Genomic DNA, 257,815 nt, shown 5'->3' with positions numbered 1-257,815 from the left:
CTCAAAATCATGAGCGGGCTGGACAGAGTATATGGGGAGAAACTGTTTCTACTTGTAAAAGGATCAAGAAACAAAGATTCAGAAGGCACAGATTTTAAGTGGTTTACTAAAGAAGCAAATGTGATGTGAGGAAAATAAAATTCACTAGTGGTTCGGGTCTGGAATGCACTGCCTGGAAATGTGATGGAGGCAGGTTCAATTGAGACATGAAATATTCAGGAGTGCGGGGAAATGGCACGGGAATAGCACTGTCATGTTGCCTTTTTGGAGAGCCTGTGCAAACACCATGGACTAAATGGCTGCCTTCTGTGCCATAACAATTTTGATTCTGTAATATCCAGCCTTTACCTTTTTCTTAGTCACAGTGCCTATATGGCTGGTTCAGTCAAGTTTTGGTCAATTGCCTCCATGGATGTCAATGTTGGGGAAATCAATGATCATGACAACATTGTATTTCAAGATGAGGTGGTTAGACCTTATTTTGTTGGAGATGGTCATTGCCTGTCCAAGCTTGAATATTGTCCAGATTTTGCTGAATGTAGGCATGGACTGCTTTATTATTTTGAGGAGTAGTGAATGGAACAAAATGTGAAATCATCAGGGAGCATGCCCACTTCTGACCTTACAGGATGGAATGAAGGTCATTGATGAAACAGCTGAAGTGTTTGGGTGTATAGGACCTGAGGAGTAATCACGTATATCCCCTTCGCTTTTTTGCAATTTCTATATCACATTTCTTTTCTCAGATGTATGTGAGACACTCTTCGGGCAGTACGGTGGTGCAGTGGGTCCCAGGTTCGATCCCGGCTCTGGGTCACTGTCCAAGTGGAGTTTGCACATTCTCCCCGTGTTTGCATGTGTTTCGCCCCCACAACCCAAAAGATGTGCAGGCTAGGTGGATTGGCCACGCTAAATTGCCCCTTAATTGGAAAAAATGAATTGGGTACTCTAAATTTATAAAAATAAAATGTGAGACACTCTGTTCTGTTTTTAGATGCTTATGTAGGAGTATTATAAATACTCAACACTGCAACAGTTCAAAAATCAAAAATGTTAATGGAAGGTTTCCCTATACTTCAAAATTTGGAATACTAAAGTGAGGAGGTGATGCCTCTGTTCCATACAGCCTGTCTGACCTCACCTGGAATATGGAAATTCCAGATTGAGCATCACATCTCCAGCGAAATCTTTTTGCATTGAAAGAGGAAACTGCTGAAGATTCACCAGAATGCGACACCGTTTTAGTGTTAAATTAACCGGTTGCATGAACTTGATTTGGAAGAGAGCACATATGTATTCTGAGGGGAATCCTGAACAAAAAGGCACCAGCTTTAACATTAACCTTTTAGAAATCATTAAGCACTATAAGGGAAGTGGAAAATTGGAACACATTCCCTCAAAGCCAGGTCAAGAAGTTTTCAAGACTGTGGCACAGGATAGCACTGCTGCCTTACAGTGCCAGGGGCCTGGGTTTAATTCCAAACTTGGGTGACTGTGTAGAGTTTGCCCTTTCTCCCCATGCCTGCATGTGTTTACTCTGGATGCTCTGGTTTCCTCCCACAGTCCAAAGATGTGCAGATTAGGTGGATTAGCCATGCAAAATTTCCCCTTGGTGTCCAAAAACTTTTTTATTTTTTTAAAATTTGAAATTCAGAGTACCCAATTCATTTTTTCCAATTAAGGGGCAATTTAGCATGGCCAATCCACCTAGCCTGCACATCTTTGGGTTGTGGGGGTGTAACCCACGCAAACACGGGGAGAATGTGCAAACTCCACACGGACAGTGACCCAGAGCCGGGATCGAACCTGGGACCTCGCCGCCGTGAGGCAGCAGGGTGAACCCAGTGCGCCATCGTGCTGCCCTTTGGTGTCCAAAGATGTGGGGTAACGGGGTTAGGGTGAGACATTGGGCTAAGGTAGGGAGATAAAAATTTGTTAGCCAATGGTATTATGGAGTATGGAATTAACCTAGATAAACTAAATTAAGGTGCAGATTAGCTGTGATCTAATTGAATGGCGGAACAGACTTGAGGGGCTAAATAGCCAACTTGTGTTCCCCTATTTCTAAATACTGAAAGTCTCTTGGGTGCTCACATATTGTGCTGTTCTGTTTTTAATCAATGCTGCATATTTTAAGAGCTCAGATATATTGTCTTTTCTGGATTTAAATCCTACTCTGGATTCTTGAGCACAACAGAGAGGCTGGCTGACAACCACATGCATTATTGAGGAAGATCTGCATTGTTCGAGGTACCGTTTTACAGAAGGGATGTTAAACTGAGGCCCTTCTGCGCTTAGGCAGCATTTCAAAGAGAGGAGCAGGGAAGTTATCTTCCATTGTCCAGTGTGAAATTTATCTATTCGTTATGACAATGCTGTGTCTGGGAGCTTGCTGTGCATAAATTAACTGTTGTGTTGCCTACATTACAATGGTAACTACATTTCAAACGAATGAATTGAGCATTTTAAGACCTCTGGTACTCTATGAAGGGTGCCGTATAATTGCAATTCCCTCAGTTATATATATATTCCCTCAGTAATATTCTATAGTTTCAACGTAAATTGCTCCCTCAAGCCTGTACCAGTGAGACTTGAACTCAGTTTTCTGACAGGAAAACTGAGTTCAAGAGATTGAGAGTTCAAGAACAGTTCAAGCGATTGACCGATTGGGTGGCGTGGTGGCACAATGGTTAGCACTGCTGCTTCATGGCGCCGAAGACCCAGGTTTGATCCCAGTCCCAGGTCACTGTTCATGTGGAGTTTGTACATTCTCCCCGTATTTGCATGGGTCTCATCCCCACAACCCAAAGATGTGCAGGCTAGGTGGATTGGCCACGCTAAATTGCCCCTTAATTGGAATAAAAATGAATTGGGTACTCTAAATTTTTTAAAAAAAAGAGATAATTACTTTCAAAAAAGAGATTGACAGATCAGCATTTTAGCTCAGTAAAGGAATTGGCCTGAATCTTCCTTCAGCAATGGAATCTTATTTCTGGCCCTGAAAATTACATACATACCTTCCTGTGATAGGAGTGGCATGGTGGCACAGTGGTTAGCACTACTGCGTCACAGCACCAGAGACCCCAGTTCAATTCTGGCCCTGGGTGACTCTGTGGAGTTTGTACCCTTGTCTGCGTGGGTTTTCTTTGGGTGCTCCTGTTTCCTCCCACAGACCAAAGGTGTATAGGTCAGGTGGTTTGGCCATGATAAATTGCCCCTTAGTGTCCAAAAAGGTTAGGTGCGGTTACCAGGATAGGGTAGTGGTGTGGGCCTGAGTGGTGTGTAGTCTCGATGGCTGAATGAGCTCCTTCTGCACTGATGTAATGTTATGATTCTATGGGCTGGGTTCTTCCACCCTGCCCGCCGCAGGAACGCCATGGGCGAGAGGCGGATGATGGAAAACTCCATTGACCTCGGGCCAAAACGGTCGCCGAATGAACGCAGCCGGAGAATCCGGCCCTATGATTTCTGGGCAGTCCTTTTTGATGGAGTGTCATTCCAAACTGCCTCGGAGGGAGCAATGCAGAGAATCCACGCCGCTCAGAAACCATGGGCGTGATTCTCCGAAATGGAGTCAGCGTGTTCGCGCCGTCGTGAACACCGTCGAGGTTCACGATGGCGTGAAACGGCCCCTATCCTGACCGATTCAGGGCCCGATAATGAGAGAAGGTAAGTGAGGGTGGCTCAGGGGATGGGGTGGTTGGGCTGTCGCGGGCTGGTTGGGTTGGAGTAGGCATGTCGGGCAATCGGGCGGTTACGGGATTTGGGGACCGGGAGGGATGCGGTGGGGAAGAAAAGGAGGAGGCAAGAGAGTGAGTGGCATAGTTACCTATCTTTTAAACTGGTTTTAATCTAACATTTCCTGGGTAACTATTCTGGTAAAGCCCTTCGAATTCTGACTCTGAGTTGGAGATTCTTTTTCGTGGGCCCCAGGGAGTGGCCTTCCATCAGAAGTTTACAATTCCCACAGTCACTGCATTGAGATTTGAGGGCATTCTGCAGCATATCTTGGAGGGCCTCTTCTGTCTCCTGACTATCCAGAGACTGGAAGATCTGGGTTATTATGTCACTCCTCTATAGAGGGCAGCAAATCAATGAGTTCTAGACTGCATTGTAGATTCAGTTCTTTCTGGCAATGTTACACCAGAAGGGCCAGAATCCGATGATCACAAGGTAGTTATGGTGGGGGATAAGTATTCAATTTGCCTAAATTCATTCTTTAGAAAAATCTTAAAAGGCTCTCAATACGTGTTCAAATATTTCTGTTTCCAGCGTTTTCACCTTGTTTGTCACTTATGCGGAGATGAATCTCCTGCTATCTATCTTAAAAAAATTATTTTTTGTCTCTCTACTTCTGGTATATAATATATAGTCATATTTTGGATTTACTTTTTAAATTCCCTAACTTAATCGATAAAAGATCAACTTGCGGATATTTCCTTTCTGGAATGAAGAGTGCAAGTTTTTCTTAAGTCAGACATTTTGGCAGGGATGTTCCTTGCGGCTCTTCTCTGCACTGTTTCAATGTCTCTGTTACACTTGGTGTCCAGAACTACAAACACTACCCGTGTCATCTGACCAGCGTACTTTATGTTTTAGTCACAACTTCCTCGACTTTTATTCTATAGCTTTGGCTATGCTGTTCAACATTCTATAATATAGTATTTTTTATTATTGTCACAAGTAGGCTTAATTTAACACTGCAATGAAGTTACTGTGAAAATCCCCTAGTCGTCACACTCTGGCACCTGTTTGGGTACACAGAGGGAGAAATCAGAATGTCCAATTCACCTAACGAGCACGTCTTTCGGGACTTGTGGGAGGAAACCGGAGCACCCAGAAGAAACCCACGCAGACGCTGGGAGAATGTGCAGACCCTGCACAGACGGTGACCCAAGCCAGAAATCGAAACTGAGTCCCTGGCGCTGTGAACCAACTGAGCTAACCACTGCCACCCACACTTTCACTTGGTATTGATTCTATTAAGACTTCTAGGTCCATTAACTTCTTATCTTTGCTATTTTAAGATAATTCATAGTGTAGCCATCTGGGATGGCCACTTACAAAGGATCCCGGGAAATATGGCCACCTGCAAAGGACCATGGGAAATATGGTCAACACAGGACTCAGATGCTCAGAGCTTATGTATATTGACAACTCAGATAACTAGACGCTTTTGAAACCCCCAGCTACTTTGTGTTCTAATGGCACATTTCTCCAGAACAAAAGACCTGTACTCAGGTAACAGATACAGAAACAGTCTCATCAGCCCCACTCCCTTTGCTCAGGGAGCCCAAAACGCCAAGGTCAATGACCGCTCAGGACACACCCCGCCACCAAGGCACCCGCCCCTATATTGGCCAAAATCGAAGGCAGTAATCGAAGCCTGCCAAATTATTGGGTCCAAAGCTAAGGACCGCCCAAAAGAGCGCAAAACCCCAGAAGGATAAAGAGAGCCACTGCCATGTGTTCAGTCACTCTTGGCCCCGGAACCCGGTCTCTCTTGGCCCCGACCTACGCCTAAAACCAAGTGCAGCATCACGACCAGAAGACAAGTTCAAGACCAACGATCGCTACCAGACTGATGAGCCCAGCAGAAACGAAGTCACTTCTCCAGACCCAGCCACGCAAGATCCAAACAAAGGCCTTGTTCTTCTGCATAAAGCCGGGTGCCTGAAGTTAAGTACAGGTTGTTGCAGTGTTAGGTGTAATTTAGCTTGTAGTGTTTTATGTTGCATGTCAAAGTAATTCTTGTATGTAAATAAACTATCATTGAACTTGAACTAACTAACTGGTTGGTTGGTCTTTGATCGATATCCGGTAAAACCTTGTGGTGGTATCATTTGATACCTGGCGACTCTGAAAAGCAATATCATCATTAATAACTGTCATATCAGTATCCAGTTAAAAGAGCAACATTATTGGCGTCTCCGGTGCCAATTGGCAACAGTAGTCTGTTTGCTAATGTTGCCTTCCTATAGGCAATTGTTTGCACTTGTCTACCATAAACTTCACCTGGTATTATTTGCCCAGATATGTGTATTGACTGATTCAATCTGTAATTTTGGCACTACTAGTTCCAATGTCTCTTCTAATTTTGCACCAATTGAACATTTGACCATTTGGCATTGTGTTTCTTAATACGAGATATTTACCCAAATTAGAACAGTTGTGGTCATAAACGCTGAGCACTAGGACTGCCCAGTGCTCTTTTCTCCCCCCACACCCCCACCCCCCACTCCACCATGCGCTAAACAAAATCATTCCTCCTAAAGTATAGTTACCATTTCTTATCCATTCCCCTTTTATCACCGAATCCCTTCAGTTTTATATTTAATGAAGTATTTTGGATGCAACCTTTGAAGTCTGGGTGTGCCATGTCATTGGGCTCTCTACTTGTGATGTCACTTCCTCAAAGTGGATGAAGTTTGTCGCAGGATTTTCTGGCCTCCTGTTTATTAGATTATTGAGCAGATAATCTTCAGATCTACTCTTTTTAAAAAATACCCAATTAATTTTTCCAATTAAGGGGCAATTTAGCGTGGCCAATCCACCTAGCCTGCACATCTTTGGGTTGTGGGGGCAAAACCCACGCAAACACGGGGAGAATGTGCAAACTCCACACAGACAGTGACTCAGAGCCGGGATCGAATCTGGGACCTCAGCGCCTTGAGGCTGCAGGGCTAACCCACTGCGCCACCGTGCTGCCCCTCTCAGATCTACTCTTGACCATCTGTTCCATTGTTATAGATGTAATTGTCCCTGTCTGTTTTGCAATCATTTTTAAATATGTGCATTGTTGGCCTACTTCTAATCTACCAGTACTTTCCTAGTGTCCAATGAAGGATGATTGACTCTCCCATTGTCAGTGCCTCAGAAACCTACTCTTTCTGAGCACTCTCCATGACTATTTATTTGTTTTGCTGCTTTTGGGATGTCTACAGATTCTGCCTCATTTATATTGAAGTTATTGATTTTTGCATAGACCTCAAACTCATCCCTGGGTCCATTACGGTCTCAGGACTTCTGACTGTTTTAAGTAATAAAAAATGTTTTACTACTTACATTTAATCCTTTTGGTATATATTCCTCTGGTATAGCAACTGTGACCATTGTATCCTCCATAACATCCCCAGATTTCTGTTAATTGGGAGCAAATCAAAAGGATAGGTAAAGGGATTCATGGAAGCTTAGCTTGGATCAGTGTTAAACAAATTGGCGCAAATAGAATTATAGGGTAATCGATCAAGTTTGCACTCTGAAAGATCCCAGTGGAACCATCAACGTGGGCTCCCCAAAGCCCTGTGGAAATGGGTATAATTCCAGTCATTTGTCCATACTTGACACTGGGATTTTCTGTTTTTTATTCTGGGCCAATTACATATCTTTTACCGATTACTGAAGGCACTCTTCAAGCACAGGGGGGTTGACCTACACTGCTAGAGTGGCAAAGACTCGAGTTAAGATGGACTCAAAAACATCATAAAGGGAAAGGTTATTTTCATAACACTGATCTCCTTACTGATTATGTTTTTTCCCTTTCTGGCTCTCTTTCAACTTCCTCCTGATAGATGAATCGTGCCTTTCTTCCAGGTAATCTCTGGGCCCATTTAGAGCCTGGTACAGTTAATGATAACATTTTATGGCACAAGCAAGTGAAAGAGAAGCCATCTACAGTCACATCTGCATGCCACTTTATAAAATCTGGAACTATGTCTTCTACACCAGGACATGTTGATATTGGTATTACTAGACGCTCTTGAGACTGAGGTACCCAAGCTATTTAAGAAATACACAATAGTTGCAAATATTTCTGTTGTAACCCCCACAGAGGTCACAGAATAAGGATGATCCAATTCCACGTGGCCTCCGCAGAATGTGAACTCCCCGGTAACAGGGGTGGGGCTTCCACTTAACAAGGGGAGCCCTCACTGGTATAAAAACCCTGACCTGGGTGCAGGTCAGGGAGTGGAGCGTTTAATTGTTCACTAATAAACCTTGTTCATTGTTTTCTACCTGCTGTTTCATGCGAGCTGCTTTGACTGATTCAACAATTTCTGAGGAATATTTTGAATAAAATGGGGACTGTAAAATTGGGGGTAGCCTATACAGTTGTCCAGTTTCTTCAGGCAATAATATAGCAAGAACTATCCATCTTTCAATTGCGATGTTAAACTGAGGCTTTCTTGGGGGGTTGTAAAATATCCCAAGGCAATATTTCAAAGAGCAACAGAGTTACCGCCTGTGTCCTGTCCAATATTTATCCTTAAAATCACAGAAACAGATTATTTAGTCATTATTTCACTGCTGTTCATGGGGGCTTACTGTACACGAAAGGGCTGCTGTGTATCCTACATTTTAAAAAAAAAGTGACTACACTTCAAAAGTACTTCATTGTTGTAAAGCAGTTGGGACCTCCCGTGATCACGGAATGGTTGTATAAATGCAAAGCTTTTTTAAAAAAGAAATAAGGGAAGGGGGAGGAGAATGGTGAAGCCACCATGATAATTGCTAAAAGGACACCTTCTATTCCATGGCGATTGCTTCCGAACTATTTCTATAGCCAGAAATGAGTGCTGGTACAACAGAAGTTAATGTATTTATTGAAACGTAGAATCTTATTGTATTGGGAACCGTTGTAACACAAGGTGGCCATTTGGCCCATTGTACCCATGTTGGAGACTCTTATCAAATGTTCGCCATTTTTTACAAGGCATTAATCCAAGTTTATCTCTTCTATTAAAATAGTGCAGTGTGCAAATTTGATGAATAACAACTTGTAGCACTTACTGAAATGTCCCAAAGCATTTGAAGGTTATAAAACATGTAATGCCGAGCCACAAAAGGAGATAGTGGGTCAGATGACCAAAAGCTTGGTCAAGGAAGTAGGTTTTAAGGAGTATCTTGATGAAGGAAAGCAAGGTAGAGGGGTAAGCCAGAACTTGGGTCCTAGGTAACTGAAGGAGCTGCTACCAGTGAGGAAGCAATGAATATGCACATGGGGTGGCATTTCTCCCAAACAGACTTCAATGCAGAGGGACCAGTAGAAGGTCGGGGACCTGTTTGTAATTCAATTTGCCTCTACTGTGGCTCGAACTCCACCATCATAATTAGCATTCCACTTCCAGGTTTCCCCATCAACCAGCGGTTGGGGGGATTGACCCATCGAATTGGTCAAAGGAACTATTTCTAATTGAAGGGAGTCAGAGTGGCTGGACTGTACATTAATTCATGAGAGTTCAGTAACCATGGGAATGGAAAGGGAACATGGGAGAGTTGCCACCCCATGGTCTCTGACTCTCGCCTGGAGGGACCAGAGGGACTGTAGTTGTGTGATGTTTCCCCGAGACCAGGAGGAAAAGGACAGCTCTCAAACCAAGCAGGCATGGATCAAAGTGGTGGAGGAAGTCAGGAGCAGGATTGTGGTCCTTCAAGCCGGGAGATGGCTGTCCCAAGAGATTCAACTTCAAGAGGGCAGGAAAGGGGAGTGGTGTACCCTTTCCAGGTGCCAAGCCCCACACTTGCTTTTTGCAGCATTTCCCTGCATTACGTTCCATAGACTATTACACAGTGCAACTCCACTCATCTTTTAGAACTGAGCGGGCAGCACGGTGGCCTAGTGGTTAGCACAGCTGCCTCACGGCGCTGAGGTCCCAGGTTCGATCCCGGCTCTGGGTCACTGTCCGTGTGGAGTTTGCACATTCTCCCCGTGTCTGCGTGAGTTTCGCCCCCTCAACCCAAAAATGTGCAGAGTAGGTGGATTGGCCACGCTAAATTGCCCCTTAATTGCAAAAAATAATTGGGTAATCTAAATTTAAAAAAAAAAAATCTTTTAGAACTGAGATGATGAGGAACTACTTGCAGAGGGTGGTGAATTTGTGGAACTCACTACCCCATAGTGTGGTGGAATCAGAGTCATTAAATGCTTTCAATAGGGTGGGGCTTGGGCCTAGGGTAGGGTAGTCTTTCGGAGGATCTGTGCAGGGTCCATGCAGATTTGATCTGCACTGTAGCAATGCTATGATTCTAGGCTGCAGCTCAAAGTTTGACTGTTTGAAGGATTCCCAGCCTGTCAGTTTTGAAGGAGAAATGGCTCCCTGCTGTGTTCTCACCAGGCTGAAGCTGATGTGTTCTGTACAGTTTGGACAAACCCATGTTCTGACTGGTTAAAGCCAGGATTCTGAATTAAATGCAGAATCAATTGCCTCATTAAATATTTTAATAATTTGCCCAGCAGATCCACGGGGTTCACAGCTTGCCACCAAAACCCAGGCCAGTGAGAACTTGGGAGCCACTTATCTGGGTTTTAATATCCCCTCCACCCCCCCACCTTTTCAGTTTAATTCTGCCCCAGCTGTCAAAACAATAACATTGAGTAAATTCCTGGATTTTGTTTAGAAAAACTGGTCTCCTGGAATACATTCACTAGGGGTTTGTGGATTAAGTCTCAACATTGTTACCATTGTGGGTGGCACTGTTGTTTCACAGCATCAGGGGTCCCAGGTTCAATTCCCGCTTGGGTCATTGTCTGTGGGGAGTTTGCACATTCTCCCCGTGTTTGTGTGGGTTTTCTCTGGGTGCTCCAGTTTCCTCCCACAACTCCAGAAAGATGTGTTTGTTAGATGAATTGGACATTCTGAATTCTCCCTCAGTGTACTCGAACAGGCGCCGCAGTGTGGTGACGAGGAGATTTTCACAGTAACTTCATTGCAGTGTTAATGTAAGCCTACTTGTGACAATAATAAAGATTATTGTTATTATTTTGCTATTTTGAATTCCCTTCCCTGCCTTTTACGGATTTATTATGCCACACATCATCCTTGGTCAACTACTGTCACAAAGTGTGAATTGGTTGTTTTACTTAAAGATCAACTTGTGTCCTTGAGCTGTTAATATTAATTGATTTTAATTAAAAGGAACCTCCTGTGACCAAAATAACTGGCATTCCTTTATGAATACCTTATTCACACTTTTCTTTAATTAGAATCATAGAATCTCAACATTGCAGAAGGAGGCCATTTGTCCCATCGAATTGCTCCGTCAACAACACCTTTCCATAAATAGCCGAAATCTAACCCTCCCCCAACTCGGGCAAGGACAGGATCCTGTCCAAAAGCGAGGGCAACGGTACCATGGGAAATGAAGGAAGGTCCTTGCACAGAAAGTCACGCAACTGATATTACCTGAATACGTTTCCTCTCGGGAGCTGGACTTTCTCAAACTCTTACATGTCCTAAACCTCTCCAACCCATCCCTCCAATGCCCTGAACGATGAATCCAAGCCAGCCGGCACAAACCTATGGTTCCTGTAGATCGGAGCCAACAATGGCATGGAGCCCAGTTTAAAATGCTCCAAATCCTCAATGTAGCAAACACCACCAGACAAGTGAATCTTGCAGGGGAAAACTGGGAGTGGGGCAGTAACCAGGACCCTCAGACTCGACCCTATGGGTGAACCCTCCTCCATCCACCCCATATAGAATCCAGATCCCTGAGCCACCCGGCACTTTGTCAATATTTGCTGTCCAATAGTAACATAACAGATTAGGTAGTGCCACCCCCCCTCCCCTTCCAGACTGCCTATTGCTTTGCAGAAACATCCTACAAACCCGAGGGGTCTTACCAGTCCAAATGAAAGTATATATCAATTTTATTGACTCTTCGAAAGAAAGACTGAGAGACAGTGAAACAATAACAGAAGCCTCGGGAGAATATTTATCTTCATCGTCTGCCTCCTTCCGTTAATGTCAGTGTAAGGGCGTCCCTTTTCAAGTCGGCCTTGATTTCATCGAGAGAGGCCCAATCATGGGCCACCCGGATTCCCAGATAACGGAAGCTAGTGTGGGCCGGGTGAAGCAGCAACCTCCCTAGATCAGCTCCCTACCCGGGGGATTCACCAGAAAACATTCGCTTTTGCCCATATTTAGCTTATATCCCAAGAAGGAGCCAAAAGTCCTGAGTAGCTTCATCTCCACCACACTAGGAGAGAGGGTTTGTGATTATATAGTAACAAATCATCCGCATAAAGGATACTCTTGGTGCTCCATCCCCTCCGTCTAGTGAACAACCACAACGCAATGGCCAGGTGTTCGCTTGCTAAGGCAAACACAAGCGGGGACAATGGGCACCCCTGCCTTGTACCCCTTATTTCGTTGAAAATAAACCGAGCCCGGGGCATTCGTATGTGCACTCGCGGTGGGGGCAAAGTACAAAATCTTAATCAGTGATATAAATTTTGTCTCAAAGTCAAACCTTTCAAGGATTTCAAAGAGGTACCCCTACTTAACCCTATCAAACGCACTTTCTCAGTGCCCATTGAAATAATCCCCTCTGGCTCGGACCCTAAGGAGCGTGACAACATAACCTTTGGTTTGTTCCCTCGCCATCTGCTGCAGTCCCACGTCTAGCATCTATATTCTTTAGGACCTGGCCAGCTCGGTCTGAGATGGTACTACCGAGCCACTCTCAGTGATGGACAGTGAAGTGCCCCCACCCAGAGCATATTCTGCACCCTTGCCACCGTTGGTGCTTCCTCCAAGTGGTGTCCAATATGGAGTTCTGATTCATCAGCTGATGGTAGACGGTATGTGGTAATCAGCAGGAAGTTTCCTTGCCATGTTTAACCTGAAGTCACGAGATGTCATGGGGTCCAGAGTCAATGTTGAGGACTCCCAGGGCAACTCCCTCCCGACTGTATACCACTGTGCCGCCACATCTGCTAGGTCTGTTCTGCCGGTGAGACAGGACAGACCCAGGAATGATGATAGTGGTTGATGTTTGGGACATTATCTGATTCTGTGAGTATGACTATGTCAGGCTGTTGCTTGACTAGTCTGTGAGACAGCTCTCCCAACTTTGGCACAAGACCCCAGATGTTAGTGAGGAGGACTTTGCAGGGTCGACTGGGCTGGGTTTACCATTGTCGTTTCCGGTGTCTGGGACGATGTTGGGGGGGTCAGTCTGGTTTAATTCCTTTTGTGTTTTTGAAGCGGGTTGATTATGACTTGAGTGGCTTGCTGGGCTACCTCAGAGGGCATTTAAGAGCCAACCACATTATGTCTATTATTAGAACCACTTGCTTCTATTATTAGTTTAATGTGGCGACATTTCATTTTAACATTGATCAGCCTGTCTGTTCTACTCCGTATTTCTGTCATTTTTTTAAATTGTAGATTTCAGTTTTCCACCTTTTATGAATTGCAATAATAGCAAGCTATTGTGCTCAACACACCTTTTTCATATCCTATTGGATGCGAAGTCTGTGTTTGACTACAAGATTGTAAACTGCACCTATGCCAATTTGGGTAGGGCACAAAGTTTGGCATTTCTCATCATTGGGACCAATGCCAAAGGAAAGCTTAGAAATGTTTTCCAATCAAAAGTTGATTGTCATATCATATGTACAATGTTTTTTGAAGTAATTATATATCTAAACAATACTATTTCTATTCTGCCTACTGAATAAACCTTTCTGGAGAGCACGTCAAGTAGATTCCTTGATGAATGGGCAGTGCGCTCATCTGATACTTCAGGTATGTACTGCTCTGCCTAATCCATCAGCTTCTGTTTGAACATTCTGGGGTGGAGATGGAGTGCATTGATACTATTCAATTCCTTTTGAAGTGACGGTAACTTTACAAGTTCCAACAATGATGGGGCTTTTTAAAAAAGATTAGATTTGAAACTTCCATTTTGTCTCAAAACGATTGGTCTGTGTGATCCTGTAAATATCCATTTAGGGTCAGGAGAAAAATTTGCCTTTTCTTTCCCGTTTTATTTAGTTTTAGTGTTGGGCATTTCACTTTCAGTTCAGCAAAGATGAATAAAAATAACCAGCCTCAAACTATATCTGATTTCCGTGATTGGAAAACATTGAGAGATCTTTAAAAGCTGTGTCATATTCCTTGACAGGTGATTAATGATGGGTTAGAAGCACCATGAACTGATACGGGCAACTACTGTGAAATACATAATTGGTTTTGCATGAAACTGGCTGCTTTGATAAGGATTTTGGGAAATCATAGATGGCCAGTTTGTAAAGCCTTGAACCAAATATGAAGAGCAGAAAGATGTTTGGTCCATTCAATATTTGGGATTCAATTTAAAAAAGAACAGGGTTGTACGTAATGAATGAAGTGTCCATGGGCAAACTCCATATAATTACTCACCATTCACTGAGCCTTCAGCTGGCTGAGTCTCTCTGCAATTCCTGCCCGAAACCTTCTCTCCTCTTTAAAAACTTCAGCAAAGAAAAATCACCTCCAATGCTGATCTGTGAAGCCACCTATGATGTTTTGTTAAAGGTAATATTTAAATACAACTCCTTGCTGCAATTGCCAACGAAACTAACATGTACTTGGTGCATCTTTTAAAAAAATAAATTTAGAGTACTCAATTCATTTTTTCCAATTAAGGGGCAATTTAATGTGACCAATCCACCTACCCTGCACATCTTTGGGTTGTGGGGGCAAAACACACGCAAACACAGAGAGAATGTGCAAATTCCACACGGACTGTGACCCAGAGCCGGGATCGAACATGGGACCTCGGCGCCATGGGGCAGCAGTGCTAACCACTGCGCCACCATGCTGCCCTAGCTTGGATGCATCTTGAAGAATTATGAAGGGAGCAGGTTATTCACAGATGATTCCATCTCCAATCCTGGTAGAAAGCATCTCCTGAGGCCAGAATTTAACAAATGTTCTACTGGTCACCTTGCCTTAAAAATAATTCTGAGTACGAGATTTTCTGGCCGTTCCTACCGGTGGGTGCTTCCAGTCCTGCCGACTGTGAGCCTCCTGCCATGGGTTCCCCAGCTGTGGGTACGAAGAACAGGAAACCCTGTAGGCAGTAGCAGGAACCCGAGGAAACACAGCGGAGGTGGCCAATGGTGTGCCGCTGCAAACTTGGAGTTTGGGGGTTGGGGGCAGGAAATCCTGCCCTGGGTATTGTTGTCCTAGAGAATAACTTTCTCCCCTACCCTGGTTCTGTCACAGGAGCCTGATGCTTGGCAGAACCAACAAATCCACAACTGCTACCATCTGGAAGGAGAAGGGCAGCAGACACACGGGGACACTGCCACCTGGAAGTTCCTCGCCAAGTCACTCACCATCCAGACTTGGAAATATATAACCGTCCCTTCACTGTTGCTGGATCAAAATCCTGGAACTCCCTTCTAACAGCCCTGGTGCTGTACCGGACTGCAGTGGTTCAAGACAGCTCATCACCACCTTCTAATGGGCAATAATGCTGGCCAATGCCCACATTCCATGAATGAATAATAATACCTTGCATCTTCTATTATAGTGCTGAGTAATACTTCCTTCCTTACTGCTGTCAGCAAGTGATTCCATCTCTAATTAATCCACATCTCCACTGTTTTTGTACAACTCTCATTATGTCACTGTTAAATCCAATGGCTGTCGGCCTAAGCATATGTGATATGAGATTGATCTGGTTGTTTATCATAAGACCATAAGACATAGGAGCAGAATTAGGCCACTCGGCCCATCGAGTCTGCTCCGCCATTCAATTATGGCTGATATTTTCTCATCCCCATTCTCCTGCCTCCTCCGTATAACCCCTGATCCCCTTATTAATCAAGAGTTAATCAGAGTTGGCTTGGTCCTTTCTACACCCTCCACTCCAAACAGTTTCCTTTGATCCTCTCTCTGCTCCACCCATCTTCACCCTATTAGGTGGTGTGAAGAGCTCATGATTTCTTTGGGCGAGATTCTCCGACCCCCCGCCAGGTCGGAGAATCGTCGGGGGCTGGCGTGAATCCCGCCCCCGGCGGTTGCCGAAGTCTCCGGCACCGGAGATTCGGCGGGGGCGGGAATCGCGCCGCGCCGGTTGGTGGGCCCCCCCGCGCGATTCTCCGGCCCGGATGGGCCGAAGCCCCGCCACTAAAATGCCTGTCCCGCCGGCATAAATTAAACCACCTACCTTACCGGCGGGACAAGGCGGCGCGGGTGGGCTCCGGGGTCCTGGGGGGGCGCGGGGCGATCTGTCCCCGGGGGGTGCCCCCACGGTGGCCTGGCCCGCGATCGGGGCCCACCGATCCGCGGGCGGGCCTGTGCCGTGGGGGCACTCTTTCCCTTCCGCCTCCGCCACGGTCTCCACCATGGCGGAGGCAGAAGAGACTCCCTCCACTGCGCATGCGCGGGAATGCTGACAGCAGCCGCTGACAGCTTCCCACGCATGCGCCGCCCGGAGATGCAATTTCCGCGCCAGCTGGCGGGACACCAAAGGCCTTTTCCGCCAGCTGGCGGGGCGGAAATTCATCCGGCGCCGACCTAGTCCCTCAAGGTTGGGGCGCCGCCCCCAAAGATGCGGAGCATTCTGCACCTTTGGGGCGGCGCGATGCCCGTCTGATTTGCGCCGTTTTGGGCGCCAGTCGGCGGACGTCGCGCCGTTTCCGGAGAATTTCGCCCTTTTTTGGTCTCCAAAATTGAGGCCAGGCTATCTAGTCAGGTGCTTTTTTTTCTTTCTGGTCTCTAACCCCCAAAGACCTTTCCCCATCCCCTATGCCTTTATAATAGACCTCAATCCTGCTCTATCAACTCTATCCTGACACGAGTTCAGACTCAGTAATTGCTTTTCACTGAAATTGTAAACTGATCCCCTTCTGCAGATAGGGTACAAGTGAATCCCACTTTGATGATTTTGGGCTGAGATAATTTCCATAAAATGAAAATAATTTTCCTTTAAAACCAGTATTGTTTCTGTGCGGGATCGCTTCAGCCTAATCGATGGGAAAAACTAAACCAAAATAACACACACCCCAAACCTCCTGCCCATAAAACCAGCATTTCCCAACAACAAAGGGGAAATGTCCCTATTGGAAGGTTCCCGTCAGGAAATCAAGTGTTCTTGGGAAGGTGTCAGCAATATGACCCTACATAGAGGCTGTGTTGGAGGACTGACCAGCTCAGAGCTGTCATTATTAAACCTGCAGTTTCTCAAAGTAGATTGGTACAAGTAGGGCCTTGCTGACTGGCACAAGTGCTGACTGAGTTTGAAGATAATCAATAACCGATATAAATTGACCCACCATGGAAAGGAGACAAACGACCATGATCCCATTATAAAATGAATCTAAATTACTGTACCCTGCTGCCTTTACAAGTCCACGAACTGGTCTTTAAAGCCGGCATTTTAATTAAGTTGGTATCGGGTAAATTTGGGATTTACGTGTAACCCCCGACAACCCGATTCAAAACCAGTGCTATGACACTCCTCATTATTTCCATATTTAATGCTGCACGTCGCTCATCTAGAAACTTATGTTTAAAAACTTGTACCAGCAGGTTCTGTGCAGTTCAGTGAGGCATAAATAAACTTGGCGATTTACCGGTCCACCTGCCTGGTGTCTGCCAGGTGAATGCGATTTAAAATTGATTTATGATTCAAAATGTGGCCTTGTTTGTAAATCACTCGATGGACCTTACCCTATTTATATAATCCACTCGATTTTACTTGCAGCTTGTACTCTTTCAACACAGACCTAATGTGCATCACCCCTCGTTTCACTCGACAATGGATGGCCAAGCCTTCAACCAAACCAGACTTGAACTCATCCTAAGTCATAGGAACCACCTGACAACCAATTAGATTTTGTTTCTTTGACCAGTTACTCATATTTTAACTTGCTATGTTTGCAAAACACAACCAAAACCTTAATTAACATTAGATATTTGGAGAATGTTTAATGGTTTGGGACTTGCAGTAATGGGGTTTTACGGAATTATGCTGATCTAGGCTTCAGGTAACCAGAAAATCCTTTGGCAGGAAGGGCTTCTGACCTAGTGGAACTCCAGTGGTTTTATTGGGACTTTGTTAATCATTTTTGTTTGGACTCTTGGGCGCTAATTCTGGAACCACCAGGTGCCCTGCTTCAGATGGGGAGTGTCACTCGACAGTACTATTGTGTCAAGGAATGCAATACTATTCTTGTGCAGCCATGCTAAAGCATTACTGATGGACAGTACAGCAGATTATATAATCCACTCATAATTTTATTTGAATCTCTCCACTTAAAGAATTGAACTAAGTCAAAGTCTTTACTGAAGATCTCTTTCCAGTGCCTTTCCTAAATGGAGAACTTGCGCAAGAGTCACTAGTCAATGTGATATTACTTTTTCTCATCGCTGTCAGAAATGCCTCCCTAACATGGGCTCTTTGTATATTGACATGATGCTGTCTGCTGAATTATCAATATGGAATGTCACTGTGCCACCCATTGCTTGAATTTTCTATCATAGACTTTCATACCAAGAAGACAATGCTGTGCAGTAGGGTCAGGTTTGCTGCCTTTGGGTACCATGTGCACATATTGAAAGCAATTGGTGTACTACAAGAAGAAAGGTTAACTAAATGTTGTTGTGGAGTTTCCAGTGTGTAGTGCATGGTGCACTATAGTGAATGCCATAATATGCTTATGACACTTCAGAATTTCTGGGTAAAAATGTAAACTATGAAACAACTTAAATTTAAATGGTGAAGGGGCGACATGGTGGTGCAGTGGTTAGCATTGCTGCCTACGGCACTGAGGACAGTGGTTCGATCCAGGCCCAGGGTCACTGACTGTGTGGAGTTTGCACATTTTCCCCGTTTCTGCATAGGTTTCACCCCCACAACCCAAAAAATGTGCAGGTTATGTGGATTGGCCACACTAAATTGTATCTTAATTGGGGGGGAAAAAGAATTGGGTACTCTAAATTTAATTTAAACGGTGAAGCTGAGGGAGAAAAATATTCCGGCCAACAGAGAACCATTTAAAAAAATGTTTCAAACCTGTTTTTAACTCATTCAAAAACGAATTCATTTAAATAAAGTTAAAATCCATCCCATTCCTTTGTTTCTAAATGTTGTATGGCGGATGGGGAAAATGGATGGCATTGTCCAGAATCTGTGGCAATTGCTGGAAGCCACGAGCACCACCTCAACGGCAGGTAAAATGGATGTACTGCATGAGAAAGATTCGCTGAGGCACCTTCCGAGTAAGACTACAGTGCACCTTGACTGGCAGCAAGTATTGGGTAGGTATGTACAATATTTATTGGATCCAGGAATAGATTGTATAACGTAAGGAACCTAGCAAGGCAACACTACACAACAGAAACATTTAGCAGGCAAGACTACATGTTACAAAACATGTGAATTTGTTTGCAAGCCTTTGAACCACAGGTCAACACTTACCACTAAGGCACATATCTCATAGATGGACAACTGTTTCACTGTGTCTCATGCATGTCCATAGAGCAGTGTTTTTCAAACTTTTTTCCAGGGACCCATTTTTATCAACTGGCCATCCTTGGCAACCCATGCTGCCCGAATTTCACAACCCACCATTTTCACTGACCTTTAATGCGGCAGATGAGCCTGCTCGGTCTTCACGATCTCACTTGCTTCGTCGTTCAATGTTGCATTTCTGATTATGACTTCAGGTGATGATTTAAGATGTCACGGAATCCGTTGAAAAGAAAATCAAGTGGTTTGTTCTCAAACTCGCCATGCTTAGTCATCAAATGTCTTTGAGCCTTTGAAGGTTTTTAATTTTCATTTGCCAGTACTGCTCAACAAATAACACAAATGAACTTTAAATCCTGATTTGTAGTGGCACAATTAATAAATCCACACCTTGAGGATTATCATTTTTCCTGTTTTCAGCTTCTTCTTGGGTTGTTCACCAGAGGCCCTGCAGTTCACACCAGCACTGCTGGCAGCTGCAAAATGGAGGAATGTGCTGTCAGCATACAGGGCGCGTGACCTGCTCTCTGCCGCCGCTCCAGGCAGGAAGACTCCAGCGGGAAAAAAGAAATCTGCTCCTGGGCCAGCGCGCTGACGTCAGGAGGCGTTCTGACCTGCATAGGGTCCGGGCCTGTACACTTCTGAGGGGGCATGCAGAATAACGGCTGGCATTCTGAAAGCTGTTGGGCACCACTTCCCGCAATCGGGAATGCCGTGACACATGGCCCCACGATCGGGAAAGGCGCGGCGCATGGCCCAGCGACCCTCCCAACACTCGCCCGTGACCCTGGATTTGAAAATGACTGCCATAGAGTACAGTGGAAAACCTTGCCCTATGTTCCGATAACTGGATGGGAAGATTCCAGAATGGAACCCTGGTTCAAAAGACCGTAACGTTTACTTTTTAATAAAACCTGAAGGAACAGAGTCACAAGACCATTAATTAGTTTAACAAGAAGATAAAACACTTTATTAAACATGAGAAAAAATTGGATCATGATACAATACTCTTCTACCCTGGGGGGTGGCATGGTGCCATAATAGTTAGCACTGTGCCGAGGACCTGGGTTCGATCTCTGCCCCGGGTGACTGTCCATGGGGAGTTTGTGCATTCTTCCTGTATCAACATGGGTCTCACCCCCACAACCCAAAGATGTACAGGGTAGGTGAATTTGCCATGGTAAATTGCCCTTATATTGGAAAGGTTAAAACTAAACACTCCTCTACTTCCCTCTCTTAGTTTAACAATTACACAGAGGATGCATCTTAATCGACAATTGTCTCATTAACGCAAAATCCCTCTTAAGCACGCAAGGTGACTGTGATCAAATACACGCACTCTGCTCTGAATCAAGTCTGTGTCTGTGGATTTCTCCTCTGAATACCCCCAGATGATGATCCCAATAGTTTCCAAACTCCATTCCCAAAAACACACTTTAAAATCTTCTCTCACAATAATTCATTCCCTTAATGGTTTGCATTCTGAAATTCATTCCAGGTTTTGCAAATGACTCTTGTAACCCAAGCTCCCACTCCGCTTTTAACAGCAAATCCAGTCGTGGATTTTACATGAACCCATTTAGAATTTCTTTGTCTTGACTGCTGTAAAAACTGCTCACAATTGCTTTAACTCTTGATTCCCAAACAATTAAAATGGCATCAGATGTTTGATTTACCTGTGAAGGCTGCTGTCCCACTTTAAATCTGGTTATTGCAGTTTGTTTCTTTAACTCGGAACACTTTGTTTACCCTTCCTTGAATTCATCTGAACAATGCCTTGTTCTCTGTTCACTTAACTCCAGACTTCTTGGACACTTCATTTCTCTAGTTTTCCTAACTAGCTGGACTTTGCTGGAAAGCCTTACTCCATAGTATGGCTTTTCTTCTAGCAAGGCCGAGAGATGTTCCCTCTTTAACTTTCTGCTTTTCTTCTAGGAAGGCTGAGAGAGATGTTCCCTCTTTTAACTTTCTAAAACCAACTGCTTCTAGCAGAGCTGTGAGAGCTGCGCGCTCTCTCTTGGAATGTTCTCTCGTACTCTCTCATATTACCGCCTCCAACTGCTCTGGCTTCCAGTTGGAAAGCCCTTCCTTCTGGAAAGTGAGCACCTGTTGCCAAGCAACATCTTATCCTTCCCCCAGGCTCTTATTTACTCTTCATGCTGCGACCCTCTCTAAGCTCAAGAGAAACACAGTTGGTACTTAATTAACACCCCACTCATACAAACACCTTTGGTTAGCATGAATCTAACTATAGTTATTACCCTTCTAGGCACAAACATTAAATTAAATCTACTGCTAATGTTTACCGATACGAACTTAAATCCTTTAAAACTACCTTTGTTTTCCAAACACTGCATAAGTGTTTCACTCATCAAAGTATTGCAACACGAACATGGTCACTTCCTGATTCCCAGTATATAAGAGTTCAGGCAGTGCAGATGGTTGCCGTAATGATCTCTGCTACTTTTGGGGAAATACAGCTGTGCAGTGACGTGGAGCAACTGTGTTAATTTCAAGAGGTGAAGTACAGGCCATGCTAACTCTTGCATCAGACACCAATTTGACTTGTGATCAGCTGACATCGCAGTGCCAGTCAACAAAAAAGCACACGCAAAACAGCTGAGTGTAGCACTTCCTTATGTCACAATTTGCCAGTAAATATGTTTGCTGTGGAAAAGTAAGAATATTCACCTACCCACCTTGGGAAGGGGAAGAGCATGTTTTGAGTTATTGGCTAGTATGGTCATTTTCAAACCTCGGGCTGCGACCCGTGGTTGGGTCACAGGAGGTTTGCAGGGCCATATGTCATGGCGTTCGCGATCATGGGGCCATGTCTCACGGTGTTCCTGATCATGGGGCCATGCGTCACGGTGTTCCCAATTGAAGGAATAGTGCCCAACAGTGCAGGAAGTAGTGCCCACGGTGCGACCGGCTTTTAAAAATGTCTGCCATGACCGGCTTTCAGAATGCCGGCCGTTCTGCATATGTGTGCCCCCTCAGCAGTACGCAGGCCCGGAGCCCAGCGGGGCAGAATACCTTCACCTGATGTCAGTGTGCTGACCCAGGAGCAGATTAAAAATTGCTGGAGTCTTCCTGCCTGCTTAAGTGGGGCGGTGCAGACTCGATGGGCCGAATGGCCCCCTTCTGCACTGTATGTTCTATGTTCTATGGAGCGGAGGCAGAGAGCAGGTCACGCCGGCGTCATGTGCTCTGGGCAAGAGAGAGATTCCTCCATTTTGCAACTGCCAGCAGTGCTGGTGTGAACTCCAGGGCCTCTGCAAATCAGGATTCAAAGTTCACGTGTGTTACATGCAGGAAAGTACTGGCAAAATGAAAGTTTAAAAACCCTCAAAACTTCAAAGACATTTGAAGACTACGCATGGCGAGTTTGAGGACAAATCTTTTGATTTTTTTCCAACGGATGCATTGACATTAAATCATCAGCTGAAGTAATTATCAGAAATGTAACATTGAATAACAAAGCAAATGAGATTGTGAGGATCGAGCAGGCTCACCTGTCACATTAAAGATAAGTGAGAACGGTGGGTCCTGGGCAAAAACGTTTGAAAAACACTGGGGCTAACAGTTGTATCAAGGTCTGCGTTTCTGATCTGGATTTTGCTGATCTAGTTAGTATCCCCACCTTTGCCAAACTACAAATATTGCATTTGAGGCACAAATATTGCATTTAAGGCTGTTTAGAAACAAAACATTTTATCTTCAGAGCTGGAAAGAAATAGCCCAGCAAAATCTTCTACAATGTTTATTGAAAATGGAAACTCAAAATATGGGTATGATCTCATAGCAACAACATTGTACTGAAACTAAGAGCTGACCATAACAAAAGCCAAATTACAGCGTTTCCTTCTGCACAAACTTCCCTTGCTGCCATTTTAAATGGTTATCGAAGAGAGAAACAAAGGCAGTACAAATACTGTATTATAATGCAATGTTATTTTTGTTCTATATAGTTTACAAGAAATCTGGGCTTTAATGAAGCTTGCTTATGATTGGCACTTGGTTCCCTCCCCAACTCCTCCATTTCCTTCCTATTTGTAATTTGTTTGTAACACTCCCTTGCTGGTTTAGTCAGGTTCTCCTGACTGGTCATTCACGACTTACTGACACTTTTCCAGCTGCTTTCGATTTGTCATGCTTCAGTTCCGACCTGCTGCTATTTTATTCTGATACAATTGACAAAGTATTATACATATTCTAGCATGCAGATTTCTTTTAAATAATGAAGATCGCAATGGAAGCATTTATAACTTAATGCAATGTCATCCTTAGGATACTTTATTCAAACCCATGTGATTATCTGTTTTTATACCACATAAGACTAGTGCTAATGCAATTACAACAGGGGGGAAGAATTTGTAAAACTGAATGGTTCCATTATTAGGGTGTTAGTTTTAAAAATAGGCCAAGAGTCTTGGAGGTCTTGGTAGGCAGTAATTTTCCTAAGTAGAGCTTTAAGGTTCTGTGTTGAATATTTCATTGCATTATCCCCTGGCAGGGGCCTCGGTCTTCTCTGTGGACACTTGAGGTGACAGCAGTGTGGCATTTGAAAGGAGTTAGTGGAGCTGAACAGAATCCAAGCTGCTGCAGGTGTCTCATTAAATTGAAAGGATACTGGGTTCTTTCAATGCTGCAACTGTAACAGAAATGCAAGAGGTAATGGACACCTGCCCTTGTTTGAGATGTAATTCAGTAGCCATGTGTGGCAATCTTCGGGGTATCGGAGCAGCCAGAGCTACACATGGGGAAGAGACCGACACCCTAGCTTTTGCTTCCCTAACCGCACGCTGGAGAATCCTGCTTGGCTGGCGATCGGCAGCACCACCCACAGCTGCAGACTGGCTGGCAGACCTGGCGGAATTTCTCCACTTGGAGAAGATCAAATACACCATCTGAGGGTCGGAAGAAGGCTTCCTTAAAGCATGGGGACAATTTGTCGGCCTGTTCCAAGACCTGTTCAAAGCCAACATCGATTATGGGGGAAAAAATGAGAGACGGGAGAAGACGGACAGGAACACACAACCCTGGGGGGAGGGGGAACTCAGGGGAACTACAGGGAGAAGCGTGGGGGGGGGAGGGGGCAGAAGCCCCCTGTGGTGATACCCCCCCTCAAACCCACAAGGCAGGCAACAGAAAATACAAAGGAAAGGGGAGAACAGGAGTTGGGGGATAAACCACCCTGAACGAATGAGGGGAATACCAAGGAGAGGCTGTGGGGGGTGGAGTGGGGGGTGGAGCGGGGGTGGGGGGTGGGGTGGGCGGGGTGGAGAGAGGACACACCAAGACTGACGATATGTATATAAGAACCTAAGAACCATACGTGCTGTAAATATTAAACGTAAAGTGTTACTGTGTATAAATTTAAAATACCAATAAAAAATATATTTTTTAAAAATGACAGAAGCCAGCAGGCTCCTGTCTGCTTCCTGACCCACCTGCGGTTTCTGGCGTTGTAAACTACCACCTGCTCAGAAACCCACTCACCTTCTCAGGGCTAAACTCTCTGCCATTCTGGATCCAGCTGGTAGGGAACGCATGAGAATGTTTCTTGGCAGCCTTCCTTCAACTTTTTTGAGCCCCCATAGAGAAGCTTCTGCCTCAATAGTAAAGCCAAAGTGAGAAATCACCATGCAGGCAGTGCAGGCCCTCATTTCCAAACTATTTTTCCTTGGCGCACCTACCACACCCTGGACAGCAGGACCACTGCACTTTCAGGAGGGGCCTCTCTCGGTACTTCAGATGGTCAAGCTGAGATGTGGAGCTCAGCCTACACAGAGTTGCGTGGGTGGGGTGGGGGTTAGGAGATTGTGTGAGAAAAAGGGAAAGAAGGACAAGAATAACTTCTGTTTTCAGGCACAGGACATGTGTGTGCCATCACCCCATGTCACTGGCTGTACCTGTATACCTGTCATCCCTGTGCATTAAAAAAAACCCATTGAAACCAGGCTTCATAGCCCAAAGCAGCAATACTGCGGTACTGTGAATAAGGTTAAACGACAAACCTGTCAACATACAAAGTCAAACACTGAAGTAAGCTTTTCAACATAAAAGGCTAGTGTTTTTCAGTTGGAAAATTATCCCTTTAACAACAGAGAAACAGAAGTACTGGTTCGATCTCTCTGGTTTCACAGTAAGGTGGATAGGATTACAAAACTCGCCTTTGCAGTGGCACTGTTAGTGATTCCAGGCCCTAGTTTGATCAGCCTACTGTTGTCGAAAGAAAGTATCTTTTCAATTTTAAATTGTCTGGATTGGAGCTAAAATTATTTAGCCCTTTGATTCTGGTTAACTTTCCCCCTCATTCCCAAACATCCAATATTACATTTTAGACCTTTTCTTGGATGCAAACTGAACTTCTTTACAAACAATTGTTCTTTCTACTCCCATAACGTTTATGTAAATAAATATATAAGTTCTTTAGTAACCTTATACTTCCAGAAAATACTATCCCTGGTGTTTATAGTGTGGCATGCCAAAGAGAATAGAGGCCCATTATTTATGTTCACTATTTCCCAGAAATGGAAAAAAAAATCCCTTTTACATGCAGAATTGCAAATAGGGGGCGCGATTCTCCGCTCCCACGCCGGTTTGGAGAATCGCCTGGCGCGCCATTTTTCCCAGCGACGCCGGTCCGTCAGCCTCCCGCGATGCACCCAAGTGGCGAGAACGGCTCTGTCGAGTTCTGTGCGGCGCAGGCCAGAGAATCGCCCGGGACACCCAAAATGCCGATTCGCCACTACACCTGCTATTCTCCGGCCCGGATGGGCAGAGCGGCCTGCCCAAAGCGACGGCTTCCCACCGGCGCCATCCACATCTGGTCGCTGCCGGCGGGAACAGCGTGGGAACGCAAGGGGTGCGGCCTGTGGGGGGTTGAGGGGGGTTCTTTCACCGGGGTTGCACTCAAAAGGGGTCTGGCCCGCGATCGGTGCCCACCGATCGGCGGGCCGGCCTCTCTGAAGGAGGACCTCCTTTCCTCCGCGCCCCGCTAGATCCATCCGACATCTTCTTGCGGGGAGGACGGCAACCAAGCATGCGCGGGTGACGCCAGTTAGGCGGCGGATGACGTGGCGCCGCTTTTATGCGGCGCCAATGCCCAGCGCGCGCTGACGACGCTGCTTTAGCGACACGCCCCCCGAGTTTCTCGCGGCCCCGGTCCTAGCCCATTTCCGGGCCCTGAATCGGTCGAGATCGGGGCCGTTTCGCGCCGTCGTGAACCTCGACGGCGTTCATGACGGCGTGGGCACTTAGTCGCGAGAGCGGAGAATCGCGCCCAAGGTGCTTAGAAATAGATTTACACTTTTGTTAAAGATATATTCTTTCTTTGGACACTAAGAAATGGAAGCAGTAGTAGGCCATGTGGCTCCTCTCGAGCTTTGCTTCATCATTTAATAATAATCTTTATTGTCACAAGTAGGCTTACATTAACACTGCCATAAGATCGTGGCTGATGCTCAACTTCAACTCCAGTTCCCCGCCCAATTCCCATGTCTCTTGGTTGCCTCAGAGTCCCAAATTCTCTGCCTTGAATATACTCAAAGAATGAGCATTTAGAACCCTCTGGAATAGAGAGTTTCAAAGATTCCCAACATTCTGGAGATTTCTCCCTACCTCGATCCAAAATGGCTGCCTCCTTAATTTGAGAGAAAATGTCTCCTATCCCAAAAATAACTTCCTGACCTTCACCTTGTAATTACAGTATAAATAATAGATGTCTATAAAGAATGGTCTTGTATATCATAGACTTGAGCACAATCCATTCTGGACAGACACTCCATTGCATTACTTTTTTGAAAATAAATTTAAAGTACCCAATTATCTTTTTCCAATTAAGGGACAATTTAGCGTGGCCTATCCACCTAACCAGCACATCTTTTGGGTTGTGGGGGCAAACCCCATACAGACACGGGGAGAATGTGCAAACTCCACACGGACAGTGACCCAGGGCCGGGATTCGAACCTAGGTCCTCAACGCCGTAGTCCCAGTGCTAACCACTGTGCCACCGTGCTGTCCTCTATTGCATTACTGAAGGTGTATTGTTGGAGCTGAAAGGTGGGGTTTTCCGGTCGGCGACGCCGAAATCACGTTCAGTGATCGGCCGGAGAATTCCCATTTATGACCAAATTGGGGGCGGCGCTGCTTTCGCGATGTTCCGCCCCCTCCAAAGCGACGTACTCTCTTGCATACGCTGCATGCCATATCGATGGCCTCAGGATGTTGCCTGAGGACCAGCCCCCCCCCTCGATACTCCGCCCCTGACTAGCCGAGTTCCTGACTGCGTCGGTCGTGTGTGGTCTCATCCAGCGGGAACTTGGCGTGGTGGCTGTGGACTCAGTCCAGCGCTGCCACAGTCGGGGGAGGGCAAGGGGGATTTTGTCAGGGGCTGGAGGAACTGTTGGGGGTGGGCTGGGGCATGCGAGCCGGCCAAAGGGGGGGCACTATTTTGCAGGCTGATTCCGCGAGCGACGGGCGCCATGTTGCACAGCGCGGCCGCTGCAGGACGCCACCGCGCGCATGCGCAGCCATGGACTCGGCAATTCTCCGGGCCCTTTTGGCAGCTAGAGCCGGGTGCTCTACGTTGCCTTGTTGCTAGCACCCAGCCAAACGGAGAATTGGTGGCCATTTTACGCCGTTTCTTTCTGTCGTAAAACGCCACCGTTCCCACGCCAGTGTGGGGACATAGCCTCAAAATCGAAGAATCCAGCCCGAGATATTTTTGATGAGTTGTTACACTAAAGTTCTTTCCACTCTCGAGGTGGAAATAAAAGATCCAATCCATCATTTGAAGATGAGCAGACGAGTTACCCAGGTGGTCTGGTCAATATTAATCCCTCAACCAACACCACTAAGACCACCAGATTACCTGGCCATAACTATATTGTTTGTTGGGGCACTCTGCAGATTTAGCTGCTGCTTTTCCAAGAAGAAGAATTCATCAAAAAAACACCTCAAACAGATTGTAAAGTGCTTGGGGATAGCCTGAGGTTATGAAATTTCCTTTGCAAATGCAGATCTTTCCTCCTTTAAAGTAACCGTCACACAAAGTAATCCTCTTAAAGGAATAATAACGCATATACAAAAAACACTTGAAATAAATATTGAGTCTTATTTTGCATTATTTGTCCCATGTTATGATTTTCATGGTATTACATTTATCCTGGTTCAGAATGGTTTGGAATATCACTGTGCACTCACCCATGTTATTGTGTTGTACATGGCACAAATCATTTTTAAGGTGCTGTTTTCGCCTTGTGTGGGTTTCAATAAACTGGTATTACTTGTCTGTTACTTATCATTCCATTTAGTTTTATTTAGTGTTGACTAGACATGTGGAATAAATGTCCACCTCCCCAAGGCTGGGATTCTCTGGTGTCGAGATTGTCTAGCACACCCCCACCCACAAGATTTCCAGCAGCGTGGGCTGGCTTCAATGGGAAATCCCCTTGACAAGCGACAGGAGTAGAGAATCCCGCCGCCAGTGAACGGTGCGCCTCCGAGAAACACGTATCTGAGGGCTGGAGAATCCCTCCGTAGGCGCTCCAAAGCGGCTTAAGGAAAAGTCCAGAAAACTGTGCCAAAGGTCCGCAGGTCAGAGAATTATACCAAGTGAATCATTTTGACACTTGTAACGGCTGTTAAAATTTGTAAATCATTCTTTTTGTTAAAAATAAATTTAGAGTACCCAATTCCTTTTTCAAATTGAGGGCCATTTTCGTGAGGCCAGTTCACCTACCCTGCACATCTTTTCGGATTATGGGGATGAGGCCCACGCAGACACTGGGAGAATGTGCAAACTCCACACGGACAGTGGGCCGGGATTGAACCCGGGTCCTCGGGCGCCGTGAGGTGAAATATTCTCAGCTTGCCGGAGAGGCCAGTTCCCGAGAAGCTGCTTTACCTTTTGGAGGGGAGTCTTGAACTCAGGCCCGTGGTCCCAGCATAAGGGGTTGCCCAATTAGGACTGAGGATCAAGAAGGATTCCTTCACTCAAAAGGTTGTGAATCTGTGGAATTCCCTGTCCCAGAGGGCTGTGGATGCTGAGTGGAATTAAGGGATATGGGGGTAACAGGGTACCTGTGGGGTTAAAGTGGAAGGTCAGTCATGATGCTATTGGATAACAGAGTATGGTCTACTCCTGATCTTATGTTCAAAGGGCTGCCTTATTGTTGGTGATTGTGTTCACCATAAAGCAGTGGATTTGGAATGTATTCAAGTAGTCTGGAGAGGAAATATTTGTTCATCAAGTTCTTTATAACCTCATATTAAAAAAAATCCGACACACAGGCGTCACGGAAAGACTTATCAAGTTACCTTTGCACTGGACACCTGTAATGGTGAGAGAACAGCTATCCGCAGTAAACTGAGCAAAGCTGTTTTATTTGTTTATGCCTGTGTGGGAGGAAGCTGGCTGCCTCTCCGCAAGAGATATTCTGCCCTTGTTTATGTGAGTTTGGGTGTGAGAGTCTGAAACGTGTATTGTTTTGCCTTGTAAAGGTGTTGGGAAGGGCCGGACTCGGCTGTTTTAACAGACAGACTGATTTGAAGGTGGTGTTTTCATTATCCTGCTCGAGTGAATTATTAACCGGACTGGCTGTCGAATGAACCTGCGATCCCTTCCGCTGCCGAATTGTAGGGAATTCCTGAGTCGCTTGGTCGCCGTAAGTAAAGCAAAAAGTCTCGTTAACTGGTGCAAGTGGTAAAATAACAACTCGCCCACTCCTGTCCTGGAGAGGATCCGGGTTCTGCGCACTGACTCCGCGTTTACTCTTGGCTCCCTCTTTCTGTTCACACTTTTCAGTGTTAATTGTGGTTGGATTCGCTCTATTGCAGAGGAATGCGGAACCGGGAGCCGTTGCTATTTTTCTGCTTTGTTTTGCACATTTAAGCTGAAATAAAATTGGCCATTGTGTGTTGATGCCGTATTCCGCCAACATTTACTAATGTGGTTAACAATGTGATGCAATGAGAGAATGACCAATATAATCTGTTCTTGTGATGTTGAGTGAGGGTTAGATATTGGCCAGGGCTCGAGGGATGAGTCCCCACGCTGGGCTTCGAATGGGGGATCTTGGACACAGCCACTTGAGCAGGCGGATGGGATCCCCTTTCTTATCCGGAACTGACAGTGCTGCTTCTGTGCTGTGCCCAGAATGTCAGCCTTCTGTTACACGCAGTCGAGTTGGGCAGTGGGACCTCAAACCCAGAACCGTGTGCTTGAAGAGCAAGAATGCTACCAACTGAGCCACAACTGATTCTGTACGTGACTGGATCTGTGAGGATGTGACCCCATGGCGGTGGTAGATCTATATCTGTGACTTTGACTACGTGACTGTGATCGTGCACTCTGTAACTCTTGTAAGTGACAGTGTCTGTGTGTCTGTGTCTGTGCTTGTGTCACTGTATGTATGACTTTGCAGATTTGTATAACTGTGATTCTGTGACTCTCCGAATCTGTCATCTGTTTGAGTTTGCTTTGCTGTGAGGCTCTAATCTATTCTGGCTCTCCAGGAAAGAAAGTGTTTTTATATCAGTCTGATGCAAATCAGGATTATTGAACTCTGACTGCCTGCCTTCCACCAGTGGTGTTTCCATAGCCACATAATGACTGTTAGCAACTTGCTCGGTGTCACATTCTGGTCTCTTAATGTGCCTCAATCTGACCCTATTACCATTTCTCTCCAGATTTGACAAAGTCATCCACATTCAAAACATTAGCTCCCTTTTCTCTCCACAGATGCTGTCCGAGCTGCTGAGATTGTCCAGTATTTCAGATTCCAGCATCCACAGTCATTTGCTTTTAGCTTTTTGCTTGGCCATCTAAGAACTTGCATTTATATAGCCCCAGGATTGGATGGCACAGTGGTTAGCGCTGCTTCCTCACAGCGCCAGGGACCCGGGTTCAATTCCAGCCTCGGGTGACTATGCGGAGTTTGAACTTCCTCCCCGTTTCTGCGGGGCTCCGGTTTCCTCCCACAGTCCAAAGACATGCAGGTTAGGTGGATTTGCCATGCTAAATTGCCCCTTATAGGTAGGGTTACAGGGATAGGGCGGGGCCTAGATAGGGTGCTCTTTCAGAAGGTCGGTGTAGAAACAATGGGCCGAATGGCCGCCTTCTGCACTGTAGGGATTCTATGTCCTTTGAAAGCCAATGAAAGTAATCTAGAAATTCTGATGAAAGGTCATCGACCTGAAACATTAACTCTCACTCTACAGGTGTTGCCTTACCTGCGGAGTATTCAGCATTTCCTGTTTTTTATTCAAATCATCTAGACTTGGATTAATGATCCAATTAAAGGAGCTCAAATTCCACCATGGTGTCAGGGGAATTTTAATTCAGCCAATTAAATAATAGCTGGAATACAAACCAGTATTTTTCAAAAAGGTGTTGTCAGCATGAAAACAGGCCCTTCGGCCCAACTTGTCCATGCTGCCCAGTTTTTACCACTAAACTCGTCCCAATTGCCCAAATTTGGCCCATATCCCTCTATACCCAGCTTTCTTATATAGCTGTCTAAATGCTTTTTAAAAAACAAAATAGTACCCGCCTCTACTACTGCTTCTGGCAGCTCGTTCGACACTCACCACCCTCTGTGAAAATATTGCCCCTCTGGACTCTTTTCTTTTTTTGTATCTCTCCCCTCTTATCTTCAACCTATGCTCTCTAGTTTTAGACTCCCCTACCTTTGAGAAAAGATGTTGACTATCTACCTTATCAATGCCCCTCATTACTTGATTGACCTCTATAGGATCACCCCAAAGCCTCCAGGGAAAAAAGTCCCAGCCTATCCAGCCTCTCATACAATCATAGAATTAACAATGCAGAAGGAGGCCATTGCAGTGTTAATGTAAGCCTACTTGTGACAAAGATTATAATAACCTTCTTCACTGTCCACTATGCCACCAATCTTGATGTCATTTGCAAACTTACTAACTATGCCTCCTAAATTCTCATCCAAATCATTAATATAAATAACAAAGACAGTGGACCCAGCACTGATCCCTGAGGCACACCACTGGTCACAGGCCTCCAGTTTGAAAAACAACCCTCTTCAACCCTTTGTCTTCTGTCGTCAAGACAACTTTGTATCCAATTGGCTACCTCACCCTGGATCCCGTGAGTTTTAACCTTATGCAACAACCCACTTTGTCAAAGGCTTTGCTAAAGTCCATGTCAACGTTGACTGCACTGCCCTTCTTGGTTACCCCTTCAAAAAAACTCAATCAAATTTGTGAGACATGGTTTTCCCCTCACAAAGCCATGCTGACTGTCCCTAATCAGTCTATGCCTCTCTAAATTCCTGTAGACCCTGTCTCCCAGAATACCTTCCACCAACTTGGTCATCGGTCTGTAGTTTCCAGGCTTTTCCCTCTGACCCTTCTTAAACAAAGGCATAACATTTGCTCACCTCCAATCTTCACGCACCTCACCTCTTGACGATTCAAATATCTCTGCTAGGGGACCCGCAATTTCCTCCTTAGCCCCCCACAACGTCCTGGGGTACATTTCATCAGATCCCGAGCACTATGATTTATCTACCTAGATGCGCTTTAAGATTTCTGTAACTGTACACTCCTCAAGACATCGTTATTTATTTCCCCAAGTTTCCTAACATCCATGCCTTTCTCTATTTTTTTTAGAAAATATTTTTTGAAGCATTTGTAATTTTCACAGTTTAACAAATTTAACAAATTAACATTCTATTTTTTTTTAAAAAGTATGTTTATTCAAAGTTTTTCCAACAAAAATTTTCAACCAATTAAACCCCCCCGTAACAGAAAAGAAAAAGAGAAGGAACAGAACAGAACATAAATATATCGATCCAACATAATACAGAACTTGTACAATGGGTTCCTCCCGCACAAATTGACTCTCCCATATGTTTATGTTTTTCCTTTTTCAAGTGCCGCTCGGAAAACCCTCTTCCCCGCCCACCCATATACCCCCCCCCCCACACCTCACCCCTGTGTCGTCTCCACTGCCCCCAGATCTTTAGCGTTGCCGCCACCATCGGACTCGTGGTGTACCTTGTCGGCGAGAGCGGCAACGGTGCCGTCACCAGCGCCCTCAGGCTCGTTCCTTTGCAGGGCGCCATCTCCAGCCTCTTCCATGCCGCCCACTCTCCCTCCATCACTCACTTACGGATCATCGCCACGTTGGCTGCCCAATAGTAGCCACCCAGATTTGGCAACGCCAGCCCTCCTCTGTCCCTACTACGCTCCAGAAACACCTTCCTTACCCTCGGGGTCTTGTTTGCCCACACAAAGCCCTTGATGCTCCTACCTACCCGCTTAAAAAAGGCCTTGGTAATCATAATAGGAAGGCACTGGAACACAAAAAGAAACCTCGGGAGGACCATCATTTTAATCGACTGTACCCTGCCCGCTAGCGAGAGTGGCAACACATCCCATCATTTGAAGTCCTCCTCCATCTGCTCCACCAGCCACGTCAAATTAAGTTTGTGCAGGGCCCCCCAACTCCTAGCTACCTGGATCCCCAAGTACCGAAAGCTCCTTTCCGCACTCCTCAACGGTAGGTCGTCTATCCCTCTTCCCCGGTCCCCTGGATGCACCACGAAGAGCTCACTTTTCCCGATATTGAGCTTATAGCCCGAGAAGTCCCCAAACGCCCTTAGGATCTGCACGACCTCCACCATCCCCTCCACTGGATCTGCCACATACAGCAACAGGTCGTCTGCATACAGCGACACCCGATGCTCCTCTCCCCCTCGGACCACCCCTCTCCATTTCCTGGACTCCCTTAATGCCATGGCCAAAGGCTCAATTACTAATGCAAACAACAGGGGGGACAGGGGGCACCCCTGCCTCGTCCCTCGATACAGCCGGAAATACTCCGACCTCCGCCGATTCGTAACCACACTCGCCACCGGGGCTCTATATAGCAGCTTAACCCAACTGATAAACCCCTCCCCAAACCCAAACCTCCGCAACACTTCCCAGAGATACTCCCACTCCACTCGGTCAAAGGCCTTCTCTGCGTCCATAGCTGCCACTATCTCCGCCTCTCCCTCCACCGATGGCATCATAATCACGTTTAGGAGCCTCCGCACATTGGTGTTTAGCTGCCTGCCCTTTACAAATCCCATCTGGTCCTCGTGAATCACCCCCGGGACACAGTCCTCAATCCTCGTAGCCAGCACTTTTGCCAGCAACTTAGCGTCCACATTAAGGAGCGAAATCGGCCTATATGAATCGCATTGCAGTGGGTCCTTGTCCCGCTTCAGGATCAGAGAAATCATCGCCCTGGACATTGTCGGGGGCAGGGTCCCCCCCCCTCCCTTGCCTCATTGAAAGTCCTCACCAGCAACGGGGCTAACAGGTCCGTATACTTCCTGTAAAACTCAACCGTGAACCCATCTGGCCCCGGGGCCTTCCCCGCCTGCATGCTCCCCAGTCCTTTAATCACCTCCTCCAACCCAATTGGCGCCCCCAAACCAGCCACCTCCTGCTCCTCCACCCTCGGGAACCTCAGTTGACCCAGAAATCGTCGCATTCCCTCTTCCCCCACTGGGGGCTGAGATCTGTACAGCTCCTCATAAAAGGCCTTAAATGCCTCATTTACTTTCACTGCACTCCGCACCGTAGTTCCCCTGCCATCCTTAACTCCACCTGTCTCCCTCGCTGCCATCCTCTTACGGAGCTGATGTGCCAGCATCCGGCTCGCCTTCTCCCCATACTCATACGTCGCCCCCTGTGCTTTCCTCCACTGTGCCTCTGCCTTCCCTGTGGTTAACACGTCAAATTCGTTCTGGAGACTTCGCCGCTCCCTAAGTAGCCCCTCTTCAGGGGCCTCTGCATATCTCCTGTCCACCCTTAGGATCTCCCCCACTAACCTCTCCCTTTCCCTGCCCTCTCTCTTCTCCCTGTGAGCCCTGATGGAGATTAACTCTCCCCTGACCACCGCCTTCAGCGCCTCCCATACTACCCCCACCTGCACCTCCCCGTTGTCATTGGTCTCCAAATACCTTTCAATGCACCCCCGTACCCTTCCGCACAGCTCCTCATCTGCGAGTAATCCCACATCCAGACGCCACAGCGGGCGTTGGTCCCTCTCCTCCCCCAACTCCAGCTCCACCCAGTGCGGGGCGTGGTCTGAGATAGCGATGGCAGAGTACTCCGTTCCCTCCACTTTCGGGATCAGCGCCCTGCTCAAAACAAAAAAAATCTATCCGGGAGTAGGCTTTGTGTACGTGGGAAAAAAAAAGAAAATTCCCTGGCCAGGGGCCTAGCAAATCTCCACGGATCTACTCCCCCCATCTGGTCCATAACCCCCCTAAGCACCTTGGCCGCAGCCGGCCTCTTCCCAGCCCTAGATCTGGAACGATCTAATGCTGGGTTGAAATCCCCCCCATTATCAAGCTTCCTACCTCCAGGTCCGGAATACGCCCCAACATACGCTTCATAAATCCAGCATCGTCCCAGTTCGGGGCGTATACTTTTACCAATACCACCCACTTCCCCTGCAACCTACCGCTCACCATCACGTATCGACCTCCATTGTCCACTACTATATTCTTGGCCTCAAACGACACCCGCTTCCCCACCAGTATTGCCACCCCTCTATTCGTCGCATCCAGCCCCGAATGGACTACCTGTCCTACCCATCCCTTTCTTAACCTGACCTGGTCTGCCACCTTCAAATGTGTCTCCTGAAGCATGACCACGTCTGCCTTCAGTCCCTTTAAGTGCGCGAACACTCGGGCCCTCTTAACCGGCCCATTCAGGCCCCTCACATTCCACGTTATCAGCCGGATTGGGGGGCTTCCCCCCCCCCCCGCCCTCTTTCCCCCCTGCCGACTAGCCATCTCCTTTTCTAGGCCAGTCCCGTGCCCGCGCCTCCCGCACCCTCGAGTCCCCCAGATGTGGGACCCCCGCCCTGACCACCTCTTCTGTTTTCAGTTCCCCCTCGGCCAATGCAGCAGCAACCCTATTTCCCCCCCCCCTTCCCCCTCCCCCCGCTAGATCCATATCTAGCTCTTTTGCTCCCCCCATAACACTCCCGTAAGTCAGCTGACACCTGCTGACCCCGGTCTCCCCTGCCGTCCCATTGACTCCCCCCCGTGTGGAAATCCCCCCTCCTCCTCCCCAGCAATCAATGTGCGCTCCTCCATCCCCCGACTCCGTCCTTCCCTAGCGTGGAAAAAGCCCGCGCTTTCCTGAACCAGCCCCGCCCCCTCTGGCGCAGCTCCTGTTGCGGCCTTATCCCAATTCCCCCATCCCCGGGCCTCCCCTCCCTCCAGCACCGGCGCCCACATTCCCTCACAGTCTCCCCATCAGATCTCTTCCCCCATCCCCATCCATCGCCCAACCCGTGGAACATTCCCTACGCATAGTTAAAACCCTGTATACAACCGACATCCCCCCCCACAACCACAGACCCTCAGTTTGAGTCCAACTTTTCAGTTTGTATAAAGATCCAAGCCTCTTCAGGCGTTTCAAAGTAGTGGTGACGATCCTGAAATGTGACCCACAATCGCGCTGGCTGCAGCATTCCGAATCTCACCCCCTTCCTATGCAGCACCGCCTTGGCCCGATTAAAACCAGCTCTCTTCTTTGCCACCTCCGTACTCCAGTCCTGATAGATTCGGATCACCATATTCTCCCACCTGTTGCTCCGCTCTTTCTTGGCCCATCTCAAGACACACTCTCTGTCCACGAAACGATGAAACCTCACCACTACCGCCCTTGGCGGCTCGTTGGCCTTGGGTCTCCTCGCCAGGACCCGATGAGCCCCATCTAGCTCCAGGGGACTCGGAGAGGCCTCTGCACCCTTCAGCGAATTGAGCATCGTGCTCACATATGCTCCTGCATCGGCCCCCTCCACCCCTTCAGGGAGACCCAGAATCCGAAGGTGCTTCCTCCTCGACCTGTTCTCCAGGTCCTTGAATCTTTCCGCCCACCTCTTGTGCAGCGCCTCGTGCGCCTCCATCTTCAGGTGGAGAAGGTAGTCAAGAAGGCATACGGCATGCTTGCCTTCATTGGCCGGGGCATTGAGTATAAGAATTGGCAAGTCATGTTGCAGCTGTATGGAACCTTAGTTAGGCCACACTTGGAGTATAGTGTTCAATTCTGGTCGCCACACTACCAGAAGGATGTGGAGGCTTTAGAGAGGGTGCAGAAGAGATTTACCAGAATGTTGCCTGGTATGGAGGGCATAAGCTATGAGGAGCGATTGAATAAACTCGGTTTGTTCTCACTGGAACGAAGGAGGTTGAGGGGCGACCTGATAGAGGTATACAAAATTATGAGGGGCATAGACAGAGTGGATAGTCAGAGGCTTTTCCCCAGGGTAGAGGGGTCAATTACTAGGGGGCATAGGTTTAAGGTGAGAGGGGCAAGGTTTAGAGTAGATGTACGAGGCAAGTTTTTTACGCAGAGGGTAGTGGGTGCCTGGAACTCGCTACCGGAGGAGGTAGTGGAAGCAGGGACGATAGGGACATTTAAGGGGCATCTTGACAAATATATGAATAGGATGGGAATAGAAGGATACGGACCCAGGAAGTGTAGAAGATTGTAGTTTAGTCGGGCAGTATGGTCGGCACGGGCTTGGAGGGCCGAAGGGCCTGTTCCTGTGCTGTACATTTCTTTGTTCTTTGTTCTTTGTTGTTCACCGCCAGGCCCAAGATCTCGTCCTTGTTCTCTGCGGCTTTTTCCCGCACCTCCCGGATCTCTACCCAGTGGGCCTTCCGGGTCTCCTTTAGCCCCTCGATCGCCGTCAGCAGTGGCGCCAGCACCTCTTTCTTAAGCTCCTCCACACAGCGCCTGAGAAACTCCTGCTGCTCCGGCCCCCATGCCGCTCAATCTCCGCCCTCCGCCATCTTGTTTTTTCTCCCTCGCTTCTTTCGCTGCTCCAAAACCGCTTTTTTGACCACTCCACTTCTGGTCCACTCCATATACTATGGAAGGGGGACCTTGCTCTCACCTTCCCACACGGGAAGTCGTCGAAAAATTTCCGTTGGGGCTCCTCTGGAGAGCCCACAAGTCCGTTCCAGCGGGAGCCGCCGAAATGTGCGGCTTAGCTCCGCATAGCCGCAACCGGAAGTCACAAATTAACATTCTAAACAACCTAGCAGCCCAACACACGCAACCACAACACAATAACATACCCAACTACCCTCCCGCCCTAGCTCCTAACTACCCGTATATTAGATTCCCTGTCCTTATTTTACACTGCCATGCCTACCATTTTCTCTCCCCCCCCCCCACTTTCTGCTGACATTCAGTTTTCCTTAAAGAAGTCGATAAACGGCTGCCACCTCCGAGCAAACCCCTGAGGTGAACTTAATTTTTTCCAGCCTGAGAAACCTGGCCATGTCGCTAACCCACACTCCTGACTTTGGAGGCTCCGAGTCCCTCCACCCCAGCAAAATCCATCTCCGGGCCACCAGGGAGGAGAAGGCCAGAACATCGGCCTCCCTCACCCCAGCCCTGGACCCCGGATCTTCCGATACCCCAAATATTGCCATTTCTGGCCTCAGAGTCACCCTCCCTTCCAGGACCTCTGACATGACATCCGCAAATCCCTGCCAGAATCCCCTCAACTTCGGACGCGCCCAGAACATATGTACATGATTCGCCGGGCTTCCCCCACAGCATCCACACCTGTCCTCCACTTCCTCGAAAAACTTACTCATCTGGGCTACCGTCATGTGGGCCCTATGAACCACCTTGAACTGGATCAGGCTAAGCCTGGCACACGACGAGGATGAATTGACTCTCTTCAAGGCCTTTCCCCAAAGTCTGACTTACAGCTCCCCTCCCAACTCTTCGTCCCATTTCTTCTTCACCTCCCCGACTGGGACCCCTTCCCACTCCATCAATTCCTTGTATCGCTCCGAGACCCTCCCCTCCCCAAACCCCTTTTTAGACATTACTTTATTCTGTAGTCCCCTCAGGGGGAGGCGAGGAAAGCTTGGAACCTACCTCCGGACAAAGTCCCGTACCTGTCGGTACCGAAACCCGTTCCCACCCGGCAACTCAAACTCCTCCTCCAATGCCTCCGGGCTCGGGAAACCCTCCTCAATGAGGAGATCCCCAAATCTCTCAATCCCTGCCCACTGCCACCTCCGAAAGCCTCCGTCCAGCCCCCGGAACAAACCGGTGATTATCACAGATCGGTGCCCACACTGACGCCCCCTCCAATCTCATGTACTGTCTCCATTGTCCCCACACCCTCAAGGCTGCCACTACCACTGGGCTTGTGGAGTACCGAGCCGGGCGCCATTAGCAAAGCCTCCAAACTCGTACACCGACCCCTCCCCCACTGCCCACTTCCTAACATCGATATGTTGGCCGCCCAGTAATAGTTCATAAAACTCGGAAGGGCTAAGCTCCCTCCTTGCGTCCCTATCCCAAAAGTACCTTCTTCACCCTCGGGGTCTCACCAGCCCATACAAAACCCAAGATCGCCACGTTCATCTCCCTGAAAAAAGCCTTGGGGATAAAAATTGGAAGACATTGAAAAACGAACAGCAACCTCGGGAGGACTGTCACCTTCACAGTCTACACCCACCCCGTCAATGTCAGCGGGAGCATGTCCCACCTGTGGAAGTCTCTTTTCATATGCTCAACCGCACTGCCCAGATTTAACTTATGGAGCTGACCCCAGTCCCTTGCCACCTGAATCCTCAGTGATAGAAATCAGATTTTCTGGTTAGCTATAGATGAGGTAGGTAGGGGGTTTAAATAAGAAATCTTTGGGACTAATTGACTGAATCATATGAGAGTAAGAGAAGCTGACTAATTGGGAATTAATCAGATAAGACTTAAAATGTTCATATTTTGCAAGTTATGTAAACTGCTAGAGACTGCAAGGTCAAATAGAAGAAAGACCCTTTGTGTTAAAGAACTGGGCTGAGGACCCAGTTCCGTTTCCATGATAACGACCAGTCAGCCCATGGTGATAACTCCTGGTGGGAAATGTGTTTCACTCAGACAATGTTATGGAAAATTACCCCAAATCATTTATCTCTTAAATTGACAGACAGACAGTTTGGCCAAATTGAGCGAATTGTAAATTAGTTAAAGCCAATCACAGCTGTAAAGAGGGCGAAACTTTACGATAGTAATCTCCTTAAAAGATCAGTTGTCAGGATGAGAAAACACGTCTTTTCCGGAATCACTCTAACCTTTTTTCTGAAACCTATTCTGCTTGCTTTGCAAAATCGCCATTTTATAAGAACATAGAACATAGAACATACAGTACAGAAAGAGGCCATTTGGCCCATCGAGTCTGCAGCGACCCACTTAAGCCCTGATTCCCACCCTATCCCCGTAACCCAATAACCCCTCCTAACCTTTTTGGTCACGAAGGGCAAGTTATCATGGCCAATCAACCTAAACCTGCACATCTTTGGACTGTGGGAGGAAACCGGAGCACTCGCAGACATGGGGAGAACGTGCAGACTCCGTACAGACAGTGACCCAGCATTGAATCGAACCTGGGACCCTAGCGCTGTGAAGCCACAGTGCTAATCACTTGTGCTACTGTGCTGCCCATAATTTCTTTTGTTTTAAATCACTCAGTCGTTTTTGTACTGTGCATCTTGATTTGAAGAAATTACCAAGAAATATAATTGTATTTTAAATTCAACTACTATATTTGCAGAAGACAATCGATCTGACTAGTTTGCTGCAAGGCTAGTTGGAACTTTCTAAAATTTTGTACTGAAATTGAGTTTACCAGTAGACACTAAAAAGGTGACAAAAAAGTTGCAAATAACTTTGCCAAAAAGCACAGCCTGGAATCTGTTATTTGGGAACTAAGAAGGGATAACGCATTACCACGGTTCCGAATAGACACACAGATCCATCACCCAGGTACCTAAAACTCCTCCCCACCACTTTGAATGGTAATCCCCTCAGTCTCTTCTCCTGCCCCCATGCCTGGATCCCCCCCCTAAGCAGGTCTATTATGTACCGGAGCAAATCATCTGCGTAGAGCGAGACCCTATGTTTTACCCCCCTCTCACTATCCCCTGCCAAACATTCGATGACCTATGGGCCATTGCCAAGGGCTCTATGGCCAGGGCAAACAGTAGTGGGGAGAGTGGGCACCCCTGTCTTCTCTCCCTGCACAAACTAAAGTATTCTGGCTGGACCCGGTTGGTCCTTGCATCCGCCACCAGTGCCTGGTATAGCAACCGGACCCAGTCTACAAATCCCTGCCCGAATCCAAACCTTCCTAAGCTATCCCACAAGTACTTCCACTCCACCACCTCAACCTCGTGCCCCTCCGCTGGCATCATTATAACATTTAGGAGTCGTCTAATGTTGGATGTCAAGTGCTGTCCCTTCACAAATCCCGTCTGATCCTCCCCAATTACCTCCGGGACACAGTCCTCTATACGTGTGGCCAGGATCTTTGCCAGCAACTTCGCAACACATTCAAAAGAGAGATCGGCCTATACGATCCACAGCTCTCTGGATCCTTACCTCGCTTCAAAATAAGGGAAATCGATGCCTGTGATAATGTTGGGGGGAGCACTCCCAGCTTCTTGGACTCATTAAAGGGCTTTACCAAGAGTGGCCCCAGTAACCCAGAAACCTTTTTCTAAAACTCCACCGGATATTTGTCAGGTCCCGGAGCTATACCCGATTGCATCACCCCCAGTCCGTCTATCACCTACCTGAGCCCAATTGGGCCTCCCAAGCCTTCCACCAACTCCTCGTCTACCCTGGGGAACTCCAGCCCCCCCAAGAATCGCTTCATGCCCTCCTACCCAGCCGGGGGTTCCGATTTATAAAGTCAGCTATAAAATTCCCGAAACACATCGTTCACCCCCTCCGGGTCGGCAACCACCTTCCCCCTTTTTTCCTTTACTTTCCCAATTTCTCTTGCCGCCTCCTGTTTCCTGATGCACCAACATCCTGCTGACTTTTTCCCCATATTCATACACCTCCCCCTTTACCCTCCTCAGCTGCCCCTCTGCCTTACCTGTAGACAGGAGCCCAAATTCCATTTGAAGTCTCTGCCGCCCCTTCAGGAGCCCCTCATCCCGGAGACTCCGCATACCTCCTGTCCACCTGTAAAATTTCACCTACCAGCCTGTCCAACTCCGCCCGTTCAGTCTTCTCCCTGTGGGCCCGATTCAAGATGAATTCCCACCTGATAACCACCTTCAGTGCCTCCCACCCCACCCCTGCTGAGATCTCACCCGTATCATTACTCTTTATGTACCCCTGAATGACCTCCCTCACCTGCTCACACACCTCATCCTCCGCGAGTAGTCCCACATCTAACCTCCATTGTGGCCGCTGGGCCTTTCTTTTACTCACTCGCAGGTCTACCTCACAGGGCGTGGTCTGTCACCACAATTGCTGAATATTCAGTATCCACCACGTCCGCCAGCAGCGTTTTGACCAGCACGAAAAAGTCTATCCTTGAGTACACCTTATGCACATGGAGTAGAATGAAAACTCCTTACTCCTTGGCCTCCCGAATCTCCATGGATCCACCCCTCCCATGTGCTCCGTAAGCTCCTGCAGCTCTTTCGCCATTGCTGACACCTTTCCAGACCTGGGACTCGACCGGTCCAGTCTCGGATCCAGGACCGTGTTGAAATCCCCCCCCCCATAATCAGTCCGTGCAAGTCCAGGTCCGGAATCTTCCCTCGCACCCTCCTAACGAACGCGACATCATCTCAGTTTGGGGCGTGTATATTCAACAGCACCACAGCCATTCCCTCCAGCTTCCCACGAACCATAATAAATCTATCCCCCGGGCTTGCCTCTATCTTCCCCACCTCGAATGCCACCTTTTGACTAGAATTGCCACCCCCCTTGTTTTAAAGTCCAATCCTGAGTGAAACACCTGCCCGATCCATCCCTTCCTCAATCTAACCTGGTCTCCCAGCTTTTTGTGTGTGTCCTGAAGCATGGCCACATCCGCCTTCAGTTGCCTCAAGTGTGCGGACACAAGGGCACTTTTGACTGGCCCATTCAGTCCACGAACATTCCACATGATCAACCTGGTCAGGGGGCACCCTACCCCCCTCCCCTGTCAATCAGCCATAGCCTCTCCGAGGCCAGCCCTTGGCCCATGCCCCACACCTCACCTGGCCCGACCTCCAGCAGCTACCATCATCAGCTCTTCTCCCCTCTCCGTCAACAGTCTATCCCCCCCCCCCTCCTATGTTGGTCCCCAGCTCAACCCCCACTCTGCTTCCATGAAGTAGCCCTCCCAGCTAACCTGGCAGCCCGGTGCCCCTGGCGCCTAGCGTCCTATCCCCACTGATTCCCCTCCCCCCCGCTCTTAATGCAAACTCCCAAAACAATGGCAAGAAGCAAAAACAAACAAGCAATCCCTCCCAAGGTCCGAGCACAAAGGCCCACCCCTCCTCCCTTAACAAAGTATTATCTAGTCAACTAACCTCAACAGAACCGGATGAAAAACGGAAAAAGAGGGAGAATATATAAACAAAGCCTCAAACGTTGTTCCAGACATCGCAAATTAAACATTAAAAGTTTAAAGTTTTCACAAAACATAGCTCATAGCTCAGTTCTTCACAGTCCGAGTTCAAGGCCTTCATTTTCCCGCCAGTTTATGGTCTTCCATAAAGCCCACCACGTCCTCCGGTGAGCCAAAGTACAGCTCCCGACCCTCATAGTTCACCCATAGACGGGCCGGGTAAATAAGACCAAACTTTATTCCTTTTGCATATAGGGCCGACTTGACCTTATTGAAACTCGCCCTCCTCTTTGCGAGTTCTGCTCCCAAGTCCTGATACACCCGGATCTCGGCATCTTCCCACACACACCGCTTCGTCTGCCTGGCCCACCTCATAATACGTTCCTTGCCTAGGAACTGATGTAGGGGTACCAGCATCACCCTCGGGGGCTCACGCCCCTGGGGTTTACGTATAAGTGCCCTGTGAGCCTGGTCCACCTCCAATGGCTTGGCGAACGAACCTTCCCCCATCAGCTTCTCCAGCACCTTCCCCACATACGCACCAGCATCTGAACCTTCTTTCCCCTCCGGCAGACGGACTATCCGGATGTTCTGCCTCCGTGAATGGTTCTCCAGGTCCTCCAATTTCTCCAACAGCCACTTCTGCTGGTCCTGCAGCATCCTGATCTCCGCTGCCATTGAGGTGGACTTCTACCAGCCTTGCCCTTCACTCTAAAAGGAATGTGCTTACCCTGAACCCTGGTTAACACACTTTTGAAAGTCTCCCATTTACCAGCCGTCCCTTTGCCTGCCAACAGACTCCCCCAATCAACTTTTGAAAGTTCCTATCTGTTCTGCCCCTCCAGCCCATTCTGCCATTCATTTCAATCACGGCTTGTCTGTAACTTGATGTAACCTTTCCAGCTCGGTTTTGTGCCCCTTGATAGCATTACTTAATAAATGTCTATGAATTTCAGTTCAAAACGTTAATTGGAACTGGCCCGAGAAAATTCCAGATTTGCACTACCCATTATGCTGGGCAGTACTTTGTGAGGTCAAACCTGAACCTAATTTCAAGGTTATGCCTTTTTGTTCTGGACACACCAGGCCAGAAGAAATAGTTTCTCTCTATCAATGTTCTCAGATTTTTCAATTACGTTAAACACCTCAGTTAGCTCATCTTAGTTTTCTGTATTCACAGTAATGCAAGTCTATTTAGCCTTATAATTTAACACTAGCCCTGTATCATTCTGGTCTTCCACCGTCCCAGCATCTAACCATTTAAAAAAAAACTCTGATCCAGCTTTCTTAGGTCTAAAATGAATGGCCTCACATTTCTCCACGTTGACTTCTGCCTACTGCAATTCTGCCTGCTCACTTTATCTACCAGTGTGGCTTTGCACATTTCGACTGCCATCTACCCTATTTTCTGTGCCAATTAATTTCTTTTTCTATAAATTAGTACCCAATTTTTTTTTCAATTAAGGGACAGTTTGGCATGGCCAATCCACCTACCCTGCACATCTTTGGGTTGTGGGGGTGAAACCCACGCAGACACGGGGAGAATGTGCAAATTCCACATGGACAGTGACCCAGGGCCGGGATTGAACCCGGGTCCTGTAGGCAGCAGTGCTAATCACTGCCCCACCGTGCCACTTGTTAACATCAGCAAACTTGGATACATGGTCCCACGTTCCTTCATCCAAGTGGAGTATTTCCTGAATACTGTGCTAAGTTGCCAGCCAAGATTATGTGCTCAAATCTCTAGAGTGGGATTTCTATCCACAACCTTTAAAACTCAGCGGGAGAGCACTTAGCCGAGTCTGACACCTTTACCAACAATATCCTTTTAATCTTCACCTCCATTATTAATCAAACAATGTTGCAAGTTCATTTAAAGCAATTCATCCACCTAGTATTGGCTGTTTTACTGGTAGTCTATTCTACTAAGCAGTGAGAGAAAACATTATTTGTTCTGTTATCCATTAATTCTTGGGACAATTCTACAGCAAAGTAGGCCAATAAAGCCTGTGCTCGCTCTCTGGAATAACCATCTACTCGTTTCAGCTAAATGCCCTTTTCCCATGCCCTCATACATTTTTTTTGTTTGAATATTTATCCACCCCCTATTTGAAATCTGTTATGCGCTTTGTTTCCGCTATTGTTTCTGTTAGAAAGCAAGAAGTGGAAAGTGCTTGTGTTTATATACTGTCTTTCAGTTCCTCGGGAAATCCCAAAGTGTTTCTCATCCAATTATATTGACATGTAGACATCTGTTTTTTAGGAGGGAGGGGGCAAGGGGGGGACGAAGTGGTGGGGGGGGGGTCAAATGTGGCTGCCAATTTGTTCACAACAAGGTCCCATTAACAACAATGAGATAAATTGCGTTATAATTTGTTTTGACAGAGTTGGTTGAGGGCTAAATGTTGGCCAGAATTCTTCTTTAATACCACAAGAATTTTTGTTTCCACCTCACAGGCAGACAGGGCTCCAGGCTAATATCATAATAAAAAAGGTAATGGCCATACTGATAAAATATCACCCGCTCAGTAGCTCAGTATTTCACTGAGGTATCGGATTCACATTCATGTAAGCATCAAATTTTGATATCCAGTTCACTATCCTGAATTCGAGCACTGGAGATGTACCTCCAGCGGTGCCTTCACAAGATCTTCACATCCAATGCAGGAAGGGGGTGCGGGTCTAACAAACCGCACCCTCGACCAAGTTAACCCGTCCAGAATCCAGGCACAGATCACTGAAAACCAGCTCCACTGGGCAGGACACATCTGTCACCAGAACTCCGAACTCGACCATGGCAGGAGACTCCCAGGAGCACAGCAAAAATAATTTTGGGATGTCCTCAAAGCATTCCTGAACCCCCGCAGCCTCATAGGAGTTTCTGGCTTGTGACCGACCAAAATGGAGAAGGCTCATTCGGGAAGGCATTAATGTCAGGAATGTGCAGAAGCAAAAGTAAAGGAATCGGAGGGAGTGCATAAACCTCCAAACAACCCAAACCTTCAAACACCACCTGCCCCTCATGCGGACTTATCACTGTCTCCGAACCCAGCAAACCAGAGTGAAAGCAAGTCATCCTCGATTCCGAGGGACTGCCCTCAGAAGAGAAGATATAGTATATGTTATACATTCTGCTTCTCTCCACAGATGCTGCCGGGTATTTCTAGTATTTCCTATCTTTATTTGAGATTTCCAGCATCTGCAGTATTTTGCTTTTAAACAAATTGTTGACTTCGACCCCTATGAATACAGCTGTTCATTTTCCTCCACAAACCAAAAACGCCATTTATTAGCATCCTCTCCTTTCAGGGTTTGTCTGACTTTTGGCCAAGTTTGCGGAGTCCCTTCAAAATCCTATGCCTTTGTTTTATCATCAACTACTACACTACACAACATATTATCAAATAGCTATTGAAAATCCATGTACAGAATATCTATTACAATTCCTTTATCAGTAGTGCACTCCATTCTTTCTTCAAATAATTTTATTAAATACCTGGCATGCATCTCAGCTTTTAGACTTTGTTACCCTTAATTAACCCATGTCTTTCTAACTGAGTAATTTAATCTGATATTATGTTTTTAGAAATTTGTGCACTACTGATGTTTGATTGACTGTCTGATGTTGCCTTGTTTATCCCTTTAAGCTTTTCGTAGTTGCTTTGTTCACTATCCTCCGATTCTCCGGCATAAACTTCATAGACAATAGAAACTTCAGAGGGTCAGTGAAGGAAATGAGAGGTAGAGAGTATGGGAGGAGACTGGCAACTAACATGAAGGGGGAGCCAGAAGTTTCCTATGGGCATATAAATAGTAAACAGGTAGTCAGAGGAGAGGTGGTGCCAATTAGGGATCACAAAAGATGGAGGCAGAGGCCATGGCTGAGGTACTAAATTACCTCTGCGCTTGTCTTTATGAAGGAACATGCCGCTGCCGAATCCACAGTGAAGCACAAAATATTTGAGATACAGGATGGGCTAAAAGAGGAGGTATGAGAGAGGCTGCCTGTACCCAAAGTAGAGAAGCCACCAGGATTGGATGGGATGCATTGGCGAATGCTGAGGGAAGTAGGAGTGGCAGCAGATTTGTCAGTTTAACCTCGGGGCAGCACGCTGGCGCGGGTTTGATCCCGGCCCCGGGTCACTGTCCGTGGGGAGTTTGCATATTCTCCCCGTGTCTGCGTGGGTCTCAATTCATTGTTAAACCCCTGGAGGCAGGACTTCTGCCCCACCGGAAGTCCTGCCACGGAGATCTGACAGCCAGTCGCTCTTCAGTACTGGCAGCACCAGGGGAGCAGTGGCAACTGCTGGTTTAATACTGGGGCCTTCACCAGGGATAGTTACTGGATCCATGAAGAAAGGTAATTGTGGGTGGGGTGGGAGTAGGAGAAAGGTGAGTGCCAGTGCACTCCATTCTTTCTTTGGGTATTTGGGAGTGGTGCAGGGACACACCAGGGGGAGGGGAACATGGGAGGAATTACATCCTGGGGGGAGGGGGGGTTGTGCCCCTCCAATGGGCCCAGGGTGTCTGTTAATAAGGAGGGACCCCGCTTCCGGGTGCGGCGATGACCAACTAGGTCGCACGTTTCGGCAGCTCCCGGTGGAACGGACTTTTGGGCTCTTGATAGGAGCCCCAACGGCAATTTTAACGGCAAAAAACACTGTGCTGTAATCCAGAAGGGAGTCCCCCCTGGACACGGATGGAAAAAAGAGAGGAAAGTGGCCGGATTGCGGTGGATCCTCTAGAGCAGCGGCCAGGAAGGCAGGCACAAAGCAAGATGGCGTCGGAAGGAGGCAGTTTAATATGGGGCCCTGACCAACAAGAGTTCTTGCGGCGTTGCGTGGAAGAACTCAAAAAGGAGATGAAGAAGGAGCTGTTGGCCCCGATATTACAAGCGATTGAGGGGCTAAAGGAGGAGCAAAAGACCCAGGAACAGGAGCTTCGGGTCGTGAAGGCAAAGGCTGCTGAGAATGAGGGCGACATACAGGGCCTGGTGGTGAAAACGGAGATGCACGAGGCACAACACAAAAGGTTTGTGGAAAGGCTGGAGGTGCTGGAGAATAATGCGAGGAGGAAGAATTTAAGGATTCTTGGTCTTCCCGAAGGTGTAGAAGGGGCGGACGTCGGGGCATATGTGAGCACGATGCTGCACTCGTTAATGGGATCGGAGGCCCCGACGGGTCCGCTGGAGGTGGAGGGAGCCTATCGAGTTATGGCGCGAAGAACAAGGGCTGGAGAAATTCCTCGAGCCATAGTGGTAAGATTTCTCCGATATAAGGACAGAGAGATGGTCCTCAGATGGGCAAAGAAAACTCGGAGCAGTAGGTGGGAGAACGCGGTGATCCGCGTATATCAAGATTGGAGTGCGGAGGTGGCGAGAAGGTGGGCAAGCTTTAATCGGGCCAAGGCGGTGCTGCACAAACGGAAGATTAAATTTGGAATGCTGCAACCGGCAAGACTGTGGGTCACACATCAAGGGAAACACCACTACTTCGAAACGGCAGATGAGGCGTGGTCATTTATTGTCGAGGAGAAACTGGAGTGAGCGGGCCATAAAAAGAACGTTTGGGACAAAGTGGGGGGGGTGAATATGTGGGATGAAGGGGGGAAAAGAGGGAAGAGATGACTTCCCAAGTTGTTAATCCTGCGACCCTGTAGCTTTTCTCTCTTCCCCATGTCGTGGGGGAGGGGGGGGAGGGAGGATGAGGAGCTGAGGGCGGCGGCCATTGGGGGCGGGGCCAAAAGGGAAGCGCGGGCTTTGTTCCCGCGCTATGGTAATCACGGCGGGAACAGGGAAGCAGGAAGGAGGGGGCCTCGCACAGTGTGAGCCGAGGTCACGGGGGAAGCCGAGGTCGGCCAGAGTTTGCTGACTTCTGGGAGCAACATGGGGGGTGCAATTACGCTAGTTTGGGATCTAGCGGGGGTTAACTGGGTGGCTGCTGCTGGGGAGAAGGGGGAGCTGGTATGGGGGGGGGGGTGGTCGGGGCGCCGCTTGGGGGAGATACGGCTACGTGGGAACCGGGTGAGGTGCTGGATTGAAAAAGGAGATGGCTAGTCGTCAAGGGGGGGTAAAGAGCCCCCCAACCCGGTTGATCACGTGGAATGTGAGAGGGCTGACCGGGCCGATTAAGAGGGCACGGGTACTCGCACACCTAAAGAAACTTAAGGCAGATGTGGTTATGCTTCAGGAGACGCATCTGAAGCTGATAGACTTGGTCAGACTACGCAAAGGAGGGGTGGGGCAGGTGTTTCATTCGGGGCTAGACGCAAAAAACAGGGGGGTGGCCATACTAGTGAGGAAGGGGGTAATGTTTGAGGCAAAGTCTATAGTGGTGGATAGTGGGGGCAGATACGTGATGGTGAGTGGCAAATTGCAAGGGGAGGCGGTGGTATTAGTGAACGTGTATGCCCCGAACTGGGATGATGCCAACTTTATGAGGCGTATGTTAGGACGAATCCCGGACCTAGAAGTGGGGAAGTTGGTAATGGGTGGAGATTTTAATACGGTGCTGGACCCAGGGCTGGACAGATCGAGGTCCAGGACCGGAAGGAGGCCGGCTGCAGCTAGGGTGCTTAAGGACTTTATGGAGCAGATGGGAGGAGTAGACCCCTGGAGATTTAGTAGACCTAGGAGTAAGGAGTTTTCGTTTTTCTCCTATGTCCACAAAGTTTATTCACGAATAGATCTTTTTGTTTTGGGAAGGGCACTGATCCCAAAGGTGACGGGGACGGAGTACACGGCTATAGCCATTTCGGATCATGCTCCACATTGGGTGGACCTGGAGATAGGGGAAGAAAAACAACAGCGTCCACCCTGGAGAATGGACATGGGATTATTGGCAGATGAGGGTGTGTGTTTAAGGGTGAGGGGGTGTATTGAAAGGTACTTGGAACTCAATGATAATGGGGAGGTACAGGTGGGAGTGGTCTGGGAGGTGCTGAAGGCAGTGGTTAGAGGGGAGCTGATATCTATTAGGGCACATAAAGGAAAGCAGGAGGGTAGGGAAAGGGAGCGGTTGTTGAAAGAACTTCTGAGGGTGGACAGGCAATATGCGGAGGCACCGGAGGAGGGACTGTACAGGGAAAGGCAAAGGCTACATGTAGAATTTGACTTGTTGACTACAGGTAATGCAGAGGCACAATGGAGGAAGGCACAGGGTGTACAGTACGAATTTGGGGAGAAGGCGAGCAGGTTGCTGGCCCACCAACTGAGGAAAAGGGGAGCAGCGAGGGAGATAGGGGGGGTGAGAGATGAGGAGGGAGAGATGGAGCGGGGAGCGGAGAGAGTGAATGGAGTGTTCAAGGCATTTTACGAAAGATTATATGAAGCTCAGCCCCCGGATGGGAAGGAGAGAATGATGTGCTTTCTGGATCAGCTGGAATTTCCTAAGGTGGAGGAGCAGGAGAGGGTGGGACTGGGAGCACAGATTGAGACGGAGGAAGTGGTGAAAGGGATTGGGAGCATGCAGGCGGGGAAGGCCCCGGGACCAGACGGATTCCCAGTTGAATTCTATAGGAAATATATGGACTTGCTGGCCCCGCTACTGATGAGAACCTTTAATGAGGTGAGGGAAAGGGGGCAGCTGCCCCCGACTATGTCAGAGGCAACGATATCGCTCCTCCTAAAGAAGGAAAAAGACCCGCTGCAATGCGGGTCCTACAGGCCCATTTCCCTTCTGAATGTGGACGCTAAGATTCTGGCCAAGGTAATGGCAATGAGGATAGAGGATTGTGTCCCGGGGTGGTTCATGAGGACCAAACTGGGTTTGTGAAGGGGAGACAGCTGAATACAAATATACGGAGGCTGCTAGGGGAAATGATGATGCCCCCACCAGAGGGGTAAGCGGAGATAGTGGTGGCGATGGATGCCGAGAAAGCATTTGATAGAGTGGAGTGGGATTATTTGTGGGAGGTGCTGAGGAGATTTGGTTTTGGGGATGGGTATATCAGGTGGGTACAGCTGCTGTATAGGGCCCCGATGGCGAGCGTGGTCACGAATGGACGGGGGTCTGACTATTTTCGGCTCCATAGAGGGACGGGCAGGGATGTCCTCTGTCCCCGTTATTGTTTGCACTGGCGATTGAACCCCTGGCCATAGCATTGAGGGGTTCCAGGAAGTGGAGGGGAGTACTCAGGGGGGGAGAAGAACACCGGGTATCTCTGTATGCGGATGATTTGTTGCTATATGTGGCGGACCGAGCGGAGGGGATGCCAGAGATAATGCGGATACTTGGGGAGTTTGGGGATTTTTCAGGGTATAAACTGAACATGGGGAAAAGTGAGTTGTTTGTGGTGCATCCAGGGGAGCAGAGCAGAGAGATAGAGGATTTACCGTTGAGGAAGGTAACAAGGGACTTCCGGTACTTGGGGATCCAGATAGCCAAGAATTGGGGTACATTACACAGGCTTAATTTAACGCGGTTGGTGGAACAGATGGAGGAGGACTTTAAGAGATGGAACATGGTGTCCCTGTCATTGGCAGGTAGGGTGCAGGCGGTTAAAATGGTGGTCCTCCCGAGATTCCTTTTTGTGTTTCAGTGCCTCCCGGTGGTGATCACGAAGGCTTTTTTCAAAAGAATCGAGAAGAGTATTATGAGTTTTGTGTGGGCTGGGAAGACCTCGAGAGTGAGGAGGGGATTCTTGCAGCGTAGTAGGGACAGGGTGGGGCTGGCACTACCGAGCCTAAGTGAGTACTACTGGGCCGCCAATGTTTCAATGGTGTGTAAGTGGATGGGAGAAGGGGAGGGAGCGGCGTGGAAGAGATTGGAGAGGGCGTCCTGCAGGGGGACTAGCCTACAAGCAATGGTGACGGCACCGTTGCCGTTCTCACCAAAGAAATACACCACAAGCCCGGTGGTGGTGGCTACATTGAAAATTTGGGGGCAGTGGAGACGGCATAGGGGAAGGACGGGAGCTTTGGTGCGCTCCCCGATAAGAAACAATCATAGGTTCGTTCCGGGGAGAATGGATGGGGGATTTGGAGCATGGCAAAGAGCTGGGGTAGTACAACTGAGAGATCTGTTTGTAGATGGGACGTTTGCGAGTCTGGGAGCGCTGACGGAAAAATATGGGTTGCCCCAAGGGAATGCATTTCGGTACATGCAATTGAGAGCTTTTGCGAGGCAACAGGTGAGGGAATTCCCGCAGCTCCCGACGCAGGAGGTGCAGGATAGAGTGATCTCAGCGACATGGGTGGGGGATGGTAAGGTGTCGGACATATACAGGGAAATGAGGGACGAGGGGGAGATCATGGTAGATGAGCTGAAAGGGAAATGGGAAGAAGAACTGGGGGAGGAGATTGAGGAGGGGCTGTGGGCTGATGCCATACGTAGGGTAAACTCATCGTCCTCGTGTGCCAGGCTAAGCCTGATACAATTTAAGGTGTTACACAGGGCACATATGACTGGAGGACGGCTTAGTAAATTTTGAGGGGTAGAGGATAGGTGTGCGAGATGCTCGAGAGGCCCAGCGAATCACACCCACATGTTCTGGTCATGCCCGGCACTGCAGGGGTTCTGGGTGGGGGTGGCAAAGGTGCTTTCGAAGGTGGTGGGTGTCCGGGTCGAACCAAGCTGGGGGTTGGCTATATTTTGGGTTGCAGAAGAGCCGGGAGTGCAGGAGGCGAGAGAGGCTGACGTGTTGGCCTTTGCGTCCCTAGTAGCCCGGCGCAGGATATTGTTAATGTGGAAGGAAGCCAAACCCCCGGGTGTGGAGACCTGGATAAACGACATGGCAGGGTTTATAAAGTTAGAACGGATTAAGTTCGTGTTAAGGGGTTCGGCTCAGGGGTTCACCAGGTGGTGGCAACCGTTCGTCGATTACCTCACAGAAAGATAGAGGGAATGGAAAAGAAGTAGACAACAGCATCAACCCAGGGGGGGAAGGGGGTGGTGGGGGGGGGGAGGAATCGAACGGACTCTCAGAGATGTTATTGTATATGTATAATATGTATAGGTATTTGTTATAGGTAATTGTATATTGGATTGTTGGATTGTATTTTTGGAGAGTATTTATTTTGGACAAGGCAGTTGCCATTCAGTTTTGTTTTTGTTTTTGTTTATATATTATTTATTTATTTGTTTAAAACTGGCCACTGTTATTTATATTGCTTTATTGTTGTGTAAAAGAAACACTACGTACTGTTATGTTTGGCCAAAAATCTTGAATAAAATATATATATTTTTTTAAATAAGGAGGGACCCCTCACTGCCCGCTACCTGTCCATGTGGAGAAATCTGCAGGCTGGCTGCTTGGTGTGGACCTCCCCCAATGCCAGTTAAATCCCTCCAGCGCCAGTATAAGTGTGGTGGGGTAGCTGTGGTAAGTGTTGCCTACTGGATTTAACCTGCCCCACCACCTTCAAACCCAGTGATGGGGGAGCATTAAATCCAGCCCAATAATCTGGGACAAAATTAATATTCACCTGGACATAGTGGCCATGCTCTCAGCCTGCCAAGGCCCTAAACTTTGAAATTCCCTCCCTGAGTATCTCCACCTTTCTGCCTCCCTCTTCTTTAATGTGCTCCTTAAAACCTGCTTCATTGACAAAATGTTAGGCTGATCCATCCTGATATTTCCTTCTATAGCTCGGTATCAGAAGTTTTTGTCAAGTCCCTTTGAACATTATGTAAGCAAGTAAAGCCTGTAAGTGCAGTTGTTGTTAAAAATGTAATTGTATTTTAAATGTTTTCCAAGTAAATGGCAAGTTTAGAAAATGAGTGCAGAATAATCATAATCATGTAGAAATTCATCTCGAATCATTTTGGAGATATGCAAATCCTATGCCTTGCCTCTTCCTCGATAGATGGTAAGATTAATTAGCAAAGCAAAAGTGTCACGGTGGGAGGAAGAGGGTCTTGTGTAGTGACGGGGAGGAATGGGACACTCTGTCCATGCATTCTATTGTGATCATGAAATTCTTAATCTTAATATAAACGTGTTACAATCCCAGTCGATACTACTGGAAGGGAAGATCCCAGGACTGAATTGTGGCTCAAAAGACTGTAACTTTAATTTTGTTTAGTAAATGTGGAAGAACAGAGCCCCTCAACTGCCCATTAGCTTTTAATAACAAGAAAAAAAATACTAACATGACTATGATAAAATATTCTTTCACTCCCCGCCCCCCCCTTATCTTCATAAATGTACACAGATTTCCAGGATAACACAGGTTATATGATATATCTTACTCTGTTATTTTCTCAATAAACTCACAGTTCTGGTAACCCAACATAACTGTGGTGAGACAACACCCCACTCAATTAATCTTTTATGGATTTCCCTTCAAACTCCCCCCCGATGGTTGTCACATGAGCATTTCCAAACTCTACTCTCAAAAAGACAGATTTAGAATCTTCTTACAATGTGTCAGCTATTTTTATCAAGGATCCACCTCCAAGTTTTCCAATTCTCCTTTCAGAATTCCTTTGCCTTGAATTGTCAAATACATCCCAATCTCTGCACAAAATCTCAGGTGCTCAGTCCCCAAAAGAATCCTATTGTTTCAATGACATGAAATAAGGACAGAAAACCTATAATTGCTTCAGATCTACCCCTGGCTTCTTGCTAGCCAACCTCACCAATTGCTTCACCTTTCAGCTCTGTCTTTAACTTCAATGACCAACAGTACCATGTTCCAATGGTAATTTCCCTTTTCCTTTTTCCTTCAATTGACCTGCAAACTTCTCTTTGTTCTTTAGTTTCCAGAACTAACTATCCTTTCGCTTCTCTGGAGCTTGCTTTTATGCCCATTACTCCATTGTATGCCTTTCCTGCTTCTAGCGTTGTTCACTCTCTAGCTTCCAAGCTCCAGCTGCCTATAGGTTTGGTTTAAAACACACTCTTTTCCTCTAAAGGTGCCCCTGGTTGCTAAGCAACATCTCATTCTTTCTCCAAGCTCCTGTTTACTTTCATGCCGTAAACTCTCTCGACACAATAGCAACACGGTTCGAACTGAAACCAAAAGAAGCCCATACATGCATACACTTTGTCTAACATGAATTTAACTAGAGTTGTACCCTTTCTTACACAAAAACACTAAATTAAACCCACTTGAATATATTTCTAATATTTAACATTATAAATATAAATCACTTCAAACTACCTCTGTTTCCTGACAAACGTTGTTGGTTTATCTGTACTTGCAAGATTGAAATGGTATTGTGTTGTTTCTCGAAGTGAATCTATATCAGGAACATTGGCCTGAATCATCTGAGGGTGGCACTTACCATCGGATTACCACCCTGCTCCTACCTTTCTATGCAATGCTGGGGCTCTTCATTTCTGGCAGGTGGGTAGGGTGGTAAGTGGATAGGGTGGCAGTCGGATGTCAGATGTTTAGGGTAGCAGGGTGAACTGGTAATGTGGTGGGTGGGTGAGTGAAGTGGTAATGTGGTGGGTGAGAAGGGTGGCAGATGGGTAGAGTGACAGATGGATAGACTGACAGGTGGGTAGGGTGGCAAGTTAATGGGGAGGTGAGTACGGTGGTGGGTGAGCAGGGTAGCTGGAGGGTGAATGGGTAGGTTAGGGGTAGTTCATCACTTCGGGAAGGGTTGCCTGGCCAGGGTGCGCCAGGTCAATTCAGGGGATCAGGGCGGAGTCGGGTGCTGGGGTTAGCTCAAGCTGGGTCTGAAGGGAGTTGGGCTCACGTCAAGTCAGGAGCTAGTTAGGTCAGGTGGGGAAGTGACCAGTGCATCACAGGAGGGGCTGAGGGGAAAATCGGTGAGGGGAGGGGGTCAGTGTGAGCTATTGAAGGACCAGTTGTATAGTTACCCAGGTGTTAGACTAGGTTTTAATCTGTCTAACATATCCTAGTTAACAATCCAGGGATGTACATCAGAACTGTCCAAAGTGTCTGACTCTCAGAGGTTCTGAGGGAGTAGGCGACTTGCCCACCAGATGGTCAAACCTCCTGGGCAAATCCTTCAGGGTCAGTGGGTGAGGACGTCTGAAGGTTCCCGTAGTGCATGTTCCAGGATACATTCGGTCTCCAGTAATTCAGGCACCAGAGGATCTGGGCCATTGTTTCCTCTGACAGTTGCCTGTTATTTCTGTAGATCAGGTCACATGTCGGGTCAAGTGTAAGGTTGTTTCACAGGTGTGATGTAAATCAATCACTCTTGTTTTTTAAAAATTTTTCCAATTGAGGGGCAATTTAGCATGGCCAATTCACTTACCCTGCACATCTTTGGGTTGTGGGGTGAGACCACGCAGACACAGGGAGAATATGCAAACTCCACATAGAATCATAGAATCATAGAATTTACAGTGCAGAAGGAGGCCATTCGGCCCATCGAGTCTGCACCGGCTCTTGGAAAGAGCACCCTCCCCAAGGTACACACCTCCACCCTATCCCCATAACCCAGTAATCCCACCCAACACTAAGGGCAATTTTGGACACTAAAGGCAATTTATCATGGCCAATCCACCTAACCTGCACATCTTTGGACTGTGGGAGGAAACCGGAGCACCCGGAGGAAACCCACGCACACACGGGGAGGATGTGCAGACTCTGCACAGACAGTGACCCAAGCTGGAATCGAACCTGGGACCCTGGAGCTGTGAAGCAATTGTGCTATCCACAAGGCTACCGTGCTGCCCCGACAGTGACCCGAGGCTGGGATCAAACCCAAGTCCTCGGCGCCATGAGGCAGATGTGCTAACCACTGCACCATCGTGCCGCCCTAACCACTCTTGTTACAAGCAATTATGAAATTTATGAATTGACATCTGCACAAAGAATGAATGCATTATCAGTAAAGAATTGGATGATGGAGGCGCCAGCAGATCTTCCTCTTCATTTCTGGGTCTCTGCTGTTAATTTAGTCCTGACGATGAGAATGAAAAATCTCCATCCACTGACTGTAAGTTCCTAACCAAAATGAGGCTGTAATATCTCAGCCCCGTGCCGGGTGGACAATTGTCTGTAACACATAATTGATAATTTAGCACAGTTTCAATAAATTTAGAAGATTATTTTCAACGCAGATGTTACAAAGGTGGTACTTGGCATTTTTTGCTGCCTCTTGACCATCAAGGCACTTTCACTAACATTGGCTTCCATGGATCTTCCTCAACATCAGGGGAGTCTTGACTGACATGGCAAAGTTGGAGTAAGGCAGCGCATGAGGAATTTGCTCATTGCTAATTACGTTAAGGACACAGGCACAACTGCATGGGCACGGGTCTCATACACAGACAGTTTCCCATTGCTGCCAATATCACAAAATAATTTACAGTATAAACAGTTCCATTATAAAAATGTTCTATTATAAATAGCATAAATTGGACTTCAGAAATAGCATAAATTGGACTTCAGAAATGACAACGGTGACCTGTGGGGGTGGAGAGGGAATTATGCAGAGTGTTCTGTTTTAAGCAGCTTAAGGTTAAAACAGTTTGCTGAGGTACAGAAAAGGTGTCTCTGATTCTAGCTGTGTTACATTTGACCAGAATGAGGGTGTGATGCTGAAGCCAGGTGCAAGGAGGGAAAAATGTTCCACTCAACAGAATGGACATCATTTATTTGGTAGAAGTTTTGAACTCTCTCCCACAAACAGCAGTTTAAGCTAGAATAGTTGTTAATTTTAAATCTGAGATAGATAGAGTTTTGTTAAGCAATGATATTAAAGAATATGGGCTAAAGGCAGGTATATGGAGTTCGGCCACAGATCGGCCATGATCTAATTGAATGATGGGACAGGCTCAAGGGGCTGAATGGCCTACTCCTATATTTCTATGTTCCTAAGACTGTGAAAGAATGGCAATATATTTCCAAGTCGGGGTGCTGAATGGCTCGGAGGGGAACTTTCAGGTGATGGTGTTCACATATTTGCTGCTCTTGTCATTCCAGATAGTAGTGGTTGTGGGTTTGGAAGGTGCTGCCTAAGGAACATTGGTGAGTTCTTGCAGTGCATCTTGTAGCTGGTACACAAGGCTGCCACTGTCCGTCGGTGGTGGAGGGTTTGAATATTTGAGGAAGGGGAAGCAATCAAGCGGCCTGCTCTGTCCTGGATGGTGTCAAGCTTCTAGAGTGTTGTTGGAGCTGCACTCATCCAAGCAAGTGGAAAGTAATCCATTACACTCCTGACTTGTGCCTTGTAGATGGTGGACAGGCTTTGGGTAGTCAGGAGGTAAGTTACTCGCTGCAGGATTCCTAGCTTTTGACCTGCTCTGGTGACCATAGTATTTATGTGGCTAGTGCAGTTCAGTTTCTGGTCAATGGTAACCCCCTGCTCAGCTTTGACAAAGAGTCATCGGATTCAAAACATTAGCTCTTTTCTCTCCCTACAGATGCTGCCAGATTTGCTGAGATTTTCCAGCATTTTCTCTAGATTCTGAATTAATTCCCCTGAATTATTTTGCCCATTGATATTTATATGGACTTCCAGAAGGCATTTGATGAAGTCCCACATAGGAGATTGTTAGTTAAGGTCCACGGAGGCCCACAGAGTTGAGGGCAAATTATTGACATGGTTAGAAAATTGGTTGAGTGGCAGGGGACACAATTGAAAGGATGCTGAAGATGATGGTGAGATTCAGGTGTTAAAACGTCAAAACTCCACAGCTTGCTTGAATAGATTTGTTTTTGCCTAATCCCTAACTCTACTGTGTGAGGACTGTGGCTAAATTGTCAGCAGTTGTATATTGCAATGCACAACAGCAGCATTGCAGTGCAAGACTCCAAAGAGTTCACAGTGCCCTTTTTAAGATAATCAAGCTATGATCGTAGCATTATTTTTTTTTCTGGGGGTGAGGATTTTAAACTAAACATATGCTTTAAAACCAGGAAGCTAATCAGTAAGGTCAATACAGAGAAGTCACTCCTGCAGAAGTAGGAGACATGATTAAAAGCAATGAAAATATTGAGCGAAGAAAATATTGAGCTATATCTAACTTGTAAAGTAATTGACAATAAAGGGCCATAGAAACTTTAAGCCATAGAAACTTGGGAAGAGGGGAATTGGATTCTGGCCCTTGAAGATCCCTCCCCCCCCCCCCCCCCCCAGCATTCAGTTAGATGTTGGCTGATTTGTAACTTAACTCCATTTGCCTGACCCTTTGACGGTCTTGACTACCAACATTATATTGGTATCAGTCAGTCACAAAAATTTCAATTGATTCAGGATTCAGATTTTTTAGGGGGTGAGTTCCAGATTTCCAGTACATTTTGTACGAAAAACTGCTTCCCGTTTCCACTCTTAAAATGTCCGTCTCCAATTTTAAATCCGTGACCTCTTCTGGATTGCCGCCCCCCCCCCCCCCCCCCCCCCCCCCGCCCAAGAGGAAGTTTTTCCAGATTTATCTTTAACCATCTTAAATGCCTCGATTAAATCACCTTTCAGCTTGCTAAACTTGAGGGGATACAAGCCGAGTTTATGCAACCTGTCCACATGATTTAATCCTTTAAGGCCTATTGTCATTCTGGTGAATCAGTACCCATCGAATGTCAGGATAACTTTCCTGCAGTTCCATGCTCTCCAGTAACTGAATGCAATACTCCAGCAGGAGTCCTAAACAGGGAAGTATCGCTCTCTCACTTATAAATTGTAATTCTATTGAGTTAATGTCAAGATAAGGGGATGGTAGCATAGCGGTAAATGTTATTCGACTAGGATTCCAAAGGGCTGGAGTAATACTACAGGGGCATGAATTCCAATCTCGCCAATCACAGCAGCTGAAGTAATATAAATTAACTGAGTTGGAATTCTGGAATAAAATGCTCTAATCGTTAGATCTAATCTTGTGTGACCCTTGACCCCGCAGCAATGTGGTTGGTTCTTAACTGTCCCCTGAAATGGCCTAGCAAGCCACTCCATTACAGGTGGCTCACCGACATGTACTCCAGGGCAATGAAAAATGGAAAATAAATGCTGACCTTTCCTGAGACCCTCACATCCCAAGAATAAATAAACAATATTACATTAGCCTTTTTGATTACCTTTTGTATTTCAACATTAGATTTGAGTGATTTATGTACATGGAGCCCTAAGTCCTTTTGCTTCTCCACAGTTCCTTGTCTGATCTTTGGGAAAATATTCTGATGCATATTTCTCAGACTTAAAGTGGATGGCTTCACATTTTCCCACATTGAACGCTACCGTGGTTTGCTCATTCCAATTAGCCTATCTTCTATTCTCACAATTTCCTTTGCCTCCAAACTTGGTGTCATTACAAATGTGGACATATGCTATTCATGCGAAAAATAAGAGATAGATCCTTGAGGGACACCAGAGGTAACAGTGAGGGAGCACGAAGAGAAGCCATTGCAAGTAGTTGTCTGACTATGATTAGATAGATATGAATGGAACCAGGTTTAACATCTGTGTGAAACAGACCAAATAGTACTAACACCAACTTTGTAATGTATCTCCTTTAGAGCAGTAGACTAATACCAAACAGAGTGAATGTAGACTAAATTGAAGTATGTAAAATCAAAACAAATGGACAAATTCTTATGGAATGGAGGGATAAAGGCTGGCACCAAAGCATGAGAGACGTGAAGCTGACCTGATTCGATCCTGATTATTGATCGAGACAGGACAAACTCAGTGGGCTGGATAATCTTTCCTTGAGTTACATGTTGCTGGTCTTGTTGGTTTTAGGTGGAGAGGAACTTCCACTACTTTAATAATAATATAATAATAATACTTTAAACCATCCACAAGTGTATTGGAGTTAATGACTTGATCTGCCAACATTTGGATTGTTCAAATTGAATTTCGGAGTCCAAGCTATGTGGCAATTTTATGATCCTTGTCCTTGGGAGAAAATTTAAGGCCTGAACCCCATTGAGGAAAGATGCATGTTTCCCCAAATGTTGGCCTGACAGAGTAGGACATGCCTCATAAAATGCAACAATTACTTTGGTAAAACCCAGTAAATATTTATAATTCACTAAATAGGAGTAAATGGATCAAAGCCGTGTAAAGATGATGGGCAGAATTCTCCGTTTTCCGTTGCTAAGATCGTGAATCCCAATCGGGCGGAGAATCTTGCATCAGCCCAACAACTGGATTGGCGCCGGGCGGCAGACCTGTTCCCAGTCTTTGGTCACATCTTGCCAGCCATAATATGCTTCCCACCCTGCGTCAGTGGGAACAGGTGGGATCATGCAAACAGCTCAATTGCACTTATCTGAATGCAATTAACGGGCCGGATGCCTGAATCTCCACTCCACCCCCATTATGCCCCAACCTGCCCCCCCCCCCCCCCCCCCCCCCAAGCGGGATCTCCACTGGGCGGGCTTTGGTGCAAGTATTTTCAAGAGCTGTCCTGACGTGATGTGCCCCGAGGTGGGTCAAGGCGGTACATCCATTGCCCATATGACCCTCTGCCACTGCCAGGATGAAGAGACAGGGTTCCTCCAAGTGTCCTCGAGGTTGGGTGGACTCATACTGGGATAAGGGGTTGACCTCGGGACCCTATCCCTGGATGGGGGTCCCATGTCTGGACTTCCCCTTCTAGCCCCAGGCAACATAAAGATCATGTTTCTGTTGTTAGAGAGGAGGAAGTGAAAGCACTTAGCATTATTGAAGTGACCAGCAGCTGTCAATAAACACTGTGGTTAGGATCAATAGACTGTACTTCAGATGCATATAAGCCTGAAGATAAATAAACAAACCTCCTGCCTGCTGTATTTAAACCATTAATTTGTCAATCAAAGGTTTGTTAAATGCACTGCTATATGAAATTGAATGAAGGCAAAGCATTTCAAAGAGCTCAGGGGAGTTCAAAGCTTTTCAAGAGTTGTGGGCTTTCCAAGAAGGATCAGACACTTCAAAAAGCAATTGTGTAAAAAGCATAGGGGCTGAGGGAGCAGATGTGAGGAAAGGGAAATTCCTTGCTGCTTCCTGGTTTGAATCTTCAATTAACCATCTGACCTGCTCATCCGCTGTCAGGCAGATCAGTTCTCTGGCTGTTTAGGGGCTGTTTAGCACAGGGCTAAATCGCTGGCTTTGAAAGCAGCCCATGGCAGGCCAACAGCACAGGTCAATTCCCGTACCAGCCTCCCCGAACAGGCGCCGGAATGTGGCGACTCGGGGCTTTTCGCAGTAACTTCATTTGAACCTACCTGTGACAATAAGCATTTTTCATTTCATTTCAGTTCAAAGTGAAAAGGCCACTTCAAAGTTTAAACACTTGACAGGCAACGATGATGATTTTGAACAGAGGGTTGCCTGAGATCACCATGCCAAGGGTGACGGTGCCATTTCCAAGGGTGACGGTGCCATTGCCAGGGTATTAGTACCATGGTGCCAGTGCATTGTTGGCAATGCCAGGGGCGGGGCCTGAAGGGGAGGTCAGGGAGGCCTGAAGGAGGGATGGCTGTGTGGAGGGGAGGGAGGGGGGGGGGGGGCAGTAGCTGGGGGGATTGGGTATGGGGGGGTTGGGTCACCCTTTTATGTGTGCGTGATGTAGGGGAGCGGATGTCCCTCCTTGATGAGGGGTTAGAGGTTCTCCCCTTGTCAGCAGGGGTAGAGGGGGGGGGGGGTCAACATTTTTGTTATGCGGGGGAATAGAGGCCTGCCTCTGGATGCTGGGATCGGGTTGTTTGGTCAAAATCATGGCCTGAAATTGGTAGTTCAAGGAGACCAGCGTGTTCACGCTCTGCCTAATTTAGCAAAGGTATGAGAATCCCACCTCTGCGGGACGCTCCAAGTGTCAACGGGACACTATCCTGATTCTCCACTGGCGGGAGCATTTAGTTTCAACACTGGAGATTTGCGCCCAGTAAGTCCCTCTCATTTTTGCTTACTGCTTTCATAAGGATCTCTTTCCCAAATCCTTGCCATGCTTTAATTTATTTCCCTATTGCAACAAAAAGGATTGCAATGACAACGTGGCCAGCACCATTGGAATGTTCAAACTGTCCCAGAATCCATGTGTTATAGGGTTGCCAAATCATTTATTATCTACCAGAAACAACATTCCATTTAACTACTTAGCCGATAGCAGCTTTAGTAAAACAATGGCATCATTTTACTGAGATTGGGTTCGAACAGAATGGAAATATAGCCCTTGCCCTTGGCACAAATGTTACTGAGTTCATCCAGTGTTAAAAACATTTTAAAGTATTAAAATACCAAACAAATTGGGATACCTAAGGGCAGGTTCTCAATTAACTCTTTGTAAGCTTAAATCTGTGCAGGTGACTGTTGCTCATAAGTACAAGTATTCTGTTAGTTTTTGTTCATGGTTGAACAACCATGGTTGGCATCTGAACATGAAATGCTCCTTTGGTCTTGCCTGCCATGCTTCCACCTTATCGGTGAGAGTTAAAGAGTCGCTGATTTTATTATCTTTCCACACATCCTGAAAGGATGCTCATGTTTAGTTTTTCTCCATCTCTGACAAGCTTCCCATTGATGAAACTCACAGTTGCCTTCTAATAAAACATCGTACTAGTTAGTGCTGATGTGCAGCCTTGAGTCATGGGCATCTTAGACTTTGGCCTTTATTGCAAGAGGATTGGAGTGCAAGAACAAGGAATTCTTACTACAATTGTATAGGGCTTTGGTGAAACCACACATAGAGTACCGTGAGTAGTTTTGGTGTCCATATTCAAGGGGGGCTATACTTGCATTGGACGCAGCACAGGAAAATTTCATGAGCTTGACTCCCAGGATAAGAGGGTTGTCTTGTGGTGAGACTCTGAATAAATTGGGCCTATACTTTCTGGAGTTTAGAAGACTCCGGGCTGACCTAATTGAATCTTGAAATATTCTGAAGGGGCCTGACAGAGTAGACACTGAGATGTTATTTCCCCTAAAGGGGGAGTGTACAGCATAGGGGCAGTCTGAAAATAAAGAGTTGATTATTTAGGGCTGAGATGAAGAGAAAGTTCTTCACTTAGAAGGCTGTGAATCTTTGGAACTCTACAACCCAGGGATTTAATATTGAGTATATTCAAAACTGGCATCCATGGAATTTTAAAAAATATATATTTTATTCAACTTTTTCGGCCATACAAAACAGTACAAAGGTTTTTCCCCTTTTTACAACAGCAAAACAATATAAATAACCGTGACCGTATTTTAACAAATAAATAAATAATATATAAACTAAATGGCAATTGCCATAACAAAAATAATAACTCTCCCAAATAATAAAATCAGCAATTCAATATACATAACCAAGTACCAATATCTTTACAAAAACACCCCTGAGGACCCACCTGAGCCCTCCCCCCCCCCCTCCCTCCTGGGTTGCTGCTGTTACCTTCCCATTTCCTTTATCGTTCTGCGAGGTAGTTAATGAACGGTTGCCACCGCCTGGTGAACCCCTGAGCCGAACCCCTTAGTGCAAACTTTATCCGTTCCAGTTTTATAAACCCTGCCAGGCCTCCACGCCCGGAGGCTTGGCTTCCTTCCACATAAACAGTATCCTTCGCCGGGCTACTAGGGACGCAAAGGCCAAAACATCAGCCTCTCTCGCCTCCTGCACTCCCGGCTCTTCTGCAACCCCGAATATAGCCAGCCCCCAGCCTGGCTCGACCCGGACCCCCACCACCTTTGAAAGCACCTTCGCCACCCCCACCCAGAACCCCTGCAGTGCCGGGCATGACCAAAACATGTGGGTGTGGTTTGCTGGGCTTCTCGAGCATCTCCCACACCTATCCTCTACCCCAAAAAATTTACTGAGCCTTGCTCCAGTCATATGTGGCCTGTGTAAAACCTTAAATTGTATCAGGCTAAGCCTGGCGCACGAGGACGAAGAGTTTACCCTACGTAGGGCATCTGCCCACAGCCCCTCCTCAATCTCCTCCCCAGTTCTTCTTCCCATTTCCCTTTCAGCTCATCTACCATGATCTCCCCCTCGTCCCTCATTTCCCTGTATATGTCCGACACCTTACCATCCCCCACCCATGTCTCTGAGATCACTCTATCCTGCACCTCCTGCGTCGGGAGCTGCGGGAATTCCCTCACCTGTTGCCTCGCAAAAGCCCTCAGTTGCATGTATCGAAATTCATTCCCTTGGGGCAACCCATATTTTTCCGTCAGCGCTCCCAGACTCGCAAACGTCCCGTCCAAGAACAGATCCCTCAGTTGCACAATCCCAGCTCTCTGCCATGCTCCAAATCCCCCATCTATTCTCCCCGGGACAAACCTATGGTTATTTCTTATCGGGGACCGCACCGAGGCTCCCATCCTTCCCCTATGCCGTCTACACTGCCCCCAAATTTTCAGTGTTGCCACCACCACTGGACTTGTGGTGTATTTCTTCGGGCAGAACGGCAGCGGTGCCGTCACCAGTGCTTGTAGGCTGGTTCCTTTGCAGGACGCCATCTCCAATCTCTTCCACGCCGCTCCCTCCCCTTCTCCCATCCACTTACACACCATTGAAATATTGGCGGCCCAATAGTACTCACTTAAGCTCGGTAGTGCCAGTCCCCCCTCTCCCTGCTACGCTGCAAGAACCCCCTCCTCACTCTCGGAGTCTTCCCAGCCCACACCAAACTCATAACGCTTTTCTCGATCTTCTTGAAAAAAACCTTTGTGACCATCACCGGGAGGCACTGAAACACAAAAAGGAATCTCGGGAGGACTACCATTTTGACCGCCTTCACCCTCCCCACCAGTGACAGGGGCACCATGTCCCATCTCTTAAAATCCTCCTCCATCTGTTCCACCAATCGTGTTAAATTAAGCCTATGTAAGGTTCCCCAACTCCTGGCTATCTGGATCCCCAAGTACCGGAAATCCCTTGTTACCCTCCTCAGCGGTAAATCCTCTATTCCCCTGCTCTGCTCCCCATTCACTCTTCCCCATGTTCAATTTGTACCCCGAGAATTCCCCAAACTCCCCGAGCGTTTGCATTATCTCAGGCATCCCCTCCACCGGGTCCGCAACACACAGCAGTAAATCATCTGCATACAATGATACCCGGTGTTCTTCTCCTCCCCTGAGTACTCCCCTCCACTTCTTGGAGCCCCTCAGTGCTATGGCCAGGGGCTCAATTACCAATGCAAACAGTAACGGAGACAGGGGACACCCCTGCCTCGTCCCTCTATAAAGACGGAAGTAGTCAGACCTCTGCCTGTTCGTGATCACACTTGCCACCAGGGCCCTATATAGCAGCTGTACCCATCCAATGAACCCTTCACCGAAACCAAATCTCCTCAACACTTCCCACAGGTAGTCCCACTCGACCCTGTCAAATGCTTTCTCGGCATCCATCGCCACCACATTCTCCGCCTCCCCCTCTGGTGGGGGCACCATCATCACCCCGAGCAGCCTCCGTATGTTCGTGTTCAGCTGTCTCCCCTTAACGAACCCAGTTTGATCCTCATGGACCACCCCCAGGACAAAATCCTCTATCCTCGTCGCCATTACCTTGGCCAGGAGCTTAGCATCTACATTCAAAAGGGAAATGGGCCTGTAGGACCCACACTGCAGCGGGTCTTTATCCTTCTTCAAAAGTAACGATATTGTCGCCTCTGACATAGTCGGGGGCAACTTCCCCCTTTCCCTGGCCTCATTAAAGGTTCTCGTCAAAAGCGGGGCCAGTAGGTCCATATATTTCCTATAAAATTCCACCGGGAACCCATCCGGTCCCGGGGCCTTCCCCGCCTGCATGCTCCCAATCCCCTTTACCACCTCCTCCACATCAATCTGTGCTCCCAGTCCCGCCCTCTCCTGCTCCTCCACCTTTGGGAATTCCAGCTGATCCAGGAAATGCATCATTCCCTCCTTCCCTTCCGGGGGCTGAGCCTTATACAACCTCTCATAGAATGTCTTAAACACCCCATTCACTCTCTCCGCTCCCCGTTCCATCTCTCCCTCCTCATCCCTCACCCCACCTATCTCCCTCGCCGCTCCCCTCTTCTCTCAATTGTTGGGCCAGTAACCTACTCGCCTTCTCTCCATAATCATACTGCACTCCCTGTGCCCTCCTCCACTGTGCCTCTGCCTTACCCGTGGTCAGCAGGTCAAATTCCACATGTAACCTTTGTCTTTCCCTGTACAGTCCCTCCTCCGGTGCCTCTGCATATTGCCTGTCCACCCTCAGAGGTTCTCTCAGCAATCGCTCCCTTTCTTTCCTCTCTTGCTTCCCTTTATGTGCCCTTATGGATATCAGTTCCCCTCTGACCACCGCCTTCAACGCCTCCCAGACCACTCCCACCTGAACCTCTCCATTGTCATTAAGCTCCAAGTACCTTTCGATACACCCCCTCACCCTTAAACATACCCCCTCATCCGCCAACAGGCCCATATTCATTCTCCAGAGTGGGTGCTGTTCCTTTTCCTCTCCTACCTCCAGATCTACCCAGTGTGGAGCGTGGTCCGAGATGGCTATGGCCGTGTACTCCATCCCTGTCACCTTCGGAATCAGTGCCCTTCCCAGGACAAAAAAGTCTATCCGTGAATATACCTTGTGAACATGGGAGAAGAATGAGAACTCCTTACTCCTAGGTCTGATAAATCTCCAAGGGTCTACTCCTCCCATCTGCTCCATGAAGTCCTTAAGCACCTTGGCCGCTGCCGGCCTCCTCCCGGTCCTGGACCTCGACCGGTCCAGCCCTGGATCAAGCACTGTATTGAAATCTCCCCCCATTACCAACTTTCCCGCCTCCAGGTCTGGGATACGCCTCATGAAGTTTGCATCATCCCAGTTCGGGGCGTACACGTTCACCAGAACCATCGCCTCCCCTTGCAGTCTGCCACTCACCATCACGTATCTACCCCCACTGTCCGCCACTATGGTCTTTGCCTCAAACAGTACCCGTTTCCCCACTAAAATAGCCACCCCCCTAGTCTTCGCATCCAAACCCGAATGAAACACCTGTCCCACCCATCCTTTGCGTAGTCTGACCTGATCTGTCAATTTCAGGTGCGTCTCCTGCAACATAACCACATCTGCCTTTAATTTCTTTAGGTGTGCGAGTACCCGCGCCCTTTTAATCGGCCCATTCAGCCCTCTCACGTTCCACGTGATCAACCAGGTTAGGGGGCTCTTTACCCCGCCCCCTTGTCGACTAGCCATCCCCTTTTTTACCCCAGCTCCTCACCCGGTTCCCACGTACCCGTATATCCCACCGACGGTGCCCTCCCGCCTCGACCACCCCGCCCCATAACAGCTCCCCCTTCCCCTTAGCAGCAGCAACCCAGTTAGCTCCCTCCCCCCCCCCTCCGCTAGATCCCCCTCTAGTGTAATTACACCCCCCATGTTGCTCCCAGAAGTCAGCGAACTCTGGCTGACCTCGGCTTCCCCGTTTGCCCTCGGCCTCTCACTGTGCGAGGCCCCCACCTTCCTGCGTCCCTGTTCCCGCCATAATTACCATAGTGCGGGAATGAGGCCCGCGTTTCCCACTCAGCCCCGCTTTCCTACCCACCGGCGCCCACAGTTCCTCATACTCCCCCCCCCCCCCCCCCAAACGAGGGGAAGAGAGAAAATTTACAGGATTAAAGAGTTAACAATTGAAAAATCATCCCCCCCCCCTTCCTCGTCCCACATAGTCACCCCACCACTTTGTCCCAGAAGCTCTTTCTCTCGCCAGAATATTCCAGCTTCTCGTCCACTATGAATGTCCACGCCTCTTCTGCCGTCTCAAAGTAGTGGTGCTTCCCTTGGTGTGTGACCCACAGTCTCGCCGGTTGCAGCATTCCAAATTTCACCTTTTTGTGAAGCACCACCTTAGCCCGATTGAAACTTGCCCTCCTTCTCGCCACCTCCGCACTCCAATCCTGGTATACGCGGATCACCGCGTTCTCCCACCTACAGCTCCGAGTTTTCTTCGCCCATCTTAGGACCATCTCTCTGTCATTATAGCGGTGAAACCTCACCACTATGGCTCGAGGTATTTCTCCTGCCCTTGGTCTTCGCGCCATAACTCGATAAGCTCCCTCCACCTCCAAAGGGTCCGTCGGGGCCTCCGATCCCATTAGCGAGTGAAGCATCGTGCTCACATATGCCCCGACGTCCGCCCCCTCTGCGCCCTCGGGAAGACCCAAGACTCTTAGATTCTTCCTCCTCAAATTATTCTCCAGGGCTTCCAACCTCTCCACACACCTCTTGTGCTGCGCCTCGTGCGTCTCTGTCTTCACCACCAGGCCCTGAATTTCATCTTCATTTTCAGCATTCTTTGCCTTCACGACCCGAAGCTCCAGCGCCTCCTTTAGCCCTTCAATCGCCTGTAGCATCGGGGCCAACACCTCCTTCTTCAGCTCTTCCACACAGCGCCGCAGGAACTCTTGTTGCTCCGGGCCCCATATCGAACGGCCACCTTCCGACGCCATCTTGCTTCGAGCTTCCCTTCCTTGCCGCTGCTCCGAAGGATCCACTGCAATCCTGCCGCTATCCTCTCCTTTTTCCATCAATATCCGGGGGGCTTCCCTTCTATTTCACCGCACAGTGATTTTGGCCGTTTAAAATTGCCGTTGGGGCTCTTATCAAGAGCCCAAAAGTCCGTTCCAACGGGAGCTGCCGAAACACAGAACACAGAAAATACAGCACAGAACAGGCCCTTCGGCCCACGATGTTGTGCCGAACCTTTGTCCTAGATTAATCATAGATTATCATTGAATTTACAGTGCAGAAGGAGGCCATTCGGCCCTTTGAGTCTGCACTGGCTCCTGGAAAGAGCACCCTACCCAAACTCAACACCTCCACCCAACACCAAGGGCAATTTTGGACATTAAGGGCAATTTATCATTGGCCAATTCACCTAACCTGCACATCTTTGGACTGTGGGAGGAAACCGGAGCACCCGGAGGAAACCCACGCAGACACGGGGAGGACGTGCAGACTCCGCACAGACAGTGACCCAAGCCGGAATCGAACCTGGGACCCTGGAGCTGTGAAGCATTGTGCTATCCACAATGCCACCGTGCTGTCCTTAAGAACAAATAAATCTACACTATATCATTTTACCGTAATTCATGTACCTATCCAATAGCTGCTTGAAGGTCCCTAATGTTTCCGACTCAACTACTTCCACAGGCAGTGCATTCCATGCCCCCACTACTCTCTGGGTAAAGAACCTACCTCTGATATCCCTCCTATATCTTCCACCTTTCACCTTAAATTTATGTCCCCTTGTAATGGTTTGTTCCACCCGGGGAAAAAGTCTCTGACTGTCTACTCTATCTATTCCCCTGATCATCTTATAAACCTCTATCAGGTCGCCCCTCATCCTTCTCCGTTCTAATGAGAAAAGGCCTAGCACCCTCAACCTTTCCTCGTAAGACCTACTCTCCATTCCAGGCAACATCCTGGTAAATCTTCTTTGCACCTTTTCCAAAGCTTCCACATCCTTCCTAAAATGAGGCGACCAGAACTGTACACAGTACTCCAAATGTGGCCTTACCAAAGTTTTGTACAGCTGCATCATCATCTCACGGCTCTTAAATTCAATCCCTCTGTTAATGAACGCGAGCACACCATAGGCCTTCTTCACAGCTCTATCCACTTGAGTGGCAACTTTCAAAGATGTATGAACATAGACCCCGAGGTCTTTCTGCTCCTCCACATTGCCAAGAACTCTACCGTTAACCCTGTATTCCGCATTCATATTTGTCCTTCCAAAATGGACAACCTCACACTTTTCAGGGTTAAACTCCATCTGCCACTTCTCAGCCCAGCTCTGCATCCTATCTATGTCTCTTTGCAGCCGACAACAGCCCTCCTCACTATCCACAACTCCACCAATCTTCGTATCGTCTGCAAATTTACTGACCCACCCTTCAACTCCCTCATCCAAGTCGTTAATGAAAATCACAAACAGCAGAGGACCCAGAACTGATCCCTGCGGTACGCCACTGGTAACTGGGATCCAGGCTGAATATTTACCATCCACCACCACTCTCTGACTTCTATCGGTTAGCCAGTTCGTTATCCAACTGGCCAAATTTCCCACTATCCCATGCCTCCTTACTTTCTGCATAAGCCTAACATGGGGAACCTTATCAAATGCCTTACTAAAATCCATGTACACTACATCCACTGCTTTACCTTCATCCACATGCTTGGTCACCTCCTCAAAGAATTCAATAAGACTTGTAAGGCAAGACCTACCCCTCACAAATCCGTGCTGACTATCCCTAATCAAGCAGTGTCTTTCCAGATGCTCAGAAATCCTATCCTTCAGTACCCTTTCCATTACTTTGCCTACCACCGAAGTAAGACTAACTGGCCTGTAATTCCCAGGGTTATCCCTAGTCCCTTTTTTGAACAGGGGCACGACATTCGCCACTCTCCAATCCCCTGGTACCACCCCTGTTGACAGTGAGGACGAAAAGATCATTGCCAACGGCTCTGCAATTTCATCTCTTGCTTCCCATAGAATCCTTGGATATATCCCGTCAGGCCCGGGGGACTTGTCTATCCTCAAGTTTTTCAAAATGCCCAACACATCTTCCTTCCTAACAAGTATTTCCTCGAGCTTACCAATCTGTTTCACACTGTCCTCTCCAACAATATCGCCCCTCTCATTTGTAAATACAGAAGAAACGTACTCGTTCAAGACCTCTCCTATCTCTTCAGACTCAATACACAATCTCCCGCTACTGTCCTTGATCGGACCTACCCTCGCTCTAGTCATTCTCGTGCGACTTAGCTGGTCATCACCGCACCCGGAAGTCGCATCCATGGAATTTTGATCTCTCACTGAATCTAGGGATATGGGGAATGGGTGGCAATGGTTTGCAGAAGATCAGCTATGGTATTGAATGATGGCGCAGGCTCAAAGGGCCATCTATTAGCTCCTGCTCCTATTTCACCTTATGATTGTCCTTTTGCATAAACTCAAAGTCATTTTATGCTAAATTTTTTTTGTTTAGCTGTACTCTCTCAAGTTGTGCTTCCTCTTCTCCTGAAGGCATTCTTTCTCCTTGGTGTATGTGATGACTTTCGCCCTAACCCAGAACCGTAAAGAGAATATTTAATTTCTTTAAAAAGTCTGTGGAATCCGTAATTGTTTTTAAGCGAGTTTGTATCAATTATAAAGGGATCAATTGTCACATTTTTGTTTAATCAAAAATACTGATCCACTTGATCTGGCATCACTTGACCTGAACAGGAAGTAAGTTGAGACAGAAGCCGTGTGGCCAGATACAAAGGAGGGCTTCACATGCTGTTCGACTGTTCTGTGTTTCATTAAGTGACTCTGTTTTCTATTGATGCTCATTGTGCTTCATTGATTTATCCTAGGTATGGACTCAGAAAAATAAACTAAGCCAAAGAAAGTGATGGAAGCCAGTGTTAGAAGCTTGAAGTAGATGGGTGCGATTTAAAGTTCAATTTTGGGCACGTTTAGCGGGTGTTTCCTGGTGCTTGTAGCGCCAAGAACGACCCTGTAATTAAACAGGAGTCTGCTTCATTTCTGGCCCTCATCAAGGATCGCCTGCGAGGCTGCACCTAGGCTAATTTCCTGCACTAATGAGCTCAGCCCGTGGCCTCTGGACCCCCTCAATGCGCTATCTTACCAATTAGGGGGTCCTTGAGCTCCTCGCACCCCACCTCATAAGTGGCATGGCACCCCCAAGCCCGATCCCTGGCACAGGCAATATGCCACCTGTGCTCTTGGCAGTGCCAACTGGACACCTTGGCACTGCCAGGGTGCCTGGGTGGCACTTGCACTGCCACAATGCCTGGGTGGCATAGAGGTGTCAGGGTACCACTCTGCCCCAGAGTCTGACCACTGGGGGCCCCAAATCCCCTGGGAGACCCATGCCCCAAGTGCCATTACGCCTGATCCACGTTTTTGGAAACCAGCCTAACTGCTCACTTGAATGTGCAAATCTGGATCACGCCCATTGAGGGCGAGATCCAGATGGTGACACCTTGCGAGATCGCGTCAGGCAAAACAAGCATCATAAATTTCGCGAGATGCCTCTCGAGATTTAATGACCTTGTCACAACCCGAGTCAGGCGCGACAAAGCCGGTGGATCGCGCCCGACATTTTAAAGCGCAATGAATAAAACCTGTTACACACATAGAAACTAATGTCATCTCTGTATTGTTCAGAGCTATTTAAAATATACCCTGCAGGCAAAGGAGAAGCTGCAGCAGAGGGGAGAACAGAGAGGGTACATTTACAAGAACCTGTGTGTGTGTGTGTGTGTGCGTGTGCGTTGGCAAATTTTACTACTACTGCTTCGGTTTTGCCAATCGAATAAATTGAGTTGGAAAGTGGAAGATCCTACATTCCAGAGGCCAAGTTAGAGAACTTTGGTACTGCAAGATGTGTCACACGTCTGTGGGGCAGTAATGTAGGTGCTTTTGCTCATATACAAGACATATCTTTATTGCATTGACTATTCAAAGTGAAAGGGGCTGTTTAGCACAGGGCTAAATCGCTGGCTTTGAAAGCAGACCAAGGCAGGCCAGCAGCACGGTTCAATTCCCGTAACAGCCTCCCCGAACAGGCGCTGGAATGTGGCGACTAGGGGCTTTTCACAGTAACTTCATTTGAAGCCTACTTGTGACAATGAGTGATTTTCATTTTCATTTCATTTCAAATTTACCTCTTTATTTGATATCTTATTTGCCTGTTAATTTATGTTTAATTTGTGATAGATCTGATTTATGTCAAAATAAAAGTCACAAAAAGTTGAACTCTTGTTACTAATTTCTTCATTTGGTAAATTTGGTCATTTTGATTTACGGTTCCCCTATGGAGATCATAACACGTACATTCCACATTTTGGTCAACCGTCAGTACTTTCCCAAGTGGCTGTTTCCGTCTTGTAACAATACTATAGTCAGTATTGTTAGAAAAACAAAGGTAGTTTTAATTAAAAAAATTTTTTTTAGAGGACCCAATTCGTTTTTTCCAATTAAGGGGCAATTTAGCATGGCCAAATTGACCTACCCTGCACATCTTTGGGTTGTGGGGGCGAAACCTACGCAAACACGGGGAGAATGTGCAAACCCCACACGGACAGTGACCCAGAGCCGGGATCGAACCTGGAACCTCGGTGCCGTGAGGCAGCAATGCTAACCACTGTGCCACCGTGCTGCTCACAAAGGTAGTTTTTAAGGGCTTTGTTTGTATTGATAAGCTTTAAAAATAAGGTATGATTTTTTGGTGATAGGTAACCTAGGAACTGCGAAATACAAGACATGAAAACTCAATAAAAACCTTTAAAAAAAGGTATAGTTTGGGTTTAATTTAATGTTTCTGTGCCGAGAAGGGTAAAATCTACAATTAGATTCATGCTGGGCCAAGGTGTTTGTACATGTGGGGGATGCTTAAGTTCCAACTGTGTCTCTATTTCTGAGAGAGGGTTATGGATTAAGAAATAATAAAAATAAGTAATTGCTTAGTAGCAGGGCCACTTTCCAGAGGGAAGGGATTTCCTTTGTTTATGGTTTTTAGTTGAATTTGTTGGCAGTTGGAGACAGGGCACTGGGGAGGGGAATGAACATCTCTCAACTCTGCCAGGAGAAGCTGGACAGGAGAAGGGAGGTGCATAGAGACATGCTCCCAAGTAATTAGTAACAGTCCAGATAACCAGGGAATTGGGACACAATCTCTAGGGCTGAAGTTAAGAGAACAGAGAGCAAGTATTATTCAGAAGAACTCAAGGAAGAGTAAACAAAGTGTTCTGAGTTAAAGAGACCGTTGCAGTAACTAGATTTAAAGGTGGCCAGCAGACTTCAGAGGTAAATGAAACATGTGATGCCATTTTACTAGGATTGGGGGAGAATTGAAAGTTAAAGCAATTGTGACCAGTTTGCACAGCAGTCAAGACAAATGCATCTTATATGAAGAGTTGGACACTTGGACTGGATTTGCAGTTAAATGGAGTAGAAGCTTTGTTTAAAAGTGACATTTGGAAAACCTGGACTGGATTTTGGAGTGCAAACCACTAAGGGAAAGCATCATATTGAGAGAATGTTTTAAAGCGAGTTTTTGGGAGTGGTGTTTGGGAACTCTCATGTGACAATCATTTGAGGGGGATTCTGAAGAGAAATCCACAGACACTAACTTAGATTCAGAGTGGAGTGTGTATTTGACCACAGTCGACTTGTGTGCTTAAATGGGACCTTGTGTGTTAATGAGACCATTGCAGCTTAAGTTATACTTTGTCACTGTCTGTGTGGAGTTTGCACATTCTCCCCGTGTTTGCGGGTTTCACCCCCACAACCCAAAGATGTGCAGGTTAGGTGGATTGGTCACGCTAAATTGCCCCTTAATTGGAAAAAAAAATAATTGGATACTCTAAATTTTTTTTAAAAGTTGTACTTTGCAATCCATGTAAATCCTAAAACATGTGTGTAATTAAGCTAAAGGGGAAGAAAAGGAATATTGTGTAATAATCCAACTTTTCACATTTTTCCAGTTTGGGTATAGATTTCTATATTTTATCACAATTTAATGTTTTCAACTCATCTCAAATGACGGACTGCCTGCAAGGGTTGTCGAAGCAAAAATCATCAACTCATTCAAAAGTGTCTGGATGTGCCCCTGAAGTGCCACAACTTGCAGGGCTGCAGAATGAATGCTGGAAAGTGGGTTTAGGCTGGGGGGCTCATTTTCTGGTCGGCAGGGGCATGATGCTCCAAGTTGCCCTTTTTAGTGCTGTAAACGTTTGATTATTCTGAATCAAGAACAGGAACCTAAGCTGATTTTCCCATTCTTAAGGTAAGGGACATTGAGGTCAATTCCAGTAGTCTGACAATCACCCCTGAATGCAAGGTGGACAAGGACATATCGTCATGGAGCTTTGGAAGATAAACACTGCAGGGGAGGAACAACCCGGGGGAATGAAGCAGCACTGCCTGGGAAAAAAGAGGATAAATCAGCCAATAGTTTCAAACAAAGGGAATCGAGCTATTTAGAGAAGCATTAAATATTACTTTGAGCACCAGCCCCCGAGACTTGCAAACGTGAGCCATCAATGAGCTTAAATCTGCATTTGTCCCAATTAGCAGGTGATACAATTAAACTCAAATATATCTGAGATTTGTTGGCACATCGGTTTAGGATCAAAGCATGTCTTTAGTCAGCCTTTGGAACATTTAATTCATTCAAGCAATTGGGAAAGGAACTTTTCTTAATTCGCTTTGCAGAGGTGATCTCATTCTTCACACCATGCTTCCTACTGGAGGCCTAAACTGCCAAGATTATTTTAGAATTCTTTATAACAGTGTGTGTGTAGTGGATCACTGCTGATGGAATGCTGTTTATAATCTGACGTGCTGCTGCTGTTTGGCTGCTCTCCATCTTCACCCCCAGTTGCAGTCGAACAGTACCAGGACTGTCCTCCTTTGAAGTCGGGCAAGAATGTGGGTCGTTTTTGTTTTGTTTGTTAAATAAGGGATGTCAGCAAAGAAATATGTCATTCTGGCTCTCTCTCTATGGATGCTGAAAGGCTCACGTCATTCAGGTTTCCTGTGAGCCGCTATTGCACCTACTGTTAACCAGTGTCAGTTCATTAGCTCTAGACTTCTGGTGAGTTTTGCGCCTTTTCTTTACCTCACGGCGTTAACCGAAATAACTGTGATTAGAATTTTCTACGGTAGTAATGTATAGTAGTTTGCAGGCTGGAATGTAGTTCCACTTATTTGCTGTGTGCTCGACTCAGACACACAAAAGTTCTGTAATTCTCCAGCCTCTTGCACCAAAAGATCTCCTCGCGGTTCTGAAGTGCATTTGTCAGCTTGCACATCAGTGTGCAACTTTTTAAACAAGGGGTAAATGATTCTCTCGGCAAAGACCTGCTTGCATTTCTGCACCGTGGAGAACATTGCATTTGTCCAGATAGGAGTTGTTTGAAGAGAGGCTCTCTGCGGAAATCATTGCTCCGCCTGTGAAGACGAGCTGATTCTGAAGTAACTAACAAGGAGCCACTCGCTGCAGTTAATTTATTTTTAAAGGTCAGTGTTGTCATGGTAATAGCTCCCAAGGAATTTTACCATGTTTATATTTCCAAGTCGAGCACAACAACACGACCAGTGATGAGACTGTGTCACTCTGCTGATTCCATCGCGCTATAAATGCGTTTCAATTTCAAACTTTAACATGTGTACGCTTTTTTTTTTAAAAAGCGAAATGTTCAAGCTTGCTTCGTCCCCTCTGTGGTGGTACTCCTGTTGTGCTACTTCACTAAATATGTAAGCCTGATCGTGCAATGGTTGTATATTTAGCACTGTTCTGCCATTTGTGCTAGTTCTTTTGATACAGCACATTTCTATCTTGCCAAGTAAGGATAGAATAAACACAAGGATTTTGTTAACATAGCACCTTTCAACTCCTCAGGACATCACAAAATACTTCCCAGACAGTTAGGTGTTTGTTTGAAATGGTCACTGGTGCTTTCGCCTACTTGACAATCAGTTGAACAGAGCAAAGGTGCTGTGAAAAGCCTATGGAATAAATAATCAGTTAATCTGTTTTGAGGGAGCTAGCTGAGGGGTATGTATTGATCAGGACACTTTGAGAACTTGGGGCTGTTTTTTAGAGAGTGCCATGCGACCTTTTATGGCTAGTTGAGCAGACCCACACGGTCTGAACATCACATCTCATAGAATCTCGACAGCCCATCGTGCCTGCACTCATTCTCTGAAAGAGCATCCTACCCAGGCTCACCTCCCCATCCTATCCCTGTGACCCCACCTAACCAGCACAACTTTGGACACAAAGGGTTAATTTTAGCATGGCCAATCCACCTATCCTTCACATCTTTGGACTATAGACATAGACATAGAAGTTACAGTGCAGAAGGAGGCCATTCGGCCCATCGAGTCTGCACTGGCTCTTGGAAAGAGTACCCTACTAAAGCCCACACCTCCACCCTATCCCCATAACCCCATAACCGAGTAACCTCACCAAACACCAAGGGCAATTTTGGACACTAAGGGCAACTTAGCATGGCCAATCCACCTAACCTGCACATCTTTGGACTGTGGGAGGAAACCCACGCACACAAGGATGGGAGGAAACCGGAACAACCGGAGGAAACCCACGCAGACACGGGTAGAATGTACAAACTCCACACAGACAGTCACCCAAGGAATGAACCTGGGTCCATGGTGCTAGCCACTGTGCTGCCCCATTTGAAAAGCTCCAGCTTCCACCATGCAGTTTTCCGCCAGCACTGCGCTGAATGGTCAGCCTATATTGTGTACTCGAGTCTGGGAGAGGGACTTGAACCAACCTTCCCCCTAAGCTGCATGCGTGCGCGGTCATACAGAAATCTGAGAGGTGCCACACAGGCCCCTCATGAGTTGTTTCATTTAAGATGAAAGAAAGTGAGTGCCCAAGGACCATAGGTTGCTCTCCACCAGTCAGCATTCTCTCTCAAAAGTGGTGATTTAACCTGAGGATCATCGATCACTACATCTCAGGCAAGTGGCAAGGTTAAGAAGGTGGGTTTCATGGATAACCTCAGCCGGTACGGGAATTGAACCCACGCTGTTGTCATTGCTCCGCATCATGAACCAGCCATCCAGCCAATTTAGCTAACCAAGCCTCAGGTAATGTTACATATGTGTTGTCACGCAAACAAATGTAACGTATCGCACATTTCAAATAAACAGGCCACACACAGGGAAAATGCAAAGGGAACATTGTTTTGAACCTTTATTTTCTGATCCATAGGCTGCCACTCAGCTAAGATGCCATTAGGAAGCATTTTAACCAATGTTAAATGCTGATTGTGTCTAAGGAAATGAGGTATTTCCAGTTTTTATTCTTTTAAAAGGGTAATTATACAATATTAATAATGAAGGGCAAGATGAGACGGTAGATGGTTGGAATTCTGTTTCTTGGGCAGTATCTTTAAAGGCCGTGCACACTGATGCAATCTCATGAATGGTTTAAGGGTTTCTGTGTTCATGTAATCCTAAACTTATTTCACAGCCATTGGGAGAAAATAGTCACAGCACAAACTGCTTAAGGTTGGCATTATTGACATTAAACTATTTAAAAACTATTTAAACTACAGCTAGATCTGTAGCCCCAGAACTTCAGTTCAAATAGACACATGGGGTTCAAAGTCATTGATCATGTTTCATAACAGAATTAACATTATTCTTGTTATTAATACACCATACTTATAATACTGAAACCTGGCTCCAGCTGAAGGAAACACAATATAAAATCCTAAACATACAAATGATGTGATACTTCAGTTTGGTTACATTTTTTTGCAGCTTTTATTCCAGAGCTAAAGGTACCCAGAAAACACAAGTTTCCTTCATGGATGTCCTTTCTGAGTAAATGTATGCCTAAAACTTTAGGAATAGCAGGACCCAAAATCACGAGGTAGAATTTTTGGATTCTGACCCCGTCTTGCGTCGGCCCCTGAGAGCCGATGTGATTTTAAACAGGCAAGTCAATCCACCAGGGGGTGCACTCGCTGTCCAAATAGGGGCAACAGAGATGGGGAGTAAGTGGGCTGCAACGAGACATTGATGTTTTAAAAAGGAGCCACCTGCCATTATTGCGGTTGCCAGTTTAATGAGAGATGGCACAAGGAGAAGAACAGCGGGCCACCAGAACAACAGGCAACCCAAGCCAGTGTGGTCTTGAGGTTCACTTGGAGGCAGTGTCAGAACTCCATCACATTCTTTTCACAGCAATCATCAGGAAAAGGCCCGTCTTGGCTGGAGGTGACAGCAGAACTGAAAGGACTAGTGTAATAAGGAGCATCTGGGTTCAGTGATTTTCTTTCCTTATTATTTGATGGGATGTGGGCCTGGCTGACAAAGTCAGCCTTTGTTGGTCATAGATAATTGCCCTTGAAGTGAATGGCTTGCTAGGCCATTTCAGTGGGGCATTTAAGAGCCACAACCCAGCCTGACATGGCCAGCATGTGTTTAATTAGAGACATTGCTGTCGCATGGAACATCATTGCTGTCACATAAAACATCATTGCCGTCACATAGAACATCATTGCCGTCACAAGGAACATCATTGCTGTCACCTAGAACATCATTGCCGTCACAAGGAACATCATTGCTGTCACCTAGAACATCATTGCCGTCACAAGGAACGTCATTGCCGTCGTATGGAGCATCATTGCTATTGCATGGAACATCATTACTGTCGAATGGAACATTATTGCTATTGCATGGACCATCATTGCTGTCACAAGGAACATCATTGCTGTCACATGGGACATCATTGCTATTGCATGGAGTATCATTGCTGTCACATGGAACATCATTGCTGTCACATGGGACATCATTGCTATTGTGTGGAGCATCATTGCTGTCACATGGAACATCTTTGGGCAGACTGTGTTGCTCATACAATGGTTCTGCTAGCTGGACTCCTCTGGCGCCGCCCTAAGCTACTGATTGGAGTTTGTGGTCTACTGTATCCTGCATAATCTCACAATCATGAAAGCACAGCCCTGGGCATTAGTTTTGTAGTTCTTGAACCTTATCAGTGCCTTTGCTCGTGCCTGTCAATGCAGACTGCTGCTACCCTTGCATGGAACATCATTGCTATTGCATGGAACATCATTGCTATTGCATGGAGCATCATTGCCATCACAAGGAACATCATTGCTTACCTCAGTTACTGACCATGCAGCTATTTCTTGGCTAGGTACTCAGACAAATTGCACCACAAAGCAACCATTCCAAAAAAACTTTTAACAGACAGATCATCCAATATTCCAGAAAAAGTCTTCTCATCATGCTTGTGCATTCCCTAGGTCCCTGTCTTACAGAAGACGTTGCCTGGTGTAGGGCTCCTACACAGTGCTATCCCTGTGGCTGTGAGGGTAGCAGCAGTCTGCGCTGAGAGGCAAGCGCAAAGGCACTGGTAAGGTTCAAGAACTACAGAGCCACTGCCATTTTCCTGAGCAGTCCTTGAATAATCAGAGTAACGAAACACCCCAACACAAATAAACACCCCAAACCCCGAGATAAACACCCAAATCCAAAATAAACACCCCCCAAAAAAAAGAATAATCAGAGTAACCAGTTGGAGACTCGATTGCTGGAAGAGGACAAGTTGGTTTAGTTGGCTAGACGACTAGTGCTTGGTTCAAAATAATACCAACAGTGTTAGTTTGATCCCTGTTCTAGCTGGGATGGACTTGGAACCTGCCTCCTCACCCGACCTTGAAAATAGAAGTCCGTGGCAAGCCATCACTGGAAAAGAAGTAGCCAAGGAACGAGCTCAGGCTGACCCGGTCGCAGAAAACGAACCGACTGACTTTGGGCAGAGCACAAAAGAATGAATATTGGCAGCATGGTAGCACAGTGGTTAGCACTGTTGCTTCACAGCGCCAGAGTCCCAGCTTCGATTCCTGGCTTGAGTCACTGTCTGTGTACAGTCTGCACATCCTCCCCGTGTCTGCTTGGGTTTCCACCGGGTGCTCCAGTATCCTCCAACATGTCCGAAAAGATGTCCATATTATGTGAATTGGACATTCTGAATTCTCCCTCAGTGTACCCGAACAGGCGCCATAGTGTGGCCACTAGGTGATTTTCACAGTAACTTCATTGCAGTGTTAATGTAAGCCTACTTGTGACAATAATAAAGATGATTATTATTAGAAGGAGATTGATGCAAGGCTGTGGTATCCTGCAAGGAATTTTCCCTTCCAGATTTAGTTCCCATCCACAGCTTTGTTGTTTTTGTAGTGCATGGTTCCTTTACCTATATTTGTGCAACCACGTGCATTATCACGGAGCAACGTCTACACGGTACCTTAAAGGCTGCTGCACAGCTGTACACATGTGCACCTTTGCAGCAACATTGCTTGCAAGACGTCTTGAGCATTGGTACCTGCAGCCGTGACAGCAAAGTGAGGTGGCATGACCCTTGGTCTAAGCTTCCACCGTAACGCTCAGATATTTTGTGGCTCCTGCATGTGCTGCATTGAAAGCTGAGATGTCGGCCTTCAGGCGCTGCATCATGCTTAGGTCTGCAAGTGTTCTTCTGGACTTGGCCAATACCTCCTTGGCTTCAAGCTCTGCACAAAGCCCTGTGCCAGATTGAAGTCAGACTGGTCCAACCTACTTGTTAGTGACAGCAGAATTTATTGCAAGCCACGCAACAATTCAAGCATTCTGTGTGCATACCCTTTCTCTGTATGTCTTCCCACCAAAGTTCTTATTTCAATCTACCCTCTGCAGCAAAACTCACATGTGGCCCTAGCCCATTGCCTTGGTTGCAGGCCTGTCACGCCCAATGAGTCACCAAATACACACCCTGCCTCTGTGCTAACCTCTAAAGAACGCACATTACCATGTACCTGAACTGGGGGCTGGGTGTGTGATGTTTTGTCATCATCACTTTGCTGCTCCTCTTGGATATAACCTTCCCATGCCACTGCCTGCCCAGATTGCAGTTCCCAAGTATCTGAAAGGAGAAAGACAAAATATGTCCTTAACCCATTTCCTTGCTTGCTCCCAAAAACATTTCAAATTGAATCTAATTCATGGTCTCCACAAGCGAGACATGCAAGATCCAAACTGGCAAGAAAAGGCATTGCACCTCATTTTGGGCTTGATCTGACGCTTCATCTTATCCAACTGGCCAAGAAGTGTTTGCTCTGTCCCTAAGTGCCAAACTGGTTGGCTGGTTGACTCCAACTCTGCTTACAAGCTTCTCTCCACTGAACAGCTTATATTTTAAAGTAAGAGTATGGAGATTCAATGCAGATGAGATGTGTCAACCTGGCATCATGTTTTTCATGAACAAGTTCACAATTTTATCATGCACAGCACATGTTTTATCTTCCATTGCAAATCTATTTCTATTGTGCGCATCATTTATTACACTATTGCCAGGTGTGACCACTGCTCTGATCACATCTAACGTGAAGATAAAAGTAAGAAGCTCGCCAGTGTTGCGTTGTAAAGCTGCCATTCCATAGAATCCCGGCCATTCGGCCCATTGAGTCTGCGCTGACCCTCTGAAAGAGCACGCTACCTAGGACAACTCCCCGCCCTATCCCCATAACCCCACCTAAACTTCACATCTTTGAACACGAAGTGGCAATTTTAGCATGTCAATTCACCTAGCCTGCACATCTTTGGACTGCGGGAGGAAACCGGAAGAAACCCACGCAGACACAGGAAGAATGTTCAAATTACAGAAACATGGGAGCCAACCTCCTAGATAACTGATGTACAAATCCCAGTCAACACCCTTTGCTAGTGTTTTCCTGATCTAGAATTCTGCCAGGACAGCCATCTAGTTTTAGATTGTCCAAAATGTTTTCTTAATTTGGACGAAAGGGTAGGTGCATGTACATAATTGTTCCTCCAGCTCCCTGGCTACCCCATGTTAATCAGAATTGACATCAAACTCTGATTATGTGTCTATAGTTATTTTGGGGCATTATGTTTACGTATGCCATTATTTTGCCTGTGGGTAGTAGCATGCTTACCTCTTTAAACTCCTTTAGGATTTCTACAGTGTTGCGATTTGGCACAAACTTTCTCTTTTTGCCATTTCTTACTCGCTATGCTCTTTGACATCGAGGGAGTCTGGATTGGTGAATCCCTCACTATTTCTTTGTGATGTGGAGATGCCGGCGTTGGACTGGGGTGAGCACAGTACGCCGAGCAGAAACTTATAGCCAAGTTCTGCACACATGAGTGCGGCCTCAACCGGGACCTGGGATTCATGTCGCATTACATTCATCCCCCACCATCTGGCCTGCAAAATCCTACCAACTGTCCTGGCTTGATACAATTCACACCTCTTTAACCTGGGGTTACCCCATCTCTGGATCTGTAAAGATTTAATCACCTGCTAATGGTCGCATTCCTAGCAATGTTTGGCATCTTTGAATTTGTCTATATATGTGTTTCTGGAACATACCTCTTCATTCACCTGAGGAAGGAGCAGCGCTCTGAAAGCTAGTGACATCGAAACAAACCTGTTGGACTTTAACCTGGTGTTGTAAGACTTCGTACTATTTCTTTGTGAGAACATATTTGATCTGAACCTTTAGCTCATCTTTGAATGGCCCTTGCTGCTGCTATAGTGATTTGTTTTCAGTCCACTTTTTGCCAAATCATATGGACTGCAGCAGTTCAAGAAGGCAGCTCACCACCACCTTCTCGAGTGCAATTAGGGAAGGACAATGAATGTTGGCCGAGCCAGCAATACCCACATCCCATGAATGAATTTTTAAAAAGTCTCAGCTCAGCAAAATTGGCTCATTGCCCAAATTAAAACTTTTGCTCTTGTTTATATTCTCCTTTTTCACATTTTCTCCCAAATTTACACCCACCAGCAACAAACAATAATCAGTAACAAATATGTCAATCCCCATACCAATAACAAAGATCCCATCCTCCCACCAAACCCCAAACATTAGCCCACGTGTTCACATGAACAAATGACAAAAAGGAATCCGGAATCACCCATAGTCACCATCAACACACACCGCCCCCCTCCACCCAACCCTCCCACCCACCCCCCCCAACCAATGTTCGATGTTATCCAGTTCTTGAAAGTGCATGATGAATAACCCCCATGAATTGTATAACCCCTCCATCCTTCCCCTCAGTTCAAACTTAACCTTCTCAAGAGTCAAGAATTCCAACAAGTCCCCCCTGCCACGCCAGGGCACAGGGTGGAGAGGTTGCTCTGCTACCTATCAGGATCCGCCTTCAAGCGATCAACGAGGCAAAGGCTACAACATCTGCCTCAGCACCTGTTTCCAACCCTGGCTGGTCCGACACCCCGAATATGGCCACCCAGGGGCCCGGGTCCAGTTTCACATGCGCCTTCCAGCAATCCTCTAGCTTTGGACAGGACCAAATCATATGAACGTGATTAGCAGGGGCCTCCTCAATGTTCACACACATCTTCTACTCCTTCAAAGAATCGGCTCATCCTCGCCCTCGTGAGTTGTGCTCTGTCTACCCCCTTCAGCTGTATCAGCCCCAACCTCGTGCACGAGGTGGAGGCATTCACTCTCCGGAGCACCTCACACCAGAACTCCTCCTCCATATCCTCTCCCAACTCTTTCTCCCACTTTGCTTTGATCCCTTCCAGTGGTGCCTTCTCCTCTTCCAAAATAGCTCCATAAACCGCTAACACTACCCCCTTCTCCAGCCCCCCTGTCGTCAGCATCTCCTCCAGCAATGTGGAGGCTGGCTCCACTGGGAAGCTCTGTATCTCCTTTCTGGCAAAATCTCAAACCTGCATGTATCTAAACATTTACCCCTGCTCCAGACTCTACTTTGCTTCCAGCTCCTTCAGCCCTGCAAACCAACCCCTAAGAAACAAATCTTTTTGTGTCTTAATCCCCTTCTCCTCCCATTTCTGAAAATTTCCATTCCTCCTCCATGGCTCAAATCTGTGGTTCCCCCGAATCGGCATTTCCCTTGACCATGCCCCCAACCCGAAGTGTTGGCGAAACTGCCTCCAAATTCTCAATGAAGCTATTATTACGGGACTCCCTGAGTACTTCCCCAGGGCTATCGGGAACGGTGCTGTTGCCAGTGCTTTCAATCCCGACCCCCTGCACAAACTCTCCTCCATTCTGACCCACTGGGAATCAACCCCTCTGACCCAGCTCCGCGCCTTCTCCACATTCGCCGCCCAGTAGTAATACATCAGGTTCGGAAGACCCAAACCCCCTGCCTGCCTTCCCCTCTGTAGCAGCACCTTTCTAACTCTGGCCACCTTCCCTCCCCATATGAACGAAGTAATCCTTCCCTCAATCTCTCTGAAAAAAGCCTTTGGCAGGAAAATCGGCAGGCATTGAAAAATAAACAGAAATCGCGGCAGCACGTTCATTTTAACCGCCTGTGCCCGACCCGCCAGTGACAGAGGGAGACCATCCCACCTTGCCAGATCAGCTTTCATTCTCCCCACCAAACTAGAAATGTTGTACCTGCGGAGCCCCCCCCCCAAATCCCGGGCAACCTGCACCCCCAGGTACCTAAAGCGAGTCCCTGCCCTACGGAATGGCAGCCCCCCCACACCTGCCCCCACCCCCGGCCGACACACCACAAAATACTCACTCTTGTCTAGATTTAGTTTGTACACCGAGACAGGCCCAAACACTCGAAGCAGCTCCAATAATCCCCCTAGCGACAAACTCGGTTCCGACACGTATAACAGCAAATCATCGGCATATATGGACACCCTATGCTCTATTCTCCCCCCCCCCCCCCCCCCGCACTATTCCTTTCCATAGCCCCAAACTTCTTAATGCGATGGCGAACGGCTCAATCGCGAGTGCAAACAGCAGGGAGGACATAGGACATCCCTGCCTAGTCCCACGGTGGAGAGAAAAGTTACTCGAGCTGATGTTGTTTGTGCGGACACTCGCCCTCGGCTCCTTATATAGTAGCTTTACCCAGTTCACAAGTCTTGGTCCAATCCCAAACCGCTCCAGAACTGCCATCAAGTACCCCCATTCTACCCGATCAAACACCTTCTCAGCGTCCAATGCCACAACCACCTCGGTTTCCTTCCCCTCTGCCGGTGCCATAACGACGTTCAATACCCTTCTAACGTTTGAAAAGAGCTGCCTCCCTTTCACAAACCCCGTCTGATCTTCACCTATCACCTTCGGGAGGCACTCCTCCAAACTTACCCGCCAGTACCTTCGCCAATACTTTTGCGTCCACATTCAGAAACGATATGGGCCTATACGACCCGCACTCCGTCGGATCCTTATCTTTTTTTAGCAACAGGGCAGTCGATGCCTGCCCCAAGGTTTGTGGCAACACCCCCCTCCCTATTGCCTCTTCAAACATCCCCACGATCAGGGGTGCCAGCTTATCCTTGAATTTTTTATAATATTCCACCGGAAACCCATCCGGCCCCGCCACCTTCCCCGACTGCATCCTCCCAATCACATCCTTTATCTCCTGCTCAACTATTGCTCCTTCTAATGCAGCCCTGTCCCCCTCCCCTACCCTCGGGTACTCTAACCAATCTAGAAATTCCTGCATCTCACTGTCTCCCCCAGGTGGCTCTGACCTGTACAACCTCTCATAAAATTCCTCAAAACCGTGTTAATCAGATCCGGAGCCACCACCAATTTCCCTGCCCTATCCCTCACCTGAACAATCTCCCTTGTCCTGCTTCCCTCTGGAGCTGACCTGCTAACATACTTATCTCCATGTTCGTAAACTGCACCCTAAGGGGTTAAGGGGTCGGAATACCCCCCGGATCTGCCACCACGTTCTCCATCTGGAAGCGTATTCTTTTGCTGACCATTACCGCTACCCCTCGAGCCCTTCCGTCAAATCCAGAGTGAAACACCTGACTAACCCAGCCCTTTTTAAGTCTCACCTGGTCCTTCACCCTCAAGTGAGTCTCCTGCAGCATTGCTACATTGGCTTTCAAACTTTTAAGATGTGCAAGCACCCTTGACCGGACCTCCTAACCCCCTCACGTTCCACGTGACTATCCTAACTGGGGGTCTCTCACCCCCCCCCACCCTTCTTATCCACCCCCTATCTATTATTAACATTGAACCCCTTCTCCCCCCTCCGAACACCTCCTCCTACATTTCCTCTCAAAAAAACATCAACCAGCATCAATCATTCCCCCCCCCCCTTCCCCCCCGTCTCATAGGCCCATCGAAACCTGCTAACCAGGCTCCAATGTCCGCAGCCCTCCTCTCATCTCACCTCCATTCATTAGCCGACTTTAGTTAGCTAGCACGGGTGGCTCCCCCCGCCAAGATATACCTTCCGCACCCACCCAGTGTCTTTACGTTTTTGATCACTGATCTAAATCTAGTAGAACTGTGATCACTCCTGTAATACCCCGCACAGGACCTAAGGAGTGGGAATGATTATCTTCCTCATGGCTCTTGTGGAGTAGCAGCTCCCCCACTGAACATAGAACATAGAACATTACAGCGCAGTACAGGCCCTTCGGCCCTCGATGTTGCGCCGACCTGTGAAACCACTCTAAAGCCCATCTACACTATTCTCTTATCGTCCATATGTCTATCCAATGACCATTTGAATGTCCTTAGTGTTGGCGAGTCCACTGTTGTTGCAGGCAGGGCATTCCACGCCCTTACTACTCTCTGAGTAAAGAACCTACCTCTGACATCTGTCTTATATCTATCTCCCCTCAATTTAAAGGTATGTCCCCTCGTGCTAGACATCACCATCTGAGGAAAAAGGCTCTCACTGTCCACCCTATCCAATCCTCTGATCATCTTGTATGCCTCAATTAAGTCACCTCTTAACCTTCTTCTCTCTAACGAAAAGAGCCTCAAGTCCCTCAGCCTTTCCTCATAAGATCTTCCCTCCATACCAGGCAACATTCTGGTAACTCTCCTCTGCACCCTTTCCAATGCTTCCACATCCTTCCTATAATGCGGCGACCAAAATTGCATGTAATACTCCAAATGCGGCCGCACCAGAGTATTGTATAGCTGCAACATGACCTCATGGCTCCTAAACTCAATCCCTCTACCAATAAAAGCTAACACACCGTACGCCTTCTTAACAACCTTCTCAACCTGGGTGGCAACTTTCAGGGATCTATGTACATGGACACCGAGATCTCTCTGCTCATCCACACTGCCAAGTTCTTACCATTAGCCCAGTACTCAGTCTTCCTGTTATTCCTTCCAAAATGAATCACCTCACACTTTTCTGCATTAAACTCCATTTGCCACCTCTCAGCCCAGCTTATCTATGTCCCTCTGTAACTTGTAACATCCTTCCGCACTGTCCACAACTCCACCGACTTTAGTGTCATCTGCAAATTTACTCACCCATCCTTCTACACTCTCCTCCAGGTCATTTATAAAAATGACAAACAGCAGTGGCCCCAAAACAGATCCTTGTGGCACACCACTTGTAACTGGACTCCAGTCTGAACATTTCCCATCCACCACCACCCTTTGTCTTCTTCCAGCTAGCCAATTTCTGATCCAAACTGCTAAATCACCCTGAATCCCATGCCTCCGTATTTTCTGCAGTAGCCTACCGTGGGGAACCTTATCAAACGCTTTACTGAAATCCATATACACCGCATCAACTGCTTTACCCTCATCCACCTGTTTGGTCACCTTCTCAAAGAACTCTATAAGGTTTGTGAGGCACGACCTACCCTTCACAAAACCGTGTTGCCTATCTCTAATCAAATTATTCCTTTCCAGATGATTATACATCCTATCTCTTATAAACCTTTCCAAGATTTTTCCCACAACAGAAGTAAGGCTCACTGGTCTATAGTTACCGGGGTCATCTCTACTCCCCTTCTTGAACAAGGGGACAACATTTGCTATCCTCCAGTCTTCTGGCACTATTCCTGTAGACAAAGATGACTTAAAGATCAAGGCCAAAGGCTCAGCAATCTCCTCCCTAGCTTCCCAGAAAATCCTAGGATAAATCCCATCCGGCCCAGGTGACTTATCTATTTTCACACTTTCCAGAATTGCTAACACCTCCTCCTTATGAACCTCAAGCCCTTCTAGTCTAGTAGCCTGAATCTCAGTATTCTCCTCGACAACATTGTCTTTTTCCTGTGTGACTGCTGACGAAAAATATTCATTTAGCACCTCTCCTATCTCCTCGGACTCCAAGCACAACTTCCCACTACTGTCCTTGACTGGCCCTACTCTTACCCTAGTCATTCTTTTATTCCTGACATATCTATAGAAAGCTTTAAGGTTATCCTTGATCCTACTTGCCAAAGACCTCTCATGACCCCTCCTGGCTCTTCTTAGCTCTCTCTTTAGGTCCTTCCTAGCTAACTTGTAACTCTCGAGCGCCCTAACTGAACCTTCATGTCTCATCTTTACATAAGTCTCCTTCTTCCTCTTGACAAGTGTTTCGACTGCTTTAGTAAACCACGGTTCCCTCACTCGACCACTTCCTCCCTGCCTGACAGGTACATACTTATCAAGGACACGCAGTAGCTGTTCCTTGAACAAGCTCCACATTTCCATTGTGCCCATCCCCTGCAGTTTTCCTCTCCATCCGATGTATCCTAAGTCTTGCCTCATCGCATCATAATTGCCTTTCCCCCAGATATAACTCTTGCCCTGCGGTATATACCTATCCCTTTCCATCACTAAAGTAAACGTAATCGAATTGTGGTCACTATCACCAAAGTGCTCACCTACCTCCAAATCTAACACCTGTCCTGGTTCATTACCCAGTACCAAATCCAATATGGCCTCGCCTCTCATTTGACTATCTACATACTGTGTCAGGAAACCCTCCTGCACACATTGGACAAAAACGGACCCATCTAATGTACTCGAACTATAGCGTTTCCAGTCAATATTTGGAAAGTTAAAGTCCCCCATAACAACTACCCTGTTGCTTTCGCTCCTATCCAGAATCATCTTTGCAATCCTCTCCTCTACATCTCTGGAACTTTTCGGAGGCCTATAGAAAACCCCTAACAGGGTGACCTCTCCTTTCCTGTTTCTAACCTCAGCCCATACTACCTCAGTAGACGAGTCCTCATCAAACGTCCTTTCTGCCACCGTACTACTGTCCTTGACTAACAATGCCACCCCTCCCCCTCTTTTACCACCTTCCCTGAGCTTACTGAAATATCTAAATCCCGGCACCTGCAACAACCATTCCTGTCCCTGCTCTATCCATGTCTCCGAAATGGCCACAACATCGAAGTCCCAGGTAGCAACCCATGCCGCAAGTTCACCCACCTTATTCCGCATGCTCCTGACATTGAAGAAGACACACTTTAAACCACCTTCCTGCCTGCCGGTACACTCCTGCAACTTTGAAACTCTACTCATGGCCTCACTACTCTCAACCTCCTGTATACTGGAGCTACAATTCAGGTTCCCAAGCCCCTGCTGAACTAGTTTAAACCCTCCCGAAGAGCATTAGCAAATTTCCCCCCCAGAATATTGGTACCCCTCTGGTCCAGGTGCAGACCCATCCCGTTTGTAGAGGTCCCACCGACCCCGACTGAAGTGCGGGGGAACTCCGTTCAGCTGTGTGTAAAATGTCAGCCAGTAAGACATTGACCGAGAAGGCATGGCCCGAGAGTCGTATATAAGTTAATTGTAAATAAACCAAAGTTTGTTATTCTTACTCAGTGTGGACTACACATGTCCTTATGAAAACTACAGGTATCAGTAAAATACTGTCCAACTGGTACCCCTTTCACCTGCCCAGGTTCACTCCCTGATACCAAATTCAAAAATTTACCCCTCTCTCGTTGGACTTCTTATGTGCTGGCCAAAAACGGTTCTGAAAGTATTTTGAGAATTCTGCACTCTTTTACAGTGTTTATTTTACACTGTACTTACCCCAGTTAATATTAGGGCAGCTAAATCCCTTATTGCTGCTTGGGGACTTGGATTTCCACACTTTATATCCCTGCCTCTCACCTGCTTGGGTTGCCATTCTATATATTCCTGCCTCTCGCCTCTGCTCCCATCCTCACTGCTGCAGCTGCTGGAGATACCTTAGCCTGTCACAGTTAAAGTAAAAAGTTTCATACTTAGAAGATTCAAGTGATACATCATTGAGAGGTGTGTGAGTGTGTCATGCTTCCTGTTGTTGGTACCTTAAAGCATCAGCTAGCCCTGGTATCCAGCATTACTATTGGGATTGGCCATGCTAAATTGCCCTTTAATGTCCAGGGATGTGCAGGTTGGATGGGGTTACAGGGATACGGCGGGGGAGTAGGGTACTATTTTAGAGGGTCGGTGCAGACTCGATGGGCTGAATGGCCTCCTTCTGCTCTGTAGGAATTTTTACTCCATGTTGGTGGAATTTGGAATACGCTGCCTGGGAGAGTGGAGGAGGTAGATTCCATAGGTTTCAAAAGAGAGCTGGATATATATTTGAAAGTGATTAATCTAGAGGGCTGGGGAACGGGACTAGCTAGGTAGCTCTTTCTGGAGAAATGATGGGCCGATGGCCTCCTTCCCTGCTGTAAGATTCTATGATTGCCTTGTGCAATTAATCTCAAGAGTGTTGAAATTCTTCTTGTTGTTGCAATGGCATAATGCAGCGAATTAGATGATCAAACAAGAATTTCACATCATTTTCTTTTATAAGTTAAATTTTTCCTTCATTTGATTGAAATGAGTGATTGGTTTCTGAGTGATGCTAAGCCAGGCAGCTCAGCTTCACAGCGCCTGGGACCCAGGTTCGATTCCCAGCTTGTCTGCACATTTTCCTCTTGTCTGCATGGGTTTCCTCCGGGTGCTCCGGTCTCCTCCCACATTCCAAAGATGTGCAGGTTAGGTGGATTGGCCATGCTAAATTGCACCATAGCATCCAAAGGTTAGGTGCACTGTAAACTATGATTTTATGATTCACCTGCTCCTTCGGCTAAGGAATCATTGGTCTATGTGACTGACTGTGAGAAAAAAATAATAGTTTGAAGCATATTTCACCCCCCCCCACCCCCCCCCCCCCCAGATAAAGAAAACTTCTTTCTCCTTTATTCCTCCCTCTTTGTTGCGAAATACCTGGACTTTGCTGAGTACCTCTCCACAGAGCACCAGCTGATTTCTGCAACTTCATGTGCTTGGAACCTCAGCTAGCGACTGGCACTGTGTGCAGTATATAACATTTCTAATCTAGGCCATGCCCATAAATATATCACAGTTATTGACACTCAAAGTATTAGCTTGGGAGCATTGTTGCCTCTGATTACAAAGTTGCGGGTTCAAGTCCATTTGCTGACTTGAGTATACTGTCTATTGTCCCTCTGGTGCAATACTGAGATATTGCTGGATTGTGAGAAGTGGCTTCTTTCAAATTACATGTTAAAATGGAGCCTGCTATCCATTCAGGTTGACATGACCGATAAATGACCCTGTTCCAAATGCAGGACATTTTCCTGGTCAACGTTCCTCCCTCCCATGGTACCAACGAATTGCTCATTAGTTTAATTTTCTATCTGTGGGATGTTGCTGTATGCGAGATTGGCTGCTGCATTTATCTACATGATTAGAAGCACTTTGGGATGCCCTAAAACTATGTTAAGCTTATGCGCATTCTTGCTTTACATGGCAGTAAGTGCTTTAACTGTAATTAATCTCCTTTCAGAAATCGTTTCACCTGAAGAAAGTAAACGAACCTTTGCAGCCTCCTTTGGAAATGATGAATATCAGATTACAGAACAACAGCTGAAGCATGAACAGGTTTGACCACACAGCAGCCACCTCCAGTCACTTCTCTCCCGACAGGCTCACTGGCCACTTAGACCAGGCCAGACACCATGGTAGCAAAGGGGACTCTGGGTACAGTTCCTTCTCTACGTCTTTCATTGCTCCAGATGACCTGTCTCTAGCTCATTGTCGCAAGAGTCCTGGACAGTCAGGAAATGTGTTCCATAAGGCTCCTGCCTCACAGGTACTACAACAAACTGACACAAATCTGACCTCAATAACCTGTGATGCTGGTGTTATGGGAACTGAAGAGAGACCTGTGTTCCCATCAATGGAGAACGCCAATAATAATGGTCATGATGAGAAGTATAGTTGGCCAAACCCACCTCCTCCACCAACGCGCCGTGAAAGTTTCCTAGTTGCCCGGCAACATGATGGCCTTGGTAGCTATTACGACTATGATGGGCCATGCCCACAGGATGCGACAAGGAGATCATCAATTGAGACCAAGACAGAAGGGATGACTATTGAAAATAATCACCAGTCTAGGGAGACAATAAACCTGTCCCTTGATGGACTTCCTTCTGATCATGGACAAGTCTATTCCCAGGCGCCATGGTGTAGACCTCCTTTAAACGTTACGGGCTTTGTGGGAAAGTACAACCATTCACTTGAAGGTGCGGACAATTTTACTTCCAAACAGCCTGCGAAGGCACCTCAGAGCAACGCAACTGGTTCCCCTCCTTCCTTTATCCATCACAGCTCTGGTGTCACACTTGACTGTGCGGAATCACAGCAACAAATCTGCAATCTACCCTTGGCACACGGAACTAAGCCAGCTCCCATTAGCCAGCAGCACCTTGAGCTACCACCTGTGGTAACTCCTGGTAGTCCTAGTGAAAGCAATCAGAAAGCAGCACTATATTTTTACTTCGCTAACACATACACCCACACATCTACTCGGGAGCCCAGGCCAGCAGAAGGCTTTTCAGGCCCTATCCTGGCTAGGGATCCAGAGAAGACTATAGAACCCCAAAGATCTGAGGTAGATCCTAAGTTTCATGTCACGAGAGGTAGCAAAGAGAAACAAGAATCTTTAAATGAGGTGAATGCCAGACACTTAATACCTCAGTCACCTAGACTCGACTTACAACTGACGTGTGGAGAACCTGGGTTTAGAGGGCATGGCACCATCAGCAGCAGCCAGATCTTCTACTGTGGACCCGAAGAAAAGTCTCAGAACCCTAAACCACATCCTACAGTGCTTGGGTCAGCAATGCAGAGCAAGTACACAAGCCAAAGGCAAATGAGAAATAACACAGACAGTGCAGGATTTCAAATAAATCCACATTCGGCTGCAAGAAATAGCTGCAGTGGTCTAGAGAACGATTCGTTAAGGCCAACAAGAGAGTTATGTGCTAATGGTGCAATCACTGCTGAAAATACTCCAATGTTGCATCGACTAACTATCGAAAGCACAAATATGGCTACAAATGCAGCACTGAATACGGCACAGAAAAGGCAACTCACTGAGGGGTCAAAGGAGGAATACAGACAGAGGGAAGGAAACCGAGATTTGCGCAGGGGGTTCCGGAATAAAATAGCACAGCTTCGAAAGTGCAAGAGTTCTTCCCAGCTCTTGGATGAATCCACTGAACTCAACCAATTGAATGAAGAATCTGTGGATGTCTCTGGCTCACCGAATGATTCTTCTAAAATTGCTTATAGAAACCAAGTAAAGCATGCTCAGACTAAGGTCCTGACGGAGACCTCTTTTAAACGCAGAGATCTCCAGTTCAGTTGGCCAAACCGAGTTAAGCAGAAGGCTACCGAGAGGCCAAGCATTACACATTTTCGTACAGTCTCTTTGACAGACCCCAGTCATTTCCCTGATGATTCAACAACCATGACCCAGTTATCACAAGTATTCCAAGAGGATGTAGGATTTAAACCTCCATCGTCTCAGCACCATGCTGCCCGTGTAGGGAGCAGGAAAAGACTGACGTTGCAAGAAAAGAAAATGTATCATTCAGAACCTGAAAAAATAAACCAATTGGGTGTGCCCAACAGTTCAAGAAAATACACTCCTTCATGGGAGCAAGAAAAGACCTTCAACTTCCCAAACACACACGGAGAGAGGAGCTTTGTAGCTTCAAGGCGGCAACTGTTTGAGATGACGTCTGCAGCGGCAAATGCATCGTCGGGGGGGTTAAAGCAGATCCAGCACAAGGCATTGGTTGAGTACGTGGATCGCAAGAGAGGTCAGAGATCTTGTAGCACAGAACTCCTTTGTGACCAAAGACAAATGGTAAATTCAACCCAGCACAGGAGGCTTTCCGAGTGGAGTCACAATCCATGTTCCAGCGTCAATCCTGCAAAAGGGCAGAATATATCTCGACACAAGTCTGCAGAGATACTGTGGGAACCATGGGATAACCTGTCAGCAAGCCCTGCCGTCTGCAGGAACATATCTCCCACCTGCGAGAGCCAACACTTCCAAGAGCAGGAAGATGGCGTTACTATTTCCGGAACGTTTGCCTCCACAGAGAATTTGCTAGACCAACCAAAATCTGTTCAGTTTGTCAGGCGCCCGAGATCAAAGTCATCTCCATTGTCTTTACAGGTATGTATTCACATTACGTTAGCTGTGGTTGAGTCGTTCTCATTTTTGCGTTGCTATGGGCTGGCCCCTAAGTGGTGCAATTGGTAGAGCTCCTGCCTCTGAGCTGGGAAACTCTGGGTTCAAGACCCACTTCAGAACTTGTTGGCCACAGCAGAGCCCAATGGTGCTGGTGCCCTGTCTGAATAAATGAAGAGGGTAAGTGGCAGGAAGGTCATCTGGTTGTAAACCCACCTGCCAAATCCAAACATTTGTGGTTGATGTGAACAGTGACCAACCAGGCTGAAAGAGGAAGCATGGACTGGGCCCTCTGAGTGCTAAGTCCAGACCCAACGGATTCTAAGTGGATTATGGTCCGATGTGAGGTGATTACAGATGAGAAGCAGAGGATAGGAATCCTGAGAACAGTGAGAGCTCTTTGCAAAAATTGTAAAATAATTTGAATATAGAATTTGAGATTTTAGAAATGTTATGTAACTAAAACAATCAAGAATCTCTTAGTTCAAAAGTTTCTGTTACACATCAACAAATTAGACCCAGGGAAAGCTATGGCTAATGCTGTTCCTCTTGCAAAATTTCTCATTTAACCACAGTAAAATCTGAGTTTGAAAAGAATTAGTAGCACACATGTTAGTTAGATGATTTGTTAAGAATGGTAAGTGTTGTTACAATCCTTTTGAATGTAAACAAAGTGACACTTTTACTATGATCTATAGCATTATGTAGAATTACATAGAATATAGAGCAAGAAACAACCCAATTAGTCTGTATTGGTGTTTGCCCATTCACCTTATTGTCTATTCTCTCACTTAATTTCCTTTGGAAAGCATCTGAGCTACTTGCGTTAACCATTTTCTGTGGTAGCAAGTTCCCTTTCTAACACTTTCCAAGTTAAGAAATGTCTCCTTATTTCCCTATTAGATTTATGAGTATCTAAGTTATATTGATGGCCTGAGTTTAGGAGTTTTCCACAAGTGAAACATTTTCTCCATATTTACCATGCCCAATCCATTCAGGATTCAGAAGGCCTCAATTGGATCAACTCCACGTCTTCCCTTTTCTCAAAAAAACAGCCTGTTCAATTTTTCCTCTGAAGTGCAATATCTCTGTTCTGGCACTCTCCTAGCAAAACTTTTTTGCACTATTCCCAGTGTTTCTATATTCTTTTTATTGTATCAATACCAGACATTTGCACTGTATTGCCTGTTTAATGTTCCCTGATGAGGGTCCATCATGTGTCTTCAAAAATGTATTGAATTTAAATCAAACAAATGAAGGAGTATGACATGTTTTTATTAAGATTTTTTCTGGTGCAGAAGGATTCAGCTCCTGCTCTAAGCTCAGAAACACTGAGGCAAATGGACAGCAGCAACAACTCTTCCAGGTGAGTGACAAGACATCTGACTTTTGAAAAGAGCATGTCATGTGCTTTAAGCTGCAACATTGCACAGGCAGAATTGAGCTGAAGGAGCATCTTCTCGCTGACCTAATGATGCCCTCCTGACCCTGTTGTTCAGCCTGAGGATCGTTCCATGTGGGACACAGATCTGTGGCCTCAGTCAGAGAGTTGTGACCATCTTGGGATTGAGCCATTCTTGGGTTTGTCCAATGCCCGCAGACTCTGCCAAGACAGCAAGGAGAAGACAGCCAGAATATATCTTCTGATGCAAAAGCTATTTTAATGTTTTGATACCGAAAGTGTTTTTAGGGCGGCACAGTGGTTAGCATTGCTGCCTCACGGCACCGAGGCCCGGGTTCAATTACAGCCCCGGGTCACTGTCCGTGCGGAGTTTGCACATTCTCCACTTGTCTGCGTGGGCCTTGTTATGTTCTTGTGCGGAAACACTTACTGAGTTGGCGCACTAAAGAACATCTAGTTCCAGACTAGTTAATTTTATTCTAGTATAATAAACTGTAGGATGAAAACTAATGCTATGAAACTGGAACTAATACAAACCTGACTGACCACGATGGTTTCTCCTCAAGATTCCCCCCAGGCTTCAGTGTCACATGCTACTACTTGCCTGACACCTACTGGTCGGAGGCTATATATATTTACACAAACACATGTTAATTCACATCACTACAGGTCTCACCCGCACAACCCAAAAAGATGTGCAGGGTAGGTGAATTGGCCACGCTAAATTGCCCCTTAATTGGAAAAAAAGAATTGGGTACTCTAAATTTTTTTTAAAATTGAAAATGTTTCTCCTGGCGCCTGTGTGTGGCAGCACTCTGAAATTAATTACATAGGCCCCTCATGCAACCCTGTCCCATTTCTTTGTTTGGTGACTTATAAGAATGTGTTTCCTTGTCCATCATTGCAGAGGCCGTGTTTGCCTCATTTGCGTGTCTCATGGGCAGTCATAATTTCAATTGCTAGAACCAAGCCACAGAAGGTGTAAGGCAGGCAGTCAGACCATGGTAATCATTCCCAAGTTGCTTTCCCCTCTGCCTGTTCGAGGTCCAACAATAAAATCATTGGGGCACAGGTGGAAATCTTATCCCAGTGCTGGAGAGAGACAGGAGTCGATGGGCCAATAGATCAGCAACATAGTAAGTTACTTTGATATGACTTTACGTCAAAACTTAATGTGCTGATGGAAATGAGCTTGTCAAACACTTTCAAATTGAAGAATGTATCTCTTTACATTACTTATTAGTTTGGAAATAGCCAACAGTTCAAACACCATAAAACGTCGGCGTTTGCATAACATGGACTGTTTGGATGACGAGCTCTTTGTGTGATGGTTACAAGTTGGAAATAACAATACTAAATATTTCGAAAATATTTTAACCTATTAAAGCAGTGACTGTAGGCATAAGCCATGAGATGATATCTGTGCGATTCAACAGAGTATTCTACGTAGGGATATCGTTCCCCCCAAAAAAACCACAGCTATACCGTAGACAACTGCTGTAACATAAGGCAAGGGCCACATGGGGGAGGGGGGGGGGGGGTTTACACTAAATTTAGGAGGAAATTTGTCTTCATCATCATCTGAAAAAGATTTGGAAATTGGCAAGAAAATAATCCATAAATACAACTCTGAGGAGGCTATAATGAAAATGTACAATGCTTTGGTCAGGCTGCACTTTAAATTCTGTGACTCGTCCTGTTTGGTGAGAAGTGTTCAAACAAAGGATCAAAAAGGCTGGTCCTTAGCATCAAAGTTTTCTGCTTTCAGAGAAGATTGGTATATACAAGTATATAAGAAAAATTAAGGGAATGGAACAGGTCAGTTCTTAATATTCCTTAAAATTAAACTGTGAAGGGTAGGTTCAAAGGAGTGAAAGGTAAATTGAAAACACATTATCAGATGGTTATTTGTGCAGCAAGTGATTAACACATGGAATTGTCTCCTGGATAGAGTCACAGAGGAGGGCAGGCCTGGAATAATTTGGGAAATAATTGGCTGCTGCAGTGGAGAAAATGTACAGTCTTTCCAGTTGGAAAATCTAAGGTGTTTTCCTTATTAGCGGCACAGGAACACAATAGAAAAAAATTGTGCGGCTATGAGGAAAAGACAGGGGTGTGGGACTGGCTGAGTTGCTCTTGCAGAGAGCCAGCATGAAAACGGCAGGCCGAATGGTCCCCTTTGGCCTGAACTGTTCTACAATTCTTTGGTCAGTCGATATTTGCAGCAATCTAGAGAAATTCACTCATTCACCAGCAGAGGATGGTGTCAACTCTGTCATAACATAGCCCTATGAGATGTATGGGGTCATTTTAATTGGATCCTCATGTTCCTTGTGATATTGGATTCTATTTACCTGTGATTATTTTCAAATATCGCGGTTCTGCACTTAGAAAATTATTTTTCCAGCTCCTTTTGGAATCATTAAAGGACAAGCCTTTAGCTTTAGCTGGAGTTATTATTAAAGTTCTATTCCATGGGCGTGTTCCAATGCCCATGCTGCGCCTGAAAAGCAGCTCGTGCAGCATGGCCGGTGAAAGCCGAGAGACCCCTTTCCCGGGATCTACATTGCATGCAATGCCTCGCATATCCAACGTGTCCTCGCGAGACGATCACTTTTTGGCAAATCTGCATATTAGAGCGAGACAGTTCGGACGGGATTCTCCGGCCGCGACCGCCACAATCCTGCCCGAGGTCAGTAGACTTCTCCATTGCCCGCCTCTCGTCCGTGGCGTTCTTGCGGCGAGCGGGGCACAAGAATCCAGCCCTTAGTCTCATTCTAATGTTCAGATTCCTGAGGTACCTGAGGCTTTGGGATTCATCCCCTTCACCTTGGAGATATTGGGGCTGAGTGCTGTTTAGCACTGGTCCCCACAAATAGTCGCTTCTCGGCCTTTTGGCTAAGATCAAGTGTAGTTTCGTTTGATCGAGGGAAGCTGAGGATTTCGATGTCGATCGTGGATTGGAGAACTCGGAGGAATTGAAGTCGTCAAAGAGGAAACGTTTGGAGCTCGGCTGCTATTGGTGGATCTACATGCTGGCCTAAACCTCTGGTAGCTGATACAGTTCAGGCCCAACGCACGAGCTATGGATGCAGCTGCATCCCGACCACCAGGCTGGGGAGTGCAAAACACTGTCCGAGTCACAGTGAAGAAAGCGGAAGGAGAGTCACCTGTGGACCGGAAACTCTTCGTGAAGCGGGTGCTGCTCGAGTGTTGTGGGTTTAAAGCAACAGATATCTTCTGCTTGCAAAACTTCCCCAACAATGGGTATTTTGATGTCACCTTCAAGAGCGTCGCAGCGTGCATCAAATTCTTCAACGTCTTCAAGGAAAAAGGTAACCAGAGTCCCCTGTCATTCCTGACTGCAGAGCCTCTGTTTACGCTACCGTCGCAGCAAAACCGGGTTGGTACACTGCACACGTACAACCCCCACGTCCCCGTGTCTGATGTGCTCACGTTCCTCGCTAGGTACGCTGAGCTGAAAAGTGACAGCGTGCAAGTGAAAGACACCTTTGGCATCTGGACAAGTGAACACCAGATCAAGGTGACTCTGAGAACAGACGGCAATGGAACCATCTTGCATCCCCCCTCCAGTTTCGCCATTGGAGGAAATCGTGGCTACCTCTACTACGTGGGACAGCCACGAGTATGCCACACCTGTGACAAAACGGGGCATGTTGCCGCAAACTGCAGTGTGACCTTCTGCAAAAACTGCAGGCAGGAGGGACACATGACTAAGGACTGCAAAGAAGACAAGTGCTGCAACCTGTGTGGGGAAGCCGACCATCTTTACAGGGCCTGCCCGAAACGCGGGGCGACATATGCACAGATCATCAGCAGCGGAGTTAAAAAGGCGACCAGAGAGGAGGTTCATACACCCCCCCACCGAAAAAGACACCACGGCACAGAATGTGGAAAAGCAACAGAAGGGCCCCCTACAAAAAGAGGAGGCCCCAGCACGCCCTGACAACCCAGCCCCAGCCTCATCTGACGAGGAACACTCAATGGAAGAGGAAGAGGATGGGACAAAGAATAAAGAGCCCTGGGAAACAGTGAACAGGGACAAACGAAAGAGAAAACAAAAAAACAAACGGAAGAAGCCCCCGACGGGGAGTGGGAAAATGCGACACCTTTCAGCCAGCGGACTTAGCGCCGACACCTCCTCGGATGAGGGAAAACAAGACAAGAATAGGCCTCAAATAAAGAGACTAAGCACCAATGTGGAACGGGAGGCACAGCCCCCCCAGACCACAGACCGGGAAGAAAATAAAACACGCCGAGGCAATCAACCTCTGGCTCATGGGAACAGCAATATGGCCAAAGGCCACCAAACGCCGGACATCAAAAACAAGGTCTCAGACCAACCCCCGAAAGTAACAAGCAGCAACAACCCAGGCGAAGACCGGCCTGCAACCCCAACACCTACTGACTGCCACAACGAACGACAGGGCTACACCAGCCCCCAAAATGCACCTGCATCAAGTTCACGGGGCCAGTGCGGACCAGAACAGTTTTCTCAGCCCTGCAACTGTGCTAAAGTTTGCGAGCACCACCGGCATGCTGGGGAACATCCAACAGCTGGAACAGCCAACTGTATAGACTCTGGACTCTTGAGACTGGTAAATCTACCTTTTTACAATGGGTTTAAAAATTGCATCCATAAATGTGCGAAGCATCAAAGATACTTCGCGGTGTGTAGCCACACTCAACTATTTAGCAAATGTGAAAGCTGACCTACTGTTCCTGCAGGAGTGCGGAATTCCGCACCTCAGCAACTACAGGCGCTGGTCGAGCTGGTGGTCCCATGGGCCATCCATCTGGTCAGGAGGAAACGACTGCCGCTCCTCCGGACTGGGTATTCTGCTGCGGGGAGGCAACTTCACCATCTCCGACGTTAAGGAGGTGGTGGGCGGGCGCCTCCTCGTAGCAGACGTGAAATACAAAAACACCCCTCTCAGACTTATTAATGAGTACGCCCCGGCCGTAAAAAGCGAGCGGCTGGCAGTCCTTCAGCAACTCCCACTGCTGTTGGCCACCTCCAAGCCGGTCATCCTGGGTGGTGACTTCAACTGCATCATCGATGCGGCTGGACGATCCGGCAGAGCCGACAGCAAACTAGACGCTACGTCCAGATTCCTGATGGAAACGGTATAAGACGCCAAGCTGCTCGACGTCTGCAGCAACCCTGCAGATAGAGCGTAGCGTAGATACACATGGTCACGGCCAGACGGGTCCGTCCGCTCCAGGATAGACTTCTTCTTTGTGTCCCGAGCTTTCACGGTTAGGTCCACCGACGTAAGGCCGGTGTTCTTCTCTGACCACTGCCTCCTACTGGCCGACTGCCACCTGCGGAAGACCAGGGGATAGGCAGGGGGACATGGAAGCTAAATGTAAAACTGCTGACCCCTGAGAACCTCGAGGAACTCAGGAGGGACTACAAGGGTTGAAGAACCGTGAAACCCCTTGTGGTAGTATGCATTAGGGGTCACGTGGGACTGTGAAGCCGTGATGTCATTGGCTGACAGATCCAGGGTCCTGGTTGGCTGTTGACCTCTAGCTCCGCCCTGAAGGCGGAGTATAAGAACCAGGCGTTCTCCCCCGCTGGCCAGTCTGTCACTGGACTGCGGGGAACAAGTCACGCTTAATAAAGCCTCATCGACTTCATCTCTATTCGTCTCTCGTGAGTCTTTGTGCGCTACAATTTATTAAGCGTGCTTAAAGGACGATGGAGCTCAGGATCATCCTGGAATGCCTGAGGATCAGCCCCAACGCAGTGAACTCAGCAGCAGTTTTCAAACACTGGCAGACTTGTTTCGAGGCCTACCTCAGAACAGCCCCCGGCCGGGTCACAGAAGACCAGAAACTATAGGTCCTGCACTCGAGGGTGAGCCCGGAAATTTTCCCTCTCATCGAAGACGCAGAGGATTTCCAGACGGCGTTCGCAGCACTAAAGAGCACCTATATTCGCCCAGTGAACCAGATCTACGCACGCTACCAACTCGCAATGAGACGGCAAAGTCCCGGAGAATCGCTGGACGAATTCTACGCCGCGCTGCTAATTTTGGGACGGGCCTGCAGCTGCCCGCCGGTAAACGCGATTGAACACATGGACATGTTGATGCGCTATGCTTTTGTCGCAGGTATGAACTCTCCCCAAATCCGCCAAAGGCTTTTGGAAAAAGAGTCGCTGGGACTCTCAGAGGCACGGGCCCTTGCAGCTTCCCTGGATGTAGCCGCGCGAAACGCCCGCGCGTACGGCCCCGACCGCGCGGCAGCCCCTTGGGCTCCATGGACCCCCGTCGCGACAAACCCCCCCCCCCCCCACCCCACAGGCTTGCGCGGTTCAGACTCCAAGTCGTCCCGGGGGAGCCCGCTGCTATTTCTGCGGCCAGGCGAAACACCCCCGGCAGCGCTGCCCGGCCCGCGCAGCGATTTGCAAGAACTGCGGGAAAAAGGGCCATTTCGCGGCTGTGTGCCGGCCCCGGGAGGTCGCCACTGTCCCAGGAGAAGAAGCAGTCCTGCGCGTTTCTAACGCTCCCCAACCCCCCCAGTGCCCTATGTACGACCCGCAAGCGCAGCAATTTTGGGTCCCGGCCACCGCTGTCCCCGGAGAACAAGGAGTCCTGCGCGTTTCAAACGCTCCCCAACCCCCCCAGCGCCCCATGTGCGACCCGCAGGCGCCGCCATTTTGGGTCCCGGCCACCACGAGGGGAGGAGAGGTGCCGCCATCTTGGGACCCCCCAGCCCTGTGCGATGCATGGGGGTGGCCATTTTGTTCACCCTCGCCGCCATCTTGGACGGCAACAACGGACCCCAGTGTCGACGGCTCCACGGGGTTCGAGGAAGACGCTCAAGCACTACGATCACGTCTGGCCTCAATGACGCTGGCCCAAGCACGGCCCCGGACGCTCCAGACGACGACAACAACGGTGCTGATAAACGGCCACGAGACACCATGCCTACTCGACTCCGGGAGCACAGAAAGCTTCATCCACCCCGACACGGTAAGACGCTGTTTTTTGACCATCCGTCCCAGTGCGCAAAAGATTTCCCTAGCTGCAGGATCCCACTCCGTATAGATTAAAGGCTTCTGCATAGTAACCCTAACGTTGCAAGGGAGGGAGTTTAAAAACTACAGGCTCTACGTCCTTCCCCAACTCTGCGCGCCCACATTACTGGGATTAGACTTCCAGTGCAATCTGCAGAGCCTAACCTTCCAATTCGGCGGCCCAATACCCCCACTCACTATCTGCGGCCTCCCAACCCTCAAGGTTGAGCCCCCATCCTTGTTTGCAAACCTCACCCCGGATTGCAAACCCGTCGCCACTAGGAGCAGACGGTACAGCACCCAGGACCGGACATTCATTCGGTCCGAAGTCCAGCGGCTACTGAAGGAAGGCATAATCCAGGCCAGCAATAGTCCCTGGAGAGCACAGGTGGTAGTAGTAAAGACAGGGGAGAAGCAAAGAATGGTCATAGACTATAGCCAGACCATCAACAGGTACACACAACTAGATGCGTACCCTCTCCCCCACATATCCGACATGGTCAATCGGATTGCCCAATATAAGGTCTTCTCCACCGTGGACCTCAAGTCCGCCTACCATCAGCCCCCCATCCGCCCAAGTGACCGCAAGTACACAGCCTTCGAGGCAGACGGGCGTTTATACCACTTCCTAAGGGTCCCATTTGGCGTCACAAACGGGGTCTCGGTCTTCCAACGAGAGATGGACCGAATGGTTGATCAACACGGGTTGCAGGCCACGCTCCCGTATCTCGACAACGTAACCATCTGCGGCCACGATCAGCAGGACCACGACGCCAACCTCCAAAAATTCCTCCAGACCGCTAAAGCCTTGAACCTCACATACAACGAGGACAAGTGCGTTTTCAGCACAAACCGTCTAGCCATCTTGGGATATGTAGTGCGCAATGGGATAATAGGCCCCGACCCCAACGCATGCGCCCCCTCATGGAATTTCCCCTCCCTCACTGCTCAAAAGCCCTAAAACGCTGCCTGGGGTTCTTTTCATATTACGCCCAGTGGGTCCCCCAGTACGCAGACAAGGCCCGCCCCCTAATACAGACCACGACTTTCCCTCTGTTGACAGAGGCTTGCCAGGCCTTCAGCCGCATCAAAGCGGATATAGCAAAGGCCACGATGCGCGCCATCGACGAGTCCCTCCCCTTCCAGGTCGAGAGCGACGCCTCCGATGTAGCTCTAGCGGCCACCCTTAACCAAGCGGGCAGACCCGTGGCCTTTTTCTCCCGAACCCTCCACGCTTCAGAAATCCGCCACTCCTCAGTGGAAAAGGAAGCCCAAGCCATAGTGGAAGCTGTGCGACATTGGAGGCATTACCTGGCCGGCAGGAGATTCACTCTCCTCACGGACCAACGGTCGGTAGCCTTCATGTTCGATAATGCACAGCGGGGCATAATTAAAAATGACAAGATCTTAAGGTGGAGGATCGAGCTCTCCACCTTCAACTATGAGATCCTGTACCGTCCCGGAAAGCTGAACGAGCCGTCCGATGCCCTATCCCGCGGCACATGTGCCAACGCACAAATTAACCGCCTCCAAACACTCCACGAGGACCTCTGCCACCCAGGGGTCACTCGGTTCTACCACTTTATAAAGTCCCGCAACCTCCCTTACTCTGTGGAGGAGGTCCGTACAGTCACAAGGAACTGCCACATCTGCACAGAATGCAAACCGCACTTTTTCAGGCTGGATGGTGCGCACCTGATCAAGGCTTCCCGTCCCTTTGAACGCCTTAGTCTGGATTTCAAATTGCCCCTCCCCTCCACCGACCGCAACACATACTTCCTGAATGTGGTGGACGAGTACTCCCGTTTCCCCTTCGCCATCCCCTGCCCTGACATGACAGCGGCCACAGTCATTAAAGCCCTTAACACCATATTCACACTGTTCGGTTGCCCCACATACGTCCACAGCGACAGGGGGTCCTCCTTCATGAGTGACGAGCTGCGCCAGTTCCTGCTCAGCAACGGTATAGCCTCGAGCAGGACGACCAGCTACAACCCCCGGGGGAACGGGCAAGTAGAGAGGGAGAACGGCACGGTCTGGAAGACCGTCCTACTGACCCTACGGTCCAGGGACCTCCCAGTTTCACGGTGGCAGGAGGTCCTCCCAGACGCTCTCCACTCCATCCGGTCGCTACTGTGTACTAGCACTAACCAAACGCCTCATGAGCGCCTCCTTGTCTTCCCCAGGAAGTCCTCCTCTGGAACGTCGCTGCCGACCTGGCTGGCGGCCCCAGGACCCATCTTGCTCCGAAAACATGTGCGGGCGCACAAGTCGGACCCGTTGGTCGAGAGGGTTCACCTCCTCCACGCGAACCCGCAGTACGCTTACGTGGAGTACCCCGACGGCCGACAGGACACGGTCTCCCTGCGAGATCTGGCGCCCGCCGGCAACACGCACACCCCCCCGACACCAATCACCCCCTCCCTGCCACCGGCGCACCCCGCCACCGCCCCCTTCCCGGGAGGATCGGTCCTCCTCCCAGGTCTGACCAGAAGTGAAGCTGAAGCAGAAACCGTAAGGCTCCCGGAGACGACAACACGGGAACAAGCACCACCACCGGGGCCGAGGCGATCGACAAGAACGACCAGACCGCCCGACCGACTCGTGGCACGATGTAACACTACAATGTTGTGGACTTTAACAAGAACTTTTTTTTTCTTTTCCCCCTTACGACCACTGTAAATAGTGCAAAACAAAAAAAAAACCCTGTACATACTGTGATGACATGCAAATGTTTTCCTCCCAGGACCAGCCTTGTAAACCCTTACCACCATGCGAAGTACCACCCCGCCGGGTTCATTTTTAACAAGGGGTGAATGTGGTAGTATGCATTAGGGGTCATGTGGGACTGTGAAGCCGTGATGTCATTGGCTGACAGATCCCGGGTCCTGGTTGGCTGTTGACCTCTAGCTCCGCCCTGAAGGCGGAGTATAAGAACCAGGAGTTCTCCCCCGCTGGCCAGTCTGTTACTGGACTGTGGGGAACAAGTCACGCTTAATAAAGCCTCATCGACTTCATCTCTATTCGTCTCTCGTGAGTCTTTGTGCGCTACACCCCTCTTTGAGGCCCTACATCTCTGGTGGGAAGCAATCAAGGGGAATAACAAGAGGTTCTTCATCCTCAAGGGCGTTCAAAAAGTGAGAGAGAGACGAGGGGTCATGTCCAGGCTCCAGAAAAGTATGCAGAATTTGCTCCAGCTGCAGTCGATGGGGGTGGATGTCAAGGAGGATCTCCAAGAGGTGAAGAGCCAGCAAGCCTCGCTCTACACCTCGGAGGCCTCCAACGTTATCTTCCGTTCCAGAGTCCGCTCCGTGGAGCAGGACGAAAAGTGCTCACGCTTCTTCTTCCAAAAGGTGCACAGAGAGACCTCTGTGATCAGCAGCCTGAAGGAAGAAGATGGCTCTGTAAAGTCATCGCAGTCTGACATCCTGAGGATCAGCCAATCCTTTTATGCGGGACTGTATGCCCTGAAGCCAACAGATAGCACTGTTTCCCAGACCTTCCTGTCGACTATCACGGAGGTCAAAGGCGACAGCGAGCTGGGAAACCTGGACAAACCACTAACTCTGGATGAGGCCGTCAAGTCCTTTGAGACGAGTAAAACTCCCGGAAGCGACGGCTTACCGGTTGAGTTGTATTCGGCTCTGTGGGACTGGATGGGCCCAGACCTGCTGGAAGTGTACGAGAGTATGCTTCTGGAAGGCAGCATGTCAGAGTCCATGAGGAAAGGCATCATCACCCTCATCTACAAGCAGAAGGGGGAAAGGGAAGAAATTCGAAATTGACGACCCATTTCACTGTTGAATGTGGATTACAAAATTCTAGCCAAGGTCATCGCCAATCGGGTCAGGTCTGCTCTGGAGTCGGTGATCCACCCTGACCAGACCTGTGCTGTACCCGGCAGGAAGATCGCTGATAGCCTCGCGCTACTCAGGGATACGATCGCCTATGTGCAGGACAGGAGGGTGGACACCTGCCTCATCAGACTTGACCAGGAGAAGGCTTTTGACAGAATATCACACACCTACATGATGGATGTGCTGTCCAAAATGGGGTTTGGGGAGGGAATTCGCAATTGGATCAAACTGCTCTACACAAACATCTATAGCGCAGTCTCAATCAATGGGTGGGATTCAGAAAAGTTCCAGATCAAATCCGGAGTCAGGCAGGGCTGCCCTCTCTCCTCTGCCCTTTTTGTGTGCTGCATAGAACCTTTTGCCGAGTCCATCAGGAAGGATCCGGGTATAAGGGGAGTGACGATCCCAGGCAGTGGAGGCATGCAAGTCAAGGCCTCCCTGTACATGGACGACGTTGCCGTCTTCTGCTCGGACCCTGCGTCTGTACGCAGGCTCTTGACCACCTGCGATCAGTTTGAACTGGCCTCGGGAGCCAAGGTAAACAGTGGCAAGAGCGAGGCCATGTTCTTTGGGAACTGGGACGACCGGTCCTTTGTCCCCTTCACTGTCAGGTCAGATTACCTGAAGGTGCTGGGGATATGGTTCGGAGCTGCTGGGGCGTGCACCAAAACCTGGGAGGAGCGCTTAGCAAAGGCAAGGCAGAAACTGGGCTGATGGGAGAAACGCTCCCTCTCCATTGCGGGCAAAACCCTGGTCATCAGGTGTCAGGTACTCTCGGTGCTACTGCACGTGGCGAAGGTCTGGCCCATAACCCGACCCTACGCCGCAGCAGCCACCCGAGCCATCTTCAAATTCATCTCGAGATCCAAGATGGACCGTGTCCGAAGGGACACCATGTACAAACCTCTGGAGAAGGGAGGGCGGAACGTACCCAACTCCTCCCTCATCCTGTTGGCCACCTTTGTGTCCAGCTGAACCAAGCTGTGCGTGGACCCCCAGTATGCAAACACCAAGTGTCACTACATACTGAGGTTCTACCTGTCCCCGGTGTTACGAAGGATGGCCTGGCCTCATTGCCGCGGAATGCTCCAAGTAGTTGGACCGTACCGTACGACCTGTCCTTCGTGGAAAAGTGTTTGAAGAAAAACACCTTTGACCACAAGGCAATGAAGCAGTGGTCAGCATGTAATGTCCTCGAGGCCCTCAGGGAAAAGGAGACCATGGAGGACATTGGATGGTTCCCTGAGCAGACTGCCAGAGTCATCTGGCAGAACGCCTCATCACCAGAACTTTCAAACAAGCACCAAGACCTAGCTTGGCTGGTGGTGAGAAGGGCCCTCCCTGTCAGATTCTTCATGCACACCCGAAGGCTCTGCGCCAATGCATGCTGCCCTCGGAGTGGCTGTGGGGGAAATGAGACGGTCACACACCTCCTTGTGGAATGTGCCTTTGCAAAGAAGGTCTGGAGAGAGATGCAGTGGTATTTGTCAAGGTTTATCCTGAACAAATCTGTGACACAGGACTCTGTGCTCTACGGACTGTTTCCAGGGACACACACCGAGACAAATATCAACTGCTGCTGGAAGGTCATCAACTCGGTGAAAGACGCTCTTTGGTCTGCCCAAAACTTGCTGATCTTCCAGTGCAAAGAATTGTCCTCGACCGAGTGTTGCAGACTGGCACATTCCAACGTCCAGGACTACGTGCTGAGGGACGCACTCAAGCTTGGGGCAGATGCCGCCAAGGCGCAATGGGGAAAGACCACTGTGTAAGGTCTTTCCAGCAAATGTACACCAAGGGGCGGGTAACAGACCCCCTCGGTCTGGGCCACCAACACTCCAATGTATAAAACAAACATGACAATGTAAATATTTAAGAAGGAATTGTAATGTAAAGAGTGATATGTGTATAATATTATCAAAATTGAATCGAATGGAAGAAAGTCAAGGCAATGTGTAACTCTGATGGAAATATACAGTCAAGACAATTCGAAATGCTCTGTAATGCTTATGATAAATTTTATGAATAAAGTATATTTTTTGAATAAAAAAAAACTGGTCCCCACAAATGGGGGCCAAACAGAACAGCACTTGTGGAGGTCTCCCAGGGCATCGGAGGCACCAGCAGCATGCCCTTTGAGCAGGTAGTGCCCTGGCACTGACGATGCCACCTGGGCTTGGCAGTGCCACCTGGGTGCCAGCTTGGTACTGCCCAGATGGCATTGGCAGTCGGTATGGGCGCTGCTAGGCTGGCACAGTGGCACAGTGGTTATCACTGCTGCCTCACGGCTCCAGGGACCCAGGTTCAATTGCGGCCTTGGATGACTGTGTGGGGTTTGCAAGTTCTCCCCAGCGTGGGTTTCCTCCGGGTGCTGCTGTTTCCAACCACAGTCCAAAGATGTGCAGGTTAGGGGCATTGGCCATGCTAAATTGTCCATTAATGTCCAGAAGGTTAGGTGGTGCTGCTGGGTTACGGGGATGGGGTGGAGATGTGGGCTTAAGTTGGGGGGCTCTTTCTAAGGGCCAGTGCAGACTTGATGGGCCGAATGGCCTCCTTCTATGGCATTGCCTAGGTGCCAAGCTGGCATTTTTTGCGCGCGTGTGATTGGGGTGACCTGCGGGGGCAGGACTGGGGACCCTACCATAGTGCTTTTGGGCTGGAGGTAGGTGGTCAGGGATCACTTCAGAAATCGGGCGCCATTTAAAAATGGCATTCCGATCTCTCGCTCCACTAGGGAACTCCGCTCGCTGGAACTCCCCAGTGTACACAACGGGGCTAATTGTGGCCTCAGCCACTGGGAAACATGTGGTTAAACATGCTCACTATGGGACTTTGTTCCGATTTGGTTGAATCAAGCCCCATATATCTACTATGTGGGAGCAAGGATGTGAAAATATTATAATCTCAGTTTTGCATGAAACAAATTAATTTTGTGACATTTGTGCTCTAATTCTGCATTCACAATCCTAATCTTGTCAATTTTTAATGTACTTTCTCAGGCCCATTACTGCTGCAATCAGTTCTGCGAATGTAACGATTTCCTGTGCAAAATGTAATGAAGACAAGCACGAAGACTTGGCACCCAGCAAACTGAAAAGACAAAGAGGAAAGTCCTTGAATGAATTGGCGTTGTCACTAGCCAGAAGTCCCACGCTACTGAGCCAAAGTTCTGACCAGCTCCACTGCTTGGTGACTGATGGTGAACCTGGATCCGAAACGGGAAATGCGGGATCTCAAGGAAGAACGAGTGAAGTGCAGGCTAAATGGAATAATGTAGCGATGACATCGAAAAGAGGACCCCCACCCCCACCGAGACTGCCTTTTTCCAAACAAAACTGGACTAAGTTAAAGAGGGAAGAAATGAAGTCAGGAACCAAGCAGGTCTCAGCCGCCACTGTGTTGGAGAGAGGTTCCAACATGGTCAAGGTTCATGCAGGTTATTTGGGTGCAGAACCTCCCTCTCCTAGATCTCCATCTCCACATTCCAAGCTGCCATCACCACTCAGGAAACCAGGGGATCAGCCGAATTCTCTTTCACCCCTGTCTTGCTGGGAAGATGAAGTATTTCTCGAGGATTCCTGTATAATATCAGAAAACAATCCAACAGATCCTTGCATAGCTTCCGAAAACATTTCTGTTCAATTTAACCTCTCACAACAGCATCCGTCAAAAACATTCGAACCTTCACCCACGGAGACATCAACAAATAAAGCAACCAAAGTAATTACACAATTGATCAGGTAAGGCAGCAAAGATGGGTTAATTTTATTGTTTTATTGCAGTTTTTAAATACTCTGACATTTATCTTACCCACAGGACCAATAGTCAAAGGTTAAGTGTCTCCTTTAACTCGGCTTCAGATAAGCACAGTCAATGTATTTCAAAGCTTTAGCTGCAAATACAAAACTCAGTATTAGGGACAAGGTCACCCCCTCGAATGTATCCGGTTTCTCCTTCACTGTTCATATTTCATGCTTCACCTGTGGAAATGAAAGATAATAAAGACAGCACAAGGGTGAGCTTGACACCAAAATTGCTACGCCTCAAGGTTCCAGTTTGTTGAATGTCGAATCGTGGTGCTGCTGGAAATTTTAATTAGTCTTGGAGGGGGAGGAGGGTGCCGTGTGGGGATGGGACCCTCACTGCCGCTACCCATGGCCTCCGGAAATCTTAATATGGCTTTGCTGAGAAGTGGGCAGGCACCTTCCTTTATAAACCAAAGGATCAATCTCAACCGTGATCATAGTGGGAGCTACCTCTCATCTGAGTGACAATGGAGAGGAAAGTTTGTGCTATTTGATAAACTTTATTATTGTCACAAGTAGGCTGGGACAAACTTACTGTGAAGATCCCCTAGTCACCACACTCTGGCGTCTGTTCGGGTACACGGAGGGAGAATTCAGAATGTCCAATTCACCTAACAACCACGTCTTTCAGGACTTGTGGGAGGAAACCGGTGCACCCGGAGGAAACCCACGCAGCCACGGGGAGAACATACAGACTCTCCACAGACAGTGCACCAAGCCGGGAATTGAACCTGGGACCCTGGCGCTGTGAAGCAACAGTGCTAGCTACTGTGCCGCTCCCTCTGATGTAAGAAAATCATTTCCCCTTTTGCCCAAGCCCAAAAATATATTAAATGTTCTTATACTTTTTATTACTTTCTGTGACCCAATCCTGCTTGGAGTCCATTAACTAAAGCTCTTTTAGTTCAGGGCTCTGTTAATAATCCTCATCAATACCAACCTTTTATTGCCCCACCAAGGTAATGTCAGAATAATGTTGGAAAATACCTTTCCCAGCACATTTTTCCTTAATTTTCCTTCCGTGGTGGAAGCAAACTATGGTTATGGGTTAAAATGCAATGCAGACATTTATGGTGGATGTGGTTGGTAGAGAAGAGGGACCTCCTGACCCAAGAGGGAGCTGACTCATTCATTGTGAATCTGCGATGCTTTTTAAATGTCATCTTGACTATAGCTTTTAGACATCACCCCATGTTTCTCTCTTCTAGTGAAAACAATTCACTGACAACAAGGGAATCTGTTCAGATAAATCCAGGAGGAAATGGCAAGGAACACCATTACAGGTACATGCCATCAGAGTTGGGATCTTTGGCAAACTGTTCTAACACCAGTTTCAAAATGCCCTTACCAATATCTATGGCACAAGCTGAAAAATCTGTTGAGGACGAAAGTGAGAACAATAAGTTGTTTCCAGTAAAAAGCCATCAAGATAACAGGAAAGAACTAACTCAGCAACTTTCAACAGACCCAGGTACTGTCTCGGTCCAACGGAGGGTGAAGACAAAGTCCCCTGAAGACCAGAGAATGGAGGAGCTCATGAAGGAAATTATAGACGAGGATCATTCACTCGCAGATGTCCTTGATCCCAGTCCCAGAAGGAAAACTATAATGGATCTTGTGGAAGAGCTGTTTCAAAAGGATACCTTAGTGCTTGAGGCATGTCAGAGGAAGCAAACGTTCAGTCAGACAATGGAGAAAGAAACCAAGAATACGTAAGTAATTTAAGTACACATTCTTGCATGTACCCTGCCAATAAATCAGAGTGTGAAAGGATTACTGAAAATTGAGTGAGCAAAGTGATGCTTTTAAGGTCTTAAAATATGTTGATAATGATTTTGGAACACTTGTCATCATGCTTGATGTAGTCAGAATAGTGATTTTAGTTATTAATTCTATTCTTTAGCCTCCACCAATGTTGTTTTGAACTATGCAAGAATGAACTAGAATAGTTTCCCATCCAATTTCTTCACTTCCTTTGTGCGGGTCACTTGTCAGGTGCCACCGGTAGGTGAGTTCAAGATTTGGGCAGGGTTGGAGGGTAACTAGACCCCGAGTTTAGTGGTACATTGGGATATGAATTGATGCATTACTAAATGGGATCAGGGAAAGAGTGGCTGGGAAACACTAGTTGGGATGTCAATTAACATTTAATAGCAAAAGTCTATCTCTTTCTGTGATATGCAAATGGATAAACTCTGGGCAGAAGTATTCTGCTCTGACACTGGCAGCAGTCTCTTCTTTCTCCAGTGTTATAAATGTTATTGAAACTGTTCAAATATAAAGTGATTATTGGTTAGCGTTCAGGGTCATCCGCAACCCAAGCCATACCGAAAATCTCACTCGCTATCACTTTTCCCATGTACCTACCTGACAGCGACAATGAAATGTGTACTGAGAACAATTGGAAAAGATAGTGGGCGGGATTGTCCAGTCCCCCAGCCACGCATTCCTCGGCAGCACGCCATTCGCTGGTGACGGGGTTCTCCACTTGTCAATGGGATTTCCCATTGAAGTCACCCCATGCCAGCAGGAAACCCGCGCATGGAGGTGTACTGCCGGCGGGAAAAGAGAATCCGAACGGTCGGAGAATTCCAACCAGTATCTTTGTGCCCGAGCTCTGTGCCATCTGGTGCAACAGACTGACCCAGTGGTGAGGTTGAGAAGAGACCGGGGTCCACACTAGATATCATAGAATTTACAGTGCAGAAGGAGGTCATTCGGCCCATCGAGTCTGCACCGGCTCCTGGAAAGAGCACCCTACCCAAGGTCAACACCTCCACCCTATCCCCATGACCCAGTAACCCCACCCAACACTACATTTGTGGCTTGAACTAATATGGAAGTATTATTGAAAAAAAAAGAGACATGCTATCAAAGCTTTTCATCTTGCACTCATCAAGGCAGCTTGCAAGAAAATGGAGGTCAAGGTGCTGAGGCAACAACCCAGGCCTGTTCATATGGCACTTTTATTGTGGAAAGATATAACAAAACCTGCTCACAAAATGGAGCACAACAAGGAGCAATAACTAGGGTTTCAATTTATTTTGCATTTAGTACTTCATATAAAACTGTCAGATACCATAGATTTTTGGATCCATCAGCAAGTCCCTGCATTCCTTTAATTTGCTCCACTGTAAATGGAGAGGCAGATGTGACATTGATATGTTTAATTGTATCACACAGTCTCTCACACAGCCGAGGAAAGGACTGTAGCGAGTGGCAAGAACATGCTGCTGAACACCACTGGCTGACACATTTATCTTAAATTAATAATGGTTGGGTTTTTTCATGCTACTCTCAGGATGAATATAATTCTTCCACAAGATCCATTATAGTTTTCCTTCTGGGACTGGGATCAAGGCCACTTGATCCATCTAATATCATCCACTACGATTAGGCTTAATTTTACCTTTTCCTGGCTTGCTCTTGGGCTCTTTGTCCTATTATGCTGGAGCTGAAGTGGTGGTCTGGATCTACCTTTTTCATCCTAATTACTATTTAAATGCAGTAAAATCTTTATTATCAGACAATAGAAGGTACCGGTTAATCAAAAATACTGCTTAAGGAGGAGTTCCATTTATTAATGATGACAGCACTACATTTGTGGCATGAACTAATATGGGAGTATTATTGAAAAAAAAGAGACATGCTATCAAAGCTTTTCATCTTGCACTCATCAAGGCAGCTTGCAGGAAAATGGAGGTCAAGGTGCTGAGGCAACAGCAGGCCTGCTCATCCGATTTTTGCCCCATTTCCACCAGAATCCTTTACAATCTCAAATGGGATCATGGAGGTGCATCCAGCAGCTAGGGCTCTATTTTAACTTCCCCGCTGCCTGGTAATAACGAGGCATGTTAAAATCGGACTGAACCATTCCTTTCCCACTCCAATCTGTCCAACTACAATGTGAAATTAAGGGTGGCACGGACACTCGCCCCCTGTCCTCTTGATTACCCTTGCCATCTCTTCCACCAGTCTAGCGGAAGTCATGCTGTAACAGTGTCGACTTTCCTGACCTGTAAGAACAACATTTTTGTGACAGCAATTCTGGTGGTAGCCCACCTTACAAACATTTTACAAGAGAGAAATAGACCATTAGGGCCAGCATGTCCACTCCGTTGTTTATGATCCATTCCACTTCAGCTAATCCCTTTAACATATCCTTCTATTCCTTTCTCCCTCATTAAACTGCCTCAAAGTTCCTTGTATAGGAATTACCTATAGTGGTATAATGGAGTGAACAGAAGTCCTTCCCCAAGAAGAATGGAGTTGAGATTGAAGATCAGCCATGATCTTGTTGAATGGCAGTGCAGGCTCGAGAAGGCAATATGCGAAACTCCTGCTCCTATTGATCATGTTAAAATAAATTCCCACCTGGTCTATTGATATCATCCGTTGGAGTGAGGCAAAGAATTTCTCAATTGAGAATTCTCACCAACTGCTTTGTGCTCTGGACTCGTACACACCTATTATACGCTCGTTTGGGTCTCCCTCCAAACTTATTTAATCTAAGACTCTGGTGGCCACCAAGACAGATATATGTTTGAGCAGGATTTCAACCCACATCCAGAGAGTTGTAACAATATTACAATATTAGTTCACTACATCAACCAGTCTCTTATTTTCCAAATGATGTGTTTTACAATGATAGTTTGGTATTGGTAGAATTACAGTAAGAGTACCAAAGAGAAAATCTTTGGTTTCAAATTTCAGCATCCGCAGTAATTTGCTTTTATTACAGTAAGAGTAAGGGGAATCAGCTGGAGGGGTGTTGGAGGGAGGTGTTCAGTGGTCCTGTCCAAAACTGGAAGGCAGCACGGTAGCACAAGTGGATAGCACTGTGGCTTCACAGCGCCAGGGTCCCAGGTTCAATTCCCCACTGGGTTAATGTCTGTGCGGAGTCGGCACGTTCTCCCTGTGTCTGCGTGGGTTTCCTCCAGGTGCTCCGGTTTCCTCCCACAGTCCAAAGACGTGCAAGTTAGGTGGATTGGTCATGCTAAATTGCCCTTAGTGTCCAAAAAGGTTAGAAGGGTTATTGGGTTATGGGGATAGGGTGGAAATAAGGGCTTAAGTGGGTCAGAGCAGACTCGATGGGCCGAATGGCCTCCTTGAGCCGGGTCCTCTGGAGGCCATATTTGGGGTATCGGATTGGCCAGGGTTGGAAGCGGGTGCGGAAGCAGATGTTTTAGTCATCACCTCGCTGTTCGCCCGAAGGCAGATCCTGTTGGGGTGGAGGTTAGTTTCTCCACCCTGTGCCCTGGCGTGGCGGGGGGGGGGGATCTGTTGCAGTTTTTAATACATGAGAAGCAGAAGTTTGAGTTGAAGGGAAGGATGGAAGTGTTCTACAATTCATGGGCTTTGTTTATTATGCAGTTTCAAGAATTGGATGACATCGGACATTGGGCGGGGGGGGGGAGGTTGGGAGGGGGGGTTAGACTGTGTATTTTGTTGATGACTATGTATGGGGGATGGGGGATTCCTGATTCCTTTTCTTTGATGCTTGTATTTAAAATGTTGAGGGTTGTTTGGGGGTTGGTGGGCAGAAGGGATTGTTGGCCAGGGGGTTGACATTGTATTTGTTACAGTTGATGGTTTGTTGGTGGTGTAAATGTGGATGAAAATGTGAAAAAGGAGAATAAAAATATATTTAAAAAAAAGAGTAAGTGGAATCACAGAGGTCATGTTGATGCCTGATGTTCTGTAGTGTTAATGCAGTTCATTGGAAGCATAACCCCTGCTCTCTTATCCAATTCTTTTTATCAGAGACAAGCAAGATACTCAATTCTCATCTTCTCCAAAAGGAGATTCTCAATCTGAATTACCCATCAAAATTAATCAGGAAAAAGAGAAGGCCAAATGTAAAATGGAGTCCCCAAGTGGTGCCTCAGAAAAGAAGGTGAGTGTTTAATGATGAGACCCCAGTTCCAGCTCTGTTCCTCTGAAGCCAACATTTGTAAGGGCCACGAAGAATCCAGCACGAGTTTTAAGGATACAAAGTAATAACATTTATTTACTATAACATATATACATAACAGTAGCAGCAACTTCCCTTGCTACATACTCCTTCCTGCTGGTTCCTGAACTGGCCAGCTTTATTTATACTAGGAGTTTACTAGTGGTTTCTCCGCCCCCCCCCCCCCCCCCCCCCCCCCTCATTGGGGAAGCTCATACTCCCACAGGATTGTGGGATAGTCATTAGTCCCCAGCCAATGGTAAGTAGGCAGGTTATAACACCAACTTTGGGGATAACTGCATTCCAGTATCTTATACACTCGATACAATGTACTTTCACTATTGCCATCTGCAACGTGACATGCTATTTTGTGTTCACCACCTCTGTGCTTAAGACAAATTTTCACAGTGTCCTAATGCCCTTAGGCAGGTGATCATCTTCCATGGGCCTGTTCCTTGGTTCGTCACCTACTAATGGAAGATAACCTGGCACATTCTAATGTGTTACAAGTAATGAGAAAAGATTTCTTCTGTGCAACAAAATCGTAAATGTATTCTTTCTAAATAAACTTTTATTTTTGTTGCACAGAGGGCATCCTTACGTTGGAACTAAATTGCAGGGATTTGGTATTATCACATTTAGTGTTTTTTGATTTTTTTTTCTTGCAAAACGTTTTGGGATTAAGTTGTACTTCTAGTGTTGTATTTTCAAACGTAAATTATAAGGAATATCACAAGTTTGGGAATTGGGTATTAAAACCAGATGGCCCAATATGGGGACAGTCACAACTTAGAATTCATTTCAAATTCATACAACAAAGATTTATTTATTGCATTCTCCAGACCCATTAGCTGGGATGACCGGGGGATAATTAGTTGTCTCATCCTGAGGGCTAACTAGTATTGCCACCTTCGTCGGAGGCCAATTTTGTTCACTTGGCTCAGGCCTGAGGTGCCCGGGGAACATATCCTCCTGGGTGAGTGGGTAATCCACTTGGTTGATAGCTCTGTTGATGAATCCCTGCATGAGAAAATGTCAAAGACATGCTTCTTGGGGTCAGAATTAACAGACATTGGAAGGGAGTTGTTCGGTTTTGAACACAGGAGTCCTCAACACATCCAAGCCCCAGAGCTGCAAAACCAACAATTTAGGAAGTTTGGTTTGGAAGTTGATTTACCTAGAAAGAAAAACAAGTAAGTTCGCCCGTGAAAGAAATAGGACGTGTGGTTTATTATTTTCCCATTTTTCAAGGAGAGAGTGGGATTGATTGGGCCAAAATTTTCTTTGTGACTTTCATGTGATCACTGGCCACTTCCAAACTGAAACAGCTTAACAATCCCTGCCTGACCTTGTTCTACTAAGTGTTTCTCTGCCTGCCTTCAAACTATATGGAAAATCATACATGAAGACACCATTTCTAATTTAGACCACAAGGTGCCATTGGTATATACATGTGTTTTAGAGTTACCAGCTCTGATTTGGTTTATTCCTGGAGGCAAAACCATGTGACATTTGATCACATGACATGTCCTGCAGTTTCTTTTCTGATAAGATCCCTTTATTCCCCAGCTCCTCCTCTTTCCAGGTTGAGTCACTCTATTCCTGTAAGCTCTTTGTAATACCCGTACAATGGGATAGGGCTGAAAAAGTGCCATTCCTTACAATTGCAACTTTACTTGCCGAGTACATTTTCTGCACAATAGGTCAAGTTTATTTTGTTTCTAGATAGCACTGGATTTTCATTGCTCAGAGAGCTTTCAGAACACCAAAGAAAGAGTCCACCTGAGTATTTTTCCTGTTTAGAAAAGTTACCTCACTGCAGTTCATGTCTGCCATCGCTACAAGCAGGTCTAATATTCATGGTTAGCGACAACACCACATTGTACACTTTCCCAGCATTACCCAAACAACTGAAAGTTTGACCTCAGACTCAAAACGTTACCGATTTCTCATGCGTATCTATAAGAGGTAGAGATGACTTAAAAAATCATTCAGCCATGCTGGTATTATACCAAAGCACTAATTCATTTGACTTGCAATCCTTAATAAATGTCAAGACACTTGGGGCCGGAGTTTTGCCATAAAAGCTGAAAGCTTAAATCGGGACATTCCACCGGTGTGAAGGAACGGCGAATCCAAGCCCTTATCTGCCCTGCAGGAGGGCTTGCGTCTCCTCCATAAATTTGTGACTCCTACACTGTGGTTAATTTTTAAAAAATAACCTTTAATTGTCACAAGTAGGCTTACATTAACACTGCAATGAAGTTACTGTGAAAGGTCCCTTGTCGCCACACTCCGGCACCTGTTCGGGTACAGTGAGAGAGAATTCTGAATGTCCAATTCACGTCTTTCGGGACTTGTCGGAGGAAACCGGAGCACCTGGAGGAAACCCACATAGTCACAGGGAAAAGGTGCAGACTCCGCACAGACAGTGACCTAAGCCAGGAATCGAACCTGGGATCTGTGAAGCAACAGTGCTAACCACTGTGCTATCGTGCAGGTCCTTGGACAAACAGGCTCTGTTTGAACTCAACACTAATTTCAAATGATTTCAGGTACCCCATTTGTGTGATTCACACCCTGCACTCTTTCCCCCCTCCCAACTCCCACCTCCAAAACTGGCCAAAATGCGATCTGCCAGAAATGAAGGCATCCACATCTGGATACCTCCTGCCATTTTTAAAGTCCTCCTCCAGAGTTGACCTGACTCTGCAATAATCCAGCCCTTAATCTATGTTTGTTGACAGTGGGCATGTCTTCAAGTCCTGGTCATTCACAAGATAAATCAAGTAAATTACATGACAACAGAGCACCAACTCTCAGATCTCCAGCAATTGTTATCACAAGAAACAATCAAACACTGAACTTACTAACCTTCATTAAGCAATAAGTGGACTGTAAAAATTTGTAAATGCCCAAACATTGATGAACAACATTGTGGCACTTAAAAAAAAAAAAAAAAGAAAACTTGCACAATATGAACAAAGTACTCAAGATTGAATTGGACAGATTCTCTCCATTATTAGTTGCAGGCTGGTTATACAGGAGATGAGTTTCTCCATTGCTCTCTGGTTGTATCAAATGACTTCCAGTTTGGTGGAAGGCAAACTAGATAACCTTGGTCTTTTTACTGTTTAGCAGTTTCTACGTGCCCATATATTTCTATTTCTATAACTTAATATTGGGCAGTGTGAGCACACCCCTGAACATGTGCTGCACACTTTTTAACAGGAAGATTATGGGCTGAATTCTCCACCCTCGGGTTCTCCGTTTTGTCGGCAGCCCGGGGATTTCCCGACGGCGTAGGGCTGCCCCACAATAGGAAACCCCATTGACCAGCTGGCGAAACGGAACATCCCGACGGTGTGCCGCAGTGGGAGGAAGAATCCCACCCTATAAATTTCTAATCTTTTTTTAAAATATAAATTTAGAGCACCCAATTCATTTTTTCCAATTAAGGGGGAATTTAGCGTGGCCAATCCACCTACCCCGCACATCTTTGGGTTGTGGGGGCGAAAGCCACGCAAACACGGGGAGGATGTGCAAACTCCACATGGACAGTGACCCAGAGCCAGGATCGAACCTGGGACCTCGGAGCCCTGAGGCAGCAGTGCTAATCACTGCGCCACTGTGCTGCCCCAGAAATCTCTATTCTTTGAATCGGTTTGTGATTGTGTGGCACATAAAACACAGAAGATACCTTCACCTCATATCATTGCCTCATACTGAGATGTATATTAAAATCTGGCCTGCCAGCCGAGCGAGACAGACGGGTCCAGCATATACATGGTGGCCATGCGCTTCTTGCTGCGTTCCTGATGTGTTCTAACTTTCTGTCATTTTAACTACTGGGAGCCACAGTTCAATTTCCTATTGCAGGAACCAAACAGTTCCATCACTCACCTTGGCCCCCACTTGCCACTCTTCTGCCCCAGATATAAAATTGTGAGTGTGTTTCAAGAGAATGTGCATGCTAAAAATTATTTTGCTTTGATTTTCAGAAGGAACTAATTAACACAATTAAATGTAAACTTCAAAAGCTTCAGGAAGCTAAAGCTAGCTTAAATGAAGATGTCAAAATGAATAGCTCGCTAGGTGAAGACATTGAGGCCTGGGTCAATGATGTCTGCACACCGAATGAAATCCAGAAATACAAGACCTTCATCGAGGATTTGGGCAAGGTGGTGAACTTGCTGCTGTGCCTCTCAAGCCGTCTGGTGCGAGTAGAAAGCGCCCTGACTAAAGTCAACGAGGCCACTGACTTGGGAGAGAAGGTTTGTTGGAATAATCTAGTTGTATTTGGGTTGGCATTTTACTAAAGCTGACATTACTGAACAGAATCAGGAGTCAAAATATTCTATTTGTTACTACCAGAATATTTGAAATTTCCAACTGATTTTGGCCGTTGATTCATGTGAATTTTGAGTTCCCCATCTAATGCTAATCTAAGCACGTACCGAGATTACCTGCATTGCATTTTAAGGAAAGAGCATTCTCGTGATTCTGCAGTTGAAGAGAAACAACATTCAGGTGCAGAAGCATCCCTTCTTCCTAGTAATATGGTGTAAAACAGCACGTCAGAGAATGTTTCATTCCTGTCAAGTATTTCCCATGTACTGTCATTAGTTACATTTAATATTAGCGTTGCTGATATTAGGCTCATGGGTCTGATTCATAAGTTTGTGGATTTAGATTTACTACAGACTTGAACACGCAATTTAGGTTAATGCCGAGAACTGAATCTTCATCTGGGTTTGGGAAAAGCCGACCTGCACACTTTCGTGACAGGCAAACTGCCCACCCAATCCATGTTCTCAGTGCAGTTTCTGAGCTGTGAACCAGTGCAGTTTGTGAGCTGCGAACCAGTGCAGTTTGCGAGCTGTGAACCAGTGCAGTTTGTGAGCTGTGAACCAGTGCAGTTTGCAAGCTGCGAACCAGTGCAGTTTGCGAGCTCTGAACCAGTGCAGTTTGTGAGCTGTGAAGCAGTGCAGTTGGCGAGCTGTGAACCAGTGCAGTTTGCAAGCTGTGAATCAGTGCAGTTGGCGAGCTGTGAACCAGTGCAGTTTGCGAGCTGTGAACCAGTGCAGTTTGCGAGCTGTGAACCAGTGCAGTTGGTGAGCTGTGAACCAGTGCAGTTGGTGAGCTGTGAACCAGTGCAGTTTGGAGCTGTGAACCAGTGCAGTTTGTGAGCTGTGAACCAGTGCAGTTTGTGAGCTGTGAACCAGTGCAGCTTGTGAGATGTGAACCAGTGCAGTTTGTGAGCTGTGAACCAGTGCAGTTAGCAAACTGTGAACCAGTGCAGTTTGTGAGCTGTGAACCAGTGCAGTTTACGAGCTGTGCGCCGGTGCAGTTTGCGAGCTGTGAACCAGTGCAGTTAGCTTGCTGTGAACCAGTGCAGTTTGCGAGCTGTGAGCCAGTGCAGTTTGCGAGCTGTGAACCAGTGCAGTTAGCTTGCTGTGAACCAGTGCAGTTTGTGAGCTGTGAACCAGTGCAGTTTACGAGCTGTGAACCAGTGCAGTTTGGAGCTGTGAACCAGTGCAGTTTGTGAGCTGTGAAACAGTGCAGTTGGGGAGCTGTAACCCAGTGTAGTTGGTGAGCTGTGACCCAGTGCAGTTTGTGAGCTGTGACCCAGTGCTGTTTGTGAGCTGTGAACCAGTGCAGTTGGTGAGCTGTGAACCAGTGCACTTTGCAAGCTGTGAACCAGTGCAGTTTGCGAGCTGTTAACCAGTGCAGTTTGTGAGCTGTGAACCAGTGCAGTTTACGAGCTGTGAACCAGTGTAGTTTGTGAGCTGTGAAACACTGCAGTTTGTGAGCTGTGAGCCAGTGTAGTTGGTCAGCTGTGACCCAGTTCAGTTTGTGAACTGTGAACCAGTGCAGTTGGTGAGCTTTGAAACAGTGCAGTTTGCAGCTGTGAACCAGTGCAGTTTGTGAGCTGTGAACCGGTGCAGTTTGTGAACTGTGAACCAGTGCAGTTTGCGAGCTGTGAACCAGTGCAGTTGGTGAGCTGTGAACCAGTGCAATTTACGAGCTGTGCGACAGTGCAGTTTGGAGCTGTGAACCAGTGCAGTTTGGAGCTGTGAACCAGTGCAGTTTGGAGCTGTCAACGAGTGCAGTTAGTGAGCTGTGAACCAGTGCAGTTAGTGAGCTGTGAACCAGTGCAGTTTGGAGCTGTGAACCAGTGCAGTTTGGAGCTGTGAACCAGTGCAGTTTGGAGCTGTCAACGAGTGCAGTTAGTGAGCTGTGAACCAGTGCAGTTAGTGAGCTGTGAACCAGTGCAGTTTGGAGCTGTGAACCAGTGCAGTTTGGAGCTGTGAACCAGTGCAGTTTGCAAGCTGTGAACGAGTGCAGTTGGTGAGCAGTGAACCAGTGCAGTTGGTAAGCTGTGAACCATTGCAGTTTGTGAGCTGTGAACCAGTGCAGTTTGCAAGCTGTGAACGAGTGCAGTTGGTGAGCTGTGAACCAGTGCAGTTGGCAAGCTGTGAACCAGTGCAGTTGGTGAGCTGTGAACCAGTGTAGTTTGTGAGCTGTGAACCAGGGCAGTTGGTGAGCTGTGACCCAGTGCAGTTTGCGAGCTGTGCGCCAGTGCAGTTTGCGAGCTGTGAGCCAGTGCAGGTTGCGAGCTGTGAACCAGTGCAGTTGGTGAGCTGTGCGCCAGTGCAGTTTGCGAGCTGTGAGCCAGTGCACGTTGCGAGCTGTGAACCAGTGCAGTTGGTGAGCTGTGAGACAGTGCAGTTTGTGAGCTGTGAGTCAGTGCAGGTTGCGAGCTGTGAACCAGTGCAGTTGGTGAGCTGTGAACCAGTGCAGTTTGTGAGCTGTGAACCAGTGCAGTTTGTGCGCTGTGAACCAATGCAGTTTGTGAGCTGTGAACCAGTGCAGTTTGCGAGCTGTGCGCCAGTGCAGTTTGCGAGCTGTGCGCCAGTGCAGTTTGCGAGCTGTGAACCAGTGCAGTTTGTGAGCTGTGAACCAGTGCAGTTTTTGAGCTGTGAACCAGTGCAGTTGGTGAGCTGTGAACCAGTGCAGTTTGCGAGCTGTGAACCAGTGCAGTTGGTGAGCTGTGAACCAGTGCAGTTTGCGAGCTGTGATCCAGTGCAGTTTGTGCGCTGAGAACCAGTGCAGTTTGTGAGCTGTGAACCAGTGCAGTTTGCGAGCTGTGCGCCAGTGCAGTTTTTGAGCTGTGAACCATTGCAGTTTGTGAGCTGTGAACCAGGGCAGTTGGTGAGCTGTGACCCAGTGCAGTTTGCGAGCTGTGCGCCAGTGCAGTTTGCGAGCTGTGAGCCAGTGCAGGTTGCGAGCTGTGAACCAGTGCAGTTGGTGAGCTGTGCGCCAGTGCAGTTTGCGAGCTGTGAGCCAGTGCAGGTTGCGAGCTGTGCGACAGTGCAGTTTGGAGCTGTGAACCAGTGCAGTTTGGAGCTGTGAACCAGTGCAGTTTGGAGCTGTCAACGAGTGCAGTTAGTGAGCTGTGAACCAGTGCAGTTAGTGAGCTGTGAACCAGTGCAGTTTGGAGCTGTGAACCAGTGCAGTTTGGAGCTGTGAACCAGTGCAGTTTGGAGCTGTCAACGAGTGCAGTTAGTGAGCTGTGAACCAGTGCAGTTAGTGAGCTGTGAACCAGTGCAGTTTGGAGCTGTGAACCAGTGCAGTTTGGAGCTGTGAACCAGTGCAGTTTGCAAGCTGTGAACGAGTGCAGTTGGTGAGCAGTGAACCAGTGCAGTTGGTAAGCTGTGAACCATTGCAGTTTGTGAGCTGTGAACCAGTGCAGTTTGCAAGCTGTGAACGAGTGCAGTTGGTGAGCTGTGAACCAGTGCAGTTGGTAAGCTGTGAACCAGTGCAGTTGGTGAGCTGTGAACCAGTGTAGTTTGTGAGCTGTGAACCAGGGCAGTTGGTGAGCTGTGACCCAGTGCAGTTTGCGAGCTGTGCGCCAGTGCAGTTTGCGAGCTGTGAGCCAGTGCAGGTTGCGAGCTGTGAACCAGTGCAGTTGGTGAGCTGTGCGCCAGTGCAGTTTGCGAGCTGTGAGCCAGTGCACGTTGCGAGCTGTGAACCAGTGCAGTTGGTGAGCTGTGAGACAGTGCAGTTTGTGAGCTGTGAGCCAGTGCAGGTTGCGAGCTGTGAACCAGTGCAGTTGGTGAGCTGTGAACCAGTGCAGTTTGTGAGCTGTGAACCAGTGCAGTTTGTGCGCTGTGAACCAATGCAGTTTGTGAGCTGTGAACCAGTGCAGTTTGCGAGCTGTGCGCCAGTGCAGTTTGCGAGCTGTGCGCCAGTGCAGTTTGCGAGCTGTGAACCAGTGCAGTTTGTGAGCTGTGAACCAGTGCAGTTTTTGAGCTGTGAACCAGTGCAGTTGGTGAGCTGTGAACCAGTGCAGTTTGCGAGCTGTGAACCAGTGCAGTTGGTGAGCTGTGAACCAGTGCAGTTTGCGAGCTGTGATCCAGTGCAGTTTGTGCGCTGAGAACCAGTGCAGTTTGTGAGCTGTGAACCAGTGCAGTTTGTGAGCTGTGTACCAGTGCAGTTTGCAAGCTGTGAACGAGTGCAGTTGGTGAGCAGTGAACCAGTGCAGTTGGTAAGCTGTGAACCATTGCAGTTTGTGAGCTGTGAACCAGTGCAGTTTGCAAGCTGTGAACGAGTGCAGTTGGTGAGCTGTGAACCAGTGCAGTTGGTAAGCTGTGAACCAGTGCAGTTGGTGAGCTGTGAACCAGTGTAGTTTGTGAGCTGTGAACCAGGGCAGTTGGTGAGCTGTGACCCAGTGCAGTTTGCGAGCTGTGCGCCAGTGCAGTTTGCGAGCTGTGAGCCAGTGCAGGTTGCGAGCTGTGAACCAGTGCAGTTGGTGAGCTGTGCGCCAGTGCAGTTTGCGAGCTGTGAGCCAGTGCACGTTGCGAGCTGTGAACCAGTGCAGTTGGTGAGCTGTGAGACAGTGCAGTTTGTGAGCTGTGAGCCAGTGCAGGTTGCGAGCTGTGAACCAGTGCAGTTGGTGAGCTGTGAACCAGTGCAGTTTGTGAGCTGTGAACCAGTGCAGTTTGTGCGCTGTGAACCAATGCAGTTTGTGAGCTGTGAACCAGTGCAGTTTGCGAGCTGTGCGACAGTGCAGTTTGCGAGCTGTGCGCCAGTGCAGTTTGCGAGCTGTGAACCAGTGCAGTTTGTGAGCTGTGAACCAGTGCAGTTTTTGAGCTGTGAACCAGTGCAGTTGGTGAGCTGTGAACCAGTGCAGTTTGCGAGCTGTGAACCAGTGCAGTTGGTGAGCTGTGAACCAGTGCAGTTTGCGAGCTGTGATCCAGTGCAGTTTGTGCGCTGAGAACCAGTGCAGTTTGTGAGCTGTGAACCAGTGCAGTTTGCGAGCTGTGCGCCAGTGCAGTTTTTGAGCTGTGAACCATTGCAGTTTGTGAGCTGTGAACCAGGGCAGTTGGTGAGCTGTGACCCAGTGCAGTTTGCGAGCTGTGCGCCAGTGCAGTTTGCGAGCTGTGAGCCAGTGCAGGTTGCGAGCTGTGAACCAGTGCAGTTGGTGAGCTGTGCGCCAGTGCAGTTTGCGAGCTGTGAGCCAGTGCAGGTTGCGAGCTGTGAACCAGTGCAGTTGGTGAGCTGTGAGACAGTGCAGTTTGTGAGCTGTGAGCCAGTGCAGGTTGCGAGCTGTGAACCAGTGCAGTTGGTGAGCTGTGAACCAGTGCAGTTTGTGAGCTGTGAACCAGTGCAGTTTGTGCGCTGTGAACCAATGCAGTTTGTGAGCTGTGAACCAGTGCAGTTTGCGAGCTGTGCGCCAGTGCAGTTTGCGAGCTGTGCGCCAGTGCAGTTTGCGAGCTGTGCGCCAGTGCAGTTTGCGAGCTGTGAACCAGTGCAGTTTTTGAGCTGTGAACCAGTGCAGTTGGTGAGCTGTGAACCAGTGCAGTTTGCGAGCTGTGAACCAGTGCAGTTGGTGAGCTGTGAACCAGTGCAGTTTGCGAGCTGTGATCCAGTGCAGTTTGTGCGCTGAGAACCAGTGCAGTTTGTGAGCTGTGAACCAGTGCAGTTTGCGAGCTGTGCGCCAGTGCAGTTTTTGAGCTGTGAACCATTGCAGTTTGCGAGCTGTGAACCAGTGCAGTTTGTGAGCTGTGAACCAGTGCAGTTTGTGAGTAGTGAACCAGTGCAGTTTGCGAGCTGTGAGACTGTGCAGGTTGCGAGCTGTGACCCAGTGCAGTTTGTGAGCTATGGCCCAGTGCAGTCTGTGAGCTGTGGCCCAGTGCAGTCTGTGAGCTGTGAACCAGTGCAGTCTGTGAGTTGTGAACCAGTGCAGTTTGCGTGCTGTGAACCAGTGCAGTTTGTGAGCTGTGAGCCAGTGCGGTTTGTGAGCTGTGAACCACTGCAGTTAGCGAGCTGTGAACCAGTGCAGTTAGTGAGCTGTGTACCAGTGCAGTTTGCGAGCTGTGAGGCAGTGCGGTTTGTGAGCTGTGAACCGGTGCAGTTGGTGAGCTGGGAACCGGTGCAGTTGGTGAGCTGTGAACCAGTGCAGTTTGCGAGCTGTGCGCCAGTGCAGTTTGTGAGCTGTGAAACAGAGCAGTTTGCGTGCTGTGAACCAGTGCAGTTGGTGAGCTGTGGCCCAGTGCAGTTTGTGAGCTGTGGCCCAGTCCAGTTTGTGAGCTGCGAACCAGTGCAGTTTGTTAGCTTTGAACCAGTGCAGTTTGTTAGCTGTGAAACAGTGCAGTTTGTGAGCTGTGAACCCGCGCAGTTCGTGAGCTGTGAATCGTTGCAGTTTGTGAACTGTGAACCAGTGCTGTTTGCGAGCTGTGAGCCAGTGCAGTTTGTGAGCTGTGAAACAGTGCAGTTTGCGAGCTGCGAGCCAGTGCAGTTAGCAAGCTGTGAGCCAGTGCAGTTTGCGAGCTGTGAACCAGTGCAGTTTGCGAGCTGCGAACCAGTGCAGTTTGTGAGCTGTGAACCCGCGCAGTTCGTGAGCTATGAACCAGTGGAGTTTGTGAGCTGTGAGCCAGTGCTGTTTGTGAGCTGTGAACCAGTGCAGTTTGTGAGCTGTGAACCAGTGCAGTTTGTGAGCTGTGAACCAGTGCAGTTTGCGAGCTGTGAACCAGTGCAGTTTGCGAGCTGTGAACCAGGGAAGTTGGTGAGCTGTGAACCAGTGCAGTTTGCGAGCTGTGAACCAGTGCAGTTTGTCAGCTGTAAACCAATGCAGTTTGCGAGCTGTGAACCAGTGCAGTTTGTGAGCTGTGAACCAGTGCAGTTTGTGAGCTGTGAACCAGTGCAGTTTGCGAGCTGTGAACCCGTGCAGTTTGCGAGCTGTGAACGAGAGCAGTTGGTAAGCTGTGACCCAGTGCAGTTGGTGAGCTGTGAACCAGTGCAGTTTGTGAGCTGTGAACCAGTGCAATCTGCGAGCTGGGAACCAGTGCAGTTTGTGAGCTGTGAACCAGTGCAGTTTTTGAGCAGTGAGCCAGTGCGGTTTGTGAGCTGTGAACCACTGCAGTTAGCGAGCTGTGAACCAGTGCAGTTTGTGAGCTGTGTACCAGTGCAGTTTGCGAGCTGTGAGCCAGTGCGGTTTGTGAGCTGTGAACCAGTGCAGTTGGTGAGCTGGGAACCGGTGCAGTTGGTGAGCTGTGAACCAGTGCAGTTTGTGAGCTGTGAAACAGAGCAGTTTGCAAACTGTGAACCAGTGCAATTTGTGAGCTGTGTACCAGTGCAGTTTGCGAGCTGTGCGCCAGTGCAGTTTGTGAGCTGTGAACCAGTGCAGTTTGTGAGCTGTGAACCAGTGCAATTTGTGAGCTTTGTACCAGTGCAGTTTGCGAGCTGTGCGCCAGTGCAGTTTGTGAGCTGTGAAACAGAGCAGTTTGCAAACTGTGAACCAGTGCAGTTTGTGAGCTGTGAACCAGTGCAGTTTGTGAGCTGTGTACCAGTGCAGTTTGCGAGCTGTGAGCCAGTGCGGTTTGTGAGCTGTGAACCAGTGCAGTTGGTGAGCTGGGAACCGGTGCAGTTGGTGAGCTGTGAACCAGTGCAGTTTGCGAGCTGTGCGCCAGTGCAGTTTGTGAGCTGTGAAACAGAGCAGTTTGCAAACTGTGAACCAGTGCAGTTTGTGAGCTGTGAACCAGTGCAGTTTGCGAGCTGTGAATCAGGACAGTTAGTGAGCTGTGAACCAGTGCAGTTTGTGAGCTGTGACCCAGTGCAGTTTGCGAGCTGTGACCCAGTGCAGTTTGCGAGCTGTGAACCAGTGCAGTTTGCGAGCTGTGAACCAGTGCAGTTTGCGAGCTGTGAACCAGTGCAGTTTGCGAGCTGTGGATCAGTGCAGTTGGTGAGCTGTGAACCAGTGCAGTTTGCGAGCTGTGAGCCAGTGCGGTTTGTGAGCTGTGAACAAGTGCAGTTGATAAGCTGGGAACCAGTGCAGTTTGTGAGCTGTGAACCAGTGCAGTTTGCGAGCTGTGAACCAGTGCAGTTTGCGAGCTGTGAACCAGTGCAGTTTGTGAGCTGTGAACCAGTGCAGTTTGCGAGCTGTGCGCCAGTGCAGTTTGTGAGCTGTGAAACAGTGCAGTTTGTGAGCTGTGAACCAGTGCAGTTGGTGAGCTGTGAACCAGCGCAGTTTGCGAGCTATGATCCAGTGCAGTTTGTGAGCTGTGAACCAGTGCAGTTGGTGAGCTGTGAACCAGTGCAGTTTGCAAGCTGTGAGCCCGTGCAATTTGGGAGCTGTGAACCAGTGCAGTTTGTGAGCTGTGAACCAGTGCAGTTTGTGAGCTGTGAACAAGTGCAGTTTGCGAGCTGTGAACCAGTGCAGTTTGCGAGCTGTGAACCAGTGCAGTTTGCGAGCTGTGAACCAGTGCAGTTTGCGAGCTGTGAGCCAGTGCAGTTTGCGAGCTGTGAGCCAGTGCAGTTTGCGAGCTGTGAGCCAGTGCAGTTTGCGAGCTGTGAACCAGTGCAGTTTGCGAGCTGTGAACCAGTTTAGTTGGTGAGCTGGGAACCGGTGCAGTTGGTGAGCTGTTAACCAGGGCATTTCGTGAGCTGTGAACCAGGGCAGTTTGTGAGCTGTGAATCAGGGCAGTTGGTGAGCTGGGAACCGGTGCAGTTGGTGAGCTGTGAACCAGTGCAGTTTCCGAGCTGTGAACCAGTGCAGTTTGCGAGCTGTGAACCAGGCAGTTTGCGAGCTGTGAATCAGGGAAGTTGGTGAGCTGTGAACCAGTGCAGTTTGTGAGCTGTGACCCAGTGCAGTTTGCGAGCTGTGAATCAGTGCAGTTTGCGAGCTGTGAACCAGTGCAGTTTGCGAGCTGTGAACCAGGGCCGTTTGTGAGCTGTGAACCAGTGCAGTTTGCGAGCTGTGAAACAGTGCAGTTTGTGAGCTGTGAACCAGTGCAGTTTGTGAGCTGTGAACCAGTGCAGTTTGCGAGCTGTGAAACAGTGCAGTTGGTGAGCTGTGAATCAGTGCAATTTGTGAGCTGTGAACCAATGCAGTTTGCGAGCTGTGAACCAGTGCAGTTTGTGAGCTGTGAACCAGTGCAGTTTGCGAGCTGTGAACCAGTGCAGTTTGCGAGCTGTGAACCAGTGCAATTTGTGAGCTGTGAACCAGTGCAGTCTGCGAGCTGGGAACCCGTGCAGTTTGTGAGCTGTGAGCCAGTGCAGTTTGTGAGCTGTGAACCAGTGCAGTTTGTGAGCTGTGAGCCAGTGCAGTTTGTGAGCTGTGAACCAGTGCTGTAAGCGAGCTGTGAACCAGTGCAGTTTGTGAGCTGTGAACCAGTGCAGTTTGTGAGCTGTGTACCAGTGCAGTTTGCGAGCTGTGAGGCAGTGCTGTTTGTGAGCTGTGAACCAGTGCAGTATGCGAGCTGTGAACCAGTGCAGTTTGCGAGCTGTGAGCCAGTGCAGTATGCGAGATGTGAACCAGTGCAGTTTGCGAGCTGTGAACCAGGGCAGTTGGTAAGCTGTGCGCCAGTGCAGTTGGTGAGCTGTGAACCAGTGCAGTTTGTGAGCTGTGAACCGGTGCAATTTGTGAGCTGTGAACCAGTGCAGTCTGCGAGCTGTGAGCCAGTGCTGTTTGTGAGCTGTGAACCAGTGCAGTTGGTGAGCTGTGAACCAGTGCAGTTTGTGAGCTGTGAACCAGTGCAGTTTGCGAGCTGTGAACCAGTGCAGTTTGCGAGCTGTGAGCCAGTGCAGTTTGTGAGCTGTGAGCCAGTGCAGTTTGTGAGCTGTGGACCACTGCAGTTTGTGAGCTGTGAACCAGTGCGGTTTGTGAGCTGTGTACCAGTGCAGTTTGCGAGCTGTTGGCCAGTGCGGTTTGTGAGCTGTGAACCAGTGCAGTTAGCGAGCAGTGAACCAGTGCAGTTAGCGAGCTGTGAACCAGTGCAGTTTGTGAGCTGTGAACCAGTGTAGTTTGTGAGCTGTGTACCAGTGCAGTTTGCGAGCTGTGAGCCAGTGCGGTTTGTGAGCTGTGAACCAGTGCAGTTGGTGAGCTGGGAACCGGTGCAGTTGGTGAGCTGTGAACCAGTGCAGTTTGCGAGCTGTGAACCAGTGAAGCTTGCGAGCTGTGAACCAGTGCAGTTTGTGAGCTGTGAACCAGTGCAGTTTGTGAGCTGTGAACCAGGGCAGTTGGTGAGCTGTGAACCAGTGCAGTTTGTGAGCTGTGAACCAGTGCAGTTTGCGAGCTGTGAATGAGTGCAGTTTGTGAGCTGTGAACCAGTGCAGTTTGTGAGCTGTGAACCAGTGCAGTTTGTGAGCTGTGAACCAGTGCAGTTTGTGAGCTGTGAACCAGTGCAGTTTGCGAGCTGTGCGCCAGTGTAGTTTGGAGCTGTGAACCAGTGCAGTTTGCGAGCTGTGCGCCAGTGCAGTTGGTGAGCTGTGAACCAGTGCAGGTTGCGTGCTGTGACCCAGTGCAGTTTGTGAGCTATGGCCCAGTGCAGTCTGTGAGCTGTGGCCCAGTGCAGTCTGTGAGCTGTGAACCAGTGAAGTCTGTGAGTTGTGAACCAGTGCAGTTTGCGTGCTGTGAACCAGTGCAGTTTGTGAGCTGTGAGCCAGTGCGGTTTGTGAGCTGTGAACCACTGCAGTTAGCGAGCTGTGAACCAGTGCAGTTAGTGAGCTGTGTACCAGTGCAGTTTGCGAGCTGTGAGGCAGTGCGGTTTGTGAGCTGTGAACCAGTGCAGTTTGTGAGCTGTGAAACAGAGCAGTTTGCGAGCTGTGAACCAGTGAAGCTTGCGAGCTGTGAACCAGTGCAGTTTGTGAGCTGTGAACCGGTGCAGTTGGTGAGCTGGGAACCGGTGCAGTTGGTGAGCTGTGAACCAGTGCAGTTTGTGAGCTGTGAAACAGAGCAGTTTGCAAACTGTGAACCAGTGCAATTTGTGAGCTGTGTACCAGTGCAGTTTGCGAGCTGTGCGCCAGTGCAGTTTGTTTGCTGTGAAACAGAGCAGTTTGCAAACTGTGAACCAGTGCAGTTTGCGAGCTGTGAACCAGTGCAGTTTGTGAGCTGTGGCCCAGTCCAGTTTGTGAGCTGCGAACCAGTGCAGTTTGTTAGCTTTGAACCAGTGCAGTTTGTTAGCTGTGAAACAGTGCAGTTTGTGAGCTGTGAACCCGCGCAGTTCGTGAGCTGTGAATCGTTGCAGTTTGTGAACTGTGAACCAGTGCTGTTTGCGAGCTGTGAGCCAGTGCAGTTTGTGAGCTGTGAAACAGTGCAGTTTGCGAGCTGCGAGCCAGTGCAGTTAGCAAGCTGTGAGCCAGTACAGTTTGCGAGCTGTGAACCAGTGCAGTTTGCGAGCTGCGAACCAGTGCAGTTTGTGAGCTGTGAACCCGCGCAGTTCGTGAGCTATGAACCAGTGGAGTTTGTGAGCTGTGAGCCAGTGCAGTTTGTGAGCTGTGAACCAGTGCAGTTTGTGAGCTGTGAACCAGTGCAGTTTGCGAGCTGTGAACCAGGGCAGTTGGTAAGCTGTGACCCAGTGCAGTTTGTGAGCTGTGAACCAGGGAAGTTGGTGAGCTGTGAACCAGTGCAGTTTGCGAGCTGTGAACCAGTGCAGTTTGTCAGCTGTAAACCAATGCAGTTTGCGAGCTGTGAACCAGTGCAGTTTGTGAGCTGTGAACCAGTGCAGTTTGCGAGCTGTGAACCAGTGCAGTTTGCGAGCTGTGAACCAGGGCAGTTGGTAAGCTGTGACCCAGTGCAGTTGGTGAGCTGTGAACCAGTGCAGTTTGTGAGCTGTGAACCAGTGCAGTCTGCGAGCTGGGAACCAGTGCAGTTTGTGAGCTGTGAACCAGTGCAGTTTGTGAGCTGTGAGCCAGTGCGGTTTGTGAGCTGAGAACCACTGCAGTTAGCGAGCTGTGAACCAGTGCAGTTTGTGAGCTGTGTACCAGTGCAGTTTGCGAGCTGTGAGCCAGTGCGGTTTGTGAGCTGTGAACCAGTGCAGTTGGTGAGCTGGGAACCGGTGCAGTTGGTGAGCTGTGAACCAGTGCAGTTTGTGAGCTGTGAAACAGAGCAGTTTGCAAACTGTGAACCAGTGCAATTTGTGAGCTGTGTACCAGTGCAGTTTGCGAGCTGTGCGCCAGTGCAGTTTGTGAGCTGTGAAACAGAGCAGTTTGTGAGCTGTGAACCAGTGCAATTTGTGAGCTGTGGACCAGGCAGTTTGCGAGCTGTGCGCCAGTGCAGTTTGTGAACTGTGAACCAGTGCAGTTTGTGAGCTGTGAACCAGTGCAGTTTGTCAGCTGTGAACCAGTGCAGTTTGTGAGCTGTGAACCAGTGCAGTTTGTGAGCTGTGTACCAGTGCAGTTTGCGAGCTGTGAGCCAGTGCGGTTTGTGAGCTGGAAACCGGTGCAGTTGGTGAGCTGTGAACCAGTGCAGTTTGCGAGCTGTGCGCCAGTGCAGTTTGTGAGCTGTGAAACAGAGCAGTTTGCAAACTGTGAACCAGTGCAGTTTGTGAGCTGTGAATCAGTGCAGTTGGTGAGCTGTGAACCAGTGCAGTTTGCGAGCTGTGAGCCAGTGCGGTTTGTGAGCTGTGAACAAGTGCAGTTGGTGAGCTGGGAACCAGTGCAGTATTTGAGCTGTGAACCAGTGCAGTTTTTGAGCTGTGAACCAGTGCAGTTTGCGAGCTGGGAACCAGTGCAGTTTGTGAGCTGTGAACCAGTGCAGTTTGTGGCTATGAACCAGTGCAGTTTGCGAGCTGTGAACCAGTGCAGTTTGTGAGCTGTGAACCAGTGCAGTTTGGAGCTGTGAACCAGTGCAGTTTGTGAGCTGTGAACCAGGGCAGTTGGTGAGCTGTGAACCAGTGCAGTTTGGAGCTGTGAACCAGTGCAGTTTGTGAGCTGTGAACCAGTGCAGTTGGTGAGCTGTGAACCAGTGCAGTTTGGAGCTGTGAACCAGTGCAGTTTGTGAGCTGTGAACCAGTGCAGTTTGTGAGCTGTGAACCAGTGCAGTTTGTGAGCTGTGAGCCAGTGCAGTTTGTGAGCTGTGAACCAGTGCAGTTTGTGAGCTGTGAACCAGTGCAGTTTGTGGCTGTGAACCAGTGCAGTTTACGAGCTGTGAACCAGTGCAGTTTGTGAGCTGTGAGCCAGTGCAGTTTGTGAGCTGTGAACCAGTGCAGTTTGCGAGCTGTGAACCAGTGCAGTTTGTGAGCTGTGAACCAGTGCAGTTTGTGAGCTGTGAACCAGTGCGGTTTGTGAGCTGTGAACCACTGCAGTTAGCGAGCTGTGAACCAGTGCAGTTTGTGAGCTGTGTACCAGTGCAGTTTGCGAGCTGTGAGCCAGTGCTGTTTGTGAGCTGTGAACCAGTGCAGTTTGCGAGCTGTGAGCCAGTGCAGTTTGTGAGCTGTGTACCAGTGCAGTTTGCGAGCTGTGAGCCAGTGCTGTTTGTGAGCTGTGTACCAGTGCAGTTTGCGAGCTGTGAGCCAGTGCAGTTAGCGAGCTGTGAACCAGTGCAGTTGGTGAGCTGTGAGCCAGTGCAGTATGCGAGCTGTGAACCAGTGCAGTTTGCGAGATGTGAACCAGTGCAGTTTGCGAGCTGTGAGCCAGTGCGGTTTGTGAGCTGTGAACCGGTGCAGTTGGTGAGCTGGGAACCGGTGCAGTTGGTGAGCTGTGAACCAGTGCAGTTTGCGAGCTGTGCGCCAGTGCAGTTTGTGAGCTGTGAAACAGAACAGTTTGCAAACCGTGAACCAGTGCAGTTTGCGAGCTGTGAACCAGTGCAGTTTGCGAGCTGTGAACCAGTGCAGTTTGCGAGCTGTGAATCAGTGCAGTTGGTGAGCTGTGAACCAGTGCAGTTTGTGAGCTGTGAGCCAGTGCGGTTTGTGAGCTGTGAACAAGTGCAGTTGGTGAGCTGGGAACCAGTGCAGTTTGTGAGCTGTGAACCAGTGCAGTTTGCGAGCTGGGAACCAGTGCAGTTTGTGAGCCGTGAACCAGTGCAGTTTGCGAGCTGTGCGCCAGTGCAGTTCGCGAGCTGTGAACCAGTGCAGTTTGCGAGCTGTGAACCAGTGCAGTTTGCGAGCTGTGAATCAGTGCAGTTGGTGAGCTGTGAACCAGTGCAGTTTGCGAGCTGTGAGCCAGTGCGGTTTGTGAGCTGTGAACAAGTGCAGTTGGTGAGCTGGGAACCAGTGCCGTATTTGAGCTGTGAACCAGTGCAGTTTTTGAGCTGTGAACCAGTGCAGTTTGCGAGCTGGGAACCAGTGCAGTTTGTGAGCTGTGAACCAGTGCAGTTTGTGGCTATGAACCAGTGCAGTTTGCGAGCTGTGAACCAGTGCAGTTTGTGAGCTGTGAACCAGTGCAGTTTGGAGCTGTGAACCAGTGCAGTTTGTGAGCTGTGAACCAGGGCAGTTGGTGAGCTGTGAACCAGTGCAGTTTGGAGCTGTGAACCAGTGCAGTTTGTGAGCTGTGAACCAGTGCAGTTGGTGAGCTGTGAACCAGTGCAGTTTGGAGCTGTGAACCAGTGCAGTTTGTGAGCTGTGAACCAGTGCAGTTTGTGAGCTGTGAACCAGTGCAGTTTGTGAGCTGTGAGCCAGTGCAGTTTGTGAGCTGTGAACCAGTGCAGTTTGTGAGCTGTGAACCAGTGCAGTTTGTGGCTGTGAACCAGTGCAGTTTACGAGCTGTGAACCAGTGCAGTTTGTGAGCTGTGAGCCAGTGCAGTTTGCGAGCTGTGAGCCAGTGCAGTTTGTGAGCTGTGAACCAGTGCAGTTTGTGAGCTGTGAACCAGTGCAGTTTGGAGCTGTGAGCCAGTGCTGTTTGCGAGCTGTGAGCCAGTGCAGTTTGTGAGCTGTGAACCAGTGCAGTTTGTGGCTGTGAACCAGTGCAGTTTGTGGCTGTGAACCAGTGCAGTTTACGAGCTGTGCGCCAGTGCAGTTTGGAGCTGTGAACCAGTGCAGTTTGTGAGCTGTGAACCAGTGCAGTTTGTGAGCTGTGCGCCAGTGCAGTTTGCAAGCTGTGAACCAGTGCAGTTTGCAAGCTGTGAACCAGTGCAGTTTGGAGCTGTGAACCAGTGCAGTTGGTGAGCTGTGAACCAGTGCAGTTTGCAAGCTGTGAACCAGTGCAGTTTGGAGCTGTGAACCAGTGTAGTTTGTGAGCTGTGAACCAGTGCAGTTTGGAGCTGTGAACCAGTGCAGTTTGGAGCTGTGAACCAGTGCAGTTTGGAGCTGTGAACCAGTGCAGTTGGTGAGCTGTGAACCAGTGCAGTTTGCGAGCTGTGAACCAGTGCAGTTTGTGAGCTGTGAACCAGTGCAGTTTTTGAGCTGTGAACCAGTGCAGTTTGTGAGCTGTGAACCAGTGCAGTTTGTGAGCTGTGAACCAGTGCAGTTTGTGAGCTGTGAATCAGTGCAGTTTGTGAGCTGTGAACCAGTGCAGTTTGTGAGCTGTGAACCAGTGCAGTTTGTGAGCTGTGAACCAGAGCAGTTTGTGACCTGTGAACCAGTGCAGTTTGTGAGCTGTGAACCAGTGCAGTTTGTGAGCTGTGAACCAGTGCAGTTAGTGAGCTGTGAACCAGTGCAGTTTGTGAGCTGTGAACCAGTGCAGTTTGGAGCTGTGAACCAGTGCAGTTGGTGAGCTGTGCGCCAGTGCAGTTTGTGAGCTGTGAACCAGTGCAGTTTGCGAGCTGTGAACCAGTGCAGTTTGCGAGCTGTGACCCAGTGCAGTTTGTGAGCTGTGAACCAGTGCAGTTTGTGAGCTGTGAACCAGTGCAGTTAGTGAGCTGTGAACCAGTGCAGTTGGTGAGCTGTGAACCAGTGCAGTTTGCGAGCTGTGAACCAGTGCAGTTTGTGGCTGTGAATCAGTGCAGTTTGTGAGCTGTGTACCAGTGCAGTTTGTGAGCTGTGAACCAGTGCAGTTTGTGAGCTGTGAACCAGTGCAGTTTGTGAGCTGTGAACCAGTGCAGTTTGTGGCTGTGAACCAGTGCAGTTTGTGAGCTGTGAACCAGTGCCGTTTGTTAGCTGCGAACCAGTGCAGTTTGTGGCTGTGAACCAATGCAGTTTGTGGCTGTGAACCAGTGCAGTTTGTGAGCTGTGAACCAGTGCAGTTTGTGAGCTGTGAACCAGTGCAGTTTGTGGCTGTGAACCAGTGCAGTTTGTGGCTTTGAACCAGTGCAGTTTGCGAGCTGGGAACCAGTGCAGTTTGGAGCTGTGAACCAGTGCAGTTTGTGGCTGTGAACCAGTGCAGTTTGTGAGCTGTGAACCAGTGCAGTTTGTGGCTGTGAACCAGTGCTGTTTGTGAGCTGTGAACCAGTGCAGTTTGTGAGCTGTGAACCAGTGCAGTTTGTGGCTGTGAACCAGTGCAGTTTGTGGCTTTGAACCAGTGCAGTTTGCGAGCTGGGAACCAGTGCAGTTTGGAGCTGTGAACCAGTGCAGTTTGTGGCTGTGAACCAGTGCAGTTTGTGGCTGTGAACCAGTGCAGTTTGTGAGCTGTGAACCAGTGCAGTTGGTGAGCTTTGAACCAGTGCAGTTTGGAGCTGTGAACCAGTGCAGTTTGTGAGCTGTGAACCAGTGCAGTTTGTGAGCTGTGAACCAGTGCAGTTTGTGAGCTGTGAACCAGTGCAGTTTGTGAGCTGTGAACCAATGCAGTTTGCGAGCTGTGAACCAGTGCAGTTTGTGAGCTGTGAACCAGTGCAGTTTGGAGCTGTGAACCAGTGCAGTTTGTGAGCTGGGAACCAGTGCTGTTTGTGGCTGTGAACCAGTGCGTGATGAGTGTGAGTACAGAGCCTAGTTGGTTAGAAGATGCACCTTGGTTCCCAAAGGCCGTAACCCTGCTCCCAACATTGTTTACAGGCCCCTGAAAAAAACTCCTCCTTCCCCCTACACCCAACCAGTCCCATGCCAGTCCATGCCCCTCAGATCACCCATGCCATTCATTTCACCCTTGTATCCTCCTTCGCCATTTCCCCAGTATGATAACTGCCAAGTAACATTCATGACACACAAATGCCAGGCACTGACCATCTCCAACAAAAGATAAACCCTTGAAATTGAATGGCATTATATCGCTGAATGCCCCACTATCAACATCCTGGAGGTTACCATTGACCAGAAACTGAAATGTACCAGCCATATAAATACTGCGGCTACAAGAACAGGCTGGGAATTCTATGGAGGGTAACTCATACTTGACTCCCCAAAGCCTTCCCACCATCATCAATGCACAATGCACAAGTCAGGAGTGTAATGGAATACTCTCCACTTTACTGGATGAGATCAGCTCCAACAACACTCAAGAAGGTTGACACAATTTGGATAAAGCATTGGGTTTGATTGGACCGAAACACCACCTTCAACATTCACTCCCACCATCGCCAGCATACAGTAGATGCTGGGTATACCAACTACAAGGTGCACTGCAGCAATCCCCAGGGTTCCTTTGACAGTGTTGTGACATGCAGACATGCAGATAATGATATACAGACAGGCAGCTAATGAGCACAGAGAACAGGACATGACCAATGAGCAGGTAGGATACTCAGGGGCGGTATCTCACCATAAAAGGCACGAGGCACTCACACCCTACCTCTTTCCACTGATGAACATCTACAGAGTGGGTCAGGGTGTGTGTACAGTAGCACACCTCCAGCACGTGGCTAAGAGCTAGTCTGGTTCAGTCAGACAGAGTAACCACGCTTAGGTTAGCAGAGAGTCGAACTCATAGAGAACTGTGCTAACTGTGCTACTGGTTCAATAAATCAGATTGAACTAACTTCAAGGTCTGGAGTATCTTTTGGTTAAAGCTGCATCCAGTTGCAGCCTGTGTTATCCCAGAATACATAACACGACATGCTACCAGCAGACTGCTTAATCTAGGTGGTTTACCTCAGTCCGTTCCGTGACGACCAGTGAATGTATCCCGGCACCATGGAGAAGATTCAGGCTCCTCACCAGCTCAGGACCTCCGGCAATCTCAATGCCAACTGGCGGACATTCAAGCAAAACTTACTGCTGTACATCGAAGCTTCAGACCTCGTGGTTGCGTCTGATACAAGGAAGATCGCGCTTCTCCTCTCAACAGCGGGTGATCAAGCCACCAAACTCTTCAACTCTTTTCACTTCACCGAAGGCCAGGACAAGACAAAGTTTCAGACCATCCTGGACAAGTTTGACAGTCACTGTGAAGTGGACACCACTGAAATCTTCGAGCGCTACATATTCAAACAGCGTCTACAAGGTAAAGATGAATCTTTCAACGCCTCCTTAACTAACTTCCGTCTGCTAGAGCTGTCCTGCAACTTTGGTAATAATGCTGACTCCATGATCAGAGACCAAATCATTTTTGGAGTTCACTCTGATCCTCTGAGAGAGCAGCCACTGAAAATCAAGCGTATGACCCTGTCAGTCATGCTTGAAACATGCACAGTGCATGAGTACGCCAAAAATCGCTATGCCCAGTACAAATCGGCTGAAAATGAGAAACCTGCCTCCCACGAGGCAGAGAGTGTGCAGGCCATCTCCCGGATGCAGCGCCTCAGCATTGATGAAAGCGGACATTTTGCGTGCTTTTCCCGGGGCCCCATGAAATCGCGATGCGAACGGGATAACTAAGCGGCCGACACCCGCACTGCGCATGTGTGACGACGTGTGAGTGTCAGGACGCCGATGTTATGATGTGCTCGAACTGCGGCAACACCCACTTAAAGAGACACTGCCCTGCAAGAGGCAGGTGATGGTTAAACTGCGGGACGTCAGGACACTATGCAGCCTTGTGCAGGTCTGCTCCACCAGTCAGGGGCCAGCGCTCCCAATTCCGACGACAGCATGTTCAGAGTGTGCAACAATGATTACAGGATTCTGATCCTGGCAGCAAAACGGATCCAGAGGAAGGATGCCTGGACTCCGCCTACTGTGTGGGCATCATTACCAAATGTGAATATGCCACGTCCAACTCATCACAAATTCAATCCATCCTCGCTGTGGATTCTGCGGATGAATGGCGTGTGGTGATGCAGGTCAACCACTGCTCCATCCAGTTTAAGCTGGACACAGGTGCTTCTGCCAACCTCCTCTCACAGGCAGATTTCAAATGCATCAAGAAGCCCCCCCAAGGTCCTTCCAGCAGCCTGCAAGCTCCTGGACTACAACAGAAATGCCATCACGGCACTGGGATCCTGCCATCTACTCGTCTCCAACCAGAGCACCCATGCACGGTTACGTTTTGAAATTGTCAAGCCAGACAGGGCATCCCTACTTGGCGCGCATGCCTGCAAGCAGCTGAACCTCGTGCAGCGGGTTTACACAACGACATCCTCCAATGTGGATCTTCAGGCCGGCATTGACGACATCCTCGCTCAGTATCCGGCTGTGTTTGACGGGGTGGGCACGCTGCCATATTGATATAAGATTCTACTGTGACCTGATTCCAAGCCAGTGGTCCACGCACCACGCCGGGTCCCGGCTCCACTGAGGGAGCGCCTGAAGGCAAAGCTCAAGGATCTTCAGCAACAGGGCATCATTTCCAAGGTAACCGAACCGACTGACTGGGTCAGCTCGATGGTATGTGTTAGAAAGCCTTCGGGAGACCTGCGCATCTGTATTGACCCCAAGGATCTCAATAAGAATATAATGCGTGAACACTACCCCATCCCGAAGCGGGAGGAACTCACCAGTGAGATGGCACATGCACGTTTTTTCACCAAGTTAGATGCATCACATGGATTTTGGCAAATCCAGCTGGATGAATCCAGCAGAAGGCTCTGCATCTTCAACACACCGTTTGGCAGATACTGCTATAATCGCATGCCATTTGGCATTGTCTCGGCATCGGAGATCTTCCATCGCATCATGGAGCAGATGATGGAGGGCTTTGAAGGGGTTTGTGTGTACGTGGACGACATCATCATATGGTCCATGACCCCTGAAGAGCATGTTTCCCATCTCCAGCAGGTATTCCACCATGTCCATGCCAATGGCCTGAAGCTGAACAGGTCCAAATGTTGCTTTGGCATGTCAACACTCAAGTTCCTAGGTGACCAGATCTCTCAGCAGGGCGTGCGCCCAGACATAGACCAGGTCAAGGCTATCGAAGCCATGAAGGTCCCTGAAGACAAGAAGGCGGTGTTGCGCTTCCTGGGCATGGTCAATTTTCTGGGCAAGTTCACCCCAAACCTGGCCTCACACACCACGGCCCTACAAAATCTGGTGAAAAAAGTCACCTGCCTTTGAATGGAAGGCAACACATCAGGCAGAGTGGTTGGAGCTGAAAGCCAAGCTCACCACTGCACCCATCTTGGCATTTTTCGACCCAGACAGGGAGACGAAGATGGCATCGGTGCGGTGCTGCTTCAACGCGATGACACTTCATCCTGGGCACCGGTAGCCTGCACATCAAGGGCCATGACGCCCACCGAAACAAGGTATGCGCAAATAGAGAAGGAATGCCTGGGTCTTCTCACTGGCATTCTCAAGTTTCACAATGATGTCTACGCCCTGCCGACATTCACTGTTGAGACAGATCATAGGCCTCTGGTCCACATTACCCACAAGGACCTGAACGACATGACACCTCGGTTGCAGCGCATCCTCCTCAAACCCAGAAGGTACGACTTTGACTTCGTCTACACGCCTGGCAAGAAGCTCATCATCGCTGATGCATTGTCCCGCTCCATCACATTGCCTAGTGAACTGCTGGAAATCATCCGGCAGATTGAAGCACAGGTGCAGCTGTGTGCTAGCACCCTCCCGGCGTCTGATGAGAAGGTGGTTCATATCCGCGAGGAGACAGCCAAAGACCCCCTCTTGCAGCGTGTCATGCACCACCTCGCCAATGGCTGGCAGAAAGGGCAGTGCCTTCAATTTTACAATGTAAAGGACGACCTGACGTATCCTCCACAAGCTGGACCGGATTGTCATTCCACTCAGTCTCCAGAGCTTGGTGCTCCGCCAAATCTATGAGGGACAACTGGGCGTCGAGAAGTGCAGGCGCAGAGCCAGGCAGGATGTCTACTGGCCCGGTATTAGCCAGGACATCTTGAACATGGTCCTCAACTGTGCTACCTGTCAACGCTTCCAGCCAGAGCAGAGCAAGGAGATGCTCCAGCAGCATGAAATCGAGACCTCCCCGTGGTCCAAGGTTGGCATCGACCTCTTTTGTGCGAATGGTCGTGACTACGTGTTGATTATTGACTATTTCTCCAATTGCCCTGAAGTCGTGAAGCTCTCGGACCGTCATCAAGGCCTGTAAGGAGACGTTCTCCAGGCATGGTATCCCACTCCCTGTCATGAGTAATAATGGCCCGTGCTTCAACAGCCACGAGTGGTCTATGTTTGCCAAGTCATACCATTTCAAACATGTCACTTCCAGCCCACATTATCCGCAGTCCAATGGGAAGGTTGAAAAAGGGGTGCACAGTGTGAAACAGCTCATCTGCAAGGCCGCGGATCCTGCTTCTGACATCTACCTCGCGCTGCTTGCGTACAGGGCGACCCCACTGTCCACTGGCATGTCGCCGGCTCAAGTCCTGATGAATAGGGGCCCGCGGACGACACTTCCAGCCATACACTTGCCCAACCTGGATCACCTCCCGATGCTGCAGAAGGTGCAGCAGCTCCGAAACCAGCAAAAGCAGGGCTATGATGCTCATGCCACCGATTTGCCCGTGTTATCCCCGGCAGACACTGTCAGGACCAAGATACCGGATGGTGGCTGGTCTGCTCCAACTGTTGTTGTTCGACAGGCTGCACCCCGCTCGTATGTTGTACGTATGGCTGATGGTTCTGTTGTGCGACGAAACAGACGGGCACTGTGCAAAGTTGCCTGCTTGCAACCGCTTTCTTCTCCGTTTCCGTCCATTGTTTTGCCACCCCCTCGATCTACGCGGCCACCAGTCAGGCTTCCATCCCGCCTGTTAAGGCGCCGCCGTCCCCACCACCACAGCTCCGATGGTCGACAAGGATCAGATGCAAGCCCCAGAGACTGGACTTATGAACATTTGTTTTGTTTGCTATGTTCTGTTTTCTCACATTAGACAGCTGTCTTCACATGTAAATACGTTCACATATGCCACCGCTTGTAAATATGTTAATATATGCCACCACATGTAAGTATGTTCCCATGTGCCAACAAAACATAAAAACAAGAAAAAGGGGAGATGTCATGATATGCAGACTTGCAGATACTGATATACAGACAGGCAGCTAATGAACACAGAGAACAGGACATGACCAATGAGCAGGCAGGACACTCAGGGGTGGTATCTCTTTCCACTGATGAACATCTACAGAGTGAGTCAGGGCGTATGTACAGTAGCACACCTCCAGCACGTGGCTAAGAGCTAGTCTGGTTCAGTCAGACAGAGTAAGCACACTTAGGTTAGCTTACTAACTTAGGTTCGAACTCATAGAGAACTGTGCTAACTGTGCTACTGGTTCAATAAATCAGATTGAACTAACTTCAAGGTCTGGAGTATCTTTTGGTTAAAGCTGCATCCAGTTGCAGCCTGTGTTATCCCAGAGTACATAACGCGACAGACAGCACCTTCCAAACCCGTGACCTCTAGCATCTAGAAGAACAAGGGCAACAGGAGCATGGGAACATCACCATCTGCCAGTTCTCCTCCAAGCCACACCATCCTGATGTGGAACACTATCGCTGTCCCGTCACTGCCACTGCGTCAAATTCCGAGAACGTCCTTCCTTACAGCACTGTGGTTCTTCCTACACTGCATCAACTGCAGCAGTTCAAGAAGGTGATTCACCAGCACCTTTTCAAGGCCACTTTGGGATGGACACTCAATGTGCACAACACCCACATCACGTGGATGAATAAATAACAAAAACTGCACTATGTATAGTCCTCAAACAGAAATCAATTTCAAATTAAAATATTTTACTCTTGCTGGGGAAAAAATTAACCTCTCACCATTGATGGTGGATTGGGGAATGTTGCTTAAAGGGACGACAGTGGAGAGGCAATGGAAAACATTCAAAGAGCGAATGGGTGAACTGCACCAATTGTTCATTTCTGCCTGGCACAAAAATAAAATGAGAAAAGTGACCAAACCATGGCTTACAAAGAAAATTAGAGACAGTATTAGATCCATGGAAGAGGCATACAAATTGGTCAGAAAAAAACAGCAGACCTGAGGACTGGGAGCAGTTTAGAATTCAGCAAAGGAGGAAAAAGAGATTGATTAAGAAGGGGAAAAGAGTGTACGAGAGTAAGCTTGTGGGGAACATAAAAACTGCCCATAAAAGTTTCTAAAGGTACGTGAAGAGAAAAGAATTGGTGAAGACAAATGTAGGTCCCTTACTGTCAGCAAAAGCGGAATTTATATTGGGGAACAAAGAAATGGCTGACTAATTAATTACTTACTTGCGTCTGTCTTCACAAAGGAGGACACAAGTAACGTACCAGAAATGTTGGGGAACACAGTTTAGTGAGAGTGAGGAACTGAAGGAGATCGGTATTAGTAAATAAAATGGTGGTGGGAAATTAATGGGATTGAAGGCCGATAAATCCCCAGGGCCTGATAATCTACATCTCAGATTATTTAAGGAAGTGGTTCTTTAAATAGTGGATGCATTGGTGGTCATCTTCCAAGATTGTATAGATAGATGCTGGGACAGTTCCTATGGATTAGAGGACAGCTTGTGTCACCCCACTATTTAAAAAGAAAAGTAGAGAGAAAACAGGGAATTATAAACCAGTATGCTTGACGTTGGTAGTGGGGGAAATGCTAGAGTCCATTACAAAAGATTTAATAACAGAGCACTTGGTAAACAGTGACAGAATCAGAAAGTGTCAGCATAGATTTGCGAATGAGAAATCATGCTTGACAAATCTACTGGAATTCTTTGAGTTTGTAACTAGTCGAGTTGATGAGGGGGGGAGCCAGTGAATGTGGTTTATTTAGAATTTCGGACGGCTTTCGACAATGTTCCAGAGAAGAGCTTAGCGAATAAAATTAAAGCGCAAGGCACTGGGGGTAATATATTGAGATGGATAGAAAATTGGTTGACAGACAGGAAACACAGGTTAGGAATAAATGAATCTTGTTCCAAGTGGCAGACAGTGACTAGTGGGGTACCGCAAGGATCAGTGCTAGGACCCCCAGCTATTCAAAATAAATATTAATGATTTAGATGAGGGAACTAAATGTTATATCTCCAATTTTGCAGATGACGTAAAGCTGGGTGGAAGGGTGAGCAGCGCGGAGGATGCAGATATCCTTCAGTATGATTTGGATAAGTTTAATGAGTGGTCAAATGCATGGCGGATACAGTATAATGTGGATAAATGTGAGGTTATCCACTTTAGTAGAAAAATCAGGAAGGCAGATTCCTATCTGAATGGCTATAGATTGAGAAAAGGGAAAGTGCAACGAGACTTGGATGTCCTTGTACACCAGTCGTTGAAAGTAAGCATGTTGGTGCAGAGGCGATGAAGAAGGCAAATGGTATGTTGGCCTTCATAGTGAGAGGATTCGAACACAGGAGCAGGGATGTCTTGCTGCAGTTATACAGGTGAGACCACACCTGCAATAGTTTTGGTCCCCTTATCTGAGGAAGGATGTTCTTGCTATGGAGGGAGCGCAATGAAGGTTTACCAGGCTGATTCCTCGGGTGGCAGGACTGATGTATGAGAAGAGATTGAGTCAGTTAGGATTATATTTGCTGGAGTTTGGAAAATGAGGATGGATCTCATAGAAACCTATAAATTCTAACCAGACTAGACAGGGTAAATGCAGGAAGATATTTCTGATGGTGGGGAGTCCAGAACCAGGGGTTACAGTCTGGGCATACTGCGCAGACCATTTAGGACTGCGATGAGGAGAAATTTCTTCACCAGGGAGTGGTGAGCCTATGTAATTATCTATCACAAAAAGCAGTGTGGCCAAAACATTATATTTTTTCAAGAATTAGTTAAATATAGCTCTTGGGGTTAAAGGGGTCAAAAGGTATGGGGGTAAAGTGGGATCAGGTTACTGAATTAGATGATCAGCCAGTCATGATGAATGGTGGAACAGGCTTGAAGGGCCGAATGGCCTACTCCTACTCCTGTTTTCTATGTTTCTATCTAATGAAAGCCTCCCCATCATTTATATTCAACAAACAAATGCATTGTGGCATGTGAAATAAACCTTGTAATACTTGCAATCCGACCAGTGCATGTCAGCAGACCAGAAACCACATCAAAGACACAATCTGTTATTACAACTTCTTGAAACTGTCATTAATTCCCAGATGACTGAAACCAATTAGCTCTTGAAACTCAGTCAATCATTGATAATGGCCACATATGACCAAACAATAGACAGTCTAGGATGTAAAGACCAGAAGGCACGCATTTCAATTTCAAACCAGAGTGCCTGTCTATCAAAAACAGGAATCAGATGGTCAGACTTTTTGTGTCAAAACCAGTCTTCTTTTCAGCCAGAGCCATTTAAATCACTGTAGAAAAGATGACAGCATCGGCTGATAGGACACTTTGATGCACGTTTTACAGCATTATGGTGCTTTCTCCATTGGAAAAGTAAGGGTCAACCTGCCTTTAAAGGACAGATCTAATGCAATGCCCTAATAGTGACATCCGATGGTGTGAAAACACTTTACGCTGACCCTTCAGAATATTCAAGACTCCACAGCGGGCTTCCCATTTTCTCCATGACCTGACAAACATGGTTTGCTATTAATGGGCTTCCAAAACCTTTCACCACTAGACAAAAATAGTGTGTGGGAGGAATTTCACCCTCCAATTAAAATGGGGAACCAGATCTCAGTCGGCACAAGTGTGCATTTTATACATTTCACATTCCTGAACCGCTAAGATGGCCAAAGGAAAATGGTGCAGGGTTAGGAATGCAGAGAAAAGTCAGATTTTCTCCAAATAAATACAAATTATGGTCACTGGGACAAAATGTGCCTTTGAACCCAACAAATATTCAACCCTGAGAGAATGCTGTATTGTTCAGTGGAATGCTAAGCTAAAGCCTGGCTTACCTGTTCCTGTAGACATAAAATAGCCCATAATCGTATTCAAAGGAGAACACCAATAATTTTGCTTCGTTCAATGCTGACAAACTATAAATCAATTGACCGTTCATCTCATTTGATGCTTATTGTCTCTTGCTGTTTGTAAATTGGCTGCTGCAATTTCTCACATAAAAGCTGACTACACAACAACATTAATTCATTGGTCATAAAGTCCTTTGGGATAGCTTTGGGACATAAGAAGGCACCATATAAAAGGAATTCCATGATGCCCACCTTAATGGCACAGTGGCATCAGGACAGTGGAGTCAGCATAGGAAACTCTGAAATGCCTGAATGAGTTGGACAAAATCTACACTTGAGCAGAACAGTGGCAGATGGGAACTCATATGGACATTGGCAAAAAACTGCACAAAGGTTTGGAAAATAGGTGCCACATCTCAATGCTGTTCAACTAGCTCCAGGTGAAGTTGAAGAAGATGTAGGGACTTTAGTAAACTCAACACTAAACATATCCAATAAAATTAAGTAGCAATTGACACATTGGAAGGGAAGCTCCTCTGGGAGAGGGGGGGGAATCATTGAACAAAGAACAAAGAAAAGTTCAGCACAGGAACAGGCCCTTCGGCCCATCAAGCCTGCACCGACCATACTGCCCGTCTAAACTAAAATCTTCTACACTTCCGGGGTCCGTATCCCTCTATTCCCATCCTATTCATGTATTTGTCAAGATGCCCCTGAAACATCACTATCGTCCCTGCTTCCACCACCACCTCCGGCAGCGAGTTCCAGGCACCCACTACCCTCTGTGTAAAAACATTCCTCGTACATCTCCTCTAAACCTTGCCCCTCGCACCTTAAACCTATGCCCCCGAGTAATTGACCCCTCTACCCCGGGGAAAAGCCTCTGACTATCCACTCTGTCTATGCTCCTCATAATTTTGTAGACCTCTATCAGGTCGCCCCTCAACCTCCGTCGTTCCAGTGAGAACAAACCGAGTTTATTCAACCTCTCCTCATAGCTAATGTCCTTCAAACCAGGCAACATCCTGGTAAATCTCTTCTGCACCCTCTATAAAGCCTCCACGTCCTTCTGGTAGTGTGGCGACCAGAATTGAACACTATACTCCAAGTGTGGCCTAACTAAGGTTCTATACAGCTGCAAAATGACTTGCCAATTCTTATACTCAGTGCCCCGGCCAATGAACGCAAGCATGCCGCATGCCTTCTTGACTACCTTCTCCACCTGTGTTGCCCCTTTCAGTGACCTGTGGACCTGCACATCTAGATCTCTCTGATTGTCAATACTCCATTCACTGTATATTCCCTACCTGTATTTGACCTTCCAAAATGCATTACCTCACATTTGTCCGGATTAAACTCCATCTGCCATCTCTCCGCCCAAGTCTCCAAACGATCTAAATCCTGCTGTATCCTCTGACAGTCCTCATCGCTATCCGCAATTCCACCAACCTTTGTGTCATCTGCAAACTTACTAATCAGACCAGTTACATTTTCCTCCAAATCATTTATATATACTACGAACAGCAAAGGTTCCAGCCCTGATCCCTGCGGAACACCACTAGTCACAGCCCTCCAATCAGAAAAGCACCCTTCCATTGCTACTCTCTGCCTTCTATGACCTAGCTAGTTCTGTATCCATCTTGCCCGCTCACCTGTGATCCCGTGGGGCCGAAGGGACTGCCTTTCCTGCCACCGGCTCTTCTCTGTCATGCAGCATGGAGTGTTTCGTTCTGGTGGCCTCTAGCTAGTGCAGTGAGGCTGCCTCGATGAAGTTGGCATCTTCCCCATATGGCAGGGGGCCACCTACAAAATGCGAGCGGCTCCTCTGAATAGCACCCAACAAGGGTATTAAATATCCGAGGAGCAAATGGGCTATCGGCACCTGGTCCGCTACTGGGAAAATTCACCGGGACTGCATTGGGCAGCTGTCCCAACACCACACCATGCAATGTTATTGCTGCCCTCTCCTCTGCCTGCCACCTCCATTCCTGCCACCTGGGGGCCTGGTAAAATTCAAGCCCCTAAGAGCCAGAGCAGCCAGGGTAATACAATTCTAAAGCGAGAACAGGACAAAGTGGTTCAAACTAAAAAAAGATAAATTTAGAATTGATCTCACTATTTTCTTCACGCGAAGAGTAATGACTATGTAAAATAGATTTCCAGTTGGACTTGAGGAAACTGTGGGTGGAAATCTCTGCTCCGCCGCACCTGTTTTCTGAGTGGATTAATTAAAAGGGACCAAATGGCTTTCCTCATCTGTAATTATCTCGTGCTTGTGTGAAAAACACTTTATCCGGTCAGTAGTGGGGAGGGGGCATTGCAGGAATAAAAACACTGATTCATGATGATTACCTGTGGGCTGCACAGGCTCTGCCTTAACTGTAGGAAATGATGGGCGATGTGGGTCCAGATGCTTTGCAGGAATCTGTGTTTATTATGACCCTGAACTTTCATATTTATTTGCCTTTGTTTAAAGTAAATTTGACTAATCATTTGCAGAAAGCACTGCATTTACACTCAGCTACTGATTTTGCAACAATCCTCTCTTGGCTTTGTGACCACGTGACAGATAACTGAAACATGCACATTCACTGATGTTTCACGGACAAAAGAAAAGCAGAGAAAATTATTGCGGAGATAGAAGAACTTTACTTCAAACTTTCAAGTTTGTTAATACTGTTTGTCTGTTGCCATGCGTTTCTAAGTTAGGAATAGTTTCAGACTCAATGTTTTAGACTCCCAAATAATGTGAGCATTCAGCAGAATAACGAACATATGGCAGTTATGAGAAGTGTAGGAACTTCATTATTTCATGCATATAAATGACAAATAATAATAGCCTATTCAAAAAAATTGAAGATAAATTAACATGAGCTTAGATTCATTTAGCGCCTTTAACTTAATAAAATGTCCTAAAGCACATACACAAGTGTTATTAAGCAATATGCCATCAATCCACAAAAGTAGATATTAGGTAAGATAACCAAAAGCTAGGTTAAAGTATAGCTTAAAGGATGAAAGCAAGGTAGAGAGGTGGAGCCCTGTAGCTTTTTTTTATTTTTCTATAATTTTTTAAAATATAAATTTAGAGTACCCGATTATTTTTTTTCCAATTAAGGGGCAATTTAGTGTGGCCAATCCACCTAGCCTGCACATCTTTGGGTTGTGGGGGCGAAACCCACGCAAACACGGGGAGAATGTGCAAACTCCACACGGACAGTGACCCAGAGCCGGGATCGAACCTGGGACCTCGGCGCCGTGAGGCAGCAGGGCTAACCCACTGTGCCACCGTGCTGCCGTTGTTTTTCTATAATAAAAAAAAAAGATTGAAGTAGGAAAGAAGGGCGAAAAAAAAAAGGAAAAATAATAAGTTGTTAAAGGATGGGAAAAGCAGCGTCGAAGAAGAGAGGACCATCAAAAGTGCTGACAAGATGGTGGATGCCGGACCCCATGGTGGGGCCGCACTACTTAGGTGAAGAAGATGACCGAGGTGATGGTGGTGGAGCTGGAAAAGCAGTTTGCGAGGCACATGGAGGCTTTGAGGAAGGAGATGGCGGTCGCATTGAAGTCATTAGTGGAGGAGGCAATCGCCCCGGTGAGGGTAGCTGTGGCAAAGACATCGGCCGAGGTGAGAGAGCAGGGCGAGAAGATGAAGGAAGTGGAGGAGGTTGTGTCACAGCACAGTGACCAGTTCACCTCGATGGGGGACGAGCTGCGGAGGGTGGTGGAAGTCAACAGAGGACTCCGAGCCAAGCTCGAGGACTTGGAGAACCGCTCGAGGCGGTACAATCTGAGAATTGTGGGCTTGCCCGAAGGGACAGAGGGCCCAAGGCCCACAGAGTACTTTGCTAGGCAGTTTCATAGATTTCATAGAATTTACAGTGCAGAAGGAGGCCATTCAGCCCATCGAGTCTGCACCGGCTCTTGGAAAGAGCACCCTACCCAAGATCCACACCTCCAGCCTATCCCCATAACCCAGAAACCCCACCCAACACTAAGTTGGCGGAGTTGATGGGGGAGGGTGAGAACCCCTCCCGGCACGAGCTGGGCCGAGCTCATCGGTCATTAAGGCCGAAGTCCAAAGTGAATGAGCCGCCAAGAGCAGTAATTATCTGCTTCCATAAGTACTGCATGAAGGAGAAGGTGTTAAGCTGGGCGAAGCAGAAGCGTGAGGTGCAGTGGGGTGGTGCTGGAGTTCGGATCTACCAGGACTTGACGGTGGAGTTGGCAAAAAGCCTAGCGGCGTTCGGGCGAGTGAAGGCGGCACTGTACAAAAAGGGCGTACGATTTGGTATGGTATACCCGGCGAAGCTGAGGGTGACGTATGATGCCAAAGACTTTTATTTCGAGGCGGCTGAGGCGTTCGTGAGGGCAGACGGCTTGGGACAGACGTATAGGAGCGGAGCTGGAAAAGAGACTGTGGACTGTGATTGGGGAGCTGGAAAGTGTATAAATGTTATAACTTTCTTTTTTACTGACGTGTATTGTAATTTACTTCTCTTCACATTGTTACAGAGTTCAAGTTATTGGTTGGGTTGATTGGCATTCTGTGTTGCGACAGTTATATCTTATTTTAGTGAATTGTATGGGTTGGATTGTTGTTTTTGTTTTTTCTTTTTCTGGGACTGGGTGGGAGGGGACGGTATACCTTGGCGGGGGGGAGCCACCTGTGCTAGCTAACTAAAGTTGGCTAGCGACGGAGGTGAGGTGAGAGGAGGGCTGCGGACATTGGAGCCTGGTTAGCAGGTTTCGATGGGCCTATGAGGTGAGCGAGGGGGGAGAAGTGATAGATGCCGGAAGATGCTTTTTCGAGAGGAAATGTAGGGGGGGTATTTGGGAGGGGGGGAAGGGGTTCGATGTTAATAATGGAAAGGGGCGGGTCAGGCTCATGGGGCAGGGCCCGGTGCTATGATGATGGTGGATAAGAAGGGGGGGGGGGGTTGAGAGACCCCCAGTTAGGATAGACACGTCGAATGTGAGGGGGATAGGAGGTCCGGTCAAGAGGTCAAGGGTGCTTGCGCATCTTAAAAGTTTGAAAGCCGATGTAGCAATGCTGCAGGAGGGCTTTGACGGAAGGGCTCGAGGGGCAGCTGTAATGGTCAGCAAAAGAGTACGTTTCCAGATGGAGAAGGTGGTGGCAGATCAGGGGGGTAGATATGTGATTGTGACAGGGGCGCTGGAGGGGAGGTTAGTGGCACTGTTAAGTGTATACGGTCCCAATTGGGACGATGTGGAATTCGCAAAGAAGGTGTTTGGGGCCATCCCCGACTTGGACACACATGAACTGATAGTGGGGGGGGACTGGAACTTGGTGCAGGAGCCAAGGTTGGACAGGTCACGGCCGCGCTCGCTGGTCCCATCAGGGGGGCGAAGGCGTTGGCTGGGCTAATGATAGAAATGGGAGGGGTGGACCCTTGGAGGTTTCTGCACTCGAGGGAACGGAGGTACTCGTTTTTCTCAGCTGTCCTTAAGGTATACTCACGGATCGACTTTTTCGTGGTGGGGAAGGCTTTGCTGGCTGGTGTTAAGGGGTCGGAATACTTGGCAATTGCAGTGTCAGATCATGCTCCGCATTGGGTGGATATGGTACTGGAGAAGGGGGTAGCGCAGAGGCCGGGGTGGAAATTAGATGTGGGACTTTTGGGGGACCAAGTGTTCTGTGACAAAATTGAAAAGGTAATTGAGGAATATGTAGGTTTCAACTGTACGGGTGAGGTGTCGAAGGCAGCTGTCTGGGAGACTGGAAAGGCGGTGGTGAGGTGATTTTGTTTAAGGCCAGGGTGGACAAAGAGGAGAGGTTGGAGCGGCAGAGGGTAATAGATGAGATGTTGGAGGTAGATAGGAGTTATGCAGAAGATGGGGACCCAGCGAAGCTGGAAAAGAGGAAGGAACTACAGGCGAGCTTTGACCGACTATCTACCAGGAAGGCAGTGCGCCAACTGATACGAGCAAGGCGTGCAGTTTACGATCATGGAGATAAGGCCAGCAGGTCAGCTCCGGAAGGAGACTGTGGTAAGGGAAATTGTTCAGGTGAGGGATAGGGCAGCGAAGTTGGTGTTGGCTCCGGATCTGATTAACAAGGTTTTTGAGGAATTTTATGAGAGGTTGTACAGGTCAGAGCCACCTGGGGGAGACCGTGAGATGCAGTCATTTCTAGATGGGTTGGAGTACCCAAGATTAGGAGAGGGGGACAGGGCTACATTAGAAGGAGCAATAGTGGAGCAGGAGATAAAGGATGCAATTGGGAGGATGCAGTCGGGGAAGGTGGCAGGGCCGGATGGGTTTCCGGTGGAATATTATAAAAAATTCAAGGATAAGCTTTACCCCTGATGGTGGGGATGTTTGAAGGGGCGATAGGGAAGGGGGTGTTGCCACAAACCTTGGGGCAGGCATCGATTTCCCTGTTGCTAAAAAAAGATAAGGATCCGACGGAGTGTGGGTGGTATAGGCCCATATCACTTCTGAATGTGGATGCAAAAGTATTGGCGAAGGTACTGGCGGGTAAGTTTGGAGGAGTGCCTCCCGAAGGTGATAGGTGAAGATCAGACTGGGTTTGTGAAAGGGAGGCAGCTGTTTTCAAACATTAGAAGGGTATTGAACGTCGTTATGGCACCGGCAGAGGGGAAGGAAACAGAGGTGGTTGTGGCATTGGACGCTGAGAAGGTGTTTGACCGGGTAGAATGGGGGTACTTGATGGCAGTTCTGGAGCGGTTTGGGATTGGACCAAGATTTGTGAACTGGGTAAAGCTACTCTATAAGGAGCCGAGGGCGAATGTCCGCACGAACAACATCAGCTCGAGATACTTTTCTCTCCACCGTGGGATTAGGCAGGGATGTCCTATGTCCCCCCTGCTGTTTGCACTCGCGATTGAGCCGTTGGCCATCGCATTAAGAAGTTCGGGGGTATGGAAAGGAACAGTGCGGGGGCAGGGGGGTGGGGGGAGATAGAGCAGAGGGTGTCCTTATATGCCGATGATTTGCTGTTATACGTGTCAGAACCGAGTGTGTCAATAGGGGGAATATTGGAGCTGCTTCGAGTGTTTGGGTTTTTCTCGGGGTACAAACCAAATCTAGACAAGAGTGAGTATTTTGTGGTGTTTCGGCCGGGGGTGGGGGCAGGGGGGGTGGGGGGGGGGGGGGCTGCCATTCCGTAGGGTAGGGACTCACTTTAGGTGCCTGGGGGTGCAGGTTGCCCGGGAGTGGGGGGGTGGCTCCGCAGGTACAGCATTTCTAGTTTGGTGGGGAGAGTGAAAGGTGGGATGGTCTCCCTCTGTCACTGGCGGGTCGGGTACAGGCGGTCAAAATGAACGTGTTGCCGCGATTTCCGTTTATTTTTCAATGCCTGCCGATTTTCCTGCCAAAGGCTTTTTTCAGAGAGATTGAGGGAAGGATTACTTCGTTCATATGGGGAGGGAAGGTGGCCAGAGTTAGAAAGGTGCTGCTACAGAGGGGAAGGCAAGCAGGGGATTTGGGTCTTCCGAACCTGATGTATTACTACTGGATGGCGAATGTGGAGAAGGTGCAGAGCTGAGTCAGAGGAGTTGATTCCCAGTGGGTCAGAATGGAGGAGGGTTTGTGCAGGGGGTCGGGATTGAAAGCATTAGCAACAGCGCCGCTCCCGATAGTCCTGGGGAAGTACTCAGGGAGTCCGGTAATAATAGCTTAATTGAGAATTTGGAGTCAGTTTCGCCAACATTTCGGGTTGGGGGCAGGGTCAAGGGAAATGCCGATTCGGGGGAACCACAGATTTGAGCCATGGAGGTGGAATGGAAATTTTTGGAAATGGGAGGAGAAGGGGATGATGACACTTAAAGATTTGTTCCTTAGGGGTCGGTTTGCAGGATTGAAGGAGCTGGAAGTGAAGTATGGGCTGGAGCAGGGGGAAATGTTTAGATTCATGAAGGTTCGAGATTTTGCCAGAAAGGAGATACAGAACTACCCGGTGGAGCCGGCCTCCACATTGCTGGAGGAGGTGCTGACGACAGGGGGACTGGAGAAGGGGGTAGTGTCAGCGATTTACGGAGCTATTTTGGAAGAGGAGAAGGCACCACTGGAAGGGATCAAAGCAAAGTGGGATGAAGAGCTGGGAGAGGATATGGAGGAGGGGTTCTGGTGTGAGGTGCTCCGGAGAGTGAATGTCTCCACCTCGTGCGCAAGGTTGGGGCCGATACAGCTGAAGGTGGTATACAGAGCGCACCTCACGAGGGCGAGGATGAGCCGATTCTTTGAAGGAGTGGAAGATGTGTGTGAACGTTGCGGGGTGGGGGGTGGGGGGGGGGGGGGGGGGGGGGCGCTAATCACGTTCATTGTTTTGGTCCTGTCCAAAGCTAGAGGATTACTGGAAGGAGGTTTTTAGGGTAATTTCTAAAGTGGTGCACGTGAAACTGGACTCGGGCCCCCGGGAGGCCATATTCAGGGTGTCGGACCAGCCAGGGTCGGAAACGGGTGCGGAGGCAGATGTTGTAGCCTTCGCCTCGTTGATCGCCCGAAGGCGGATCCTGATAGGTAGCAGAGCAACCTCTCCACCCTGTGCCCTGGCGTGGCGGGGGGACCTGTTGGAATTCTTGACTCTTGAGAATGTTAAGTTTGAACTGAGGGGAAGGATGGAGGGGTTCGACAATTCATGGGCATTATTCATTATGCACTTTCAAGAACTGGATCACATCGAACATTAGTTGGGGTGTGTGGGTGGGATGGTTGGGGGGAGGGGGGCTGTGTGTGTTAATGACGACTATGGGTGATCCCAAATTCCTTTTTGTCATTTGTTTGTGTGAACATGCGGGCTCATGTTTGGGGTTTTGATGCACGATCAATTGCACAAAGACTAAAGTTGGGTACAACTGTGGCTTTATTACAGTCAGATGTGTGGCCTCCTGCTGCAGCTGGCGAAATGTCAGGGCACTGGAGGTCATGCATATTTATACAGTTCTCCGTGGGCGGAGCCAGCCGGCAGGAGCTACCGGCGAACCTGTAGTGCAGGTCCTACCTTACATCACCTATTACAGTGGTTCACCACAGGTTTGGTGGGAGGATGGGATCGTTGTTATTGATATGGGGATTGACATATTTGTTATTGATTATTGTTTATTGGTGATGGGTGTAAATTTGGGAGAAAATGTGAAAAAGGAGAATAAAAATATATTTTTTAAAAAGAGCCCAGAATTGGAGATGTGTCGGATTGAGAAGATTATAGAAATTGGGAGGAGGGAGGCCACGGAGGGAGAAGGATGGTGTGACCAAACATGTCAAAGGCTGCAGACTGAAAGAAGGACAAGGGGGGATAATTTTCCTTTGTCACAGTCATGCAGGATGTCATTTGTGATTTTGGTACGAACCATTTCAGTACAGTGATGTAATATAAAAGATGGGGCAGCACGGTGACGCAGTGGGTTAGCCCTGCAGCCTCACGGCGCCGAGGTCCCAGGTTCGATCCCGGCTCTGGGTCACTGTCCGTCTGGAGTTTGCACATTCTCCCCGTGTTTGCGTGGGTTTCACCCCCACAACCCAAAGATGTGCAGGTTAGGTGGATTGGCCATGCTAAATTGCCCCTTAATTGGGAAAAATGAATTGGTTACTCTAAATTTTTTTTTTTTTAATTAAAAAAAAGATTACCATAACATCTTTCAATAAAGGTATAAATGGCATATGGCACAAAAACTAGATAACTCAATCATGGCTGCAAACGTGCATGGACATGAAGTACCTGAGTTGTTAAAATATTAAATGTTGCATGTAAATACTTGCATTCTGTCTGAACCAAAAGCATGCCTCAGCCTCAACCACTTGGAACGGCAAACCATATTTTTTAAACGAAAGTGATATGGAGGAGTAAATGTTTTGATTGGGAAGATTGGTTCATTATCCAGGTTTGAGGAAACAGCCTTCATATTACTGAAATGTTTTGATAAAGTTGAAAGTGATATTCAAGCTGAATAAGCACAAGTCGCTATTTCACCAGCAGACCAATTGAGTATGTTGATTTCCCTTGTATACTGAACAGTACAATCTTAGTGGAGCAAGGAGCTTAAATATGTTGCAACAACTGCTTAGAGAAGGGATTAACATTCCAGGGCAATAATGAACAAAAAGGTCACCTTAAAGTTGCACATTCTCAAACCACTGAGAGCTCATCAGCTGATTTGATTCATGCATATCAGAATTTATTTTCTCATTTTGAAACGCTCGCTGAGGAAGATATGAGTCCTTCATTCAAGATGTTCACGATAAATGTATTTTTCTGACCTCTGTAAAATCTGATGACAAGACTAAATGAGCAGTTAAGCAAAGCAAATTCAAATTCGTAAAATCCCTCCAGTGCAGAAAGAGGCCCATTTGGCCCATCGTGTCTGCACCAACCCTCTGAACGAGCACCCTACCTAGGCTCACTCCCCTGCCCTATCCCCGCAACCGCACCAAACCTGCACATCACTATCCTACTGGCATTTCTCACATTGGTCGGAAATGTGACCAAAGATTTGGTTGAAAGAATCTGGAATTTCGTAACAATAATCTGTAAAGACGAAACCATATTTGAGACTCAACAACCTCAGAGTATACACCTGACCTTGGTGTTAAAATTACAGCATCACTGATGTTGGTATACATTCGAAATATTCGAGTAAGAGATGTCATTTTCGCTTGGATGAGACATTAAAACAAGGGGTAGGATTCTCTGTCCCGCCGCTCCAGATTTCTGGTTCAGCACGCCGGCGGGATGCTCCGTTTTGCCGGCTGGTCAATGGGGTTTCCCATTGTGGGGCAGCCCCACGCCGTCGGGAAACCCCCGGGGCTGCCGGCAAAACGGAGCATCCCGACGGTGGAGAATCCAGCCCAAGGTATACTTGTTCAGGTGGATATAAAAGATGCCATTGCATTTTTCTTTGAAAGAATATGGAAGTCACCGTAATGCTAAGCCTTGAGAACCCCCCTCCCCCACTGCTTGAACAATGTCCAGATGCCCAAAGTCGATAACCATTCTCAATATTGCTACAATATTACTCGGAATTATTGCACAGTATAAAGTTATGTGATTCCATCCCCTGTTGTTGCCATGCTCTGATATCTGTGTTCCCACATCCCATCATCTGGCCAAGTACTTACAGACACCAGAAGACTCCATCAACTGAACCCCACATTGCAATTCCCTATTCTGCCAAGCCTTGGGTTCGCTCCACAGTGCTACTGAATCCATGGAGCCCCGATCATTTTCTAAAATACCAGTGAACAATTATCTAACATCTTATAATTATAATAATAATAATCTTTATTGTCACAAGCAGGCTTACATTAACACTGCAATGAAGTTACTGTGAAAAGCCCCTGGTCGCCATATTCCGGGAGCGCCTGTTTGGGTACACAGAGGGAGAATTCACAATGTCCAATTCACCTAACAACATGTCTTTCGGGACTTGTGGGAGGAAACCGGAGCAGCCGGAGGAAACCCACACAAACACAGAGAGAACATGCAGACTGCACACAGACAGTGACCCAAGCCTGGAACCGAACCTGGGACCATGGTGCTGTGAAGCAACAGTGCTAACCAGTGTGCAACCATCTTGTCAGTAATATGGTAAATATTCAGAAGCACAGCGGCACTGAGGGAGTACTGCATTGTCAGCAGTATTACCTTTTAGCTGAGACACAAGCTTTAAGACAAGTGCTCTTTAAAGGCAGAATAATATTTTTTGTTTCAACCGGTAGTTGCTGCCCTTCTAAAATACCACATTCCTGACTTACTGCAGCTAGTGCCACAGGAAGGTTTGCTAGTTCTAATACATGTTGTTTTCATTTAGCAATCATTGAACGAAAGGCACCGGACTCTCTCTCGCCAGCATGAAGACGCCCGAGGACTAAAGGAACATCAAGACCACCGAGAACGGGTGATCTTCAGCATCCTAACAAACTACCTCACCGAGGAGCAGCTTCAGCGCTGTCAACACTTTGTCCAAATGAAAAAGGCTTTGTTAATCAAGCAAAAAGAACTTGAAGAGAATCTCAAACTGATTGAGGAGCAACTTGAATTTCTCGAAAACACACTTCAGATATGATTTCATTTTACCGTTTTTCAAAACTAAACTGATCATTGCTTTCCCCAAAAGAAAAACCCACTAAAGTCATAAATAGATTATGTAATCCAGCTCACAAAGTAGGTTAAAATACTCATTCTAAAACTAATAAATTTTAACTATACATTTATTTTATTTTACGTGCAATAACTTAAATAGTTAATTAAATAAAATGAATTGGGGCTATGCTATAATGATAGAGTCAGCTAATGGCATTTTGTTGCTCCTGGATAACTTACTGGAAGCTTTTGTTTAAGTTGATAACCATGGGCCCAAATTTTGCAGCCAGCAGTTAAGAAACGGTGCTCACTGCTGACCTTGAAGAAGGTTGTCCCCAAAGATCTAGTGATTTCTGTGGCATGGATATCACCTTTCTCAATGTTAATTAGAATCTGGTGCCAGGTTATGGGCATCTCCAGGTTCCCAGCCATGTTGATGTCATTAAGCAGGGGTAGCACCCAATTAAATTAGAGAATTCTCACAGACAACAAACCAGGAAGTCAAATGCACTGATTATCCTTCAATTTTTACTATCATTTTACAGAGGAAAATAAACATTTGGACGTACACATGCAAAAAGGTAGAAATATCATGTACTAATTTTTTTTCAAATGATTTTAAAATGTGGAATTTTATCAGAATGGAGAAATTTAATATTCCACTCGTTTAGATTGCCTTTTGTGCCTGAGAACTTGTCAGCAATAATTATGAACCTAGTATGCTGTTAAAACTCAATCACACCTCATTCAACAAGATTAACATTTTCCAGGGTTTTACAGTAAGACTGATAGTTTAAAAAGGGAAGGTCTCATCAGTTAATGATTTTGAATTAATTGCATTCTGCAGAGACTTTCAACTGCACATCTCTGAAGAAGCATAGAATCACTGACTGTAACTTCTGCATTTCTGTATTTAACTTCACATGCGTGGACTCCAGAAGTTTGTGTTCATTTCAGAAGAATAATGACAGTGAATGCCACAATTACCACTGCAGAATCTGAGTCAATATTACTCATAGTCGCATGATACTGTTTTCATTGCAAAAAAACATAACATTACAACATACCTCTGCAGTGCTCATGCATGAGTTCATCTTGATGCCTGACTCGTTCTTCGGTTGATTTCCTGCCTGAAGTGGCAATAGTTCCCCCTTTGATAAACCAACACTCCTATTAAATGTTTATCGTCAGTCTATAAAATATTCCCATGCCCAGAGCCTCTCTGAATTCTTCACCAGCAGGTGCTTGCTTCCTTATTTTTTTATACTATGGTACATTTTTGGTTGATTCCTCCCTTTACCATTTACCGTTTAATAACCAGTCTGAAAGTGCGACAGTGGCGGCCAAACTTCCAATGTTTCTCTCTTGTCAGGGTGAAGTGCCTTTCTTCCCTTCAAGTAGTCTGACCAAATGACCAAAACCATCTTCGCCCCTGTATCTCACTGCTGGTCTAATCAGTAGCAGGAGTAAGCACATCGTTAAAATCACCACTCATCACGTCCAACCACCACTATGCCCCCATCCCCTTGCTTATTGCCTTTTCATCTTTTGACCAATTGAATCCCACAGTTAATTGTACTGTGATGTCTGAATTAGTTTCGTTCCTTTTTGAGTCTCGGGGTAGAATGGGTCTGTTGTCACAAGGAAACCTATGGCCTCCCTTTCCTGGGCTCTCCCTTTTCTGCCTGAAAGAGCTTTCCCAAGGCCTGTCCTACCCATCACTTTCCCTGCTGGCAACTGTTCTGCATCCTGGGGCAGCACGGTAGCGTTGTGGATAGCACGATTGCTTCACAGCTCCAGGGTCCCAGGTTCGATTCCGGCTTGGGTCACTGTCTGTGCGGAGTCTGCACATCCTCCCCGTGTGTGCGTGGGTTTCCTCCGGGTGCTCCGGTTTCCTCCCACAGTCCAACGATGTGCAGGTTAGGTGGATTGGCCATGATAAATTGCCCTTAGTGTCCAAAATTGCCCTTCGTGTTGGGTGGGATTACTGGGTTATGGGGATAGGGTGGAGGTGTTGACCTTGGGTAGGGTGCTCTTTCCAAGAGCTGGTGCCGACTCGATGGGCCGAATGGCCTCCTTCTGCACTGTAAATTCTATGATCTATGATCCTCTTTGGAACTGGAGCGGTCCCATTGAAATGGGACACGAGAATCGAAATAACCCAGACTTGAAATGCAGGATTGCAATTCACACCCACCCTGCCCTCAGGTGCCTGAAACTAGCTATGATGGAAAATCAATTCCACTTTTTTGCCACAATATCAAAACCATTTATGATTTTGAACAGTTCTGTCGTATCTCCTATAACCTCCTTTCTTTGAATGAAAAGAGCTGCTTTATCTCTAATCTGCCCTTATAACTAAAGTCTCTCATCCAAATTTCATTTTCAGTGAATGTTTTTGGCACACTCTTCATAGCCAACCTTGATATCTAAGACCTCCAAAATGGGTCACAATCGAGCGGTCACCTCCTTGCTTGTGTATTCTATGCGATTAAAAATTTGTTTGGGCCTCTTTTCGGGACCAGAAACAAGACTGCATAGGCAGCATCTGTGACCACCAAGATGCCCAAACAGGCCCACAATTTATCTGCAGACCACATTTCAATGATTTGCGTAGGTAAGATGTCGAATGCCTGTTTTTGGTGGTTGTGCGGAATGCCTGCAAAGCTCCATTTACCAATCCAGCATCACCGATCAGATAAATGATGCTCCACCCCAAAAATTGTCTATTTTGCTGCTGTTTACCATTTGAAAATCATGATGACCAGTTTGCACCTGTATGAGCCTATCAATAATATCGAGAATCTCATGGAATTGTCAGAACGATAAGCATTTTCCCATTTGTGTGTCTGAACTCCCACGCCTATCTGCTCCTCGACATCTCTGTGTTTATTTGTTACTGTAGCAATTACCACAGACGACAAGGCAGCCATGCAGCTGCGCATACCACTAACAGCCCGCTTTGAACTTGGTGCCACGGGTCATATAGGTGTCCCCCCTGACCCCAGACGACCCATCAGCTGTATGAGCGCGCTCCAGTACAACCAGTGCCATCTTTTTGGCTGGGATAAGTGTGTGTAGGGAGTGTAATGTGTGTGTGCGGCTGGATTTTGTCAGCCTCCTGAGTGTCGATCATGGACCTGGCATATCCCGCACCATTTTTCATTGGAATCGACTGTGTTCCCTGCGGTGCCCATGCTAGCCCCTCAACGGTAGTGGAACCGGCGCCGGGGTTTCTGTCGTAAAAGTCCAAGTGTTCTCTGTTGGCGTCAACACTTAGTCTCAGAAACGGAGAATCCCGCCCATTGTGTCTCTTCCTAACAGTGTATCATGTCAGACTGTTCTATGTTGTCTTTCATGTCCGTGTGCCCGCCCATTTCAACAACCTTGAAGCCAGTCCCTATCATCCTAGGTCTTTACCACACTCCAAGTTTCATATCAGAAGCACATGTTGAAAGTGTGCTGCGTACTCCTAATTCCAAGCATTTTACTTGAAAGGAGATATCAAACATCTTCATGAAGTTCAGAATATTTTTTAAAAGTTAGTGATTTTAAAGCTGTAATCTTGTTTCAGAATTTTGATGAAGGTTGAAAACTGTTTTAGTTTTGCTCTCATCAGTCAATTTATTGGCTTGTAATTACTTCTGGATATCTATTATTCTTTTCACCAATGTAAAAAGAAAAAGCTGTATATAATAATTATTGTTCTTGCATTATCTTCTAATACTGGATGATCATACTATCATAAATTAAATTTTGTACACTATAATATCTATGTAAAAGTACATTTTGCATCCATATATTTCAGCTCGAAGTGATGTCTTCTGAAAGGTTTTCCTCTCTGATTGCCAGCAACAATTGCTGAAAAACCATTCACTATTTGCAGCAGGTGATGGAGGATCATTTTCAAGCTATGACACTTTCTGACATAAAGCCAATCATCCTCGTGCAAGCAACATAAAAAAGGCATTTATTATTTGAACAAGGCCATGCCCTTTTAATAAACATAGCTTTGTTTGTCAGTCAGTGGGAGGTTTATTTCAAAGGCAATGGGCCAGATCTTTAGGGAATCAGGCCATCCCGCTTTCTGACAGATCCCTTTTTGCTGTCAAGGTGAAGGTGGGGGGTGGAGAGGGGGGTGCGGTGGCGTGAAAGACACAGGTGGGAAACGTGATCTCAGCAGGGCCCATTGATATTAGTGCTGAGTTCAAACAGATCCAGGCCAGGATTTTTCAGATGGCAGGGTTTCCCACCATCTTAAAGAATCGGCAGAGAACCGCCCCCCCTCCTCCAACACGGCCTGTCCCGTGGCGATTTCATGCTCCATCAAGTGTTAATTGGCCGCAGGCAGGACCTCTGCCCCTCACCTGGAATCTGACTGGCTAGCAGCTCGCTAGTCCGTACAGTACCAGACGTTGCAGTGGACATGACTGTGACTGCAATCAATCCCTGGAGCTTAAGTCCCGGGATTCCAGGAAGGGGTAAGTTTTTGCGTGGTCTCAGGGTGGGGAAGGGAGGGGAGGCCTGTGGGGTGTGGACAGTAGAGGACTGTGGAAGAGAGGCTGGGAGTCGAGGGCGGTCCCCTACCTAGCAGACTTGAATGAGGAGAGCGCCCAAAGTTAAAAGTGGGCTTCTGATGAAAGTGCCCTCCCACTTCCCTCCCGAGGCCTGAATCAGATTATTTTCAGGTCCCCCCATACCCAGGAACTCCTCCCATCAGCCGTCTGGGAAACGGCACTTAAGTGATTAATAATTGGCCATTCAGGAGCCTCAACTGGGGCAAAGGCGGTCAACCCATCCACGGCCTCGTAAAATTGCTGAGAGATCAAGGTGGATGGGAACCCCCATCTCCAATATTTCGCTCTCAGCCTCTGTCTTTAAACCTGCTGGCAGGGAGTGTAAAGTTCAGGACCCTATAAAGTCTATTCCATGTGCATTAAATCGCAGTATGGGTGTCACGAATGTGAAAATAGATGTTACACTTGTGAAGGACGGATATCATCTGTTTATGTAAAGTTATTTTTTAATCCCCCGCTCTTTAATCTGTGAAACAAAAATGGGCTGAAGCTGTCAGTGAGAGTGAAAAAAAGTCTTCTGGACTGCTTTGATTGACAGACCATCTGGTGTAAATTAGAAAAAGCCATGACCATCTGTTCCACACTTTCAGAGAGATCTCAGGGATTGTTAATGTAGCTGAGGTCTTTTTGAATACTTCACTACATTTCAAAAAGTATAGAAGCATTGTCTCAGCAGAAGGATTGAGTTCACAGTTTGATTGGCAGTTTAAAGACTCCATTAAAGAATTAGCTGTGTTTGATGTGAAGACGGAATAGAAATTAGTTTGCGATTGTAACAGATTGAATGCATCCTGGTGAGATTTACCGGTGCCACTGAAGTCGATGGACCTTTGGCTTGCTCATTGCATCTGCTGCTTAGGAGCTGGAAAATCCCACCCTTGAATGGGTTTCATGAATAGGACATTTTTTTCACTAACAAGTGTGCATGCATACAGCCATTTTGGAGGGCCTCCAAATAAAGGGAAACCCCAGAGTGCAGGGGCGCAACCACAATGTAAGTATGGTTGGCCCTGCAGGAGAGGGGGGACAGAAACACTCCTGGCATAATTGTCACCTGAACATAATAGTCATCAGGGGACTTACTGGCCAGGTGAAAAGATCCAAAGTCTTTGCCCATCTAAAAAGTCTGAGAGCCAACATAGTACTCCTCCAGTAGACCCACCTGAGGGAGAAGGACCGACTGTGGGTAAGAAAGAGCTGGGTGGGACAGATTTACCAATCGTACAACGGGATGAAGGCTAGGGGATGACCATGTTAGACGTTTTAGTTGCTGTGATATGAAGAGTCTAAAGTTCTGTTCCTTTTTCACAAACACACATTTATTTCATTCCAACAGCCTTTGCACAAAACTCTAACTATACATCACCTGACAGAGGCCACCTGAAGCCCCTTTACATATCAGTGTCAATTAATGGATGCTTAACATAAATGAGACAACTAATTGCAATGTCTCTTAACCCATTACTTACCAGTCGCCCCTTCCTTGGAGAAAAAAAAAAATTAGATGAAAACAAATGTCAAGAAACTGAAAAACACACACATGATTTCCCCCCCCTTTTTTTGGGGACGAGAAAGAAAAAAAAACAGTCACAGAAACAAGCGCCCTTCATTAACAATATCCAAACGTTTCTGTGAACTCGCCCCTCTTTTCGTAAAACAGTCTGACAGTTGATAGCTCCTGTCGACCCATTTAATTTTTTTGTTATTTCCCCTCTGTCCAACATCTGCTTCAAACTTGCGATGTCTATCCATAACCTCTTTTCATTGACACTTTTTGCAGAGTGCACATTTTCCCACAGGGATTTATTGTCAATGTGACAGTCAATAGGTATATTACCCAAATCCCCTAATCCCAAAATTTCTGTCAATATCATACTTATATAAAAGGCCATATCCACCGCCTCTACAAGGCTTAACATCTCAGCAGCCAAAGTGCTTTTTACCACTCTCCTTATTTTCTTTGTTTCCCACACAAGCGGGCAACATTTAGTATTGTTCCCCAAAAGAAAAATTATAAAACCTCCTGCGCTTCAAACCCCATCACATAAATTTGCGTAGGACGCATCACTATAAACTATGAGTTTCAAGTGCCTCAGGTCACCTAAAACTGGGAACTTCAAAACACACTCCTGCATTTTTAGTTTGGCCAACACTTTATTTGCTCTTATTATGTCTTCCACTTTGGGATCATTCATTTTTGTACTCAACTCTAAGACATCAAAACTCACGTCTGGTCTAGTCTATCTACCTAACCAGTTCAGTTGCCCAATTAAAATTCGTAGTTGCTCTTTTTCTATCTTTGAAACCATTGCGTCTTTTTGTGAAATTCGGCCACAACTAATTGCTATTGGGCTGATGCTTTCCAAATAAGATTGCTGAGGTAAAGTTGCCCCTAACTTAGTCTGTCCAATTTCCAGTCCAGTATATTTAAATGCACCGGAAGCCTGACTTCCAACCCTGATTTCTTTCCTCAAACCAGAGATTACAATAGCTTCAAAATCACTAGTCCCACCCCACAAAAAATCATCGACATGCATCATAAAAATGCCAGAAAGATTTCCTTTATAGTGCCAGTAAAACATTGCAGGATCTGCTTTCAACTGGCAACAGCCTAACTTTAACAAAACTGACCTTACCGAAAAATACCAGACTCTAGATGCATTATTTAATCCATATACATATTTGTTCAACTTCCAGAGTACCCTTCTGTGTTAGCTGCTTCTTTAGGACGGAGAAAAATGTCTCTCTGGAGCTGATGCCCCTGCAAAAAGGCAGCTTTTATATCTATAGATTTGCATTCCCATGCCTTTGTGGCTAATAGAGCCAAGAAGATCTTTAAATTAACCTTTCCTGCTGGAGGTGAATCTACCCTTAAATCCTGATCGTCTAAGTTTTTTTCAAATCCCCTTGCCACAAGCGTGGCCTTTGCCTTATAAGTTCCATCCGGAAGAACCTTTTACATACAAATCCATCTGTGGGATAGAGCTCTTTGTCCCCTAGCCGGTACTTCCGTGTATGCCCCAAATTCACTCCAACTATGCAATTCTTGCTGTTTAGCTTCTTTGATAACTTTTTCATCTAATTTATTTGAAGCCACCAAAATCTCACGTGCATGTGGGCTTCTACTCCTATTAGTATTCGTATTCTTACTCATGTTCTGAGATCTTGGTAAACTACGTCCCCTCTCCCGCCTGGCATCTCGTTCTGTACTGCGACTGCTTGATCTTTCCCTTCTGCTGTAGGATGTTCTCGACCTTTTCCTGCGGACTTGTTCACTAGCCGATGTATTATCTGAACTGGCACTGCGTTTCTGTGCCCTCCATTTTTGAACTTTGTTTTCCCAATCCATTGTCTTGACTCCTTCCCCTGAATGCTGTACATTCAACCAATGTTTATACTTTCCAATGGCCTTCGCTGCTCTACTAATAATAGTTGCATCCTTCCATTGACTCGACCCTTCAAGCAAGTATGCCACTTTTGGACCAACTTTTGGCAGTTGCCCTTTCGGAAAAATGGCCTGTTCTAATTCATCAGAAGTGTTGTGTTCCTCCACAGAAACCCTGTCTATATCAGTTAATTGGTCCTCATAGTTCTGTAACACATGCATACCAGATGACTCTGGTTCCTCATCATGTCTGTCTGTCTAAATTTGACAATTTGTAATCTGTACCCATTATCCTTGATGAATGTACCCTAACAGTTTGATTACCATGTTGCAAAATAATTGTTTTGCCATCTATGCCTATGATCTTCCCTGGGCCTTTCCATTCATTAGAATTGTCTCTCTTATAGTATACCATGCCTCCTTGCTGAAAAACAGCATCTGATGGCTGTACGTTATGTCTTAAAGCTCTGCGAATTCTTAAGAGAGACTTCTGCTTCCAAAAAAAGCTTTTCTACTGCTATGTAATGCATTTAAATGTTCAGCAAAACCAGAGCTAATTGTAGTCCCCTCCCAAGCTGGAGGCTGGTCATCCATAATGGACAGAATTTTAGGATTTCTACCAAACACTAATTGATAAGGACTATAGCCCCCAACCATCTGCAATGAATTCTTTGCATGTACTGCCCATGTTAAAGCTGAATTTAGCCTGCAATTTGGTCGATCTGCCAAAATTTTCCAAAGCATGTCATCAATGACAGCATGATTTCTTTTACAGACACCATTACTAAATAGTCGTATTCATAACTCTGATATTCATGTTTTCACACACATCCCTAAACTCATCATTAGCAAATTCTCCACCATTGTCTGTAAGGAATTTTGCCGGTGGACCCATTCCTGTCCCTATCCATTTTTCCACGATTTGATCCAGGATTACTCTCTTTTCTTTACTTCGTACAATCGTTGATTGACTAAATCTGGTTGCTAAATCTACAAAATGCAAAATAAATATATTATTTGCTTTATCCCAGATCTTAAGGCCCATGGCCACAATGTCGTTAAAATCCCTGGCCAAAGGTAGGGTTACTATCGGTCGTGCTGGTGTCCTTCTGTACTTCCTACAAACTTCACAGCAGTCACTAACCTGTTCTATCAGTTTAGTATAGTCGTCATCCCTTACCCCTGCATCCTTTAATAAATGTTTCAGCCTCCGAAGAGACTGATGTGCAAATTGCCAATGCAGTTTTAATACCACAAGCTTTTTATCAGCTAAAGTCCCATTTTCAACTGCCATTAACACATCCTTAACCACTCTACTTGAAAAATTATTTGTCAGTAATGGAATACAATAGTGTCCCGACTGTGTAAATTGTAAGTCCACCGTCTTTCCAAAAACTGTTGCCGTATCCTGTTCCATATCCAGTTTCATGTGTGCTTTCTTCATCGACGTTCTGCTCAGAAGCAAAGGTATCTCACTTGATACAATATCCGTGCTAATGAAATGATTCACTCCGGCAATATTGCAAGGAATCACCACTCTTTTCAGCGACTTCAGAGTATTATCATCCCCAAACCTGAAACTTGTGGAACTTTCAAATTCCTTAACCTTGTTACGAATTTCAGCATTCAAAGAGTCCAGGTAGCATTTTAACCAGTCAATTCCACACACAGTAGATGTGCAGCCACTGTCCAATACAGCACAGTTGAAGGATTCTGCAACCAACACCCTCATTCCCGGCGTAAAACTGCTTGTCAATAGGACAATGCCTTCTTCCTGGTCACTATCTTTTTGCTCTTCTGACTCTTCCGTGTCATGTGTCGCTTCAAACACTCTATCATAACGAGTTGGACAGTTGAAAGTATAATGGTATTGAGAGTCACATCGAAAACATTGATTTATCATGCCCCGTGCATTTCTGGGGTTCATCTTCCTATTGTAGGTTCTAACTGGGTTTCTGTCTTCATAATTTCCTTGTCTCGGTCTCCGTCTATAGTCTTGAGCTCTGTTCGTAGCCATACGATTTCGCCATCCTGTTACTAGTGTATCTTCCATATTCTGCCTTATTGCAGGCTGCCCTATTTGGGTCATCAGAGCCATCGGAATCGAATGTTTCCCCAGAAACTTTTGTAAAGCTTTTGTCATCTGTTCGAATAAGGTATCCTTATCAGTAAACTGAACTCCTATCAAAACCAGGAGCCTATCCATGTTGCTTACTCTAGCACAGTCAAGTAATTTAAAGGCCAACACAGACTGTGGAAATTTCAGGTTGTGTTTCGGCAGCCTTTTATATAGTCTGCCAAATTCCATTATATAGTCTTCCATGGAGATATCCTCCATTTTCCGGAACTTATCAAAATCCGACCATGCTTCATACGCACTTAACAAGTCATCTTTTTTATAATTCTTATCCATATAATGTAATAAAGTCTCCAGACCTTCTTCTGAGTCTAACTCTTCCAATTCCAGCTCAGAAAGCACTTTGTTTCGGATTTTACTGCCATATGGTAGAGAAAGAGCCAATGCCATACCTTGTTTTCTCTTTCCCAAAGTAGTTACCTTAGTCCACATAACTACTGCACTTCTCCATTGGTCGTACGATTCCCTTTCAGAAAATAAAAGTTGTGGAGGCCAAATCACTGAGTGTCTTTAAGACAGAGATAGATAGGTTCTTGATTAATAAGGGGATCAGGGGTTATGGGGAGATGACAGGAGAATGGGGATGAGAAAATATCAGCCATGATTGAATGGCGGAGCAGACTCGATGGGTCGAGTGGCCTAATTCTGCTCCTATGTCTTATGGTCCACTGCACCAACCTGTTCCATGAAAACATTCAATTCTTTTGCCATCTTCATCCTCGGTTCAGCCATATATTACGTTTTTTTTTTCTCACTCACTCCTTGGTTTGATCTGGAAAAGTTGTATCTTTCAACCCTTCACATTTACACAGCAACCATCCTCTGCTACCAATTGTTAGACGTTTTAGTTGCTGTGACATGAAGAGTCTAAAGTTCTGTTCCTTTTTCACAAACACACATTTATTTCATTCCAACAGCCTTTGCACAAAACTCTAACTATACATAACCTGACAGAGGCCACCTGAAGCCCCTTTACATATCAGTGTCAATTAATGGATACTTAACATAAATGAGACACCTAATTGCAATGTCTCAACCCATTATTTAACAGCCATACTGCTGAATAAGAGGACAGCATTTACACTGACGAGAACGGTCATGGACCAAGGGGGACGGTATGTCATGGTTAGTGGTGTCCTGGAAGGGGCACCAGTTGTGCTTGTAAACATGTACACTCCCAACTGAGACGACACGGAATTAATGAAGAAAACCATGGTGGAAATCACCAATATAGACAAACACCAACTCATCATAGGGGGGGGGAGAGAACGTTAACTGAATACAGAACCCACAGACAGACAGATGAAACCCCAAATCGGGGGGGGGGGAATCAAACATGGCAAAAGAATTGAATGTTTTCATGGAACAGGTTGGGGCAGTGGACCATAAGACATAGGAGCAGAATTAGGCCACTCGACCCATCGAGTCTGCTCCGCCATTCAATCATGGCTGATATTTTCTCATCCCCATTCTCCTGTCTTCACCCCATAACCCCTGATCCCCTTATTAATCAAGAACCTATCTATCTCTGTCTTAAAGACACTCAGTGATTTGGCCTCCACAACCCTCTGCGGCAAAGAGTTTCACAGATTCACCACCCTCTGGCTGAAGAAATTCCTCATCTCTGTTTTAAAGGATCATCCCTTTAGTTTGAGATGGTGTCCTCTGGTTCTAGTTTTTCCTACAATTGGAAACATTCTCTCCACGTCCACTCTATCCAGGCCTCGCAGTATCCTGTAAGTTTTAATAAGATCCCCCCTCATCCTTCTATACTCCAACGAGTACAGACCCAGAGTCATCAATCGTTCCTCGTACAACAGCTCTTCATTCCACAGATCATTCTTGTGAACCTCCTCTGGACCCTTTCCAAGGCCAGCACATCCTTCCTTAGATACGGGACCCAAAACTTCTCACAATACTCCAAATGGGGTCTGACCAGATCCGTATACAGCCTCAGAAGTACATCCTTGGTCTTGAATTCTAGCCCTCTTGACATGAATGCTGACATTACATTTGCCTTCTTAACTGCCGACTGAACCTGCACATTAACCTTAAGCGAATAGTGAGCAAGGACTCCCAAGTCCCTTGGTGCTTCTGATTTCCTAAGCATTTCCCCATTTAGAAAATAGTCTATGCCTAAATTCCTCCTTCCAAAGTGCATAACCCCACACTTTTCCACATTGTATTTCATCTGCCACTTCATTGCCCACTCTCCTAGCCTGTCCAAATCCTTCTGCAGCCCCCTTGCTTCCTCAATACTACCTGTCCCTCTACAGATCTTTGTATCATCTGCAAACTTAGTAACAGCACCTTCAGTTCCTTCTTCCAGATCATTAATGTATATTGTGAAAAGTTGTGGTCCCGGTACAGACCCCTGAGGCACACCACTAGTCACCGGCTGCCATCCTGAAAAAGACCCGATTATCCGCATTCTCTGCCTTCTGCCAGTCAGCCAATCCTCTATCCATGCCAGGATCTTACCCTTAACACCATGGGCTCTTAACTTATTTAACAATCTCCTATGCGGCACCTTTTCAAAGGCCTTCTGGAAATCTAACTAAATCACGTCCACTGGTTCTCCTTTGCCTAACTTTCTTGTTACCTCCTCAAAGTACTCTAACAGATTTGTCAGACCTGACCTCCCTTTGACAAAGCCGTGCTGACTCAGTCCTATTTTATCATGCACTTCCAAGTACTTCGCGATCTCATCTTTAATAACAGACTCTAAAATATTACCAATGACCGAAGCCAGGTTAACCGTCTTCTGCCTATCTCCCTTCTTAAACAGTGGTGTTACATTAGCCATTTTCCAATCCAAGGAGGTTCACACACCCAGGGGAGAAGGAGTTCACCTTCCTCTCCCAGGTAGACAGGGTATATATTAGGATCAATTTTTTGTAGTGGGGAAAGCGGTGCTTCCAGGGGTATTCGGAGTTGAGTACTCAGCAATCGGAATCTTGGAACACGCTTCACACTACAGGGATGTGAGGTTGGAGACGGGGTGGGAACAACATCTTCATGGAGGCTGGACACGGCTAAGTTACCAACAACCAGAATGGGGAGGTCTCATCCTCCACTTTCTGGGAGGTACTGACGGCGGTGATAATAGGGGAGATTATTGCGTACAAGGTGAGTAAAGATAGGAAGGAGAGGGTGACTAGGCAACAGCTGTTCCGCTCCATACTGGAGGTGGATCGGCACTACTCCTCGACCCTAGCCATGGAACAGCTGATGGAGAGAAAAAAGCTACAGAAGAAGTTTGACCTGCTCTCCATGGGGAAAGCAATGCACTAGCTCCGCCAGACACAGGGGACCTTCTACGAACACGGAGACCAAGCCAGCCGCCTGCTGGCTCACCAGCTGAGAAAGCAGGTCGCCACGAGGGAAATAGCCCAGTTTAGGGACAGCAGCGGCAGGCTATTCACCACGCCAGAAAAGGTCAATGAAGCCTTCGCAACCTTTTATCAGGGGCTGTATACTTCCAGGCCCCCCAATGGGGACTGGGGGATGAACCAGTTCCTTGACGGAGTGGACATGCCAGTCGTGGGGGAAAGAGACGGATCCTGGAATCACCATTAAAGTCATGGAGAGTATCAACTCCGTGCAGGCAGGGGAAGTGCTGGGGCCAGACGGATTCCCGGCGGACTTCTGCAAAACATTCATACCAGCATTGGCCCCGCACATGCGGGAGATGTTCGCAGACTCGCTGGTAAGGGTCACCCTGCCACCAACACGGGCACAAGCCTCAATATCGCTGATATCGAAAAAGGACAAAGACCCGACTGAGTGTGGGTCCTACTGGCCTATCTTGCTACTCAACATAGATGCAAAAGTCCTGGCAAAGGCCCTGGCGAGGCGGCTGGAGAGTTGCGTGCCACAGGTAGTCACAGAAGACCAAACAGACTTTGTTAAGGATAGGTAGCTAACATCAAACATCAGGTGCCTGCTGAACATGATAATGACCCCATCTGGGGAGAGAACAAATGCAGAAAAGACCTTTGACAGAGAGGAGTGCAAGTACCCCATAGAGGTACTGGAATAGTTTGGGTTCAGACTAGGGTTCACCTCCTGGGTGAAACTACTGTCCAGCGCTCCCATGGCGAGCGTATGGACAAACACCACCAGCTCTAAATAATTCCGCCCGCACAGAAGCACGAGGCAGGGATGCCCGCTGTCCTCGCTGCAGCTCACCCTGGCAATCAAGTCACTGCTGATCACCCTCAGAACAGCGAAGGGGAGGCGAGGTATCCAAAGGGGGGGGGGGGGGGGGGGACAGAGAGCATAGAGTCTCACTCTACGCGGATGAACTGCTCCTCTACATCTCGAATCCCCAGACCAGTATGGAAGGGATAATGAAACCCCTAAAGGAGTTTGGAGCCTTCTCGGGTTACAAACGTAATCTGAGCAAGAGTGAGATTTTCCCTGCGAACCTGCAGGGGGAAGGGACAGAGTTGGGGCACTGCCGTTGAAGCAAACCCAAAACAAATTCCGTTACCTGGGGATCCAAATAGCCCACGACTGGACGCGGATCCACAAATGGAACCTGATCAATCTGGTGGAGGAAGTCAAAAGGGACCTTCAGAGGTGGGGCCTGATGTGTGAAGTAAGTTGGTTCAACGTTGACTGCAACTGGATGCAGTGAAACTAGAAACAGGCTTCTGGCACTGGAGATGGTCCAACACTGTTTGATTGAACTTCCTGATTGTTGTACATAGTCTGCTGTGAGTTGAAACTCTACCAATCGAACTGATAATCTCCTACTGGCTTGACCAGACTAATTCTCGACTTCATGGTGATAGTGCTCACTGGTTTGTGCACTCTTACTATCTCAGTAGCTGTGACCTGTAGAGAGAGGGAGAATCTTAATGCCCTGTGTGCTTTATAGTGGTGGTGTCCTGTCTGGTGAATGGTTGTTATGTGTCGTGTGTGTTCATTGGTTATCCTGTGTGTCAATCACTGTGTGTCGAACCCTGCAGGTTCGCAGGGAAAATCTCACTCTTGCTCAGATTACGTTTGTAACCCGAGAAGGCTCCAAACTCCTTTAGGAGTTTTATTATCCCTTCCATACTGGTCTGGGGATTCGAGATGTAGAGGAGCAGTTCATCCGCGTAGAGTGAGACTGCATCTCATTATATACAAGAGTGGATATTATGACGGCCCACTCCCACTCACCCTCGCAGGGAGAATATAGATGATCAAAATGAATATACTGCCCAGATTCCTCTTCCTGTTTAGATCTCTCCCGGTTTATATGCCCAAGGCCTTTTTCAACACAGTCGACAAACTAATCATGTCGTTTGCGTGGTGTGTGGGGTGGGGGTGGTGGTGGTGGTGGGTGGGATTGGGGGGGTGGGATTGGGGGGGAGGGACCCGAGGATCCAAAGGAAGGAGCTTCAAAGGGAAAGAAGCGTGGGAGGCCTAGCCCTCACAGACCTACAGTTATACCACTGGGCAGCCAACGCAGAAAGTGTAAGGGATGGGTGAAGGAACCGGGTGCAGAGTGGGTGAAGATGGAGGAGAGTTCCCACATAGGGATGTCCCTCCGAGCCCTAGTCACAGCCGCTCTCCCAACCATCCCCCATCCAAATACTCGAGGAGCCCAGTGGTAGTAGCCACGCTTCAAATGTGGTGCTAAATGACGCAACACTTCAGCCTAACCTTGTCCACTATGGCCCCCATCTGCAACAACCCACAGGTTTACTCCCGCAATAATAATGATAATAATCTTTACTAGTGTCACAAGTAGGCTTACATTAACACTGCAATGAAGTTACTGTGAAAATCCCCGAGTCGCTACACTACGTCGCCTGTTGGGATGCACTGAGGGAAAATTCAGAATATCCAATTCACCTAACAAACACGTCTTATGGATGGCACCTTCAAAAGGTGGAGACAGGTCGAGGGATAGGATAGGTCCAAGGGATATGTCCAAGGACGATAAAGTAGTGACCCTTGGGGGAACTCGCGGAGAGGTTCCAATTACCAAGTGGAAGCAACCTGAGATACATTCAGGTCAAAAACATCCTCCGTAAGGAAACAATGATGAACCCCAGATACTAGTACACTCGTTAATGGAAGAACTGCTGGACATGAATGACCGAGGGAAGGGAAATTGTGTGGGTGACATTTGGTGGAGGTACGCTCCCCTCTGGACGAGACAAGGAAAATATAAGAGGCGAAACTAGGCACAGAGTTAGGGGAGGACTCTGGATCGAAGCACTACACAGGGCGAATTTCACCTCCACATGCGCAGGGCTGAGATGTTGACACAGGTGATGATCAAAGTCTGCAAGCTTCCTTGGCTGCAAGGTGCCATTCCAGTATAAAGCTTCTTACCAGAGATTGCACAATCGTTGCTACTAACCAGTTTGACCCCAGCATTCTACCGTGATCCATGTACTATCCAATAGCCGCTTGAAGGTCCCTAATGTTTACGACTCAACTAATTCCACAGGCAGTGCATTCCATGCCCCCACTACTCTCTGGGTAAAGAACCTACCTCTGACATCCCCCCTATATCTTCCACCATTCACCTTAAATTTATGTCCCCTTGTAATGGTTTGTTCCACCCGGGGAAAAAGTCTCTGACTGTCTACTCTATCTATTCCCCTGATCATCTTATAAACCTCTACCAAGTCTCCCCTCATCCTTCTCCGTTCTAATGAAAAAAGGCCTAGCACCCTCACCCTTTCCTCGTAAGACCTACTCTCCATTCCAGGCAACATCCTGGTAAATCTCCTTTGCACCTTTTCCAAAGCTTCCACAGCCTTCCTAAAATGAGGCGACCAGAACTGTACACAGTACTCCAAATGTGGCCTTACCAAGGTTTTGTACAGCTGCATCATCACCTCACGGCTCTTAAATTCAATCCCTCTGTTAATGAACGCTAGCGCACCATAGGCCTTCTTCACAGTTCTATCCACTTGAGTGGCAACTTTCAAAGATCTATGAACATAGACTCCAAGATCTCTCTGCTCCTCCACATTGCCAAGAACCCTACCGTTAATCCTGTATTCCATATTCATATTTGTCCTTCCAAAATGGACAACCTCACACTTTTCAGGGTTAAACTCCATCTGCCACTTCTCAGCCCAGCTCTGCATCCAATCTATGTCTCTTTGCAGCCGACAATAGCCCTCATCACAAACAGCAGAGGACCCAGAACTGATCCCTGCAGTACGCCACTGGTAACTGGGCTCCAGGTTGAATATTTGCCATCCACCACCACTCTCTGACTTCTATCGGTTAGCCAGTTTGTTATCCAACTGGCCAAATTTCCCACTATCCCATGCCTCCTTATTTTCTGCATAAGCCTACCATGGGGAAATTTATCAAATGCCTTACTAAAATCCATGTACACTACATCCACTGCTTTACCTTCATCTACGTGCTTGGTCACCTCCTCAAAGAATTCAATAAGACTTGTGAGGCAAGACCTACCCCTCACAAATCCGTGCTGACTATCCCTAATCAAGCAGTGTCTTTCCAGATGCTCAGAAATCGTATTCCTCAGTACCCTTTTCATTACTTTGCCTACCACCGATGTAAGACTAACTGGCCTGTAATTCCCAGGGTTATCCCTAGTCCCTTTTTTGAACAGGGGCATGACATTTGCCACTCTCCAATCCCCTGGTACAACCCCTGTTGACAGTGAGGACGAAAAGATCATTGCCAACGGCTCTGCAATTTCATCTCTTGCTTCCCATAGAATCCTTGGATATATCCTGTCAGGCCCGGGGGACTTGTCTATCCTCAGGTTTTTCAAAATGCCCAACACACCTTCCTTCCTAACAAGTATCTCCTCAAGCTTACCAGTCTGCTTCACACTGTCCTCTCCAACAATATGGACCCTCTCATTCGTTAATACTGAAGAAAAGTACTCGTTCAAGACCTCTCCTATCTCTTCAGACTCAATACACAATCTCCAGCTACTGTCCTTGATCGGACCTACCCTCGCTCTCGTCATTCTCATATTTCTCACATATGTGTAAAAGACCTTGGGGTTTTCTTTGATCCTACCCGCCAAAGATTTTTCATGCCCTCTCTTAGTTCTCCTAATCCCTTTCTTCAGTTCCCTCCTGGCTATCTTGTATCCCTCCAGCGCCCTGTCTGAACCTTGTTTCCTCAGCCTTACATAAGTCTCCTTCTTCCTCTTAACAAGACATTCAACCTCTCTTGTCAACCATGGTTCCCTCACTCGACCATCTCTTCCCTGCCTGACAGGGACATACATATCAAGGACACGTAGTGCTTGTTCCTTGAACAAGTTCCACATTTCAATGGTGTCCTTCCCTGACAGCCTATGTTCCCAACTTATGCACTTCAGTTCTTCTCTGACAGCATCGTATTTACCCTTTCCCCAATTGTAAACCTTGCCCTGTTGCACGCACCTATCCCTCTCCATTACTGAAGTGAAAGTCACAGAATTGTGGTCACTATCTCCAAAATGCTCCCCCACTAACAAATCTATCACTTGCCCTGGTTCATTACCCAGTACTAAATCCAATATTGCCCCTCCTCTGGTCGGACAATCTACATACTGTGTTAGAAAAGCTTCCTGGACACACTGCACAAACACCACCCCATCCAAACTATTTGATCTAAAGAGTTTCCACTCAATATTTGGGAAGTTGAAGTCACCCATGACTACTACCCTGTGACTTCTGCACCTTTTCAAAATCCGTTTCCCAATCTGTTCCTCCACATCTCTGCTGCTATTGGGGGCCTATAGAAAACTCCCAACAAGGTGACTGCTCCTTTCCTATTTCTGACTTCAACCCATACTACCTCAGTAGGCAGATCCTCCTCGAACCGCCTTTCTGCAGCTGTTATGTTATCTCTAATTAACAATGCCACCCCCCACCTCTTTTACCACCCTCACTAATCTTATTGAAACATCTATAACCAGGAACCTCCAACAACTATTTCTGCCCCTTTTCTATTCAAGTTTCCGTGATGGCCACCACACCATAGTCCCAAGTACCGATCCATGCCTTAAGTTCACACACCTTATTCCTGATGCTTCTTGCGTTGAAGTAGACACACTTCAACCCATCTCCGTGCCTGCAAGTACTCTCCTTTGTCAGTGTTACCTTCCCCACTGCCTCACTACACGCTTTGACGTCCTGAACATCGGCTACCTTAGTTGCTGGACTACAAATCCGGTTCCCATTCCCCTGCCAAATTAGTTTAAACCCTCCCGAAGAGTACTAGAAAACCTCCCTCCCAGGATATTGGTGCCCCTCTGGTTCAGATGCAATCCGTCCTGCTTGTACAGGTCCCACCTTCCCCAGAATGCGCTCCAATTATCCAAATACCTGAAGCCCTCCCTCCTACACCATTCCTGCAGCCACGTGTTCAATTGTACTCTCTCCCTATTCCTAACCTTCAGTGACCAGAAGATTCCACCAGATCCTGTCAGAAAGGCTGGAAATTCCCGCCCAATATTAAATCCCCAAGTTGGGTACATTCAGCTATGGTAATCATGGGAATCTTAAATCCTTGATTTACAGGAAGCAACATGAGTAAGCGATTCCACTCCTGTCTGTGATACTGCAAGCCGTGCTGAAAATTGTTGCAGATAATTCTGAGTGTCAATCATGTAAAACAGGTGATAGTGAATTGGCTGGTAATTTTGTTATCACCTATTTTGCACCATCTCTTTTTTTCCCAAATGAGGGGCAATTTAGTGTGGCCAATCCATCTACCCTGCACATCTTTGTGTTGCGGAGGTGAGACACATACAAGCACGGGGAGAATGTGCAAACTCCACATGGACAGTGACCCTGTTTTGCACCATCACACAAAGTCAAAAGTAACCCTCACTTGTGTGTGGAGATGTCAAATGATGACAAGGTTACATGCAGCAGTAATGCCCCACCAACAGCGCCCCCCCCCCCCCCCCCCACCACCACCACCACCACCGCCCAACCCTCACCACCCACCCACAATCACATCCCCAGCCATGCTGAATGGTTGGAAAATACTGCCATGGTTTGTACATCAATAATGTCTGCTTTCACTTCTAGAACGATATCAATAATGTCTGCTTTCACTTCTAGAATGATATCAATAATGTCCGCTTTCACTTCTAGAACTATATCAATAATGTCCGCTTTCACTTCTAGAACGATATCAATAATGTCCGCTTTCACTTCTAGAACGATATCAATAATGTCCGCTTTCACTTCTAGAACGATATCAATAATGTCCGCTTTCACTTCTAGAACGATATGCAGCAACGAGAGCCTTCAAAAGAGGAGGGGAGAATTTGTTTTTTAAAACTGCTCAGAAAAAAGTAAAACTTTGGGAGTAAAGGTTTATCATTTCAAAATTGTTTTGGGATAGATAGTTCGTATTCCCCTATGTTAAAAAAACGTTCTGCAGGAATTACTATATTTGAAGTATATCAGTGTAATCTCAAAACTGATAGAAAGGGACTTTGTCAGGTATTTTTGCTCCTGGCCGATGATGTCTCATATCGTATGTTTATATTTGTATTTTATATAGAACTGATGTGATAAAATGATTGCTGGTTTATTTAATGGCCCTAAAGCTGTGGGATCAAGAAGTATTGCTGTTTAAATGGAAAATAATATCATGTTGATAAAGCCTGTCGAATGTGTTAGTGTTTCTACTTGTTTTGGTGATGAAATTGATAATTGAAAAGATTTGTCCTCAAGGCCTACAGGATGATGATGTGGCTGATGTGGATTCATCCCAAACCTTCCCAGCCACTGTCTCCACAGATGGGTACATGTTGTGGACAGCCCAGAACAACATAAAACACATTTACGCAAACACACCTGTGGAAGCACAGGCACATACAGTACTCACGACCAATCCTGGGAGAGAGTAAATCAGAGAGAGAGAATCATCCTATGTCACATTTCAAGCTGCATTGTTAGATTCTTGAGGATCATCTTTCTATCCAGCTGCTGCATCTTATCAAGAGGATCTGAAGAGAGGCAAAAGGGAGTAGAGATACAAACATAATTTGACTCCAAGATTTTATTTACTTTCTTTTAACTCGTTAGAAGTTGAGATTGGAGTGCACAGTGCCATTTATGCTGTGGAGGCGACTATGTCTCTTGTGCAGAGTTACATTTCATTTCCTTTGGTAACATAGCTCTTTAGGATGACAAGCGTACATGAGCAGCTAATGTATTGCAAATTACCTGGAAGAGGCAGCCTTACAATGGATCGGATGGTCACCAGCGTCAAAGCAATTTGGTGCAAAGCCTTGCCATGGAAAGTAAGCTTGCCACCCAATCATTTATGTTTTATTCATTCAAAACAGCTAAAAATAAGCAGATGGAATTATTTATTGAAGGCTAGGTTGAAAGAAGGAGGTTAGTGAGCAAGTCTCCATTTCAGTTCCATTGTAGAATCTTTGCTTCCCTAACTTCACAGCAATTAACTGAGTGAAAATATGTTTCCACTGCCACCCGGAGCTTTCAGTCCTACATTAACATTTAATAACATATCTGCTTTGTTTCCTTTTAATCTAATTTTACGCTTTAAAAAAAAATCTAGTTTTCTTCTCTCTATCTTTCTCCATTTTTTGTCCTTTCCCCCCTCCCTCCTTTGCTCAAATGTTTATTTGTGTATTTCGACCTTGCTTTGCTACAAATGCATTCAACTCTTGCTTTGAAAAGCAAAGGAATGTTTCCTAAAACTGCACAGCTTGCCGTTTTTACTGTTAATGAAGATGTTGGACTATTCCTGGTTCCACAACAATCCTCTGCTTCCTGTATGGATGCTATTTAGCCGAAATCACAAATCACAAGTTAAAGCACTTAAAAAAACAACTGACAACAAAGAAACTGATAAAAGCAATGGATTAAAGAAAAGAGCTTGGAAACAAAAAACAGATTTGTCTAACCAGTGAGGAGAGCAAATGGGAGGAAGAAATGATTCTAAATTAATTCAATTTTTAAGAAAATATGACAAACTTTCTATTTAATCTGATACGAAATACGGTATAATGAAATAAATACATCGGCATATGTGATTATTCAGAAATGTGGGGTGGGATTTAGCAGGCCCGATAGCCATGGCCGCAAATCCTGACATGGCTGCAAAATATTGTGAGAGGCCAAAAACAGGATTAGCGGCAGGGAGATTTCTGAACGCGATATTCCCGGGCCCTTCCCAAGGATGTGATCAGGTTCAGGGCTTGGGATTGGGGGAGGGGGTGAAGCCATCAAAGTCCTCTGGGATGGGGGTCACAGCTGGTGTGTGTTGTCCTGAAGCTTGCTGCTTGTGTCGTTTAAACATTTTTTTAGAGCGCTGTGTCAGTCTACTTCCTGTGTTGCCAGTAAAGTTTAATGAGTGCTGAGTTAGTCAGTTGCAGATGTGGATATGGGCCACCTGTGGGTGCGGGGTTCATGAGGTGAGGAGAAGGTGTGTTGAAATTGAAGGAGGTGGGCCTACAATGTTGGGTGGATGAGACCCCGAAGGAGAACGTAGTTGTGCCTTCTAACGTGCCTGAGACTCATACCCAACAAACCATTTGGCCCTCATGATGTAACCCTTAACAATGTCAGCTATCCACATTCTCAAAGTCAAGGAGAGGGGTGAGAACTCATGGTTCAAGGATAAAAGCTTGGGTGCATGTGATCAAGAAGGACTGTGTCTGCATAAGTGCCTGACCCCAGAGCCTGTCATTGAGAATCCATTAGCCCCACACTGGACAGAACCACCCAATTCACCTTGTCCATGAGGGATGGGTGACCATTGAAAATTCTGTCAGAATCCCCGATGATGGAGATATTAAGGCAATTCTGAAGGGGTGAGGGCATTGACCCGGGCCAGTCAAGCAATGGAGATGGAAGGGCACCTTGATGTGAGTGAGTGGTAGTCGCCGGAAAGTGGAGGACTGGCTGCTTCCAGGAGTGGGAGGACAATGGGCGAGGGGAGGTACTGAGGTTAAATGGCTGTAACATCAACCTGAATATCTCTCTCTCTTTCTTTCACTCATACCTTGCAGCTTACCGAGTGACATCAGTATGGAGCAAGTGGAGCTGACAATTCTGCTAATTACAGCACTGCAGGAGCACAGACTCCAGCAGGAACAAGCGGTGGCACCCAGGGAACACCCAGCACCAGGAGACCAGGGGTCCACAGGGCAGGCTTAAAGGCCAGAGATAGCAGCAGCCAAAAGGTGGCATGAAGGAGAAGAAGGAGACCAAGGGTGTACATGGAGCTGTCGAACAACATGTGCCACAGGAGACTCTACCTCACCAGGGAGACAATGCAGTACCTGTGCCACATTCTGACCAACCTGGTACCATGTGGAGGGCACACCCTTCCTGTGGCCATGTGGGTCACGACAGCCCTCAACCTCTATGTGACGGGTTCATTCCAGGGCTCCACTGGTGACCTGTGTGGGATTTTGCAGTCATCCACCCATGTAGGTATCCAACAGGTCACGGATGCACTCTATACGAGGGCTTTGGACTTCATCCATTTTGACCTCGACCAGGTCCAGTCAGCCAAGAGGGCTGCAGCATTCATCACCATAGCTGGTCTGCCACTGGTGCAGGAGGTGATCGACTGAACTCATGTCGCTTTCTGGGTCCCGTGGCATCAGCGAGCACCATTCATCAACAGGAAGGGGTTCCATTTCCTTTATGTCCAGCTGGTGTGTGACCACCAGATGAGGTTCATACAAGTGTTTGTTTTCTTGGGAGCGTGTATGACAGCCACATCCTCGGGCAATCGCAAACTCCTGGAATATTCCGGGGTCAGGCAAGACTGCAGAGATGGTTCATTGGCGACAAAGGATACTCGCTGATGTCTTGGCTCATGACACCAAAGCAGAGGTCACCAAGTCCATGATTGAACGGTGCATGTGGCTCCTTAAGATGCGCTTCTGCTGCCTCGACAGGTGCAGCGGGGTCCTACAGTACAGTCCCCAGAAGGTCTCCCACACCATGGTGGTTTTCTGTGCCCGACATAACCTGATGCAACAGCGGGGCAACCAGCTTACTGATGAAGACCTGGAGGAGCGGAACATTTTCTTGGATGAGGAGGAAAAAGCCAGAACAAGGAGGATAGGCAGGGGCGAGGGTTTCTATGGGCGAAGGTGTTATTGAAAATATGGAAAGATGTGTCATTTGAAATATGGAAGTCTGGCAATATCTGGTCTGAGAGAAACATGAGAGGATACAGGGAAAGATCCCAAAAAGGATTAACAGCAGCTGCCAGGAAAGGATTGTAAAATGCAGATATCCTTGGTCAAGCAGGCTTAGCAAACAAGACAAACAGGATTTTGAATGAAGCCAAAAACAATGGCTCACACCTTCATTGAATGTAACTATCTTAGTAAGGCCACACTTGGAGTATAGTGTTCAATTCTGGTCGCCACACTACCAGAAGGATGTGGAGGCTTTAGAGAGGGTGCAGAAGAGATTTACCAGAATGTTGCCTGGTATGGAGGGCATTAGCTATGAGGAGCGGTTGAATAAACTCGGTTTGTTCTCACTGGAACGAAGGAGGTTGAGGGGAGACCTGATAGAGGTATACAAAATTATGAGGGGCATAGACAGAGTGGATAGTCAGAGGCTTTTCCCCAGGGTAGAGGGGTCAATTACTAGGGGGCATAGGTTTAAGGTGAGAGGGGCAAGGTTTAGAGTAGATGTACGAGGCAAGTTTTTTACGCAGAGGGTAGTGGGTGCCTGGAACTCGCTACCGGAGGAGGTAGTGGAAGCAGGGACGATAGGGACATTTAAGGGGCATCTTGACAAATATATGAATAGGATGGGAATAGAAGGATATGGACCCAGGAAGTGTAGAAGATTGTAGTTTAGTCGGGCAGCATGGTCGGCACGGGCTTGGAGGGCCGAAGGGCCTGTTCCTGTGCTGTACATTTCTTTGTTTGTTCTTTGTAAGGATCTGGAAAAGAATGGATGAGGTTCAGTTGAATTTGGTGATAATTCTAAGTGTGAAAATTTGCTAATACCAGGTAAATTAAAGAAAACTGGAGACTATCAGTCTACGAGAAACTTAATTCAAAGCCAAAATCAAAGTCAAAATTATGAGCTGAGGACACAATTGGAAAATAAAACTATAGAAATGACAGGAATTAAAAGTAACACCTCTTGAAGTCAAAGCATTTTGAGCATCACAAAGGAAACAATGTAATCAGATCAATGAGGTGAGGTCATGTCAAAATGTATACTTAGTTGGATTAAAAGGTTTAGATCAAAGATACTTTTTACAATCAAAGAAAATAAGAGTTACTTTACAATAACGTCATAAAAATTTAATTGTTAGAAAGTGAATATAAACCAAGAGACCAGGGCAGGAACTACCAGAATGACAACCAGAACTCAGAGAGCGAGGGGAGAAGCAGCTAGAGACAGATTACAGTCAGCTCGTTCATGGGAAAGAGACAGGGCAGAGCAGCCTAGCTAAAATAGCTAGTATATCTAAGGAAGACTAGAATTTAAAAAGTAGGCAGAGTCAGCTCAGAGATAGCTCTCACAGCTCTGTACATGGGAAAGATAGGACACAGCAACTGAGCTCATCAGCGAATACATCTAAAGAAGACCAGACTTTAAAGATTGATTGTCAAGTTGGGCCTGAAGGTCCCTTTAACCAACCAGAAGGATCCAGAAGCAAGATCTTTTTACCTTCCTGCAAAGACAGTGATTGCATCTTTTAGAAAGAGAGAAAAAAATATTATAATAAAATAACTTAAAAGTTTTAACCTGAAACAGTGGTTATTAGTCAACTTTACTTACTTAGCAATGCGGGACCCAGGATCGATGCTACTAAGTGGTAAGTAGATGAAATCTTCGGTGAAGGTATGGGTTATACCGGGGGATAACTTGAAAATATAGTTTGACCGGAATAGCACCCACTGAAGCTTGCATCGGCGTCGGGGAGTGAGAATCCCTGATCACCATTTAGAATGTCGGCCCTCTTTGGTATAGGGGGACTTTTAAGAATAGTGGTGAGTTTTCAAAAACATGCCGCCCAATGTTTTATTAAAACCGTGTTAATTACGCCTAGCGGGTTGCTTTATTTTCTATATGGCACCTGATGTGTTAACACTGTGTTAATTACGCCCAGCCAGTTGTTTTGCTTTCTCCATGGCATCCAGCGTGGAGCCTAGAATATTAGAAGTTTCGAGGTAAAGCGAGGCTAGAATATTAGAAGTTTCTAGTTGCGTAGAATGGGGGCTAGAGTGGGGGCTAGAATATTAGAAGTTTCTAGTTCCCAAGAAACGGTTGGAATATTAGAAGTTTCTAACCGGCACAAAGGCTAGAATATTAGAAGTTTCTGGTCTATGTACGAGTCAGACTTTACTTGCCGAGTTTAGTCTGGAAAGTCATGTGTGATTGACTTTTGTAAGGATATTCTGTGGATCAAGGGGACTGAAGGTTGGGTGTGTAAAATCAGCAGACTAGAAGATGCTGACCCTGAGAAAAAGTCTGCAAGACATCTTGGTGACAGCACTAAAAATCTTGCATCCATTACTGGTAAAAGGAGGCCAAAAAATAATCATCCTTAGAGTAAGGCAGATTATGAGGTTAAAGCCTAGAGAAATGGGGACGCCGAGAATCTTTAGAGACCAATAACCAATCGACCCTTAACTAAAACAGGAAGATAGTGCCTTAGTTAGCCTTGGATAGGGCCCAGAAAGGGTACTTATCCTTAATTTCAGATTGCAACTGAAAGGGACAACCAGGAACAGAACTTAGAATTCCGAAAAGTGGCAATTAGAATAATCCTCTTGCTCTGAAACACGGTCAAGAGAGTTGAAGCAATGAAACAAGAGTGGAAGAAATTAACAGAGGCAAAAAACTCCTGTAGAAGTGAAACTTTATCAGCATGGAGGGGTCTCAATTTTTGTTAAAAGTAACTAAAACCCTACAGAATAGAGCTCCAAGATCTCGGTGGATAAATGAGTGTGTGTTTAACAAGGATTTGTGAAATCCTACAACGTAGAGATCCAAGATCTGTGTGGATGAATGAGTGTGTGTATGTCGAATAAGGAGTTGTGAATTTCCTTTGGTGTTTGTATTTTTTAAAAATGTTGTATTTTGTAAAACCGAGTTTCACATCAATTAGAAGTTGTAAATGGCAGGCAGAAATGTGATCAGTATTATGAGGTAGTAAATCGCATTTTCAGAACTTAATTAGTCTTAGAATAAACGGATAAAGAGTTTGTACTGGCCAGCAGTCAGCTGCTTGCAGGCTTTGAAACTGAGCATTGAAATTGACACTGCATAGCTCCGCAGGGTCCTAGTGCCCGATAATCACAAAAAAATGTCACCAGCCAAAGGTAAAAAAAAAATAATGATGTTTAGAATGTTAAATATATTGAAGATGGAGCTTTAGAGAATAAAGATTTTGGATCAAAAGTTAGATTAAGAGAATTACTTGCAGTATAAGGAAAAGAGAATCTGATGGCAGGAAAAGATTTGATAAAAATAGTTGCAGGAAAAATTAAGATATTAAAACCAATTGATAATACAGAGGAAGTTTGGGTGAAGCTACCAACTAAGACTGCAGGGAAAAATAATCAGTGAAGCTGTAAAATGTAAAGACAAGATTGTTCAGAATCTGGGTAAACATACAGTTGAATTAGAGAAGAATGGTGTCTGGAGCAAAAGAAATTGTATCACAATTAAAACACATGACCCGATTGGTGGGAAGACAGTGAATTAAAACCTGTTAGCAGCATTGATTGGACAGATGATGAAGTTACAATGTCATGTTTGGAACTTACCTTCATAAAAATCCGGTCGTAATCAAAATAAAGTAATTAAAGTAAATGCAGTGGCCATATCAGGAATGCATCAGGGTAAGGGCAAAAGAGGAGGAGTTTGAGATTCTTCGAATCTCACTCAGGGGTGCAATGACAGACGGAGGAGGCTTAACAGGCCTTAATTGTAAGATGTGCATCAATGATAAGGAAAATAAACCAGTTTAAAAAAAAGGAAAGAAATGGTAGCAAAAGAAATCCGGAAGTCCTGGAGAGGGCACTTCTGGAATCCAAACGAAGATAGAAAGTACAAATTAAAGAATAGGGCCCTCTCCACACTTGACCTGTTCATTTGATTTTTCAGATGGAAAAATTAAATAACAGACAAACCAGTTCACAAGAAGGAAGAGAACTACACTCCAGAGAAGAATGTTTTAGGCAGGATTGGGGGGAAACTAATTGATACAATTGGCTACATATTTGAGGGAATTGAATGACAGAGCCCAGAGGAAAACTTTACGGGTTAGAAACAAATCAAAATATCAAATTATTACTGAGCAGTGAAACCTCCGGTCAGACATCTCTAATTGGACATCAGCTGATGGATGATCTGCGGTCTCCACGGGATATGTACTACGTGGTGGAGTTATTAAGGGACTCGGCAGACAGCAGCAACTGACGAGGAACCCCAACATGATAAATGACAGTAGTTTAAGAATTTTTGTAGCTTGATGTCACGGAGGGAAAATTGTTAACAATGCAGCAAACAATATTGCATTGAAGAGCTGTAATCGTTATTAAAGAAGAAATGTCATGTAAATTGTAGGGACTGTTATGTATGACAATGGGGGTATGTGTGCCATTTAAGAACTTGATCAGCATTTCTAAACTGTGTGAATGTTTTAATAGAGGGGGAATAGTGGTAGTTTAGAGTGTTGTCTTGATTTAACTGCATAGATCATCACAAATAATATTGATGTTGTTAACACGCCATGTTTAGTATGTAATGACTATTTGTCCCAAAGCCACGAAGGGATGTGTCGATATTGTACTTTATTTTTAGTATTGAAATTGTGATAACATTTGCAAATCTGTAAAGTTGTAACACAGGGTCTATTTGTGTGCTTAGGTAATGAGTAATGTGTTAAGATAAGACGTAATTTTTAAAAATTGTGTATTTAACAATAGGGAAAATTTATTTAGAAAAAGTGACAGTTCGATGTGGTTTTGTGAATACTGTTGGCATATGTTGCAAATGTTGTAAGGGAAATGATAATAGACTAAAGGGATTTGAAGGAGGTTCGTCAGAAAGATATTCTCTCATGTACACCAGGGGTTGGCAGACATACATGGTTCAGGACAATGTTAGACATTAATGTGGAGGAAGGCAGGGATAGAAGCAGGATCGATTGAACCTTTTAAATTAATGAAGCAAGGGGTGGTACATGATATCATAATTTACCATTCCGATGAGAAACGGTAAGCAATTTGGATGACAGCAAAATGGGACACTGAACAGCCAGTGATGGACAAAAGACCTTTTTGGTGACTGATGGACTGAGTTGTGTGCTGTTTCTAAGGGACATGAGGAAGATTCTACGGTGCTGCCACGCCAAGGAAGTAAAATGCTTTGGAGGTAGTGGAACACGGATATAGCTATTGTGTTACCTTCCTGAGCGGCTGAGGCTATGGGTCACGGTAATTGGACTTGAGGAAAGAACGAAAAAAGACACTGGTCTGTGATATGGATACATTTACGAATTGATTTCGGTGCACAATTTAAAATCACAAAACATGGACATACAAATGAGAAAGATCGGCTATAAGTGTTAGTCAGTACAATTAGATGGAGGGATATTTGACCAAATGATATAGTTATGTTTCAAATGTCAAGACGGGGTGTTATTGAAAATATGGAAAGATGTGTCATTTGAAACATGGAAGTCTGGCAATATCTGGTCTGAGAGAAACATGAGAGGATACAGGGAAAGATCCCACAAAGCGTTAACAGCAGCTGCCAGGGAAGGATTGTAAAATGCAGATATCCTTGGTCAAGCAGGCTTAGCAAACAAGACAAACAGGATTTTGAATGAAGCCAAAAACAATGGCTCACACCTTCATTGAAAGTAACTATCTTAGTAAGGATCTGGAAAGGAATGGATGAGGTTCAGTTGAATTTGGTGATAATTCTAAGTGTGAAAATTTGCTAATACCAGGTAAATTAAAGAAAACTGGAGACTATCAGTCTACGAGAAAATTAATTCAAAGCCAAAATCAAAGTCAAAATTATGAGCTGAGGACACAATTGGAAAATAAAACTATAGAAATGACAGGAATTAAAAGTAACACCTCTTGAAGTCAAAGCATTTTGAACATCACAAAGGAAACAATGTAATCAGATCAATGAGGTGAGGTCATGTCAAAATGTATACTTAGTTGGATTAAAAGGTTTAGATCAAAGGTACTTTTTACAATCAAAGAAAATAAGAGTTACTTTACAATAACGTCATAAAAATGTAATTGTTAGAAAGCGAATATAAACCAAGTGACCAGCGCAGGAACTACCAGAACGACAACCAGAACTCAGAGAGAGGGGAGAAGCAGCTAGAGACAGATTACAGTCAGCTCGGTCATGGGAAAGAGACAGGGCAGAGCAGCCGAGCTAAAATAGCTAATACATCAAAGGAAGACTAGAATTTAAAAAGTAGGCAGAGTCAGCTCAGAGTCAGCTCAGAGATAGCTCTCACAGTCCTGTACATGGGAAAGATAGGACACAGCAACTGAGCTCATCAGCGAATACATCTAAAGAAGACCAGACTTTAAAGAAGATTGATTGTCAAGTTGGGCCTGAAGGTCCCTTCAACCAACAGAAGGATCCAGAAGCAAGATCTTTTTACCTTCCTGTAAAGACATTGGTTGCATCTTTTAGAAAGAGAGAAAAAAATATAATCATAAAATGACTTAAAAGTTTTAATCTGAAACAGTGGTTATTAGTCTACTTTACTTACATAGCAATGCGGGACCCAGGATCGATGCTACTAAGTGGTAAGTAGATGAAATCTTCGGTGAAGGTATGGGTTATACCGGGGAATAGCTTGAAAATATAGTTTGACCTGAATAGCACCCACTGAAGCTTGCATCGGAGTCGGGGAGTGAGAATCCCTGATCACCATTTAGAATGTCGGCCCTTTTTGGCATCGGGGGACTTCTAAGAATAGTGGTGAGTTTTCAAAAACAAAGGACAAGGGTTGCCCTCACTGCTTGCCATTTCACACTATAGGAACACCATGTTTTCAGACAGCTTAGAATTGCTCACCCCCCCCTCCCAGCAAAAGACTGTGCTAACCCCTCCACGACCACAGAAAGAGGGTCACAGTAAAACGTAGTCATTGGAGTGCTGGGCGTGGGGAGTCCTTGTGCCTGCTGATCAGAAAATGTAGGAGGGTGATGATGTCGCGCAGTGAGGAAAGCTCTGCATTGCTACTCAGCTGTTGCTTCTGTCTGACCCTTTCCTGTCTGTCTGTTGCCAGCACGCTGACTCTCCAGCTCATGTGAGTGAGGTTCAGCCAAAAATCCTTTTGTCACATAGCACTAGAAGGAGATTACGGAGGAGGGTCGAGGGCTCACTGATTAATGCCCATGTACTTTCAGGAATTATGCTATTTTCACTTTGAATGGGCCTAACTGTTTACCTGACTATGAGAGCCTGTGAGAAGAGCTGTTACCAAATGGCATGAAGCGCTATCTCACTGGGAAGATGTTTAACAACAGTGAGACTTTAGTGTTGTGAAGAACAAGACTTTTTAATGTGGTAACATGTGCATTTGGGAAAGGCCCCCAGCTATTCATTTTCTTGGAACAAGGAAAGCAGAGGGGTGACTTATTTGAGGTTGTTATGGGCCAGGGCTTAGAAACTCCAAAGTGTATTATGAAGCTCTCCTGACCTATAACATTTATGTTGAATTTGGCTGGGATGAGCACAAGAGCCTTAACTTCAGGTGTGATTCATCAGACTTCCTCAGCGCTTTTATCAAGACAAAGTTTATTATAAGAATGTAGTTAAAATATATAAAACACTTAGCATGAATTTGTTATCAATTACAAACATGAAAAAACACACACAACAGCTACAGTAATCTATGTATTACTCTTATTTAATCCCCTTTAACTGTTCCAATTCAATACAAAATCCAAAAAAACCGAAACCCCTTTCAAGTGTGTGGCCCAGCACACTGTAATCTGACTTGAATGGGACTGGTCCTTTCCCTGAGATTCTGGTCCAGTTTCCAAACAGCAGATTTAAAATTCCTTCTGGAAAGCAACTCGAGATCTAAGGTTACCAAGGCAGATTGCCACACCCAATGTGCTTTCGATTCACAGGAACACCTTTAAAATAAAACAGAGAAAACAGAGAAACACTGCTTCTTCTTCTACAGTCCAAACGAACAAACCGAAAATGAAACCAAAACACTAATCCCCTTCTCACCTGACAGCCACAGCCCAGCTCCACCCACAAGTGACATCACTGAAGCCGTGCTACAAGCTATGTGGTAAAACAAAACCTTTCTGAAAGGGACACTCACGTGACATGGTGTACAGAATTATGAGGGGAAGAGATAGAGTGGAAAGGATAAAATTGTTTTCCTTGGTGGAGAATTCTAGAACCAGGGGACATAGATTCAAGATAAGTGGCAGAAGGTGTAGAGGGGACATGAGAAAAAACGTTGTTACTTGGGTAGTGGGACTCTGGAATTCACTGCCTGAGTTGGTGGTGGAGGCAAAGACCCGAAACTTTTTTTTTTAAATTTAGAGTCCCCAATCCTTTTTTTTTCCCAAATAAGGGGCAATTTAGCATGGGCAATTCACCTACGCTGCACATCTTTGGGTTGTGCGGGTGAGACCCACGCAAACATGGGGAGAATGTGCAAACTTCACAAGGACAGGGAACGAACCCAGGTCCTCAGTGCTGTGAGGCAGCAGTGCTAACCACTGTGCCACCATATCACTCAGAGACCCTAAATTCTTTAAAAAAGTACCTGGATCTGCACATTAAGTGCTCTAAGCTACAGGGCTATGGACTGGATGCAGGAAGGTGGGATTAGAAAGGGCATGTGGGTGTCCTCAGGCTGGCATGGACAAGAGGGGCTGAATGGCCTGCTTCTGTGCTGTAACTTTTCAATGATTCTATGATCTGTGCGTAACCGTGCCAACTCTTTGTCGCTACAATTCCTTAGCCTTGCGAACCTTCCCAGTCCATCTAGGTGTATTCCCAGGAAACACATCAGAGGTAGAGCCAGCCTGGTGCCTTCAACGCTTTGTTGCCTGAGATGTCCTTGGAGGGCATCCTCTGGAGGGATGGCTTAGGGCCGGGCCCTGGCCTACATTTTGGTGACATTGGTGTTGTCGCATCCCCTGTTCAGCTTGCTGACCTGGACGTGCGCGGTATCAGGAAGGGGGATTCAGAAGGACACGCCACTCCCAGGCTCTATGGAATTATGAAATCTATGGAATTCCTTGCCCAGTGAAGCAGTAGAGGCTCCATCATTAAATGCTTTTAAGATAAAGACAGATAGTTTTTTGAAGAATAAAGGGATTAAAGGTTATGGTGTTCGGGCCGGAAAGTGGAGCTGAGTCCACAAAAGATCAGCCATGATCTCATTGAATGGCGGAGCAGGCTCGAGGGGCCAGATGGCATACTCCTGCTCCTAGTTCTTATGTTCTTATGCTCTCCTGGGTGGAAGGCCCTGTGAGGTGCTCCAGTGGTTCCTCCAGCCTCAAGGTGCTTGTGGGACCCTGAGTGATGTCATGGGATAGAGGGGCAACTGGAGTGAGCTCCAGAAGCCTCACTGTCATTTGGCACTGACTGTCCAGCAGGCCCACTATTGTCTGGACCATGGTGTTGAACCCCTTCGCCATGGTACTCAGGGAATGAGTCCTGCCTCGGAGTTCAACTGTCATGTATCTGATGTCTTGTCCCAGGCTTTCCACTGCAGATGTCATCCTTACAGTGTTGACCTTGGTGCCACACATCACCAACAACATCTCCTGCGACAGGAGTTAGTAAGTTAGATGGTTAGTAAGTTTGCAGATGACACCAAGATTGGTGGCATTGTGGATAGTGAGGAAGGTTAGATAAGATTGCAACAGGATCTTGACCAATTGGGCCAGTGGGCCGATGAATGGCAGATGGAGCTTAATTTGGATAAATGTCAGGTGATGCATTTGGTAGATCAAATCAGGGCAGGACCTACTCAGTTAATGGTAGGGAGTTGGGGAGAGTTACAGAACAAAGAGACCTAGGGGTACAGGTTCATAGCTCCTTGAAGGTGGAGTCGCAGGTGGACAGGGTGGTGAAGAAGGCATTCAGCATGCTAGGCTTTATTGGTCAGGATATTGAATACAGGAGTTGTGACATCTTGTTGAAGTTGTACAAGATATTAATTAGTAAGACCACACATGGAATACTGTGTTCAGTTCTGGTCACCCTATTATAGGAAGGATATTGTTAAACTAGAAAGAGTGCAGAAGAGATTTACGAGGATGCTACCAGGACTTGATGGTCTGAGCTATAAGGAGAGGTTGGATAGTCTGAGAGTTTTTTCCCGGGATGTAGGAGGCTGAGGGGTGATCTTATAGAGGTCTATAAAATAATGAGGGGCATAGATAAGGTAGATAGTCAACATTTTTTCCCAAAGGTAGAGGAATCTAGAACTAGAGGACACAGTTTTAAGGTGAGAGGGGAGAGGTACATAAGAGACCAGAGGAGAAATATCTTCACACAGAGGGTGGTGAGCATCTGGAACGAGCTGTCAGAGGCAGTGGTAGAGGCGGGTATGATTTTTTCCTTTAAAAATGTTAGACAGTTACATGGGTAGGGTGGGTATAGAGGGATTTGGGCCAAATACAGGCAAGTGGGACTAGCTTAGTGATAGAAACTGGATGGCATGGACAAGCTGGGCCAAACGGCCTGTTTCCATGCTGTAAACATCCATGACTCTATGACTCTATGACAAGAGGCTTTGGGCCTCCTCCATTTAGCCTTGCAGTCACAGGAATGTCACTGACAACACCTCCTGGTATTCCCGGCTCTGCCTTTGCATCTCAGGCAGCTCAGGGATGAAGGTGTCCAGAGGCACGTCACCTGGCTGGGGTACAACTGTGTCCTGGGATCCAGCAGACCTCTGACTGTCCGATCCCTGGGATGTTCCTGCCTCCACCTGATGTGCACCAGAAGCAGCGTGGTGTCGATCAGAAAGTGACCCAGAAGCCTGCCTGCTAAGTTCGCCCACCAAGGTGTATGTCTCTGCAATGGTGGCTGGTGCGCATGTGAAATGAAAATCGCTTATTGTCACAAGTAGGCTTCAAATGAAGTTACTGTGAAAAGCCCCTAGTCGCCACATTCCGGCGCCTGTTCGGGGAGGCTGGTACGGGAACGCCTCATCCGTGTCCTCCTCCGGATCTCCTCTGAGGTGCTTTCGAGAGTGGGTGGTGGGACACTGCTGGTTCACAGACCTGACTCTTCGGTTATGTTTCTGCAAGGCAAGGGACATGCTTTTAGTACAGGGCAAGGTCAAGGGCTTGTACAACACTCATTTGAGGCTGATCATCTGCATAAAGATGCAGTGGCTCCTCACTTTCTTCCCACAAGCCAACCTCGCTCTCGGTGCAGTCCTGCTTCTGCTCCTCCCCTGCAAGCTCCATGGCCGTCTCCTCAAATGGAGTCAGGATCCTCAGCTCAGGCATTGCATGGCCAATTTTCCCTCTCTTGGCAGTTCTGGACAATCTTCTCCTGCGGCCATGCAAAAGGGAATAATGTGAGGTGGACACTTGGTGGGTCAGAGGTCAATGACAACTGGCATGTGTGGGCTCTGCGCCTAAGCAGGAAGAGGTTGTGCTGAGGAGCACTGGAGGTTTTTTTTTTAAGGATATGGGGGGGGGGGGGGGGGGGGAAGATGGGATCAGCACATTGAATTTGAAGATCAGCCATGATCATGATGATGGCAGGACAGGCTCAAATGGCCCACTCCGATTTTCTCTGTAACTTTCTATGCATGATGCTGAGAGGTCGCGTGTTGGGAACCTTTGAGGTGGCAGCCTGAAGATTCCAGGTGACGTTCTTGGGGTGACAGAAGGGTGGAGTGCCAAGAGGAGGCAGGAGGCTGATCATAGTAGGTCATTCAACTTCTTCCGACACTGCGCTCCCGTCCTCTTGGTAAGGCTGCTGGCACTGACCAGAGCTGTCACGATCATCCAGGTGCGATTTGTAGTCTCACTGGAAGGTCTCCTGCCAGTCTGAGGGTAGACTTCACTCTTTCACAGCATCCCAATCAGCTTCCTGTCTCCTCTTGGCACTCCAACCATCCGTCATCCCAGGAATGTCACCTGGAACTCACAAGCCGCCACCTTGCAGGTTCCCAGCACCTGAACTTCCACCATTATACATAGAAACATACAGAGAAAATAAAAGCAGGAGTAGGCCATTCAGCCCTTTGAACATCCAACATTCTTGTAAGGGCCCCCTCGATGAATCAGGAACTAGTTTCTTTGCTGCCATCCTCCTGGCTTGACTGTCAGCAACTGCTCTGCAGCCATTTAAATGCAGCACCCCCTTGGTTGAAGTGTTCTGATTATCCCTGGGGTAGGTAAATCAGACACTTTGTAGCTTAGGCGCAGTGTTTTTTCTGTGAGGGAATCTGTTTTCAGAGTGCCTCAACATTGCGATCCAGATCATGCCGGCGGAGCTGGCAAGAATCGCACTGCTTTTCTTGCCGAAAATGACACTTTGCCATTTATTGAGAAAACACCGCCTATGGTGTCATCTTAAAATGACTGTGTACTGGGAGGTCGTCTTTGAACATTTGGTGTATCCCTTTGCTGACATGCCTGTGCAAGAGAACTGTGGATTTTTGTGAAAATCCACTGCATAGTTTGTTTTGCTTATAATTCCCTGCAAATCCGGGATTGTGTGCAGATGTGAACAGGCTCCGATCACTATGTCTAAAAATCCTTTAAATAGGTGCAACCTGTGTACGTTATAATAATATTTTAAGACTTTATTTCTACAACAGGCGATTGATTATTTTCAGCCTTTACTGGGCTATGCATAATAAAGTCACTCCCACAACAGACTGATGTCTGCAAAGTTCAGGAGGGGAGTTCCCCTCTTCAGTGTGAGAGTTGGGATGAGGCCTTGGTTCAGGATCCAGCTCCATTACAGTGCGCCCAGTGAACTCCCGGCAGGATGCCTGCCAACAAATGGAAGATGCCAGTGCTATGGCAGAGAATCCCCGTGGAAGCACCTAAAGATCTGAAATAACCTAGTTAGGTCTCTACAGTCGACTGGAGAAAGGGAAGGGTCTCTACACGGCCTTCTCCTGCCATTGGGTAATGCTAGTGCCCTTCCTGTTAGACCGCATGTCGGCTCTGGAGCTGCGGATGGACTCACTTTAGAGCATCCGCGATGCTGAGGAGATCGTGGAAAGCACGTTCAGTGAGTTGGTCACTCTGCAGATTAGGATCGGTGAGGGAGACAGGGGATGGGTGACCAAAAGGCAGAGAAAGAGCAGAAAGGCAGTGCAGGTGTCCCCTGCGGTCATCTCCCTCCAAAACAGGTATACCATTTTGGATACTGTTGGGGGAGATGACTCACCAGGGAAAGGCAGTAGTAGCCAGGCTCATGGCACCATGGCTGACTCTGCTGCACAGAAGGGCGGGAAAAAGACTGGCAGGGCTATAGTCATAGGGGATTCAATCGTAAGGGGAGTAGACAGGCGTTTCTGTGGTCGAAAACGAGACTCCCGAATGGGATGTTGCCTCCCGGGTGCACGGGTCAGGGATGTCTCAGATCGGCTGCAGGACATACTGAAGGTGGAGGGTGAACAGCCAGTTGTCGTGGTGCATATAGGCACCAACGATATAGGTAAAAAACGGGATGAGGTCCTACAATCAGAATTTAGGGAGTTAGGAGATAAGTTAAAAAGCAGGACCTCAAAGGTAGTAATCTCAGGATTTCTACCAGTGTCACGAGACAGTCAGAGTAGAAACCGGGCAGTACGGTAGCATTGTGGATAGCACAATTGCTTCACAGCTCCAGGGTCCCAGGTTCAATTCCGGCTTGGGTCACTGTCTGTGCGGAGTCTGCACATCCTCCCCGTGTGCGCATGGGTTTCCTCCGGGTGCTCCGGTTTCCTCCCACAGTCCAAAGATGTGCAGGTTAGGTGGATTGGCCATGATAAATTGCCCTTAGTGTTGGGTGGGGTTACTGGGTTATGGGGATAGGGTGGGGAGTTGACCTTGGGTAGGGTGCTCTTTCCAAGAGCCGGTGCAGACTCGATGGGCCGAATGGCCTCCTTCTGCACTGTAAATTCTATGATAATCTATGAAATTCAAGAATAGTCAGAATGAATACGTGGTTTGAGAGATGGTGCAGGAGGGAGGGGTTCAGATTTGGGGGACATTGGAACCGGTCCTGGGGACGGTGGGACCATTACAAATCGGATGGTCTACACCTAGGCAGGACTGGAACCAATGTCCCAGGGGGTGCTTTTGCTAACACTGTTGGGGAGGTTTTAAACTAATGTGGCAAGGGGGTGGGAACCAGATTAGTAAATTAGAGGTCAGTAAAGAGGCAGCAACTAAAGTCAGTAAGGTACTAGATAATAAACTCAATGTGACTAAGGAGAAGAGTAGACAGGGAAGAGATGATGAACGCAAAGGGAAAGGTGGTCTGAGGTGCATTTGTTTCATTGCGAGAAGTGTAGCAGGTAAGGCAGATGGGTTTTGGGCTTGGATTAGTACCTGGGAATATGATGTTACTGATATTACTGAGACTTGGTTGAGGGAAGGGCAAGACTGGCAACTAAATATCCCAGGGTATAGATGCTTCAGAAGGGATAGAGAGGGAGGTAAAAGGGGTGGAGGAGTTGGATTACTGGTCAGAGATGATATCACAGCTGTGATTAAGAAGGGCACGATGGAGGATTCGAGCACTGAGGCAATATGGGTAGAGCTAAGAAATAGGAAGGGTGCAGTAACATTGTTGAGACTTTACTACAGGCCTCCCAAAAGCGAGCGTGAAGTAGAGGTACAAATATGTAGACAGATTGTCGAAAAATGTAGGAGCAATAGGGTGGTCGTGATGGGAGATTTTAACTTCCCCAACATTGAATGGGACTCATGTAGTGTTGGAGGCGTAGATGGAGCAGAATTTCTAAGGAGCATCCAGGAGAGTTTTTTAGAGCAGTATGTAAATAGTCCAACTCGGGAAGGGGCCATACTGGACCTGGTATTGGGGAATGATCCCGGCCAGGTGGTTGAAGTTTCAGTCGGTGATTACTTTGGGAATAGCGATCACAATCCCGTAAGTTTTAGAATACTCATGGACAAAGACGAGAGTGGTCCTAAAGGAAGAGTGCTAAATTGGGGAAAGGCCAAGTATAACAAAATTCAGCAGGAGCTGGGGAATGTGGATTGGGAGCAGCTGTTTAAGGGTAAATCCACATTTGAAATGTGGGAGTCTTTTAAGGAAAGGTTGATTAGAGTGCAGGGCAGACATGTCCCTGTGAAAATTAGGGATAGAAATGGCAAGATTAGGGAACCATGGATGACGGGTGGAATTGTGAGACTAGCTTAGATGAAAAAGGAAGCATACGTAAAATCTAGGCGACTTAAAACTGATGAAGCTTTGGAGGAATATCGGGAAAGTAGGACATATCTCAAACGTGCAAGAAAGAGGGCTAAAAGGGGTCATGAAATATCTTTGGCTAACAGGGTTAAGGAAAATCCCAAAGCCTTTTATTTATATATAAGGAGCAAGAGGGTAACTAGAGAAAGGATTGGCCCACTCAAAGACAAAAGAGGGAATTTATGCGTGGAGTCAGAGGAAATGGGTGAATTTCTTAATGAGTACTTTGCATCGGTATTCACTAAGGAGAGGGACATGTTGGATGTTGAGGCTAGAGATGGATGTTTAAATACTCTAGGTCAAGTCAGCATAAGGAAGGGGGAAGTTTTGGGTATTCTAAAAGGCATTAAGGTGGACAAATCCCCAGGTCCGGATCGATCTATCCCAGGTTACTGAGGGAAGCGAGGGACGAAATAGCTGGGGCCTTAACAGATATCTTTGCAGCATCCTTGAGCACGGGTGAGGTCCCGGAGGACTGGAGAATTGCTAATGTTGTCCCTTTGTTTAAAAAGGGTAGCAGGGATACTCCAGGGACTTACAGACCTGTGAGCTTGACGTCAGTGGTAGGCAAACTGTTGGAGAAGATACTGAGGGATAGGATCTATTCACATTTGGAAGAAAATAGGCTTATCAGTGATAGGCAGCATGGTTTTGTGCAGGGAAGGTCATGTCTTACAAACCTAATAGAATTCTTTGAGGAAGTGACAAAGTTAATTGATGAGGGAAGGGCTGTAGATGTCATATACATGGACTTCAGTAAGGCATTTGATAAAGTTTCCCATGGCAGGTTGATGGAAAAAGTGAAGTTGTATGGGGTTCAGGGTGTACTAGCTAGATGGATAAAGAACTGGCTAGGCAACAGGAGACAGAGAGTAGTGATGGAAGGGAGTGTCTCACAATGGATAAAGGTGACTAGTGGTGTTCCACAGGGATCCGTGCTCGGACCACTGTTGTTTGTGATATACATAAATGATCTGGACGAAGGTATGGGTGGTCTGATTAGCAAGTTTGCAAATGATACTAAGATTGGTGGAGTTGCAGATAGCAAGGAGGATTGTCAGAGAATACAGCAAAATATAGATAGATTGGAGAGTTGGGCAGAGAAATGGCAAATGGAGTTCAATCCAGGCAAATGCATTTTGGAAGATCTAATTCAAGAGCAGACTATACGGTCAATGGAAGAGTCCTGGGGAAAATTGATGTACAGAGAGATCTGGGAGTTCAGGTCCATTGTACCCTGAAGGTGGCAACGCAAGTCGATAGAGTGGTCAAGAAGGCATACAGCATGCTTGCCTTCATCGGACGGGATATTGAGTACAAGAGTCGGCAGGTCATGTTACAGTTGTATAGGACTTTGGTTAGGCCACACTTGGAATATTGCGTGCAGTTCTGGTCGCCACATTACCAGAAGGATGTGGATGCTTTAGAGAGGGTGCAGAGGAGGTTCACCAGGATGTTGCCTGGTATAGAGGGTGCTAGCTATGAAGAAAGGTTGAGTAGATTAGGATTGCTTTTGTTGGAAAGACGGAGGTTGAGGGGGGACCTGACTGAGGTTTACAAAATTATGAGAGGTATGGACAGGGTGGATAGCAACAAGCTTTTTCCAAGAGTGGGGGTGTCAATTACAAGGGGTCACGATTTCAAGGTGAGAGGCGAAAGTTTAAGGGAGATGTGCGTGGAACGTTTTTTACGCAGAGGGTGGTGGGTGCCTGGAACGCTTTGCCAGCAGAGGTGGTAGAGGCGGGCACAATAGCATCATCTAAGATGCATCTAGACAGATATATGAATGGGCGGGGAACAGAGGGAAGTAGATCCTTGTAAAATAGAAGTCAGGTTTAGATAAAGGATCTGGATCGACGCAGGCTGGGAGGGCCTGTTCCTGTGCTGTAATTTTCTTTGTTCTTTGTTCTACTGTGACTGTCCATATTGCGGTCCAGGAAAGCAGGGATAACTGGTGTGGCGAGAAGAATATTCCTCACTGGGACCTAGCTGCCTGCTGCCATTTGCATGTCGTGAATGGGGAACAAGTAGGGCGTGGTGTGTAATTCCACTCAAGACGGTGTGACAATTTCTCTCAGTTCCCACCACAATACCACTAGATTTGTTTAGCAGTTTGGAAGTCCCGGTAAAATTACCTTCATTGTGTATTGAGAACAGCTAAAGCACCAGAATTTACCTGAGCTGACGGATTTTTATTTTCTAATTTTTCATGCCTCCTATTATGATAAAGAACTCCTTATATTGTTAACCAAGAGTCATCCAGACTCAGTAGCTCCCTTCCCTCTCACGGCTTCTGTCAGACCTGCTGAGATTGTCCAGCATTGTCTCTTTTTGTTTCAGATCCCAGCATCCGCAAGAATTTGCTTTTATTTCGTTATATTTTTGTTAATCATAGTCTTATTGGTCCAGTAATTCTGTCCATGTGCAATGCATCTGTTATCAGGAAACATCATCTGGGAAGAGGGCTTCTATTTTATCTGAAGGGGACAGGCAGAGTGACAGCAAATCACAAGGTCATGGTGATTCATAGGTAATTAATTCTCGTTTGTCTCCAAGCTCACAGATTCTGTTTGGTCTCATCCATTACGAAATTGGAACAATTTAAAAAGGTTTGGCTCAAAACGTCCAATCAGAGTTGGAACATGTGTCCAACGCTGATCATACAGAAAACTACCCGCTTACCTGCATACATTGAAAAGGATCCGCCCTCTGATCGATGATGCACAAGAACTCCCTCAGCACAGGAATCCTCACAGAGAGAACCAAAGAGAATTAGTGCAGGGGCTATGCCCCCTTTATACTGCACCAGCTTCCATAAGGCAAATCTAAATGTCCAGTGTGAATATTAGTGAATAGGTGATGGAAAAAGAGTGAATGAGTAGGGTGGGTATATGGGTAACCTAAGTGTGTAGGGCAGCAGTTGGGTGAGGTAGTAGGGTGGCAGGTGGATGGGAGTTTAATCAGGTTGGGTCGAGAGGGGTGGGCTAGTTGGGTCGGGGCGGGGGAGTCAGGTGTCAGGGCTGTAGAGGGGGGGGGAATCAAGGGGTGTAGTCGGGTCATTGGGCTAGTTAGGCCAGATCTGGAGCGGGGAGTCAGGGATTTATGGAGTCAGGGTGATTAGTCAGGCCGGGTGAAGGATCCGGGGGGTAGTTGTAGTTACTCATTTTCTGTCTCACGTTTGTTGGGTAACTATTCAGATAAGTACATTGGAATTGTCTGAAATGTCCGATTCTTTCCTCAGAGCTGGGAACTTTTTCGGATGAATTGCCCATCAGAAGTCCAAACTTCCCAGGCAATTCCTATGCAGTCATTGTCTCAGGGCTTTCACCGAGTCCCGATGAGCATCTTTAGTTGTACGTCTGCTCTCTGATGATCCGAAGACCAGAAGATCTGGGCAATAGTTCCACTAGTCAGATCAAAATTAATAATCAACCAACTTGGAATTGCTCCAAGCCTTCTATCTATACCAGTTTCTACTTGATCCAAAAATCCTTGCCTGATACTATCATTTGCTGGCAGTGTTTGTGCTTGTGTTCAACAAAACTCTCACCCAAATTTTGAGTCAATTTTTCAAAGTCTCATTCGGCAAATGCACTGCATCATGACATTGAACAACATTGACTGAGAAAGAACCATTTTACATCCAAGTCAAACTGTGTCAGCCAATCTGCACCCAGACATCAGTGTCACTGATCGAGGGAGAAATTGGTCTTGCTTTTCATTCCTCATATCTAACCAGTGTCCCCCCTACCCTCCATAGAAAATGCATGGTATAGCTCAGGTATCATTAAGTCTCATTCAGGAAGATTGGCCTAGGGCAGCTGATGGAACGGTGCCCCAGTCTGAGTAGCCACTTTCAGGAGAGTGAAATTCTTTGGAAGAGAAGCTGGAGACGAATATTGAGTCACAATTTCTTCTGCTGACGCCACAGCTCTCAGAGCTTCCTGTTTAGTCTGATGGTTGACTGCAATCTTCTCATTGGCTGTTTTCTGATGTCACGGAACTATGATCGTGCATTGCGCCAAGATCTTTTATTAGTTAACCATTCAGCATTTTTGTTTTGTCAAAATTGAGGATGCTCCCTTGGTAGAGGTTAGAATCGTTGAACTGAAACATGCAATTTCAGTGATTTCAATGGTTAAACCAATCGAGTGATTTTTAAAACAAGTATCTGCTCAATGTGTGGGCAGTAAGTTTGGTTGCCCTTGTTGGCCATCCCCGTTTGCTCTCTCAGACATATTATGGGTAGATCAAGGCACACTTTAAGAAACAAAATAGAGTTAGGGCAGCACGGTGGCACAGTGGTTAGCATTGTTGCCTCACGGCGCCAAGGTCCCATGTTTGATCCCGGCCTTGGGTCACTGTCTGTGTGGAGTTTGCACATTCTCTCCGTGTGTGCGTGGGTTTCACCCCCACAACCCCAAGATGTGCAGGGTCGGTGGATTGGCCACGCTAAATTGCTCCTTAATTGGAAAAAATTAATTGGGTACTCTAAATTTATAATTTAAAAAAAAGAAACAAAATAGAGGAACAAAAACTTGCAAACGCTGGAAACACAAAGCGCTCTAAAGAGGAACAACAATGGGTCTCCAGGTTACAGGCATGTTTCGTACTGTTTGTACAAGCAGAGATATGAGCACACTCAGAAATATGAAACCAAGAACAAGTTCTGTGACATTCCTTTCCTTCATGTAAAATTCCTGAATAGATTTAACTAAAGAATCCCTGATTCTGAAATACGTGAAACATTGAACCAATATCTAGCCATCTATTACATGATAGATTTGAAACAGGGCTGGCATGTCACTGGAAATGTCAATACCCTGCAAGTGCCCCCGAACTACTGTCTCTTAAATGAAATGGCACCTTTAGTACAGAAATAAAATCCCAGTGCTTCCTTGGAATATAATCAAAAGCCAACTTGCACAATGGACCTTTTCAATGTCAAAAGTGTCATACTGTATCCCTTATTATCACGAGTATGCCATTGTGCTTGCACAAACTGACCACTGGATTCCCATAGGTTGCTAAAATAATTCCAGAAACATTATTTTTAGTGTGAGAGTTTGATCACAGAGATTTACATAAACGTGATTAAATTTAACCATTAAATTGCCTTTCATGTATTTTAGTTTCTTCATTAGCTTTTACTTGAAAGCCTGGATTTGGTTGTAACATTTGGTCTAGAGCTGTAACTTAAGAGTCAAAAATGTTGTCTACATATTTTGTTGAGTTTAAATTTCTAGATGCATCCATGCCAGTCAACTGTATTGATGGAATATTGTTCATTTAACTCCAAACACTTGCTGCTCAATGGCTTTTGTTTCATGGAGGAATGCATGACTTCAAATGGGAATTTATTATATTTACACATAGAATCCCTACAGCGCGGAAGGAGGCCATTTGGCCCATTGAGTCTGCACCAACCTTCCAAAAGAGCACCGTATATAGGATGATGCCCAGGCCCTATCCCCATAACTCCACCTAAGCCTTTGGACACGCAGGGGCAATTTAGCATGGCCAATTCACCTTACCTGCACATCTTTGGACTGTGGGAGGAAACTGGAACACTCGGAGGAAACCCACGCAGGAACAGGGAGCGAACCAGGATCCGTGGCACTGTAAGGCAGTCGTGCGAACCATTATGCCACCATGCCGTGGAACATGCTGATGCAATTATTCTCCTTCACCCATACTTGGTAATAACGCTCATCTAAATGCCAGAGGAGATTGACCAGTTCCATATTAAGTTTCAGTGTCATGGAGAACACAGGCTGGTTTCCTCAGGTCATTGAATTCTTACCATAAGTTATACAAATTCAAGATTTCTTAGTTGCATACTAATGAAGGACCAAGCATTTCTCCATAAACTCTGTACCTTCAATATATTGATTTCTTGACCCCCTCCAACACTCTTTACAATATGATTAAGTCTATGCTTTGCCTCATGTTACCATAACTGTCAATATGTTTCTCAGCTTCACACACTTTCTGAAGGAAAAAAGGGAAATATGTTTTTATTTTAAAATGTTGTTGTAAATTTTTTAAGTTAAAAGCTTATTCAGATGTATTGGTCTTTTTGTACTCAAATAACATTAATAAATAAATCATATCCAGAGACACAATTTCGCTTTTCTCAGTGGATTCAAATAAAGCTGCCAAAGGGACAATATAAGCACCATCATATGTGAAGATTTCTTACCACAGCTCTCAACCTCAAATAAAAGATAGATGGTGAAAAAAATTACAAGTTACGTTTATTTGAACAAAGCTTCTGTCCTTCAGTTTCTCTTCAATTTCTAGACGTTTAAAAGCAGCAAGGGACCATATTGGATTCAACAATGAGTGATGAACCAACGATCATGATTACTCTGACAAGTAAAGAAGGATCTTTCAAATAGTGATGGTAATACGATAGAATTAGATACTAGGTTTGAAAGTGAGACGCAATAGTCACAAACCAAGTTCACAAATTAAAGCAAACTTTGAAGGCATGTGAAATAATTTATCCACAGTAGTGGGTTGAACTATCAGTGACATCAGCAGCGAGGGTTCAATTCCCGTAACGGCTGAGGTTATTCATGAAGGCCCCGCCTTCTCAACCTCGCCTGAGGGGTGGTGACCCTCAGATTAAATAATAATAATAATTGCTTATTGTCATAAGTAGGCTTCAATGAAATTACTGTGATAGGTCCCTAGTCACCACATTCTGGCGCCTGTTTGGGGAGGTCGGTATGGGAATTGAACCCGCACTGCTGGCCTTGTTCTGCATTACAAGCCAGCTGTTTAGCCCTCTGTGCTAAACCAGCCCATAATCATCACCAGTGAGCTCTCAAAAGGGGAGAACAGCCTATGGTCCTCTGTGACTGGCAACACTTTATTCAAAAATAGTATCCAGAATGACACAAAAGCAGTACGTAATAACATTTCCACTGGTGAATTGTCCAATATATATCCTGCTTTGGGATTAAGGTACCTCCAAAATGACAGTTTTCAGCACAAAAACTGAATTAAATCAATGCTCCTTTGGAGAACTCAGTAATTCAACACAAACCAGGTTGATCAGCGTTCCAGAACACTGACTCAAAGGGACCAGATTTATTCCCTCTCAACTCAGAATCACCATGAAAGCAATAACCTAATGGTCCTCACTTAACAAGTTCACAAGTGCTCTGTGCTGGTAGCAAAGGGTTTTTATCTGGTTAAACATGAACAGTTATTTCTGTACATGCTTAGGATCCATCAGCATGAGCTATTGCCAACTTGGGCTAAGCTCCCTGGACCTGTGCAATGGACCAGTGAAAGTAAGCTGTGTCCCTAACGATAGAGAGCGTGCAGTTCGTAATCAAATAAACAAAAATCTGCTGTGTGGATATCACTGTAACCTGAGCTGAAGATCTTTAAAATATATGAGGCTACAGGTTCCGCAAAACCCTTTAGTGAAAAGGCAATGGGCCAGCTGAGGCGAGACGATTGAGGACATGGGGACTTCTGCTCAGCATTATGGTCTCCTCAAACAAAAACTGCAGGGATGTAATCATTTGAAGATTCTGGGTTCCTGACCAAAGCATCTTGGATACTCAACGCTGCTGCAAATGATTTTGGGGCAGGGAGCCGAGGTCATTATTCAGCTAAACATATAAATTTTAACAAAGCAAAAATCTCCACATGGAATGACAGGCCAGCAGTAAGATCACTCTGGATCTGAAAAACGCCCTGAACAAATTTACAGACTTCAGAGATCTCACATCAGAACTCATTTTGGGTGTTCTACTTGGACTAATAGGCAATCTGGGAGGCATGCCAGGCATGAAGCCCTCACCCACCTAGCCATGGCTATAATGGCAGCCAGCTGAGGAAACAGCAGCCCCCTACCTTGGCTGCAGTCTGTGGGACTATACTGCAACCCATCTGTGGTAACACCAGAATTCTGATACATGCCCCACTCTAGTAACCTTTTTACATGTAAGAGATAATCAACTGACCACAAAAAAACTTCTAGAAATGAAGTAAGTTTATTACAAGATACTGCTGTGCATGAAGAACACAATAATCATTTTAAAACTTTTAGTTAGTGCATTAGATTACATTTTGACCCACATAATCACCCAAAGATCACCTATTAACACAGCACTAGAAGCAGCTGTCATCTGATCGACTTTAAAAATGACTTTAAAAAGTCAGAAAAACACTTCAGTCACAGGTCGACGTTTCAGAACAATCTCTTCTTGCTCCTCTTCCTCTTCATTCAGTGAAGTGAAGTTCAGGCGCATTTTAGTTCTTTTCTTGTGTCCAGTTGGAGCAGTAAAGAACTTGCTTAGATTACTTGTTTTTTTCAATGATTTGGAAAACTCCTGGAAGCTCATGTCATCAGCGAATGCACCCAGAAGAGTGTTAGTGCTGCTCAGGATGGAAGATGCCACCTTTGACCCCCTTTTGTTAGGAATTGATTCAGTGTTGAAAGTCTCTGGGTCCCCTAACAACTGCCTCACTTTGCAGGAATTATCCTTGTTTAGATAATGATATGGCCTCTTGCCACTATAATCCCTTAGAGTTGTTTTTGCTCCATATGTTTGCACCAGCTCAGCAATGATCGTCTCTTTGCCATGTATTGCAGCAATGTGCAAGGGAGTGTAACCACCATATGCTTTCGAGTTGACATCCATCTTGATGCCATTTAGCTCAGCTGTGTTAATGATCCAACACATAATCTCACTGTTGCCGGACTTTGCTGCCCAGTGGATGGCGGTGAAGCCAGACATGAAATCCTTCTTCTCGGCCAAATAACTGTCTCTCAGCATCAGTCCCGACACTTGGGTCCAGTGGCCCAAGGCTGTTTTCACAATCCACTCGTGCTCAATAGGATCCAGGGGGACCTGGTCAGAGATCCGAGCATCTTCGGCCAATTTTAAAAATCTAGAAACTCTCTTTAAATTAGGGGAGCTGGTTGGCTGATTCTCTGACGGTTGGCTCCTTTTCATTTTAGATGTCTTTGGGTCATCTTGGTCATCTGAAACTATTGGGTACCCATTCTTGATTGGAACGACATCTTCCAAATCTTTCTCCTCTGTATCTGGATGGTTGCTGTGACACATACCATATCTCCTGGAATCTGGAGGCAAGCGAAGGGGGTACATATATGGCTTGGGTTTTTGGGTTGGCGTAGTTGTTGGAAACTTCGGAGTGTTGATATCGCTATCACTGGACTTGGCCTCAAAGTTTCCGATCTTTTGTTCAAAACTTAGATTGCTGTCATCCGTGGGGGAAGGGGAAAGAGAAGCCAGGTGCTCAGGTTGAGGAACAATGTCAGTGACAAGCTCACCATCACCGCTGCCTGGAGCTGGTCCAGATGAGTCAAGAGAGGCAGAGGTTGGAGCACCCTCCCCAAATAGGCCCTCGTCAACAGGGGCTTGTGGCTCCAAGGGGAGATTGTCCATGACCTGTTCAAGGCTACCACTCTTGGCAGGGTGCAGACTGTGGAGTTCAGTCAAGCTCTCCCACCCCTGCGCCTCTGAAGGGTGCCGTTTGATAGCAGGGGGGGCATCCTCGGCGCCTCTCTGCTTTTCCAGAGGAGCTGGCAAGCCACCCAGGGCTCTGACCTGACCGGGTGTCAGTGCAGAAGGGGCTGAATTCCTCCGAGCCCCCGGCTCAGGAAAACCCCTCCTGGTCTCGCCAGCTTCCACCAAGTTGCCCAAACTCTCCACCTTCCCCAGCGCCTTCGTCGCGACCTTGCCTTCCTCTTTCTGCCGCCCTGCAGCCGGGGGGGAGGAGGTTTGCTGAGCGCTCGCCAGGTGCTGCAGTTTTCTCTTCAACACCACAAACTTGACTCCTTCCTCTTCGCGCACCACGGCCACGTTATTAATAAACCTTTTGAAGAGCTCGCGGGCTTCCCGCTTTCGCCCTCCATCGTTATGTGCCAGCTCACTCCTGAAGTTCTGCAGTAGTTCCGAGTTCGTGACTTTGCCTCCGGCTTCCACTAAAAACTGAATCACAACCTCTTGGCTCAGAATTGGCTCCATTTGCCCTTCACCTGGACTGGGAGGGGTGAAACTCCCAGTTACTCGGCTGCTCCTCACTTCTCTCTCACGTAAAAGGATTGCACTGCCCTGCTGACCAAAGCTACCATGAGACTGAGTTCATCGGCACTGATCTCCCTCCCTCCCGAGCCCACTGTCTTTCCAGCAGTACCTGAATTTCCGGAACAGGACCTCATTTGTCAGAGAGTGATTATTACACATTACGTGCGAGTGGGAATCAAAGGGAGGAGACTTGCTTTGGAATAGGGCTCTGGGACTTGTAGTCCTGAAACGTTTAATTAAACAGAATTGGTGCGTTTCAAAACTTGTGATTATTGTTGCCCCAATAACATTGTGTGTGTGTCCCCCACCCCACCCACACTTTTTTACTAATAATTATCAGGGGGGAAAACTGTTGTTGCTTTGGCAACAAAATAAAAATAAAAAGGGTTGGGCCTTTGCAGATCACTCTCTGGTTAACCCATGAAGGAAAACTCCAGGTCATGTCGGTTCATTGCAAGATGAACTTCTGGAATTACAAAAGATGGCAGGGCCCCACTGAAGGATGTCAAAAAATGCTATGTGGTGTGTACCACCATCAAAAGGGATCCACACCAACAGTTCTGCAATTAGATTTGTCAATAGGTAGATACGCAACCAGACCTGTGGGTTCATCTTCAAAACAATCTTCAGAGTGGGGTAACGTGATGTGAGTGCGGTAGCGGCTCTGTTTTCGCGAGCTCGGGCTTCCTGTAATCTTCTATTTTATCCTAAAGCACATTCCAGGAATATTATTTTTTGGGTGGGGGGGATATATGTCTTGCACTATGTCCCTGGCTGATCCTGGTTGGAGTTTTGTGATGAGGGGCAGAGTTAAATCAGAGAGAACCCTCGTTTGATTGAGGCAGTCAGAGGTGGCTGGGGTGGGGCTCAGCTTGCAGTGATGGTTTCGCTGGTGAGCGGGCCTACGGTGGTACGGTTTGCAGCAGGTTGATGGCTGCAATTGAGAATAAGGTGTTGGATGAGGATCTTGGCTCCATGGTTCAGGTCTTTGGCGCTCATTTTGATGAACTGCAAGGTTTCCTTGAGTGAATGGTGGAAGTGCAGAAGAGAATCCTGGTGTTTGAAAGAGAAATTTCCCTGGTGGGGGCCCGCCTTCGGTCCTTAGAAACCCTGCTGCATGGTGTGTCGTCTATCCTGACCAAGTCGGGAGTAGAGGCCGCACAGGGAGTGTTCATGAGCCCGGTCTCTTGCAAGAAGTGGGGGGCGAATTTCCGACTGAGTTTGAAAATTGGCTGTCATGCTTTAGCAATCTTGATTTGGAGGTTGGGCACGCATCAGGTTCGACGGAGCACATTGTACCTGGTCTTCAAGGCGTGGGGTTGGTTGGGGCCCCTGACCACTGCTCTTGTATTATCGTGTTCTCGATGCTCATCACGAGGGGTTGGAGGTGGCTGGTCATGTCGAGTCATCCCCCCTGATTGGGTCCAAGGTTTCTAGTTGCCTGGGCGTCAGGGCAACGGATTGGTGGTGGTGGTCAAGGCGCTTCGTTCAATGGCACCTTCAAGAGATCTTGAGGGTTGTTCAACAATCCTGTCATGGCTTTGGCCTTTCCGAGCATCATAGATATTATCCTGCAGTTCATCAATAATCCTGAACTTTATTCCCTTCAGATTATGCTGTTGGTTTCTTGTTGCCTTTTCTCCTAGCAAAGGTGTGCGATGTGTGAACTCGAGGGTCAGGGTTGTCTGTTGTCCAATTTTAGAAAATTATATGTGACTGTGCAGTTTTGCTCCTTTTTTAATGTGCTGCAATCCTTGCCATTGTGCGAAGGGAGTGCATTTTAGACACCCCTTATCTCATTTATAGGGAAGATGAGTGGAGCCACAGTGGAGTGATGGGTGGTTGGTTGGTGTGGTGGTGGGGTTAGATAAGTCCCCATTTGGATTGAGAAAAGCCCGCAGTTAGAGCTAATTGCATCGGGTTTTTATTTTGCATTTTGTTACTTTGAATTTTTAGATCTGTGCTTATCTCCTTCAAAGGCCCGTCCAGATCGTTCATCCTGGAGAGGATTGGGTTCCTTCTGGTTCTTCCTTGTGGTTGGCGTTTTTAGAGCTATTAGGAGGAAATGAGTGGTGATGCATGCCGGGGTGTGGTCGATTAATCCATATTAAAATTATTGAAGTAAGAGTCTGTATGTTATGCTTCTACGCTGTTGGAGCCTTTCTTTGGAGTAGTTTGCTGGAAGGAGTTAGGAGCCCTCCTCCAAGTGGTCTTATATAGTGGTTTCAAAGAACAAAGAAAAATTACAGCACAGGAACAGGCCCTTCGGCCCTCCAAGTCTGCGCCGATCCAGATCCTCTATCTAAAACTGTCGCCTATTTTCTAAGGATCTGTATCCCTCTGCTCCCTGCCCATTCATGTATCTGTCTAGATACATCTTAAATGACGCTATCGTGCCCGCCTCTACTACCTCCGCCGGCAATGCGTTCGAGGCACTCACCACCCTCTGCGTAAAGAACTTTCCACTCATATCTCCCTTAAACATTTCCCCTCTCACCTTGAACTCGTGACCCCTAGTAATTGAGTCCCCCACTCTGGGAAAAAGTTTCCTGAGTGTCCTCCTCATTGTGGTTGGGTTTTCCATGGGGAGGGCAGTGTTTTGTCTCTGTTGAGGCAGCAATGCTTCGTCCCCTAGTATCTTTCTTGCAATGACATACAAAACGATGACTAATGTTCCTGAATTAATTTGGGCATTCCTCCCTTAGGGAGGTTCTTGTTCTCTTAATCTGGGTGAGCAGTGTGCCTTTATAAGTGTTTTTGTTCAGTGCTTTGTGGAGGATTCACCATATTGTTCTGGGGAGGGAGGGGAGAATCGGTCCCTACTCATGACGCCTAATTTTTGGATGTCTTGATGATTCTTCTGCTATTCAGTGGTGGGGTCTTCCAGGTTGAGGCTGGTGTGATTTTGCTAGTATCAGTTGGGTTGGCGCACTGTCCTGGATGTGGTCGGTGAGGTGCAGGGCCGGCAAGGTGTTAGGTCTTGGTGTGTGTTGGGTGTCCTAGGGGCACTGGCAGCTGTATGTTAGAGAATGTTGGACTAGGCTAGGTCTTATGCTGTGGTTGATACCCTGTGGCCCCCATTTACTTGGGATGTCTCTTCTCAAAGGGACTTATTAGGGACGTCTTGAGAAACTTTTTTTGTTGTGCTTGAATATCTTTGGTTTACTGACTCCTATGTGCACGCGGGCCTGGGGTTGAGCCGGTTCCTGTACTATGGTTGATATCCTGTTTCCCCCATTATGGCTGGACGCTCCCATGTCTGAATGAGCAGCTTTTTCTCCTCTTCATAAGTTGGTGAGGGCATGCGCTGGAGGAATACGGATTCTTGGTTGTGTCCTAGTCTTCTTTTATCCTGTGACCTTCTGCTCCTGGTAGTTCTCCCATTGTTTTGTATCCTGTCTCTATCGGGTTATTGGAAGGCACTGACTTCACTGACCATGATCTGAATTTATGTTCAAATATGTGAAATGATGATGGTTCTGTACTGTGTCTAAAGTTAGAGTTATGTTTTGTTGTGTGGCATATGTGTAACATGCTCTTGGAACTCGATTAATAAGAGGATCAGGGGTTATGGAGAGAAGGCAGGAGAATGGGGATGAGAAACATATCAGCCATGATTGAATGGCGGAGCAGACTCGATGGGCTGAATGGCCTAATTCTGCTCCTATGTCTTATATTCTAGAACTCTCACATATTTTCTTTGTAATTTTCCATTTTTGTCATGGTGGGCATAAAGAATCCATGATTGGCTCCCACAGGGGTATAGACAGGTCTGGTGTCTGAGGGCAGGAGGTTACAGTGTGTAATTGGTGCCTCTGGTGCTGCTGGAGTTAGGGAGAAATGTGCTGGTGCGTACCAAAACATGGCGTGAAATATGTATCCTGAACTCTCGTTGTTATTGCAAGAAATCACTGCACTGTGGAAAGATGCGTACCATTTTACCATGTTTACACGGCCTTATCCTCCTTGTTCTCTGGTGTTGTATATAGAGGCACCAAGTTGAGTCAAATTATTGTACTGAACCAGCTATATTGCTGTTCTCCTGTTCCCCTCTGTATCCATGTATATTGAGACATTTTTTCTCTTGCTGATGTGTACCATTCCTGTGGTTTTGTTGCATTGTTTGTTAAAATGAAAGACCTCAATACAAATACTTTAAAAAAAACAATTGTCAATGGGGATTCCACATTCAGCAGATAACATTCAAAACAAACAGGGTTCTTGGATTTCTGAGGATGAATCTTTAGAATTGTAACAAAAACATCAGAGTTAAGCTTACCAGACACTTGTTCACCCAGAGCGAGAATATTAGTATGCAGGTTCTGTGTTGGATCCTTACGTGGCTGATGCACGATCAATTGCACAAAGACTAAAGTTGGGTACAACTATGGCTTTATTACAGTCAGATGCATGGCCTCCTGCTGCAGCTGGCGAAATGGCAGAGCACTGGAGGTCATGCATATTTATACAGTTCTCCCTGGGCGGAGCCAGCCGGCAGGAGCTACTGACGAACTTGTAGTGCAGGTCCTACCTTACATCTCCTATCAGTAGATCACCACATTCCCTCCCTGTTAAAAATGAGTCCGGCGGGGTTGACGTGAAACTATATACAATTAGTGGAATTATGTACAGTGGTAGGGAAAGAAAAGTCCATGTTGACGGTCTGGAGTCCGTCAAAGGTTCAGCCGGTCCGGTGCTTTGGTGCTTCGTTGGGAGCGGCGTAACGGTGGCGGTGGTGGAGGTGGCACCGATGGCGGTGGTGGTGGTGCTGATGCTGGCCAGTCATCGGGGAACTCCGGGAGCGTGCAGAAGTCCTCTTCGTCCTCTTGTGCGGAAAAGGGGAGGAGGGGGGGTGGTCTGGTGGGGTCAATATTGGCGGCGCGGTGGGAGGTGGGGGGGAGGGCGCATTGATGGGGGGCGGGTGTTGGGATGGAACCTGACGGTGCCAGGTCCCTGAGTGAGACAGTATCTTGGTGGCCGTCGGGGAACTCCACGTAGGTATATTGAGGGTTGGCGTGGAGCAGGTGAACCCTGTCCACCAAGGGGTCCGTCCGCCTTGTGGAGTCGGACGTGCCTACGGAGAAGGACCGGTCCTGGAGCAGTGAGCCAAGTCGGGAGCGACACCCCGGATGTGGACTTCCTGGGGAAGGTAAAAACACGTTCATGGGGTGTGTTATTAGTGGCGGTGCACAATACTGACCGGATGGAGAGCAGAGCGTGAGGGAGGACCTCCTGTCAGCGAGAAGCTGGGAGGTTCCTGGACTGTAGGGCCAGCTGGACGGCCCTCCAAACCGTCCCATTCTCCCGTTCTACTTGCCCGTTTTCCCGGGGGTTGTAGCTGGTCGTCCTGCTGGAGGCTATACCCCTGCTGAGCAGGAACTGACGCAGCTCATCGCTCATGAATGAGGATCCCCTGTCACTGTGGATGTAGGCAGGGAAACTGAACAGAGCGAAGATGGTGCTGAGGGCCTTGATGACGGTGGCAGACGTCATATCGGGGCATGGGATGGCGAAGGGGAATCTGGAGTACTCATCGACCACACTGAGAATATACGTGTTACGGTTGGTGGAGGGGAGGGGCCCTTTGAAATCCATGCTGAGGCGTTCAAAGGGGTGGGAAGCCTTCACCAGGCGCGCACGGTCCGGCCGGTAGAAGTGTGGCTTGCACTCCGCACAGACCTGGCAGTCCCTGGTGACTGTCCTTACTTCCTCGACGGAGTAGGGCAGATTGCGAGCTTTGACCAGATGGTACAATCGAGTGACCCCCGGGTGACAAAGGCTGTCGTGTAGGGCCCGGAGTTGGTCCACTTGTGCGTTGGCACATGTACCTCGGGAGAGGGCGTCTGGGGGGTCGTTGAGTTTACCGGGGCGATACAAGATCCCGTAATTATAGGTGGAGAGCTCGATTCTCCACTGCAAGATTTTTATCATTTTTGATCTTGCCCCGCTGTGTGTTATTGAACATGAAGGCTACTGATCGTTGGTGCGTAAGGAGAGTGAATCTTTTACCGGCCAGGTAGTGCCTCCAATGCCGCACAGCTTCAACGATAGCTTGAGCCTCCTTCTCGACGGATGAGTGTCGAATTTCAGAGGCATGAAGGGTGCGGGAAAAGAATGCCACGGGTCTGCCTGCCTGGTTTAGGGTGGCGGCAAGGGCGACGTCTCAATCGTCGCTTTCTATTTGGAAAGGCAGTGACTCGTCCACTGAGCGCATCCCGGCCTTGGTGATGTTGTGCCTCGGCTACAAGGGGGAATTGGGTGGACTGAATGAGTGGGCGGGCCTTGTCCGCATAGTTTGGGACCCATTGAGCGTAGTAGGAAAAGAACCCCAGGTAGTGTTTGAGGGCCTTGGGGCAGTGGGGAAGGGGAAGTTCCATGAGGGGGCGCATGTGCTCGGGGTCGGACCCGAGAGGTCCGTTTTGGACTATATAGCCGAGAATGGCTAACCGGGTTGTGCTGAACACACACTTCTCTTTGTTGTAGGTCAGGTTGAGAAGAGTGGCAGTGCGGAGGAATTTATCGAGGTTGGCATCGTGGTCCTGCTGGTTATGGCCGCAGATGGTGACACTATCTAAGTACGGAAAGGTGGCCCGCAAACCGTACTGGTCAACCATTCGGTCTATCTCTCTTTGGAAGACCGAGACCCCATTTGTGACACCGAAAGGGACCCTAAGGAAGTGGTAGAGGCGACCGCCCGCCTCGAAGGCCGTGTATAGCCGGTCCGACTTCCGGATGGGGAGCTGGTGGTTGGCGGATTTCAAGTCAATTGTTGAGAAGACCCGGTACTGCACAATCTGAGTGACCATATCAGATATGCGTGGGAGGGGGTACGCGTCAAGATGCATGTACCAATTGATGGTCTGGCTGTAGTCCACGACCATCCTGTGTTTCTCCCCAGTTTTAACCACTACCACTTGGGCTCTCCAGGGGCTGTTGCTGGCATCGATAATACCCTCCTTAAGCAGCCGCTGGACTTCGGACCTGATGAAGATCTTGTCCTGGGTGTTGTATCGTCTGCTCCTAGTGGCAACGGGCTTGCAATCTGCAGTTAGGTTTGCAAAAAGGGAGGGGGGATCGACCTTGAGGGTCGCGAGGCCGCAAACGGTAAGGGGGGGGGGGGGGGGTAAGGGCCCGCCAAATTTAAGGGTGAGGCTCTGGAGGTTGCACTGGTAGTCCAGGCCCAACAGGAGTGCAATGCAGAGATTAGGAAGGACATTGAGGCGGCAGTTACTAAATTCTACTCCCTGGACCGTGAGGGTGACTACAAAAGCCTCGGATCGGGACGGAGTGGGATCCGGAGGCTAGGGAGATCCTTTGATTGGCAGGGTGGACCGGGAGGGAGCAGCCTTACCGTATCTGGGTGAACGAAGCTTTCGGTGCTCCCGAGTCCAGCAGGCACAAGGTCGCGTGGCCGTTGATTTTAACCGTCGTCGACGCGATGGCTAGGTTGTGTGGGCGAGATTGGTCCAGCGTCATCGAAGCGAGCTGCGGGTAGCCATCGGATGCTTCGGGTGGCGAGCGGCTGCGGTTCTGATGTCGAGATGTCCGGGGACCCTGTGGGGAACAAGATGGCGGCGCCCATGGTGCGCACATTGCGGGGTTGGGACAAGATGGTGGCGCCCATGGTGCGCACATTGCGGGGTCGGGACAAGATGGCAGTGCCCATTGGTCGCACATGGACCCGGAAGGAGAAGATGGAGGCTCCCATTGTGCATCTGGCATGGGGGAGGGGGCGATAGCGGGCACAATCGCAGCGACTGCGCGGGCCTGGCACACAGCCGCGAAGTGACCCTTTTTACTGCAGGCTTTACAAACTGCAGTGAGGGCCGGGCAGTGTTGGCGGGGGTGCTTCTGCTGACCGCGGCGCAGGCGCATTGCGAAGGCAGGGCCCCGGCTGAGAAGGTCGTCAACGGGGTCCAGGAGGGGTAGGAAGGAGTAGAAGGGTGGGCAACGTGGCGGGAGGGGTACGCTTGTACGTTACGGGATGCGACCGTCATGGAGAGCGCCAAGATTTTCATCTCCGCCAGTTCGAGCGTGGCCCCTTCCAGCAATCGTTCTCGGATGCGGTCCGACGCAATCCCCGTCACAAAGGCATCGCGCATGAGGAGATTCGCGTGTTCGGCGGCCGTGACGGCCTGACAGTCACAGTCCCGGACAAGTGGAATTAGGGCCCGCCAGAAGTCTTCGATGGACTCACCAGGTAGTTGCGAGCGGGTGGCAAGTACATGCCTGGCGAAGAGCGTGTTCGACTTCTGCGCGTAGCGTTCTTTGAGGAGTTCCATCGCTTTTGTGTAAGTTGTGTCGTCTTGGATCAACGGGAACATGCTGGAGCTCAGTCTGGAGTACAGGACGTTTATCTTCTGAGCCTCGGTTGGCGCAGGGTCCGCCGCGTTGATGTAATCCTCGAAACATGCTAGCCAGTGAGTAAAGTCTTTCCTGGCGTTGGGCGAGTGCGGCTCCAGCTGTAGGCGATCGGGCTTAATTTGGATATCCATTCTGTAGAAAATCTGACTGTAATAAACTGATGCACGATCAATTGCACAAAGACTAAAGTTGGGTACAACAGTGGCTTTATTACAGTCAGATGCGAGGCCTCCTGCTGCAGCTGGCGAAATGACAGAGCACTGGAGGTCATGCATATTTATACATTTCTCCCTGGGCGGAGCCAGGCGGCAGGAGCTACTGGCGAACCTGTAGTGCAGGTCCTACCTTACATCTCCTATTACAGTGGATCACCACAGTGGCAAGAGATATAAATAAGACTGAAGCGATCCAAAGATGTGATGCATGTTTCTGCACGAATTAGTATAGGAAATGCACCAGTGCACATCCTTGATGAGAATCACTACAGCAAAGGAGGGACAAAAATAGACTGACCACATTTTACAAAATATGGAATAGACTGGTGAGAATTGACAGAAACAAGTGTCATAGAATCATAGAATTTACAGTGCTGAAGGAGGCCATTCGGCCCATTGAGTCTGCACCGGCCCTTGGAAAGAGCACCCCACCCAAGCCCACACCTCCACCCTATCCCAGCAACCCCTTTTAACCTTTTTGGACACTGAGGGCAATTTAGCATGGCCAATCCACCTAACCCGCACATCTTTGGACTGTGGGAGGAAACCGGAACACCTGGAGGAAACCCACGCACACATGGGGAGAACGTGCAGACTCCACACAGACAGTGACCCAAGTCGGGAATCGAACCTGGGACCCTTGAGCTGTGAAGCAACTGCGCTAACCACTATGCTACCGTGCTGCCCTCCAGCAATAACAAGACGTGAGGTTGTCTTTACTCAAGCTGCAAAGACCATTTGTTTCCAAGACAGTGTATCAACAATCTTTCTTCTCAAGGACAATTCCACAGTGGAACAAGCTGCCAAAAGAAATAAACACAGTCCCATCACTTGCAATTTTCAAGACCCATTTTTAGATTATTTCCATTTAAAAGTTTTAATTATCAGGAATACCATCTCGGCAGGTCCTGCCTAGTTCAGATACCACGACCCATATAAATGTTGGGGAAATATGAATATCAGTTTGCGATGCTGACACGACTAAAGCAGAATAAGATACTTTTTTCTCCAGGGCAGAGAAGTTTGAGGGGTGACCTCTCAATGATGACGGGGTTTGATGGCGAGACTGGAGAAGATTTCCAATTGTTGAGGAGTTGAGAGCTAGGAGTTATAAACATGAGACAATCACTAATAAATCCAATAAAGAATTGAGAAGATTGTTGTCTGTAAATTAACAAACCCTTCAACCAGTTTATTAGTAAAATGTTTCACCCAGGTGCCCTTATTTCCAAAATGAACAAAAGACAAACACAGGTTCAACCCAAATTTATTCACAAACAAAATAAAATAATTACACTCCCAAATTATCTCAAATATACTCTACCCAGGATTCCAGTACTACCCGTCCCGATGAAATGATTTAGCTACGGGTGCAATCCTCTAGCCTCAGTCATCTCAGGGCCCTCTTCTGTGAAGGTGGATGTCGCACGCCTCCTCTGCCTGCTCTCTGGTCTGCCGTTGAGTCTTCTCTGCTGTCTCTGTCTTTGCTGGGGAGGGTCTATGGGTGTCTCTTATCCCCCTCTTCGTTGCCTTCTAGATGTTTCTCTGGCCCTCAGCCAATGAGGTCACTGGGCAGGGGTTGCAATACCCAATAGAGTTGTTGATTGCAAGTCTGCAAGACACCAAGAATACACCCCCCCCCCCCCCCCCTCCCCCAGAGTCCATCCTCAGGTGCATTGTCAGCACGTAACCTTATCCCATATATGGTAACGGTGGGATATCAAGATGCCGGAAAGTCTGGCTGCATCTGGGCAATCCACAACAATTGATCTATCTGAATAGAGCCGATTATCTCCGATCTCCAGTTTACAGGACAAGCCCAGACTTGCCCTGGCTTGTCTGTGTATGCCCACTATGTTCAAACTTGGCTGTTTGAGTTCCCGTCATGCCTTTCTGTGGTTCTGACTGTCGTTTAAATTAAAATTTCCAATTCTGAATTTAAAGTGTCAATTCTGTGTCAGGCCCAAGATTCAGGCCGTTGCCCATTTTACCACAAGATTGTGCAATTGAAGCCAATAGCAAAGAAATATTTATTAGGAAACTGGATAAGCACATGAGAGGGAAAGGAATGAAAAGATATGGTGATGCAGCTTGGTAATGTAGTGTGGGAGGAGTTTTGTGTGGAGAATAAACACCAACAGACACTAGATGGGCTGAAAGGCCTGTTTCTGTGCTGTAATTTCTGTATATTTCAATAAAATGTTCATAGAATCATAGAATTTACAGTGCAGAAGGAGGCCATTCAGCCCACCGGGTCTGCACCAGTCCTTGGAAAGAGCACCCCACTTAAGCCCATACCTTCACCCTATCCCCATAACCTTTTTTGTTTGGACACTAAGATTAGCATGGCCAATCCACCTAATCTGCACATCTTTGGACTGTGGGAGGAAACCAACGCAGACACGGGGAAAACATGCAGATTCTGCACAGTCAGTGACCCAAGCCGAGAATCGAACCTGGGACCCTGTAAAGCGACAGTGCTAAACATTGTGCTACTGTGCCGCCCTGTGTTAAATATGTACCCATAATGGAAACTGTAACTGTTTAACCAGATAGCATCTCCAAGAAGCAAAATATTGCTCAATTTTCACATTTACAAAGTAACTGAAATCTGGAATATTTTCAGTGTGTGATTCCTCTTTCACCTCGAACAACATGCAAGGGCCTCATGGGCTTCTTTATCACTAAAATTAAAACCATCCATTCAGCCTCTGCTCCTTTCCCCTTCTCCTTGCCCACCTGGTCAAAGCTCCCCCAGGCTCCCATCTAATCTAAACCTGAATCCACATCTTCCTCCCATCTTTCCTGGAACTCCCCTCATACTACCTCATAGTTCATCTTGTCCATTTGATCCACCTCCCATTCCCTTGACCCAATTCCTACTGAACAGTTGATCAGCAAAGCTCCTTTTTTGGCCCCCATGCTCACTGATGTTGTCAATAGTCCTTCTTACTTTCAAAACTTGCATCAACATCCACCTCCTCAAATAGCCCATTAAAAATCCTCTGTCCTTACAAACTACTGCCCAAACCCCCTTTTGCTCTCCAAACGTTTTGAATGTATTGTCATCTCCTAAATAAGAATATAAGAACATAAGAACTAGGAGCAGGAGTAGGTTACCTGGCCCTTCGAGCCTGCTGCGCCATTCAATGAGATCATGGCTGATCTTTTGTGGACTCAGCTCTACTTACCCGCCGAACACCAGAATTCTTTATTCCTTTATTCTTCAAGAAGCTATCTATCTCTATCTTGAAAACATTTAATGAAGGAGCCCCAACAGCTTCACTGGACAGGGAATTCCATAGATTCACAACCCTTTGGGTGAAGAAGTTCCTCTTAAGCTCAGTCCTAAATCTACTTCTCCTTATTTTGATGCTATGCCCCCTAGTTCTGCTTTCACCCACCAGTGAAAACAACCTCCCCGCATCTATCCTATCTATTCCCTTCATAATTTTATATGTTTCTATAAGATCCCCCTGCATCCTTCTGAATTCCAACTAGTACAGTCCCAGTCTACTCAACCTCTCCTTGTAATCCAACCCCTTCAACTCTGGGATTAACCTAGTGAATCTCCTCTGCACACCCTCCAGCACCAGTACATCCTTTCTCAGGTAAGGAGACCAAAACTGAACACAATATGCTAGGTATGGCCTCACTAACATCTTATACAGTTGCAGCATAACCTCCCTTGTCTTAAACTCCATCCCTCTAGCAATGAAGGACAAAACTCCATTCGCCTTCTTCATCACCTGTTGCACCTGTAAACCAATTTTTTTGCGACTCATGCACTAGGACACCCAGGTCCCTCTGCATAGCAACATTTTAAAATATTTTACCATTTAAATAATAATCCCTTTTGCTGTTATTCCTACCAAAATGGATAACATCACATTTGTCAACATTGTATTCCATCTGCCAGACCTTAGCCCATTCACTTAAATATCCAAATCCCTCTGCAGACTTCCAGTATCCTCTGCACTTTTTGCTTTACCACTCATCTTAGTGTTGTCTGCAAACTTGGACACATTGCACTTGGTCCCCAACTCCAAATCATCTATGTAAATTGTGAACAATTGTGGGCCCAACACTGATCCCTGAGGGACATCACTAGCTACTGATTGCCAACCAGAGAAACACCCATTAATCCCCACTCTTTGCTTTCTATTAATTAACCAATCCTCTATCCATGCTACTACTTTACCCTTAACACCATGCATCATATCTTATGCAACGACCTTTTGTGTGGCATCTTGTCAAGAGCTTTCTGGAAATCCAGATGGACCACATCCATTGGCTCCCCATTGACGACCGCACTGGTAATGTCCTCAACAAATCCCACTAAATTAGTTAGGCATGACCTGCCCTTTATGAACCCATGCTGCGTCTGTCCAATGGAACAATTTCCATCCAGATGCCTCGCTCTTTCTTCCTTGATGATAGATTCCAACATCTTACCTACTACCGAAGTTAAGCTAACTGGCCTATAATTACCTGCTTTCTGCCTTATCCATATCCATCTTGCCTACAAACCAGGTTTATGACCCTTCAACAGAACTGAAATAATGCTTATCTCATAGAATCACTACAGTGCAAAAGGAGGTCTATCAGCCCATCGAGTCTGCACCGACCCTTCAAATGAGCACTCTACCCATGTCCACTCCCCTGTCCACCCCGCCCTATCCCTATAACTAAACCTGCACATCCCCTAAGGGGCAATTTATCATGCCCAATCCAGCTAACCAGCACATCTTTAGACTGTGGGAGGAAACCGGAGCACACGGAGGAAACCCACGTGGACACAGGGAGATCATATAAACTCCCCACAGATAGTCACCCATGGCCAGAATTGAACCCGGAACCCTGGTGCTATCAGTGCTAACCATTGTGCCACCGTATCTACCTGAATCTACCTAAACTTGTCATCTCTCTCAATTGGTTTCATTCCAACAGTAGCCAACGCACCGTCACTCAGTTCTACCATTCCACCACCACATCTCTCACCTCATTCATTGCCATGTGTTGTCTGACCTTTGGCAGAGCTGCAATTTCTTCCCATTAAATACTGAGAAGACCGCAGAAAATTTTGTTTGGGCTTCACCACAAACACCACATCCTCCCCATCAATAGCATCCACCCCTCCTCCCCCAACTACCATCTCAGGTTGGAATCTCAGCCCACTCTCTGAGCTGAACTTCTGGATCCAGACACTAAAATTACCTACTTCCATCACTGTAACCTTTCCGTTAACCTCAGCCTTAATTTTGCTGAAACCCTCATAGATGCCTTTGTCACCTCCAGACTCAATTATTGCAATGATCTGCTCACCGGATCTAATTTTCCAACCTCTGCAAGCTTCAGCTCATCCAAAGCTCTGATACATGTTTCCCATCTTGCATCATCCTACTCACGTGCCACTCCTATCCTTGTTGACCGACTGAGGTTCCCAGTTTCCTGTCCTGGCCTTGACTCCTGTCACTGTAATCTCTTGCAGCCCCTCAACCCCTTCCACAAACTCTTATCTTTCTGACTGATCCCTCTCTAACTCGTATAACCAAACTTTTTTTCACCCCCCCCACATCTCTTTTTCTCCCTCTTCTGTTCATTTTCATGATATTGCATCTCGGTGAAGTGGTTTGGGACATCTTTCTATATAAAGCTGCTGTATAAATGCAAATGATTCTTTTCTTCACATTAAATACCAGCAGATAAATTTCACACACTGCCAGATTTGATGCCTGGAACACTTGAATGCAACATCTTTAACACAGGATTAGCCTTCATCTGCTCTCCTGCGGTTATTGGATCATATCTTTAGCCCACTCCTAAGCTCTGCTTGAAGTTTCCTTGTAACTTTGTAATTTAATCAGCCACAGCAGATCATTTGCTACAATGTTGGTTTATACTGACTGTATACACTCGCTGCACCTTTTTTATGGCAGCTAATATAAAAATGTATTGTAAAATATGGCATTGTTTTTTCTTTGTGCTATCAACTATTAAGCTCAATAATATTTGGAACATTATCTGTTGACTATGCTTGTAAGCGTCCAAAGATTTACACATTAAACTGTTGAAAGTGATATCACCAGGAATACACCATTTGCTATATAAAGTAAGCATTTGTAGTTTTATACAGTGGAATGTTTTTTGTTACTTTGCTGTTGATATCAATTGCTTGAAATACATTTAAAATGAGATTAATTCCTGGAGATGTAAGACATTCAAGGTCAGTAATGATAAGTAGCTTGTTATTCTGCAGCAGCTCATTATACTTATCTGAATTGGAACTGCAAGATTTGGAGGTCATAGTGCACAAAAGCACAGTGAAATAAATTAAAGGGCAATGCAATGCCTTCATGAAAAGATCGGATGAAAATGTTCCCTTTCCACCTGTTGCCTTAGCTTATCTGCTGTTGAAATTTACATCTATGCCTTTGTAACCTTCAGACTCAAGTGTTCAATAAAAATCTGGAATACTGAAACTATTGCCACAAATACCCTTTAGGGCAATGTTTTTAAAAGAATTTTTCCGGGGACCCATTTTTACCAACCGGCCAACCTTCGGGGCCCACTCCGGCCAACCTTCGTGACCCAGGCTGGCTGACCTTCGCGACCCACGGAGGCTGACCTTCGCAGCCCACGCCAGCCTACCTTCGTGACCCATGCCGGCCGACCTACACGACCCATGGAAGCTGCCCTTTGCAACCCACCCCAGCCAAACTTCGTGACCCACGCTGGCCAACCTTCGCAACCCAGAGGCTGACCTTTGCAATCCACGCCGGCTGACCTTAGTGACCCACGCCAGCTGACATTTGCGACTCACCATTTTCTCTTACCTTTAATGAGAGAGGTGAGGCTGCTTAGTCCTCATTTACTTGTTTGCTGCTGACAAAATGGAGGATTCGCAATTGCGCCCAAAGCACATAACGTCAACGTTCGGTGCACGTGACCTACTCTCTGTCTCACTTCAGGCAGGAAGATTGCATTGAATTAAAAAAGAAAACCTCCTGGGTCAGCACTCTGACATCAGGAGGAGGTGGAGCTTCCCACTGGGCTCCACGCATACGCATTGATGAGCGGGCACGCATGCGCAGTGCGCCTGCATTTGGGTTGACTCGTAAATGCCTTCTCAAATTGCCTGGCAAGCCACTCAGTTGTGATGTTCTCTGTTGTGTCTATCAGGATGTCTTGAGAACATAGTGTTAACAAAGAACATCAAGCTGAGTTATTGAACAAAGCTGATTTATTTACACTACTAAATTAACATTTTAACCAGTCAACAAGGAATAAGTTATTAAATGAAACTATACGACATCTCTTACTACAGAACTCTATAGTATGCAACTAAGCTATCTCATGACGAAACACCTTCTCCCAGAATCCCAGGGTTCACATGATATTTATATGACTGCTCCTTTTCTCCATCTGGTGGTGAGAAGTATTAACATCATATTGTTAACCCTTTAATCCCGACTTTGGAACACTGTCTGTGTGGAGATTGCACATTCTCCCCGTGTTTGCGTGGGTTTCATCCTCACTACCCAAAGGATGTGCAGGATATGTGGATTGGCCAAACTAAATTGCCCCTTAATTGGAAAAAATGAATTGGGTACTCTAAACTTATATTAAAAAAATATTATTAACCCTTAATTGGAAAAAATGAATTGGGTACTCTAAATTTATAAAAAAATATTATTAACCCTTTGTATTCAGTTAGGAATGGTTAATAAATGCTGGTCCAGTCCCACATCCCATGAATTAATTTTTTTTAAGTCCTCCGAATTTTAAACTCTGCTGACTATATTCTATCATGCACCAGCTCCCCTTTGCTGTCCTATTTTGGCTTCCAAAGTCTTAAATTTAAAATGTTCATTCTATGTAAATCCTTTCATGTCCTCACCCTCCCTGCAAGCTTCTCTCGCCCACTACAACCCTCTGGGAACTCTGCGATCCTCTAACTTGAAAGAGCTCAATAATTCAACTCAATACATTATAAAGCCCACAAAAATTAACTAGAGAAAGGTAATAGATCCCAGAGAAGATTTTTTAAACCCCCAATAGGTCCTAACGCTCCAATGGAAGGAGATAAGTTCATAAGATATAGGAACGGAATTAGACTATTTGGCCCATCGAGTCTCCTCTGCCACTCGATCATGGCTGATCTCATCCTGGCCTTAACTCCACCATCCTGCCTGTTCTCCATAACCCTTCAACCCAATACCAATTACAAATCTGTCCAACTCCTCCTTAAATTTACTCATTATCCCAGCATCCACCGCACTTTGGGATAGCGAATTCTACAGATTCACAACCCTTTGGGAGAAGTAGTTTCTCCTCAACTCCATTTTAAATTTGCTCCCTCTTTATGACCTCTCGTTCAAGAATGCACCACAAAAGGAAGCATCCACTCCACGTCTACTTTATCCATATCATTTACCATTTTGTATACCTCAATTTGATCCCCCCTCATTCTTCTAAACTCTAGAATGTATAGGCCTAAACTGTTAAATCTCTCTTCATACGACACACTCCTCATCTCTGGAATCAATCTCGTGAACCTCCTCTGAACTGCCTCCAATGCCACTACACTTGATGATTTTTAAAAGCAAAGATTCACCTTGGGATCGTCTATGGTCTCCACTCCATCAAACCTCAAATAACCCACAAATTTCAGAGGACAAACTCCCAAACTAGAATTCAAATATAATTGACAACTGGATTGCCAGGGTAAAATATATTTTTTACATGGTTACAGGTTGAACACCCCAATGATACAGGCTGGTGGCAGCCCAGGTCATTAATTCTCATTGTCTTTCTCTTAAGCTACCAGATTCACAGGTCTAATTCCAGCTGCTCCAACACATCAGGACTACAACTGATGATACCAAATTCTGAAGCTGCTGTTGTTGCTCAACCCGCCTTCCATTCTTTGGGACAATCCTGATGACAGGAATACGGCAGATAGCTTATTGGTGAGGTTTTTTCTGGGTTGATAAAACAAGACAGGATGATAAGGCTTTTCAATAGTATGTGTAAATTGGCATTACTGAGTCTATGAATTACGATCTGCTGAAGAAAAAATAAAGTAAGATCAATTGTACACTTCAGATTCAATGAATCACTTTTGACGTATGGTTACTGTGGCTATGTAATCAAATGTAGCAGCCAATTGGTACACAGCAATGTCCCCAAAATAACAAATTAGTTGAATTACCAGACAATCAGCTTTTCATAGAATTTACAGTGCAGGAGGCCATTCGGCCCATCGAGTCTGCACCAGCTCTTGGAAAGAGCACCCTACCCAAGGTCAACACCTCCACCCTATCCCCACAACCCAGCAACCCCACCCAACACTAAGGGCAATTTTGGACACTAAGGGCAATTTATCATGGCCAATCCACCTAACCTGCACATCTTTGGACTGTGGGAGGAAACCGGAGCACCCGGAGGAAACCCACGCACACGCGGGGAGGATGTGCAGACTCCGCACAGACAGTGACCCAAGCCAGAATCGAACCTGGGACCCTGGAGCTGTGAAGCAATTGTGCTATCCACAATGGTACCGTGCTGGTTGCTAAGGATGGAATAATGTCCAGCATAAGAAGAAGGTGTCCAAGAGTAGAATTCCCTGTTCTTCAACTAGTACGAAATAGTATTTTATGTTGTATAGAAATACTAGATTAGTTGTTTTGGGACTGAGCTCCTAACCTAGAGGTTATAAATTCAAAATTAAATTATATGGAATCATTATGGCACAGAAGATGGCCATTCAGCCCCATCAAGTCCATGGCAGCACTCTGTAGAGCAGTTCAGTCAGTCCTATTACCCTGCTCTTTCCTTGTAACCCTGCACGTTTATTTCCCTCAGTGCCAGCACAATTTCATTTTGAAATCATTGATCATCTGTGTTTCCACCACCTTCTTAGGCAGCCAGTTCCAGATCATTCCCACTCTCTGCATAAAAAGGTTCTCCCCACATCCCCCTGCATAAATGGAGAGGCAGAATTCAGGGTCACAGCCACTATTTGCTTACGGTAAGCTCCTAATGTCATTGGAAAGGCTGTTCCAAGGAGCAGTCGGCAGCTTTTCCACAGATTCAGGGATGGGAAATCAGAGTGAACCTTGGGCAGATGCACTCGGCCCCGACCATCTGGTTCAAACAAGGGTCGTGCCAGAAGCCTGGGAGCAAAGTGTCTGATCGTTGAACAATCGTGTGCAATTGTGACTGATCTGTAGGTGGGTAGGATGAAAGAAGAAAATACCTCAACGAAGTAAGACTATTTACAGTCCTTTGAGTTTGTATTTATCATCAAAGATTACCCTGAATGAATTTCCACACAATGTATAGTAGCAAGCTAGACTTGCTTTCATTCTGACATTTGTGATTACTTTTCTACACAATTCGTGTGATGTATGTTGAAACAGGACTTTATTCAGTTAAACTTAGCTCACAATCGTATCATAGAATCATAGAATTTACAGTGCAGAAGGAGGCCATTCGGCCCATTGAGTCTGCACCAGCTCTTGGAAAGAGCACCCTACCCAAGGTCCACACCTCCACCCTATCCCCATAACCCAGTAACCCCACCTTACACTAAGGGCAATTTTGGACACTATGGGCAATTTAGCATGGCCAATCCACCTAACCCGCACATCTTTGGACTGTGGGAGGAAACCGGAGCACCCGGAGGAAACCCACGCACACACGGGGAGGATGTGCAGACTCCGCACAGACAGCAACCCAAGCCGGAATCGAACCTGGGACCCTGGAGCTGTGAAGCATTTGTGCTATCCACAAGGCTACCGTGCTGCCCACATATGACAAGGGTCATATTCATATGAATATACAAAGGAGACGACCATTCGACCCCTTGTAGCTGCTCTGTCATTTAATAAGAGTATGGCTGATCTGATAGTTACCTCTGTACTACATCCCACCTACCATAATAACCTATCACCCCCTTGCTTACCAAGAATCTAGCCATCTCTGCCTTAAAAATATCCAAAGACTCTGCTTCCAGCACCTTTTCAGGAGGAGGGTTCCAAAGAGTCACAGCCCTCGGAGAGAAAATAATTCACCTTATCTCCGTCTTAAATGGGCGACCACTTATTTTTAAACAGTGACCCCTGGTTGTCGATTGTCCCACAAAGAAAAGATCTTTTCCATATCTAAACTGTCAATAATAATAATCTTTATTAGTGTCACAAGTAGGCTTCCATTAACACTCCAATGAAGTCACTGTGAAAATCCCCTCGTCGCCACACGGGTACACAGAGGGAGAATTCAGAATGTCCATTTCACCTAACAAGCACGTCTTTTGGGGCATGTGGGAGGAAACCGGAGCACCTAGAGGAAACCCACACAGACATGGGGAGAAAGTGCAGACTCCGCACAGACAGTGACCCAAGCTGGGAATCGAACCCGGGTCCCTGGCACTGTGAAGCAACAGTGCTAACCACGGTGCTACCGTGTCAAGACCCCTCAGGATTTTATGGGCATGATGCGCCCCACTCAGTGATGGCACAAGGCCGTTAAAGGCCTCTCGCGAGATTTCCGATGCTCAGAAAGCTTTGCGAGACGTCGCAATCTGGATCTCGCCCTCACTGGGAGAGGTCCCGATTAACTTATTTAAGAGAGTCATTAGGCTCACTTAAATACCTATATGCCGGATTCTCCTGAGGCCCGTAACTACCGGCCTCACCTGGGAGACCTCGCCATAGCACCGTTTAGCACTGGTCTACATAAACATGGACCAGGAGTAACAGCACCGGGGCGACTCCCAGATTATTGGAGGCCTCCAGGTTTTCAGGCTTTGGGCAGAGTATTACCCAGGCACTCCCGCTGGCACCCAGGCACTGCCAGCCTTGCACCGTGGCATTGGCACCTGAGCACCCTGGCAGTGCCAGGCTGGCAGGGGCACTGCCAGGGTGCCAGGCTAGCAGTGCCTTGGTGCCAGGTTATTTGTGCCAGGCATTGGGCCTGGAGTTACCCTGCCCTTAAGAAATGGGGTTGGGACAGGCTTGAGGATCCCCTAAGAGGTATGTTGAAGCAGTGGAGTAGGTCTAGAGGCACTGTGGAGGAGTGGGGGCGGGTCGAAGGATCAGGGTGGCATTTACAAATGGCGTCCCAATTCGCGAGTAGTCTTCCTGCACTCACAAGCTTGTCAGTGTTGAAAATGAGGGAAGTTCAGGGCAGCATGGTGGCACAGTGGTTAGCATTGCTGCCTCACGGCGCCGAGGTCCCATGTTCGATCCCGGCCCTGGGTCACTGTCCGTTTGGAGTTTGCACATTCTCCCCGTGTTTGTGTGGGTCTCACCCCACAACCCAAAGATGTGCAGGGTAAGTGGATTGGCCACACTAAATTGCCCCTTAATTGGAAAAAATGAATTGGGTACTTTAAATTTATTTAAAAAAAGAAAATGAGGTAAGTTCGGCCTCAGTGGGGTGTTCAAATCCAGACTCTGTTTTTTGCACGATAAGTCACGCCCCCAAATGTTTACGTCAAGTCTCTTCTTGTTGTTCTAACTCAAGCAGATACAAATCTAGCCTATCCATTCATTCACTGACCAGATATGCTGCAAATCATGTAAGATTCAGACCATCCAACTTGTGGAATGGCGCTCTTAAAAAATTAATTGATAATTTGTGGGTTTGCAGTAAATGACCATTAGAGTTTTACTTTTACGACAAAGATCCAACTGGTTTAACGATATCCTTTAGAGAAGTAAACCTGCTGTTCTTGCCTGATTTAGCCGACACGTGACTCCAGTTTCAAACAATATAATTGACTCTTAATACCCGAAGGGTAATCAGAGATTAATAATAATTACTTCTGTGAGAAACACCGCTCACTTGATAATAATTTACACTTAGTCAAATTCTGAAGAAGTATTTATTTCAATCGATCTTGCAATTTGACTCCCTGTCCTTCCTCCTCATCGTTCCTAGTTCCAATAGTGGGAGTTGCCCCCTGGTCTATTGAGATACGGAAGCAGCATTCAGTCTCGTCATTTCTCATTTTTACCCCGAAAATCTCATGTCTAAGTGAACAAATCTTATTGCCTGTCTCGATCCAGGCCATGTGTTTTACGGTGATGTATACGGGGTTACAAGTTCCAGCCTTGCACGTTGAGGGGGAATTTCCATTAATCTGGTGAATGGATATGACCGGTGGTGCCCCTCTGGGCAATTGGCACAACCTTTTCAGCCAACCCCCCTCTCGGTAATCATCCCCCCTCGGTAATACTCAAGAGACTCCACCCTAAACTCCTTTCCATTCCCCGCTGACTCACAGTCTATGAGGGTGCAAAGATCAGTCCGTATTACCTGAGGGTACCGACTTTCTGGGATTGTTAATTTAAACATATGACCGTTTCCGTCCCCCCACATTAGTAATATTATAATACATTGTATAGTCCATTTTTGCTGTAGTCTCTTCATATTATTTTAGTCCTATTTTCAGTGTCTTTGCAACCTTATCTTTAATGGTTACTCAGTGGCCTCCTCATGCCATTGTTCCTGTTCAGGTGGTGATTTCACGGGTCCCTTCGTTCTGCTGTAATGAGTCCAACCTTTTTCCGCGGTTCGTATGGCAGTCTCTGTGGTTAACAAGACCAGGAACGGTCCGTCCCAAGTGTGTTGAAGCTTGGTTTCCTTCAACGATTTGACCAGTACCCAATCTCCTGGCTTAAATTTGTGGACTGCGAATTCAAGGGGAGGTGTCTGCGATCGCAGTCCTTGTCTCCTGAGGAATGATAATGAGGAAGACAGTGCCAGTATATATTTCTTTACATCGATATCTTTACATTCTGCAATGGGCAATTCCCCCATTGTTCCAAGGTATGGCAATCCGAACAACATTTCGTATGGGGACAACCCCAAATCTTTTCTTGGAGCCGTTCGGATTCTTAGAAGGGCTATAGGTAAGCATTTTGTCCAGGGGAGCCTAGTTTCTAGTATTATTTTTGACAAATGATTTTTAAGAGTTTGATTCATCCTTTCCACCCATCCCGATGAGGGGGGGGGGGGGGGTGCCAAGGAGTGTGGAAGTCCCAATTTATCTCCAAACTTCTAGTAGTGCCTTCTTTAATAGAATCGATGAATTCATCTACAGAAAACCTATATGTTTAATAAGTTATTGTGTTTGATATTTTAAAATAAATGTTTAGAATTAGCCTGGAAATTAAAACTTCAAACGATGTGGAAGCTGGTCTTAAAAAAACCAAAACAACTTTGATTAAAAAGAACAGATTGTTCAAGGACATTTGATAACGGGAATTTGGCAGCAATCCAACTTTTACTCCCAGTCCATTTGAGTGACAAATATTTTTTTTTAAAAAAAAGTTTAGAGATGCGAATGGCATCATTCCAAGCTATACACCTCTTTTTGTCTCTGCAAGAAAATTAACCCTTTCAACAAGCTTTTGTGTACAATCCAGAAGATGTCAAAGTGCAGAATGTTGTACTTTCATTCCCAATAACTCTAAAGAAGTTAAAGATTTGGCATTACATATCCAAAAAGAAATCAAAAAGAAACTTGATCCACCCCAATTTATCTTCCAACTGTACCCCCAATCGATGAATTTGAGCTGAAATACTATTATTGAAATGTTACTGATCGATCAACTGTTTGACTGCATTATATTATATAATTTATTAATACTGAATCAGTAGTATCAAATTTGATAAATTTATTAATTATAATAATTATTTTGAAATGCCTGGTTGTTGGACCCCTGCGGTTGGCAGGGTTGTATGCTATATTGGGAACTTGCCGGACGGGGAACTGACACTGCGGTTGATAAGACCTTAGAGGTAAAGTGACTTCCCCTGTCCGAGTCTATATTTTCTACCAACCCGTATCGGGGAACTATTTGCTCTAGAATGATTTTAGAGACTCCGCCTGTGGTGGCGGTGGTTGTAGGGTAAGCTTCTACCCAATCCGTAAGGTGGTCTACCAGGACTAACACGTATTTCAGCCTTCCCACGGGTGGTAGTTCAGTATTTGCAGCCTTCTCTGTAACAAACTGTCTCTCTCTCTCTCTCTCTCTGTATTGAAACAGTGACTCCAGGCATGTTGCAGCCTTCTTTGTCTCTCTCTCTCTCTCTCTGTATTGGAACAGTGACCCCAGGCATGTTGCAGCCTTCTCTGTCTCTCTCTCTCTCTGTATCTCTCTCTCTGTATCTCTATGTCTCTGTCTCTCTCTGTCTCTCTGTTCTCTCTCTCTATCTCTGTATCACTCTGTCTCTCTCTCTCTCTGCCTGTCTCTGCCTGTCTCTCTCTCTCTCTCTCTGTATCTCTCTGTCTCTGTCTCTCTCTCTCTCTCTGTATCTCTCTCAGTCTCTGTCTCTCTCTGTCTCTTTCTCTCTCTGTCTCTCTGTATCTCTCTGTCTCTCTCTGTATCTCTCTCTCTCTGCCTGTCTCTCTCTCTGTATCTCTCTCTCTGTCTCTCTCTGTCTCGCTGTATCTCTCTGTCTCTCTCTCAGTCTCTGTCTCTCTCTGTCTCTCTGTTCTCTCTCTCTGTCTCTGTATATCTCTCTCTCTGCCTGTCTCTCTCTCTCTGTATCTCTCTCAGTCTCTGTCTCTCTCTCTGTCTCTGTATCTCTCTCTCTCTGTATCTCTCTCAGTCTCTGTCTCTCTCTGTTCTCTCTCTCTGTTTCTGTATCTCTCTCTCTCTGCCTGTCTCTCTCTCTCTCTCTGTATCTCTTTCTCTGTCTCTCTCTCTCTCTGTCTCTTTCTCTCTCTGTCCGGGCAGTCCCGTTTGAAGTGACCCATTCTCCCGAAGTTAAAACACCCCGTCTGTTGACTATTTTTGTATCCTCCTCCTCTTCCCTGACTCCCTCTGCCACGTCCTCTTCCTCTTCCTCTGAATCCTACATCCTGATACCCTCTTCTTGGTTCTCCTATACCCGCCTGTCCCTGTTTGCTCACTACCTCATTTACAGTTGCAACCATCATTTTCGTTTTCTGTTTTTCCTTCACATCCTCCCGTCTTACAAATACCTTCTGTGCTTCTCTCAGTAATTCATCTAGAGATTTCTCATTCCAATCCTCTATTTTCTGTAACTTTTAATGTATGTCAGGCCAGGATTTGGTCCCAAAGTGGACCTTCAGTAGTCCCTGTCCTACTGGGTCGTTAGGGTCTAGTCCAGAATACTTCCTTACTGATTCCCGAAGTCGCTCTAAGAACGCTGAGGGGGTTTCCGTCCCTTCCTGTCTAATTTTGAAGGCTTTATTTAGATTATGTACCTTGGGCTTCTCTTATGGCTTCAATGATAATATTTCTCAGATCTTTCATGTGATCTCTATGGCCCCCTACCTGATGGTTCCATTGTGAGTCTTGATTGGGGTACTTTTCTTCTGCTGGTGGTGCGTTTACCCCTGGCGGGTGACTATTCTCCCACTTTCTCATGCCTGCTCTTCTAATCATACCCCTTTCTTCCCCTGTGAATAGGGTACTCATAATGGACATTAATTCGGTCCATGTGTATATATTAGGACCAAAGAACTGATCGAATTGTTCCGCCAGTCCTAAGGGGTCTTCCATTAACGTCTTCATTTCTTTTTTGAATGCTCTGACTTCTCCTGAATTTAAAGGAGAATTTACAAATCCTACATCTCCCTCTCCAATAGGGACTTCCCGAAGGGGGTTCATTTTTGTTATTTCTGGTTCCTCTCCCTGCCCTTTCGCGGATCTTAATTGCATTTTATTCTCTCCTTCTTTTTCAGGGACTTTCTCTGATTTGCCTTTATTCATTTGTTGGTCATTTGACGAGTCATCGTCGTTTGTCTTTTTCTTATAGGGGGGGTGGCAAATTATCTAGGACGTCCCATTGTCTAAGAGGGGCTGTGGGAACGTCTTCGCCCTGTGGGATTAATGGATATATTCGGGTGGCGTTCCTGCTGGGAAGCCACCAACTCGCGTAACTTACTTCTTTATCGGAACAGGGGGCGAAATTCTCCGTTATCGGCGGAAAGTCCGCCGATCGGCGCAAAAAACGGCGCAAATCCGACTTGCGTCACGTCGGAAAAATGGGTCGATAGTCTCCGGCCCGAAATGGGCTAGCAGCGACGTAACGGAATCCGCGCTTGCGCAGTGGTTCACGCCGTGCAGCGTCATACGCGCTGCACGGCGTGACGGCTCATAAGGCCGCGCTGCTCCCCCCCACCCGACTGCAACACCCGACCGCAACACCCGACTGGATGGCTGGCCGTCGCTCAGCCCCGAGGTTCGAGTCACGCGATGTGGAGGCGCTCCTGGACGCGGTGGAGCAGAGGTGGGACGCCCTGTATCCCGGGCACGGCCGCAGAGTTGCCCCACGCCACAGCCGGCGTCTGTGGAGGGAAGTTGCAGAGGCCGTCACCGCTGTGGCCCTGACACCACGGACAGGCACCCAGTGCCACAAGAAGGTGAACGACCTCGTCAGAGCAGGCAGGGTGAGCCTCCCCCATATCCCCCCTCCCCCATATCCCCCCTCCCCCATATCCCCCATACCCCCCTCCCCCATACCCCCCTCCCCCATATCCCCTCCTCCCCATATCCCCCCCTCCCCCATATCCCCCCTCCCCCATATCCCCCCTCCCCCATATCCCCCCCTCCCCCATATCCCCCCTCCCCCATATCCCCCTCCCCCATATCCCCCTCCCCATATCCCCCCTCCCCATATCCCCCCTCCCCATATCCCCCCTCCCCCATACCCCCCCTCCCCCATATCCCCCATATCCCCAAGTGAATCCAGCCCTAACCTTAACCTCTGCAATGCACGCGCAACCGATGGCGTGCATTCATATACCTGCCTAACACTGTTGCCTTTTACCCCTGCCCCCCCCCCCCCGATAGGAGAAGCACGCACACAACAATAGGGAGCATGTGAGGACTGGAGGAGGGCCCGCTGATGAGAGGCCACTGACCGTACACGAGGAAAGGGCCCTGGAACTGGCTGGCGGACCTGAGGACCGGGAGGTTGCTGATGCAGAGGTCGGGGGCGTACTAGCGAGTGAGCCACCGACAGCCCGTCCCCATATCCCCCCCTCCCCTATATCCCCCTCCCCCGTATCACCTGATCACTGCCTGATGTCTAACCATGCATGCTTCATTGTTTATCGCAGGACCAAACGTCCAGGCACCCATCCCCGCAGATGCAGACCGCCCGCAGGATGCCCCTCGGAGACCACGGGAGACGGAGAGACCCGCACCCTCCAGCATGCGACGCCCGCAGGATGCCCCTCGGAGACCACAGGAGACGGAGAGACCCGGACCCTCCAGCATGCGACGCCCGCAGGATGCCCCTCGGAGACCACGGGAGACGGAGAGACCCGGACCCTTCAGCATGCGACGCCCGCAGGATGCCCCTCGCACACCATGGGAGACGGAGAGACCTGGAGCAACAGGGAGACGACACCCCCGTCACGTGCGGGAGCGACCACCCAGCGACGAGGGGGGCAGCCACAGGCCCCCGTCACATCCGAGCCAGGACACCACTACCCAGGACACCACTACCCAGGACACCACTACCCAGGACACCACTACCCAGGACACCCCTACCCGGGACAGCACTACCCAGGACACCCCTACCCGGGACAGCACTACCCAGGAAGACGAAATACCGGACAGTGACTCAGAGTGGATGGGTGGAGACGAACCCCCACCCCAAAGTGCCATGGACTCAGAGTGGGACGAAGAGCACGACACAGCGCCACTGCTGTCACCAACACCCTCCACCATCGCTGAACACTCACCACGGTTGGGAACTTTAGTGATGAGGCGTCTGGTACACTCACTGGTGCGCACAACACAGCCGTCCCGGTACAGCAGGTGGAGGTAGGAGCAGCAGAGGGATCGGGCAGTCGGAGGGCAGCCCAGCCCAAGCGAACAACTGCCGCCCAGATGGATTCCGGGTTCCTGCAGTTACCACACCCACACATAGATCCGATGCAACCACCGACCCGGAGACGAGCGAAGAGGGTGACGGGCGGCTTGCGGCGGCTGCGGTCGCAGGTGGAGGAGTCCACCCGCGTCCAGGAGCTGGGAGTGGTGCCGGTCATGCGTGCCACCCAGGCTGACACCGCACGGGAGGCGTCCGCGGTGGAGGCAATGGGTGCGACCGTGTCAGACATGGGGAACGGTTTGCGAGGCCTGGGGCCTTCCGTGCAGGCGGCGTCTGTGGCCCAGGAAATGGCTGCCCTCTCACAGGAGGCCATGAGCCAGTGCCAGCGCCAGGTGGCAGAGGCGCTCAACGCCATAGCCCAGTCTCTGCAGGCCATGGCCCAGTCTCAGCAGGCCATGGCCCAGTCTCTGCAGGCCAATGCTGAGGGCATCGGCGCCAATGGCCATGTGCGAGCTGGCGTCGCACTGTCACAGACAGGGTTTGCCAACCCCCTGGGCTCCATGGCTGCAAACCTGCAGACCCCTGTCGATACCAGCACGGGCCTCCAGGACTGGCAGCGCCAGATGTCGGGGGGGCGTCGGATGGCCAGTCCGTTCGCATCCCCCACCCATGTAGAGGCCTGGGGGCCATCGGGCACCCCGAGGGAGGAGGAGGTGGTGTGGTCCGTCCCGGCTCCCTCTGTAGGGGAGGTCCCGGTACACCGCGACACCTCGGACTCCCCCCCCTTCCGTCCCAGGTGCATCGGGTGGGCAACTGGCAGGACAGGCTGGCAGCTCGCCATCCCAGTCGCCCGGGCCGCAGCCTGGCCCATCTAGGCCAGGACGTCCCAGGAAACGGCCGCCAAAGGGATCCAGTGTCAGAGGGCAGGAATCACAGGAGTCCACCTCCAGTTCTGCTGTACCGTCTGGGGAACCACGTAGATGTAGTCAAAGGGCCCGTAAGGCCAAACAATTAGACACTGAGTAAGTTGGCACGGGTGCAGGGCACAGATGAGTTTTAGGGGCTAGGGCACGTGCATGAACTCCTTTGGTTATTAAAGTCAATGTTACACCTACAGAAGCTGCCTTTGTGCTCTGTCCAAAGTGTGCGGGGGTGTCATGTACGTTGAGCGCAAGTGTGTGTGTGAGGGGTGGTCTTACCTCAGCCCCAGGTGAGTCTGCCCCCTTCCCCCTGGGCCGCCATCAACATCCCCCGGGCAGAGGACGGGACCGTGCGCTGCAGTGTCACAGCCGCATGCAGGCATGGTCCGGGTGGATGGTGGTACTGTGGCCATGGGTCAGACATAGTCCAACGATGTAGAGCCAGGAGCTCATCGCAGGGCGGGTTGTCATCATCCTCCATGGCCTGCGATAGACACGCGTCCACCTGCAACTGTGTGAGCCCGGCCCGTTGTGCCGCAGGTGGATCGGCAATGGGGGGGGTGTGGTGTGCATGCGGGTGGGGTGGGTGGGGTTGGGGAGGGGGGTGAGGGTGCTGGGTGGGTGGATGGGTGGGGGGTGTGGGTGGTCGGCTGTTGCCATGGTGTGCGGTCTGTGGCCATACTACCCGATTCCCACGCCCATCTAGTCAGTGAAGCGGGCGTCTATCAGTCTGTCCCGTGCCCGCTGGGCCAGCCGGTAACGGTGGACAGCCACCCGCCTGTGTCTACCCCGTCTGCCCTGACCATTGCACCCATCCCCCTCATCTGGGAGGACTGGGCCTCTTCCTGCTGCGCCTCCACTCCGCCCTCCTCTGCCTGCGGCACATCGCCCCTCTGCTGGGCTATGTTGTGCAGGACGCAGCACACCACAATGATGCGGCCGACTCTATCTGACCGATACTGGAGGGCGCCCCCAGAGAGGTCCAGGCACCTGAAACGCATCTTCAGCACGCCAAAGCACCTCTCGATCACTCCCCTTGTCGCTACATGGGCATCATTGTAGCTGTTCTCCGCCTCATTGCGTGGCCTCCGTATAGGCGTCATCAGCCACGATCGCAATGGGTAGCCCCTGTCGCCCAGCAACCAGCCCCTCAGCCGGGGATGGCGTCCCTCGTAAATGCCGGGGATGGATGACCGCGACAACACGAATGAGTCGTGTACACTGCCTGGGTGACGGGCGCAGACGTGCAGGATCATCATGCGGTGGTCGCAGACCACCTGTACGTTCATCGAATAGGTCCCCTTCCTATTAGTGAACACGGCCCTGTTCTCTGCAGGTGGCCGCACGGCGACGTGCATCCCATCGATCGCGCCCTGGACCATGGGGAACCCGGCCACGGCAGAGAAGCCCACGGCCCGGGCATCTTGGCTGGCCCGGTCCACGGGGAAGCGGATGTAGCGGTGCGCCATGGCATATAGGGCATCTGTCACTGCCCGGATGCACCGGTGCACCGATGTCTGCGATATGCCGGACAGGTCCCCACTCGGTGCCTGGAATGACCCCGTTGCATAAAAGTTCAGGGCCACCGTAACCTTGACGGACACGGGGAGAGGGTGTCCCCCGCCAGTGCCACGTGGTGACAGGTGTGCCAGCAGGTGGCAGATGTGTGCCACGGTTTCCCGGCTCATCCGGAGTCTCCTCCTGCAGTCCCGGTCCGTGAGGTCCTGGTATGACTGCCGGGGCCGGTACACACGGGGCGCCCTCGGGTGCCTCCGTTGCCGTGGGGCCGCGACGTCCTCCTCCCCCTCCTCGTCCTGTCGGTCAGGTGTCCCTCCAGCCTGGGCGGCTGCCGCCTGCCCCTCTGCGGCAGCCTGCGCCGCCTCTCTGGCACGCTCCTCCTCCTCCTCCTCCTCATCCAGGGCAACATAGACATCAGCGGCTGCCACCACGGCGGCCAACATCGCTGGATGATCTGAAAACATGACGGCCTGGTGGGGGGGAGGGGAACGACGACATGTCATCATTGCCCATATCCCCTCCTCCCCCCAGCCAGGTGGCATGGACCGCATGGGTCCAACTGTTGGAGGCTGGCACCTGGCCAGGTGGACCAACTCACTTGCCCTCCCATCCCGCTCCTCGGCACGGACCCCCCCCCCAACCCCCAACCTCCACCCCGGCACGGCACGGACCCCCCCCCAACCTCCACCCCAGCACGGACCCCCCCCAACATCCACCCCAGCACGGACCCCCCCCAACTCCCAACCTACACCCCGGCACGGACCCCCCCCCACCTCCACCCCGGCACGGACCCCCCCCCCCAACCTCCACCCTGGCACGGCACGGACCCCCCCCAACCTCCACCCCAGCACGGACCCCCCCCCAACCTCCACCCCAGCACGGACCCCCCCACAACCCCCAACCTCCACCCCGGCACGGACCCCCCAGCCCAACCTCCACCCCGGCACGGACACCCTCCCGGCACTCCCCCGGAGCCCAGCCTACTCTAACCACCCACCCCCGCCGCACACACACACACACAACCCGAGACACACCTCTCCTCACGCAATCAGACTGCGGCCACGCCATTGCCTGCCCAGAGCCAACCCCCCCAGGCCGTCACTCACCTCCACGCTGGTCGGCGTGAGCCTGGAGCACCGGGTCACGCCGATGAAAAGGAGGTTTGATTCACGTCGACGTGAACGGTCATCACGTCGACGGGACTTCGGCCCATCCGGAAGGGAGAATATCGGCAGGCCGAAAATCGGCTGCCTTGCGCAGACCCGTGACATTCTCCGCGGCAGCGGCGCCATTAACGCCCCGCCGACTTTTCTCCCTTCGGAGACTTCAGCAACCGGTGGGGGCGGGATTCACGGCGGCCAACGGCCATTCTCCGACCCTCTGGGGGGTCGGAGAATGATGCCCAGGGTCTTTTATCATTGACATATATATTCAAAATTTGGCACACCCAATCTTCGTCCGAACCGTGTTTCGGCCAAAAGACTGAGGGTTAACGGATTGCTTCTTTTATCCATATGAAGCAACAAAATGTTATCATTGTTTTCCTGTCCTTATTTTTTTGTACAACTCTCAAAATCCCAATTCACTAACATCCGACCCAATGGACTTTCTGGTGGGATATTCTTCGGGATTTTTTATCGGCGCCGTCTCCTTGTTTCGAGTTTTTACTTCCCATTGTAATGTAATCAACTTTCACTTATTTCTAAGTAAAGTGTCTAGTTATGACTGGTCCGTCAAAACAATCACAATTTTGAAAGTACTTATATCATCAATTCGCGCATACACTTATACGGATGTCTAGATATAAACTCCAGAGTCCTTATATCATCAATCCGCCCTCACGGATGTCTAGATACGAACTCAAGTCAACAAGGTAATACTTAAAAGTCGTTTTTCTTACCTTGCTCCGTGCACAGAGTTGCCTGATTTTCACTTCCACGGCTCTGCCTGCCACTATAATCCGTTATGTGCTTCTTCAGAATGACTACCCTAGGAACGTGTTCAGTTGACCGTGGGTGACTACTCAAGACGAAGTACGAGACCGTTTAAATAACGGGACTCGTCTTCTCGGTTCCTCTTGAGCCGCCCCCCTTGATCAATGAAAACAATCCCGGACAGAGTCCCCAATTGTGAGAAACACCGCTCACTTGATAATAATTTACACTTAGTCAAATTCTGAAGAAGTATTTATTTCAATCGATCTTGCAAGAATGGGTGCAGCCGGTAAGCAATAGCAGACACACAGAATTCATACAGCATCACCTGCTATATACAAAAAGAGCAGTTTCCTTATCAGTGATTCCTTATTTGGACTTGATATGTTAATTTTGTCTTCCCCCTTGCTTAGTGGTTTCTGTTAGCTTCTGGTACATCCTTGGACCGTCAATTAAAAGATAAGAATGAGGCCCCCTGCTTGCACCTGTGTCCTGTTATTGTACATCCCGTTCCTTCCCGAAGGTCAGTCCTGTACATAGTTACAACAACTTGCTCACTGTAGCTTACACAGAACACCACTTGACATCTTATTTTCCCATCAGGCCCTATTGTTGACATCTTAATTGTGAACCAGAGTAATACATGTAAAAACAACATAAAATGCTCATTTCTCATACTTCTTTGTCAATTTTGCCCACACTCCAGGAACAAATCTGAGGTATCAGAACATTAATTTTTGACCTTGGTTTAATTTCTCATCTGATGGATGAATGAATAATTAGTCATTAAATTACTGGTGGACAGCTTGCAGCCCGGAGGACACATGTGGTCCATCTGGGTTCTGAGCGCAGCATTTTGCTCGGAACATTTTGTTGACCGTTGCTCATGCGCAGGGTTGCTACATTCCACTGGTTTCCTTCCAGGTAGCTTTTTTCCTACCGGTATAACTGAAATGATTCCTACATAAAGCAAGGGAAATGAAGTGAGGTGCATGCTGATTGCTCACAGCATTGACTGTGAGAGCCATTCACGGCAAATATTTATTTTGTTCTTTACCATTTGAAGTTGTTTCATTAATATATAAATGATTGAGCATTTTCTATAACATGTTATGAAATATCCAATATGTATTTAATCGTATTCATGGGGTCACGGTTTGTGAACAAGCCTGATTTCAATCTTGCTGCCCAATGAGACAAAGGAGGACCATTCATGCGGCCCACTCACTAGCTTAGGTTGCCCATCACTGCTCTCAATGTTAATTCACTTGAGAGGCACAATTACACCCTGTAGTTAAGTTACATGCAGCTGCAATTTCACAGCACAATAAGTACATTGTGTGCTACATGCTCCTGAGCTTATAAAACAGTGTATCCTTTAACATAGAGTACGTACACCATAGGAGATCTGTTTTTGTATCAGTCAACTGTGCATTTATTTCTAATGGTCTGATGAACCTGTGAGAACTGGGTGGCCAACTGGCAACCATGTGAACTTGTGTCCAATTGGATATTTTCCACTAAAACAAGTATCATTAGTAGAAAATGATCTAATTTTAGATGCTGAATATCTCAGATGGGGCTCCAGGCGTCATTGACTCCAAATGTCTTCAACCTTTTCCCAGGCAATAACCCAGTTCCTAGTTTATGTATCAGCCAAGTGTATGCAGTATATCCCAGCAGGGATGACGCACGGGTATTATGAACCACGTTCTGAGGGGATAGTCCTTCCCGCCCAGGATCCCACTTTGCGTTGGGCAGTGGTCTCATAAAGCTCTGGGAAGCTCACAAAGAGGTCATGAAGGCTCCCTGGGAAATGAGCACACAGCTGCATCATACGTTTTCTGTTGTCATATACTAGTTGAATGTTAAGGGAGTCACAAATGTAGTTGGCTGTTCCCAAGGAGCTCTCATGGTCACATGGGTGTAGTCAATGACACCCTGCACTTGTGGGAAACATGTTATGACCACAAAGCCCTCTGCCCTTGCAGCCTGGCTCTCAGAATCAGTTGTAAACTTTATGAAATTGTAGGCCCTTCTGAACGGGGTATTGGTCACCTCCTGATGCATCTATGTGTTGCAGCCTGGTACTTGCCACAATGTCCCCTGAAGAGTTCTGAAATGAGACCTGGTATAGAAATTCAGCACCTTAGTCACATTGAGAGTAAGTGGCAAGGGGTTCCCTCCACGTCCCTGGGCTTCAGGTCTTGTTGAAGGAGTGCACAGAGATCAATAACCACCTCCTGTGATAGTGTCACCTATCTCTGCATTGATTTTCAGGTACTTGAAGATAGCTGGTGCAAATTCCAACCACATGCTGACGTGCTAATGCTTGTCAATGACGATGACAGCTCTGGTTGCTTTTGTCTTGACCAGTTGATGGCCTTGCGACTTCTGTTGTTGTTCGGCCCGGCCCACTTCTGGTGAATTCTCTCCTCTCCCCCTAATTTTTCAAAAGGATTGTGTGTATAAGATCTATCGTGAATCTGCAAAGTGAACTGTGGGAGGATGGAAATATTAGAGCATCTCTGGGTGGCCTTCATTCTTGAAGCAACTGCAGCTGACCAATTGCAATACTTGAGTCTCCCAAGGACCATACCCAGAATTCCTCCTAACCCACAACAGCCTCCTCTCACAAGAACCTGGTCTCCTACCAGCTCAAGCTAAGTTAGCAGCGATGTCCACGCCACAACATTCTATGTCTTTGTCATCCTCAGTGCTTCCAATGTGGCCCTGCCGCTTCCAGCCAACCACCTCCACCCTCCGTCTGTAACCCTCAAGCATCCACCCATCACCCTTGAAACTCCCAACTGTGCCTTCTCTCAAACATCCCCCAAACTCCCACCATCACCCTTGACCCAGTGTCATTGACATTGCACCATTTGATGCTCTGACTCCTTTCATGCCCAAAGGTTGCACTGTTTAATGCCCCAATCTCCACAAATCCACCTCCCACTTTGCACATGCCACTATCGCACTATCCAATTACGCAAGGCTTTTCCTGTGTCCTGCCCCATGCCACTGAATTTAAAAAAGAAAACTCATCTCAAATTCAAAAAATGAATAGCCTGACCAGGTGCAATCCACTTTTAAGCTATCGTTAAACAGGAGGAACAATTTTCCCGTGTGCCGCTGACTTAACCTTGAAGGCGGAACATAACTTGGAAACATTTTGATATAATGAGCACTCATGGGATGCAAATGTATGGAGAAGAGCAATCCAACATGCTATGAGGCCCAATCCGCCGCTGAAATGCCACCAATTTAATTTCAAAACCTCAGTCCAACACTGGAACGTGAAATAGCAGCTCCTATCGAGTTAAGTGCCTCTTCTTTCTCATTTTCTGCTCCTAGAGTCATTATTAAATTCCATCCATAGATATGACCTATATAGACCAATGAGATCAAATATGGAGACCTTCCAAAGGCAGTGTGTGAGAAGGCTGCAATTTCCTTTCGAAGCAGCCACTGATTGGATGACATCTCTTTCTACCAGGAATACAGGATTGTCAGTGGCTGTAAAGATAACAACGATGTTCAATTCTACTGACACCTGGGGCGAAATTCTCCCCCAACGGCGCGATGTCCGCCGACTGGCGCCAAACACGGCGCCAATCAGACGGGCATCGCGCCGGCCCAAAGGTGCGGAATGCTCCGCATCTTTGGCGGTCTAGCCCCAACATTGAGGGGCTAGGCCGACGCCGGAGGGATTTCCGCCCTGCCAGCTAGCGGAAATGGCGTTTGTTGCCCCGCCAGCTAGCGCGGAAATGCGGCGCATGCGCGGGAGCGTCAGCGGCCGCTGACAGTTTCCCGCGCATGCGCAATGGGGAGAGTCTCTTCCGCCTCCGCCATGGTGGAGGCCGTAGCTGAGGCGGAAGGGAAAGAGTGCCCCCACGGCACAGGCCCGCCCGCGGATCGGTGGGCCCCGATCGCGGGCCAGGCCACCGTGGGGGCACCCCCCGGGTCAGATCGCCCTGTGCCCCCCCCAGGACCCCGGAGCCCGCCCGCGCCGCCTGGTCCCGCCGGTAAATACCAGGTTTGATTTACGCCAGCGGGACAGGCAATTTCTGGGCGGGACTTCGGCCCACCCGGGCCGGAGAATCCAGCGGGGGGTCCCGCCAACCGGCGCGGCCTGATTCCCGCCCCCGCCCAATCTCCGGTACCGGAGACTTCGGCGGGGGCGGGGGGCGGGATTCACGGCGGCCTACGGCCATTCTCCGACCCGGCGGGGGGTCGGAGAATGACGCCCCAGATGTTTCCAGGCAACTTTGGATGACCAAACTGCTATCTAACATCTTCTTGCCATTGAATCCTCCTGGACCATCACTATCACCAGCTGCTGTTCCTCGTGCTCTGATTACATTGTGTTCCAGATATCAATGTTTCCTTCTCTGCCTCCTGAGGATAGATACTTGCTTCCCCTTCATCCTCTTCCCACACTCCCTGCTCACTCATGCTCGACCTGTCATACTCTGTCATACACCCTCTTTCTTATTCATTATGTTCTCCTCCAATTGTCTCAGTGCTGGAGTCGGTCAGTGGGAGAGGGCTTGCTGGAGGTGTTGGATTGCTTGCCTGCATCTTATTTCTGTAAAGGACTGTCATCTTTGTTCTTTATTCTGCCATGGGATTTGAGCACCATTGCCATCCCCAATTGCCCTCGGGAAAATGCTGGTGACTCACCTCCTTGCTCTGCTGCAGTCCAGGTGCTGTAAGTATGCCTTTAATGCTGAGGGACAGAAAGGTAATTCATTTTAAGAGTATGCGCTCTGTCACATGATTCAGAAAAATGGCATGGGGAGCGCAGTGGTTAGCACTGCTGCCTCACAGTGCCGAGGACCCGGGTTCGATCCCGGCCCCAGGTCACTGTCCGTGACGCGTTTGCACATTCTCCCCATGTCTGCGTGGGTCTCATCCCCACAAGCCAAAGATGTGCAAGGTAGATGGATTGTGTTATAACCTGCCTGCTTACCACTGGCTGGGGACTAAGGACAATCCCACAATCCTGTGGGAGTATGAGCTTCCCCAATGAGGGGGGCGGAGAAATCATTAGCAGACTCCCTGTATAAATAAAGCTGGCCAGTTTGGAACCAGCCAGGAAGGAGTGAGCAGCAAGGGAAGTTGCTGCTGCTGTTGTATACATATGTTATTGTAAATAAATGTTATTTCTTTGTATCCTTAAAACTCGTGCTGGATTCTTCATGGCCCTCACAAAACTGGCGACGAGGGTTAAGGTGAATAGCTGTCTACACTGCTGAAGCCACCTCCCTGGATTTTTGTTGGATACAGGTTGGAAGGTGTTTTCTATTACACCATGCATCCGTATGGACGTTTGGATGTTTTTGATGCTGCGCTGGAAAGCTGGAACCAGTACGCACAACGGAGGCGTTACTATTTCCGGGCAAACAATATCACCGAAAACAAGCGCCAGGTGGTCATATTGCTCACTGCCTGCGGCCCGCATACGTTTGGGGTGATTAGGAGCCTTACTGCGCCCAGCTGTGCCGGATACCAAAACGTTTGATGAATTTGTGAACATAGTGGGGCAACATTTTAACCCAACCCCGTCCACGATAGTCCAACGTTACCGGTTTAATACCGCTGAGAGGACCCCAGGAGAATCCCTTGTCGACTTTCTATCCAGGCAACGCAGGATTGCGGAGTACTGTGACTATGGTGAGACCTTGTCAGAAATGTTACGTGACCGTTTGGTTTGTGGTATTAACAATGCGGCCACCCAGAGAAAGTTGTTAGCTGAGCCAACATTGACTTTTCAACAGGCCATTCAAATAGTATTGTCCCGAGAGAGCGTTGAACGAGGAGTGCAGGAGCTACAGGGAATGGAGGTGCATGCCTTGGGGCACAACCCCTTCCGTCCGAAAGCGTCCCCCCGCACTCCTGCGGTACCTTGAGCGAGGCGACGTCCGGATCGACACCAGTGGCTGTTGGACATTCCTCCCCGAAGGGAGCCTTCTCCAGAACCAATGGATGAAGAGCCATGTCGTGTCAGACTTGTAGGCGCTGACCCCGTCGCCGTCATTCCGACCGAAACTGGGACCAGCCCCGGGGCCGTACCTTCCATGTGGATGAACCTGCAGCGGCTACTCCTGAGGACGTGGAGACGGAGGACCACTGCCTGCAGCTGCATTGTGTGGCAGCTCCCCGTGTGGCCCCCATTAAGGTGACAGTGCGGGTCAATGGTCACCCGCTTGAGATGGAGTTGGACACTGGCGCAGCGGTCTCCGTGATCGCCTTAAGGACATTCGACCGCATCAAGCAGGTAATACAGACCCTTACATTAACCGACACACAGGCCAGGTTGACTACCTACACTGGGGAACTATTGGACATTGCAGGAACTACAATGACCCCTGTTGTTTATGGACTCCAGGAGGGGCATTTCCCACTTGTCGTGGTGCGCGGCCATGGGCCCAGCCTGTTGGGTCTGGACTGGTTGCGCCATTTGTGGTTGCAGTGGCAGCACATCCTCCAAACAGTTTCTGGAGGGTTGACTGAGGTGCTAGGACGATACCCAGATGTATTCCAGCCCGGTTTGGGGAAAATAAAAGCCCGTATCCAAGTCGAATCAGGAGCCACGCCGCGCTATTTCCGGGCGCGCCCAGTGCCTTATGCCTTGCTTGAGAAGGTAGACGAGGAGCTCACTCGTTTGGAGACTTTGGGTATTATCAGGCCCGTCCGGTTTGCTGACTGGGCAGCACCAATTGTACCTTTAATGAAGCCAGATGCCACAGTTCGCTTGTGCGGCGACTATAAACGTACAGTGAATACGACTCGACCGATATCCAATGCCTCGCATAGAGGATCTCTATGCGAAGCTTGCAGGTGGACTCTCGTTCGCAAAATTAAATATGAGTCACGCCTACCTACAGTTGGAGCTGGACCCTGCCTCCCGACCATATGTAACGATTAATACACGCCAGGACCTGTATGAATATACACGTTTGCCCTTTGGAGTATCCTCTGCCTGCACTATTTTTCAATGCGTTATGCAGGGCATTTTGAGAGGTTTACCGCATGTCGCTGTCTACTTAGATGACGTTTTGATCACAGGGACGTCGGAGCAGGAACATTTGGAAAATCTGGAGGCTATCCTTAGACGCTTTTCGGAGGCTGGAGTCCGTTTACATCGCACAAAGTGCGTCTTTCAGGTGAAGGAAGTAGTCTACCTGTGTCATCGGGTGGACCGCGAAGGTTTGCACCCCGCCGCAGAGAAGGTGCGCGCGATTCAACAGGCCCCCGCCCCGACTGACACTTCGCATCTTCGATCTTTTCTCGGCCTCGTCAACTATTACGGGAAGTTCCTCCCCAATCTGGCAACTACGCTGGCCCCGTTGCATCTTCTGCTGAAGAAGAATCACACCTGGGTTTGGGGTCAGCCGCAAGAAACCGCTTTCTGGCAGGTAAAACAACAATTGTCGTCGTCTGGGTTACTAACCCACTATGATCCTGGCAGGCCTTTGCTCGTCACAAGTGATGCATCCCCGTATGGTATTGGGGCCGTCCTGTCCCACAAGATGGGGAACAGGGCCGAGCGGCCGATAGCTTTCACCTCCCGCACATTGACTGCAGCGGAAAAAAAGTACGCGCAGATCGAGAAGGAGGGCCTGGCAGTGGTTTTCGCGGTGAAACGTTTCCACCAGTACGTGTATGGCCGCCACTTCACGATTGTGACTGATTATAAGCCTCTGCTGGGACTTTTCAGAGAGGATAAGCCAATACCGCCCATTGCTTCCGCAATGATCCAGCGCTGGGCTTTGTTGCTTGCTGCATACGAGTATTCTCTGGAGCACAAACCAGGTACGCAGATAGCGAATGCCGACGCACTGAGCCGATTGCCTTTATCGACCGGCCCCATGTCGACCCCCACGACCGGTGAGGTGGTTGCAACCCTAAATTTTATGGACACATCGCCTGTCACGGCATCACAGATCCGTGAGTGGACCCAGACGGAGCCAGTCCTGTCAAAGGTTCGGCACATAGTCCTGTATGGTGGGCAGCATAGACAGCTCCCAGGCGAGTTGCGGGCATTTTCCTCCAAGCTGTCAGAATTCAGCGTGGAAGACGGCATCCTCTTGTGGGGGACGCGTGTGATTGTCCCGGAAAAAGGACAGGAGCTGATACTAAGAGACTTGCACAACGGGCATCCAGGTGTGACCAAAATATAAATGTTGGCCCGGAGTTATGTCTGGTGGCCAGGCCTCGACACCGACATTGAGAAGGTGGCCCAAAACTGCTCCATTTGCCAGGAGCATCAGAAGCTTCCACCGGCCGCGCCCCTACATCCCTGGGAATGGCCAGGGCGGCCTTGGGCGCGCTTGCATGCGGATTTCGCCGGCCCTTTTCAAGGATCCATGTTCCTTCTATTAATCGACGCCCAGTCTAAATGGCTAGAGGTGCATAAGATGCTCGGCACAACGTCCTGCGCAACAATTGAGAAGATGCATTTGTCTTTCAGTACGCATGGCCTCCCCGAGGTGCTGGTCATGAATAACGGCACTCCATTCACAAGTGAGGAGTTTGCGAGGTTCATGAAGATGAACGGCATATGCCATATCCGCACTGCCCCTTACCACCCGGCTTCAAATGGGTTGGCGGAGCGCGCAGTGCAAACATTCAAACGAGGCCTAAAGAAGCAGTCTTCCGGGTCAATGGACACGAGACTGGCTCGCTTTTTGTTTTCGTATAGGACCACCTCCCATGCAGTGACTGGGGTAGCTCCCGCAGAACTCCTAATGGGCTGGAGACTTCGCACCCGCCTTAGCATGGTTTTCCCGGACACTGGCGCAAAAGTACGCCGCACACAAGAATGGCAGGGACATGGTTTTTCTCGGCATCGGCCGATTCGGCAGTTTGTGCCCGGTGACCCAGTGTTCGTTCGGAATTTTGCTGGTGGTGCCCAATGGGTCCCTGGTGTAATCTTTCGCCAAACGGGCCCTATATCTTACCAGGTGCAAGCTTAGGGTCGTCTCCAGCGCAAACATGTAGACCACGTTCGGTCCAGAAGACTATCCCTTCCAAAGATTCCCCACCCCCGGAGCTCATTTCTACAGCCACAGAGACCAGAGACAATGGAAAGTAGTCCTCACAATCTTCCTCTGGTGCCTCACTCAAAGCCTGCGCAGGTCGTTACAGAACCGCGTGGAGATAGAGACGCCGAGATGACGGAGGCAGCAGACTCTGACTTCGAGATGGAGACACAGGACGCATCAGAGTGGGAATCCTAGGGCCCACGGGCCGTGGATGTTCAACCGTTACGCCGTTCATCACGGAAGCGCCAGCCTCCGTCTCATTACACGCCGCCCAATCCAGCGCCTCGTGCAAATGGTGTCCGGCCTGCAGCAAAACGAGTCCGACGCCCTCCTTCACCAGGGTCTTCGATAGATTCCTTGGACTTTGGGGGTGGAGGGATGTTATAACCTGCCTGCTTACCATTGGCTGGGGACTAATGACAATCCCACAATCCTGTGGGAGTATGAGCTTCCCCAATGAGGGGGGTGGAGAAATCATTAGCAGACTCCCTGTATAAATAAAGCTGGCCAGTTTGGAACCAGCCAGCAAAGAGTGAGCAGCAAGCAAAGATGCTGCTGCTGTTGTATATATATGTTATTGTAAATAAATGTTATTACTTTGTATCCTTAAAACTCGTGCTGGATTCTTCGTGGCCCTCGCAAAAGATTGGCCATGCTAAATTGCCCCTGAATTGGAAAAAACTGATTTAGAAAAATGATAGAATAATCTAGGAGGCCTTTCAATTGCTTAGAATCTCTGAACACTGCATCCACTCAGTTTTGCAAGTGAACCATCTTTCACCAACCTGACAGCAACCTTTCAACTTTTTCACCTCGCACTGCCTCCTTGGGCTATCTGCCTAGGATCTGTAGCGCTTTCTCCTTACTCCTTCTCAACAGCCTGATAAAAGCCTTTCATTCACCTGTGACACTTGGCTGCTGTTGATTAAGGTCAATATTTTCCTTTGCAGGGAACATGAAGATATAAAAAGGTTAGGGATTAATTCAGAATTAATTGTCATCAAGGTGTGTATAGACACTCCATTGGGACCATGACTTCAGGTGCTGACAATAGAGCAATTTCTTCACTTTACATTGAAACACTGCCATCCTTCTTAGGATAAAGAAGAACAAAGCTGCCTGTCTGAACTAAAACCCCCTTCCGGGGACCATATCCTCTATTCCCGTCCTATTCATGTATTTGTCAAGACACCCCTTAAAAGTCACTATCGTATCTGCTTCCACTACCGCCCCAGCAAGATCCAGGCTCCCACCACCCTCTGTGTAAACAGTTTGCTTCTCCTTTAAATCTTGCCCCTTGCACTTAAACCTATACCCCCTAGTAATTGACTCTTCCACCCTGGGAAAAAGCTTCTGACCATACAATCTGTCCATGCCCCTCATAATCTTGTAGACTTCTATCAGGTCACCCCTCAACCACAGTCGTTCCAGTGAGAACAAACCAAGTTTCTCCAACCTCTCATAGCTAATCCCCTCCATACCAGGCAACATCCTGGTACATCTTTTCTGTACTCTCTCCAAAGCCTCCACATCCGTCTGGTAGTGTGGCGACCAGAATTGAACACTATATTCCAACTGCGGCCTAACTAAGGTTCTATACAGCTGCAACATGACTTGCCAATTTTTTAACTCAATGCAAGCATGCCGTATGCCTTCTTGACTACCTTCTCCATCTGTGTTGGCACTTTCAGTGACTTGTGTACCTGTACACCCAGATCCCTTTGCCTATCAATACTCTTTATGGTTCGGCCATTTACTGTAAATTTCCCATCTGTATTAGACCTTCCAAAATGCATTATCTCACATTTGTCTGGATTAAACTCCATCTGCCATCTCACCGCCCATGTCTCCAACCAATCTATTGTTTTGTTATGCTCTTGTCGTAGCATAAGCTGCTTCCTTGATGTGCACTCTAACAAAGGAAGGTTCAGACTTGGAGATAGCTTTAACACGTTTATTAAACTATTAACAATTCTCCTACTTGGATTCAATGCTACTGTTAATCCTGTTATAGCTACTCAGACTGACGGACCAGTCTGCTACAATCCATGTGGTGAGAGTAATGTTCAATCAATCCTGTGTCTGTACTCACTGAGAGTCTCCACTGGAAAGAGGAAGATCATGTGTGCAGTGTCCTTATATATGGGTTGATGTAATGCCCTCCTGTGGTAGTGTCACCTCTGTGTGTATTGTGACTGTCCATTGGTCGTGTCCTATCTTACTGACGTATTGGTTGACTGTCTGTGTGTCATGTCTCTGGTGTTCCCTCTAATGTCTAGCTAGGTGTAGTATATGTACATGAACCCTTTGTGTACTTACAGTGATGTATATCACCGCATCTATATCCTGCTGTATCCTCTGACGGTCTTCACCCCTGTCCACAATTCCACCAACCTTTGTGTTGTCCAGTTAAATTTTCCTCCAAATCATTTACATATATTAAAAATGGCAAGAGCCCCTGCACTGATCCCTGAGGAATGCCACTAGTCACAGCCCTCCATGCAGAAACGCACCCTTTCCCTGCTACCCTCTGTCTTCTATGACCGAGCCAGTTCTGTATCCATCTTGCCAGTTCACCTCTGATTCCGTGCGACTGCACCTTCTGTACCAGTCTGGAATGAGGGACCTTGTCAAAGGCTTACTGTAGTCCATGTAGACAACATCCACTTCCCTACTCTCATCAATCATCTTCATCACTTCCTCGAAAAACTCGATCAAGTTAATGAAACACAACCTCCCCTTCACAAAACCATGTTGCCTCTCACTAATGCGTCCATTTATTTCCAAGTGGGAGTAAATCCTGTCTCGAAGAATCCTCTCCAATAATTTCCCTACCACTGATGCAAGGCTCACCGGCCTGTAATTTCCTGGATTATCATTGCTACCCTTCCGAAACAAAGGAACAACATTGGCTATTTTCCAATCCTCTGAGACCTCCCCTGCCCAGTGAGGATACAAAGATTTCTCTCAAGGCACCAGAAATTTCCTCCCTTGCCTCTCTCAGTATTCCCATCAGGCCTTGGGGACTTGTTTATCTTTTAAAAAATAAATTTAGAGTACCCAATAGTTTTTTTTTCCAATTAGAGGACAATTTAGTGTGACCAATCCACCTAACCTGCACATCTTTGGGTTGTGGGGGTGAAACCTCCGCAGACATGGGGAGAATGTACATACACCACACGGACAGTGACCCAGGGCAGGGATTCGAACCCGGGTCCTCAGCGCCGTAGTCCCAGTGCTAACCACCGGGATTTGTCTATCTTAATGTTTTTCAAGACCCCCAATATGTCCTTGTTTTTGATTTCAACATGACCCAAACTATCTGCACACCCTTCCCCAGACTCATCATCCACCAAGTCTCTCTCTTTGGTGAATACTGACACAAAGTACTCATTTAATACAGCACAGGAACAGGCCCTTCGGCCCTCGCCCATTTCCTTTGGCTCCACGCATAGATTCCCTCTCCTGTCCTTGAGTCAGCCAACCCTCTCCTGGCTACCCTATTGCTCTTTATATATGTATAAAAAGCCTTGGGATTTTCCTTAATACTGCTGCCCACTGGCTTTTCGTGACCCCTTTTAGCCCTCCTGACTCCTTGCTTAAGTTTTTTTTCTACTTTCCTTGTATTCCACACTTGCTTTGTGTGTTCCCAGCTTCCTAGTCTTGACAAATGCTTCCCTTTTCTTTTTGACTAGGCTCATAAAATCTCTCGTTATCCAAGGTTCTTGAAACTTGCCATACTTATCCTTCATCCTTACAGGAATGCGCCGGTCCTGAATTCCGATCAACATACCAGATGTTGATTTGCCCTCAAACATCTGCCCCCTATCTACATTCTTCAGTTCCTGTCTAATATTTTTGTAATTAGCTTTCCCCCAATTTAGCACCTTCACCTGAGGACTACACTTATCTTTATCCATCAGTACCTTAAATTATTGAATTGTGGTCATTGTTCCCGAACTGCTCCCCTACTGAAACGTCGACCACCTGGCCGGGCTCATTCCCCAATACCAAGTCCTGTACGGCCCCTTCCCTCATTGCACTATTTACATACTGTTTCAAGAAGCCCTCCTAGATGCTCCTTACAAACTCTGCCCCATTCACGCCCCTAGCACTAAGTAAGTAACAAGTGAATGGCGTGAGAAAGATGTGTAGTGCATGTGTTTGGCATGTATCTGGTACCTATTACCTGCCTCATCTTTCTTTTTCTTTATCTTGTTTGGGTATGGACAGTTTGGTGATGAGTCATTCTTCCAGCATTATTTAATGTTCGGTTGGGGTGCTCACCTTGGCCAACGTGGCAAGGTCATAAACCCATTCTTTGCATTGTATTACCTTCCATGTAATGGTTCATGAGGCGCTGACTGCCATTGCCACCTCTCTCTAAACTGCAGCCCCGTTCTCCTTATCCTTACTTCTACCAACAGCACATCCAAGAAAGCTCTCACACAAGGACGCCATCTTCACAGCTCACCTCATCCTTCCTTTTTTGAACATTTTTTAGCTGTTCAAATATTCTATCAGAGAACACCATTCACGAAGAATTATGTTTTGGATAATATAGGATCTCTTTGAGTTCAGTATTTGATCTGCTGTGCAGACACAGGTAATGTATCGGGAAAATTCAAGGCTAAAATAATTTCTTATGGCAGTGCTCTGGGCAGCGAACTTTCCGGCAACGGGAGATGGCTCAAGTCATCTGCAATGAAAACATGTGTCCCTGGCCGGTGTTGCAAGGTGTATTCACAGGCGGCCAACAATAAAGCCCAACTGTATCATTGCAGACACTATCTGAGGGATTGCCTTATCTTCTCTAAACAGTCTCTTCCAAGAGTTTATGATCCGTGATTACAGTAAAATGCCGTCCGTAAACACATTGGTGGAGTTTTTTTATCCTGAAAATGACAGTCAAACCCTCTTTCGGGATCTGTGAGTATGCCTTCTCTGCATCAGTTAGAGTCCTTGAAGCATAACCAACGGGCTTTTCTGACCCGTCATTCATATTTTGTGACAGAGCAACTCCAATTCCATAAGGAGATGCATCACAAGTGAGTGTGATTTCTTTCGAAGGGTCGAAGTGGACTAAAAGGCAGGTTGACTGCAGGGCACGCTTTGCTTGCCTGAAGGCTTCTTTTCGCTGCACCTTCCAGTACCATCTTCAGTGTTTTTTTAATAATGTCTTAATAGACAGTTTGGAATGAATCTCCCATAGTAATTTACCAGTCCAAAGAAAGATTTTAGCTCGGATGTGTTCCTTGGGGCTGGTGCTTCCTTAATGGCTCTAATCTCCTCTTCCATCAGATGCAGTCCTTGTGCATCCACTCTAGAAATCCAAATAAATCACCTCACTCGTCTGAAAACTTTACAGGCTCACTCCAGCTTTCTAGAACCATTTTAAAACCTCCTCCGGGTTAGTTATATGCTCCTGTTCTGTGGCTCCCGTGATTAGCACATCATCCAAATAGACAACTACCTTATGCAATAGGCTCTCCATTGTGCACTGAAAAATTTCACAAGTCGATGGGATTCCAAATGGCAATCTGGTGTACTGGTACAGGACCTTTTGTGTATTAATAGTCACAGACTCCCTGGGAGCGTCATCCAGCTCTAGCTTCTGTTACACATGACTCGTGTCTAACGTGGTGTAGATTAGGCCCCCAACCAACTTTGCGAATAAGTCCTCTATTTAAGGTATATGGGGCGGGATTCTCCAATAATGGGGCTATGTCCCCACTCCAGCGTCAAAACGTGGGCGAATCACTCTGGACTTTCCTGAAGAAAGTCTAGAGTGATTCTCCTACCTGAAGGGGGCTAGCAGGGCCCCGGAGTAATCCTCGCAGCTCCGACTGCCGATACGGGGCATGTTCATATTAGCTGTTCATAAGTTTTAGCGTCAGGGCATCTGGAGATGTCAAGCTCCTTATTAAATTGTAGGTTTGGGCACCGCAGGCTGTTAGCAGTATTATCCTCCTCTTCTTCTTCTACTGGAGCTAGTTTAGCTCAGTGGGCTAGACAGCTGGTTTGTAATGCAGAACAAGGCCAGCAGAGCGGGTTCAATTCCCGTACCAGCTTACCCGAACAGGCGCCGGAATGTGGCGACTAGGGGGCTTTTCACAGTAACTTCATACTTGTGACAATAAAAGATTACTTTTATTATCCACCCCTCCCCCATTTTGGTTCATTTGAAAAAATATTGTGAGCGTTCGGTGCATCGAACCCAATCTTCTGAATTAGGGTCGAAGGGCTCTAATTTTCTGAAAAGAAGTATTGTTGTGGCTTACTGAGTCTTGAATGGACCTACCTTGAATGATTTGCTCACGAGGTCTGCTTTGTCTTTCTTGATCCTCGTCGCCAATGTAATAATTCAAGGATGGGCGATTACCAAGTTTAGTAACTAAACAAGCTATTTATTGTAAGGAATAAATTATGTACCGAGTATAAGAAATGTGCCTCCTTCTGCACTGTAGGGATTCTATGGGACTACTTCGACTCCAGTCCCAGAGTAGCTGAGAAAACCCGTACTCAGCTCCAGGATCCGTGTTCTCCGGCCCGATTGACCGGTCAGTTCACATGACCCCGACACCTCCCCCACCCCACCCCCCCTCCACCCCCGATACTACGCTTTATACTACACTCACCTTTAACTCACGTTGTATTCAAAATTAGGG

General features: G+C 47.5%; 2 protein-coding genes across 5 annotated transcripts; one reads left to right on the top strand and one right to left on the bottom strand.

Moving 5' to 3' along the window:
* Positions 1-18,932: 18,932 nt before the first annotated feature.
* On the top strand, positions 18,933-164,507 carry LOC140427072 (protein Shroom1-like). Of its 4 annotated transcripts, none has more exons than XM_072512550.1 (8): positions 18,933-19,040; positions 93,598-96,282; positions 97,596-97,663; positions 111,604-112,344; positions 113,619-114,122; positions 118,174-118,306; positions 122,365-122,637; positions 160,467-164,507. In XM_072512550.1, the coding sequence occupies exons 2-8, from the start codon at positions 93,685-93,687 to the stop codon at positions 160,719-160,721; spliced, it is 4,572 nt and encodes a 1,523-aa protein (XP_072368651.1). In that variant the 5' UTR covers positions 18,933-19,040; positions 93,598-93,684; the 3' UTR covers positions 160,722-164,507. The 4 variants fall into 4 exon arrangements, with proteins under 4 accessions (XP_072368651.1, XP_072368649.1, XP_072368650.1 ...); XM_072512548.1 differs by lacking the exon at positions 18,933-19,040 and adding an exon at positions 29,761-29,925; XM_072512549.1 differs by lacking the exon at positions 18,933-19,040 and adding an exon at positions 30,379-30,622.
* A 43,728-nt stretch (positions 164,508-208,235) lies between these two features.
* Positions 208,236-210,414, bottom strand: sowahab (sosondowah ankyrin repeat domain family member Ab). The gene has a single exon (XM_072512547.1). The coding sequence runs from the start codon at positions 210,256-210,258 to the stop codon at positions 208,420-208,422; it is 1,839 nt and encodes a 612-aa protein (XP_072368648.1). The 5' UTR covers positions 210,259-210,414; the 3' UTR covers positions 208,236-208,419.
* Between the last annotated feature and the right edge of the window lie 47,401 nt (positions 210,415-257,815).

Source organism: Scyliorhinus torazame, chromosome 7 (genome assembly GCF_047496885.1).
Source record: "Scyliorhinus torazame isolate Kashiwa2021f chromosome 7, sScyTor2.1, whole genome shotgun sequence".
Taxonomy (NCBI): Eukaryota; Metazoa; Chordata; class Chondrichthyes; order Carcharhiniformes; family Scyliorhinidae; genus Scyliorhinus; species Scyliorhinus torazame.
The sequence above is the reverse complement of the archived record's forward strand: the minus strand, read 5'-3'. Positions and strand labels throughout refer to the sequence as shown.

Bases quoted from the DNA above. Each gene is read 5' to 3' on its own strand.
- sowahab (XM_072512547.1), bottom strand. From the start codon at position 210,258: ATGGAGCCAATTCTGAGCCAAGAGGTTGTGATTCAGTTTTTAGTGGAA.
- LOC140427072 (XM_072512550.1), top strand. From the start codon at position 93,685: ATGAACAGGTTTGACCACACAGCAGCCACCTCCAGTCACTTCTCTCCC. The intron at 112,345-113,618 runs GTAAGGCAGCAA...TCTCTCTTCTAG, and splicing joins GTAATTACACAATTGATCAG to TGAAAACAATTCACTGACAA. The intron at 122,638-160,466 runs GTTTGTTGGAAT...GTTTTCATTTAG, and splicing joins CCACTGACTTGGGAGAGAAG to CAATCATTGAACGAAAGGCA.